Raw genomic sequence first — 206,455 nt, forward strand, 5'->3', positions numbered from 1 at the left:
ACAAAAGCCTGAGGGAGCACTCTTGGGGGCCGAAAAGATCAGAGAGGGCAGTTCCTGGATGCCCGGAGAGCTGGGTGTGGGGTGGGAAGGGGGAGGGGGCATTGAAGGGGGGGTGGTAAGTTCTGGAAGAAGACACCCAAACAGCTCATGTAGGTGATTCGTTATTAGGGGATGGACAGCAAGAATGGTGAGAGCCAGAAGAGTGAGATGTTTGCCATGTAGCTATCTATATGGCTTTAATTTTTGAACCATATGACGGGTTTATGAATTGAAAATAGAGGAAGTTTGGAACCTAGTAATGGAAAAGGCCAAAATAGGTCCAGTGGGGCCATTACTTGGAAGAGCACTGGTGACCTCAGGGGAGAGATTTGGTCAAGAGGAGGCAGTGAAATCCAGCCTAGTAAACGAAGGTGAGAAGGAGAAGCAGAGACAGACAGGCCACCTGCTGGCCTGACCTTGCTCGGGAGGGAGGGAAGTGGGGCAGTAGCCAGGGGCAGGGCCGGGAACAAGGGAGGTTTAATTTGCAGTTCTGCAAGGGACAGATTTGAGATACTTACTGAGGGCGAGGGCTGACGGGAGGGGATGGGGGAGGGTTGAGGGCCCAGGGGCTAGTGGAGCACAGAGGGGGAAGGGAGAGCTTGGTGAGCCTGCCCAGGGGCCCAGCGCGGTGGGCTGTGGGGTGAGCCCTGGGAACGGGGAGGCCACAGGGGCCTCCAGGAATTTTGCAGATTTATGCTCTGGGGGCGGGTTGCGCAGGTGGCTTCTGGGGCCCTTGCCAATCTGCTACTTTCTGCGATGACGGAAATGTTCTCTGTCTTTGCCATCCAGTGTGGTAGCCACGAGCCACATAGGCCACTGAGTGCTTGAAATGTGGTGAAAGTGACTTAGGAACTGATTTTTTAGAGGGGTTTTTTTGTTGTTTATTTGGGAGAGAGAGAGAGAGAGAGCACATGGGTGGGGGTAGGGGCAGAGGGAGAGGGAGGGCTAGGCTCCCCGCTGAGCAGGGAGCCTGATGCGGGGCTCAGGGCTCGAGCCTAGGACTCTGGGATCACCACCTGAGCCAAAGGCAGACTCTTAACCCACTGAGCCACCCAGGTGCCCCTGGATTTTTAATTTTATTGAATTTTTTAACACTCAATTTTAATTGAGATATAGTTAACAAACAATATCCAGCACATATTTAAAAAGTACAGCTTAATAATATTTGGTATGAGGACGCCTGGGTGGCTCAGAGGTTGAGCGTCTGCCTTTGACTCAGGTCCTGATCCCGAAATCTGGGATCGAGTCCCACATCGGGCTCCCCACAGGGAGCCTGCTTCTCCCTCTGCCTGTGTCTCTGTCTCTCTCTCTCTGTGTCTCATGAATAAATTTTAAAAATCTTTTAAAAAAATAATATTTGGTATGTGTATGACCCCCATACCTGTGAAATGATCACCACAGTCCCGACGGTGAGCCCGACGGTGAGCATCTCTCTCAGCCCAGGGTCTCCTCATGCACCTTTGTAAGCCTCCCCCCTCCCCCTCCACTGCTCCTCCCTGTCCCCAAGCAACCGTGGACCTGCTGCTTCCAGTCTGTACAAATAGTTTGAATTTTATATAAGTGGAATTATACAATATTTATTTTTTGTCTACTTGCTCAGCGTAGTCATTCAGTGATTCATGTCTGTTGTGTGTATCAATAGTTCATTCCTTTTTATCACTCAGTAGTAGTCTGTTGTATGGATATACTACAATTTTTTTTTTATCCATTCATCTGTGGATGAACATTTGCTTCTTTTCTCTAGTTTTTAGTCAATGCAAATAAAGTCGCTACGAACATCATTAGGCAAGTCTTTGTGTGGACATATGCTTTCATTTTTCTTAGGTATATATCTAGGAATGGAATGGCTGGAGCATATGGTAGGTGTAACTTTATGGCGTTATTTAGTTTTAATTAATAACAATTAAAATTTAGGGATCCCTGGGTGGCGCAGCGGTTTAGCGCCTGCCTTTGGCCCAGGGTGCGATCCTGGAGACCCGGGATCGAATCCCACGTCGGGCTCCCGGTGCATGGAGCCTGCTTCTCCCTCTGCCTGTGTCTCTGCCTCTCTCTCTCTCTGTGTGACTATCATAAATAAATAAAAAAAAATAACAATTAAAATTTAAATGTCCACATATAGCTAGTGACTACCACATTGGGCAGCACAGTTCTAGAAGGTATTTATTACTCTAGTGATTCTGTATCAGGGAGAGACTTTCACTCCTTCTCTAATGTCAGAATTTATTCACTTATCATTCATTCAGTGAAGATCTGTTGAGACCCACTCTGTGCCACTCGTGTTAGACGCTAAGGCTGGGATGGGGCAAGATGCGTGTGGACTTAAGATGCATGTGGACTTAAGTATCTTAAGTGCTTACAGTATCTTAAGGACAGGGTCCACATGCATCTTGGGTGGTTGGGTTATGGGTGTATTGAGTCCACTGAGGAATGAGAGGAAGAACTCAGTGTGATTATAGAGTAGTTCAAGTCTATATAGGCTGCAGGGATGGCCACAGGAGGGTGCAGGATGAAACCTCTCCCTCTCCTACTGATGTAGCCTGTGAAAATAAGAACCAAGTACAGGGATGATGGTGTGTTTGGAGGATAAGGGGGTAGTCTGTGAATTTGATGTTTCAGGTACTGGGAGACATTGGCTGTGCTAGGATTAATCGAGCCTGTCCTAGGGACACGGTAGGGGGCATTACAGGCAGTGATTCAGCTCCCGGGAACTCCCTATAATCTAAGCCTTCATTCTGTCACTGTGACATGATAGAGACACATCTCGACTTATGTTTCCCTCTAGAGAAAAACTATTTTAGGTCCTGGTTTAGTGAGTGTGGGTGTATTGAACTGAGAATCTTCTTAAGAATTTTTAGGTCCTTCTGCTCATGACTCACGGTTTCTGCCTTGGATGCCTTGCCCAGAAGCAGCCCTAAGCCCAGGATCTTGGTGGGAGGAAGTGCCAGCCCAGTAAGATGTCCTCCTTGAACTGATGGCATGATCTGTGCTGGGGTGGTTATGAGTGACTCAGATCCTGCATCTCAATTGTATATTGAAGTTATGACTTTGAGGTTGTTTGTAGGATGTCAGGAAGGCTTCTAGTGAGGCCAGGGAGGCTCAGGAAAACAAAATGGGAACATTGGCAGCTGCAGCCACCGTTCAGTGAGCACCCAGCACATGTCAGGTGCTCTGTGGGCATCACCTCACATAGTCCTCAAAACAGTCCCAAGACCAGGTGACATTATGACCTCTGACTTTAACAATGAAAAAACAGAGCCCAAAGAGGTCAAGTAATTTACCTAAGTTCATACTGGTGGAACCTGGATATAAACTCGGGGTCACTTCCACCCCGGTGAGAAGAGGCTGATGGTCAGGATGATCTGACCTGAAATCTCAGATAACAGTTTCTTTCCAGCCTTAGAAGAATCCCTGGTGTCAGTGTCTACCTGCATTATACTAAGTAGATGTGTCTAGTCAAGATACTCAGGATTTCTCAGTCACGGAGCAGGAGGAGAGGACAATTTATTGAACAGCAAGCACTGTGCTAGACGTTTTATGGACATCACCATAGTTCACTCCCAAGCAGACCTGGGAAATCCAGGATGTTACCTCCTATAGCTGGGAGGTCTAGATGCTTGCTAAGGTCACCCAGAGATTAAGTTCACGGAGCTGAATCTGAGCCCCACAGGCTGGACCCAAACTCGCCCTTGCCATCACACTATGCCACCTCTCCTCGACGGCTCACCGACAAAGTACACAAGAGAGGAGGCAGGAATTGCACAGCCCCTCAGGGTCTTCATTTATTTAAAAAAAAAAAATGCTAGTAAGCCTCGGGCAGTTCTGGGAGAGATGAGGTCAGAGTTAAGGTAACCTGTCCATCCGGTTGCACAATTGTTGAAGCAGGCACATTCCTTCCGAGCTCCTCTTCACACTCCCCCACCCGCAGCCGCACACGCAGCCAGGTTCTTGCTGTGGCCCAGGGCAGCCGAGAGCATCACGAAATTCAGCATTAGAGGATCCCAAAGGGCTAAGAGCATGGATGCTGGGGCCAACCCATCTGGATTTGAATCCCAGCTCTGCCGCTTGCTAACTGACCTTCGGCTAGTTTCTTAAACTCTCCTCGTCTCAGTTTCCTCATCTGTAAAACCAGGGCAATAATAACTCATAAGGTTGTTTGGTAAGATTCCCAAATACCTAAAAAGCTTTTATCCTTTTTTTTTTTTAATTTTTATTTATTCACAATAGTCACAGAGAGAGAGAGAGAGAGAGGCAGAGGCACAGGCAGAGGGAGAAGCAGGCTCCATGCACCAGGAGCCTGATGTGGGATTCGATCCCGGGTCTCCAGGATCGTGCCCTGGGCCAAAGGCAGGTGCCAAACCGCTGCGCCACCCAGGGATCCCCTAAAAAGCTTTTAGAACAGTGCCTGGCATGTACAGTGTGAAGCATTCCATCAGTGTATTATTATTATTATTATTATTATCACTAATACTATTATTCAGACAGCCAGACTGAGGGCCAGCAAAACAGAATAACTTGTCCAATGAGACACCCCAGCAAAGCTGAGACCAGAATCTGTTATTTTGCCTCTTACTGTACTTGTGTATACTCAGTTAAATGTTTTAACAGTGACAATAAAGATTAACTTAAACCCCATCAATACTTTCAAAGGAGTGTGAGCTGTCCCCCAATTTCAAGCTGAAAATAGTAGCTGTTCATCTTCTAAACGTTAAGTGTCTTTGCAAAACCAATGAGCTGTCGTGGGCAAGCCTGGAATTGACAGGAACTAGCTCCTGGCTACCACAGAATACACAGATTCTGTAAGTGATAATAAGTACTGGCTGTTAACACCAATTTAGTTGCAGTTAATTGTGTAATTGGGGTGTTTCAGAGAAGCAGCTAATTTCCGTTGTAATCTTAGAGATTGAAAATAACCAGAAATTCTTGAATAGCTGTACTATAATTATATATATCGTTTAAGTATAAAAAACCCACTTCTTTGGGGGCACCTGGGTGGCTCAGTCAGTTAAGCATCTGTCTTCAGCTCAGGTCATGATCCTGGGGTCCTGGGATTGAGCTCCGCATCAGGCTCCTAAAGAAAAAAACCAAATTGGCTCCCAAAACCCAATTCTTTATTATTGGGAGTTGGCCAATCTGGAACATTTTTTCAGAGGTACAGTTTTGTGCTAGGGTTTCAGTTATATTATGGGAAAGAGATTACAGCATCGACAATGGGGGTATCTTAGGGCTCCTTAAAAAATTTCCATGCAGGGGCAGCCTGGGTGGCTCAGTGGTTTAGTGCTGCCTTCAGCCCGGGCTGTGATCCTGGAGACCCTAGGATCGAGTCCCATGTTGGGCTCCCTGCATGGAGCCTGCTTCTCCCTCTGCCTGTGTCTCTGCCTCTGTGTGTGTGTGTGTGTGTGTGTTTCTCATGAATAAATAAATAAAATCTTTAAAAAAAATTTCCATGCAAAAATGGATATTATAGTTTCCAACATTCTCACAGGCCTCCTGTGTCTCTAACACTGGAAATTCAAAGGGAAGAGCTAGGTCCCTCCCTAGGGGCTAGCCCAGTGGTGGCTCTCACAGTGACCAAACAGGGAAGACGGGCACAGAGGAGGGGCTCCTAATCCACATTGGGAGGGCAAGGAAGGCTTTCTGAAGGAGATGATGTCTGAGGAGAGTCTTTAAGGATGAGTTGGGTTTTGTAACATAAAGAAGTTGGGGAAATGATCTTCCAGATAAAGAAGGGGCAAAGGAGCAGAGGCTAAGAAAGTTGGCCTTATTCTGAGACCTGCAAGACTGGCACTGCCCAGTGAAGTAAAAAAAATGATAGGCAGTGCATTTGTAAAGAGATGAACATGTAATAATGATGTGTTCTCAGCACTTTTACTCTGTAGCTCATTTAATCCTTATAAAAGTCACATGAGGTAGGGACAGTTAATATTACTGCTTTGCAGATGGAGACACTGAGACACAGAAAAGTTCAATAAATGATCCCAAATCTCACTGTTAGGAAGGGGGCGGCCAGGATGGAAATCTGAACAGCCTGCTCTGAGTCCATACCTCTGTGTGAGCTCACAGGGAAAGCATCTATTTGGGTTGGAGCTACCTACTAACTAACCCGGATATCTACTAGATCTTACCCACTCCCAACCAAGATGAGATCAGCTTCAACCCATAATTCCATGGCTTGTGGGAAGTTCACTAACTTCCTGGAAATTTCTGTGAATTACTGGAGGCTTGTGTCATGGGTTCACATTCTCGATGTAGAACTTCTGAGCTGTTTCTTCATTTCAATCCTGTCTTGGTGATGGTCCAGTGGTGGGTACAACCCCTTCTCCTTGATTTAGCGACTCTTCCCTCTCCCCAAGCAATATAAGCATTGACTGAAGATTTGGGGGATTGCTGTGACCAGTGGGTCCTAATTTATGTTGACTGTAACGTGAAACAGCCCCTCCCCCAGGTGCAGAAGTGCACTGTCTTGGGGGCAAAGCAGTGGCAGGCTATAGAGGAAAGCCCCCTGTGGCTTGGGTCCCAACCCTTCCCAGTCATGGGAATGAGGGCTGAGGAATGAAGAGAGGAAAGGCTAGTGACCTCATTTAGTACCATTCTAGTACCTTAGAAAACTAGAACTCAATTATGAAATAAACTTCTGGCTACTTTTTTTTACCAATCATGCATATAAATGCTAGAAAGTTGAGTGTTCCTGAACTATTATACTTCCATTACTTTTATACATCTAATCTAAAACTTGGTTGTGATTTTGACTACATTATTCTACACTGGATCCCTTTTGTAATACTTGTTTACTAATTATAACTATTTAAGAGTTATGACCTTCCAATCCTGCATTATGACTCTACCTATGTGACATTGGCAAGGCATTTAATTTCTGGTCTCCGTTTCTTCATTTGTAAAATGAAGATTATAATATTCATCAAAATACCATCATGAGAATTAACTATTAGAGTGCACAGTACGGTGTCTGAAATGCAGTAAAATCTCAAAAAAATGTTAGCAAATATTTCCCCCGTTAAACCAAAAGTTGGCTGTGGTTTGGTATGGCTGACACATGAGAGGTAGGGAGTGGTTGTGGACAGGATGGAACTGTCGGTGGAGAAGTGAGCAGTCACCAAATTAGAAGGATTTTGTATGTCATTACCAAGAGGATGGATTTCATCCTACAGGCAGGCCACAGTTTCTCAAGCCATCCCTAATGGGAGTTTGACCTGTTTGTAGGAGTGAGGATATGACCCAAGATGCTCTCCAAAAATATAATATTGTTACATTTCCTATTTAATTTTTAAAATACATAGGAATTTTGTGATATAATCTATAATATGTTCAGTGGGAGGGAGGTGATCTTCAAAGATCAATTATAAGATTATAAAATGAATGGCATCTGGAAGTAGTCTCAATATACCCTGTAAAAAAATTCCAATCAATTAAATCAACTTTTTGAAATATCCCAATTTCAGTTACTGGTATCATGAGAATGTTTCTCAAACCAAATATATTTATATGGCTAAAACACTGTAAATTATGTAATATTTTATCTTAGAGCTTTAAAAAATATGCTGGACTTTACACAAAAAAGCAAAGACAGGATGGAATGGGATTGTATTCAGATAATGCTGAACTCCAGCCAGACTGTAAAGTGATTAAGAGCCTGTTGGGGGACGCCTGTGTGGCTCAGTGGTTGAGCTGTCTTTGGCTCAGGGTGTGGTGTGATCCTGGAGTCCCAGGATCGTGTCCCACATCAGGCTCCATGCACTAACCTGCTTCTCCCTCTGCCTATGTCTCTGTCCCTCTGTGTCTCTCATGAATTAAAAAAAAAAAAAAAAAAGAGCCTGTTGGAACTAGGATTTGCCTGTAGCCTTCACAGGTTTTATGTTTTAATGAATAGAAGTCCAGGAAACTCTCATCTTCACCCCATTTCTTCATGCCAGGCCAGAAATCCACTGTCTGAGGCATATATCCTGCTGCCAGCTGGATTCCTCTGGAAGGAAGGAAAGATAATGGAGGAGGGTGGGGGTGGGGTCAGATCTGCAATCCTAAGAAAATCAAGGGAACAGAGGTGATCTGTCTTGCTCCAGGGTTGGCCTTACATTCATGGGGTCTCTGAAAATTTTCATTAAAAAAAAAAAAAAAAAAATCCTACTTTCTTTTTTTTTTTTTTAAAGATTTTATTTATTTATTCATGATAGTCACAGAGAGAGAGAGAGACAGAGAGGCAGAGACACAGGCAGAGGGAGAAGCAGGCTCCATGCAGGGAGCCCGACGTGGGATTCGATCCCGGGTCTCCAGGATCGTGCCCTGGGCCAAAGGCAGGCGCCAAACCGCTGCGCCACCCAGGGATCCCAAAATCCTACTTTCTTACCAAGAAATAGCTCAATATATTTTGTAGAAAAACTAACCCCCACACACTTTTTCCATGGCATTTTGTTAAAGGGAACAGAAGTGCTAAAACAAAGAAAACCCCAAACCCAACAAAACCCCACAAACTAATATGCAGAAACTGGCAAGTAAAATATAGACAATAGGGATTTGAAAGTTGGGAAGCCTGGATGGCTCAGTGGTTGAGTGTCTGCCTTTGGCCCAGGACATGATCCTGCAGTCCCAGGATCAAGTCCCGCATCGGGCTCCCTGCATGGAGCCTGCTTCTCTCCTTGCCTGTGTCTCTGCCTCTGTATGTGTCTCTCATGAATAAATAAAATTAAAAAAAAAAAAAAAAAAGGAATTTGAAAGTCAAACCAGAATGAATTTTTGAAAAGTTCAGGAAAGGAGACATGGAAGCTATGTGGTAAGTTACACAGTATCCTCTTCATGTTTATTGGGTAATTCCCATAGGCCAAACTTCATAGTTCACTGTTCTGTAAGTCACACGAGAGCCTTAAACCAGAACGTTGCTTGAAAATGATATCTTTGGTGATATTTCACTGAGGCTGGATTTTTAAACCTCCTAACCTTAAACACATGATTTATGTAGAGATGATATTTAGTCAGAAGGCTTCATACTTCCTACTTAAGCTATTTCATAGCTTACAGGAATTATAATAGATCATAGTTGGAATTGAATTATAACCAAGAAATATTTTACTAATATATTAAATAAAACTGAAAATTTGACATAAATAACAGTTTGTAATGCTGTTACCCCAACTTAGAATTCATTTTAGCATCTGACATGGACCAAAAAAAAAATAAAAAATCACACATTTTAGATAGATCTAGCTAAGTAAATAATATGTAACACCTATCTAGTATAACTTATCTAAAACTAGATTCCATTACTATTTTCAAAAATAGATGTATCTCTCCCTGGGTGACTCGAAAACTTTAAAGAACATATTTTAAAAGCCCTTGGGACACCTGGGTGGCTCGATGGTTGAGCATCTGCCTTTGGCTCAGGGTGTGATCCCAGAGTCCTGGGTTAGAGTCCCACATCAGGCTCCTTGCATGGAGCTTGCTTCTTCTCCCTCTGCCTCTCATGAATAAATAAATCTTTCAAATAAATAAACAAACAAGCCAGCCTGCCAGCCAGCCCAATAACCGATTTTCATCTTATTTAGCAGATAAAATGTTATTTTTCACTTGTGAGCTACCAGGTGGCACAAACTACACAAAGTACTTGATATATACATACATTTTAATTTCCCTTTTTTGTCATAACAAGTGAAAATTTAAAAATCAAGTAAATAAGCCTTTATATTGAAAAGTATTTTTTTAGGATCGAATTATTTTTTACAGAGCACTCACACATGCAGGGTGGGGACAGAAGGAAAGGGAGAGAATCTCAAGCAAACTCCCTGCTGAGCATGAAGCCCAATGCGGGGGCTCGATTTCACAACCCTGAAATCACAACCTGAAATCAAGAGTTGGACACTTAACTGAGCCACCCAGGCACCCCTTTTGAAAGTATTCTTAAATGATCCTGGAGTAGAAAACTGCTTTGCTAGTAAACATTAGGACATATGGCACATAATGTTTGAAATCTTGCTATTCTTTTCCTCTTTCTGCCCCAAACTCCAAGGAGGATATAGAAAAGAAAAAAGATAAGGAGAGGTAAAGAACCTTTGATGGCTCAGATGGCCTTCAGATTGGACAGTCTCAGAAGCTTCCAAGCAGGATCTAGAAGTCTGCTGCACTCATAATATGCTATTATAGCCTTAAAATACAACAGTGTATGCCAGGGGTGGGCAAACTTTTCTTATAAATGGTCAGACAGTAAATATTTCATATTCGTCCCAAGTACTCAACTCTTCCACTGCAGCATTGGAGCAGTCACAGACAATATATGATCACGTGAGAATGGCTGTGTGGGAGGAACAGTTTTACTCTGAAATATAAAGTTCAACATAATTTTCACATCATTTTCTTCTGATTTTTTTTTTTTTATCCATAAGAAATATAAAAATCATTTTCAGCTCCTTGGACCATATAAAACAGGCTGCAGGACAGAACTGGCTCGTGAGGCACAGTGTGAGACCCCTTGTCTACACTACTGGAGGGTCACCCTGTCATGACACTCAGACCTCACGAAGGCCCTCACCAATCTTTTTTTTTTTTTAAAGATTTATTTATTTATTTATTTATTTATTAATTATGATAGATACACAGAGAGAGAGAGAGAGAGAGAGGCAGAGACACAGGAGAAGGGAGAAACAGGCTCCATGCCAGGAGCCCGACGTGGGACTTGATCCTGGGACTCTAGGATCGCGCCCTGGGCCAAAGGCAGGCGCCAAACCGCTGAGCCACCCAGGGATCCCCGGCCCTCACCAATCTTTAGCAGAAGCCTTGCTCTTGCCTTTCTGCCACTGTTCCTGGCCTGGGGCTGCAAGGATATTGAAAGTGACAGAGAAAGTTAGATTCTTTTAATATTTTTTTTTCCTTATCTGGATGTTTTTTTTTCACGTTTATTTCTTAAACATCTCAGAGGGTGTTACCATCTGAGTTGATATAACTAGTTAGGTTACAATCTACTTTGAATGCTTTTTGAGATTATTATGATGTTGTAAGGCCTACTGCTATTATTTAAATAAAAAAAAAGTCAGAGATTTAAGGGGGATTGTAGATTTTCATTTTTTAATAAACCACACAGCAAAACAATACTTTATTTAATAAATGTATAGGAAATTACAATTTGAAAATTGCAAATACAGTACATATACATATGCTATACTTTGATCTTAAATTACAAGGGCAAACCCCAGCTTCAAAATCTTCCTAAAATCAATCATATGCAAAATACCTGGTTTCTGAAAGGGCAAATGGAAAATTATATACAATTTCTTAAACTGTGTTATGGCTTACTTAATAACATTATTTTTTTTAGAGAAGCAAAAGCTTTCAAATATACAGTATCTTCCAGGTGCAAAGCTGACATACTACTACTGGCCATTTCTATTTTGTGTTGCAATTACTTCAGAATATACTTAATTACATTATTATAAATTGATACTGGCACAGATTTAATTGGGGAAGTCTCTGTAAATGTTTTCCAGTCTTACCAAAAATCAGAAAATGTTCATTGGTCCTCACAATATGATAAGAACAGTGTAAACCCTTTGTAAGCGAGAAATCAGTGACAGGATGGCTGAATGCACATACACAATTCAATACTGACAAACTCCCATGACAATTTCTTCTAATTTGCAGGTACCTACCAATATCACAAAAAATATCCCTGATTGGTGAGCTGTAAAATAAATTGGATACCCTGTCTGGCAAGACTCACATGACATATCTATAGTTAGAAATAAAACTTAATCATTTGGAAATCAGACTCACCTCCCCTCAACACAGCATAGCAAGGAGTCATTATTCATTTGTGACTAATACCCAACTGGCTCATAAGCTAAGTGTGGTTTAAAGACAAACTGAGCCAAATGAACTAATTTTATATCTATTAACACATACTGTAACTTTAAATTTACTAGATGTAAAGTGGAGTCAACAGCAAAATTACCTAAAACCTTATTCCAAAGGGGTTCAAATTCGGTAAGGGCACACTATTCATTATGGTGAACCAATTTATATAAATTCATAGAGAGAAAATAAATTTAGGGATGCCTGGGTGTCTCAGGTCTTGACCTCAGGGTCTTAAATTTAAGCCCCACACTTGAAAGAAGGAAAGAAAAATAAAGGAAGAAAGACAAATTTAGGTAATTGTGCTTATTTCAGAAGAGTGGTTGCTGGAGAAACACAACCCAGAGTCTTCTTAGAAATGATCTTCAGTCATGGTTGTATAGTGTGGGCCATTCCTATCACACTTACTCTGTAAAGCTCAATGTGCAAAGAAATTTGGATGAGAAACAAGCAGCTGTTAAAAAAACAACAAAACAAAACAAAACAAAACAAAACAAAAAGGTTTTGTTACCCCTAGAAATACATTACCTTACCCCTAGAAATACATTTTACAAGTGGTGCTTTGTTTTTCTGAAAGATCATTTTCTTCACATTAAAATGAAAGGGAAGCTCATGTATCTAATCTCGCCTGTGTCTATTCTGGGAAAGTTCTACTAAAGACAGTGTCAGTGAGGACACCTGGGTTCAAGAGACAGAACCAGAACACTGAGACATTTAAGAGCAGGATAGTTTTAGAAAATGGAAATAAAGTACCAAAATTTGAAAAGAGAAAGGTAAAATAAGAGATCCTGTGATTTGACAAACAATACTGATGAGAGCTGCAAGCTGCAAAAATCTGGGCTTGCATCACACAAGGCACAACTAATGGAAAGTGTGTGGGAATTCTGCTTGTTTGTGGTTTTGCATTTCATAGCCCTCTGATGCCATAAAGATGCCTTATTCCACTGTATTTCTCACATTAGATTTCTAAGGCAGCGTAGTTATTAATGAAAAATAGGGTTTTCCCTAAAATAAATCAAAATGCTGCCTCTAAGCCAGAGCTGTGAAACACATTTTATGTACATAAGTAACTCTGATTATTTGCAAATGTTAATTAAAATACACCACACTGAAGAACTGCCCAGTTTTTATGCTGTGATCTGTCCTCCCAGTGCAAAAGTAACCATGCTAGGTGTTCATCCATAGTTACCACCGCTTGTCGTAGGTCAACTACGACAACTCTCCCTTGTGAGGGCTGGCTGAGGGCTGTAACTCAGGGTTGCAGCTCAGCAGGTGAGGGACACACCCAAGGCTCCTTATCAGAGGCAGACCAGTCCCTGGTCTTATCTGCTAAATTCACATCCTTTTTCCTGGGTCTTGTCAAGTTACAAAAAGTGACATCTATCAATTCTGTCTCACAGACCCAGTAAGTACAAAATCTGTAATCCTTGCTACAAAAGACAAAGGCAGGAGACTTCATATGTACTTCACTTTAAATAGAACGTGGTCATTAGGATTTATAGAAGTTTTCAGTGATTCTGCATTTTACAAAAGGCTCCTTTTCTTTCCTCAAATGGATTTTAGACTGTTTTATCAAGTAACTTTTCAAGGAACAGGTCAATATGAAAATTAAGATATACCTAATCTAAGATATAGGAAAGTTTACAAGAAATAAGCTCAGGGGACATGGGAAACAGCTGCAAATATGGAAAACCATTCGCATATAATGCATACTCTCTTCCTTTTACTTGCTAGGTACCCAAAGTCCTTAAATGCCCAAATGTTCACTGAAATGCTTCTCATTTATTCCTATTTGCCTTTCATATAAATTCAGGTAAATTCAGGTTTTCTCTTCAGTTTACTTATAGTGAGGTACTTGGTAGAAAGAAAATCTGTTTTCCACCCTTTTTTGATATTATAAATCATCTGCATGTTTATGTAGGCTTTCAATTCACAACTTGTCTGTCTGGTACACTGTACTTTGCTGTGATTTTCTGAGGATCCCAAGAACCATATCCATTCTTGGTTAAGAAACTGTCCCTGTGAAAATGGACTCCTAAAGTGCATAAAGATAATCTCAAAACCAACAGTGGCAAAATGGAACATGAGTATTCACAGCTGCCTCTTTAACACAACTGTTACCAATTAGGTTACATTCAGTTTGGAAAGTTTCATGTTTAGCCTCCCTACACCACAGACTGAATGTCTATCCCTATTCCCCTGCTTTAAAAAACACAAACACTAGGTCAAAAACCCTTGACATTCCCCGCCCCCACCTCCACCCCGAGTAATGTCTTCTCCCCATCTCTTTGGGCATTTCTGCTATGGTATTATTGGAAAACCTCAAGATTGTATCTTAGGGTTTCTGAAGTCCATGGAGAATCCCTAACCCTTATCATCAAAGAGAAAATCTCTCTGGAGGAACGTGGTTAATCTACACGTGGAAAGACGGGCATTACAAACTGAACCTCAGTCCTCCAGAGTTTTACCCTGAAAGGGCACAAACAGACTAACTGGGCAGGAGGCCTGAAGCAAGGTACCAAGCAAACTTTTAGTTCTTAAAAGGGCAGAGGATCACTGTTTACATTTTGCAGTCTCCTCCTATTCTTAAGTAAAGATAATTCCATGAACAATAAAAGTGATTTCAGGAAGACTTAAAATCTGACATTCCACACTCCATCCTTACTCCTATATTTTGTTTTATATTATCATATCATAACGTGAGTTTAAGATGAACTTCTGCCTTTCAGGATAGTACTGAAAATATTTCCTAAGTATTCCTAATGACAGGGACCACAATACATAAAGATTTGGTTCTGATTAAGGTTACAAATAACCAAAAAATGTTAACTTTGAGATGCAAAACCCTGTAACATCTGAAAAAAACTGTTTATAAAGTATAACTATAACAAAAACATTATTTGTGAAATAAGACATTTCTGAAACGGGGAATACATGCTTATTCCACTCTCTGGATAATTTCTAGTACTCTCTGAAATCTGTTGAGAAATAATTTCTGTAAAAAGAGAGCTGGGTGTCAAATTCCAGAAGCTGGATGTCAAGATTACATAATAAAAAAATTCAGTTTTCCAGCACTGGCTTGATAAAAAATGGTCTTTAAAAAGAATTTTTAAATGCAAATACTGAATTCTTGATGCTTCCTTTAAGACACGTACTCTGTCATAATGAATGATGTATGGTCTCGGATTGTCTTCTTTGAGGTATCTGTAGAGTCACATCTTATTCTGTAGTGTTTTGGAAACATCTTCATCTGAAAATCATGGTGAAGTCTCATTTTTACCATTAAGCAGAAACTAGTACTGTCAGGCTGAAGTGATTGTTTTGAAAGACTGGTGCTTGATATGGACACAGCTGTCAGGGATTCCATTTTCTCATTCAGGTGTGTGCGGTTATTGCTCTCAGGTCTGTGACTGCAGGATCAATAGGCAGTAGTCCCCAAGATGTATAAAATTAAGGACTGGAACTCTGACAATGTGCACAAGTTCTGTCCACTTCTTGCCTGTAACTTTGAAGCTGAATAGTACATTTATACATGCCAAATGTGTTCAATAATAAATGCTTTGCTTTGGACTGTACTTCCTCCCATTTAGATGAACTTCCAGGAACTGCAATGTCAAGAAAATATCATTACTATTCATTGTACATAGTTACAATGATACAGGGAAATAACAAACTTAGTATACAGTGAACCTATTAGTTTGATTTCTCCTGTCCTGAAGCCACTGTTAGAGAAGTATGCCAGTTTCCAAAGCCAGGATGGCTTTCTCATTATTCAAAATCCTCCAGTCCACTCTCGGGTAGAGAAAGAATACTAGACATCAATTACAAGTCTTTTGGCTTTTGTACTTTTTAATATTTTGATAAATAAGAAACATCAATCTGTGAAACGACTTTAGGAAGTAAAAACAGATCTAGCTTTTCTTATCTAGAAAAAGCACAGTAAATATACTTCATGCCTTAATCTGAAGGCAAAAATCAATTTGTAATGTCTCATCTCAGAGATCGAAAATTATTGCTCTGCTGTTATTATTGATCTGCAACTCTCCTTTTGAAAAGCCTGACCCCCTCCCTTAAGGTAAATCTTTCCAGCAGACAAGTCTTCCTACTTAATTATAAGCACATATGTTTAATTCCACAGATAAAGTCCACCAACCCCAGCATTTATTGTCAGCAACATACTTAGCTGTATGTGTACTATGGCAGTAGGCTTTCCTGAAGTGAGAGACCAGATATTTAAATCTTCCACGGAATATACATCTTCTATTTTCATCAAGGCTTCTTTGATATAGTCTACATTCAAATGGCTTGGTACACCTATTAGTTCAGAATATATATTTATGAGTAAAGTTTATTTTGGGGAAGAAAGTTATACATTTCTGATGGAACTTTTTTTCCCCAAAGAAACCAAATGGCTTTTACCAAATTCAGTTTAAATGGACACTCAAAAATATCTATAAGATAAACCATGCACACATAAAGATATGTATAAGAGGTTAATAACTAATTTTTAAAATGTTCGTTTTCGCTAAAAAGAAATATCAAACTTGAATACTTCACTTAATAAGCTACGACAGACATAACAGAAAGAAAGAAAAAGGAACATCCAATGATGATGAACGTATTGTTGACAACTTACATACTTATACATAATATCAGTAAGTAGGGATGTTGAAAATACAACAAAGTAGCAGGTTAAATGGGAATTAAGGAATTAATAAACCACTAAACATAAATGTATTAAAAATCAAAAGAGTTTTATTTTTGATCTAACACCACAGTTTATTAGCAGCATTACCTTGAGTAAGCAAGTTATGTTACCCCTCTGTAACTCAATTTCAATTTGTTGGTAAATGGGGATAATGTCCACCTTACCTACTTTTCTTGGCTATTATAAGGATCAAATGGGTAACAGAGGGGAGAGTACATCAATTCTTATATGTTATATACACATAAAGTAGTGTTACTATATAGCCTAATAAGCATCAGTAAAGAGAAAGGAAAAGACATGGACTCTTATCCTAGAGTGTCCCCCCACCCCCTATCTGATTTAGGAGGTAATAAACTCACAAAGGGGATATTAGTGAGATCTTACCTTCTAGTATTATAACTATTGTGTCCCATATGATGCGAAATGTTGTAAAAGCCACAAGTAATGAAAATACATATGTACAAATGGGATCAGCAATCTTATATTCTGGCTGAAAGACGAGAGGTCAAAATTGTGTGATTAAATACAGACCAACATAAAACACCATAAAGCAAAGCTAGCCATACTCTGTCTCCTGTTCCTTAGCCTTCTATAGTAGCACTGAAGAATACCTTTAATTTTAGATACTGTAATTGAGAAACATCTTCACTCTTTCCTAGAATTGTTTAAATGCCTTTCTTCCTAAGATCTGTTTCCAGAAGTTTAACCATTTATTCTGTTTTTCTTTGTCACTTCTCTAAATCTTCCACCCAGAACCATAAAATATGAGAGCTGGAAGGAGTTTTAGCAGCCACATATCTTGTCTAAGCCTCTCACATAAAAAAGGAGGGACTTGCTCAAAGTCAAAGCATTAATGGCAGAGCCAAAACTAGAACCCAAATCTCTGGATTTCTAGTCCAGCACACATTCCAGTACCTAGCAATTCAGTGATGTGGCTTAAAATTGAGTTCTCCAGTGAAGGCAGTATGGAAGCCAGCTACAGATAAGTTACTCTGTGAAATGATACTATTGTGTTTAGTGCTAGCAAAAGGGCTATACTGATGGCTCAATTAAGCCTACCTAAATGCAAAATGAGTAAGACTGGCTTTGGTGTCCAGTATACTGACAAAAGACAATTAATTACCTTTAGTTTTAATATTGAAATGAAATATATTTTAAGATAGAAAAATGAGCAATCTTGTTACCTTGAATCTTATGATGTATGCAGCTATTAGTACACCAACACTCTGTACCAAATCTCCCAAGGCATGTACAAATGCAGCTCTCACTGCCAGGCTGTCCTGCCCATGGTTGTGTCTACACCCAGAACCTATGGTAGGAGAATTTGAAGGCAGGGAGTGGGAATGGGCGTGGTGACCAGACTGGTTCAACAGAAACCCCATTCTGTCAAAAATAAAAAAACATTATTATTTTTCCTAGTATTATTGAATAAAAATATTTGTTACAAATCAGATAAATCAGATACTAATGAGGTATCATGGAACTCATTCATTTAATATATATATATATATAGGCGCCTAGTATGTATCAGGTACTATCCTAGGTACTGGAGTCAAAACAGTGAATAAAACAGACATATCCCTATCCCCACAGAGCTTATGTTCTAGAAGAGAAGGCAGAGAAGTAAACAAATAAATACATAATATACTGCCAGACAATGCAAATGTTTTGAAGAAAAGTAAAGTATCGAGAGGGGATGGAGAGTGCTGGGGAGTGCGGTCAGTCAGAGAAAGCCTGAGATTCTATCTGAGCAGAGACTTGAATCAAATCAGGAAGCATGTGGTGGTGAAAGGGTGTTCTAGGCAGAAGGAATACCAGGGCAAAGGCCCTTAGATGAAAATGTGCTCTGTGTGTTTCAAAAAAGCAAGACAGCCATTGCGGCTAGACTAAAGTGAGCAAGAATGCTAGGGTGAGTTAGAGAGGTACACAGAATCTTATTAACAAATTAAGGACTTTGATTTTTATTTATTTTATTTTAAGTAGGAATGGAAGCCAATAGGAAAGGGATTGGCAAACAGGCCCAAGTTTTATTGGGACACAGATGTGCTCATTTATTTACATACTAAATGTGGCTGCTTTTGTTCTATAACAGCAGAACTGACTAGCTGGAAAAGAGACTGCATGAGTCTCAAAGTCTACAGTAGTTACTATCTGGCCCTTTACATTAAAAGTTTGCTGACTGCTGGTCCAAATAATCATATAACCTAAAAATTTCATAGCTTTTAGGGAAAAAGTTTATAGTTAAAAAAAATCTTATTTATATATAAGTAAAAGTTAAAAACTTTGTCCCACTTAAATTCCAAGTTGTTAGTCAAACTTCAGTATAACTGAGCAAACTAATGAGAAATTTATAATTCCATCAGTGTTTTATTAAGAAAAATTAATGTACTATATAATTTTAAAATACATAAAAATACCACTGAACGTTACCAAATGCATGTAAATAGTCTCTAAGTTCACAGTACTTAAAAATATTAATGTGAAAACAATATAGAGTATATGATACCATAATGGTATATACATATCATTACAAAATTGTCCAAACCCATAGACTATACAACAATAAGAGAATGAACCCGAATGTAAACTAAGGATGGTGTGTGGTAATGTGTTAATGCTGGTTTATCAACTGTAACAAAGGTATCACTGTGATGGAGGATGTTTATAATGGGGGAAGCTATCTATGCATGTGTGAAGGCAGGGGTGTACGGGAAATCTGCACTTTCTGCTCAATTTTGCTGTGAACCTAAACTGTTCTAAAAAATAAAGCTATTAATTTTTTTTAAAAAAATAGAGCTTACATTACATTAACAGCAACTCCAACTGCTGCAGTGATGAGCATTATATCTCCATTTATTTCATATTTCATATGGATAGTTCTTTGGACAGCTTCATATAGGAGGAATCCCATAAGTATATACACCAATAGCACACTAATCATAGCTGATAAAACCTCTGGAGGGAAAAATATAAAGAACATATACATCTGTAGTATGGTTATTACACTTCATACAAACTAAATATTGTACACTCTTTTATTTATATCTTTCCTCTAAAGAGATAAAAACCCTGTATCATTTGTCATGTTACTTTCCTTATGTAAAAAGTGTATGGTAGTTTGCTCTGGATTCTCCACTAATTCATTCTTACCAATCCCCACTTTTCCCTCATCTCCTTAGGGTCAAACCGTGTATATTTAACAGACCATACATATGATAAAAAATGAAAAACTGAAAAAATAATTATTTGTAACATACATGGCCACAGACTAATTTCCCAGTAGAAGAGTACACTTATAAATCAATAACAAAGTGAAGAACCGATACCAAAAATGGGTAAAGGACACAAATACTAATATACAGAAAATTAACAGAAATAACCAATTTATCAAAATCAATCCTAAATACAAGAAATTCAAAAAAGAATATGATTGGTTTTTGTCCCTTACTAAACTGGTAAATATTAAAAAGCTTGATGACAGCCAGAGTTAGCAAGGATATACTGGTGGAAGTATCAAGTGGAACTATCTTTTTGGACAGCAGTTAGTAAAACAAATCGAAATTTAAGATGCATGTATTCCTTGATTCTAGGAATCTATTCAATAAAACACGTGATATATATGTAAAGATATACCTACAAGGTTTTTCATTGTAACTTCACTAGTATCAAAAAATATCTGGAGATATCGTAAATGTTCACCAATAAGGAAATTAATGGATAAAGTGTGATTTATCCAGATAGTGGAGTATCATTAAGCCATTTATATTTTTTTTAAAAAAGGGAAAAGGAAAAACAAAAATCAGGCAAATTGATAATCACAAGGAAGTGGCGACTAGGAGCTTAGCAAACTTAGTTTTCATTTTATTCTTTTCTGTAATGTTTGAAATGTTTTAAGTTTTACCACAGACACATACTATCTTTAGACTAAAGACAAACAATAAGGCATGCAAATATTCATGAATGTACTTTGACACAGAAATTCTTCTTCTTAGAGTGATATACACATTCATCACATGTGCAAAATGAGGTATATTATGAAGCTATTCGTCAAGCACAGTATATAACAGCAAACAACTGAAAACAATAAAAGTGATTATAAGGCCCTATAACATGGAATACTATGCAGCTGTTAAAAAAGAATATAGCTTTTTATGTTCTAATAAGGAGTAATCTCCAAGATATAGTGTTACACGAAAAAAGCAAAGTGCGTATGGTATGTTACTACTTGTGAAAAAAGAGAATATATAAATAATATCTGTACATCCAATCTCTGAAAGGACATACAAAATACTGATGAAAAAAACTGGTTATGAGGAAAATAGGTAGCTAGGAGACAAGGACAACTGCACCATATATGCTTTTGTATCATATAAACTTCTACCATGTAAGTACACAGTAGAGATAATTTTTTACCTTTTCAAGATAACACAATAGGGCAATGGGAAGTACATTTTTAAATAATTAACTAGGATTATAATATAAAGCAATTGTTGACAGTCAAAACAATAAAAGCAAAAAAATACTTTTAAAGAAAATTTTTCCTTTAGACAAACCAGACATTAATCTTATTAAAGGTAAAACAACTTGGGAGACTGTTATCTGAATCAAGTCATTGCTCAAAGGTTCCAGGCAGCTCAAATATATTGAACTTTGATACAATTTTATTCTGATGCATAAATTACAACACAGAAAAGTTATCTAGCAGTTATAAGCTGTTTCCTGAACATATCTCATCAATGTTGCGAAAACGCTGCATTTAAGGATACCTGGGTGGCTCAGTGGTTGAGCATCTTCCTTTGGTTCAGGTTGTGATCCCAGGGTCCTGGGATCAAGTCCCAAATCAGGCTCCCTGCAGGGAGCCTGCTTGTCCCTCTGTCTGTGTCTCTGCCTCTCTCTCTCTCATTAATGAATAAACAAAAATCTTAAAAAAAAAAACATCCTGTGCATTAGCAGAACAAATGATGGAGTAAGACAACAAATAGTTCCTATTCAAAACCATGGTATGCCTATTTCTGACATACTCATAATCATACTTCAAAAAACACATGGGGCTGAAGAAGACTGAGAAAGACTCTGAAATATACAAAGCTGTGGAGACACTTCCACATTGAGGGCAGACTCTCAGCAGCCTGAGGATAGGACCAGTTCCATTCCATGTCACATTTACTATAGCACTCAACAGAGTGGTTGTCACATAGCAAATATTTATGGATGCATTTGCTGAATGAGGTTAGGCTGAGCAAGGGGAGATGATAAAAGGCTATACAATTAAGTAAGAAGGACAGGCTTTCCTAAATCCCCCAAAACAAGAAGTAAATTGGTTAGAAGAATTAAGTCAAATACCAGACAGAAGATGATGCACGGAATTTCTCATCTTAAGTTATACTTGCTAATGGTAAAGTACATACACATTAAAAAAAAAAAAAAAAAAAAAAGGAGCTAAAATATTTGTGCCTAGGTGGCTCAGTCAGTTAAGTGTCTGCCTTCAGTTCAGGTCATGATCCCAAGGTCCTAGGATCAAGCCCTAGGTCACTGGGCTCTCCACTCAACAGGGACTCTGCTTCCCCTGCTTGTGCTCTCTTTCTCTCTCTGTAAAATGAATGAATGAATGAATGAATAAATTTTAAAAGGAAGGGGAGGAGGGCGGGGGGGTGGGGGTGACTGAGTCGCGGGCACTTAGGGGGACACTTGACGGGATGAGCACTGGGTGTTATTTTGTATGTTGGCAAACTGAACACCAATAAAAAATAAATTTATTATTAAAAAAAGATTTTTTTAACTGTAAATTTAATATACTAGTGGTAGCTTCATTTTACTCACAAAATAAGAAAACTTTCTCTAAAGTTGGTATTTAATAAATACTGGGGGACCTGGCTGGCTCAGACAGTAGACAATGAGACTCTTGATCTTGGGGTTATGAGTTTGAGCCCTACACTGGGACTACTCCCAGTAAATTTTTTTAGGTAAAAAACAGAACAAAACAAAAACCAATTCTTCTTAAAACTCTTTCCCCACCCCAAAAAGAGAACTTTAATGTGTCAAGGTTGAAGCTATGAATTAGGCCACATAGTTTTTAAGATGACTTAATCAAATTGTTAATATAAAATTATAAGGCAATACGCTTTATTTACAAAAATTCATAGCTATTTAAGTTAATGACATACAGCTGTGATTACTTATGAAAATCTTAAACCAATAATTAAAAATTATCTCAAAATTCCCTATAATTAAGTTGACAATACTTTACAGTTTTCTGGGATAGCCCCAATTTATGTCTGTTGTCCTGGCATAATCATTAAAAGTGCGCCACTGCACTCTTCACTCTCAAAAGTCTCCTGGTTTGGATGGCAAATGATAAGTTACCTTAGTAGGTATGCCAGATTAAATGGATGTCTAGTTAAATTTGTATTTCAGATAAACAATAAATAATTTTTTAGGATAAATATGTCCCATGCAATATTTCACACATATTGAGCATCCTGCAAGTATGTGCACATGGCCAAACCCTAAATCTGGCAACTCCATATCCCAGTGATAATTTTCCTAAACACTTAAAATCATCTTTTTTTGTGAACTTTCATATAAGGCAGAACCAATGAAATAAAAAAAAATTTTTTTTTTTCAAAATAAAGTAAAATGAAAGTCAAACTAAAGCATGAACAGAGATCCTTGGCAGGGAGGATTTCCACACTTAGAAGGCCCATGAGGCTCCTGCAGCCTGCGCCTCAACTCTTGGTTTTCCATTCCAGTTTTCACCCATGTGAGCAGCATAAAAGGGATCCCAATGCCTGCCCACAGCTAAGAGTAATGGAATTCAGCTGATTCCTAGAAATTGCCAAAATGACATTTTAGGATGCTGGTATCAATGATATCTTTTTTCCAGCAATTAATAAGGAATTTGACTTGCATCTCATTCCCTTGGTGAAAAGCAAAGACATTCATCTGTTTTTTTTATTCTAATCACCTGTCAAAATGTCTTCTATTTTTTTTTTTAAGATTTTATTTATTCATTCATGAGAGACAGAGAGAGGCAGAGACATAGGCGGAGGGAGAAGCAGGCTCCATACAGGCAGCCTGATGCGGAACTCGATCCCGGGTCCCCCGGATCACACCCTGAGCTGAAGGCAGCGCTAAACCACTAAGCCACGCGGGCTGCTCCAAAATGTCTTCTAGACAGAATACTGATAAATGCAAAAGGAGAAAAAATTTTAAGTAGATTTTTAGGGCTGAGATTTATAACTGAGAAGTATAAGGCACAGATAATACTATATGGCTAAAAATCCTAATAGCAGTAATATAATCATTTATTTTGATGAAAGCTCTTTCACTATGAATAAATTAAACTGGTGAAATATCACAAAGAGGACAAATTAGCCTTTACAAATTCTTTTCATAGTTTTTGTTTTTGTTTTTTAGAGAGGGAGGAAGAGAGAATGGGGGAGTGGGGAGGGACAGAGCAAGAGACAGAATCTTAAGCAGGCTCCACACTCAGTGCAGAGCCCAATGTGGGACTTGATCTCACAACCCTGAGATCATGACCTGAGCCAAAAATCAAGAGTCGGATGCTTAATCGACTGAGGCACCCATGTGCCCCTTTTATAGTATTTTTTAACATGATGCAATAACAGATAAACACAGGCAAGTTTATTTCCTCCCAACATTTAAGAGAGAGGAAAGCTCTCTATCAACAACCAAATTATGACTTACTCTACTCTTCTCATTCTTGCTCTGGGTTAGTCTCCAGTCACAGAACATACAATAAAGTTTTTTTTTTTTTTTTAACACAAAAGAAGTAACATATAGAAAACATTTGGAAAACATTTTTATGGAAATTCTTTTTTTTTTTTTAAAGATTTATTTATGATAGAGAGAGAGAGAGAGAGAGAGAGAGAGAGAGAGGCAGAGACACAGAGGAGGGAGAAGCAGGCTCCATGCCGGGAGCCCGATGCGGGACTCGATCCCGGGACTCCAGGATTGCGCCCTGGGCCAAAGGCAGGCGCTAAACCGCCGAGCCACCCAGGGATCCCCTTTTATGGAAATTCTAAAAACCTATTACGGTAGTTCTAACATATTTTGCTACTTTATATACAAACAATTAAATCACTCCATCTGACTCAACTGTAGCACTAGAGGAGGGAGTAAGATGAGTGAATATGTGTTTTTTATTATAATATCACTTAGGTCTTTTCATTCAGCTGAAATATAAACACATGGTCAATGATTTTTTTAAGACCAAAATATATCTGAATTTCACATACAGAGAACAAGCAGTTTTGGTTTGAATGGCTAATAAATGGTAAGAAAAAAAATCAAATGGGAGAAAACACAGATGATTATCAAGTTTTGACAGTACTATAAAATGTGAAAAACATTCTTGTGTATTTTAACACATTTTTATCTTTATTTTTTTTAAAGATTTTATTTATTCATGAGAGACACAGAGAGAGAGAGAGAGAGAGAGAGAGAGAGGCAGAGACACAGGCAGAGGGAGAAGCAGGCTCCATGCAGGGCGCCCAATGTGGGTCTCCAGGATCATGCCCTGGGCTGAAGGCAGCACTAAACCACTGAGCCACCTGGGCTGCCCTATTTTAACACATTTATAAACTTTCAAAACTAGAGGTTTTTAATGTTCATGTGAAAAACACGGAGTCCTTCTCCGTACTCCTGTTACTCTCCAATACAGACTTTATTCTTTTGCTTTATAGCATTTAATATAACTTATAATTATGTTGTTTTTGTGTACATATTTACTGTCCGACTCCCTAACCTATACTAACATTCATTCCGTCAACAGGTAACTTATTCAGTGAATGAGTACTTATTGAGCACTTATTCAGTGAATGAGTAACAATTTGCTTCAATTATGTAAACCACACTCAATCCAAGCATATTTTATTTTTCATAAGTGCTGCCTAAATGTACTGGCCTATCAAAACTGTTAACTTTGCTAACGCTATGATGGCAGTAATGAATATATTTCCTTAAAATTCTGTAACACTTGTCTTTCTATTGCTTCAAAAAACTATAGCTAACATCTAAAGACAGGTTTCAGAGGTTTAAAAAAAATGACCAGGGAAGGAGAGTGGAGACATATTCTCACTTGTACTTCCTTTTATGTTATTTCTCTTCTCTACCTTCTTCCAGTAAAAGATAGGAAGGAAACAGAAGGAAAATCAGATTTGCCTAGGATTTGTACTAGATTTGCCTAGGATTTCCAAACTCATATTTCAACTCAGCCACAGACAACCCTACTGCACTCAGGCTAAAGATATCACATAGAATTTTTCAGTGGCTTACTGCTGCCACCAGAATACCAAGCTAAACTATAAAGCTCATCTTTGGATCCTTTCAGTTTCCATTCTAAATAATCTTCGATTTTCTGCTTTTTCACCACTCCCTCTACCCTGTACCCAAGATGCCCAGCACTCTCAAATTGACTTTTGGCTCTCCAACATGGACTACCGCACTCATGTCTTCCTTCTGCCTCAGCAAAAACTATTTCTAGGAGGTACCTATGCTTTTCTAGATGTTGAGGTGATAGGAATTAATTCTCACTAAGATGTGAATAATTAACCGGCATAACCCTTGCCAGAGGTGGGAGGACGTTATTAAGATAAATCACTAACCAGGGAGAAGAAATTTTGTTTTTTTGGCTGCATGTATGGGGGAAGAGATTTTTTTAGCTGAACATTTTCTGCTCCTTTAGCATCAGGGAATGAAATAGCAAAACTACACAGAATTAGCATTATAACCACATATCTATCTACCTTAGTATAACCATAATCTAGCCAGATCTGCCAAGGTCTCTGCTGAGTGGAACTACATACATTGCTACAAAAGACTCCTGCACTGTCATTTTGCCATTAACCTAGGCTGATGATGTGCGTTACCAAAATGTAAATCCTGCTTTATTTCAAACAAAGGCAACTCTTATTACAGTACTTTTACATGATTTCTATCTTTATCTAATCCTTGCAGCTTCTTCAGCCCAAGAACTGGAAGAAAAGCCATATAAATAAGAGTCAATTATGCTCATAATCCACAGAGAAGGATAAAAGTAGACAGCAAGGGGATAGCATTGTTCTCTTTGGAACAGCAATTCCCCTTTGTCTAGGAGATAGTGTTGTTCCTCCTAAGGATTCGTGGGGTTTCTGCTACAGTGTGTTTCATTAAGTTCTAAGTTTTATTAACTTCTAGAATAAGGGTAAACCCACAGTCAAATAAATTCAGGCATTTAAAAATAGCTCATATATGGTTCCTAGCCTACTCTCCCTTTTCCCACGACAGAACTGCCACTGTAGTTCACTGTAAAGTAATAAATAAAGAAAAGAAAAAAAGAAAAACCTGAATGATTTTATACTGTCCATGAGTTCACATGAAGGAAAGGAACATACCACCAGAATGGAATGGATTCCTGGGACAGCCACTTAGTCCTACCCTCAAATCTAAAACCATTTTTCTCTCACCTTCACTAAATGATTTTTGCTACAATAAATTTGGTTATATTGCCAAAAATGTTACCAACGGGGCACCTGGATGGCTCAGTCACTTAAGCAACCCGCTCCGGATTTTGGCTTCTGTTGTGAGATCGAGTCCCATATGGGGCTGTGCACTCAATGGGGAGTCCGCTTGAGATTCTCTCTCCCTCTGCCCCTCCTCCCCCTCTTTCTCTCACTGGAATAAATAAATAAATCTTAAAAAAAAAAATGTTACCAAAGACCTGAGCTAAAAAGTATAGTTCTAAAAACTGCTGCTTAATCATCAGGGTGGTGAATCACATTACTTTTCTCCTACTACTTAGCTGAGACAGTTATGCTCAGAGAAGAATTCCGATTAGCAGGGAGGGAAGACAGGTAATTTGGGGGTGTGGACCATTTTGACAGATATGAAAAGTGTGGGCAGGATGATATACTGGCAGGAAGAAGAGGGAAGGAAAAGAACATTGGAACTTTTTTTTTTTTTTTTAATTTTTGGAACTAACTTTTATTGGGAATTTACTCTGTGCCCCTGGCATGTACCAGGTTAGGTACTTGTACCTTACCATCTTATGTATTTTTTTACAATACTGCAGTGCAAGTACTATCATTCATATTTTACAAAAAAAAATACTTAGATTAAATCACTCTCAAAAAGGTCTCAGATCAAAACCAAAGACAGCTTATTCACAAAATTCTAAAAGTGGTAAGTACCAAAACAAAAAAGACTGCCCCTGACTGACATCAGGGAGAAACTCTCTTCAGACTAATTTCTTACTTAGTCAAAGGTACCTAGAAGTCAGGCTGTACCATCCAGTTATATTATGAATCAAATAACTTTTTATAGCGTAGTTTTTGAATATGATCGTAGTTCCAGAATTACAGATAAATGTTTTCAAGTCCCAAATATTTCAGTCCCCAAATTTCAAAAATATCCCTATTCTTAGTTTGGAAACTGGTTTAATTTACCCCAAACACAAGTGATTTGAGATTCATGAGCTATATTAAATGATCTGTTTCACAGTTTTCATGTTCTTATTTACTCGGCCTGAATACGCAATAATTCAGTCAATCTCTTATACTGCACTTCTTAGAGCCAGACACAGAATTTAATATTATGTTCCCATCCCTACTTCATTCATGCTCTAGGGAAAGATATAATTTCAGAAAAATAGCTATAAAATTTGATAAATGTTACTAGGCATGTATAAAGTGTTAGGAACAAACAAAAAAGGAAACCAATTTAAGGAATGGTACTACTAATCTCTGACTATCATCTGCAGACACATACTTCCAGGTCTAGAACTGGGTATACAGTATGCTGCCTTTTGCCTAAGACAGGGTGGCAGGGAACAGGATATGAACACGTATAGGAAACAGGTAAAGTAAGGTGGTAAGGTATATACTTGTATTCACTTATACTTTCTTCACCATCTTTACAATTTTAAAGTATACCAGTCGGTGACTTTTAGTGTATGCATAAGGTGGTGCCACAATCACCTCTAATTCTAGAACATGCTCATTACCCCAAAAAGAAGCCCCATTCCCATTACGCAGTCACCCCTTTTTATTTTTTAACCTTTTTCTGAGGTTCTTAATAGCACAACTTTGGACCTCTGAAATTGTTTTTGTTTTGTTTTGAAGATTTTATTCATTAATTTGACACAGAGAGAGTGAGCATAAGCAGGGAGAACAGCAGAGGGAGAGGGAGAAGCAGGCTCCCCGCTGAACAGGGAGCCCAAAACAGGGTTCTATCACAGGATTCCCCGGATCATGACCTGAGCCAAAGGCAGATGCTTTATGGACTGAGCCACCCAGGCATCCCTGAAATTGTTCTTTTATGAAAGTTTTTAACTTTTTCCTCCTGTTTTTATCTTTTTATTCTATATCCTGAGACTTTGATTATATTTTCTAATCTGTGTATTGAAAATTTTAAAAATTTCACCAATAACATTACAAAGACCTTTTTCTTCTTTCTTTTTCAAAATATTTTTGTCTTTTTTTTTAAGATTTTATTTATTTATTCATGAGATACACACAGAAAGAGAGAGGCGGACATACAGGCAGAGGGAGAAGCAGGCTCCATGCAGGGAGCCCGATGTGGGACTCGATCCTGGATCCTGGGATCACGCCCTGGACCAAAGGCAGATGCTCAACCGCTGAGCCACCCAGGTGTCCCTATTTTTCTTATTAATCTGAGTACATTAATAAGATAATTAAAACATTTTCTTCTGCTTCCAAAGTCACCTCTTTTTCCTCTAGGGACTTTTTCTGTTTTTCTCATTTGCTGAAAGGTCATCGGTTGTCCATTCACATTTAGAGCAGAAGGACAGGGAAATGGTCCTTTGCAAAAAGGAAGTGCTGGAAGGATAAGCCATAAACTATTAAAATGGTTACTAATAAGAGGTGCAAAGCAGGGTGAACTAGAACAAATGTATAATTTCAGGTGAGCAGAAGGGGAACCACATGTTAAGGCTATAGAACCCTGAATTCTATCATGAAAAAGACTTACTTTGGAGCATCAGCTTCCACATTAAAAGCCTCAGCTGTCCCCAGACATTTTGTTCAATGTCTTTCTAGAACTATCTGGTGTTTTGCACGGAGGAAAATGCAAGCTACCTGAGTGGGGGTAGAAAGGAAGATAGGGACAGAGTGGACAAGTGTGAGCAGTTTCCTATTTATAGTCATTCAATTAATTGTCCTTGTTTTCAGCCCCAGTTCTTACTACTGCTCATCTCTGTCCCTGAATCTTTGGAGAAGTGTTGGGCTGATGCAGCTCCTGGCTCAGTGCACTTTGGGCTGCAGCTTCCTGGCTTGTTTCTTCCTTCGACCCACTCCCATTTATCTTCCAACTTCCGGAAAGGTGTTTATTGGTGACCTAATCACTTGCTTCTTTTTGCTGTTTCTTTTTTTTTTTAAGATTTTATTTATTCATAAGAAATACAGAGAGAGAGAGTCAGAGACACAGGCAGAGGGATAAGCAGGTTCCCTGCAGGGAACCCGACATGGGACTTGATCCCAGGACCCCAGGATCATGCGTTGAGCCAAAGGTAGACGCTCAACCACTGAGCCACACCCAGGCATCCCTTTGCTGTTTCTAACCGAATGAATTCTCAAGAGAGACAGAAGTCAAATGCTGGTATCTAGTCCATAATTCTGAACTTTTTACTTTTAAGGAAAAAGGAAGATTTGACTTTCTACAGAAACTTGCAGAGAAAAAAAAAAAAAGAAACTTGCAGAGATCAATACAATTGGTTCTATTTTTTCTCATCTTTTCACAGTGCTTGTCTATAAAGAAATGAAATAAAAAAAAAGAAATGAAGTAACTAGCTAAACACTAAGTATTCTTTTGATATCTAATAGAATTTTCACGATTATGAGTTCTTATTCTATATTCTGTTATTGCATGTTCCTGGGGGAAAATTCCATTATTTCATTAGCATTCTAAGGGCTCTACAACCCAAAAAGTTAAGAGCTATAGGATAAAATGAAATGTACTCTTTCAAACAGTGGTGGAAGGTAAAAACCCCCATTCCACATTGCTGTGTTGGAGTGTTAGATCTTAGATCGAAGGTGTTTAAATCACAAGAAATTAAAGTTTGAAAATAATCTTGAAGGGGCGCCTGGGTGGCTCAGTGGTTGAGCATCTGCCTTTGGCTCAGGTCGTGATCCTGGTATCGAGTTCCACATCGGGCTCCTGCAGGAAGCCTGGTTCTCCCTCTGTCTGTGTCTCTGCCTGTCTCTCATGAATCAATCAATCAATCTTTAAAAAAGACAAAGGAAAAAAATCTTTAATTTGTTTCAAAAGCCTAAGGCAATCAAGTAACAAATGACTGTATAATATGTTGGTAAGCAGCATGCACAGGGTGCCCTGTCCAGTGGGTAACAAATCACAGACATTAGCTCTCTGGTACAGCAAGCAGCAGAGTGCTGCAGGGCAGGGGTGCCGGATAATTTCCCAATCTTATGATCTGGCTAGCTACTTGGATATAGCCTTTCAGGTACAATGGAGTTTTACACAGAAGGCTCAGAAACTAAATTTTAGAAGACCCAGATGCTGAGTGAAGATGAGGCTAAAAAGTAACCAAGAAGGGGAGGAAGTGACTGATGTATTAGCCAAGAAAGTCAGTACTGCTACAAAATTAAACTGTAAGTTGTTAATTCTGGTTCTTTAAAACAGGTCTTGCTGAAGCTACCTAAATGTCAACCTCTAGATTCTAAGCAAATGACATCTGGACATCTGCCATTTCACATACTAGTTCAAGTAATTGTTTTGTTTTGTTTTTTAAAGATTTATTTATTCATCAGAGACACAGAGAGAGAGAGAGAGAGAGAGAGAGAGAGGCAGAGACACGGGCAAAGGGAGAAGCAGGGTCCCTGAAGGGAGCCCGATGCGGGACTCGATCCCAGATCCCGGGATCATGACCTGAGCCGAAGGTAGGCACCCAACCACTGAGCCACCCAGGTGTCCCCAAGTAATTATTTTATACATATTTTTAAACAAGTAAAAAAAAAATCTAAAAACACAACAGAGAATTGTATGAATAACAATGTTATTGTTATTAGGGCTAAAATCCCCTAATTAAATATTAATATTTGTTCAAAACAGGAAAATAGAAATATGTGTACATTGTTAAAGAAAAAAATTTGATGATACTTGTCAATGCATGGTAAAGATGACTTTACTCAAAGGAGGGGAAGCTATCAAAGAAGGTACAAGACCACTGTAGTAGAACTCTGCAGTGGGCAGGGAGAGATTGGGTTCAGCTCTGAATACTGTTATGGGCAAGTGGGAATTTACAGCCAAGGAGCAGGGTGGGGGTCAGTTGGATGGAAAATTACTAAGAGGAAACATGAAGGGAGAGGGGGATTCTGGCTAAACTGACCCAAGAGAATTTTCACTAGACAGGCCAGTGCGATGAGACATCACCTAGGGGAAAACTAATCAGTTACTGAGAGTGGGGATTCTGTTAAATTGGTTTAGCAGGGTTCTTGCTAAAACAGGATTTAAAAAAAAATTTATTTATTTATTTGAGACAGTGAGTGCACGTGCAGGAGGGCAGGGGGAAATGGAGAGGGAGAAGCAGGCTTCCCACTGAGCAGGGAGTCTGATGTGGGGCTCCATCCCAGAACCCTGGGATCATGACCTGGGCCAGAGGCAGACACTTAACCAACTGAGTGCCCCAGGTACCCACTAAAACAGGGTTTTATAAGGAAGTGCATAGATGGGCTTGGAGAAAGGTTCAGGTGACTGACTAAACTTTGGTCAGAGAATCTTTATCAGCATTTACAGGATTATGATAATACAGTGGCAACAATGAAGGTCAGTCACATAGTATATGTGAAAAATATAGTACTGCTGAAGATCTGGGCTATGGTAGCTTTGGTTGGAATACCTGAAGTGAAAGGAAGAAGCTAATACACATTAAGCAAATAAACTCATGTGGTTTTGCCTGGTTGAATAAACTGAAGGTAAACTTTTTCTGAAAACATCTTTAGGAAATAGGGAACAACATTTAAAGATTAATGATTACCATATAATTTTATATGAGTCAACTGTTTAGCTGTCTAGGCTGAATGTACCCTGGAATATATGTATCTAAGTAAATCTTGTTCATCTATTTTCATTTGCTTCATTCAAATGGGTTATCACCACAAAGATTTCAGTTAATCAGAGGGTAGTTACAGTTCACTGTGGTTTTACTATAAAATTTTGTAAACCAAAAGAAACTCCCAATTACCCACCTAAGCGATGGAATCCAAAGGTGAATCTTTTGGTTGGTGATTTTGAAGATAGCCACAAAGCAAGCAGGGTCAGTATGATGGCACTTAGGTCAGTTAACATATGAAGCGCATCTGTCATGATTGCCAAGCTATTTGCAATGTATCCACCTTGGAGTAAGGATGAGAGGGAAGAAGAAATTAATTAATTAAAATAATAAACATAAGCAAACCAAAAATATGTAACATCCTACCAAACATCAACTTATAACTAAATCTTTATCCTAGTACAATTAAATCAAGATACCCTGAAATTTTATGCAAAACATTAATTATGTGTGTATTTTTGTGGTGAAAATGTCCACATCTATGAACAGATTCTTGGAGGAGTCAATGATCCTAAAAAAAACCTAACCACTAAAGTAGGGGCTAACGCATTGAAATTTTGTGTTTTAGTACTGCAGCTTTTACTCAACCTACTAATCGATTCTATTAGTGAAACTAATAACCACAACATCTAAATATTACAAGAAAGCTGAAGGTAGATACTTGTTTGTGAGGATTTGATCACAAAACTAAACCAAAGAAACTTTTTGAATGTACATTAGTTCAAAATGAAGATTAAATGGATGTGATCACAAGATCACCAGCAATGTCTCCTGCTGCTCTTGGCTCTGCACACTCATCCCAGAAAGAGGGGAATCACATCCATTTACTCCAGCTCTACACAAATACCATTTTTAAAAATGTATTTCCTTGACATTAAAGAGCTGGAAGTCACTGAGAGAAAAATACAAGTTGGTGGCTAATAACATGGGGTTTTGGACTCTCTGAGACTCTCTCCACAAGTTACTTAATACTTTTGAGCTCAGTTTTCTTATCTAAAAAATAAAGATAATACCTTAAAGCTGTACTGTCCAGTAACTTTCTGAGATGATGGAAATGTTCTATTTGTGCTATTCAGTAGAGTAGCCACTAGTCACATGTAGCTTTTGAGCATTTGAAATATGGATAATTCAAGTGAGGAATTTATTTAATTTTAGTTAACCTAAATTTAAAGAGCCATGTGTTGATAATCATCAGCAAAAATAGCGGAATAAGGACTTCTGAAAATCATCTCCTCCATAAAAGCAATGAGAACATGGGCAAAAAGGGTCCAAATCAGCTTTTTCAGAACTCTGTAAATTAACCAAAGACTGATACAGTAGTATTCATTCAAGGAAAACAACTAAATCTTTACAGGAATAGGAAACATTCTGTGGCTTTGGACCCATCTCCCACTCTCCAGCTCCATCTCCCACTCTCCATCTCCATAGAGCTCCAGCTCTATGGTAGCCCTGAAAACCAACAGGCAACAACCAGTGAAAACTTCAGTCTGGGAGTCACTGCAAGGGATAAAGGGGGTTAGAGCTCTTTAGTAGCCCCATTCCCAAGGAACTATCATTATCTGATCTGTCTGGTAGTTTCTGGAAGACCATACTAGCAAGGCTGTTTTGACCTGACTTGATTTGGGGGTCTGCCCTAGGCAAATCCTAACAAATGTTTGTCAAAAACAAAGGGATTTTAAGACTGCAGCTGCTTGAGGCAATAGATAACAGCGTGTTCCCTATATTCTGATATTTCAGGATGATATACCTTGGTGCGGGTTAATTTTTACCCAATTTTCTGGGTTTTTGCTGACTCTTCTTATCTGGAAATGTACACCCTTCAGTTCTGGGGAAATTTCTTAAACGAAATTTCTTAAATATTGTTGATTATTTCTTTTCTTCTATTTTTTCTATTCCTCAAACTCCTACTATTTGGAGTTTGGATTGATACACTAATTTTCTTTTCTTTTTTTAAGATTTTATTTATTTATTCATGAGAGGCAGAGACATAGGCAGAGGGAGAAGCAGGCTCCCCGTTGTAGGACCTATCCTGGACCCCAGGATCATATCCTGAGTCAAAGTCAAATGCTCAACTGCTAAGCCACCCAGGTGTCCCAATACACTAATTTTCTTATGTTTTTTTCTCTTATTATCTATTTCTATCTTTTTGCTCTACTCTGTGAGAGATTACCTTAGTTCATCTTATAACTATTCTATGCAGTTTTAAATTTTTTTGTTTTTATTAATAAAAACAAATAAATGAATATCTTTATTCATTATAAAGAAAGCTCTTCTCTTTACCTTGAATTTCTTTTTTAAAGTAGCCTAGGGCCGCCCGGGTGGCTCAACAGTTTAGCGCCGCCTTCAGCCCAGGGCCTAATCCTGGAGACCCCCCTATCGAGTCCCAGGTCGGGCTCCCTGCATGGAGCTTGCTTCTTCCTCTGCTTGTGTGTCTGCCTCGCCACCGCCCACCCCCCCAGCCCTGCCGGTTCTCTCATGAATAAGTAAATAAAATCTTTTTTTTTTTTTTTTTTTTTTAAAGCAGCCTAAATAAATAAATAAAGCAAGCAAGCAGCCTTTTTGAGTTGCCTGGGTGTCTCAGCAGGTTGAGTGCCTGCCTGCCTTCGGCTCAGGTCATGATCCCAGGGGCCTGGGATGGAGCCCCACATCAGGCTCCTTGCTCAGCTGGGAGTCTGCTTCTCCCTCTGTGCCCCTGTACTCCTCCTCTCTCCCTCTCAAATAAATGAATAAAAATCTTAAAAAAAAAAAAAAACAAAAAAACAAAGCAGTCTATTTTTGTAGATATATAATCTCTTATTTCTGTGGATACTAACTATATATTTATTATAATCTGTTTAACTAGTTTCCTTATTTCAGTTTTTCTCTTTACTCACACTTCTGGGAGTACCTGGTGCAACCAATTCTAGGCCTACTTAGGATTCTATCTTTTTGCTCTACTCTTTGAGAGATTACCTTAGTTCATCTTATAACTTTTCTTTGGAGTTTAAAATTTTTTTGTTTTCATTTTTCTTTACCCTTGAATTTCTTTTTTAAAGCAGCCTATTTTGCCTGACTTCTAAAATTGGAGTTCTTCAAAACGGTCTTTTTTTTTTTTTTTCAAAATGGGTGGTTTTTTCCATTCTGATAGCATTACACACTATCTCTTAACTTGACCATTCTTCTGAACTATAGACTCAGATATATATCTAACAGCTCACTAGACATCTTTACTGGCTATTTTACATACATCTGATAATTAACAGGTGGAAAACAACCCTTGAGCCCATGCCTAAATCCTGCTCTGTATTTTCTCCCTGCCTCATAAATGACACACATTTCCATACACTCAGTTACTCAGGTGAGAAACTACAGAATCAACCCCCATATCTAAACCATTAGCTAATTTTGGTAATGTTACCTTGAGAATGTTTTACAATCAGTACATTTTTCCCCATCCACACCAGTCCAAGCTGTAATCATTTCTTGTCTGGACTTCAGTAATAGTTTACTTGCTTCCATATTTGCACCCTCCAATCCATCTCCATATAAGGTCCAGAGTAATCTTTTAAAAAGGTAAATCCCATCATATCACTCTCCATTTAAAAGCCTTCACTGGCTTTTTCATTGTACTTAGAATTAAAAACTACACTCATAATGTGGTCTATTAGAACTGGCCTGGTCTGGCCCTCCAGACTCTTTCGTCTTGCTTATTATATTCCAGTCAAACTTGCCTTCTTTTTTAGATCCTTTTAAAGAATGGAAGGTTTTTAGGACATTCGGACACGCAGTTCTTTTTACCTGGAAAACTCCACTCCCTTTCCTTGAGTAACTCCTACCCCCCCCTTTTTTTTGGCTTAACTGGACCTGGCTCATACATACATAAAATATGTCCCACTGTTACTATGTCATATAGTACTTTGTTCTTTTTCTGCAAAACACTAAAGACCGTATGAAATTTAAGTTCATTTGTGTATTTATTTAACATCTGTGCCCTCCATTAGACTGCTTCAGATAGTAGGTTTAACAATAGTTTTGTCTTCATTGTATATCCAGAATATTTAATATAGTGCCTGTCATAAAGCAAGTACTCAAAAAATACTTGCTGAATGAAAGGAAGAAAAGAAGACTTGTCTAAAGTCTCAGCGCAAGTTAGTGGCAAAGCCAAGATTCAAAATCAGGTCTTCTCTTTCAGATCTTTAAATTACTTCATTTTTAAAATTACTCCATACTTTCTACATAGGATGCTTTATTTCTAAGTGTTTTTGATACACTTTAATAAATGCTCTATTATGCACAATTTAATTCTAATATTCCGAACATGTTAATTGCCTATCCCAAGGAATTAGCATTTCTGTATTTTTTAACAAAATATTTTTATCTTTGAAGACAAAGTCAGTATTTTAAAGAAAATACTTATTGTGGCTTTCACAAAACAACTTTACCAAAGGAGAGATTTCAAAAATGATATGTCAGGACAATTTTATCTTAATAATTTTTACTTAGACAAAATAAACTCTAAATCAATTTTAAGGGGGAAAATTGTAGTTAATATGATTTTAACTTCAAATATTAAATATTAACTTCAAGAATTACTACATCTGACTGACTCAATATTCTAGCTCTGTGAATTTGGGCAAGTCATTGGATGTTAGTCTGTAGAGGTCATACTTTACCTGGCCACAGCTTCACTCTTTCCTTTTAATTTCTTTACAGCTTAAGCATTTATAACTCTCTATCACAATAAACATTAATTCAACAAAAAAAACTTATTGACTGTCTATTCTGTGCCAGTCATTGTTGAAGGTGCTGGGAATGAAGCTTATATTTCAGTGGAAGAAGACGTGTTAAACAAGTAAATACACATAATAAGCAAGATCAGTCTCAGATGCTGAGGGCTTTTAAAGTTGGGGAAAAGAACAGAGGAGATGAGATATTTACTTTAGTCAGAAAATGTCTCTCAGAGGTATCTTTGGGGATACTATTATGAATGTCAAGAAACCAGCCAAGAGAAGCTTTGGGAAAAGGCACTCCAAAGGCACTGCTTTGGGAAAAGGTTAAGCAGTGTTTTGCAAACCTCAAGTTTTGATCTATTCGTGGAACGCGAAATCAATTTAAGTGGGCTGAGGCCACAACTGAAAAAATATTAGAAGGCACCACAAGAAATGAGACTTTTTGTTTCAGTTATACATATATTTATACATAGATGACTGTGCATGTGTGTACATAAATATGTATGCATGAAAGCCTACCCAGGTCACAATGTTAAGTGTAGTTTTTACTATAGTGAGGTCAAAAAAAGTTTGAAAGCCACTGAGGTAGAGGGACCAGCCAGTTTGAAGGCCTTATGGACAGTAAAGAGCTTTGTGAGTCACGGGGAGAAAAGAGGCTGGCACGGCTGAAATATGCACTGGGGAGGAGAGGTATAGAATGCGGTAGGAAAGGTATATAATTTTCCTACATGTAACCTCTGGCCATCATCTTAATCCGGACTGCCACCTCTGTTCTTGTAATGGTTCATCATTAAGAAACAACATGGCAGGATAACCTCCCTGCTTTAATGTCACTTTGTAAACTGTCACTATGAGAAGTTAGCAGTTACACTAACATGCCTACGTAATTAATCTCGAAGAATGTATTTTATAGTGAGAATGTATTACTTGAATAATTAAGATGTGAAAAAAACAAGTTCATAAACCCTGGGGGAGCCCTCTGGCTCCTTTCAGATCCTCACTCTAACGAAAAAAATAAAGAGACGGGGATGGTACAAGTGGCTCTCCCACTAACCAGCTAAGCGTTCTCACCACTTATCGAAGTCTCTGGGCCCTCAGATTCCTATGTGTGAAAAAGACGGCAGAGGAGGTGTTCAGTAAGGTCATTTCGTGCTGTAAAATTTTATGATTCTATGTTATTCTAGATCATTTGCTATTTTAGATGATGCAAAAATTAACCTGGTGTTTTATAAAAAAATTTTTTTTCTTTTAAAAGAGGAAGTTACATGATATACGATGAAGCTAAATGTCCTTAACTTTACAGTAGTAGGTGTCACAGTGTTTGGAGAACCAGAAGAAAAGTCAAGAGTTATCTCTGCAAGTTTATGTTGTACTTGGGTTGATCTGTACTTTGGAACCGTGTGTACTTTTCATATCATGAGACCGGTATCTTGATAAATAACAAATTTCCTGAAAAGAAAGTTTAAACCTCAAATCATGTGTAACTAAAGCTTGACGACAACCTTCGGGACAAGGTAAAGGGAGAGTGAGTTGGCACCACAACTCACCTACAAGTTCTCCAATCATGAAAAGCAAGTAAAGAACGGCAGCAATGGTCAATCTGGTTTTCACCTTTCTCTGCTTCAGTAACTCTCGCTGTCTGCTGCAGTTGTCACAGGGGTCCACCTTCAAACTCAGCTGGCTGTTGGCCAAAGGTAAGTCCTGGTCCAGCAAGGAATCATCGTCGGCCTGCAGGGCCGGGTGCGCCCCGTTAATAGGCCTTTCTGGGATTTCAGAACCATCATCGGCCACCACAACTCGAAGTTTGTTGAAGCGAGAAAGCCCCTCGTCCCCCACCTCGTCCGAGAAGTCAAAGGCGCTGGTGTCATTTAAAAACAGCGGCGCGTCATCCTTCCTCAGCAGAGATTTGAGGCGCTTCCACGCGCTGGATCCGGCCATGGCAGAGGCTGCGCGGCCGCGGCACGGAACGGCTCGGGGCGGGCGGGCGGGCGGGCGGCGGCTCCGGCGGCTCCTACTTCACCGGAGCGCCAGTTCCCGAGGGCACTGCCGCGCGGCCCTCCCCATCCTGTGGAAAACGAAACACGTTATAAATCCAAGGCGCCCCGACCCTGCCCACAAGTTCCGAAGCCCCGGGCGGCGGGAGCGCAGGCCGGCCCGGAGGCGCCTGGGCTCCGCGAGGGGGCGGCGCGTCTACCTGGGGCTCCGCCGCGGGGCCGCCGCTCATCTCCCCGCCCCCCGCCGGGCACAGCTCGGGCCGGGGCCGCGCGGAGGGCCGGGCCGTCCTGGCGCCTGCCGCGCCCGCAGCTCCAGGCCGGCTCCCCGGGTCTGACAGGTTCGGGGCCGGCCGCCGGGGGCCGCCGCCTCTCCCCGCCCTGCGCGAGGCCGCGCGCGTGCGCCGGAGCGGCCGCAGGCGAGGAGCGCGAAGGAGGGGTCGGCACGAGCACGCGCAGGCCCGCTGCGCAGGGTTGCGGCGCCCGCGAGGGGCGGGGCGGGGGCGCGCGCGCCGCGTCCCCCCCCCGCGCGCCCGCCCGCCCGCGCGGCCCCCCGCCCGCGCGCCCGCCCGCCCGCGCGCCCGCCCGCCCGCGCGCCCCGTCCCGGCTGCGGACCACCGCGCGCCGGCTCTGCCCGAGGGGCCCTCGCACGCAAGCCCCGCGCCCCGGCGCACCCTGCCGCCTCCCGAGGCGGAGAGGCGGGAGCGGAGGGAGGCCTGCGGACCCAGTGGGTAGATTCGAACGGTCCCGCCCGTCCGCGGCTGGGCGTTGCTGCCGGAGCTCGCTCCACCCACGGAGGGCCTCGGGAATCTCGGGTCGGGACCTTGGCTGCGGGTCCGCGGCCCAAAGGGGTTTTAGCGCTTTCTTGCCGGGTGAGAAACCACGCAGCTTGCTTTTCCTCGAGTTGCTGCTTCTCTGGCAGGTTGGCAAAATTTGCTGCACCGTCAGGTCAACTTCGAGAGGGCAAGGCTTCTGGTCGTCGGCGGTTCTAAGTCCTGCTTCGTATTTACTATTGCTTTTCATCAAATAGGTGTTGTCCTGTGTGTGTTCGCTCCCCTGTTCCTTTTGCCTGCACTTATGACATGGACTAAATCCAAGCACAAAATCTAGTAGGGAGTTCCGTTTTGGCCCTCGGTTCTGTTACCAAATTTAAAAGAATTAAGTTGAGTAGTAGTTAGTTTCTGTTTTAATGGTGAAATGGAATGGCAATAACCCTCCCCACTCCCCTTCTCCCTTGAAGTCTTAAGACATTTCTTAATCCAAATTCCTTGGATGGGTTTTAGGGGTTTCTGGAGGCCTTAAACTCATGTGCAAAATATTGTGGCTTATATGTATTTTCTTGAAAGAAGTTCCTTAGCTTTTGTCATATTTTCGAAAGGGCGTAAGACTCAAATTTTAAAGTTTAAAACAGCCACACTGTCAGGGGGAACTCCTAGATCAAGCCCCTAGCTAACAGTTGGAGTTGAGCTGGAGTGAAATTCCCAGTTATCCTGTGTTAACGCATGGTGTATTTTGATAGTAGTCTATGTGGATTACCAAAATTCAAGTTACAAAATAATACAGTAATTCACGTGGAACATCATTTTCCTCTGAAGATTCAGATGGCGCTTTAGAATCTCGCATGCCTCAGGTGCAAGTGCACCAACTGCTTTTGGATTCTCCAGCAATCCTTCACTTTTGAATGCCCACCAGATTCCTACAGAGCTGCAGCCATGAGAGTCAGGTTAGGAACCCTGGTTCCCAAGAACAAGGAGGGCAGATTTGCCTAGAATCTTTCCTAACCCCATCCAACTTGGGGGATGGATTCCTTTTTTTTTTTCATTTTTAAAAGATTTTATTTGTTTATTCATGAGAGACGCACAGAGGCAGACTCCCCACAGGGAACCCGATGTGGGACTTGATCCCAGGATTCCGGGATCATGACCTGAGCCAAAGGCTCAACCACTGAGCCACCCAGATGCCCCTATTCGTTGTTTTTCATTTCAGTTTGTTAAATTGCCTGAAATTCTACTAATAAGAAATACAAGCGAATAAAGCAAATATGTTAGGAATGTGATTGCTCTTTCTTTAGTATAAATTCTTCAATAAAATTCCATTCAAGGGAAAAGGGATAGATGTTTTCGAGAAAAGTTGAGGCAGCACATGAATTGTTTTGGGTACTGCAGTTCTGAATCCCAATTTATTTTTACTATTTTGTGTCACTGGGTATCTGGATAGGGTGATGGGAGGATAACAAAAACTATATAGTGATTTTAGTGTATGTCCACAAGTTCTGATACTCATCCCATCCACAGGTAGAACTTAATCTCTCTCCCTTCGAATGTGAATAGCATATGGCCTAGAATGAGTAGAATATGACATAAGTGACAGTGTATGACTTAAAAGACTAGGTCATAAAAGGTACTGCAGCTGCCTGCTTGTTTGTTCCTGGGTCACTTGCTCTGGGGGAAGCCAGAGTTAACCATGTCATGAGGAACTCAACCAGCCCCAGTGAAAAGCCCATGTGACAAGAAATGGAGGCCTCCTGCCCACAGCCATTTGAATGAGCCATTTTGGAAGTAGATCCTCCAGCTGCACTTAAACCTAGAAGTGATGTAGCCCAGGATACGTTGGCTGAAACCCATGAGAGATCCTGAGCCGAACCACCCAACAAAGCTGCTCCGGGATGGCCCACGGAGAGTATGAGGTAATAATGTTTATTGTTTTAATATGGTAAGTTTGGGGATAATTTGTTACAGAGCAATAGATAACTAATACACTCAATTTCAACTTTCCTTTGTACCAGGAAAGACACTTTTTGAATTATTTTATTGCACAGTGCTCACTTCAGCAGTCCATATATTTTATCATACAGGCCCTTCCTTGTTCCTAGGCTTGTCCTTGGGTAGTGGCATGATTTCTATCATTGAACTTTAAAATGGGCTAAATAGACTTCTGTTAATAGTCTTAGCGTGTAACCACCATTTGCAACCTTATATCTATGTATTCAGAATTTATAACAATAGGCAAATGAACTTTTGAATGCATTTATAATCTGGATACTGCCTGCAATTCAGCTAGCTATTGCTCAGCATGCCATTCTTTTATAAGAGACTTCATACTTCTTTTCAGTATGAAGAGCTTTTTTTGCATGGGCAAATAGAAACAGTTGACCAGGTAACTCTTAACCAGGTAACTCATAATACACAAATAGTTTAAGTAATAGTAAACGTCTGACATTTGCAAGACACATACCTCTGGCAGTCAACTAGAATAGCTCCACGATATCCTATGTCAAAACCTGTTTTCTGGCCCAGATATTTTTTGGAAGAAATGACAATCCCCAAAATAATACCACAGCTAACATTTACTTGAGGCTTTCTTTATGTGCCAAACACCTCTGCAGGGGACTTGATTTATATCAGCTTATTTAATCCTTATAGCATCACTATGAGGAAGTTAATAATTCAAAGTATGGGTCTTGAAGTGTGACTGTGTGTGTGTCCCGGTTTCACTATTTAGTCCTATAATCTCTGGCAAACCATTTAACCTATTTGCACTTCAGTTTTCTTACCTATAAAAGGGGCTTGATGAGTACTCACTTCACAGGGGGATTCAGGTAAGGATTCAATGAGATCATGCATGTAAAGCATGTAAAACATAGCATATATAGCTCCTTGCATGTTGTAAGTGCTCAATCAATGCCAGCTATTAATATTTCTTAAGTAGATGAAGACAGGGAGTCTCAGGGAAGTGAAGTAACTTGGCTAGAGTCATGCTAGCAAACAGCAGGAGTTCAATTTCAGATCAGTTTGGTTTCAGAGCTCAACCTCTCAACCATTAGAATACAGTGTCCTCTCAGTCTCTTTCCACACACAAATAGAATGATCTACAGAAAAGTACCTAGCCTGGGACACCTGGGTGGCTCAGCGGTTTAGCGTCTGCCTTCAGCCCAGGGCATGATCCCGGGGTCCCAGGATTGAGTCCCACATCGGGCTCCCTGCATGGAGCCTGCTTCTCCCTCTGCCTGTGTCTCTGCCTCTCTCTCTGTGTGTGTCTCATGAATAAATAAATAAAATCTTAAAAAAAAAAAAAAAAGTACCTAGACTCCTTGAAGTGTGCTGGGAGAAATTCTTCTTCCATATGTCAAAGATTTGCCAGCACCTCGAGACTTTAGCATCACCCCGTGAAATCCTTCTTGGAGAGCAAGGGGGGAAAGTGGAAAAATTTTTAAAAATGGGAATGTGGGGAAAGGTGCCGCTTAATTGACTTAATTGACAGGCTCAGTGGTCACATTTTTCCCATCCTGAGAATTCCTTTCTCCATTGGAATAGATGATTGTAGGAGATTCCCAAAGGATGTTTTTTGAATGTGACTCCTTATCTTTTTCAGGAGGGGATGAAAGCTGTTAGCTACATATGGAGAAAAGTTTCTGATGTGGTGTACAACTTCGGTGAATGTAATAATTTCTTCTTTTTGTGGATTGCTCTGGTAACAGAGTAGCTGGAGATTCAATTTAACCCCTCCTCCAGGGGAGCCAAGAAAGACGCAAAGTAGTTAAGAGAATTGCCCAAGGCTAGGCAAATTATCTTCTTGGACTGAGAGAAGATAACGGAGAGGGTCTTTGGGGGCCAAGTCCATGTACAGGTATCCTGTCAGGCAAACCAACCTGTGAGCCAAAGCCTAAAACAAGGTTCAATCAAGTTCATTGTTTTTATACTTTTGTTTTTGTCTTCCCTTAATTTTTAAAGTAAATGTACCTATGAATTTCTCTAACCATGTGTGGCTAAAATTAGAAGGAATAGGAGCTGGGATGGGTTTAAGGCATAAGCACACCAGCCCTGGAGTCTGGAGGGGTCAGCTGGGCTGGGGGAGCTTGAAGGTGAGGGTGGAAAGCCGATTTGAAAGTGCTTTGGGAATCCTTCATCACAGACCAGCTCTTTCAGCTTCTAATTTTCACCATCCTTTCACTATGATCCCTAGCAGCATAGTGTTGCTGAACTCATTTTCTGTCTGTAAAGTGGAAACAGTATTTGTCCTACGTATTTCATTGGAACAGTGCAAGAATCCAATGAGATTTTCCTTTGAAAATAGTCCCTTACCTACTTTTCTAGAGAGAGCTATTAAAGACCAGGCCATCTGAACCAAAATGCCAAACATGGGTGCAAGGAAATGCTGATTGTTAAGAATCCTTCACTTGCATCTGTCCCTTCCTAGGAGAGTTAAACTCCAGTCCCTGGTTTGTTAACGATGTATTCTGACTCCCTTAGATCTCTAGATCACAACCACACATGATACTGTGACCATTCTATTATTTCTATCTTAAGGTGTTTTTGTGTCCATGGCACCCAACATTGTACTCAGAGCAGAAGTGCTGTATATTCACATGGATTTATATACAAAAATATTTTAATCAGGGAATTCATTCCTTTTTTTTTTTTTTTTAAATTTTTATGATAGTCACAGAGAGAGAGAGAGGCACAGAGACACAGGCAGAGGGAGAAGCAGGCTCCATGCACCGGGAGCCCGATGTGGGACTCGATCCCGGACTCCAGGATCACGCCCTGGGCCAAAGGCAGGCGCCAAACCGCTGCGCCACCCAGGGATCCCGAGGGAATTCATTCCTAACTTTAAATTCCCCTCAAACATTTATTTGTATTTCGTGAAGCTGGTGTGTAGTTTCCAGGAACTTCCTAGTGGTATGATTAGTTTGTCTGATACTGATTGGAGATGATTAATACCCTAATACTCAGTTTATATCCACACTAGACTTATTTCAAAGAACACTATAACGTTTATGAATTAAACCAAGACAGAGAAGCAACTGCAGGCAAAATGACCCTTCCGTGGCCTCTAACAACTGGTGGCTTTAAACAATGAAGACCATTGTGTAAGAACTCCCTCCTGGGGTTATTGTGAGATTTAATTAGATTAAAATCTGCAAAGTGTTTTGAGTTTTTCCCAGAATTCCTTTATAAATAGAGATGGCTTTAATTTTTTTTTTTTAAGTATCCTTATAGGGGGCCTCCCAGAATCAAATGTAACAAATTCACCTGCTATTTAACTCCCTGTATTCCCTGAAGCAAAAAACCCAAGACTAAGCCAACATAAATGATCCTTTAATGGTTTTAAACAAGGGGAGCACACATGAGTGAGCAGAATTTAGTACCCTAATCACAAAGATCTTGGTGTATGATTTACATGACACAATAATGCCTCATAATCACTTTGCCACATAGTAATTAGATATAAATTACTGTAATTATTACAGCTGTTTTATACTGACCAACAAAGTTTTATCCTCCTTTTTGTTATTTATATTTTACCAACCTTCTGCTCACTTACAGATAGGGTTTAAGGCAGCCTTCACTTTAGTAGGTCTTCCTCACACTCAAACATTGGAAATGATGAGTTTTTCCTGATATGAGGTACTGTCTAAGCATTCTTATATGCCCAGAAACACGTAGACACAGATGAAAGACAGGAGTCTTAACAACTAACTCTGCAGCAGCTGATGATGTTGTTTTGGAATGTAGGTGAGGTCAGGAGCCAATGGCCAAGAAAGAATTCTTGAGACATGTTTGGTGCAAAAAAGGTGATTTTATTAAAGCACAGAGACAGGACTCTGTGGCATAAAGAGTTGCTGTTGTCTGCTGCCTGGTGCCCCGAGATTATGAGGAGTGACTGATGATACACTTTGGGGTTATGAGACGTAAAGGTAAGGGAGGTGTCCAAAAGGACTTTCATGTGCTAAAGACTACCCAGATATGGGAGGCCTTGCTATTGTCAAACTAAGGTTGTTTTTCCCTCTGGCAAGGCATTAACAATAAGACAGTTGGGAGCTTTCTGGAGGAACATTATACTCTACCTGTCTCAAGTATTTGTCTATAGGTTATAAGGTCACTTAATTTTATCTACGTTCCTTCTGCCTTTCTTTCCCACATCACCGAGGTTCCTTGGGAACCCCTTCTGCTCAGTCTCTGGGTCTCTGATCTTAATCCTGCTCCCAGTGATCCACCCAGCCCTTGTTGTCTCCCTCCCCTGACCCAGGAGGAGCCACTCTGAACATTCTGAATGGTGGGTGTATGGTGACCCAATTGGGTGGAGGCCCAAGGTGTGGGCGGTGAAAGAATTCACCTGTGGGAGAACAAAGGCGATAGAAGTTTATTGCATACAAATGGGCAGGACAGCAGAGGAGAGACTGTCTGCCAGGGAGGCTGGAGTTAAATGGGGAAAGGTAGGGAGGTATTGGAAAATATGGATTTTTCCCTTTTTTTGGAACTTGTGCCCTATTTTAAGTAGCCCCTTGGTCAGCTAGGGCTTATGGGCTTATGGCAGTTTTGGGGTAGGTTTCCTGATGGGGCCTGTTTGCATTTGGCCCACTAGTCCCTGTGGGCCCTTTTACCTGACTCAGGTTTCCATTGTTTAAGCCTATTGCCTAAAAGCAACCTTTATAGTGTGCTTCAGGTAGCAGAAACTCTGGAGTAGGCCCAGGTGGAGTCTGGGGAACAGTAGGATAAGAAGCCTGTTGTAAATGAGGAACCTGTCTGGCGGGTGACGAACTGTCCTGGTTTACTCGGGTTGGAGGGGATTCCCAAAACCTGGGACTTTTTCGTTTACTGGGATGAGTTTGCCTTGTAGCAAGAATAGATTCTGTAACCATGATATTATTGCCGGGCAAGAAGAATATCTTACCTTGTTCCTTTAGGGCTTTGCAGCACACTGAGCTGGGTGTTCTGGGGAAATTTTCTGGATGTGACCCCTGTTAGAGTGAAATGACGGATCAAAGGTCTCCAAGAAGGCAGCCAGCCACACCTAGCTAAGGCACCCAATAGACCATGACCCTGTTAGAGCCACTGAGGTCCCAGATCAGTTCTGTAGCTTTGCAGGTATGGAAACTATACCTGAGGATGAGGCTGGGAAAATCAGTGTGTGCCAGACAGTCCTGGGAGACTGACGAAATGACTGTGTGGTTGATTACTTAATTTTCCTGGGGGTGCAACTCTCTTATTGCCCTGGATGTCCTCTTCACAAGACCAATGAATATGAGAAACCAAGTTACCTTACAGCTAGAACAAAGATGACTGGTTTTGGATTTTTTTTTTTTTTTAAGATTTTATTTATTTAATCACGAGAGACACAGAGAGAGAGAGAGAGACATAGGCAGAGTGAGAGGCAGGTTCCCTGTGGAGAGCCTGATTGGGGGGGGGGGGCTCAGGACTCAAGTCTAGATGATAACCTATCCCAGATTAGTCTTGTATGCACATCACAAATTCAACTTCTTTTTTTTTTAATATATATATTATATTTACTTATTCATGAGAGACAGAGAGGCAGAGACAGGAGAAGCAGGCTCCATGCAAGGAGCTCAATACCGTACTCTATCCCAGGACTCCGGAATCACACCCTAAGCCGAAGGCAGATGCCCAACCGCTGAGCCACCCAGGTGTCCCAAATTCTACTTCTTTATCAATAATTTCCCCCAGATTACATGTAGACTGTTGATATCTATATGTAATTTTTAAGTGGAAGTGAAAAATAACATAGCCTTTCTTTTTCAGTTGAATTTTAGTTTAGTATTTCTGGAATAATTCCCCACGCCCCCATCTGGTAGTCTTTAGATAACCAACTCTATCCATTGTGTGTTGATTTTTATCATCCAGGGCAGAAAATACTCTTAGTATTATTGTTGCTGCCTTAAGTCCTCCCAGTTGTGTTTTGTTCTGAGTTGTGACCTCATAGCTCAGAGCCCTGTCTTCATTTTATAAATGGTTTGGATATTTTTATCCCAAAGTGCATTACTTTGCACTTGTTCCCACTAAAGCTCATTTGTCAGTTGTCTGGCCACACGGTCAGATTCATAGGCGCTCCTGACTCGCCCAGAGATTGGCAAACTTTTTCTATAAAGGGCCAGATAATAATTTCAGCTTTGCAGCAGTACCCCAGTGCTGGTCGCCTTTGCTCAACTCTGCTCTTGTGAAAGCAGCCATAGATGATAATAAACGAATGAGTATGGCTGTATTCCCATAAAACGTTATTTATAGACACTGAAATGTGAATTTCATATGCTTTTCACATGTCACAAAATATTAGTTGTCTTTTCATTCTTTTTCCAACCATTTAAAAATGTAGAAACCATTCTTAGCTCAAGGGCTGCACAGAAATAGGTGCAGGCTAGATTTGGCTTGTAGGCTGTAGTTTGCTAACCCTGGTCTAGACCCATCACTAGTGAGAAATGTCGCTAGAGACTTTACTGCTCTCTCCCTCCTCCTGATCACATACATATTTTTGAGAGCCCCTTGCTAGGCAGAGATGCTTGAGGATTCAGTCTCTGTACTTGGGTTCATCAATCTCTGCTTCCCAATATACTATTTAAGGCAACAACCTTTAGATAGACCAGCTGTCCTCATACAGGTGGGATGTAACTGGCATCCCAGAACCCACTAGAGTGCTCTGCTTGTGGCTGCCCATGCATGCCAGTGGCTCTTGTTTAAATACCTTGGGCTTTTCAGGATAGAAGTCTGATTGCATACCTACTTTTCCCCACACCCTGGGTTCAGCCACTCTGATTTGTAGCCACACTGAACCTGCATTGTTTGGGGCTCAGACCACAGCCATTGTAAGAGCTTTTATGAAATGATTTTCTTCACAACTCCTTTAGCTCGCTAACTCTAGATAAAAGTCTAGGGCCACTCTGCCCTCCCCCCCCCCATGGCACTCATCCTACCCCAAGTCTAGACAAGTCTATTTATTACATGTCCTCATGTCTCACTTTGTAATTTTATCTTCATTAGTGGCACTATTTGACTAATGGCTGCCTCTCTCTTACTAGACTCTGTTCTGTACAACTGGGGGGTGGGGGACTGTCTGTCTTTGCTCGCATCTCCCGCACCTCACCTTATGCCTGGCACATAGTGGGTGCTCAACAAGCATTTGTTGAACAGAAGAACCAGAGTCACAGCACACCTCAGCTTATTGGCTAGGTACTGTTGTTTCTAACAGCCCATTCCCCTTATTAGCAGAGAGAACTTGAATTACAAGATCTCTTTAAGCTTAAGTTTCCTTTTCTGTAAATTGGAGATAATAGTTACCATCAGTGGGTTGTGGTGACTTAAATGAGATAATGTGACTGGCATGTGGCTTGCTCCAGTCACTGTTGGATTAATGTTAGGCCCCTTTCCTACTTCCTTTCATTGATCTCAACCCCATGGTTATCTTATGCCTAACTACCACAGATTCCCCAAGTATACAAGACTCCACCTTTCTGATGAGAACTGCACTGTTTCCTTTGAGAAATCCAGAATTAGAAATATGACTATTATGCCCTTCATACATCTGCTGCCTTTCCAGGATCTGTCACTTGGACCCTCTAGTTCCCTCTAGTTCCCTCCCCTGGCTGGAATCAACAGGCTCCACCCATCATTTTTGTTTCTGAGCCAGTTCCTCATTGCCTCACAAAACATTTCAACTTAGGGGACTTTTATTTCAGCCTCTCCTTTGAGAACCTGTCAAAAGGTTTTCTTAAGGTGTTAAGGGAGATAATAAGCAGTTCTTTTTTACCTACATTCTATTGACTTCCTCAGAAATTAAGGAAATTTATGTTTTTTCTCTTTTTTTATTTTAAAAGATTTTATTTATTTATTTTATGAGAGACACACAGAGAGAGGCAGAGATATAGGGAGAGGAGAAGCAGGCTCATCATGGGGGAGCCTGATGCGGGACTCCATCCCAGGACCCCAGGATCACAACCTGAGCCAAAGGCAGATGCTCAACTACTGAGCCACCCAGGTGCCCTAAGTTTTCACTTTAAATAAATCATTTTGTCATCTTTCTCTGAAGTTAATTTTAAGTGGTTAGCTTGCCTGTTTCACAAGTAAATCATAACTTTCTAGGTTCTCTCCAGAGATTTCCTAATGATAATAAATATTATCATATAATAAAAATTATAATATTTTGAGCCCAATATATATCAAGCACTGTGCTAGGAACCTTAATTAAATGTTATTTACTTCAATCCTTAACACAACCTTGCATAATAGATACTATTATCCCTGTTTTATTTATTTTTATTTATTCATGAGAGACACAGAGAGAGAGAGGCAGAGACACAGGCAGAGGGAGAAGCAGGCTCCATGCTGGACCCCGACATGGGACTGACCCCAGGTCTCTAGGATCACGCCCTGGGCCAAAGGCGGCACTAAACCAATGAGCCACCCAGGCTGCCCCTTATCCCTGTTTTATACATGTAATAAATGAAAAATTTTAAATACTTAATTCAAAGTCACACAATTAGAAGATGGTGGAGTCAAGATTTACTTTCAGGTTTTGTCATAGCCTAGTGCCTATCATCTTTCGATTCTGACCTTTTCTTCCCTTTTCGTATTTGGTGATTGGTGGTGGTGCTGGAAGGGTATGTGTATCTCATTTCCACTTTTCTAACTTCCTGAGTGAGCAGCCAGCTATTATGACTGGTACCTGTTTTGGCAAATGGTCCCTCAGTATCATAGTAGAGTTCTATCAGAACTCATGTAGGTTTTAAAGTAGTACCTTTTACTTAAAACCACTCATTGTCCATCTATCCATCCATCCATCCATCCATCCACCCATCTATCTAACCAATATTTCTTAACAGGCTATTGTAGTCTATTTGGGCTGCTCTAGCAAAATACCACAGGCTAAGTGGCATTATAAACAGCAGAGATCTACTTCTCACAGTTCTGGAGGCTTAGATACCCAAGATCAAGGCACTAGCAGGATCATGTTCTGGTGAGGACCCTCATCCTGATTCATAGCCAATGCCTTTTCACTGCATCCTCGCAGGGTAGAAAGGGGTAGGGAGCTCTGTGAGGTCTCGTTTGTAAGAATACAAATTCCTCATGACCAAATCACCTCTCAAAGTCTCCGTCTTCTAACATCATCACATTGGACATTGGGATTCCAATATGTGAATTTTGGAGGGGACACAGACATTCAGATCATAGCAGAAATTGTATACCAGACACTATGCTCTATGGTGAACATGACAGGCCAAAGAAATGTGTCCCTAGTGTTTTTTTTTTTTAAAGATTTTATTTATTTATTTATTTATTTATTTATTTATTTATTTATTCATGAGAGACACACAGAGAGAGGCAGAGACATAGGCAGAGGGAGAAGCAGGCTCCATCCATGCAGGGAGCCCGATGCAGGACTCCATCCCGGGACTCCAGGATCATGCCCTGAGCCAAAGGCAGATGCTCAACCACTGAGCCACCCAGGCATCCCTCTTACAGCATTTCTTGAACTTCATCCTTAATGGAAGAGGCATTTGGGGAGGAGGGTGTAGAGGTAGGAAAGATGGAGAGAAAGGATGGGAAAGAGAAGAACTTTCTGTGAAGTCACAGTCTTGGAAGCCCATGGGTCAGGAGGAGGCCATTGGGTATGATGAGGAAGGCAAGAGAAGATGAACAAGATTCCTATATACCAAGAGAGAAGTGGAACCAGTAGAATTTTGCTCTGGCATGACATACTGCCCTATTAGTGTACCTTATGGTTTTCAGTTCCCTTTCCAACAGCCAGTACTTTCCTAGTTTTCTGATGTTTTTGTTTACCCTTTCCCAAGCCAGCATAGATGATACCCTTGCATTTGTGTTCTCTGTATAGGTAGCATTCTCATTTATCTTGATAGCCTACCCGAATTACTGCAGTGACTATTTTACTGTGTAGACGGGGTTTACTTCATTTTCCCCTTAGTTTGTGTGTGTATGTGTGTGTGTTTGTGTATGCACATTGTGTGCATGTGTACACAAATGAGAGGTGAGGGGACTTGAATTGTTGTAGTTCAGTCCTTAGAGTCCAGTTTAGACAGAAGGATCCTGGTCAGCAGAGGAATCCTCGCAGTGGCATTCACCTCAGTGAATTCACTGTGCATCAGAATCAGAAGCTAGGTTTTGTTGGCATCTTGAGAATATAGTCATCTCCTGTTAACTTGGCACACAGTAACTAATAAATACAAAACAGACTATTGAGGGTGTGCGGGACATATGTTTTAGAGATCCACAATGAAGTGAGTGGGGATGCAATGACATGGGTCTGTCATTTGCTTTAAAACATTTTAGTTTGGGCACCTGGGTGGCTCAGTCAGTTACATGTCTGCCTTCAGCTCAGGTCATGATCCTGGCGTCCTGGGATGGAGTCTTGCGTTGGGCTCCCTGCTCAGTGGGGAGTTTGCTTCTCCCTTTCCCTCTGCCTCTCCCCTTGGTCATGCTCTCCCTCTCTCTTTTAAATAAATAAATAGACAAATAAATAAATATATCTTTTTTTTTTAATAAAATATTTTAGGGATGCTAGAGTGGCTCAGTGATTGAGCATCTGCCTTTAGCTCAGGTCATGATCCCAGGGTCCTGGGATTGAGTCCCACATTGGACTCCCTGCATGGAGCCTGCTTCTCCCTCTGCCTATGTGTCTGCCTCTCTCTGTGTGTCTCTCATGAATAAATAAATAAAATCTTTATGAAAAATAAAATATTTTAATTTTTCAAAGTGCAGGAAAGTGAAGCAAGTGTGGGAAAATGACTGAATCTAGTTAATGGGTATTTTATACCATTTGTACATTATATGTGTTATAAACTCATTATACTCTATCCCTACTTCTGTGTATTTGAAATTTTTTTTTTTTAAGATTTTATTTATTTATTCATGAGAGACACAGAGAGAGACAGAGAGAGGCAGAGACACAGGCAGAGGGAGGCTCCATGGAGGCAGCCCAACGTGGGACTCGATCCCGGGTCTCCACAATCATGCCCTGGGCTGAAGGCGGCGCTAAACTGCTGAGCCACCCAGACTGCCCTTAAATTTTTCTTAATATAAAAATGAAAAATATAAAGAAACTGACAATAATTTATAGAAAGAAATAAAAAAGTCAGGCTACCCTGATGTTCAAGTTACCCTAACCAGGAGTACAACATGGAAAACTAATTCAGTTTAAGACTGCTGGGTCACCCAGGACAATGACATATTCCTGTCTGCAGCCAGGCACTCAGTCTCCCCTTCGGCTCTTCTATCCCAGGATCTAGTTCCAAGGACTGTCATAGAAATTTAGTTATCTGATTCTTACACCATAGGCTTCTCCCATCATACTCCCTGATCTGTGTCAAATATTTAAGTCCTGCTCCTGCCTGAGTGGGTTGGTGTCTCTATTGCTACCACTACAGGCAACAGACATCTATTTTTCCTGCTTCCAGCTTCTAGGTTTGCTTTAGGACTTCTCATTCTTGGGATACATGAGAGACTCTGCTAACTCAAATTCTGGTTCAACTTCCACTCCTGCTGACACCCCAGTTCTATCAGATCTCTTAGAGGCTTGAAACCTGAGAAGCAGCAAGGCATGTCACTGTAGTGAGGATTCCTGACCTTGCAGCTTGACCTATCTGCCCACCCTCTGCCTTTTTGCTTCGCACCAGCTCTAGGAGTGGCACAGATGGTTAAAGGAAAGGGCACTAATGATACCTCTGAGGTTTAAAATCATTTTCAAAGGCATGATTTATTTAATTCAATCCTCATTCAGATCTTGTGAGAGAGTTATCATTCCTGTTTATTTTATTTTATTTTTTAAAGATTTTATTTATTTACTCATCACACACACACACACACACACACACACACACACAGGGAGAGAGAGAGAGAGAGGTAGAGACACAGAGGGAGAAGCAGGCTCCATGCAGGGAGCCTGACGTGGGACTCCATCCCGGGTCTCCAGGATCCCGCCCTGGGCTGAAGGCGGCGCTAAATCGCTGAGCCACCGGGGCTGCCCATCATTCCTGTTTAAAGAGACAAGAAGCTAAGACACTGAGGTTAAATGATGTGTTTGTAGCCATAGAGTTAATCAGCATCAGGACCCTGATGTGAACTTAGGTATTCCTGTCCCCTGGAGGAGTTTATCTGTATCTAAATCCAAGTTATTACTAAGCTACTATATTTCCCTAATTAAACTATTATTTGTAGTAACTAAGTTGTGTTACCACAAAAGATGACTTATTATTAGAGAAGGCTGAAATTGTTCAATAGCCAAATGCCGTATTTCTTTTTCATCCATGTGTTGAATTTACTAATTTAAATAACATATGCCTAATTTATTATTATGAGGAGTCAATAAATAATATCTATAGTTGATAAATCAAGAAAAAGGGGTGTAAAGATATTACATACAGTTTTAGTGATAATGAACAGTAGAACTTAAAACAGAAACTATTGATTGGGCAGCCCAGGTGGCTCAGCGGTTTAGCGCCACCTTCAGCCCAGGGTGTGATCCTGGAGACCTGGGATCGAGTCCCACATCAGGCTCCCTGCATGGAGCCTGCTTCTCCCTCTGCCTGTGTCTCTGCCTCTCTCTGCCTCTCTCTTTCTCTCTCTCTCGGTCTCTCATGAATAAATAAAAATCTTAAAAAAAAAAAAAAAAGAAAAAAAAAGAAACTATTGATTGATAAAACCTCTGAGTAATGGGTGGTTGGTGGGGATGGGAGGTGGAGATTTTTAAATTTTATTTATTTATTTATTTATTTATTTATTTATTTATTTATTTGAGAGAGAGAGAGAAAGTGAGAGAGCAGACAGGCAGAGTCAGAGGGTGAGGGAGAAGCAGACTGGCAGGCAGGGAGCCCAATCGGGGGCTTGATCCCAGGACCTAGGAACATGATTTGAGCTGAAGGCAGACACTTAACCAACTGAGCCAGCCAGGCACCCTTGTTTCTCATTTTAGACACATCTATACAGTGTAAAAAAAATGTTTTTTCTTGAGAGAGAAAGTAAGGGGCAGAAAGAGAGAGAGAGAATCTTAAAACAGACTCCATGCTGAGCTCAGAGCCCATCATGGGGCTTAATTTCACAACCCTGAGATTGTGACCTGAGCCAAAATTATATGCTTAACTGACTGAACCACCCATGTGCATCTATACAGTCTGAATTTTTAAAAATATGGGCAAGTTGGGGATCCCTGGGTGGTGCAGCAGTTTAGCGCCTGCCTTTGGCCCAGGGCACGATCCTGGAGACCCAGGATCGAATCCCACGTCGGGCTCCCGGTGCATGGAGCCTGCTTCTCCGTCTGCCTATGTCTCTGCCTCTCTCTCTCTCTCTGTGTGTGTGTGTGACTATCATAAATAAATAAAAATTTAAAGAAAATAAAAATATGGGCAAGTTTTAGTTCTATAAATTAAAAAATAGTTTAAAAATAGAAAAAAGAAACAAAATCTAATCAAAAGTATCCCCTCAATGAGTGATTCCTTAAGTAGTCATATGTAACACTATGCAGCCAATAGAAAAAATGAGTCCACCCATACAAATTTTAGAGGAAAGGCAAATCGCAGAATGATTTGGTTAAGATTCTACCTAACACTATATATAGTGTGTAGGTATATGCACATACCAAACTGGGAGGATACACATCAAAATGATACCAAAGTGTAGGGATGAGAGGTGGGGAAGAGAGAAAGATTTTGATGATTAACTTTCTTTACTTCTACATACAGTTTGATTTTTTTTCAAGGGGCATGTGTTGAACATGAACGTGGGTGGAATATTTTGCAGGTTCAAAGCTACAGTGGTTTTGAGTATTCCCCTCTTTTTCTTTTTGCCACAGTGTGATTGCACTGTGTTATACATATAAGGGTCAGGATTTTTTTAAAAAAGATTTTATTTATTTATTCATGAGAGACACAGAGAAAGAGAGACAGAGACACAGGTAAAGGGAGAAGCAGTCTTCTTGCGGGGAGCCCAATGTAGGACTTGATCTCGGGACCCCAGGATCACGCCCTGAGCCAAAGGCAGACAGTTAACCACGGAGTCACCCAGGCGTCCTGAGTCAGGATCTTAAAACGGACTTGTCATGAAGAAATTCACTCTTCCTTAATATTGTTCCTTTAAACTGTTACAAAAGGGAAGTTTGTGTGAAGTGAATCATTCCACTCTCAAGAATTAATGTCACCTTAGAGCTGACCAAGTCTGATTCATGTTTCTTTTTTTATTGTTAAATTTCCTTCACTTTTTTTGCTTTTGTTTTTTGACCAAGGGTATATGGGATTTAAATCCCTAAATCCAGTATCTCATGATTGTAACCAGGTATCCACCCTACATTTTGGAGTCCTGGGCTCAGAGTCTTGACTAACCCTGATACTTGATAGAATCCTTTGGGTGAGGAGAAGCCGGGTAAGAGGGAGTGGTGTGTCTGTCGAAGTCTCCAAGGCAGCGTCCACAGAGAAACAGAAGGAAATAGAAGATAAAGTAACTAGTCTAGAGAAAACTGAAGAAGCAAAATTAAAAACAAGGTATTCTCATCTGGGTCAAAAACTTGGAAGTTCAGATTTCTGAAGGAAACAATTGCAGAAAGGGCAAAAATATTTTGATTCTGGGGATTATAACATGGCTAAAGCAAAAATGAATCAAGATTTTGAGTTCAAGCCCCACATTGGGCATGGAGCCTACCTCAAGAATAAGAAGAAGAAGGAGAAGAGGAAGGAGAAACATCACCTTCCTACTACAGTTCTAGATAAGACAGAAGGCACTGGTGACCACATTCCCACTCTACAGGACTGTCCTCAACAGAAACCATCTTTGTCGCTAGCAAGCTGGCTGGCTCATTAAAAGAGCTGAACTGCAGGAATCTTAGAATTCTCATGATTTCTCCTTAAATGTTACTTCTCTGCTTTTTATTTCCTTTCATTCACTAAGTCATTTGAGAATGACAGCTTTGTAGGTAGCAGTACTGTGTGCTATTACAAGGCAATGTACCTGTGTAGAGGTTGTGTTTTTTTTTTAAGATTTTATTTATTTATACATGAGAGAGAAAGAGTGAGGCAGAGACACAGGCAGAAGGAGAAGCAGGTTCCATGCAGGGAGACTGATGCGGGACTCGATCCGGAGATTCCAGGGTCATGCCCTGGGCCGAAGGCGGCCCTAAACTGCTGAGCCACCCAGCCACCCAAGGATCCCGAGGTTTTTTTGTTTTTGTTTTTGTTTTTTTTTTAGTTTTAACAGCACACTGATAAAAGAACACGTTAGAGCAACGCAATCTACTTGAAAATAATTGTATATATTTCCTAACTCCTAGTGTAGGCCTGGTTCAATAAGTAACAAGCAAGTTTTACAATTGTAATGTTTGAGCTTTAATTCCTCTTAATTATAGCTTTGTATGTTACTCTTGTTTATTTTATTTTATTTTATTTTATTTTATTTTATTTTATTTTATTTTTATTTTATTTTATTTTTTTGAGATTTGAACCAAGAATATGGAATCATTTTATGGTCTTTGAACTCATTTTTACCTTCCCAAAGGCAGAAAGCCTTAATATTCCATAAACACAGATGACATCTGATTCAGCAATAATCAAAAAAACAATGACATGCAAGTACAGGGAATAAGTTGGGCAGTCCTAAAGATTTAATTATATCCATATTTAAGTAACTATTGCAGGATTATTGGAGATCGTGATGATAAGCCCAGTCAAACCATAAAGTTTTGTAAGGTTCCACCAAATCAGTAGTTTAACATTAGGGGTACACAGATAATCTAATATTGTCAGGACTAATTTAGGCAGCGGTTTTGTTCTATGAAAGGATGTAGAACCACTGAGAGCAATTTTTCAAGAACCCAAAGAGACTTTCTTCTAACTATTCTCGTTTTTAAATAATGGTTTAAAAAGTAGAGCACCCCTATTCAACCAAAAAGTCTAGAGCTCAAGTGGAGCACCAGTTTACAATCTCTGCTTAACGGCATTTTTCTAACATCAGTGTGATATTCCAAAAGTGACTAAACAAGGATTAAACATTTAAAAACTACCTGTTTTCCTGCCCCAATACAAAGCCCTAGGAACTAAGTCACTACATTTTATGTAGCTAGCAGCATTTCACTATCAACATAAATTTGATTTACTGATATAAATTACTAATGAGAGCCATCTTTTAGTCCATTTCTACTAAAATTCCAGAATGAACTTGGAATATTTCCATATGGTTTTACAAGCTATTACATTTCAAGTATTCTACTTTTACTTAGTCTAAAGAAGACTAGTATTGGTCAATAGCAAATTTATCACGGGAAAATTTTAGTTTTAGGTCACAGGTCTGGAGAACTCTTGGGGCTTCACTCTATACACTAGTGCTTTTCCTCATGACTAAATGTCACTCATGAAGAAAACCAATTTTACTGCTTATTTAGTAAAGGCAAATAAAAGTACACTTCTTTTTCAATTAAAAGATTACTATGCGACAACAAAGTTTGCCTTTTTAATAACATAGATTACCAACAAGGTCCTGACCTAGTAATCAAAAATCAAAATAAAACCTCAAATCTAAAAACAAGAAACAGGCACACTCACACACATATTCTGACCAAACAAACTAATCCTGAATATTTCCCAAATAAAAAAGCACAATCATTACATTCCATGTTTCAGCGAAGAGGCATTAAAGATTCATGCCATAAGTTTATTTACAAACATGTTGAGGATGTTGAATTCAAGAGTTTGATCCATTTTTCAGAGACTGCACCTCTTAAAATGTTCCTTTTCACATCTGTTTAGTGGATCAATGAAAACATCCTTATTTCTTAAGCAGTTGGTGTCTTACCATAAAAAAAGGTGCAGCAAATCCAGATCCAAAATACAAAGTCATCATAAGTAGTAGGCTCCACTTGTTTTCCACTGAAAATGGCAAATTCTTCCCGGGGCCCTCCTCATAGTGGCTCCTACGGACCACAGAGGTCGTGAACCTCCGGATGCTCTGTCCCCACATAGCGCCGCTGAAGGTCCTGCGAGAGCCGCGGGCCCGAGTGTGCAGGAACCGCAGCACCACGCCCGCTCCTCTCTGCGACCTTGCTGCCGGGGCCCAAGGGGAAGATGGTAAGCGGGCAGAGAACTGTTACTCTTGTTTAATATAACATCTATTGTATTGATTTATTATGTATTTTCTTCTTGGATTTTGTAAAAACGATCGTTTAAGACCATAAGTTGGAAGAAAGGTCACATTCTTCAAACAAAAATAGATGAAGCTCAAAGATTTGTATCTCTGTGCTTGAATTTGAATGGCCTTAAACCTGTTTCAGCTTTAACAATAGAATTTTACTTGGGCAATATTTGCCCATTCTGGTGTAACTTATGTGAGTCTAGTGCTTAACAGCTGCCATTGAAGCTAGTATTCTTATTCGGTTCTATAGTATTAGTAAGGTAGTATTTATTTATTTATTTATTTATTTATTTATTTATTTATTTATTTTTAAGATTTTATTTATTTATTCATGAGAGACACAGAGAGAGAGAGAGGCAGAGACACAGGCTGAGGGAGGAGCAGGCTCCACGCAGGGAGCCTGAGGTGGGACTTGATCCCGGGTCTCCAGGATCATGCCCGGGCTGAAGGCGGCACGAAACTGCTGAGCCACCAGGGCTGCCCCGTTCTATAGTATTAAAATATCTTTTGTTAAAGATGTGAATGAAATGTGCATGTACATTGACTTCACTTTTGTGCCATTTTTGTAAATACAATAGTTTTGCACACGTACACATAAAATAATCCTCTTGCCATTCAATTTTTTGCACTTTACTTTACTGTGGAAAGAAAGTTAACATATAATTTGCCCTCCTAACAAAATTTTAAGTGTTGATACATTATTGTTGACTATAGGTACAATGCTGTAGAGTAGTTCTCTAGAACTCAGTCATCTTTTTTTTTTCTTTAATTAAGTTAAATTGATAAATACCCTAAGATAATGGGAAATGTCTAGTAAAAATAATGAATCCCACACATTACAGAGGTTTTGCTAAAATGCAAACTGCCAGCAAACTGCCAGATTTGGCATATCCAATCTATTTAGCTAATATGAATGGTAATTTTTCTAACAAAACTAGGTTGGAGGACATCTGATATTTCTATGCTCTTGACAGAGGTGATAAGTGTGGTGTTGTGGCTAAGAAAGGAGAATATGAGTTGATGCATGTTTTTATCATTCAAATCTTCTGGTTGTTCCTTTTTATCTCCATCAGGAAAATATATAGGGAATGGTAGATTTTTACAGAAATTCTTAGATGGAGACAGTTTAGAATCTCGATAGTTATTGAGCCATTTTTATGTCATGGCACAGAGTCATTTACATAGATTATATTGTGCTTTGTATCCACACTTACAGTCCATATGCTGCATATCTAATGCTTCCCATTTGTCTAGGCGTTTTTGTTCCAGGCCAGACTGGCAGCATGCATGGTTGAAATAGCTCCAGGTCTCCTATGGGTTTTCATTTAATAATGAGTACCAGGCTGGCCTTCAGATACCCATCTTTTCACGATGCCCTGAAACCTTTACCAGTCGTTTTTACTGTGACATTCACATGCGGTCCTGTGTGGAAGTGAGTGGAGTGAAAAGGGATGCCTGGCTTAATTACAGCTTATTGCTGTAGATAGGACTTGGCAGTACCATGTTGAGTGAAAGTGGTGAGAGTGGACATCCTTGTCTTTTTCCTGATCCTGGAGGAAAGCTCTCAGTTCTTTACCATTGCGTATGATGTTAGTTGTGGGTTTTTCATATTTGGCCTTTATTATGTTAATGTATGTTCCCTTTAACCCTACTTTATTGAGAGTTTTTATCATGAATGGATGTTGTACTTTGCTTTTTTTTTTTTAACAACTGATTTTTCTGCATCTATTGAGATAATCATACGGTTTTCATCCTTTCTTTTTTTTTTTTTTAATGTTTATTTATTTATGATAGTCACAGAGAGAGAGAGAGAGAGAGAGGCAGAGACATAGGCAGAGGGAGAAGCAGGCTCCATGCACCGGGAGCCCGACGTGGGATTCGATCCCGGGTCTCCAGGATCGCGCCCTGGGCCAAAGGCAGGCGCCAAACCACTGCGCCACCCAGGGATCCATCCTTTCTTTTGTTAATGTGATATATCACATTGATTGAGTTACCAATATTGAACCACCATTATATCCTGGGGTTAAATCCCACTTGATCATGGTGAATGATTTTTTAAAAAATATTTTATTTATTTATTTGAGAGGGAAAACATGAGTAGAGGGGAGGAACAGAGGGAGAGGGACAAGCAGACACCTTGCTGAATGGGGAGCTTGATGCAGGGCTTGATCTCAGGATCCAGAGACAGATGCTTAACCAACTGAGCCACTCAGGCATCCTGTGAATGATTTTTTAAATGCACTGTTGGATTTGGTTTGCTAATACTTACTTTGTCGAGGATTTTTGCATCTATGTTCATCAGAAATGTTGGCCTATAATTCTGCTTTTTTGTAGTGTCTTTGTCTGGTTTTGGTAATTCAAGGTAATGCTGGTCTCATAGAATGAATTAGGAAGCTTTCCTTTGTCTTCTTATTTTTTGAAAAGAATATATATTAGCTCTTTTTTTAAGATTTTACTGATTTACTGGAGAGGGAGGGGGGAAAAGACAGAGGGAGAGGGAGAAAGTCTTTCCTTTAAGATATATTTATTTATTTATTTATTTGAGAGAGAGAAGGAGTGGAGGAGAGGCAGAGGGAGGGAGGAGAGAGAAACATAAGCAGACTCCATGCTAAGCATAGATCTCGACGTGGGGCTCAACCTCATAACTCTGAGATCACAACCTGAGCTGAAATCAAGAGTCAGATGTTTAATTGACTGCACCACACGGGCACCCTGGTATTAACTCTTCTTTAAAAGTTTGGTAGAATCCACTTGTGAAGCCATCTGATGCTAGACTTTTGTTTGTTTAGCATTTTTTGATTACTGATTCAATTTCATTGCTAGTAATTGAATATGTTCACATTTTCTATTTCTTTCTGATTAAGTTTTAGGAAGTCATATGTTTCTAGGAATTTATCTGTTTCTTCTTGGTTGTCCACTTTGTTGTCATATATTTTTTCATATTAGCCTCTTATAATCTTTTGTATTTCTGTGGTGTCAGATGTTAGTTCTCCCCTTTCATTTCTGATTTTATTTGAGTCTACTCTTTTTATCTTATTTAGTCTGAGAGTTTGTCAATTTTGTTTATCTTTTCAAAAAATCTACTCAATTTTGTTGATTTTTTTCTATTTTTATTTATTTATGCTCTAATTTTTGTTGTTTCTAGCCTTGTGCTAACTTTGGACTTAGTCCGTTTTTCTAGTTCTTTGAGGTGTAAAATTAGGTTGTTTATTTGAGATCTTTCTTCTTTTTGAATGTAGACATTTATTGCTATGAACTTCCCTCTTAGTACTGCTTTTGCTGCATCCCGTAAGCTTTGTTATGTTGGGTTTTTATTTTTATTTGTCTTGATTTCTAATTTCTTTTTTGACCCAGTCGTTATTCAAGAGTGTGTTTAATTTCTACCTATTTATGAATTTTCCAGTTTTTGTTTTGTTGTTGATTTCTAGTATGGAAATATTCCATTGTGAGTAGAAAAGATACTTGGTAAGATTTCAGTCTCTTAATTTGTTAAGACTTGTTTTGTGACCTAACATGATCTCACCTGGAAAAGGATCCACATACCCTTGAGAAGAATATGTATTTTTTGTAAAGATTTTATTTATTTGAGAGAGATTGAGAGAGAGAGCATGAGTGGGAGCAGAGGGAGAGGGAGAAGCACACCCCCACTGAGCAGAGAGCTTAATGTGGAGCTTGATCCCAGGACCCTGAGATCATGACCCAAGTCAAAGGCAGGTGCTCAACTGAGCCACCCAGGTGCCCCAAGAAGAGTGTGTATTTTTCTGCTGTTGGGAGGAATATTTTGTATATTATCTGTTAGGTCCACTTGGTTTGTGGTGTTATTCACTCATAGTGATCCTCTCTCTGGATGTTCTGTTCATTATTGAAAGTGAGGTATTGAAGTCTCCTACTTTTATTGTTTTGCTGTCTATTTCTCTCCAGTTTTGTCAGTTTGCTTGCTATATTTGGATGCTTTGATGCTGGGTGTATGTATACTTATAATTGTTCTATCTTCCTGGTGTATTGACCTTTTCTTCATTATGTAGTGTCCTTCTTTGTCTCTTGTGGCAATTTTTAACTTACTGTCTATTTTTGTGGCTCAGTTAGTTGAGCATCTGACTCTTGGTTTTGGCTCAGGTTGTGATCTCAGGGCCATGAGATGAAACCCCACATTGGGATCCACACTCAGTGCAGTCTGCTTGAGATTCTCTCTCCTTTTCCCTCCGCCCTTCCCCATGCTTGCATTAAACAAACAAACAAATAAATAAATAAATAAAATATTTAAAAATATATAGTCTATTTTGTCTGAGACACCTGGCTGGCTTAGATGGTGGAGAATATGACTCTTGATCTTGGGATTGTAGGTTCAAGCCACACGTTGGGTGTAGAGATTGCTTAGAAATAAAATCTTTGTTTTAAGAAAACATCTTTTTTGTCTGATGTAAGTATAGCTACACCATTTCTTAGGAATCCTGCTGTTATATAAGAAATCCAATTATCCTGAGGCCACTGTGCTAGGGTAGCCAGGTATAAATGCTCTAGTTAGCAGTCCCCACTTAGCCTGGTTTTCTAACCAAAATACTAGACATGTGTGTAAAGCCATTTTGGACCCCAAAGACTACTCCATCTGCCAGATGAATGCTAAATTGTCCTCCACGATACTTCATGGAACAGATTTCTCCAGCTGAGTCATGCTTAAATTCATGACCCACAAATTTATTTTGTGGTCGTTTGTTACATAGTAATCACTAGCCAGAAAAGGAACTGTTGTCGCCATTTTAGCCCAGCTTTTGGGCAGATTAAGCACAATTGTGGAGTAATTTATCTTCCTTACTTTTCTTTTTCTTTTTTTTTTTTAAGATTTTATTTATTTATCCATGAGAGACACAGAGAGATACAGAGAGAGAGACAAAGGGAGAAGCAGGCTCCATGCAGGGAGCCCGACGTGGGACTTGATCCCGGGTCTCCAGGATCACGCCCTGGGCTGAAGGTGGTGCTAAACTGCTGAGCCACCCGGGATGCCCTCTTCCTTTACTTTTCTTAAAAATTCCTTTGGACTGAACTTTAGATGTAAAAAAATTCTGATCCTTTTGATTAACAAGAAATATACATATATTTTAACCTAGTTTTATGATTATTTTCTTGTCCTTTATAATTTAATTTTATCTGATATTTTCATTAAGTCAATAGTTGCTTGTCTGTTTTAAATAACTACAGCATGGTCTAGATATCACAGTAGGCTTAACATCCATTTTTTGTTGGGTTTTGATAGGTTTTTACTCTCCCCCCTCCTGAGTTGGTATTTCCACACAGACTGCTCATTCTTGTTAGTATCCATGTCAGTATCTTTGTCCTCTTCCTTGGGACATAGAGCTTGCAGTTAGGTGAGGCCTTCTCACTGAGTTCTGGCCAATAAAATATAAATAAAGTAATATGTGCCCTTCGAGGCCTACCCCAGAAAAAGTATAATAGAGGAAGGCACAGCCATTCAATGGAAGGAGCCTAGTCTCTGGTCAACCATGTGGAGCAGACCCCCCACAACCTCTTGATCTCCACAGGACTGTATGGTGAAGGAGAAATATACTTTGATTGGTACTGGGAGGCATCTGTTACAGTAGCTAGTATTATTTACCTTAACTAATATGGGTGTTTTAAATGGCTCTGCTATCATGCACATTAACCCAGCTGATAGAGTGGGAGAGTAATTACTGCTGACTCCTTCAAGTAATTACTCACTTTTATTTTCAGTAAGTTAATTTCAAGGGTCCTGCTAGTATTTAGAATTTTGAAAGAAAAATTTCACCAGTTTGTCAAAGCTAAAGCTCCATAGTATTTATATACAAAACAAAAGAAAACCTTGAATTATAAATTTGTGTCTTAAAAATAGGGCTGTTAGAGTTAGTCTAGAATAGAGTGTGTATTCTCTGAGGTCAGTCAAGTGCTTCTACCATTCAGTCAGTTCATTCAATCATTTATATAATCAATTTGTGCTAGATATTGGTAACCCAAAGATAAATGAAACAGATTCACTTCTTTTAACCATGATATGTATAATTAGGAATTTACATGGGTGACCATGGGCAACTCTCTTTGGATACTCCATTGTAAAATGAAGGTGATATCACTATTGTATTCACTACTAGGGTTCTAGTGGAACCTAAATGTAATTAACCATGTAACACAGTGCCTGTCATATACTAAGTGCTCAATAAATGTCAGGGTTTTTTTTTGTTTTTTGTTTTTTGTTTTTTTTTTTAAAGCTTACTAACCAATCTTGGTAGCTGAGTAGTGAAAGACAAAGATTTCCAAGGAGGGACCCTTAGTTTAACTCTGCTCTCAAATAGCACAGAATTTTCCTTGCTATCATCTTCCTGAGGACTTTCCTTGCATTGGGGCTACTCAGTCAACAACATTGTCCACAAAAAGAATTTTATAACCATAAATATCCATCATTTCTTTTAGGTAAATACCAAACAGTAGAATTTCTGGGTTATGGGATAGATATATGTATAACTTGATAAGAAACTGCCAGTTTTCCAAAGAGCTTATACCATTTTATACCTCCATTAGGAAAGTATGAGAAATTAATGCTAATCCTCACCAACATGTATTGTCTGTCAGTTTTTTTCATTTAGTTTTGATGAATTCTAATTTCTTTTTCTTTTTTTGCTTGTGTTTTGGTATGTAGCTAAGAAATCATCACCTAGTCCAAAGTTATAAATATTTACATTTATTTTTCCTCCTAGTTTTGTAGCTTTAGCTTTCACATAATAAATCTATAATCCACTTTGGGTTAATTTTTGTGTATCATGTGAAGGAAGGGTCCAAACTGATTCTTTTGCATGTGGATATCCAGATGTCCCAGCATCATTTGTTGGAAAGGCTATTATTCTCTTTTCATTGAATTGTCTTGGTCATTTTGTGGAAAAACAATTGACCACAAACATATGGGTTTATTTCTAGACTCTCAGTTCTATTCCATTGATTTATATGCCTACCCCTGTGCATCATTTTCATTGGAATAATTCATTGTAGTTCTAACTTGTATTTAATATGTATTTTCCTGATGACTAATAATTGCCCTGGAAAATTTCTGCTTGCTCATTCCAGTCAATCCCTTTCCTTATCCCCTAGAATTAACCATTGTTTTGATTAGTTTATATCATAGATCAGTCCTTCCTGTTCTAGAACTTTATGTAAAAAGAATCACATCATATACATTGTTTTAGTGTAGGCTTCTTTCATTAACATAATGTTTTAGAGATTCCTCAAGTTATTGTATCAATAGTTTGTTCCTCTTAGAAGACATTTTTTTACTCTTTCTTTACAACTGTTTTTTTTCAGATTTATTTTAACTCACTTCTTTCATGTGATTTCTATGTGAAAAGTTCTAGCTTACCAGTTACGTTTTTATATTTGTCATCCAATTGCTGATTCCTTTAATATTTAGTACAATTTTAAGTCTCTACAGTTTTGGATCTCTGACTTTTCTCTTACTCCTGATATTTGTCATGCCCATGTAGTTGTCTTTTTATTTTTTATGTTTTTAAAGACTTTACTTATTTATTCATGAGAGACACACAGATAGAGAGAGGCAGAGACACAGGCAGAGGGAGAAGCAGGCTCCATGCAGGGAGCCCAATGCCGGACTCGATTCCAGGTCTCCAGGATCACGCCCTGGGCTGAAGGCAGCGCTAAACCGCTGAGCCACCTAGGCTGCCCGTCTTTTTATTTTTTTAAAAGATTTTATTTATTCATTTGAGACTGAGAGATACAGAAAGAGAGAGACAGAGACAGAGAGAAAGAGCAGGAGTAAAGGCAGAGGGAGGAGAAGCGGACTCCCCAGTGAGCCGGGAGCCTGACATGGGGCTCAGTCCCAGGACCCAGACACCATTACCTGGGCCCAAAGCAGACGCTTAACTATCTGAGCCACCCAGGAGCCCCATAGTTGCCTTTGTAAAGTCCCTTGAAGGGGCTCCTGCTTCTCTCTCTCCCTCTGCCTGCTTCTCCCTCAGCCAGTGCTCTCTCTCTAATACATTAAAATAAAATCTTTAAAAAAAAAAAAAAAAAGTCCCTTGAAGATTGTACTATAGTCAAGGATTATTTTCTTTTCTTTCAAAGCTCATACTCATTGCTATCTTTTTACTAACTTGCTTATTTAGGTATGTATTTATCCAAATATTCTATCTGAAGTTATATTCTTGCCTTTGAGTTATGTAGATATGTACTTAGTTCAGAATACCTACTAGTTTCTGGAAAAGTTGCCAGAATTATTCATGGCAATTGAGGAAATGCTCAAAAGTATGTGTAAGGTGAGGCTAGGCAGGGATGGGAATGAAAGCCACTGCCTAGTCAAAAGGCCAAGACTACCTACAGGAATGGTTACTGGTTCTCATTGTTCCATAAGTACCCTTCCGATCTTCTGGTATATCAACCATTTCAAATATTTTATTTTATCTCCACATTTTCCTCCACCACCTCACCAACATACCTACCCAAACCTCCCCCCAGCACCTCTGAATTTCCTTCTATGAACATATCTTGATATCTACATCTAACATAGCTATATTTGGGCTTCTTCCACCTCCACAGCTCTGTGCACATATTCATGGCCCACACTTTTCTCCCATGTTTAAACTGTCCCCTATAAAGTTATAGGAGCTTTATAAAGTTATAAGATTCCTATAAATGATGGAGATTGTCTATAATATATTTTGAGGTTGTCTATAGTAGACAACCTCAAATCATTCATTCATTCATCCATCATATTTGTCTAGGGCATTGGCAGGTGGCACATATAAAATAAAGACATTCAACTCCCAGGCTAAAAGACCTTGACTTCTAGTACAGAGGACAGAATGAAATACTCCCAGAATAGAGGAAAGAGCAGTTATTCTGATTGGAACTAAAATAAATAAATCAATAAATCCTTAAAGAGTAAATAATAAATAAATAAATAAAATCTTAAAATTATACTTCAATAAATTGATCTATAGTATCTTTTAAAAGTTTTTAATCAGGGATCCCTGGGTGGCTTAGTGGTTTATCGCCTGCCTTCGGCCTAGGGCGTGGTCCTGGAGTCCTGGGATCAAGTTCGGCATAGAGCTCCCTGCATGGTGCCTGCTTCTCCCTCTGCCTGTGTCTCTGCCTCTCCCTCTCTCTCTGTGTGTGTCTCTCATAAATAAATAAATAAAATCTTTTAAAAAAAGTTTTTGAAGTATAATTTTAAGATTTTATTTATTCTTTAATGATTTATTTATTTATTTAGAGAGAGGAGCAGACTCCCCCCTAAGCAGGGAGCCCAACTTGGGGCTCAGTCTCACAACCCTGAGCTCATGACCTGAGCCAAAATCAAGAGTTGGACATTTAATAGACTAAGCCACCCAGGTGTCCCTATTGAGGTATAATCGACATCCAATATAGTATATTCATTTTAAGTGTACAAATTCTATGAATTTTGAAAAATGATACCTTCATATATCATCACAATCAAGATATAGAACTTTTCATCATCACAATTTTCCTTGTTTAATATGTCAATATGACCCAAAGTAGTGTACAGATTCAGTGTGATCCCTTTTAAAATTTCAATATTCTTTTTTTTTAAGATTATTTATTTATTTATTCATGAGAGACATACACAGATTGAGGCACAGGCAGAGAGAGAAGCAGGCTCCATGCAGGGAGCCCATTGTGGGACTTGATCCTGGGACTCCAGGATCATGCCCTGGGCTGAAGGCAGATGTTCAACTGCTGAGCCACCCAGGTGACCCTCAATATTCTTTTAAAAAAGATTTATTTGAAAGAGAGACAGTGTGGGTGTATATGCCAGCAGCGGGGGTGGGGGGGGTGGGGGTGGGGTACAGAGGGAGAGGGAGAATCCCCAGCAGGACCCCACACTGCCAGTGAGCACAGAGACTGCCTTGATCTCACCACCCTGAGGTCATGACCTTAGCCAAAATCAAGAGTCAGATGCTCAACTGACTGAGCCACCTGGGTACCCCAAAATTTCAACATTTTTTTGCAGATACAGAAATATCCATCCTAAAAGTCATATGGAACCTCAAGGACATTGATTAGAAAATGATCTTAAAAAGAACAAGATTCAAGGTTTCACAATTCCCAATTTCAAAACTTACTACAAAGCTATAGCTATCTAAACTAGGATTCTGACATAAAGACAGACATATGTACTAATGGAATAGAATGGAGAGCACATAAATAAGCACCCACATATATGGTAAATTATTTTCAAGGGTGTCAAGACCATACAGTGGGGAAAAGGCAGTCTTTTTAACAAGCACTTTTGGGAAACTGGATATCCAAAAGCAAAAAAATAAAATTGAACCTTTATTTTATACCATATACAGAAGTCAAGTCAATATGGATCAAAGACCTAAATGTAAGAGCTAAAACTATAAAACTCATAAATAGAAACATAGGGGGAAAACATTGTGATATTAGATTTGTCAATAATTGCTTGGATATGACACCAAAAGCAGAGGCAACAAAAAAAAAATGTAAGTTCTACTGTCTCAAAATTTAAAACTTTTGTTCATCAAAGCACACTATCAACAGAGGAGTGAAAAAGCAACCCATGGAAGGGGAGAAAATATTTACAAATTATATCTGATGAGGGATTGATATCCAGAATATACAAAAAAAACTCCTACAGCTCAACAACAACAAAAACTGATTTAAAATTGGACAAAGGACTTGAATAAACATTTCACTGAAGAAGATCTACAAATAGCTAATAAATGAAAAGATGCTCACCATCATTAATCATTAGGGAAATTAAAATAAAAAACACAATGAAATACCACTTCACATCCCTGAGGATGGCTATTACAAAAATACAGAAAACAAGTGTTGGCAAGGATGTGGAGAAATTGGAACCCTTGTGCATTAGTGGTGGGAATGTAATATGGTGCAGCTGCTATGGCAATTCCTCAAAATATTAAACTTCAAATTACAATATGATCCAGCTATTCCCCTTCTGAGTATATATCCAAAAGAAGTGAAAGCAGGGACTTCAACAAATATTTGTACACCCATGGTTATTAGTGGCATTATTCACATAGCCAAAAGGTGGAAGCAACCCAAGTGCGCATTAACGGATGACCAGGTAAACAAAATGTGGAATACACATGCAATGGAATATGATTTAGCCTTAAAAGTAAAGGAAATTCTGGCATGTGCTACAACACAGATGGACGTTAAAGACATTGTGTTAAGTGAAATAAGCCAATCACAAGTGGACAAATATTGTATGATTCTTCTCATATGAGGTACCTGGGATAGTTAAATTCATAGAGACGCAAAGTAGAATGGTAGTTATCAGGGACTGAGAGGGGGATGGGTGGGGAGTTAGTATTTAATGGGTATGGCGTTTCAGTTGGGGAAGATGAAGACAGTGATGGTTGCACAACAATGTAAATGTACTTAATGCCACAGAACTGTACACTTAAAAATGGTTTAAATGGGTGGCTTGATGGTTAAGTATCCAGCTCTTGATTCCGCTCAGGTGGTAATCTCAGGGTCTTGAGATCAAGCCCCATGTCAGGCTCCACGTTCAATGTGAAATCTGCATGAAGTTTCTTCGTGCGTCTGATTAGTCAACCCCTGTCCCCTCAAGCCCATGCAGCCCCTTTTCTTCTTCATTCTAGCCTTCTATCATTGTGGATTAGTTCCACCAGTTCTACAGCTCATTGCAAAATGTACTGTTTTGTGTCTATTTGCTTTTGTTCAGCACAATGAATTTAATATTTTTCCTTGTTGTGTGTACCAGTAATTTGTTCCTTTCTCTGTCGCCTAGGATTCCATGTGTGAATAAACTAGTTTGTTTATTCGTTCTTTTCTAGTGGATATTTGGATTTGTTCCAGTTTTGGGGTATGCTTCATTTTAAGAAATATGCGTGACTTTTATAACGATTAGGGCTACCAGCTTTTTTTTTTTTTATTAATTAGCACAAGAGAAGAGGAGGAGAGACAGGAAAGGGGAAATGAATGAATTATGGAGGGAACATTGGATATCCTCTAGGCCCCCTAATAAACCTAATATTTATTTATTTATTTTAAAAGATTTTATTTATTTATTCATGAGAGACACAGAGACATAGGCAGAGGGAGAAGCAAGCTCCATGCAAAGAGCCAGATGTGGGACTCAATCCCAGGACCCTGGGATCATGCCCTGAGCCAAAGGCAGATACTCAACCGCTGAGCCACCCAGGCATCCCTAAATGTAGTCTTTAAATTTGGTTAACACAGAGAATATAGTATAAGCAGGGAGGACAAGAGTTTTTCCCTAAGTCTTTTCTGTGAGTCCATCTTGCCATTCTCTGTCTTCTTCCCTTAAGTAGAAGGGAAACACAGTGAGTCTAGAAGTTTTGGGCAAATAATAATTTGAAAGAGAGAAAACTCTTAATATATGAGATATCTTAGTTACTTAGAATTATTATTAGCTGTGACAGTTCTGAGTTGTTTCTTATTTCTGACACAAATCAGACATGTGAATCCCACTGTATGGCCAAAGTGACTTTGAAGAAGTCCTTGCTGAGGGAGGAACGGCCATCTTATTGATAGAGAACTGGACCCCAGTCAGCTGGTGGCATCTAGTGATAATGCCAACTGAAGAGGAGTCTCTGGTTCTCTACTTTCTTTCTCATCCTCTCTCTTCTCTTTCCTACTCAGCAGCTATCTTGTTGCAATCATGCCTATTTTTTTCTTTTTTACCTTTCCTCTTTCCCAGGCTACTAGCACAATTCTGTAAGTGAATGCTTTTTAATGTTTTTTTTTTTTTTTTAAAGCAGGCATCCATTGATCCTATAGCAAGACTGCTAGTTTCTTTCCAACATCCATTTTCCCCTTCCTCCTAGTGTTCTACCTGTGTACATGGCTGCTCAGTAAAAAACTAACTCTCCCAGCTTCTCCCACAGTTAAGTGCGGCTGCGTTCTGTCCAGTGGGATTTGAGTGGAAGTGTATGTTCAGTTCTAGGCCACACCATGGGAGGCTGTAGACACAACCTGCCTTCTCCATCCTGCTGTCTGACAGGTAGATATGGTGGGGCTCTCTATGACATGCAGATGAGGCCAACACTCAAGTAGTGACAGAGTTATTAGCTACAAGGAATTCTGTGTCCCTGCCTGTGTGTGTGAGAGAGATAGACTTTTTTTCTATCTTGTTTGAACCAGTATCACCTTGGTCTTTGTTATAGCAACTGGATATGTATCCTAGCTCATATAAATCCTATCACAGGCAAGAGACTAAGCTAGGCAGTGAATGCCTAAAGATGAGTGAAACTACTTGACAGTGCAAGTTCTGAGAGAGTTCACAACTTAGGGAGAAAGGAAAAATACAAATTTAATAACCCTAACACAGGGCAGACTATGGTAACTGCTTTACTGGAGGTATAAACAAAGCCTGGTAGAAGAGATTAGTTCTGATGGTAGTGTTAGGAAAGATTTCTTAAATAAAGATATATGCAATTTGTGATTTGGATGATGAATTGAATTCTGATAAATGGAGAAGGCTAAACAGAGCATCCCAGTCTGAAAGAAGAGTATGTGTATCTAGGAAATAACCAGTGGAAAAGGCAGACAGACTCTCAGTGAATGTAGAGGGGCAATAGCCCAATTAGATAAGGACCAGATTGTGATGGCACTTAAATGTTATATTAAGGAATTTTGTTTTGGGGCGCCTGGCTGGCTCAGTCAGAAGAGTATATACCTCTTGGTCTCGGGGTATAGAGACTACTTAAATAAATGAGGGAATTTATTTAAAAAAGGAATTTTGTTTTGGACGTGTTGAATTTGAGGTAAGATGGCATGAATGGCCAGCAGGTCATAAGAAGATAGAGTCTGGAGCTCAGAAGTGAGCTGAGAGCTAGAGACATAGATCTGGGTGTCCTTCACACCTAAGGGACAAAATGAAATAGACAAGGTAGTACGGAGTAGAGGGGGTACACGTAGGCCACATCTTTAGAAGAGAGAATAAGATGGCAGAAAAGAGTTCGTAAAGGAAACTGGGAAGTGATCAGATGGGTAGGAAGAGATTCAGGGAAAGGCATTGTCATGAATGTCAAGGAATTCATAAATGACCTCAGGTTACTTCCTTGTAATGGAAAAATTTTTCTTTCATTATTAACGCATTTCCCCAGCATTCCTATCTCAGAAGCAAATCTTTTAAGAATCTGGTAGTTGTCTAATCTCTTTTGGACTACTTCAATACATTTGTCTTTTCTCTTAGCTTGGGAGTTTGTAGGTTGTGAGCGAAAACTAACTACAGCAGATGTGGTGTGCTTCTCAGATCCCTCCTTCAGGACAGAGGTGCTAATTCTCCCAGCTGCTGGCTATGTGGACTACTGATGGTACACACAGCTGAGCTCCTTGCTGAAGGACACTTAACTTGCCTCAAGTTTATACCTCTTCCCAGGGGGTATCTGCATCCAATGATTAATTGATGCCAGTATAAAAGGTCCAGCTCTTGCCTCTATCTGAGACAACTCACAGGATCAGTTGAAGCTTCTGATGCAGCTCCTTAGTAGTTCAAAACATCTTCTAGCCAATCCCAATTCTTTCACTTACTGACAGATACTTTTCCTGAAAGTATGCTCTGATAAGCCTCCTGCATACAAATTTCTGCCTCAGAATCTAATTTCCTAGGCAGTCCCATCTAGGAAAGTTGGTGCCCAACCTGTCCTAGCAACTAAACTCACTGGCCGGCCAGCAACGAGGATCCCATCATTGACAGTCAGTGGAGTTTGGATAGTGTCTGGCGTGCTGCAGCTGTGCAGTTATTAAAAGTTTTACTGGTAGCGAGCTGGGCTAGGACTCTAGGGGGAGGGATGCAAGGCATAGTAACTCAGTTCTTTGAGACATTTGAGAGAAGTAGTACTTATAAGGACTATGGAATTAAATGGCACTTGCTCTGTGTTGCTGAAGCATTGGAAGAAAAAGAAACCCAATGAAAGACTGAGGGCAATTAACCTCCAATTCAAGATGAAATATGAAAGCCAGAGGACCTTCTTGGCAGCATATAAGCAGACTCAAATCCTGTAGCCGAATGGAAGTAGAAGTTGAAGATTGGGTCCAGGACTTTATAAATAGTAGCAAAACTCCATAGAAGAGTGAATTCTCAGCCACGCCAAGTCTGTCACACCATTAGGGTCACGAATGGGAAGGAGTGGGACCCTGAAACTTGAGATGAGGATATCTTATCTGGGTTGATGAACTTGAAAATCTGGAGTCCTCAGATTCCCCTGGGCCCTCTGGGCCTGAGGAAGTAACACTTTCCTTCCTGTGAAAGGCCACTTATCCTCTTCTACTTGAAGGTAATGTATAGGCCTTTACCTGATTAAACAACATGTACTTGCTCCCCATAATCAGCCCCCATCCCCGCTGCTGGCCGTCGCACTAATTACTAGGGTCAAGAAACAATATAACATAGCACTTTCCATAGCTGCTCAGGGAGGAAATGGACCATATGCCAAGGAGCTGCAGGATCTAGCCAACATGTATTGGCAGGAGCTGAGACAATATATGTGGGACTGGATCCTAAGGATGTTAAATTAATGGGGATGAGATAAAATGTTGGAGAAAGAAGAATTTATGGTTATGAGAGCATTCTCTACAACAGGATTTAACACTCTGGGGAATAGTGTTAATTTGCTGCAGGAATGGTTTTTGAGGAAGCTTTGAAAAAGTGAAATAGAAAATTCAGACTGCTTTGGGAGACAGTAAAGGATTAAAAGGCTTAGAGATATGTGTATTCTAGTATGGATATACTATATAAGTCTGAAAAACCCACTTGCTCATTACATTCTGCAGTAGAATTCGGATGAAATTCTATTTTCTAAAGTGGTAAGGAATGTGCTGGTAAAAGTGGCACCAGAATCATTGAGAAACTCCATGGTGACTATCTTCTGCAGGCCAGGGCTTCAGTAGTAAGCTCTGCCATTATAAGACTTAGCTACCTGATATCCATGGTGTTGACAGGATCCTAAAGTAACAGCGGCCAGGTGGTAGGACTAAAATCATTGGAAGCAAAGTAGGTACAATTATCATTAGAAGAAAGGGTGGAGTGGCCCTCAGAGGATTCTAACATGTAGACAGTTATGAAGATGGCTAAGAGATGTGTGTCTAGAGGCAAGGTAAATGGACAACCTTTAGGAGTTTTGAGTATTGCTCAATCTGTAAAATAAAAAATCAAGAATGGATGACCAGGAGGCTTAGAGCAGCCACCCCCAAAAAAGTCATGATTCCTTGCCCAGTTTCTATATCAGAGTCTGTTTTCAGACCCAGAGCTCAGTGGGTAAAGTCTGTGGAAGTCCTTGCCAGAGATTAATATGGTCTCAGATACAGACTGCCGGTAATATGAATGCATTCTTTTCCACCCTGGTAAGAAAAGAAAATAAGCAGCAATTTGCAATTCTGTGAGATGGGCACAGCAAGACACATTTATGTTGTCCTAGGGCCATGTTAACTTCTCATCCTCTGACGTAGTACAAAGGGACCTGGACCACCTGGAGATGCAGAATATCACATGGTCTATTGTATTTATGGATGACTTCATTAGACTGGATGAGCCAGAAGGCACAAGTATGTTGGTGAACTTGGAAAGACACCTGTGCTCCAGTCAGTGAAAGATAAACCTTATGAAGATTGAGTAGCCTACAGCATCAATGAAGTTTTTAGAGATCTGGTAGTCTAGGCATGTCAGGACATTCCCTTCTAAAGTAAAGGACAAATTATTGTGATTATGTTAGGTAGAAGCTAGACAGACAGGAGCAGTGAAAGGAACGCCCTGAAGGAGAGTCCCAAGTCCTTGAAGGGGAATGATAGAGACAGGAGTTAGAGGCAAGGATGGTGATTAAAAAAGAAAAGAAAAGAAAGAAAAGAAAAGAAAAAGCTACACATACTGAGCTTGGGTGGCTTAGTCAGTTGAGCCCAGACTCTTCTTTCGACTGAGGTCGCAATCTCATGAGTCCTGGGGTGAAGCCCTCTCCCCTAACCGCCCCCCCCAATCCTGAGCTCAGCAGGGATTCTGCTTGAGATTCTCTCCCTCTGCCTCTTCCCCCTGCATGTGTGTTCTCTCTCTCCCTCTCTCAAATAAATAAGTCTTTAAACAAACAAAAATTACACATTATAAGCCCTGGAGCTCAACATCCTGACCTTGTGGCTTTCAAGACAATGGGCCTGACAGATCAAGAGCCACAGGTACAGAACATGCACTCTTCTACTTTTGCCCCAGGGTAACCCCTAGACTCATTATCGTATATTTGCATTGTGGGCACAGCCCTTTGAGAAAGGCTGCCTTGACAGTTCTGGTACAAATCTTGGAGGGCCAAAAACTCCTCCTACTCCCAACATGTGCAAGGAATTTCCCAAATGATTGGAAACAGCCTCTGTTAGAGACCACCCCATTGTATGTCACAGTTCCTTCCTGCCCAGAGATATCCAATATTATCCAATTCCAAAACAACCTAGGGGATGGTTCTACTTCAAGGAACCTGCCAGCTTTCCCACTTTGAGAGTGCACTTTAGCTTTAATAAACTGCTTTGTGTTTGCAACTTCCCTTCTGTCTTTATTTTGAGCATGGATCCCCACTTAAATCTTCTCATGGGGCATCCAGGGACCAAGATCATTCACACAATGCAGACACTCTCACCGCTGATGATTTTACCTCCCACCACTAAGAAGGAAGCACAATCTTTGTGTTCTGGAAACAGCGTATTCCACATTTCAATCCATTTACTCAGCAACATGGAAGGCTCCCTGGAGCCCATGGAATAAGCTGCACTGTAGCTTGGAATTTGAGATCTAGAAGACCTTGTGATGTTGGAGGTATTTTTTTTTTTTTTTTTTTTTTTTTTTTTTTTTTTGTTGGAGGTATTAATGATGGGAAAAGCTGCCTTGTGCAATTTATGGCAAACCCCAATAGAACAATCCCATGTAGACTCTAGGTTCTGGAATAAGGTCCATGATCTGCACAAAACCTAAAACCCTTTAGAAAATCAGATCTTATTGTGCTATGGGGCCTTGATAGAAATGGAGCATCTGATGATGCAACATCATGTATCCATGTGGCCAGAACTGCTATGAGTCAGGCTCTGTAAGACTCACCAAGTCATTAAGCCAAATGGGCCTACCAGCAAGCCACTGTAATTTTAAGATTATTTATTTATTCATGAGAGATACACAGAGAGAGGTAGAGACATAGGCAGAGGGAGAAGCAGGACTCGATCCCAGGACCCCAGGATCACACCTGGGCCAAAGGCAAATGCTCAACCACTGAGCCACCCAGGCATCCCACCATTGTAATTTGGAAGTGGTGCATCTGAATTAGGTATAAGCAGGGTCAGAGGTACAGTTACAAGGTAACTGCATAAACAGGTAATCCAGACCCTATTTCCATCTATAAACTCTGCCACTTTTATGGTTTTACCCAAAGTTGCCTGAGTGAAAAGACACCAGCAAAACTTTGTCTTAATAAGAGCCTAACTAGAGAAAAAGAACTATTCGGAGTATTTTACACAAAGAATTTTGTAGGAAGTTGTAATATATAAGTGCTGGAACAACCAAAAAATCAACGGAATGGTGATTACCATCCCAGAGATTAGCGACCCAGAGATTAATGATGGTGGACGGTTGCTTTTTTCTTGGCTGGAGAGGAGGTGATATTTCTGGAACCCAGGAATGAGGGGTATTCCACCCCAAATCTACCCTTCATTGTCTATAGGCATAATTTTAAGATGGCCCCTCAGATCTCTATCCATCTGGTATACATGCTGGATAATCCTTTCCTTATAAGTGTGGGTGGAACTGTGATTATGAAGGATTTGCACATGCATGATTGGATTATACCAGATGACAAAGGTGAAGGACCTTTGCAAATGTAGTTGTCTCAAATCAGGTGACTGAGTTCGTCAAAAAGGTGATTTTCCTGGGTGGGCATGGCACTCAAGTGATCCCTAAAAAGGGACTGTACTCTTCCTAGGAGAAGAGATTCAAAGTTTAAGAGGGCCTCTGGAGGGAGCCAACATAGCAAGAAAGGAGAGTGGTCCCCTGGCAACAGCTAACAAGAAAACAGAGATTTTAATGCTAGACCTGTCAGGAACTGGATTCTACTGGCTATTGGATTGTGGATCATTTATTCCCTGAGCCTCTAGATGAGAGGATGCAGTAGCTGACACCTTGATTTCAGGCTTATGAGATCCTAGGCAGAGGACACAGACAAAATGTGCCAGACTCCTAATCCACAGAAGGAGTGAGATGATAAATCCGTATTGTTTAAGTTACTGAGTTTGTGGTAATATATTAGACAGCGTTGGTGAACTAATACAGGCCCTATATTACTCCATCTAAGTACTTCTCCTTTAGCAGTTGGCATATTATTAACCCTTGTCAGTAGGAGGCGCTGGAGAGACATTTCAGGAGGAGTTTTGGGTTGTTTTTTTTTTTTCCCTCCCCTTCCTGACTCCCCGTGTCACCTCCTGCCAGTGCTCCCACAGTCTGTTCTGACTCTGCAGTGCCCAGCTTCGGCAGTATCCCCTAGCCAGTAGCACGTGGTGCCTCCCTACAGGCAGCTTCTCCCAGCATCCCCTAGGTGGCTTGGCAGTGAGTTACAAGGTGAAGCATCTGCCTGGAACTGGCTCTCCTCAGTACTTCAGTAAGTTCTGCTGGCATGGCACCTTAGCAAACTTCACCACCATCCAGTGGATGAGGGCACAGAAGGCTAGCTGAGGACAAAGCTCACATCTTGCAAACCAACCACCCCACTCCTGGGTGGGATATGTGTGACATTCCTCCAGGAAGTTCCCAACTCTCTTAATGGTAATGCCTTGCTAGAGGGAAAAACAGCCCTAACTTGACAACGGCAAGGCCTCCAGTACCTTCTGAGTCCTCTTTACCATAGGAAAATCCTTTTGAAAATCTCCTTTTTCCTTACCTACCCCAACTCCCAAGTATATAATCAGCCACTCCTCACACCTCCTGGGCGGCAGCATTTCATGGCCATGGGTCCTGTCTGGTGCTTTAATAGAATCACCATTTTGCACCAAAGATGTCTCTAAAATTCTTTCTTGGTGGTCAGCTCCAGATCTCACCCCACCAAACTTCACCCATATTCCAAAACTACACATGAGCCATGGCAATTCTGTCTCCAGTAAGATCTAGATCTTAGTTTGGTAAGGTTGGGAAGAATTGTACTTGGGTTCTCCATCTTAGCGGAAGGTTGTGACTGTTCTTTATTTTAAAATTCTTAAAAAAAATTCTTTAGAGTTCTCTTTATTTCTTACTAGCCAGTTCTATATTACCCCAGTGTCTGTTATAGTGAATAATTCTTTATTACTAAAAGAAAGAAAAAGCTGGGATCACGGTAGGACTCTCCAGTTGGAAACCAGGGCCAGGCAAGGAAGCCAGTCACTGCTCCAGTTGATTCCTGAGGCAGAGGGGAAGGAGGGACAAAGACCCTGATTTCTGTTTTACTCTCCTAATCTCCCAGCCTCCAGGCTCTACCAGTGCCGCCCCTGCCACACACACACACTGGCCAAACCCAGCTGGAAGCCACATGACACAGGGACCAGGGGACACAGGCCACTGTGACACAGAGCACAGAGGGAAAAGGTAAGGAATAGGTCTGTTAAAAAAAAAAAAATTGCAGGCCCCAAATGGTGTCACTTAGATAGAATTCCCATACCACAACTTAATACCCAATATAATTGCAGTTTCAACCTCTTTAAGAAATGTGGCCATAATGAGTCAATCAGGAAGTATTTCTTTCCACCAGTGCCAATGAGTCTATCACCTGGGTCCTCTACATCCCCCAGAGAGGAGGTAATCTGCATAAGACCCCATACTTTGCCCCTAAAAAACAGCTTCCTCTGGAACAATCCTTTTCTTTTGCTAGAAGCTTTCTTGTCCCCACCCTCTGTCTATAAAAACTTTCCATTTTGTACAACCCTTCAGAGTGCCTCTCTACTTGTAGATGGGGTGCTGTCTGATTCATGAATTGTTTAATACAGCCAATTAGATCTTCAAACTCACTTGGTTGAATTTTGTTATTTAATAGATTTGGTGGCAGTGGTGGGATCCAGAGCACACTTCTGGTAGCATTTGGAGACCGTGAGAATCACAGGTGTGGTATCTGCAACCACTTTGAGTTCACTGTCTTTCTTGTGGTTTCCAAGAGTGAGCTACTGTTGGTCTAAGTTCTGCTCTGCTTTGTGTTTGAGCTTTTTATCTAATTGGCTTTTCTTCACAGGGTGCGTCAGCTTGAGCTGGCAGACAGTTATGCCCAGAGCCAATTGAGCTGGCATATTTGCCTAGTGTCCAACTGAGAGAGAGTCGGCTCAGAGCCAAGCCTCTAGACTTTCAGACCACAATCCCTCAGGTGGAAAACCGCAGCAAGATTCCATGGAATTTGGTGGTGGTGTGCACAGGGCCTTCTTATGGCCAGGACACAGTACTACTAATATATTAAGGTGAAGGTTTGTCCGTCTTATTTTGTGTAAATAAAGGCTATTACTAGTAGGATCTCAGAGGCCAAAAAGCTGCAAAAATTGGTGAGCACGTGTTGAGCATTTAAAGGCTATTAGAGAGCTCACTGCCTGAAGAGGATTAATGTGATAGGATAAGTTGGTCACAGGTCACAGGATTAGACACTAGGTCACCCACTAACCTCAAGAAAATTTCCATGCAATGAGGTACACTGTAAAACATGCACAATCCACAGCCCTGCTGCACACCCCTTTTAGGTATTAGTTTGGCTCTGAGAAACCCAAAGACTTAACTAATGAAATCCTTACATTCTAAAGAGTCACATACACTCCCTTCTTGGCGCACCTGCTTACTTTATACCTAACAACTATAGTCCCAGAAATCTAGCAAAATGAAACAATTTTATTATAAATAACCTAGAATTACAGTGGCCACTATATGGAACGTTCAATTAGACAAGTTTGTTCATTTAAGAAGTGCACTTTGAAAGCAAGCGTTCCCAAATGAAACAGAGTGGGATACCTATTTTAATTGGTTTGCAGAAGTTTCCAAAGATTCTGAAATAGTATCATTGAAGGGTTCACTATAAAAAGCTAATAAACACAAGAGTTACTTAAGACAAAACACCATAAGGCTGACATAACTCCTCTATTTTTTTTAAAGGTTTATTTTTTTAAAGATTTATTTATTTATGATAGACATAGAGAGAGAGAGAGAGGCAGAGAGAGAGAGAGAGAGAGAGAGAGGCAGAGACACAGGAGGAGGAAGAAGCAGGCTCCATGCCGGGAGCCTGACGCAGGACTCAATCCCAGGACTCCAGGATCGCGCCCTGGGCCAAAGGCAGGCGCTAAACCACTGCGCCACCCAAGGATCCCCTTTAAAGGTTTATTTATTTATTCATGAGAGATACAGAGAGAGAGGCAGAGACATAGAGGGAGAAGCAGGCTCCCTGGGGGAACCTGATGTGGGACTTGATCCTGGAATCAGGCCCTGAGCCAAAGGCAGATGCTCAACTGCTGAGCCACCCTGGCACCCCTATTTTTTTTAAAGTTTGTTTGTTCGTTTGTTTATTTATTTATTTATTTATTCATTCATTCATTCATTCATTCATGAGAGACACAGGAGAGAGAGGCAGAGACACAGGCAGAGGGAGAAGCAGACTCCATGCAGGGAGCCCGATGTGGGACTCCATCCCGGGTCTCCAGGATCAGCCCCGGGCTGAAGGTCATGCTAAACCGCTGAGCCACCGGGGCTGCCCCCCTATCTTTTTTTTAACCTGAGTGATCACTCTACTAATTTTCTGAACTGCCTTTCCATTCTGAAGAAAGAGTTACCTCTTAAAATAAAGCCGCCTGAGGTTACACGTGATCCTCCTTAGATATTCTTCACTCCTTGGTCAAAGACTAAGGGCTATAGTAAAAAAAAAAAAAAAAAAAAAAAAAAAATTAAACTTTGAGAGAAGCCCCAAAAGTTTTTTTTTTTTTTTTAATAGATTATTTCCTGAGTCCAGTTGAGAGAGGGAAATAAAAATTCACGTTATCCCTTTCTTTCCAAATCCAGACCCTGTTGGCTATTAATCTTTTTTCTCCTGGGAATAGCTGTTTCCTTGCTCATCTCCTTTTGCATCTTAACGTGGTTTGGCTTTTTGCCTGTCTGGCCTGTACTATCTTTGGGAGTGGCTCTAAATCCCGTAAAAAAATACCTTTTACACCCTCTTTGAGGACCCCTCTCGAGTTCATGAGGCTGCTTAATACTGCCAGCAATCTTTACTGTTTGTGCCAGCTAAAATTGAACAAGATATTTTGAAAATTTAATAACATTATTATCAGAAGTTTGGTCAAATTAAAAGCTAATATTTGGAGCCTGATAAAAAATTTTAAGGCCTTCTCTGCTAAGCTAAATGTAACCACAGGAAAAGAAAACTTTCTCATTGCTAGATGGGTGATGTCAGTCCTTTGATATTATTTAGACGACAATCCAGTTCTTTGAGAAATGAAAAATGGCTGTCTTACAGATCTAGTCGTTACAGGCCCAGAGGTGTGACTCCAAAAATAATAGAAAGACCAATCCTTTTTACCAGTCCCAAAACCTCCCTTATTTATCTTAAAAGGCTTATAAGTGTTGTAAAAATTCTGGTCTTAAGAGAAGGAAAGTCCTTCTAGAAAGTGCTTGTCTTTTTCTTCTGTACCTTTGCGCTGTAAATACACAGTATCTGCCTCGTCTTTTCCAGAAATTCTTAATCTAGTCCATGTCCTTAAAATGCAAATTCCAGGAAGGTAATGCTGATAAAAAAAAACGAGGAGGAAAGTCCACTTAAAACTTTATTTGCCAAGGACAAATATAAATCTTAAGTGTCTTCTCCACAAACCCATGTATCTACGTCTGTATGTATCTATCTATAAATATATTATTATTTTTTTGTTTTGTTTTTTTTCCAAGGAGTTTATTTGGGCAGACCTGGGGACAGGGAAGCTCTGCATCTAAGAGAAGGTGTTGGGTCTCCTGGTGGTGAAGCATGGCTTGTGCTGGCAAGGTAGGACCCAGTGGGGTATTGGGAATTAGATTTTGGCGTCTCGTGAGCAGCACTTGCTGGCTGCAGTCTCCTCTACCTTCATGATCTGGACCAAGTGTACTTGAAAAGGGTGCCAGACACCCCTGTCTTGGTAGCACTGGGTGACATTGCCAGCAGTGGTAGGTCCTGGTACTGTCTGTATGTGTTGTCGCTGCCACCGTGGGAGTCATAGCACAGCCAGATGCCAAAGTCCTTCGCCCACATTGGGGATTTTTTGAACACCTGTCCAGTACACAATTTCCCCTGAAGACTTCCTCAGCTTGTTCAGCTGAGACACAAAGTGATTAAGGATAAAAGAAGAAAATTATTCACCTTTAGCTCAGACGGCTGACCTATAGCCTGCATAGTTTTGACAAGGATCAAATAGGTGCTGGCTGCTACATTCTTAAAGGGTCTCAGGACTGCCTGTATGTCTCACCAATAGTGAATATCAAGCTAAATGATAAGTGCCAAAGAAATCTTGAGAAAGTAGTTTTATAAGTAGAAATTCGAAGAAGATATTTATGATCTAATTCTTCCTGCACGTTCCCTCCCCCTTGAGCACTAAGCATATAACCACCAGCTTCATATAGAAAGAATGCAGCTTTTTCTGCCCACGGGTCCTTTCCCCTTGCTACTTAAATAAACTTACTAAGCTATACCAGAACACTTCTTCAGAATTCTTTCTTGATTGTCACACTCAAACGATCTCACAAAAGTACCAGAAGTGGGACTCTGCAACAACATGATTAGGTGCAAAGATATGCATGCAATAGAGGGGTGGACTGGGACATTTGGGGGTCTGTAGGCAGTGCCCCCACCACCTTGTACTCTGGCAATGTGCCTGAGGCCTTCATGGTGCACGCTCTGTTCTTGTCCCCACCCACGAAAGACCATAAATATATTTTTAAAAAGCTCTAGCGAGGCTGCCTGGGAGGCTTAGTCCATTAAGCACCTGCTTTTGGCTCAGGTCCTGATCCCAGGGTCCTGATCCTCCAGGGTTGTGAAACTGAGCCTGTTTCGGGCTCCTTGCTCAGCAGGAGTCTGCTTGTCCTACTCCCTCTCCCTCTGCGCTTTACCTGGCTCATGCTTGCTTCTTTCTCTCTTTCTTTCAAATAAATTAAAAAAAAAATCTTAAAAAAAAAAGCTATAAAAAAAAGCTTAAAAAGCTTTAAAAAAAAAGCTTTAGCGATCTGGATCAATAAACTTATTTCATCTACTAAAATTTTTTTTTCAAATTCAACCATTATAACTAGTAAATTTTGTATTTATTTCATAGCAGAATTTTCAAACAGAAGCTATAAGGTATGTCTAACATGTTCACATGTGGTCCTTGTATGGGTTGGAAGTGTGTTTCTACCTCCTGATTGTATTGCTAAAATTAGCTTACAAAAGGGCTCTATTTAGTTCATTTAAAGAACAAACAAGTGTTTGTAAGGATTGGGCTTGTAAATTAAAAACTCAAAAATATAGAAACTAACCCAAATGCTTTTCAAGTCCATGTGATCTAAAAAATTCCTTTTTTATATAAAAGCTAGTCTGGGATTGATGGCTTAATGAAACATGTCCTTAGAGTTATGAACATTAAATATAAAACTTTTGGGATCCCTGGGTGGCGCAGTGGTTTAGCGCCTGCCTTTGGCCCAGGGCGCAATCCTGGAGACCCGGGATTGAATCCCATGTCGGGCTCCCGGTGCATGGAGCCTGCTTCTCCCTCTGCCTATGTCTCTGCCTCTCTCTCTCTCTGTGTGACTATCATAAATTAAAAAAAAAAAAATTAAAAAAAAAAAAATAAAACCTAAAAAAAAAAAATAAATAAAACTTTTATCTACGTAAGTTTACTAGCCAAATAACTTTGTTATCTCATCTATTAACACAAAAATTATGGCTTAAAATAATGACTGACTTTGTCTAATGTTCATAAAGTCTTTGTAAGTAATCTAAATACAATCGTTAAAAACAAATGGATTTAAAAACTATTTTATTTATTTATTCATGAAAAACACAGAGAGAGAGGCAGAGACACAGGCAGAGGGAGAAGCAGGCTCCATGCAGGAAGCCTGATGTGGGGCTCAATCCTGGGTCTCCAGAATTAGGCCCTGAGCCGAAGGCAGATGCTCAACCACTGAGCCACCCAGGCATCCCAAACAAATGGATAAATTAAAAAATTTAGGTAAGGGATCAATGTCCTCCCCAACAATAGTTTCCTCAAAGTTTTGGGGCAAATAATTGGTTAAGTTAAATTCATTAAATATCTAGAGTATTTCCAAATAAGACAAAATACTCTAACACTAATTACTAAACATAGGTTTATCTATTTTTGGCTTCCTAGTAAAGAGAAGCTAAAATTATTTAAATATATTACTGTTACATTAAGTTAAAAAGACACATGCTTCTAAAAATTTAAAATATTTATTAATTTGAAGATGTGAAAATTATATGCCAGACTGATCACAATTGCTTACTTAGTTTTCAATGTGTTAAGGAGGATGAATTTCCTTTATCCTTCAAGGTCCTTCTAGCTGGACTAAGAATCAAATTGACATGTGACACATATAGAAGAGAAAATCTAATTTAATGGCGTATGCACAGGAAATCCACATAGACATAGAAATTCCAAAGACAATGAGGCAACATGAGGCTTATAAGAGCTAAGGGGATGGATGAGGTCTGAGGATACAAGGAGGAGAAGGACCGTTAGCAGGAAGGTGAGAGGAGATATTTGGAAGGCAAAGGTTGCTCTATGATGTAGGTAAATTACTTAAGGAAAGAGACTCTTAATAGCTCTCTTAGTACAAGCAGGCAGTTGAGAGAGACGTGAAGAGCTTTTCCCAAATCTTTTGGGTTTTAATTGCTTTTAACTCAAAATAACATTCGCCAGAGTGGCCTTAGGATGACCTGCCCTTGGCACCTGTAACTAGAAACCAAGGTTTCTAAGGTTAAAATTTTTGATTAATGTGTAATTAAAACTACTAAAAACAATAAGAAACATCTCCCTATGTCAGGAAAATGAGATATGTTTTCAGTAATAATAATAATTTAGAGGCCACTTTTAAGCGACAAGCTTGAGCAGTGAAAACCTGAGTAAGGCAAAAGGGCTCACAGTGACTGCCGGGCTGAATGCAAACATGTAATGCAAATAGGCTCAAGCAACCCACCTCGAAATAGCCATAGGCCCTAACTGACCAATTAGGACCAGGCTCAGTTCCTAAGATTACCAAAAAAGGGACGATTTCATGCATTCTCATACCTACTCACTGTGCCCGATAACTGTGGCCCCTCACCACTGTCTTGTTACAGTCGGTGTCTCCTTTGTTGCCCTGCCCACCACTCCCTTGCAGTGTATTCAATAAACTTCTATCTCTTTTTGCTGCCTTGAATTCTGGGTGAATTCTTTCACCACCTGTGCCACCAGCCCCCACCTAATTGGGATGCCCCACAAATAATAGTAAAATAATAATAATAATAATAATAATAATAATAATTTTGTCCTAAAATAAGGTTGGTTTGAAATGGAAACACTGTGTAATTGTATTCCAAGCAGTTTGAAGGCTACATATCTCTAACTCACTGACCTGTGCCATCTAGCTTATAGGTTGACTAATTATAGCTTCTTTGAGATTTCAACAGAACACTGGCCTGGGGGGAAACAAAGAACAATCTATTCATAGAAGATCCAGCTTGACTACATTACTGAACAGTCTTCCCTTATGCCGGCAAGTCCACTTGAGATCACATTAAGAATGCTTCCCCTGCATGTGGACTCTACCACTTTCTAGTGCCTTCCCCTTAAAAACACCCTGCTTGGTCGAGGACTTTGTGGAGATGGTCTTTGGACATTAGTCCACCATCTTCCCAGGTTGCCTAGCCTCATGAATAAAGCAACCTTTCCTTTTTAAATTTTTAGAAAAGATTTATTTATTTTTGAGAGAGAGAAAGAGAAAGAATGAGTGCACAAAGGGAGAGTGAGCAGAGGGAGGGGTGGAGGGGGGCAGAGAGAGAGAGAGAGAGAGAATCCTAAACAGACTCCATGCTCAGAAAATCTGAGTATGGGCTCAGGGCTCCATATCACCACTCTGAGATGGTGACCTGAGCCAAAACCAAGAGCCAGTCACTTAGCTGACTGAGCCACCCAGGCACCCTTAGCAACCCTTCCTTTCAGACCAACACTTGTCTCTCAAGTATTAGCTTTTGGGGGTTGAGCAGATGAACTTGGATTTCAGTAACAATAGGATGAAATCAGAATATAGAAAAAAAACTCTCAAAAAATTTTAATGTGTGGTCAAGGTGGCTAAGATTAAAATAAATTTATTAAAAAATAAGTTTTAATATCAAAATTAAGCTGGTACAAAGTTAAAATTTGGTCTTCTTCTTTTTTTTAAGATTTTATTTATTTATTCATGAGAGACACAGAAAGAGAGAGGCAGAGACATAGGCAGAGTGAGAAGCAGGCAGCATGCTGAGAGCCCGATGTGGGACTCCATCCAAGGACTCTAGGATCATGCCCTGAGCCAAAGGCAAACACTCAACCGCTGAGCCACCCAGGTGACCCAGTCTTCTCTCTGTTAAAAGAACAAAGTTTTCTTGAACTTTTAATCTGCTTTTGATAAGGTTTTTATAAGTTTCTTTATCTTTTAAATATCAAGTTTTATAATGATCCAAGACCCCATTTAGATAAGTGCTTAAAAACTTTAAAACAAATATTTTTGACAGACTTCCCAAAATCAAATTCTTAAGTCTCTTTGACTTGAAATATTACAAAAGAGTTGTAAAACTAATTAGGCTTATTTACTATGTAGATTACATAGAAAATATTGTCAAATAAATAATACTAAGCCTTTTTTATATTTGTAAGATTGTGGCACATACAGATAAAGTCCATTCTGTTGTGCAAATGGCCCCTTTTTGCCACACTTTTGCCATCGTAATGTCCTTGTGACATGGCAACAGTCTGCATCTGAAAAAATTAGTATTAATATAGACACATAGTGGTTATAAATTTAAGAAACAGGACTATGAGAAGCCCAAGACAGTTGCTTTCTTCTTTTTTGGCTCCTTGACAAAGCCCAATTTTCAGTTTTTGTCCTCCTTTGCCCACCATCGTACATTTAAGAGGACTCAGGTTATAAATAGGCATTAGTGTAGAGACTTCTATAAAATTTTAATACCTGCAACTGGACTTTATTAAGCTGCCACTTAGTAAGAATTATCAGTATATATTTGTACGTGTGTTTTCCAGGTGGGGTTGAATCTTTCCTTGCTACAAGGCTGATGTCTTCACAGTAAAACCAAACAAAAACAAAAAACTGGTTAAAAAAAAAGTTTCCTAGGGTACTTGGGTGGCTCAGTGGTTGAGCATCGGCCTTTGGCTCAGAGCATGATCTCAGAGTCCTGGGATTGAGTCCTGAATCGGGCAGGGAGCCTGCTTCTCCCTCTGCCTATATCTCTGCCTCTCTCTGTCTCTCATGAATAAGTAAATGGAGTCTAAAAAAAATGTTTCTTACTGAGGTGTACTTTCCATCATCTCTAGGAGTCAAGACACCCACTTCACCAGACAAATCACTAGAGCCTTAACAAAACCTTGCAAAATTCTAGAAATTCTATCAGTCTACAACCTTCTACTGATCCCTGCTGTTTCATGCTAATATGGCCAGCTACTATAAGTCTCTAATGTTTTATGCTCAAGCCTGTCATCAACAGGTTAAGAAGCTTTCCTGAATCCTGTTAAAAGAAACCTGTCTGGGGGCACCTGGGTGGCTCAGTTGGTTAAGTGTCTGCTTTCAGCTCAGGTCATGATCCCAGGGTCCTGGGTTGGGCTCTGAGTTGGGCTCCCAGCTCAGTGGGGAGCCTGCTTCTCTCTCTACTCCCTACCCCTGCTTGTGTTCTGTCTCAAATAAATAAATAAAATCTTAAAAAAAAAAGAAACCTGTTTTTTTTTATAGTCGAGAGCCTAATAACTTGGTATTGTAAAACATCATCAGAGAAAAACAGTCCTCATGCCCTTAAAGGGGTTGTCCCAAGTGCTCCTGACCACTGGCCCAGCTGTAAAATGAAAAGATGCTAGAGACCTCTAAATCAAATTGACAGAAGAAAAGTAGCTGACATCAAGGTGTAGACTGCCTCCACCCCAGATGCTGGATCAAGACATCATACTGTAAACACAAAACCCTTCTCTTTCTTCTCCTGTCCTTTTCTGGCACTGGCCCAAAAGGATGGCTTCCCCAGCAGTATCTCCCAGGTCATTGCTAAGGGGGGGATGGGTGACCTATTTTATTTTATTTTATTTTATTTTATTTTATTTTATTTTATTTTATTATTTTTAAGCTTTATTTATTTATTTATGAGAGACACACAGAAAGAGACAGAGACATAGCAGAGGGAGAAGCAGGCTCCCTGCAGGAAGCCGGATGTGGGACTTGATCCCAGGACCCCAAGATCACTACCTGAGCCAAAGGCAAATGCTCAACCACTGAGCCACCAAGGTGCCCCATGGTTACCTCTTTTATTCAGGGTGGGGAAAAATCTAACTGTGCCTCCAATTTTTCACAAATAAAATAAGACATCTTACAACTGAACAAACATGAGTTTGCTCCTTTGGTGAGTCACAGAAACTATATCAAGTGGAGTTGTCACATATAATAAACTTGATTTGCAGCATAGGATATCATGGGAATTCTTGTAGGTAGAGGTGTGCATGTGCCTTAAGGAAACATGCCTATACATACATTGTATGTTATGTCAATGAGGCTTATGCTTGTCCTTGGGCAGAGATTTTGGCATTATAATGAGGTAAAGGTAGCTGTCATCAGTCTCCATGGGTGACTCCCTGGTCCATCTGCACAGGTGTGAGTTGGAGGTTGAGCTTCAACTGGTCTGGGTGGTCTGGGCCAGATGGAGGTCTTGTCAGGGCAGTCATTACTGCTTAAAGGGCAGTTTCAGTTTCCATCATGGAGCTATGCCACTCAGGTCTCTTGCCTGAGTTAAGAGATAAGCTGGAAAGATGAGCTAAAGGAAAAACATGGGACAAAGGGTTGGTGGGTATAAGCAGGTGGGCAGTAAAAGGTCTTGGGGTCTAGCTGGTGACAATCTCATTGGTAACTCTTCTACATTTACATTGTTTTTAAGAGATTTTATTTATTTATTCCTGAGAGATACACAGCTGAGCCACCCAGGCGTCCCTAAATTTACATAGTTAAATTAAAAAGGATACTTCTTGGCATGCCTGGGTGGCTCAGCAGTTGAGCATCTGTCTTTGACTCAGGGTATGATCCCGGAGTCCCAGGGTTGAGTCCCACATTGGGCCCCCTGCATGGAGCCTACCTCTCCCTCTGCCTATGTATCTGCCTCTCTCTCTCTGTCTCTCATGAATAGCTAAATTAAAAAAAAAAAAAAAAAAAAAACCTTTAAAACAAAAAAAGGATACTTCTTTTGGCAGGTTCCTATTTCCCCGGTTAGGGATAAATGCAAATGAAGCTTTGAACAAAAACTTAATTCTTAAAATCATTACAAAATCTGCTAAAGCAACAGCAGCCCCCCAAAAATCCTTAGACTCTCTGGTTAAAATTATCCTTAATAATTGAATAGCTCTTGATTATCTTTCAGCTGATCATGGAGGTGTTAGTGCAGTGTCCAACACCACCTGCTATGTCTGGATTTACCCTCCTGGGGAGGTTAAAACTGTTTGGTTTAAAAAAGTGAACTCCTTCCATGGGGTCTTTCTTTGGCTTATTTGATTTTGATTGGTTTAGGTCCTGGGGACCATGGCTCTAAGGTACACTCCAAATACTAGGAATTACCCTGCTTATAGTAATCCTCCCTGGTTATAATAATCTCCCTGGTGCATTATATTCTCTCAAAAGCCTTAAATATGTTTATAGCTGCTAACCACCAAGCAAATGAACTCTCTAAGACTGGAACATCTAAGGTATGAGGAAAATAACCAACTTAAAGAAGTTGAACAAACCATCACCTACATCACAAGGCTAAGTAAAAAAGTTATAGATCCCACACAAAGGAGCAACAAACCTGTGAACTGCAGAGCAGTAGCTGAGAGTAGTGCTAATGCCTTAAAATTTGATCACATCTCAGTGAAATTGAGAGTCCAATGAGAAGGGAAAATTGTTAAAAAAAAAAGAAAGAAAGAAAGAAAGAAAGAACAAAAGAAAGAAAGAAAGAAAAAATCGCAGGCCTCAAGTGATGTTACTTAGAGTTCCCAAACCGGAGCTTAATACCCAATATAATTGGCCTCCCCAAGAAAAGTGGCCTTAAGGCGTCAATCAGGAAATGTTTCTTTCCACCAGTGCCAAAGAGTCTGTCACCTGGGACCTCTCCATCCCCCAAAAGTGAGGTAATCTGCATAGTAAGAGGCCTTGCTCTGCCCCAGACAAACAGCTTCCTTTGGAACAATCCTTTTCTTTTGCTAGAGACTTTCTTGTCCCCACGCTCTATGAAAACCTTGCATTTTGTACAACTCCTCAGAGTGCCTCTCCACTTGCTAGATGGGGTGCTGATTCATGAATCGTTTAATACAGCCAATTAGATCTTCAATCTCATTTGGTTGAAATCTGTTAACAGGTTTCAGGGCAACCAGAACTGGCAAAATCCTGCAGTAGTCATGACATTAAGGAATAGTTCTATCAGGTTTATGATGAAATACAGACAGACTGTATTCGTGTCTTTATGTAAATTAAGAGTCCATCCCCCCCCCCCCGCCCACACCGAGAACTTATAATAGAGACTTTTCCAAAACCCTAAAATGTAAAATGACACTTGGAAATCTTTAGTTATGTTAAAAGTTAAAGTGAGGCATATTAAACATTTTCAGAGTTTATTTGAGCAAAAATCGACTTGGATTAGACAGCATCCAGTCTAGCAGATAGAAAGTAGCACCAAGGAGCTGTACAAAATGAAAGATTTTCACAGGCAGAAAGGAGCAGGGACTCGGAATTTATACTGGCAAGAAAGCGGATTGCTTATTGCAAAGTTACTTCCCTTTAGGAGATGGCAGAGGTCTCCCAGGCAGATGACCTAACTAGTGTCCATCAGGTGATTTCTGATGGAACAGGTTTAAAATTGCATTTCTGGGAGAGCCAAAAGTGTATTTAAATCTGGTTTGGTGACATGGAGCTTAAATGACTTTGGGGACTGTTGTTTTTAACAGCTGTTACTAAAAATTAATGCTTTTATTTTTTATTTTATTTATTTATTTCAGAGAGAGAGAAAGCACAAGCATGAGCAGGGGGAGGGGCAGAGGGAGAATTACCCGCTGAGCAGGGAGCAGGGTGTGGGGCTGGATCTCACCACCCTGGTGAGCCAGGGCAGCCAAAGGCAGATGCTTAACTGACTGAGCCATCCAGGCGCCCCAAAATTAATGCTTTTAAATGTGCTTTTTCATCTAGTACATTAAATGAGCAGTTTAGAAAAAATTACTTAAAAGATGAAGGTAAGTGAATAATTAATGATGTCACTTTCATAAGATAATTCAAAACATATTGATGGTAAATTTATAGGAAGGCCAAAAACTAGGGCAATGATTTTAAGATACTTTGTTTTGGGATGTCTGGGTGGCTCAGTGGTTGAGCATCTGCCTTTGGCTCAGGTTGTGATCCCAGGAGGGGATCCCTGCGAGGAGCCTGCATCTCCCTCTGCCTATGTCTCTGCCTTTCTCTGTGTCTCTCATGAATAAATAAATAAACCTTTAAAAAAATAACTTGATTCACTGGAATTAAAAATTTTTTTTCTTTCTTTATTTGAGAGAGAGAGCACACAAGTGCAGGGAAGAACAGAAGGAGAGGGACAAGCAAACTCTGCATAAACACAGGTCTCGATCTCACCACCCTAAGACCATGACCTGAGCTAAAACCAAGTGTTAGACACCTAACCCACTGAGCCACCCAGATGCCCTGGTTCATAGGAATTTTTTTTAAGGTTTTATTTATTTATTCATGAGAGACAGATTGAGAGAGGGGGGGGGGGCAGAGACATAGGCAGAGGGAGAAGCAGGCTCCATGCAGGGAGCCTGAGGTGGGACTCAATTCCAGAACCCCAGGATCACACCCTGAGTCAAAGACAGATGCTCAACTGCTGAGCCACCCAGGCATCCCTATAGGAATTTTTAAATTGAAAAAAGCAGTGGAGATTCTGAACTCTATTATTGACCTCATTACATTACAAAGAAAGTGAATTTTTATATATCATCTCACCATCTGGTCTGGAGGATCTTTGGAAATTATTCATAAACATTGTGAAGAGAATATTTTTAAGTAAGTAATAAGGACTATTATGGAAAGCTAATGCATGTACTACATTTAGCAATTTTAATGAAGCATGATAAATAGACCCTAGCTAATTAAAATAAATCCTTTTTAAAAATTTATTTATTTATTCATGAGAGACGCAAAGAGACGCAGAGACATAGGCAGAGGGAAAAGCAGGCTCCATGCAAGGAGCCCAATGCGGGACTCGATCCCAGGATACTGGGATCATGCCCTTAGCCAAAGGCAGATGATCAACCACTGAACCACCCAGGTGCTCCTAAATAAATCGATCCTAAAAGGAAAGCTCAGTACTGGAATAATATATCCTGCCTATAGTCATTAAAACCCCACTTTCTGCATCACCTAGAAAGAGAAACAGCAATAATGGTTGGTTTCCCCTTTGATATCTACACACTAAGATTAACAAATGAATTTTGTGAAAACTCTAACGTGAAAGAATTATTGTCTTTTGAACCATTATTAACAATTTTAACAATAAAGTTGTCACTAGTTTTACTAATAGTACCAAAGCACTAATATTTCAAATGATTACCGCTCAATATTATGAATATTCATTTACTCATGAATATCATAAGTCAGACATCAGAATGCTAAACAAAAATGGAAGAAAATAGACCCCTCACCCGTTTCCCCCCCGCCCTCAATAAAATGAGAACATTCAAAGAGGTCCTGATGCTGAAGAAAGCCTTGGTGTTGGTGGTATTTTCTATACTTCAAGACTTGATCTTCTAACTCTGTAGGTCTGGAATATTAGTTTTCAGCTTAGCCAGTGGATATTCCCCTTCCTCAAAACTACCTTTTGTATGGCATTGATTTGTACAAAAGAACTAAGTTTGTAATAAAATACAGAATTGTGAAGTCCTCTGATATTTATTTAAATCATTTAGTCTCTTTTGTCTTACCATAGAAGTCTATTTAAGAAACCAAGTTAAGAAAATAAAAAAATAAAAAAAAAAATAAATAAATAAATAGAAATAAACCAAGTTAAGGTTGGTGAATATATGTAACCAAGGCACTAATAACAAAAATAATATTTTTCTGGCACATGAGTACCTAGTTAGGGAGTGCTGTTATTTCCTATAGTGTTTTACCATTTGCAGATCCTTCCTATGTTTTATGGAATGTTTGATTCTTACTCACAAGAATTATATCAAGTAGTGGGTCTGGTATTATCATCTTCCTACCTTTTTTCCTGATGAAAAAAACAAAAGCAGAGAGATTAAGATTACCACAGAGATTAAGTGCCTTAATTCAAATCTCATAACTGATATATTTGACATCTGTTGCTTTGGTTGGGCCAATTTCCTTCCTCCTTTTGGTAACAGGATTCTGATTTTCCTTTAAAGAACTACTCCTGTGCCTTTCTAGAACTCCTAAGAGGACTGTCAATCAAGGGGCTCAACCTCTCTCCATTACATGGGACCCACATTTGCCCATCAGGATCTTCTATATCCCCTGGATACAGAGAGTGGTATACAGGTAGGCATTGTGATCCAAGTAATTTAAGGTGTTTTTTGTTTTAAAGATTTTATTTATTCATGAGAGACACAGAGAAAGAGGCAGAGACATAGGCAGAGGGAAAAGCAGGCTCCCTGAGGGAATCAATCCTAGGACCCTGGGATCATAACCTGAGCCAAAGGCAGACACTCAACCACTGAGCCACCCAGGTGTCTGTTTTGTATTGCTTTTAAGAGAATGAAATAAATGAATTCTAGGAGTGAATTGGCTTCACTTGAGAGCTGTAAGAACTATGAGAACCTGGAGCTGTTTTCCAGGGAAAGCTGCTGGAGTGAAGCTAATTGGAGGAAAGCCCAGTGGAGAATGAAAGAGAGAAAGAAAGGGAGGGAGGGAGAGAGAGTGAGTGAATGAGAGCAATATATTCCTGATTTCATTTGAGGAAATGGATATAGCTATCCCTGAAGCCAGATCAATTCCTGGATTTTCAAGTTCAGTGACTTAATAAATTCCCTGTTTGGCTTAGACAAGTTTGGACTAATTCATCTGCAATAATAAAAAAAAATCCTAATACAGCTAATAAAAGTCTTAGTTATGACTGAAACACATCTTTGACATCAGATCTCTTGCTATTTCCACTGCATATTTCAGAAAGATACCCTTACCCATAAATGTCAAAAAAGATCAGGTGCTACTGTGGGAGACTTGAGAATCTTCCCTCTTTTCAAGGAGACAACCAGCTCTCTATTCTAGGTTCTGTTCAAGTTTTCATTAAAAAATAAATAAATAAAATTTATTTATTTATTTATTTATTTATTTATTTATTTATTTATTTATTTATTTATTTATTTGAGAGATAGAGGGAGCTAGAGGGAGAACACAAGTGAGGGAGAGGCAGAAGGAGGAGAGGGAGAGGGACAAGCAGACTTCCGGTTGAGTAGCTAGCCAGATGAACCAGACACAATACAGGGCTGGATCCCAGGACCTCAGAATCACGACCTGAGCCAGTCAGACACTTAACCAACTAAGCCACCCAGGTGCCCCTCAAGTTTTCATTTTTAAAATAATATCAAGAGGATAAGAAGACAAGCCACAGACTGGAGGGGAGAAGATATTTATAAAAGACATATCTGATAAAGGACTATTATCTAAAATATACAAAGAACTCTTAACAAGAAAACAAACAACCTGATTTAAAAATGGGCAAAAGATCTGAACAGACCTTTCACCAAAGAGGATAAACATCAAATACGCATATGAAAAGATCCACACCATATGTTATTAGGAAATACAAATTAAAACAACAATGAGATACCATTACACACCTATTAGGAGGCCAAAATCCAGAATACTGACATTGCCAAATGCTTGTGAGGATGTGGAGAATAGAAATTCTCATTCATTGCCAGTGGGAATATAAAATGGTACAGTTACTTTGGAAGACAGTTTGGCAATTTCTTAAAAAAAACTAAACATACTCTTACCAAATTCACTGATCTTGCTCCTTGATACTTACCCAAAGTAGTTGAAGGCTTATGTCTACACAAATTGATTCATAATTGGCAAAACTTGGAAGCAACCAAGATGTCCTTCAGTCTATTTAAAACATTTCAAAGCCATTGCTTTTGACCTCTGCATATATTTTTATAAACCTTTTGGTGGCAAGGTTAGGAGAGTGTGTTGGTGAAATAATCCATGTAAAAATATGTTTTCTCACATAGTGCAATGAAAGAATTGTTAACCTTAAAAAGAAAACTGTTTGGCAAATCGAACTCCAATAAATAAATACATAAATACATAAATAAATAAATTTAAAAAGCAGACAAAAAAAAAAAAAGAAAACTGTCAGTTGTTCTACCAGCAAAAATGGGTTTATCCAGGAATAACAAAGAATTGTAATAGGAGGAATACACGCTACAGCAAACCCACAGGCAAATCCAATAAAGAAAATGGGGATTCCCTGGGTGGCTCTGCGGTTTAGCGCCTGCCTTCGGCCCAAGGTGTGATCCTGGAGTCCTGGGATCGAGTTCCGTGTCAGGCTCCCCTGCATGGAGCCAGCTTCTCCCTCTGCCTCTCTCTCTCTCTCTCTCTCATGAATAAATAAATAAAATCTTAAAAAAAAGAATGTGACTTTATGGAGAAGGAGGAGGAGGAAGTTGGAAGGGTTGTTTTGAATAAAAGTCCATTGGACGAAAGCAAAAGTTCAGTGTGATGAGTTTCTTACTGGCTGAATTGCAGTGGTAGTTGATTACTTATAGGAGATGCAATGTATTTTTTCTCTGGTGGGGCTGTTATTGATGAGCAATACAGGCCCTTCCTGTAACTGAGCAATACTGTTCCCCCTGCTAGCTTCCTGACTCTACTTTAGTGAGGGTTTTCTTTATTTTTACAGAATGATGGAAAGAGTAGCAGAGTTACAGTGAGTGGAAGTATGTTAGCACTTTGTGAATGTAAAAGAATATTTCTCGTGTAAATATATAAAAGTGGTTAAAATTGCTTAAGCGAACTTTTAGATTGGTTAGCCATAGATAAAATGGTAAACGATTTTCCCTTAGTACACCTACTTCTCTGATTTCCTATGTTCAGTTCCTTCTTTTTTTTTTTAAGATTTCAAAGTAATCTCCACACCCACTGTGGGTCTCGAACTCTCAACCCTGAGATCAAGAGTTGCATGACCTACTAACTGAGCCACCCAGGCGCCCGCCCCTTTCCTTTTTTATTATTTTGTGAGCACATACCCTGTGTGAGCGTGTTCAAATTGGGCAACTCCTTTAAACCACTAGAAGTATAATGTCATGGGCTGAGATGTTTTTCTATTTTCCGCTTTACCATGCTTTTTCTCTGAAGGCCCTAGTTCTACATCTTTTTCACTCAAATCTTTTTCTTTTTTTTCAAAGATTTTATTTATTTGAGAGACAGAGCATAGGGGTTGGGGAGAGTGGGCAGAGGGAGAGGGCAGGGAGCAGCAGACTCCTCACTGAGCAGGGAGCCGGTCTTGAGGTTTGAACTTGATCCCAGAACCACCTCCCCCATCATGACTGAGTCCAAGGCAGATGGTTTAACCACTTAACCAGCTAAGCCACCCAGACAATGCCTCACTCAAGTCTTTTTATCCTCTCTCCCACATTCTTCTGTTTCTGGTAAAGAATGGAGAAAAATAAAGGGGAAAGTGAAGCAAATCCTGTGAGAGAAGTAGGTTAAACTGGGAGTAGATTTATCAATCTTAGCACATTCTAAATATAGGATGTCCTGATCAATAAAAAGAGTAGAAAATCTTCATGTATTAACATTTTTTTTTCTTTACTTGAATCCCCTACCTACCTACTCCTTTTCAGTTAGCAAAAGTCAAGGATATAGGAAAACTTAAGGAAAACCACAAAAATGAGGTGAACAAAAATAGTTTTGATGTATTTATTACATTATATTAGTTCTTTCTCTTTTGGATTTCAAGGACAAATGGGCTTGTTTTTCTTTTGCTATGAATATATACAGTATTTAACTCTTTCTGGACATTGTTTCTTTGGACTGACTTCTTCAGAGCTATATGACTACACTATGATTATACTTTGTGTTATCTTTTGTCATCTTCACTTATTTCGGCCTAAAAGGCTATACAACACCTTTTTTTGTTAGGTTTTCTATTCACTGTTGAATCTGGGTTAGTTTTGTTTTCCCAAAGACAGCATCTTGAAGTCCTTGAGTCTGAAGTATTGTTTTGCTACTTGTGGTGTTTTTTCCTGTTGGGAGGCTTTACTATTTTTTCTCTGTGTATTACATTTGACTTGACCTTCAAGGCTTGGCTTAAGTTCATTTCCTCTTTTAAGGTTTAAAAATTTCTCTAGTTACTTCCCAATTGTGTACTATATGACTGTGCATTTGTGGTTGGTTGAATAATGGCCCCCACCCCCAAAGGTGTCCACTTTCAATTCCTCAGAATCTGTAAATAAATGTTCTCTTCCATGGCAAAAAGTACCTTGCAGATGTGGTTAAATTAAGGGCCTTGAGATGCTGAAGTAATCCTGGGTTATGTAGGTGGGCTCAATGTCCTCATAAGGGTCCTTATAAGAGGGAGGCCAGAGGATTAGAGTAGAAGAGGTGATGCTACAATGGTAGTAGAAGGAGAAAAGGCAGTGGGACATGGGGCCAGCAGTCAAGTGACGCAGGCACTCTCTAGAAGCTGGAAAAGACAAGCAGACAGTCTTCTTCAGAGCCTCCAGAGTAACCAGCCCTGCCAACACCTTGGTTTTAGCCCACTGAGGGTGATTTTGGATTTTTGACCTCCAGAACTGTCACATAATAAATCTGTGTTGTTTTAAGCTACTAAGTTTGTGGTAATTTGTTATAGCAGCATAGGAAACTAATATGACATCATTACACCCTTTACAATCCTCTAGATCTATTCCACATAATTTCCACTTTACCGTCATGTTCTCCAATCCTACTACATATAAATGGTAGAACATAAATTCTTGGTGGATAGAAACCAGAATTTCTACCTCTTTTTTATACCTTATGGTGGCTAGTCCATTCTTAGGAACTAAGGTATATAGAATGGATTGATGTGTAAAACAGAACGACCCCCTTTCTGCCTCTGCTGCTGCCATGGCTCCCATGAAAAAGCTTATGGTGAAGGGGAGCAAGAAAACAAACAAAAAAAAGCAAGCTCTGAAGTTTACCCTTGACTGCACTGCCCTGTAGAAGATGGAATCATGGGGATGCCTGGGTGGCTCAGTAGGTTAAATGGTTAGGCACCTTCCTTTGGCTCACTCAGGTCATGATCTCAGGGTCTTGGGATCAAGCTATCAGACTTCCAGCTCAGCAGGAGTCTGCTTCTCCCTTTCCCTCTGCCCTCTCCCCTGCTTCCCCCTGCTTGTGCTTTTCTCTCTCTCAAATAAATAAATAAAATCTTAAAAAAACAACAACAACCATGGATGCTGCCAATTTTGAGCAGTTTCCTCAAGAGAGAATCAAGGTGACCAAATAAGTAGGCTTGGACTAAAAAAAAAAAAATCAAAGTGAATAAAAAAGTTGGGAATCTTGGTGGAGGGGTTGTAACCACTGAAAGGAGCAAGAGCAAGATTCCCGTAACTTCTGAGGTGACTTTTGACTTTTTTCCAGTAGTCAAAACATCTCACCAAAAAATATTTGAAGAATAATCTATGTGATTGGTTGTGTGTAGTTGCTCCCAGCAAAGAGTAGTGATTTACATTATTTCCAATTTTTTAAAAAGATTTTATTTATTCATGAGAGAGAATGAGAGGGAGAGAGGGGGGCAGAGACACACGCAAAGGAGAAGCAGACTCCATGCAGGGACCCCGATGTGGGACTTGATCCTGGGTTTCCAGGATCATACCCTTGGCTGAAGGTGGCACTAAACCGCTGATCCACCTGGGCTGCCCACATTATGTCCAGATTAACCAGGAGAAGGAAGATGGGGATTAAAACTCACTTATTTGCAATATTTTGTATGATTTCTTGAATAAAACTTGGGAACCAAAAAAGAGGGATTGGAGGAGAGAGAGGGACAGAGGGACAGAGGGACAGAGGGACAGAGGGAGAGAGGGAGAGAGGGAGAGAGAGAGAGAGAGAGAATGGCTCCTACCATGGGTAAATGAAGGGTATTTTGAAAGACATAGATGACTCAATGAACTGTGTTTACTTCTTTGGCATCAAATTCCAACCTTATGTTTTGAGCTATCATATGCAATATTAGGTGCACAGTACCTGCATAATGGATCTGGATCTTCAACAAGCACTTGATACAATGAGTTAAAATCTGTAGGGGAAAGAAGGAAAAGGAGAAAAAAAAAGCAAGATGGGTCTGGCAGAGTCCTCCTTGTCTATTTAGCTGATGCATTTTTTTGTCACATCAAAGTAAAATGTTGAAAAAGAACATTCATTAAAATTTTTAACATGAATCTTTCTTGAAAGTGAAATAGAAGATGATAAAAACAGGCAGGGTGTGACATCTTAACTTCATCCTATTAAATTCAATTAACCAGTCTTAAAATCCAAGTAGTATGCTTAATACTATGCTAAGAGATAAAGAGGAGGGACACAGGTCTTTTCTAAAGGACCTTAATATGTAGTTGGGATAATACTAATAATCAATCAGGGTTACCAGGCAAGCTTATTGCAATCTTATATGATTCAGACTTTGAAGATTATAGGTATTTGGAATTTGGCTCTGGAGAACCAATAGTTCATTCATTCAATAAGTATTTATTGAAAACTCAGTATGGTTCTCTGTGAATAAGAGTTTCTGTTTGGAGTTTAAAATCTAATAAAGGAAGTCAAAGGAAATAACTAATAGAAGAATGGTTTAAGTGCTAAATAGCCAGATGCTTTGTAGTTGAGCAAAGGTTATTACTGTAATTTCTGAAAGTTGAATGGGGAGGTGGGATTGTGAATCATTTTAAAGGTATTACTTAGGCCAAGCCTTGAAAGATGAGTAGGACTTTGACAAAAATAGAATATTCCAGGCTGAAGCATGAGCAGGAACACTGCAGACATCAAAGGGCATGATTTTAGTAGTTTGTTGGGAAGGAACAAAGGATGTTTGAAGGGTAGTGCACTACTTTATTGCCACAGTAAGAAATTACCACAAATTTAAAATACAAATATATTTTCTCATAGTTCTGTAGGTCAGAAGTCTAACATAGGTCTCACTAGGAATAAAATTAAGGTGTCAGCAGGGTCGAGTTCCATTCTAGAGGCAAATCCACTTCCTTGTCTTTTCCAGCTTCTAGAAGTTACCACAAATCTGGCCCATGGGGGATCCCTGGGTGGCGCAGCGGTTTGGCGCCTGCCTTTGGCCCAGGGCGCGATCCTGGAGACCCGGGATCGAGTCCCACATAGGGCTCCCGGTGCATGGAGCCTGCTTCTCCCTCTGCCTATGTCTCTGCCTCTCTCTCTCCCTGTGTGACTATCATAAATAAATAAAAATTAAAAAAAAATCTGGCCCATGGTTCTCCTCCTCTATGTTCAAAGCCCCCCCCCCCCCCCATTTTAAAGATTTTATTTATTCATGAGAGACACAGAGAGAAGCAGAGACATAGGCAGAGGGAGAAGCAGGCTTCATGCCGGTAGCGGTACGTGGGACTCGATCTTGGGATCCCGGGATTATGCCCTGAGCCAAGGCAGATGCTCAACCATTGAGCCACCCAGGCGTCCCTCAAAGCCTTCCAATCATTCTTCCAAGTCACATCTCCCTGTGCACCCCCTTTCGTTTGGAAGACCCATGTGATTGCATTTGGCCCATTTAACAATCCAGAATAATCTGTTTTTAGAGTCAAATAATTAGCAACCTTAACTTAGCCTTTGTGGGTGAAATTTAACATATTCATAGGCTCTGGGGACTAAGCCCGTGACAGTAAGCAAGGAAAGGTGGCCAAGAGGGTGTGCATGCACTAGTAAGAGCAATGGGCAGCAGGTGCAGGTTTCTGAGGCTCGACATAAATCTACATTTCTTTGAAAACGGTTTTGGCAAAAAGAAAAAAAAAGAAAAAACGGTTTCGTTGCCCCCCTAAAACGGGGAGCGGGCGCTTCTGGGGTGCAACATCAGAAAGCCATTATTACACTCAAGGTGAGAGGATCCAGGGCAGGAGCGCATAGCTCATCTTCCTATTTGGTCTGGGGCTGCCTCTGCTCATTTCTAAGTTTTTCATTAAAACCGTGACGTCATCCCACAGGAACTCTGCACGCGCAGTTTCCGGTAATTTGGCTGAATCTGCCCAGTAGATACTGCAATCCAGGCCTTAAAATCATTCACCTAAAACAAGTAGGGGAGACCGGAATTTCGGCAAATTCCCAATTAGCCAGTCCGAAGCTCAAAGCGCTAGAGACCCATTTTTTAAAAAAACGGCTCGAGCCGCGGGGAAAGCACGCACTCCCGGTTGTCCAGGTGTTTCCAGAACACGGACAAGAACCTGAAAAGCGGTGCGGGGCTTCGGCGAACAAAGCCCGACGGCACGATCACCCTCGACACTGAAGCTCTCCCCTCCCTGGCGGCCCACCAGGGAGCGCCCCCTTCTCCACCCCGCTCCCCGACCACCGGGACCACCGGGACCACTGACTCTTCCGACGCCGCGCCCCGCCCCCGACTGCGACGACGTCAGCGCGGAGTCCCAGCAGCGCCGCGGGCGGCCGTGCGGAGGCGGAGGCAAGAAGAGGGGACGGCCGGGGGCGGGGCGCCACACCGTCTTCCGCTTCCGTCATTTCCGGGTGCGACTGCCGCTCGGGTCCGGCCGGGCGCTGGACGCGTTGAGTGCCCTCTTACTGCAGCTGACCGTCTGCACAGACTGTCCCTTCCCTGTGCCCAGCGGGAAGGACATGAGTGTTCCTGGGCCGACGTCCCCGGACGGGGCCCTGGCAGGGCCACCCCACGGCCTGGGGCCCGGGGAGCCGACGCCGGGTACGTGCTGTGGGGCGGGGCGGGGCCCGAGTGGGTGGGTCTCCCGGGCGGCTCCGCTGAGGAGAGCGGCGGGTCCCCGAGGCTCCGGCCCCCGCGCGGAAGTGGGGAGTCGCGCCGCGCCGGTGCCGCGCGGAAGGAGTGGGAAGCGAAGTCTGGACGGGGAGCGGTGGGCGGAGAGGTCGTCCTGCGCTTGGGTGTGACTCCGGCGCTTTTGGCTACTTGTTAGGCGCGAGTGGTTGAGGATGAATTTGTCAGGCGGATTCGGTGAACTGCTGTATCCAAGCGTTACTGGCGCCTCACCCGCGGAGTGCTGTCTTGCTCGGCAACGGTCCTCCGGCAGCTCTCTTAGCCTGAGTTCCAGGAGCGGCTTAAGCCCTGATAACCCACGCCGTCCATTGAATGTGAAAAACAGACTTGCCGGGCGTCCTGGATGGCACTGTTCATGTGCCGTCCTTGGGGAAATTGAGAAAATAGTCCAAACGATTTCTTTCCAGACGAGGAACCTCGGATGAGAAAGACAAGGCTTTTATCTCCGGTTCTAGGAATATAGGAGCGACTTGAAAATAGTGTTTTCAGCTCTTTCTTGGTCATGCTTCTCCTCCGTGATCGCCTCCTCTTTACACTTTCATAAGCTGCTTCCATAAATACGACTTCCTTGTATTTATGTGCGGTTTGCCGCCGCCTCTGCCTGCCCGATACTTGGACGCGGTGGTTTTGCGCAAGCCTTGCACTGGGCTTGTAGGAGTCGGATTCTGCTAATGGTGCCAAGTCCCTGTCCGTTGGAACTCTGGCGTTGCTCTTGACTGTCCTCTCACCTGCCTCCTACCTCTGGTCTAGGTGGTTCTACTCCTCAGTTTCCATCTCCTTTCTGTAGTTTCACTCTGACAGGGACAGTTGTAAGTCTATCCACCTCCAGTCTCTCACTCTTTCACTGCACCTGTCCCACTGTTGTCCTATCACTGCCCCAAGATAAAGCTTCAGTCATTTTCTTGCTTGGAAACCTTAAAATGGCTCCTTACTACTTATTAACTAAAGGGTCAAACCCCTTAGCTTGATACTCAGGGATCCCCATGGGCTGGTCCTATAAGCTCACATTGCATATGTCCTATTCTCTAGACACCACAAACTATCTTCTTTTTCCAGAGCAATCCCATATTCCCACCTTTCCTTATGTAGCCTTTCTTTTTTTTAAACCGTATAGTAGGGATCCCTGGGTGGCGCAGCGGTTTGGCGCCTGCCTTTGGCCCAGGGCGCGATCCTGGAGACCCGGGATCTAATCCCACATCGGGCTCTCGGTGCATGGAGCCTGCTTCTCCCTCTGCCTATGTCTCTGTGCCCCTCTCTCTCTCTCTCTGTGACTATCATAAATAAATAAAAATTAAAAAAAAAAAACCGTATAGTATTCCTTCCACTTCTTTAGAATTCTTACTCATTTGGAAATAGGAGGCTTCAAAGATTGATGGTGAAAGTATAAATTGGTGCTGTATTTTAGGAAGGCGATTTTGCAATGTCTGTTTAAGAAACGCCTAAACCCTTTGTCCCATTATTCTAAGAGTTTATCCTACCAGAACATTGATGTGATATATGAAGACGAGGCAGCTCAGGACAACATTGTTTGAAATAGTAAAAAGTGAAAATGACCTAATACCCATCCTTAGATATCTTAGTCTACATGGGCTGCTACAACAAAACACTATAGATTGGGTGGCTTAAACAACAGACATTTATTTCCAGAAGTTCTAGAGCTCTACAAAGTCCAGGATCTATGTGCTGGTCTATTAGGTTCTGGTAAGAGCCCTCTTCTGATGTTGCAGACAGCTGTCTTCCTACTGTGTCCTCACATGGTGGAGGGAGAAAGTTCCAGTTTCTCTTTATCTTAATCCCATCATGGAGCCCCACCTTCTTGACCTCATCTAAACCCAATTACCTCCAAATACCATTACCTTGGAGGTTGGGACTTTCTTTAACAAGAGAATTTTGTTAGGGGAAGTGGGGAGAGGGGACACACAACACACAAATATTCAGTCCGTAACAGAGAACTGGTAAGCAAAGTATGGTAGAATTTTATTTATTTATTTTTTGATGAGAGAGAGAGAAAGAGCATGCGTGCACTAGTCGGGATAGGCACGGAGGGAGAAGCAGACTCCCCGCTGAGCAGGACCCTGGGATCATGACCTGAGCTGAAGGCAGATAGATGCCCAACCAACTGAGCCACCGAGGTGCCCCAATATGGTAGAATTCTTTTCTATTCAAAATAATGTAGTAGATGTGTATATGTGCATATGGAAGATATTTAATATTTATATTTAAGAAAGGAACAATATGTGTAAGTTTCCTTTATGATTAAAACAGGATTTATGCATGGGTATGCAAAGACAATTTTTTTGAAGGCCACGTAAGAAACTGCAGAGTGACTGGAATAAGGGAATGAGAAAGAGTTTTTAAGATTTTATTTTTAAGTAATCTACACCCACACCCAGTGTGGGGCTTGAACTCATAACTCTGAGATCAAGAGTTGTGTATGCTCTTCTGACTGAGCCAGCCTAGCTCTCCAAGAAAGAGTATTTTTACTTTTCAGCTTATATCTCTGTCTTGTTGAGTTTTAAGATTTTACAATGAGTAATACTTAAAAAGAAAATTCTAGGGGATCCCTGGGTGGCGCAGCGGTTTGGCGCCTGCCTTTGGCCCAGGGAGCGATCCTGGAGACCCGGGATCGAATCCCACATCAGGCTCCTGGTGCATGGAGCCTGCTTCTCCCTCTGCCTATGTCTCTGCCTCTCTCTCTCTCTGTGACTAAAATAAATAAATAAATAAATAAATAAATAAATAAATAAATAAATAAATAAAAAATAAATATTAAAAAAAAATTCTATCCATTCTGCAAGCTTAAGCTCCAGTTCCCACACTTCCTTTAGAAGTTGTTCTCAGACTTCCCTGGTGAACATGATCTTTCTCTTCTCTGAAATCCTGTAACAGTTTCTGGTTTGCTAATGGCACTTCTCATATGTTATAATTCTTCTGTATCGAGCCCTGGAAACTAGTGCACTAGTACTAGTGCTAATACAGGTGTGTATCTAATGTTTCTGTTATAAGTAGGGTAAGGATCCTTTTCTTTTTCTTTAATCTCCCACAGTGAAGTGCCTTGAACTTAGTAACTTAATGTATTTAGAAGTGTGAGCAAGTTAGACTCTTCCATAATTAACCAAAAGATTGGGGAAGAATAGGGCGAGGTCTGTGAGTTAAAATGTCTATCTAATGTGAGGGAAGTGTATTAGTTGTTATTCCTTAAAGTTGACATATCCTTATTTGGGTGTTTCTATTGTTTATCTGTAATACTTGTTTTCTTTATTTCCTTAAAGAGAGTTGCTGTTTTGCACTGTTACTGTAACCAAGCCTCAAGCAATGGCATTAATTTTCAGATATACTTTATTCACTTCTCATCTGATGGTATACATCAGTTGCAATATCCATAATACTCCACTTTTTCCTATTATATATGTGTGTGCATGTGTATTTAATTATTTATTTATTTATTTATTTATTTATTTATTTATTTATTTATTTATTTATTTATTTATTTGAGAGGGAGAGCATGTGCACATGTTGGGGAGGAGCAGCCCCTCTCTGACTGGAGCCCAGTGCAAGGCTTGATCTCAAGACACTGAGATCACTGCCTGAGCCAAATGTCCAACTAGCTGCGCCACCCAGGCATCCCTGTCCATTCATCGAACCCTGTTTAGAAATTCTTTTGTACTTTTCTTGGTAGTAGTAGTGATTGATGAGTATTCATTTTAGATGTTTTTGAATGTCTGACACAGTGCTTATACTGTTATTTGAAGGAGAAGTATGAGGCATAGTTCCTGGCATTGTGTTGAGATGTGTATACTGACCATGCAATTATGATACACTGTTTTCTAGGGTAAATTCAGGTGCTGAGTCTGAAGAGAAATCCTTTGAAAATCTTTCTCCTAACAAATGATAAAATGACATTCCTTTCACATGTAAATAAGATATTAAGCTATATGCAAAGTAAATGTTAACCCACATTTTTACTTACATTCATTTAAAAAAATTTTTTTAGTTATTGCATTTATATGTATATAAAATTTCTACATGCTTCTGGAAAGAAGAATTTATTGCTTTTATTCAGTGACTCCACTTTTAGGCCTCAGACACTTAATAATCCATTGAAAACTGTAAATCCTCTGCCCTGAAAAATATGTAACCATATAGAATATGTTTTACATATATTAATGTTCGTTTAATCCAGACACTGCCTTATACTAATGGCTTAAAAACATTTTTTGAGTGCTTATATCCTGTTTTTTAGAATACACTCAGAAGGTAAGCTAAAAAAAGCAGAGGAAGGATGCCTGTAGTATCCTGTGTTTGTGCTCTGAACCCCACTGCCAGCCCCTTTCCTCCCCAGTACTCTTTTACCCCCATGTCCATTTAAACAACTCCTACATTTGATTTTTTCTTGGGGACAGGTTTAAGTGACACTTCACCAGATGAAGGATTACTAGAGGACTTGACTGTAGAAGACAAAGCTGTGGAGCAGCTGGCAGAAGGATTGCTTTCTCACTACTTGCCAGATCTGCAGAGATCAAAACAAGCTCTTCAGGAACTCACGTGAGCTAGCTAAAACCATAAATGCACTCATTTCCCCTTTGGCATAGTCATAAATTACACGTGTATGTACTATATTCAGGTATAACATTTTGTGACATTTAATACAGTTGAATATTTCTGTCTTTAGTGTTAGCACATGGGAGTGAAGGAGTACTTAATGTAATTTGAATGTAAAAAGTGAGAGGCACTGAGCTGGCTCAATCTGCCTGTGACCCTTGATCTTGGGGTCGTGAGTTCAAGCCCCCCTCCCCCATTGGGTGTAGAGATCACTTAAAAGAATAAAACTAAAAAAAAAAAAAAAAAACTAAAAATAAAATAAAATAAAAGAATAAAACTTTAAATGTAAAAAGTGAAATGAATACTACTCCTAGAGTGTTTTTGAAAATACTGCTTACTGGGAGTGTTGCAGGATGGGTATACACCGGTTTCTGAGTAGTGTTGCAAAATTGCCCCCATAAGAGTCACATTTGTTTTCAGTCACTGGTTCACATGAGTTGCCAAAAATCTTTAAGTATATTTTTGAGAGGACCCATTTTATTTCTATTAGATAAGTCTACTTAAAGGATTGAAGGATACACCAAGAGAAAAACAGGATTTCATGAAGTGGATCAGTATGCAAAAATATATACTAACTTTACCAGCTCCCACCCAGAAAAGCAGACTGACCTTTTACTTTCTCTTGGGTAGGATCTCATGTGGTTGCCCTAGCTGGCCTATCATTTCTTTTCCTAGTGGTTAGCTATGAACTGGCTATGAGCTGCCCTTTGAAAATTTACCTTACAAGCCTGTATTAGGGCAAAAGGAGAGGAGAATAAAACACTATATCCATTTTGTACATATTAGTAAGTAATGTTATAATCCTTGAATTTGAAAGGTGATAAGTATGAAAGTGGTACTACCTTCTATTCTGTGTGGTACACTCCTTGAGTTAGGGAATTGGCAACACTTGGTTTTCTGCTAATTCCCATGAGATTTTCTTTATCCCTAGTGTGTGGTATGCCTTGTATTTTAAAGCTAGTAAATTCTTATGGCAAAAAGTCATAAAGATTTTGTAGGGAGGTTGGATGAGTAGAGTTGAGTATTTATTGGGGCTTCACTCTGTAAGCATAATTGATTGAATCGTTGGCCATGTAATTGAACTCACTCTCCTACACCCTCCCCAACTTCTCTGGCGAGAGGGCTGATACCAGTCATGATGTCACATGGACTGATAACACTTGGCTCGAAGCCCCAACCCTGTTGTAACCATGTGATTGATTTTCTGGCATGAACAGCCCCCATCACCTTATTAGCATAAACCCTGGCATGCTCTAAGAGGAGTTCGTGAATAATGAAGATACTCCTATCATTTGGGAAATTACAAGGGTCTTAAAATAGACATTCCAGGAACCTGGAACAAAGATCAGACAAATTCATGATTATACAGTAAGTCTATTCAGACCTTTTGCCTATTTTTAAATCAGGTTATTTTCTTACTGTTGAGTTTTAAGTGTTCCTCGTATACTTTTGATACAAGTCCTTCATATGTCTTGCAAGTATTTTCTTCAAGTGTGTGGTTTGTCTTTTTGTTCTCTTAGTAGTATCTTTTACAGAGCAGAAGTTTTTAATTTAATTTTTAAAAAAGATTTATTTATGGGCAGCCCAGGTGGCTCAGGAGTTTAGCGCCGCCTTCAGTCCAGGGTGTGATCCTGGAGACCTGGGATCGAGTCCCACATCGGGCTCCCTGCATGGAGCCTGCTTCTCCCTCTCCCTCTGCCTGTGACACCCCCCCCCCCGTGTCTCATGAATAAATAAATAAAATCTTAAAAAAAAAAAAAGATTTATTTATTCATGAGAGACACAGAGGCAGAGACACAGGCAGAGGGAGAAGCAGGCTCCACGCAGAGAGCCCGATGCAGAACTCGATCCTGGGACTCCGGGATCGCGCCCTGAGCCAAAGGCAGATGCTCAACTGCTGAGCCACCCAGGTGTCCCAAGTTTTTAATTTTACAAGTCTGACTTACCAGATTTTTCTTTTCATGGATCGTACTTTGATATTCATGCAAAAATTCATCTCCAAATCAAGGTCACCTAGATTTGCTCCTGTGTTTCCTTCTAGATTTTTTAGTTTGTGTTTTTTATTTAGATCTATGGTCTGTTGTTGAGTTTTTATGAGATTGTAAGATATGTGTTTAGATTAATTTCTTTTGCATATCACTATTCAGTTCCTTCACCTTTGTTGAAAAGACTATCCTGTCTTCACTGGGTTGCCTTTGCTCTCTCTCTCTCTCTTTTTTTAAGATTTTATTTATTTATTTGACAGAGAGAGCCAGAGAGCACAGGCAGGGGGAGTGACAGGCCAAGGGAGAGGGTCTGCGCTGAGCAGGGAGTCTGAGGAGGGATTTGATTCCGGGATCTTGGGATCATGACCTGAGCCCAAGACAGATGATGCTTAACAGACTGAGCCATCCAGGTGCCCCAGCCTTTGCTCTTTTGTCAAAAAACAGTTGTCTGTATTTGTGTGGGTCTATTTAAGAGCTTTCTATACTGTTCCATTGATCAAGTGTCTGTTCTTTCACTAATATCATGCTGTTTCGACTTATGTAGTTTTATAGTAAATTGTGAAATTGGGTGGTGTAGGTCTTCCAATTTTGTTCTTCATCGTGTGTTGGCTATTCTGTGACTTTCTGTGTGAATTTTTAAATTAAATTAAATTAAATTAATTGTTTTTTTTTAAGGGTTTTATTTACTTATTCATGAGAGACACAGAGAGAAGCAGAGACATAGGCTGAGGGATAAGCAGGCATCCCACCGGGAGCCTGATGCAGGACTTGGGACTTGATCCCCAGAGCTGAAGGCAGACATGCTCAACCACTGAGCCACCCAGGCATCCCCTGCATGAATTTTAGAATCAGTTTGTTGATACTTACAAAACAGCTTGGTGGAATTTAAATTGAGATTGCATAGAACTTAGATCAAGTTGGGAAAATTGATATCTTAACAAATTGAGTTTTTTATTCCATGTACCTGGAATATCTATTGCTTAGATCTTTTTTTTATTTCTTTCATGAGAGTGTTATAGTTTTTGCATATAACTTCTATATATATTTTGTTAGATTTATAATGAAGAATTTATATGAGGGGAGTTTATTATAAAAGGTGTAACTTTTCTAGTTATTCACAGCTCACTTTTATACATTAATCTGGTATGTTGAAACCTTTCTTAAACATTTCTTTTTTTTTTTAATTTTTATTTATTTATGATAGTCAGAGAGAGAGAGAGAGAGAGGCAGAGACACAGGCAGAGGGAGAAGCAGGCTCCATGCACTGGGAGCCCGACGTGGGATTCGATCCTGGGTCTCCAGGATTGCGCCCTGGGCCAAAGGCAGGCGCTAAACCACTGCGCCACCCAGGGATCCCTGTTGAAACCTTTCTATACTCATATACTTTGTTGATTCTTTGGGATTTTCCACAGAGGCAGACATGTCATCTGTGAACAAAGAGAATTTTATTTCTTCCTTTCCAATCTATATACATTTTCTTTTCTTTTCTTGTCTCATTACATTAGCTGGAACTTCCAGTACATTGTTGAGTAGGAATAGTGAGAATAGACGATATTTCCCTATGTTGTAAAGGGAAAGCATCTAGTTCCCCATAAGTATGATGTTAGCTAGAGGCTTTTATTTTTTTTAATCAAGTTCTTTATCAAGTTGAGGAAGTTCTTTTCTCGGGTTTGTTGAGGTTTTTTTTGTTTTTGTTTTTGTTTTTTAAAGATTTTATTTATTTATTCACAAGAGACACAGAGAGAGCCAGGCAGAGACACAGGCAGAGGGAGAAGCAGGCTCCATGCAGGGAACCCGATGCGGGACTTGATCCCAGGACTCCAGGATCACGTCCTGGGCCAAAGGCAGCCTCCAAACCACTGAACCACCTAGGCGTCCTGGTTTGAGTTTTTAATCATAATTGTTAGACTTTATCAAATGCCTTTTCTGCATCGTACAATAGGATTTTTCTTCTTTAGTCAGTTGATGTCCCGGATTACACTAATTGATTTTCAAATATTGAACCAGCTTTGCATACTTGGAATAAATCTCACTTGACTGTGGTGTATAATTATTTTTATATATTGTTGGATTCATTTTGTTAATATTTTGTGGAGGATTTTTTATGTTTGTATTCATGAAAGAGGCTGGTCTATAGTTTTCCTTTCTTGTAATATCTCTACCTGGTTTTGGTTTTAGGGTAACGTTAGCCTCGTAGAATGAGTTAGGAGGTGCTCCCTCTGCTTCTGTTTTCTGGAAGGTATTGTGGAGAATTGGTATAATTCCTTTCTTATATGTTCAGTAGAAATTGCGAGTAAAGCTATCTGTTCCTGGTATTTTCATTTCTGGAAGGTTATTACTTATTGATTGAATACCTATAACAAATATAGGCCTACATAGATTATCTGTGTGTCCTTGTGTGAGTTTTGGAAGTTTGTGTCTTTCAAGGAATTGGTCATTTCCATCTAAATTATCAATTTTGTGGACAGAATTGATGAAAGTATTCTGTTTTGATCCTTTTAATGTCCATGGAATCAGAGATGATTTCTCTTCTATAGGTTATATTAGTAATTTATGTCTTTTCTTTTTTTTTCTTTGTAAGTCTGTCCAGAGGTTTATCAATTTTATTGATCTTTTGAAGAACCATCTTTTTGGTTTCATTGATTTTTCTTTACTGTTTTCTAGTTGTAATATAGTCTGTCATTGCTGTCTTGCTTATGTTGGATCATTGACTTACTGGGTTCTCTTCTTATTCATTGTGTATTTCACATTTTGTGGTCTCAGAGCTGAAAGGACAAACTTGTGAGCTGGGGGTATTTCAGACTCACTGTTGGATGGTGGAGATGTTGCTACTGCTCTTCATTCTCTTTGTTGCTATTTCTTTTTTCATCATTCTTCTCTGTTTAACAGAGTTTTTTATTCTTTTTTTTTTTTTTTTAAGACTTTACTTATTTACTCATGAGAGACACAGAGAGAGAAGCAGAGACACAGGCAGAAGGAGAAGCAGGCTCCCTGCAGGGAGCCCGGGATCAGGACTTGAGTGGAAGGCAGCCACTCAACCACTGAGCCACCTGGGTAGGCATCCCTGGTTAGCATAGTTTTGCAAGCAAACCATGTCATATTTTGCTTTGCCTATAGTATTCTTTAAAATGTATAATTCAGTGGACCCTCAATGTTACTTATTCTTGTGATCCTAGTACTGGTTGATCTGGAGAGGAATATCAGGGCAGTTGGCTTCTTTTTCTCAATAGAAGGTTTTGAATCAGAATTTTATTTTATTTTAAAAAAAGATTTTATTTATTTATTCATGAGAGACACACACACACACACACAGAGAGAGAGAGAGAGAGAGAGAGAGAGAGAGAGGCAGAGACACGGGCAGGGAGAAGCAGGCTCCATGCAGGGACCCCGACGTGGGACTCAATCCCGGGTCTCCAGGATCATGCCTTGGGCCAAAGGCAGTGCTAAACCACTGAGCCACCCGGGCTGCCCTTGAATCAGAATTTTAATGAAGACCCTTAGAAGTTACCTGGTCTGACCTTCTCACTTTATCAATAAAGAAATTTAGGCCCAGAGAAATAAACTAAATTTCCAAGATTACACAATTGGTTATTGGTGGGGAATCTTGTGATTCCTAGTTCTGTTTTTCTTTTCTTTTCTTTTTTTTAAGATCTTATTTATTTGACAGAGAGCATTAGCAGGGATAGCAGCAGGCAGAGGGAGAGAGAGAAGCAGACTCCCCACTGAGCAGGGAGCCCAATTCAGGGCTGGGTCCCAGGACTCTGGGATCATGACCCAAGCCAAAAGTAGATGCCCAGCCTACTGAGCCACGCAGGTGCATCCCTAGTCCTGTTTTTTTATCTTCATTTTTACCTTTTCTGATTTAGTATCCCTTAATACTGCATTTTCCCCAACTCTAATCTAAAAAAGTCATTGCTCCCCATTCCCTTTATGGTAGTGCTGCAGTTTTAATATACATAAAATCATGTTTTGGGGCAAGATAGTAAAAAAACTTTTTGGATAATAAAGAGAGTTGCTAGAAATAACGAATAATAAAATGATTTTAAATGATTTGGTGATTTCAATTATTACGTTAGATTCAGTTATAGAATAATTGCTCATTTAGGTGATAATAAAAACAGTTATCAGAATGTGACTTTGGAATGTTATTATCATTATTATTATTTTTTAAAATATTTATTTATTTACTCATGTGAGGCAGAGACATAGGCACAGGCAGAAGCAGGCTCCCTGTAGGGAGCCTGATGCAGGACTCGATCCCAGAGCCTGGGGATCATGCGCCAAACCAAAGGCAGATGCTCAACTGCTGAGCCACCCAGGTGTCCTTATCATTATCATTATTATTATTTTAAAAATAGTTTCCATGCCCAGCATGGAGCCCAGCACAGGGCTTGAACTCGACCCTGAGGTCAAGACCCGAGCTGAGATCAAGAGTTGGACACTTAACCAACTGAGCTGTTCACACACCCCTGGAATGTTATGTTGAAAAATATTAAGCCTTGGAGAGTCAATACATTTTCAATTTAATTTTTATCTTTGATATTAACCAACATGAAATGTGATTCCAGCACTTACAGTATGTACAGTTTATTTTGGCTATGCGCTTTTGTTTCAGACAGAACCAAGTTGTATTACTAGACACACTGGAACAAGAGATTTCAAAATTTAAAGAATGTCATTCTATGTTGGATATTAATGCTTTGGTAAGTATGATTTAGTTGACATAGTGTAATGAGATCTTGGCTTAGAAATAGCTAGGTATATCCCGTGCAACTTTGTACTTAGGTATGTTTAGGATCTTTCCTCTAATTTTTAAAATTTATTTATTTTTCTAATTTTTAAAGTTAAGAATTTGTCTTTTAATAGGAAACTTTGAATTTACTTTACTAGAACTTCCATAGTCTTGAATTGTTACCTTTCAAATGTTGAACTTGTAATAGAAAATGGAACTTATTTGTGAAAGTCTGGAATAGATTTGCTCATAATTAAAGACTTCTAAAAGAGAACTGAAAGTAAGGAACTTTTAGAGTACTGTGTTTCCACTTAAGGAAGGTGCATCTCTCCTAATCAATTACATGGCTTTTTTAAAAATGAGCATTTTCTTTAATTGTATGGCTGATTAGTAATGCCATGACAAATTAACCCTGAAATGGACCCTTTGGGGGTCCTTTACAGACCCTTTCTATCTTTCAGTCTATGTGACAGTAGTGAATTTCATCAGAAGCTTTATAGCTTTTTGATGAGAGGAACTGATACTCAATTTTAAGAAGCAGGGAATTAACAAAAATAAGGAACTTGTGGCTACCTTTTTTTCACCTCAACATTAAGGAGTAGCTTGGTTTGCATGATTTTGTGGGCTTTCATATATATGTCAAAAAATGGACTTTTTTTTGGACAAATATGACTCAGTAAAGTTTTCCCTTTATAATGGTCAAAAAGAGTTCATCTTCTCTAGCATTACGGAGAAGCCTCAAGTAGTAAATATAAAGTCTTTCACTTAATGGTTTTCTGACTTGTGAAGGGGATGGACAAAGCTACGCTGACCTACTTTTGTCTTCCCCACTGACAAACATTTGCTGAGTGAATGATGATAGATGAAGGAACCAAGCAGATGTATTAGTGTTGCTTCAGTCTGCAGGGGCAGAAACCAAGTCTTCCTATATTTTCCTCTCTCAGCCCAAGAGTGGTTTATCATTCAGGAACTGGAACTGTTAAGGCTTAGAGATTGGGGGGTGGGGGGAGAGAGAATAGGAGAGAGAGAGAGAAAGGGAGAGAAAAGAGAGTCTGTAAGCTCTAGAGCTCATCAGATTACGACTTTACTTGTAGATACATGTAGGTTTTTAATTTCTTTACTGATGCTTCTCTCATTCTTGTTACTTGGTCTTCTCTTTCTGTTAACCTTGACTCCTGAGAATGAGGTGCTTTTTTCCCTTCGTTCCCATCTCTGTCTGAGATGGAATGTCTATACATACTATGACTAGGGAAGAAAAGTGTCCTTACAGAGATAGTTCTGCTTGGTCTCACTTGAGAAGGAACATGACTAGATTTGTCCACAGCCCTCTCAGGATTCTCTGACCACAGCTTGGTTTTTCCTGCTAGGTAGACACTTCACTTAAATTGTCCTATGTACTCTGACTCAGGCTCTCCCTTGTAAAAATAGTGTTCTACTTTTTCTTAAATGAAACTGATAGCATTACTGGATAGTCTTAATAACATTTTAGGATTATAGTGCATTGTTTTTTTTTTTATAGTGCATGTTTTTAAAGCAAAGTGTTACCTTGTACACAATATAAATGTCTACTTTTATGTTTAGTAACTTTTTTTTTCTCATTTGAATTGAATCAAGTGTTTTCAAATGCCTAATGGTTTAAGTGAAATTTGAATTTTGCAATTGAAATGTGAAGATAATTAAGGCTTTAAAAGATGTGACCAATTGAGGCAGAATGAACTAATTTACTACTCATCCTTTACTACTTCAGTCGTTTTTTTGCTTTTATTTTATTTTTTTAAATTTCAGACTATTTTAACCTGACTTTTCCTTTTCCGTGTTTAGTTCACTGAAGCCAAACACTATCATGCCAAGTTGGTGAATATAAGAAAAGAGATGCTGATGCTTCATGAAAAGACATCAAAGTTAAAAGTGAGTGGAAAGTTCTTTCACATTCTTTATAGAAGTAGAGGTTTAACTGTTTTTTGTTTTTTTTTTTAGTTCATTTTCTGGCTTAGATAGTTATATTCAATAACATAATTCATGACTCACTGTTTTCTTATTTTTACTTTTTTTTATTTTTAAATTTTATTTATTTATGCATGAGAGACCACGGAGAGAGGCAGAGACATAGGTAGAGGGAGAAGTAGGCTCCCGTGGGGAGCCTGATGTGGGACTTGATCCTAGGATCCCAGGATTATGACCTGAGCCAAAGGCAGACACTCAACCACTAAGCCACCCAGGTGCCCCTTAAATGCGAAATTTATTAATGCTTGTGGATTACCTCAAATCCGATCACTGCTACTTTGAAATGAGGCCATAACTGATAAGCCTTGATTGTTCTCTTCGTTTAAAATTTTTTTGGCACAGAAAAGAGCACTTAAACTACAGCAGAAGAGGCAGAAAGAAGAGTTGGAAAGGGAGCAGCAACGCGAGAAGGAATTTGAAAGAGAAAAGCAGTTGACTGCCAAACTAGCTAAGAGGACGTGAGAAACTGAGCGTGTCTGTGTGCTCTCCCTTCCCTGTCCCATGTGCCAGTGTCCAGGGTGGCGTCAGTGGAGACGGAGGGAAGGTAGTGCCTTATGTCACTGTCTCACATTTTGCAGTGCTTTCCCCAGGACTGCATCTCTGTATCTTTGTTTCTGCATTCAAGAAGTTTGTTCCCCAGGTAGGAGACATAATGCCACTCGGTTGAATATTTTTATGTAATTTTCCAACTTCTGCATAGTTTTCAAATTCATTATTTTGGCCTTGAATGATTTATAAACTGGAAAATGGTCTAGACTCTAAGTGATTAAAGACTAGGATGAATTTTTTGACGTCTTGATAAGTATGGATTTGAAAGATTCAATTTCTTATTTATGAAAGGACTTGCCTTTCTGGCAACACAGTGCCAGTCTTTGGTAATTGCCTTTTTATTGCTTTGTTAAGAAGAAATGCTAACTGTTTATTCACATATGCCATTGGAAAAGAGGTGGTATAAGCCTTTGTGAAGAACATGATGGAGACGTGTACATAGCAAATAATAGCATCTTAGATATTGGGCATATGGGCAGGATTCCAGATAGATCTTGCTGATTGCTCTGTTTCCTGATGTGGTTGCTCTTTTGTTCTCCTGTGTTCTCTGGGCTCAAAGTAGATGATCCTTACCCTTAGTGTTTGGCAGGGGTGATAGAACTGTCACACACTCAGATGTGCTTCAGTATTTATAATACTTAAGTCATCACACACTGAGATACAGTTGAAAAATTGATATGAGTTCAACTTTACAAATGGGAGGTCTAATCACTAGTTCTATCTATCCTCTGATTTGCTGTGTGGCCTTCCATGTGGTTACTTTTTCTGTGCTTTTAAAAAAATTTGTAAAGTAGAATGATATCTATACCAACTACCCATTTTATAGACCGTGATAAGAATGGTGGAAAATTAGCAAATAGCTTCTTCAGAAAAGAGGCAGCATGATACTTTTAGTATTTTCTACATTTTTCCCTCAATATTTTCACTAGAAACTTATGTGAGGCAAATATTACATGAAATTTTATTTTTTAAGATCGAGAGTATATTATTCATTGTTTTAGTATTATTTAATATCCAAGTGGTCTCCAGTGTCTATTACATAGAGACTGTACAGAGCCTATAAAAAAGGGTGTAGGCTTAGAATGTGTATCTTTTATACTCTACATTACATTTTTTGGTAAGCTGGAATTACTACCTCTGATCTTGTATCAGGCTAATTAACCATAGGGCATTAGATTTAAGCTGACTGCTTAAGACTGATCTGTTTAAAGATTTAAAAGCCGGTCCCTTTAATGAGTGAATTACGATCTCTCAATTTACTTGACTTTACCTGATATTTAAGAATATAAATATATTTAAAAGACTACATTTGTCCTCAAACAATAGCTAAAACTTGTCTAGGGCAGGGTTCATTAGCACTTGCAGGACAATGTCACCTCAATCACCGAATGTACTCATTTATAAAGGCTGTGCATTATTTCTTTGAGTGGTTTATGGGCCAGCTGCAAGGACTATTTAAAATACGGTTTCTGGACACCACTCTCAATCTAAATGAAGCAAATCTGTTTGTTTGTTTTGTCTCTCTTTTTAAGTTTCCTTAAGTGATTCTAATGTACCTTAAAAGTTGAGACCCACTGGTCTAGTGGTGTAGGTCAGAGCTTCCCACGCCAGGCTGTGTACCATTATTACCTGGGAACTTAAAAACAAAAACAAAAACAAAAAAACAGAACAAAACAGTCATTCTGGAAGATTATTTCTCTTTAGTTCTGAGGTGAGGCCTATGCAGATTTTAAAGAGCTACCCACATAATTCTAAGGCCAGGAACTACCCATCTATACTGTCTGTATTTGTAAGAAATGAAATAATTTAAAAACTACCCAGTAATCCTTGGGATTAATCTTATGAAATGAATTCTGAACCACTACTTTTGATATAAAGTCAGATTTAAGATTGAAATAGATAGCAGGCAGGAAATAGATATAGAATTCTGGTTAATTAATTGACCTTTTGTGATCTGTATTAAAATAAATCATGTTTATTGAAGGAGTGGCAAGGCACATACGCTTTTAGAATTGTATTTAAGTTTTGAAGATTTTTTAAAATGTCAAGAATATGTATTAGCAACCACTATTTTTAGGTCAGTTGTAAATCAGAAGTACTGTTGGTAATTACAGTGTAAAATTTTAGCTGTATTTCAGTAGTGTAGAAACATATCTTACTGACTGAACTTAAATGGAACTCTTATATTAGTCTTGCAGTATTTTTGCACAATATAATGAATTGATACTTTGAAAAGTTACCTTTAGTTTTTTGTTTGAAAAAAATTGCCTTTGTTTTGACCTATATCACATGTACATCTAAAATGATGACAGTTAATTTTGTATTTATTTTGCAGTAGGTATTATGTAAATATGCAGACATTGAATGTAATATGGATTGTATCTGCAGTGTTTTTGGGTTGATACAGTTCCTAAATATGCCAATTATATACTCTTGTACATTTGTCTGATTTTGAGCTTGTACAGTGTGGACTACTTTTTACACATTTAATAAAAAAAAAAAAAGGTCTCTGAATTATCCCAGGTTGTTTATCAAGCTCTATTTTGTACATAACACTGTATACTTCCCTTTTTCATATTATTTCAAACATTTCACTCCTTTGTTTTCCTCTCCTGTGATCTTCCTCTTAAAGTTCTCTGCAGATTGTATCACAAAATGACTGGTCTACTCATGAAATCCTTTTCAGAAAGATGATAGTGTTGTGAATAGATTCTGGTTGAAATCACCCAACTTCATAAAGTTACTATTTGAGAATAGAAATAATAACTACAGCTTTTACTTATTTGTTATTTTTTGAATAATTACACCTTTTAGTGATTTGGTAAAAGGTGCTTCATAAGGATCCCTGCATGAATCACTGGTAAATAATGGAAATTTCCAACTAGTAGAATACCTTAGGTCAGGTTTTTCAGTTTTTTAACCTGAGTGTCCATGGACTTCTGTGGATAGCCTTTGGAGGGGACATGAACATTCATAAACCTCTCAGAATTTTGTATATATGTGTTTCCCAAGATTGGGTCTATTGATTTCATTAGATTCTTTCATATACATATAAAATTTCCTTCAAGGCAATGATATTTAACCATTAAACCTTGATACTTCACTGTGCATATATTTTAAAAAATTACGTAGTTTCTAGATTTTCTTTTGGATGAAGATTTTTTTTTTTTTTTTTTTTTTAAATAAGTAAACTCAGAGACCCAGAGATGAAGAGTTGCATGCTCAGGGCATCTGGGTAGCTCAGCTGGTTAAGCATATGGCTTTGGCTTAGGTCATGATGTCAGAGACCGGGGATCAAGGCTGACTTCAGGCTCCTTGTTTAGCCAGGGAATCTGCTTGTCCCTCTGCCCCTTTCCCCTGCTCATGCTCAAATAAATAAATAAAATCTTAAAAAACAAAAGAGTTGCATGCTCTACCAACTGAGCCAGTAAGGCACCCAGATAGTTCCTATATTGTGTATTTGTTCAAAGACTATGTTTATAGAGATTTATCAGATACTTAAGATTTGTTCTCTTGCATATTCATACTGTGTTAGCTCCACTTGCATGTGTGAGGCCAGAGGCCATCCAGTCTTCAGCTTAGCATTTGGGTGAGACTAGGTTTATTTCAAAGCCATTGAGAGAGTGAAGACTGCTGTGGTTTATACTCTGAATTGTTTTAGGGCTCTGGACTTGCTTGATCCTTGTGTACCTCAGTTTCCTAAACTATAAGGTTGAGATAAATGTTTCTGGCTTTATAAATTTAAGGTTTTATGATATCCATATAAAAACAAAATAGAGCTCAGGAAATGTTGGATGTTATACTATCTTGAAGTCACAAATTCACACAAGGCTGGTGCTGCTTATTTTGCCCCCTTTTACATGTAGATTTTGGCTCACTGGGTTTCCACTGCTTAGCACCCTGCATCTTATAATATCTGCCTGTTGAGACACCTGTTCATTCTTTGCAGCTCAAATGTCATTTATGGTTTTCCATCCCACTCCCTAAAGAATTTCTTTTTTCTTGTTTTCTATAGTTCTTAATAATACATTTGCCTTGGCATTTACAGCATTAGTTATGTCTTCACATGTCTCTCAAGATCAAGGATACTTCGTGGTCTTCTTTTTATTCCATGGTGCAATAGGGCCTGGTTTATAGTTGGTGTTTTAGTCAGGGTTCTCCAGAGAAACAGAACCAGTAGGGTATGTGTATATGTGTGTGTGTGCGCGTCTGTGGTCTGTGTTGAAAGAGAGAGAGGAGAAAGATTTCAGATTATTTTAAGGAATTGGCTCACTTGATTGTGGGGGCTGGTAATTCCAAAATCTGTAGGGCAGGCTGGCAGGCCAGAGACTCACGGAAGAGCTGATGTTGCAGCTTGAGTTCAAAGGCAATCTAGAGGGAATTACCTTTTCCTCAGGGGACCTTATTGTTTTTCTCTCGAGGCCTTCAGCTGATTAAGGTCACTCATATTGTGGAGAGTACTTTTAAAGTCTAAAAAAATACCTTCACATCAACATCTTGACTTTTTTTTTTTTTAAGATTTTATTTATTCATGAGAGATGCAGAGAGAGAGAGACAGAGACATAGGCAGAGGGAGAAGCAAGACTCCTCGTAGGGAGCCCAATGCGAGACTCCATCCCTGAACCCAGGATCACACCCTGAACTGAAGGCAGATGCTCAACCACTGAGCCACCTAGGTGTCCCCTTGACTGACATTTGACCAAATATCTAGATGCTATGGGTCCAGCCAAGTTGCCACAGAAAATTAACGTCAGTGAAGAGCTTGAATTGAATCTAGTATGAGAGAGATATACAGTTATTAAAAATAGCTATAATAAAAAACTGGATCACATAAATGTCAAATAAGGAATATTACAATGGAAGGAAAATATTCTGCGATTGAAATATGCCTCAGGAGCCTATAATCCTTGGATAACCAAAGTCCCGCTTTCATTAACTCAATTAGACTAAAAACATGATAGCCAGATCTTGGGAATCAAGTGAGCTCAGAGATAAGAATGTACTGTTTAGATATGTACTTTCTCTGTCAACTACGGGCTGTTTCAGTCTCTTAAAAATAGCTTCAAGGAAGGAGGTGGGCAGTTTTAGAGCAGGTTCAACAGATGAACATATTCTTAGATTTATATCCTGATAAAGCACAGATGGGATAATGCTGCCATCTTGTGGTACTCTTTCCTCTCCTAGCTCCACAAATTCTAGTGTTCTCAGTTTGATGTGTTTTCAACTATAGTTTTAAGTAAGCCATGATTTTCTCTATGGTCTGTTTAAACAGTGAGGTGTTTGAAAATAATCTGTGTGAAATATCTGATGAAGTTTACAACTACACTTTTCTAACTTTTTGAGTCTTTGAGTTTTTAAAAAGATTTTTAAAAAGTTACTATTTTAAGTGCAGTCCATCCCCCTGACATGGGGCTTAAATTCATGACCCCAAGATCAAGAGTCATGTGCTGTACCAACTGAGCCAGCCAGGGACCCTGAGTTTTTTAGTTTGATGTTGGGCTTGAGGGCTTTTTTTTTTTTTTTCCCTTCATTTCCAATCATGTAATCTATCATCCACCACACTCAGCATCCTGTTCTAAGAAAAACATTTCAGGCCAGAGATCTTGCTGTGGGAAAGTTCTGTGTTTTTACTCCCCTGAACCTCCACATTGGGCCTTAGCTGATAGAATCTGGGGTAGGTACCGAACGGCAGCCAACCTTTAGGCCAGTTGGTGAAAAATTAGCCTGGCAGGAAAAAGCCTGCCTAAATGGGAACTACAGATTCTCATTGGTTTAGTTGATTACCCTCTTAGGAATATGTATTAAAACACTCACTCAGAGAGAATCAGCCCTTTAGCAATTGAAGGAAAAATAAGAAGACCCAGAAGAAGACAGAATACCTGAGTGTTAAGTGAGGAGTTAAGTGAACTTTCACTTTTAAAAGGGCACAAAGTCGGGACGCCTGGGTGGCTCAGCGATTGGGTGCTTGCCTTCAGCTTAGGTCGTGATCCTGGGATCTGGGATCGAGTCCCGCATCGGGCTCTTTGCATGGAGCCTGCTACTCTCTCTGCCTGTATCTCTGCCTCTCTCTCTCTCAGTCTGTGTCTCATGAATAAATAAATAAATCTTTAAAAAAAAAGTGGGGGGACAAAGTCATCAGGACCCTCAAAATGCTGTGGGAACCTGAGCAATTTTTCTTGTAGAAGACTCTTCTCTTAGATTCCTGTGGGATTTGATTGCTGAACTAGGTTTACTGTTTTCCACAGGTATTTTACAGTACCTCTCTCCCAACTCCTTCCTACCTTTCCCGTTTATGAAGTGACCTTAACAAATCTCTATTTATTGCAACTAGAAGCACCTAAATTGTCATCATCTTTCAGGTTCCTCCAGCATGTTGTGTTTTTCAAAGTGTTTTAATAATGCATTGCCTAATTTAATAATAAGGATGCTACTTAGGAGTATATGTATCTCCGTGCCTGCTCACCCAGGAATTCAAGGAAGAGGGCGGTAATCGGCACCTAGGTGCAGTCCTGCTGTCAGCCACACATCTGTTCTCATTGCTTATTGTTTTTTTTTCCTATTGTTTCATTCAGTTTCTTAGAGTATTCTCATCTCTGGCTGGATTTTTTTTTAAGATTTACTTATTTTTAAAGATTTTATTTATTTGAGAGAGCATAAGCAGGATTTGGGGAGTGGGGAGGAGGGGGAGAGGCAGAGGGAGAAGCAGACTTCCTGCTGAGCAGAGAGGCTGATGTGGGGCTTGATCCCAGGACCCGTGACATCATGACCTGAGCCAAAGGCATCGCTTACCTGACTGAACCACCTAGGTGCTCCAAGTTTTATTTATTGATTTGAGAGAGAGAGAGAGAGAGAGAGTGAGCATGTGTGAGTGTGAGTAGGGGGAGAAGCAGAGGAAGAGAGAGACAATGTCCAGCAAACTCCATGCTGAGTGCAGAGCTCGATTTGAGGCTCAATCCCAGAACCCCAGGATCATGACCTGAGCCCAAGCAGATGCCTGACTGAGCTGTTCAGGCACTCTGCTCCTTTAACTCTTTTGATAAAACTATGGTAGTGATAGGGAGTTACATGGATATACATTTCATCTACTAATTCTCTTAATCCATTCTGATAATATTGGAGGAATAGAAGTGGAGGAGGCCTGAGATGCCTGGGTGGCTCAGCGGTTGAGCGTCTGCCTTTGGTTCAGAGCGTGATCTCGGTTCCAGGATCGAGTCCCACATCGGGCTCCCTGCGAAGAGCCTGCTTCTCCCTCTGTCTATGTCTCTGCCTCTCTCTGTGTCTCTCATGAATAAATAAATAAAATCTTAAAAAAAAAAAAGAAGTGGAGGAGGCCTGAGTTTCTGCATTAGGAGAGACGTGGATGGAATGGCTGCACAGTACTCTTGATTTTCCTACAAGACTGTTTTAATTCTAGACCGACTGTGAATCTCCACACCTCTTTGATAGAAACGAGCAACAGAGAAACTGAAAGTGGGTGAGATGTGGCTCAGGAGCCTTGCCTTGAGATGCTAATGATGCTGGGGTTGACAGAAGCAAAGCCAAGCTGCTAGGAGAAATGAACAACTCCAGAGTGGCCAGGACATTCCCGTTACGGCTGTCCTGAGATATTTCACTACCACCACCACCACGACCACCACCACCATCTCAAGAAAGCTATCTTTGATGATGCCTGCTAAAGCCTGCCTTTCTGGATCTTCAGCCTACGAGTGGTAGGCTGAGTAGCTCCATCTCTTCTATACCTTAGTAGCTCTGGGGAAAGAGCACAGCTAGAGTTGGAAGCCAGGTTTTCTCACTGGAGGGCCCTACGGGATTCAGTTTCCTTTGGGGGTAAGCATGCAGACCTGAGATGAACCCTAACACTTACTTTCGCAGCATTAATTAACATAAGGCACCTTGTATTCTGTGGCTGTTAAGGAGCATTGGCTTCGGGACTGTTGTTTTCACTTAATGGCACGTCTCTGTTCAGTGCAGTGGCAGCATCCAGGCAAATGAATTCACCTCCGATGAAATGTTCCTGGCTGTTGACTGCCTTACAGTTTGGGCCTCAGACAAATCCTGAGGTCCACAAATTTACCCTCTCAGAATTGGGGAGCAGAGAAGAGATTGATTCTGAATGGGGCACATGCCTCTTTCCCATCTGGGTTGAAAGTCCAGTGGTAAGGAGAGGACATGAGGCCCACAGGAGTCAACTTCCCTTTCTGCAGTCCCTCCTGGAGTCCTCTTATTCTACTGACCCATCCTTCTTTCCCCAAGAGAGGTAACGAATGGAGCACCAGTTTGTGCCACCTTACAAGTCAGACCTGATGTTGAGGATGCAGACTGGCATATAAAGCAGGCTGTGTCACATCCACCCTAGTCTTTTCTCTGTGTTCCCATCATGGCGATGAAACTGTGCCTCACACACCTCTATCTATGGGGACCGTAACTGACTTAGAGTCCCAGTTGCCGTGCCCTGAGGCCTATCTGCATTTGCACTGAAGCAGGCTTCCTACAGACTGCTCCTAGCTAGTGGTCTGCTCCTAGGAGAGATGGACCTTCCCCTGATGGTCAGATTTGGCTAAAGGACTCCCCATTGGCATCACTGAAGCTCTGCTCAACAGTTTAGGATGCTTCTCTACCGTACTTTCTTTTCTTCATCCTGGCAGGCAGTATAAGAAGGAATAAAGAAGTCACCCAAAGTGGGAAGTCACCCAAAGTGGGCATGCTGGAAGGGCTATATTGTGTAAGGCCAAAACACCCACCAGAGAATTTGTCCCATGAGAGAGCACAGGACACACCACCAAGTCATCAGAATGTACTGGTGAAAGGGGCACCAGCATCACTAAGAAGTTTGCAGGCCAGGACCGGTGGAAGTTCTGAGAAGCACATGTTAGCATACGTGAAGATTGATAAGAGGCCAGGAGTGGCCCTTAACTGTCGAAAGCCCCAAGGCCAGAATTACCCTACCCACCAAAAGGGAAGGCTAATGGAGCATGGTGTTAGTTTTGCCTTTGGGGGCAAAATAGGCAGATAGTCCTACAAGGGTGCTGCTTAGCATTTATAACAGGAGTCAGCAAACTTTTTTGGTAAAGGGCTGGGTAGCAAACATTTTAGGTTTCGTAGGTCACATCAGTTGTACAAAAGGAACAATAGACGATATATAAACGAATGTAGCTGTATTTCTTTCTTCCTTTTTTAAAATTTTATTTATTTATTTGACAGAGAGCACAAGTAGGGGGAACAGCAAGCAGAGGGAGAAGCAGATCCCCCTCAGAGCAGGGAGCCTGGTGTGGGGCTCAGTTCGAGGACCCTGAGATGATGACCTGAGCCGAACGTAGATACTTAACCAACTGAGCCACCCAGTGACCCAAGTGTAGCTGTATTTCAATAAAACTTCCTTTACAAAAACAGGTGGTTGGTTTGATTTGGTCTATGGATCGTTGTTTATTGATCCCTTATCTATTAAAAAAAAAAAAAGGAATTGGAAAAGCAAGAAGCTGAGGGCAAGTCATGATCTCTTACTCAGTTCCCAGACTTGAGTCAGTTTTGAGATCTGGAACCCATTGACTAAAGAGGTAGCTGGAGGACGGACCCTATAACACTCTGGCATGTACAGACCATGACAATTCCCCCAGTCCTTCCTCAGAGGAACCAATGGTCATTTACTTCGGTAACTGTATGCTAGGATTGTTGCACAAAAGGTTCTGAGTTGACACTGATACACAGAGACCCAAAGGAGCATCATGGCCCTCCAGTTGGAGTAGAAGCCTATAAGGACCAGGTAAAAACAAACTGCATAAAGTCCAGTTTACAGTAGGTCTACTAGAGCCAACAGCCCCATCCAGTGGCCTTACAGTGCCTTCCCACCACTGACACATCTAACACCAGGGGGCACAGCCAGAAGGGCTGACTGCACTGGCTGAAACTTTGGTGACACTCCTGTTTCAGCTGTACTCGAGGCTGGCAGCATTCTGTGTTACGTAATATATGGGCCAGAGAAGTATCCCTGGGGTAGAATGTGTTGCCTCTAGAATCACCAGTTCTGTAACACAAGGCACTGTACTCCCTTCTTTGTGACAGGACGGTACAATGCATCAGTTTGTCTTTTATTTTGGAAGGGGATATCCCAGAATATTCCTGACCACGGAACTCTAAAAATGTCACTGAAATCGCCTATTCCTTGCTCTTCATAGAGTTTTCTCTGTGAAAGTGCATACATCTTATTGAAGCCTATAGCATTCTAGCTCCTCTTGCTCATTTTGTCCAGTCAGCTGGAGGTCATCAGTGAAATGGATCTGTGTAATATTGTCTTAGATATCTAAGAGGCCCAGATTTCTCAGACTGTATTATGACAGGAGGTGGGAGAGTTAACATAACCCCTGAAGGAAACTGTAAACTGAATATTGTCTGTTTTCCTTGCCCACAGAGCCTCAGCTAACATTTCTCTTTGGAGGCTTAAGGAGTATCTTATCCGCAGGTATGGAATCCCATTTAGCAGAGTATCCAACCAGGGGATCTACTTCAAGTAGAGGAAGTATGGGGGTGGTCATAACCGTGAGATCCTCTGGTTGTGTCATGTACTGCACCACCTAGAGGTAACTGGTCTTACAGACGGCTGGAATGGCCTTCTAAAGACAAACTGAAGCTCCAGCTCTGAGAAAGCACTCTGAAAGGGTGGAGGGCTGTCCTGAGGGACCAATAAACATGGTATGTTTATTAAATCAGAGACCTCTATATGGTGCCGTGTTCTCGGTCAGTAAGAAGGATACAAGGGTCTGAAAACCAAGGAGTGGAAGCAGGAATGGCTTAACTTATCATCATCCTTTTTTTTTTTTTTTTTTTTTTAAGATTTTATTTATTTATTCATGAGAGATACAGAGAGAGGGAGAAGTAGGCGCCATGCAGGGAGCCCGATGCGGGACTCCATCCCAGGACTCCAGAATCATGCCCTGGGCTGAAGGCAGGCGCTGAACCGCTGAGCCACCCAGGAATCCCCCAGACTTACCATCATTCTTAATAGCCGCCAGGGAATGTGTGCTTCCTTTCCTTGCAACTCTGGGCTCTGCAAGGTTGAGGGGCCTGGGCCCCAAAGGGAATGCCTTTGCCAGAGGCACAATGAAGGTGCCGTGGAATAAGAAATTCTGGCTGCTGATAGGGCACTTTGGAGCTTTGTGTCAGGGACAAACAGGCAAGAGAGGAGTTGCCACAGTAGTAGAAGTAACTGAACCTGAACATCAAGAGGAGGAGGTCTACTTTTACACAGAGGATGCCAGGAGTATGTGTAGGACTCAGTTGATTCATGTGGGCACCTCTATGCTACTCCCTTGTCCCACTATAACTGTGACTAGAACACATGCAGCAACCCAGCCTGAGAAGAGAGGGTATGATTGTCAAGTGTTCAGACGCCCCAGGATAAAAGGTTTGGGTCACACCACCAGGTAAGTCCCAAGACCTAACAAGGTGATAGCAGAAGCTGAAAGGGGTTTAGAACAGATGTTGGAGAAGGGAGAAGGCGATTATGCACTGTGGCCTTGGGATCAACTATGATGATCCTGGGGGACTGTTAGTTCATCTAATACACTCCCTTTTCTCAGGTGCTCCTCATGAGGGAGGCCCACGGAGGAGCTGCTTTCTGCACCTTTGTGGAGAAGTAGATCTATGTGGCACAGGAGGTGGATTGTGGTGGCCAGGAGACCATGCCCTACAGCTCTCCAACTATAATGGCCTCAGCTACTTCACTCTGAATTCCACCACCACATTTTCGCTAAAGCATGCTTCCCATGGGCTGCTCCTAGCCGGTGACTGAGCTCAGCAGGGATAGTAAGGCAAGCCCAAGGCCTCTTGTTCAAATTTTATTAAGAATTTCAAGATGGCAGCAGCAGAGCGTTAAACCAGGTGTGGGCCCTGTGTGACTATAGGTTGCATTCTCATTAAGCCGACTCTGCCTGGGAGATACGGGTCTTCTCTAATAGCTGACTTTGGCCAGATAGCTTTGCTGAACCTTCTTTAGACTACACAGCTGTCTAGAAAGCTTCCATTCAACCTTTCTTCCCTCTCTTCTTCTTTTAGGGTCACTTGCATCGTACTCTGATGATTAACACAGCCTTCTCCAGTTTCCTTCTTATTTTCTCTTCTAAGTATTTCCCAATAAAATCCTTGCATGTTTAAGTCTGTATTGGTAACTGCTTCTCACAATGCCTATACTAACACAGCTCCTTCATCCTGCTATCCTATCACATATGTATGTAACAAACCCTGCAACATGACTTTGAGGGTTTTCTTTCCAACAATAAACCCAATTTAGGCTCCCCCTGTCTCCTGGGTCCCAGCTGGATGGTACTGCTTATCCACCAAATGACCTGATTTTAAATGGGCAACACAGGTTAAACAGAGGCTAAACCTTTTTATTCCATTTTCATCATGATTTCTTTCCTGTTTGACAAGACTGTTGGGCATGAGGTTGTAGTAGAGGTTAAAACTCCTGGGGGAGAAGGAGACACCAGATGGAAAAATGAGAAGTCAGTAACAGGAGAGAGAATGCACATGAGAAGGAAAAAGTAGAGCACACCTGAGAGAAAACAAGGAAGCCTAAAAGTGGCATTTCCTGGGGAAAGACCCTGGGCAGGGGCCCCTTTGGATCTTGGATGTTGGTGGCCCCAAGGCCAGTGCCACTGGCTGTTGGAAAAAGGCTGCTCGCTTTTACTCACTGCTCTCTTTAGGCACCCAGCAATTTTTTTCAGGCAATTGTGTCAATTGCCCAACTTTAATAGAATTACCACAAACCAGGAACAAGCTCTCTCCATTCTTCATGCTCCATCTGGAACCATGGGAGTCCCTAGGCCCACCAGGGAAATACTTGTTGCAGTTTCATAGTCCCCTAGAGCTCCCTTCTGGATGGACTTTTCCTGTGTTGTTCAAAACATGTAGAAAAGCGGTAAATGTATGAGAATTGCTACCTGCTTCAGAGGTCAGGAAGGCCTTAGATCACCATATTCTCCCCAAATTTTGAGTTTTTTTTAATTGAATTACTAGCCCTCCCGGTGCTTACCAAATGTGAATTAAGTTTACTGGCCTTTGAGGCAGACTGAGCCCCCCTCTGGAGCTTATACTCTTACCTAGAAACTATTCTCCTGAACCCAACACACTTGTTTTTTATTTATTTATTTATTTATTTATTTATTTATTTATTTATTTATTTATTTATTTATTTATGATAGTCACAGAGAGAGAGAGAGAGGCAGAGACACAGGCAGAGGGAGAAGCAGGCTCCATGCACCGGGAGCCCGACGTGGGATCTGATCCCGGGTCTCCAGGATCGCGCCCTGGGCCAAAGGCAGGCGCCAAACTGCTGCGCCACCCAGGGATCCCAACCCAACACACTTGTATTGGATAAAAGACAGAGTGCTAATCCCTGGGGACAAGAAGATGAAGACACAGTCCCTGTTTTCAATGGGTTTGTATTTTTCTTGGAGAGACACAATTTGTCATTGGAGGGAGTGGTAAGTAACTGTGATATAAAGTATCAGAAGAACAGAGACCAGGAATGATGGGACTCACTGCTGGCACTGGGGCAGGTTTGAGAAGAAAGGTATCTTTGGCAAGGAGCCATCAACTCCAAAGAAACTCTTTCCATTCACCAGCTCTTGCTCTTGAGGCAGAAGGAACACCCACAGCAGGTATCTGCCCTGGAGGATGGACTGGGACCATCCCTCCCATTTGTTTTGCTTCATCTCTTGGGATTATCACTCCCATTCTCAGGTTCAATTTTGGGTCTAAGGGGCATTTTGTGTGCAGTACATCTGCCTATGGAGCAAATAGTTGATCTCAAATCACCCCCATCTTTGAGAAACCGGGTTTAATATTCATGTACCATGCCAGTAGTCATACCATTCCATTTGTCTTCAGGCAGACATGTTGAACTTCTTTGTCTTTAGTACCTGATATAACACCTGCCTAAACACTGGATAACAAGGACAAGAACAGCTATAATCCTATAGTTACCTTAGTAATTACGATTTACTAAGTACTTATTCTATGCCAATTATGGTACCAGTCACTTTATATGTACTAACTCATTTAAATTTTCATAGAGATATGAGGTAGGCACTTTAAAAACTACCCATTTTACTGATACAATTAACTGAGGCATATTAATACCATTTTCTTTTGAGACCGATGGTTTACAAACCCAAAGTATATGGGTCCTCATAGTTCCATATACCCTGAAGTTTTCATGGCCCAAGAGACACAGTGTTTCTTTTTCTAATATATCCTTGAGATAGGAGGACAGATTTTATCTCTATTTTTTACATGGGGAAGTTTAGGTAAAAAAAGAAATGCCCCAAACTGAGTTTGAACTATGTTTCTGAGAAAGATTTGATTCCAGATCCAGTATTTTTCTGACATCCTAGCAGATTCCTGTGGCTGTAGAGTCTGAGCCGGCCTGAGCCACACCCTCACTCTACAGTATTCTAACAATGAAAAATTTGGCAGAACCTGTTCTTGCTCTAGGATTGAGGGTTTTCACTATCATACCACCTTGCTTATGTATGTAGAAGACAGTCTATACTAAGATCTTATATTTATGGAACCTACAGTAGACAGCTTTATTTTTGTTTCCCCCCTGCCCAGTACTCAACCCCTTTCCGCATTTGGGGGAAACACCATCATAAGAATACTGGTGGAAGTCAGTAGGACCCAGTGTGCTCTCTCTCTGCTTTGATATCTATGGAGCTGACCTTTGACATAGATTTGGTCAGTGGACACTCCCACTGAGGACTTGAATTCTCATTTCCTTTATATTTGTGTTTTTTGCAAAGGTAGTGAGAGCATTCTTGGTGCTGCCAGATGGCATTGTGCTTTCATTTTTTGATTCTACAGAGCCATCTTAATTCCTGTCCACCTCTCCTGCCATCATTACTTCATCATTTTGGTGGTTCTGTGATACCCCTTTTCTATGCAAGGTATTTGGAGCTCTTTCCTGCTTTCAGTCAAGAATGTGAATTGAGTTAGAACCTTCTGTAGTTTGTGAAGTCCCTCCATATACCTTCATGCTTCGGGTCAGAAAAACAACTTCATCTTCTATGTAACAGATGAGGAAACTCTAGCTACTCTGGGGCCTGATAGCAATTTTAGTTATTATTAGATATGCAGGCTGGCTCCGAGGAAAATAGTACATTTGGGAGAGGTTTGGGCTGCCTTTTAAAAACTCTGCATAACACATAATCATTATGTCCTTTATGCTCACCCTGCTGTGATGCTGAGACTGCCTGGTGGTCTGGCCGGATGAGCACTGTGTTCTGCTCAGTCCCTGCAGTGTAGTTGGGGGAGGAACCCATCCCCAGCTCCCCTATAGGTCTCAACTGCAGCTCCTCAGGAGCTGACGTCACTTGGGCCCAGGACAGCTCTCTCAGCTTGGGTGGGTGTGCTGGGGCCAGGGACTGAGCCTTTTCTCTAGCTACCCATTCACCTAGGGAAGAAGGGGAAGGGACCAGGGTGGGGCTTGCTGGGGAGCCAAGCAGAGAGTACTATTTAAAGCTGCATGTTTGCCAACATATAGTATAACACCCAGTGCTCATCCCATCAAGTGCCCTCCTCAGTGGAAAAAAAAAAAAAAATTGAAAAAAGGAAAAGAAAAGAAAAAAGACTGGGAGACCATCCTGGATTATCACAAGGGCCTTTAAATGTGGAGTAAGGAGGCAGAAGTTCTAGACTCAGAACTGTATGATGTGTGAACATCTCAACCAGACATTACTGGGTTTGAAAACGAAAGGAGGCCATGAGCCAAGGAATACAGGCAGCCTTGAAAAGCTGGAAAAAGGAAATAAATTTTCCCCTAGAGGCTCCAGAAAAGAATTCTAGTCCTGCCAACACATTGATTTTAGTATGAAACCCATGTCAGGTTTTTGACCTACAGAATTTTAGGATAATAAATTTGTATTTAAAAAAAATAAAAAATAAATCTGCGTGTTTGCAGGAAGAGCCTCTCTACGTGTCCTTCCCTTCCACCTTCCCTTTCTTGTCTTCCCCAGCGTCTCTTCCTCTGTTCCATTCCCTATTCCCGCCCATTCCTGTGCTGGTTCTTCCTGCTCAGGAGCCTGCACCATCTTCCCAGAGCCCTGCCAGTCTGCTTTTCCTTCTCTCAAATATTCTTGAATTGGGCTGTGTTCTTCTCAGTGCGAGTCCTTTCTCTTCCCACCCTTTAATGATGCTTTTCCTAGAGCCCCATCTCTGCAAGCACACTTTTACTACTTTGTAAGCTGCGCTTGGGTAGAAGCCAAGTCTGGTTTTGTCAACAGAATGTGACCAGGGAGCAGGCACAGGGCTCGCTTGACAGAAGCGGGCAGGGACTGAGGAGTGTCCATTCTATGAAAGAATGATTGCAGGAGTGAGTCAACTCTTAGCCTCCTTCCCGGCTGTCTGATGTTACCGTCCCTGCTCTTCTTGGAAGGAGAAGGAGGAGCCTTAGGTGAGGCATGATGCCTCCAGCTTTGTTCTCTTTTCTCTAGATTGCTTTGGATATTCTGGATCTTGTGGTTCCATACTAGTTTTAGGATTGTTTTATTTCCGTGAAAAAAAAAAGTCATTGAGATTTTTATAGAGATTGCCTTGAACTTACACATTGCTTTGGGTGGTATGGGCTTAACAACATTAGTTATTTCAACCCGTGGGCATGGATCTTCCCACTTGTGTCTTCTTCAGTTTCTTTCATCAGTGACTTATAGTTTTCAGTGTCTTAAACGGCTTAAAATTGTAGTAAGACTTTTGGAACACCGCGTATTTATTGTGAAAAGGTGCTGCGGGATCCGTGTTGGTGGAGAACCGCTCATCCACACTTTGCAAGCCCTTCGGAAGAGCAGCCAACTGAAAAAATGCCCAGTAATGACAGTAGGATGGGAGACCGGGTGGAGGCCAGGGGCTGAAGCCAGCGGGCCGCGGCCTGCTCCCGAGGGTAAGACAGCGGCTCCTGCGTCGTCGGGGCTCCCCTGGGACGCGCTGGGAACCGGGAAGGAGCGCGCCCGGGAGGACCCGCCCCAAACGGCCCGGCCTCCACCTTGACCCTCCCAGTTCCGCGGTGCGGGCGGCGCCGGTCGGGACCGGGGTGCGGAAGGGGCGGCGGCGGCGACAGGTGGCCTCCCGGCCTCTGCACCCCCGGCCCCGCCCCCGGCTCTGCCCCCGCGGCCCCGCCTCTGCACCCCCGGCCCCGGCTCTGCACCCCCGGCCCCGGCTCTGCCCCCGTCTCTGCCCCGCGGCCCCGGCTCTGCCCCCCCGACCCCGGCCCCGCCCCCCCCGGCCCCAGCTCTGCCCCCGCCTCTGCCCCCCCGGCCCCGGGTCTGCCCCCGCCTCTGCTCCCCCGGCCCCGCCTCTGCACCCCCGGCTCCGGCTCTGCACCCCCGGCCTCGGCTCTGCACCCCCGGCCCCGGCTCTGCCCCCGCCTCTGCCCCCGCGGCCCCGGCTCTGCCTCCGGCTCTGCCCCCGCGGCCCCGACCCCGGCTCTGCCCCGGCTCTGCCCCCGGCTCTGCCCCCCGGCCCCGGCTCTGCCCCTGCCTCTGCCCCGCGGCCCCGGCTCTGCCCCACCGGCCCCGGCTCTGCCCCGCGGCCCCGGCTCTGCCCCCGGCTCTGCCCCCGCCTCTGCCCCGGCTCTGCCCCGCGGCCCCGGCTCTGCCCCCGCCTCTGCCCCCGCCTCTGCCCCGCGGCCCCGGCTCTGCCCCCGCGGCCCCGGCTCTGCCCCCGGCTCTGCCCCCCGGCCCCGGCTCTGCCCCTGCCTCTGCCCCGCGGCCCCGGCTCTGCCCCACCGGCCCCGGCTCTGCCCCGCGGCCCCGGCTCTGCCCCCGGCTCTGCCCCCGCCTCTGCCCCGGCTCTGCCCCGCGGCCCCGGCTCTGCCCCCGCCTCTGCCCCCGCCTCTGCCCCGCGGCCCCGGCTCTGCCCCCGCGGCCCCGGCTCTGCCCCCGGCTCTGCCCCCCGGCCCCGGCTCTGCCCCCGCCTCTGCCCCGCGGCCCCGGCTCTCGGCTCTGCCCCGGCTCTGCCCCCGCCTCTGCCCCCGCCTCTGCCCCGGCTCTGCCCCCGCGGCCCCGGCTCTGCCCCCGGCTCTGCCCCCCGGCCCCGGCTCTGCCCCTGCCTCTGCCCCGCGGCCCCGGCTCTGCCCCACCGGCCCCGGCTCTGCCCCGCGGCCCCGGCTCTGCCCCCGGCTCTGCCCCCGCCTCTGCCCCGGCTCTGCCCCCCCGGCCCCAGCTCTGCCCCCGCCTCTGCCCCCCCGGCCCCGGCTCTCCCCGGTGCGCGCTCGGAGCCCGGGGCAGCCCGCAGGCGGCGCCGGTGTCGGGCTCGGGCTCGGGCTCGGGCTCGGGCGCCCGCCGGGCGGGGCCGCGGCAGGACCTCTCCCGACCTTTCTCGGGAGGAGCCCGCCGTCCCCGCCTCTAGCGTCCGCCCGGGGGCCGGGCAGGCGGGCGGGCGGGGCCCGGGCCGAGGCCGGGAGCCCGGAGCCGGGGCCGGGAGCGGCAGCCTTTGCTGCGCCGACTCTGTGGCCGGAAGCTTCGCTCGCCCCTGGGTAAGAGGCCCCCGGCGGCCGACGTCGGGCCCGCGGCCAGGGGAGGGGGCCGGGCGGGGGCCGAGCGGCCGGAGGCGACCTGTGCCCGACGTGCCCGCGCAGGTGGGACGGGGCGCGGCCCTGGCGCTTCACGCCCGCCTCGCTCCTCCGCCGCGGCGACACCCGCAGCCCTGCCGCGCGCGCCTGGAACTCGGGTCGGGGACTTCCTTCCCGGGGCGTCGGGTTTCGCGGGCGCGGAGGGGCCGAGCTCCGGGGGCAAGTTGACCAGCCAAGTACCCGCGGCCTCGGTGCGTGGGGATTTGGGGCGCCTTCCACTTGCTGAGCAAGCCCCTCCGAGCAGCCCCGCTGCGCCCCGGGCCCCGCCCGAGGATCCGCTGCGCGGGGGCGGACAGGGGGGCGCTTAGGGCGCGCGCTCGGCCGGGATTGGTGCGAACGACGGAGAATTCTCTGGTGGGGCCGGGGCTCCTGACATTGCTCTTCGTCTCTCCCTCTCTCTCTCCTTTTTTATGAAAATCCCCACCCAGCTTCTAGCTTCTTGCTCAGAGACAGTGAGAAGAGCCTCCGCGTTCGCCTGGGCTTCTCATGGCTCTAATACACGATTCTGGCCCATGTTTGCAGCACGCACCCCTTCGGCAGGCTGGTCGGGGGAGACTAAGGAAGCCTTCTCAGAACAGTACTTTGATTTTTTAAATTTTTGTTTATTTATGATAGTCCCACAGAGAGAGAGAGAGGCAGAGACACAGGCAGAGGGAGAAGCAGGCTCCATGCACCGGGAGCCGGACGTGGGATTCGATCCCGGGTCTTCAGGATCGCGCCCTGGGCCAAAGGCAGGCGCCAAACCGCTGCGCCACCCAGGGATCCCGAGAACAGTACTTTTAAAGCATAAAATAAAAGGCGGAGTATTATAAAGGAGGCTATTTCTAAAGCAGTTATCAAAATATATTTTTTTACTTATTCATGACAGACACACACACACACACACACACAGAGAGAGAGAGAGAGGGGCAGAGACACAGGCAGAGGGAGAAGCAGGCTCCATGCAGGGAGCCCGACGTGGGACTCGATCCCGGGACTCCAGGATCACACCCTGGGCTGAAGGCGGCGCTAAACCGCTGAGCCACCGGGGCTGCCTCAGTTATAAAAACATTAAAAGAATTTATAATGTAGTAATGTAAGTGCTTTAAAGAAAACCTAACACATTGAAGGTCTAGCAGCAGATCTAATAGCTACTATGATTTTGAAGTAGTAATGAGCATAAACAATATTTCAAGATATAGTCAACACCTGTCATATAAAACACCTGTGTATTTATTTATTTATTTATTTATTTATTTATTTGAGAGAGAGAACATGAGAGAAAGAGCACAAACGCTCACAAGTAGGATGGAGGGGCAGAGGGAGAAGCAGACTCCCGCTGAGCAAGGAGCCCAATTCCAGGGCTTGTTGCCCAGGGGATCATGACCTGAGCCAAAGGTAGGTACTTAACCCACTTAGTCACCCAGACACCCCAACACATGTAATTTCTATTGGTGACAATCATAGGTATTGCTAATACAGCGGTGGTTTTTGCCTACGTGTAAATTGAAGAAAATGTTAAATTTCAGTTAGAGGTTAGTGAAAAAATAAAGATTCCTGCATAGTAGAAAGGGCACTCCCAGAGGTCTGGTGACATGGCTGTGGTCTTGACACTTCCATTGACTAGCAGCATGACCTTGGCTTTTGAACTTCTCTGTGCCTTAGCTTTTTCATTGCATGGTGGAGATGATTGTGTCTTCCCATCTATTTGAGTACCGAGCATCACACCCAGCACAGAGATGTGAAATAAATACCATTTATTATCTGTCTCCCTCACTGGACTACAAGCTTATGGCCAACACCATTGGGATCCCCAGTCCTAGTATATGGAAGGTACTCAATAATGAATGAATTGCGGGTTCAACCCGTATTGAATGAATAAGCCGGTTGGAGAGGGTTGCTTTTGATTACATCTAAAAAAAAAAAAAAACCCAAAATTCATTAAGGAGACAGCTGGTGGTTTGAGATATGACTATTTAAATTTTGGGCTGCTTTTTTTTTTTTTTTCTTTTTTTTTTTTTTACTGACTGAACGTATAAACACATCTGGCCCTGGTGCGCTGGAGATGTCAGTCAGGGCTGATAGGTTGCGTGACTGGGTCTGTGCAGCTGGTGTTCTGCCAGAGAAAATGAAACTGAATGTTGATAGGAAACCAGGATTCCTCTACAGACCAGTTTCTTTTCCATCTTGCCTATGTCTAGGCTTGTTAATCCGATATGTGGTAACACAGGAAATGTCTAATAGGAAATGGAGACAGACCCATAATGATACATTTCTGGGCATAGATGCATATTTTTTCCCCTCACCTTTCCTTGCCCCAACCACCCACTACATAAGTCCTCTGTGACCCTGAAGACTTGGTAAATAGCAGCAGTGGGAAGAAGTTGCTAGAAGCCGCCCAGACTAGGCTTGAAGCCAACTAGTTGCGCCTTTCTTTCTTTTCTTTCTTTTTTTTTTTTTTTGTTTAAGATTTCATTTATTTACTTAAGAGAGAGTGTGAGTAAGTGTGCATGAACAGGGGAGGGGCAGAGGGAGAGGGACAAGCAGATTTCCTACTCAGTGGGGAGCCCGAGGTGGGGGGGGTCTCCATTCCAGGACCCCAAGATCATGACCTGAACCAAAGTCAGATGCTTAATGGGCTGAGCCACCCACACGACCCCTAACCAGTTGCTTCTTAATTCCCAGCCTTAAAAATCTATATAGTTTAACAAATGTGGATGGTAACAGGAAGAAGAAAAGTAGGTCCAGCTAGACATCCCTGAGGTTTACTTTGTAAGAGTGCTAACGTGTGGGCAGTAAGACAGGAAGAGAACTTTGAAAGAAATATGAAATTTAGAACACACTGAGGCTAATTATGTTTCTAACTTTGGGAAAGGCAAATACTGGTGTTATGGACAGACTCGTGTCCCCTCAAAATTCGTATGTTGAAGCCCTAACCCCCCGTGTCTTGGAATGTGACTGTATTTGGAGATAGGGCCCTTAAAAAGGTAATTAAGATTAAATGAGATCATAGGGTGGGGTCTAATCCAATATGACTGATGTTCTTAGAGGGGGAAGAGACACCAGGGGCAAGCCTGGTTATTCTTTTACATTCTGTGCAATAATTCACAGCTCTGATGAATCTAACTAGTAGAGTAAGTATTCCCATTTGAGTACCTGCTTATGAACATCTATTTCCCTTTCCCCCTCATTTAGAAGCTCACAGTGTTTTAGAAAAGAAGGGACCTTCGACAACTCCCAGTCCAATCCTTTATCCATGGCTGGAGAAAGCATGGCACAGAATGGTTAAGGACGAGCCCTGCATGGCACTGCCTGGAATGTAGACCCAGTGTCCTGACTCCTGACGCACCCCTCAGACAAAGCTTCACCAAGATGGGGAACTGTGTCATTTGGTTAGGCATAGGACAGACCCGGGCTTAGGGAACCTGGTACACCTGTTACCTAGCCTACCCCTTATTCTGTTCTAACAATTAAAGGATTGAGTTTGGCATCTCTTCAATCATGTTCAAACAACAGATGTATAACTTGTAATTAAAGAGTCTTTTCTCATTGTGTTAAGATCTCACACACTGGTTTCCAGGGAATGATATGCTTGATTAATTGGCCAGTCCTTGTTTATAATGAAATTCCCCCCTCTAACCCCAGCACTCCTGAGCCTGATGAGTAATTTTATTGTGATCATTTAACAGATTCAGCCTAAGCTGATCCCTTCTGTGTGACTGGGAACTCCAGTGTGTCCTGTTCTACAGTCAGGGGATGGGCACACATAAGCATATGCAGAGGAAGCCTGGAATATACTTGAGTAGAGGCCAACTGTGAACGATGAACTTGAAGGAGAGCCAAATTGTTATTATTCGTACACCAGAGCATGAGTGGCCATACTCCCATTGGCTAAAGCAAGCAGAAAAGCAAGACATTTCCTCCCTACCACGTAACTCAGTCAAAACCTCTAACTTTCAGCTGAGCTGAAATAATCCAATTGACTGACTTATTTCTTCCTTTTCCGGAGCCAGTGTGCGAGAATTTTCCTTTTGTAAATAGATTTTTTTTTTTTAATAGCAAATATATGGCTTGGTGAGATTGTCCCTCCCCCACTATCAGATTTTCTTGATTGTAAAATGAGTGTAGGCTAGGGAAACCTATAGGAAGTGTCTTGGCAGCAAAGGGGCCACTGTTCCATTCCATTGCCAGGTCCTCATTGGTAACTCTATCAGTAACTCTTCAAAGACATTTCTTATGCTTTGTTCCTAAAGAGTTAGGGAACTAAAGAAATCCAATGTGGCTCTATCCCCTGAATCATCAGAGAGCAGTACATGATATTTGTTTCCTGGATGATTTGCTCCAGGTCCACTATCAGAACACTTGCTGCACAGCTTAATATTTAAAATATTAAAATATTTAATTTATCTTTTTTTTAAATTCTTTTTTTAAAGGTTTATTTATTCATTTATGATAGAGAGAGAGGCAGAGACACAGGAGGAGTGAGAAGCAGGCTCTATGCTGGGAGCCCGACGCGGGACTCGATCCCAGGACCCCAGGATCGCACCCCGGGCCAAAGGCAGGCACTAAACCGCTGAGCCACCCAGGGATCCTCACTTTATCTATTTTTTAAAAGATGTTATTTATTTATTCACAAGAAACACACACAGAGAGGCAGAGACATAGAGGGAGAAGCAGGCTCCCTGTGAGGAGACTGATGTGGGACTCGATCCCAGGACCCCGGGATCACGACCTGAGCCGAAGTCAAATGCTCAACCACTGAGCCACCCAGGCACCCTAAAATATTTAATTTTATAACAGCTCTGTAGAGTTCCACCATGGCCCTGCAGGCCTAAATGAAAATTGCCCAATTTTGTTTATTTGCTAACAATATAGTAATCCAGTTCCTGAACACCCAAGTGGTGACAGCGCTGGCATTACTCAAGAGGAGGTGTGCCAAGAGGAAGGGCGCAGCCTGCATTATGTCTTTGCAGAACACCACCCATTGGACTTTTAGGGGGTGTGGTTTCCTTCTCTCCTGCCCTGCTTTGGACCTTGACTGTACTTTGAATAACTGAACACTGTTACTTACACCCTCTCTTCAGTATATACACCCGAGTAAGGTCATAGTTCACATTCTTTCATCTTTATCCCCTATAGCTAATTAGTCACAAAAAATCGTTCAGAATGTGTTTCGTATTTATGCCTTCATCTGTGTTCTCATTGTTTATTCCAAGCCCTCACTGGTGCCTGAGTTTCTGAAACAGCCACTTAGTGGGACCTTATATTCCTGGTCTCTCTTGGTAAAACAGACAGATCATTCTTTTTCATTGCAGTCCCCACAGCATCTAGCACCATGCTTGGCACTTAGCAAACACTTGGAAATGCTGATCTCAACTGAACTGCTCCAGCTCATCCTCTATACTTCCCCCAGGGGATCTTCTAAGGCATTGAGAACTTCCAAGGACTCTCCCTGCCAAGGACTCTCTCTGCCATTAGCAGGGACCATGAGTTCAAATGCACGCCAGGACGGGACAGGTGATACAAATAAGCAACATAGCCTGGGTGGGCCTGGGGTGAACTGGAACCCATGACTGCTCAGCTCCAGCTAAGGGTTGGCATGAGAGAATGTGGGCTTGGTGTTATGAGGCCAAGAACCTGGAATTTTTTTGAAAAGGTGTCTAAAATTTTTAATATCGGTGCTAATTAAAAATTTAAGAAAACACTGTGAGCCAAAACACAGCTCTGGTCTGCATTTGGCCAGCAGATTGCTGCTCTGTGACCTGTGATCCCTAGATGGGATTGCAGTTGTCTGGGGTTAGGCTCCCAGCCTAAGCTTCAGTTACATGTACTTCTCCAATTATATTTCTCTCTTCCCAGTGGACACCTGTATGCTGTGGGCTGCCCTCCTCCTTGTCCACAGTTACACGATGCTCATTCTAGGTGATTCTCTTTCCAAACTGCAAACCTAACACCCCAGAACTAACCCACCCAGGCCCTTACCTTGCCTGCCCTGTTACTCTGTTTTCTGTTTCATATACTTTCTCTCTCTTCTGCTACTTGGATGTCAGGTTTGACTTTTCTCCCAGGGTGCCTTTCGCACCTCTCATTCAATTATCCTCTTTCCTCTACTCCTTCTTATCTGAATCTTTATTTGCGTTTCTAGTGCCAGCTCCTATTCAGGCCCTTATCACTCACACCTAGACCACTGTGCTAATCTCCAAATTGACCTCCAGAACTGGTTTGGTTTCCCTTCAGTTTAAATTGCTCCCTGAGGGGATCCCTGGGTGGCTCAGCAGTTTAGCGCCTGTCTTTGGCCCAGGGCACGATCCTGGAGTCCTGGCATCGAGTCCCGCATCGGGCTCCCGGCATGGAGCCTGCTTCTCCCTCTGCCTGTGTCTCTGGCTCTCTCTCTCTCTCTCTCTCTCTCATAACTAACTAACTAACTAAATAAATAAATAACTCCCCGAGCAGTGGCTGGGGAGTTCCTCAGTTGAGCATCAGACTCTTAATTTTTTCTTGGGTCATGATCTTAAGGACACGGGATTGAGCCCAGCGTCAGGCTCTGTGCTCAGCATGGAGTCTGCTTGTCCTTCTCCCTCTGCTCTTCTCCCTGCTTGCACTCTCTTGAATGAATGAATGAATGAAATCTTAAAAAAAAAATTGCTCCTTGATACCAGATTCATTTTTCTTAAAACTATTCCCTCTGTTCTGTCACTTCTCAAAACTGATTTTCAGTAGAAAGTCTCAACTCCCTAGTGTGGCCCTTCAGAATTGGGCTATAATATTTCTTTCTTGTCTACTCTTCTATTCCTCTGAACAACAGCCAAATCTGGTTGACCTTCCATTGCCCAAACACATTCTGGGCCTTTCCATCTTATCAGCCAGGGTCTCTGGGAAACAGTCAACACATTGAAACATGTTATTAAGAAGGGTTTAATGCAATAACCATTTACAAAGGTGTGGGTAAGGTTAAGAGAAACTGACAGGAATGGTGAAGCAACTGTATTGATTCAAAGCCTGAAAAAGCAAATAGAGGGTGTGATTACCAGAACCCTGAGACTGTGTGGCTCAGGGTTAAGTGTTTGCCTTTGGCTCAGGCCATGATCTCAGGGTCCTGGGATCTGTGAGTCGTCACCCCATCCCCAGTTGGGCTCCTTGCTCAGCCTGGAGTCTCCTTCTTCCTCTACCTCTGTCTCTCTCAAAAAAAACAAAAAACAAAAAACAAACAAACAAAAAAAACCCTGAAGAAAACTGTAGCTGAGGGCCACCCCACAGGAGTTCAGGCTTTTGGTTGAGCAGGTGAGTTGATGCCAATCTCCGAGGTCTGCTCTCAGGCCTCAGAGCAGAGCAGAGCAGAGAAGGCTGGGGTGAGTTGCACAGGCAGGCACCATCTCTTTCATTTGTTTACTGATGCTCTTCCCTCCTCTTGGTTCACCCATAGCATCTCCACTTGTCAAATGCTGCCAGTCTTTTACTTCCTGCTGAGATTCTGTTTCATGGAGCTTTCGTTGATTACTCTTTCTCTCTTCAAAACACCTAAGGTGTTTGACTTGTATTGATTACATTGCACTTTACTCTGTCACGAAAGGGTAAAGTTAGAAGTGTGCACACCATTCCTTTACTAACTTGAGAAGGGATATATCCTGGAACTTTGTGTTTTCCTCCACACTCTGTAAATTTTTTCAAAATGAATTAAGTCCCATAAATCTGTTCATCCTTTAATTCTTTTTTATTTTTAATATATTTTTAATATTTTATTTAAATTCAGTTTGCCAACATGTAGTATAATACTCAGTGTGCATCTCATTGTTAATTCATTTTTTTAAAGCAAATATTACTGGTGTGGTCTGAATGTTTGTGCTCCTTCCAAAATTCACGTGTTGCAATCCTACCCCCCATTGATGGGGTCTTTGGGAGGTGATTAAGTCACGAGCCTTCATGGATGGGATTATTGCCTTATAAAAGAGGATCTGGAAAGATTCAGAGCCAATTCTAATACATGAGGACATAGGAAAAAGGCCCTCACCTGACCATGTTGGTGCCTTGATCTTGGACTTTCCAGCCTCCAGAATTGTAAGAAATATATTTCTATTTAGAGGCTACTGTGTCTGTGGTATTTTATAGTAGGCCGGGCAGACTAAGGCAAGTACTGAGATCCTTCATGGTGGTAGGTGTTGTGCTTGGTGCTGAGACTAAAATGGTGAGCATGTCACATGCGGTCTTTGTACTGACAAAATTTACTTTCCAGTGGAATGGAGTACATGGTACTCCCTTGCACCCCCCCCCCCCATTATTATACCCTCCTGAAATACCCTGATCTCAGCCTTGGCCCAACATCCAGTCCAGGTCACAGCTGCTCTAACCCCTCTAGCTCAATTCGATTCTATAAGTTATGTTACCTTCCTTGCCCTTCTGGGAACTTTCTTCTGGTCACTCAGTTATTTGTTGGCATTTTGATGTAGCTCTTTTCCCAGAGAGATTGAAAACTCTTGGTGGTTGTGGACTCTGGTTCTATCTAGACTCTGATTGTGTCTCTCCACATGGGCTGTTCCTGTCATCCCCCAGGATAGTCAAGATAGTGGGTGGTAGTAGGCAAAAAACCTCTGTAGTCTACCAAGTGTGGAGCACCAAACTCTGGCCACCTCTGTAGGAACAGTTGCCAAAAAATGGGGTAACTTGATTTTTTAACCCTCTACGATCTCAGGATTAGTGGAAGGAGTATTAAGGTTGACTTTCAAAAATCTGGGTTTATATCCAAGCTCTTAGATTCAACTAGAATGTGACTTAACTTCTCTGAACCTCAGTTTCAGCATCTATAAATGGGAATAACAATACGTACCTCATGGGATTGTTGTGAAGATTGAGTAAGTGGTGCATCAGTTTCCTACTGCTGCTCTAACAGATTGCCATGGACTTGGTGGCTTAAACAATTCAATTGTTGTTCCTACAGTACTGTGGTTCAGAAGTATAGCATGGATCTCACTAGAAAATCAAAGTGTCAGCAGAGCTGCATTCTCTTTGGAAGCTCCAAGGGAAAATCTGTATTTTTTAAAAAGATTTTATTTATTTATTCATGAGAGACAGAGAGAGAGGTAGAGACATAGGCAGAGGGAGAAGCAGGCTCTCTGCAAAGAGCCTGATGTTGGACTCGATCCCGGGACCCAGGGATCATGACCTGAGCCAAAGGCAGATGCTCAACCACTGAGCCACCCAGGCATCCGAAGAGAATCTGTTTTGTTTTGTTTTCCTTTTTATTTTCCAGCTTCTAGATGCTGCCCACATCTTCGATACATGAACCGCTTCCTCTGTCTTCATAGCCAGCAGCTTTGTATCTCTCTGATCTTTCTTCCAGAGTCACACTGTCCCTCTGGCCACAGTTGGGAAAGGTTCTTCACTTTTGAGGATCCATACATGGGCTCACGTGCATAATGCAGTCACTTTCCCCATCTCAAGGTCCTTAACCTTATCACATCAGCAAAGTCCCCTTAGCTTGCAATGTAACATGTTCATAGATTCCTAGGAATAGGACATCTTTGGTAGGGGGGATGATTCTGCCTGCCACAGTTCATACTCTGGGTTCCAAAGATTCATGCTTATCCCATACACAAAATATAATCTCTCCAGGTTCCCCCAGTAGGTCCCCTATAAGAGTATTAACTAAGGTACAAATCTAATTTGAGTGTCATTAGCTCCAAAGTCTCAATTTCATCTTGGGAGTAATACAAATTATGTGTGACTGAGGCTGTAGGTATGATCCATCCTAGGACACAATTCTTGTTTATCTGTGGGCCTGTGAAACTCAAGAAACAAATTATCTGCTCCTAAAATACAATGGTAGCATAGGCATAGGATGAAAATTACATAGGTTCCGGTCAAAAATAGAGAATATAGAAGGAAAGAAAGGAGCCACTGGTCCCAAGAAATTTTAAAATCCAGTTGGACAAATGCCATTAGGTTTTAAGACCTGGGAATGATTCTCTATGGTTCCCAGCTGCCTGCCTTGGGCCATCCTTGCTTATCATGAAATGTAGCATGTGTTTGCCACTTGGTAGTCCTAGTTTATTTTTGTTGAACACTTCTTTTCTGAGTTTATCTCTTTTCTTTCACATTTTTCTAGAAGCATCAAGAAGAAATCTGGCTGCACCTTCAACACTTTGGTTGGAAAAAATCTTGCCTGAATGTTCAATTTCTACTTTTCTGCATAATTCTACTTTCCACATAACTGTAGGACACAATGACCTTAAGCCTTTTGGCCCTCTATGACAAGGATCCTTATTCTCCAGTGCTTAATAACACATTCCTCACTTAAACCCTCACCAGCAGAGCCTTGAATGTTTGTACATCTATTGTTTTGTCTGTCCATGATGATTTAGGTGTTCTCTAAGGTGATTTGTTTACCCCCACTGTGTTCCTCATTTCCTCCTGAGTCTTTCCCAACACAGTTATTGACAGTCATACTTTTACAGTGTGTTCAAGACAATCTAGACTTTTTCTGTCATGCTTTTCAACATTTTTTCAGCCTCCATCCATTGTCCAGCTGTGGCAAGGTCCAAAGTGGAGAGAAAATGGGGAGGAAATACCCCAACTACTCCTGTTGTCTTGCAGCTCTGGCTAACACTTACTACCCACTAAGCCAACCAGAAGGTGGAGGGAAAGGGAGTCCAGGTGATGTTGTTGGCAGCTCAGGGCCTGAACTTGGCAAAAAATGGGTGTTGAGCAGATGGGGGGGAGGGGGAATGAAGACTTGCACAGAAGTTTCAAAAAAGGGGCACCTGGGTGGCTCAATCCATTAAACGTCTGCCATCAGTTCAGATCATGGGGGTCCTGGGATGGAGCCCTCTATCAGGCTACCTGCTTAACGGGGAGTCTGCTTCTCTCTTTCCCTCTGCCCCTCCCCTCTGTTCATGCTCTTTCTTTGAAATAAATAAAAAAATCTTAAAAAAGAAAGTTTCAAAAAATGTTTAAGTATTCAAACCATTCATTTGATTTATGTTATGCTAAGGTGTTATGCTAAGAAAGGTTTTTTTGTTTTGTTTTGTTTTTAAATCTTCGCGATGATGTAAATGTCCACTTAAAATTTCTTCTTCTGATGGGTTATTTTAAACATTCCAATATTCCAATTAGACCTTATAATATTAAAAAAAAAAAACTTTCCCCTGGAATTTGACTCACTTTACTCTTGGCCTACATTAGCATTTGTTGGCAAATCTGCTGTTCTTCCCTTAGTATCTAAAGCTAATAGACTGGGAATGGGAGCAAGAATGGGATGGGGAAATTGTCCATCAGCATAGGTCCTTGTGTGCAGAAGGTACTCAATGAATACTTGTAGAAACAGTCTTAGCAGCATGAAGATTTCATGAAACTCTATTCTTTCCATAAAGATACACTTACACATTTAGCATAGCTAAATATAATTTAATTTGCAAATCTTTTGTGCAGGAAATAAATTTATAAATAAAAAAGTAGCTTAGATTATGATTCCTGATTTTGGGTTCTGCAGATTTAGCCACTCTATGATCGAGACAAGTTTAGCATAGGTATGAGTATGCATGTGTATTTATATCCTGTAGAAAACTCATTCCTTAAACACCTTTCTGAGCACGTCTGGCTGATGACACTTCCCGTTTACTAAGGTTAAATGGATAAAAAGAGGTGAAAAAATTTTCCTTGGTTGAAAAGATAGCTCATTTAAGTAGAGCAGGTGGTGAGAGTATGACAAAGGAAAGAAGAGTCCAGTTGCCTAGTCTTCCAGAGTAATTATTGCATTAAAAAATCACACTGTATCTATGTTATTTAGTTGTAAAACTTTGGCCCCATCACCCACATAATGATAACATTCCACAGTAATATGTAATTAAATTGCTTTGTAAATGCTCTGCCACCTGACAGTTTAGTGGATATGTAAAGAGAAAGAGCAGAGAAACTTTGTTAAACATATTAAATCTTACAACATGTCCGGATATGACTGTTAGGAAGGAAGAAGTTTTTACTCAGGGCTCCCCAGGCATAGGAGCATGATACACCACATCTGGCCACATGGGGAAGCACCTAGCAGGAAAATTGAGGGGAACACATGGGCAAAGTCTATATTGTAGTTTTGGTGAGGCAGGGGGAATGGGCTGACCAGGTTCGGGGTTGGCTAATTTGAATACATTTAATAGGCTTTGGGGGTGTAGGGGCTACCCTCGTTGTCTGGATGTCTGGCCCTGAATAATTAGGGCATAGGAATATTGCCTTTTGGAGTGTAAAAGCCAGGTGGAGGAGGTGGTTTGAGGTATGGGTTCTGGACGGTTTGGTTTATGTAACAGAGGTGTGCTCCCAGACAAGTGATTTACTGTCTCTAGGAGTTAGCTCGCACTGGAGGGGCAGTCTCAGTAGGATTAGCAAGACCCCCAAATGTCAAACAATTAAAAACATTATTAATACAGTAGAACTCAAAACATCTCCAGGAAGGTTTCATGAAATGTCCAATCCAGTGCCATTGATAAGCACCACAAATATGACTGCATACTTCACTTGCATGTACTTCAGATTAAGATGAGATCATATTAAGGAACCATGATATTTATGAGACAATGTTGGACATTTTCTTGAGACCCCAGAGTGATACTAATCCAGTCCTAGTAACAGTTCCCTTCCTGTGAGTTTTCCAGATTTGGACTTGCCTTTTATAGGTTAAATGGGAGGGTATGATAGTTAATTTTATGTGGCAACTTGATTGTTTGACGTTTGGTCAAATAGTATTCTGGGTGTGTCTGTGAAGGTGTTGCTGGAGGAATCGGTAGAGCAAATTGCCCTTCCAATTCAGGTAGCCTCTTCCAATCAGTTGAAGGTCTGAAGAGAACAAAAAGGCTGACCTTCCTGCTAAGAAGGAATCTTTCCTGCCTGACTGCGGTGAGATGGGGCTTTAGTTTTCTCCTGCCTACACACTCGAACTGCAACATGAGCTCTTCCTGGGTCTTGAGCCTGCTGACCTTTGGAAGAAAACCGCACTATTGGCTTTCCTAGGTCTTCAGCTTGCAGACTGCAGATCTCGGGACTTGTCAGCTTCCGTGATTATGTGAGCCAAGTCCCAGGATCATATTCTCCATGGATCAGGGAAAGTGATGATGTTTGCTTTCCTTCTCTCCCTCCCTCACTCTTTTGCATCTCTTCTGGTTGAATCCTGTTTTTATTTTTTATTATTACTTATTTATTTAATTTAAAAATAGTTGGCTGCATGCCATTGAGAAAATAACCAGTCTCCTGCAGCCTTACTTTTTTCAGTTGTAAAATGAAAATAATGTGTCCACCTCAAGTGTCCAACACAGTGCCTGGCACATAGGAATTTGCTGTAGGACAGTGATGAATCAGTTTTATAGGATCTAGCTTCTGACTGTCTGGAGAAGCCATATTATATCAGGAAGGAGTGGGAGGGAGATTGGCAAAACTGGTAGAAGGAGAGACGTGAGTCCCAGAGAGGTGGGCGGACAGAGTGCCCTAAAGGAATGCTATAGGTACCAGAGGCGGATTTATCTAGAAGTAAATGAAGTTTAAGCTCAGGGCCAGGATCTTGTAGAGGTCCTCATGGGTGCAGGGAGTTCCAGGAGGGCAGGAGCAGCCAGATTGCAACCAGGAAGTATTTCTTGTATTTCTGATAAATTGCCTAAAAGAGAAATCAGATGAAACAGTCCTGAGTCACCAAGAATCTCAGACATTTATTGTAATTTCTTTCTTTATGCATGCTAATATTAACTATTGTATTTATTTTTGTCTTTGTGACTTCAGTCTCTAAGTTGTATAGACTTTGATGACCATAAAACCAGAATCTCTCCTTGCCTAGAGTCTTGGCTCTCTGGGAGACGGTATATGGGGCTACGTGGAGTTGCAGGACCCTTTTGCCCTGCCTAGCCCAGCCCAGCAGAGTCTGTCCCAAGATCTGGAGCTGGGTAAAAGCCCTTCTCCGAATTGCTAGCTCTTGCTAATGCCTGCATTGCTACTCCAGGGGGCATTCAGAAAAAGTTGCTGTTCACATTAAGGACTCATTGTGGCTCTAGCCCTGCCTCTGACTCATTGTGTGACCTTTGGAAGATCCCCTTGCCTCTCTGAGCCTCAGCTTGCCCATTTGTAAAGTGGTACCAATACCTCCAGGGAGGGCTCGGGGTGAGCCCTGTGAGTTGCACAGCTCTCCGTGCACATGGGAGGGAAGTATGATTATAATTGTGTTGCTTTTCCTTGTACCTCTATTATCTTGCTATTACTTGAAATATGCCCACAGCTTACCATTTCAGTGACAAAAGAGCAAAGTTACTGCCCACTTTGACACACTGGTTTTTTATTTTTATTTTTTGCTGTTTCATTCTTTTTTCTTTCTTTCTTTCTTTTTTTTTTTTTTGTGGAAACTTTTCAGTTTATGCAAAAATGTACTACCATGGGGAATGCCCTCATATATTCATAGTTGGCTTCAAATTATTATCAACTCATGGTCACTCTTGTGTCTTCTAAGCTCCAACCTACTCCACCTCCTGTAATATTTTCAAGCAAATTCCAAATCATTTTAATTGTAAGAATCTCAGTATGTATGTCTAAAAGATAGAGGCTCTTCAAAAATGACATCACCCCTCCCCAAGAAACGTCATTTTTTTTTTCACCTTGTAGATTTCCTCTATGCCCACTCCACAGGGGGCAGGAGTTATTTTAAATTTGAATGTCAATAAAATTCAACCAGTAGCATTTCCCTTCAATTATCTCTTAGGTCTAATAGCACTGTTAGAACTCGGTTGAGGAATCAGTTTGAATTAAACCCTGCTGCTTAAATTAGTGATGTAACCTTAGGAAAGTTCTTTAACCTTATACTAAACCTCAATTTTCTCATCTGTAAAATGGGGATACCAACATCCCTTTTACAAAGCAATTGTAAGAAGTCTCTGAGAGAGAGTAAGTAAAGTATAACTAGTAAACACTCAGTAAATGTAGCTGTTCTCAATGATCACAGTTTCTCCCTACTTTTTCCTATCAAATCCTGTCTTCTGGAAGTAATTTGGTTGAGAAGTAACTGAGGATCACTAGAGGGCTGATTTAAGTAAATAAGCCTAGAAAGCCCAAGGGGGAGGAGCCTGTGGAGGAAGAGGAGTCTTTCAGGAGTCTCACCACCTGGGCACTAGGTGAAAGCCCCACCTGTGCTGTGTGCACAAGGCTCCCTTGTGTCTCAAAACTGGAACCCCAGGGATTCAGACCATCAGGACAAAGCAGCTCAGAGTAAGCTTGGCCCAGGGAAGCCAGAGTGGGAGGAACAGAGTGGGTGGCCAGATCTGGAGGCTGTTCATTATCTATTTTTCACCTTGATTTTGGAAGTGTTCTACAAAGCTGATAAGTTAAAAGTTGGCTTTGTGGTTATTGAAACCCGAAGCAAGGAGGGCCCTGCCTGGTGTAGGCTTGAGGTAAAACAATTGTGAACCATACAGAGACCCACTGTTTCCCAAGAGCGAAAGTAGCTGAAATGTTAACTATAAGTCTTGCTGGCCTGATGGGTCTTTCATTAAGAATGCTCTGAATAATCCTTACACAGAGGCCAGCTCTGTTTGAACTCAGCCAAGTGTCCTAGCTGACACCCAGTGAGTGGCATGTCACATGGCATATGATTAGGGAGACTTTGACACAGGTGATCTGCACTGCCTCTGCAGGAAGGGCCAGCTGTGGAAAGGGTGGAATCCCAAAGACTTGTCTGGACCAGGGCCTGGAGCCAGTGACCAGTGATGGAAGTAAGAGATGCCCAGGTTACGGTCTCGTCTTTGTCAGCTTGGATTTTACTTTGCCAGTTAGACTACAGATATAGCAAAGCATTTATTTTGATCCCCTGCAGGAGGCATTCAACTGATTTAGGATTAACTGAAGAATTTTTAATCTGGTTTAGAATCATGAATTGATTTAATTATAAAATGTATTGCATGCACTTGTTAAATGAAAGTTAAATTTTATTGATTTTTTAAAAATGTGTCTGTTTCACCTTGTAAGAATGTAGAGATAAAGGGCTGTGGTCTTCTGTATCATTGGTAGTTAATTCTTTTTTTCCTTAGGGGTGGGGGGGGCGGAGAGAGAGAGAAGGAATTTTAAGCAGGCTTCATGCCTAGCACAGAGCCTGACATGGGGCTCAATTTCATGACCCTGAGATCATGACCTGAGCCAAAATCAAGAGTCAGACGCTTAACCTATTGAGCCACTCAGGCGCTCCTCATTGGTAGTTAATTCCTATTTCTTAACCTAATAAGTAAATATGTTTTAGGTTATCTTCTTGAGAGACTAAGAAATCATCTTAGATTTATGCTTAGTCATTTGATTGACAGAAATACTCTTGTTTCTTTTAGGTTGACTTCAGGGTCAAATTTAGCCTTTCTTTTCTGTTTGCCTTCTGGTTAAGGTTGTGTGATTGTTGCTTCCTTTGAATTTTTTTTTTTTTTTTTTTTTGGTTGTTTCTGTAGACTTGGTTTAGGTCAATATCAGAAATGTTTTAAAAGATTTTATTTATGTATTCATGAGAGACACACAGAGAGAGGCAGAGACATGGGCAGAGGGAGAATAGGCTCCCTGTGGAGAGCCCGGTGGGACTCCCATCTTGGGATGCCAGGATCACGCCCTGAGCCGAAGACAGGTGCTCAACCACTGAGCCACCCAGGTGCCTCCAATATCAGAAATTCTTATTGGTGCCTGAGTAATGTTTTCAGACACCAAATGTACAGTTTTTCCAATGTCAATTCTCTGACACCCAGTGGGTGTCCAACAATTAAATTCTGGCATTAACCCAGAGTTAAAGCAGACCCCACAGCTTAAGGGCTCAGCCCCACAAGACTGCCCCCACTTCAGATGTCATCTGTAAATAGGGTTCCAGGGGACCCACACTTTTACCTGGCTGACTACATATTTGTGGGTCTTCATGATCCCCCCTTAGGTTTGATAATTTACTAGAATGACACACAGAACTCAGGAAAACACATTACTTATGCTTACTGGTTTATTATAAAGTTTATTATAGCTCAGAAACAGCCAAATTGAAGAGAGCATAGGTGGGTGGTAAAGAGCTTCCATATAGCCACACCCCTCATAGCACTTCCATGTGTCACCAACTCAGAAGCTCTCAGAATCTCTGTCAAAAGTTTTTATTGAATTCAATCCTCAGGACGTTCTGTTTGATGACTGTTCCTAATGAAGCTGATTAAACTATTTGAGAGGACTTTGTGTTTATAAATACCGAATCCAGAAACAGGCTATGAGTAGCTGCTGAAATAGAACAGAACTAGCCTTCTTGGTGAATGAGGGAAATATTTGCATAAATTCTTCTTCTTCTCCTTCTCCTTCTTCATTTATTTGATAGAGCATAAGCAGGGGAGTAGTGGGGTGGGGAGGGGGAGAAGCAGACTTCCTGCTGAGCTTGATCTTGACATGGGTTTGATCTCAGGACCCTGGGATCATGACCCAAGCCAAAGGCAGATGCCCAACCAACTAAGCCACCCAAGTGCCCCTACTTTAAAAAAAAAAAAAAAAAAAAGAAACCATGGTGTGTTAGGCTGGAAGGGAACTAGGAGTTAAATATCCTTAGATGTAGTGGCTAGAAACCAGAAACCTAGCCAAGCCTCCTTCTAGATTATTACTGTTTAACTCTTTCCAGCAGGTTTAAGATGTAGTGTCAAGACCATGAAAAAATGGTTTTCCTTTTCTGGGAAGTAAAGACTTTTGCTGTGATTCTGTCATTTTTATGGATAATCTGAAAAGGCAGGATGTAATAACTGTTCATCATAAAACATCTTCTTTCCTGGGGCACCTGGGTGGCTCAGTTGGTTAAGCTTCCAATTCTTGATTTCAGCTTAGGTTGTGATTTCAGGGTCTTGGGATCAAGCCCCATGTCAGTCTCCATGCTCACTGGGGAGTCTGCTTGAGATTCTCTCACTCCTTTCCTTCCCCCTTGCCCTACTCGTGTATGTACATGTATGTGCATGCATGCTTCCTCTCTCTCTCAAAAAATTAAAGGAATCTTAAAAAAAAAAAAAAAAACTTCTTTCCCTACCAAACAGCAATATCCTACTTGATGATTTTCTCCACTCCTCAATCATTGTATTTTTTTTACTTTTAAAGATTTTGTTTATTTATTCATGAGAGACAGAGAGGTAGAGATACAGGCGGAGGGAAAAGCAGGCTCCCTGCTGGGCCCCTGATGTGGGGACCTGATCCCAGGACCCTGGGATCATGATCTGAGCCAAGGCAGACACTCAACCACTGAGCCATCCAGGTGCCCCTTCTCAATCGTTTTTTAAAAAGTGATCAAATTGAGTGATTTTTAAAATGTAAAATCTAGAGTTCATTAAAGAAAACTTGAGAAAAGCACACACAAAGATGAGGAAAAATCAATTATGGTTATATCAAAACATTAACAGTTAGGTGTCAGTACCATAAAAAAATAATTGCCCTTTCCTGGATAATGTGGAAAATATATCTGGATTTTTTAACTTAACATTATCAATAGGCAATGTTTTGTTGTTGATAAAGATCACAGAGATGGGAGAGTACAGTGGTGTAAAGGAGAGGCTCTGGCACCAGTGTCTGGATTCAATTCTTAACTCACTACCTACAGGCTATTTGATCTTGAAGTCGCTTAGCTGTTCCCTGGCTCAATTTTATCATCTGTAAAATGGGGATGATGATGGTGTCCAACTTCCAAATTGAATGTTTATGTAAAGGACTTAAGACATGTTACTTATCAAAATAAAGATTTTATTATTATAACATTAATGTATGTCTGTAGTAGACATTTTATGAAACATAGAAAGGCAGAAGAAATCAAAATCACCCATTATCGGGTATAATTATACTTTACTTAACCTCTCCCCCTGATATTTTGACACTCAAACCTCTATTTCTGCCCCTCCCCACCATGTTAAATTGAATCAGTCCTAAATTAGCATTGGTTAGGGGCACCTGGGTGGCTCAGTGGTTGAGCATCTGTCTTTGGCCGAGAATGTGATCCTGGGGTCCTGGGATAGAGTCCCACATCGGGCTTCTCCTAGGGAGCCTGCTTCTTCCTCTATGTCTCTGCCTCTCTGTGTGTGTGTCTCTCATAAATAAATAAATAAAATCTTTAAAAAATATAAAAAAATAAATTAGTGTTGGTTAAACCAGTCAGAGATCCGAGCCTTCGCTGGCCAGTGTAAGCTTGTGTTTTTTTCTGTAACCAGGATGTAATCAGATCCTATCCACAAACCAGTTAGCTGAGGGGGTCACCATATTAGGAATGAAAATGTGAGAAATATCTTTGTAAAGGGTTTTTTTTTTTTTTTTTTTCTTTAGCAGGAGAGGTTATTCCCTTAGCCTGGAATCCCAGAAATGGAAACACATGGTCAACGAATGAGAAATGTTATTTTCTAGAAGGGTTGACTGATTTTAAACTTGTAGCTACAGTTTATGAGCCGGGCCCATTTACTGTGGGTGCCAAATCCTACCCTCCCACCTCCCCTGGCTCCTCAGATCTGAGTTTTTTTCTTTTTCTTTTTTTTTTTTTTTCAGATCTGAAATACTGAGGAAGTTGTTGGGAGTGCAAAAACTCTGGAAGACTTTTTTTTTTTTTAAGATTTTATTTATTTATTCATGAGAGACAGGCAGAGGGAGAAGCAGGCTCCACAGGGGAAGCCTGATGTGGCACTTGATCCCAGGACCCCAGGATCATGACCTGAGCCGAAGGCAGATGCTCAACCACTGAGCCACCCAGATGCCCCTTCCTCTTTTTCAGTTGGGGGGAAAAAGTCATATAATTAAATTTTTCCTATTAAGAAGTTAGTGACCTAGAAGCATCACCCAGCTGGGTGCCTGCATTTTAATAAAGGGTTCCTGGAACATTATTGAACCCACAGGACTGAACTTAATGGTGGAATCTGAGGCAGTGAAATACCCAGAGAGGGTGATATATTGAGTCTGGACCCTCAAGTTATGCAAGTAGATGGTATCCAAGGTGTAAGGTCAGTTTTGTGAATGGGGTGAAGCCAGGGCCAGCTTCTGAGAAGCCTTCACGTTGTCACTGCCAAAGCACTAATTGCTCAGCACAGACACACATTTCCCTAAAGGTAAAGTGTGTCTCTGGGAGACACTGAGAAGGGGAGATTGTTTACTGAGTTAGGTATAATAAAAGACCGGTCAGCAGCATGTGCAGATTCTTTACATAAAATATGACTTTATGATACCAGGCAGGGCTCCTTTTATGGCTTTTTTATCATCTAGTTGAAATTACCAAGGGTGTGGAGGGCTTTGGCTTACGTGTAGCTAGTGATTTAATTAAATCGCGTGTCCACAGGCAAGCAGAGCCAGGATTCCTCTGAGTGGGTCCAAGGCCCTAAATACCTTGGTCTAAACTCTGACTTGCAGGTGGTGGGTTTCTTAGGGATGTTTCCATCTCATCTAGGTCTGGGGTGCCAGGAATTGTATAGTTGTTTCTCTGTGGATTCCTATCTTTGATGGACTAAAAAGACGAACGGTTACAGAGTGTACCTGAGAGGAGAATGGGTGGCAGCTGGATAAACCACAGGATGCCCTAGATTCATGGATGGACAAGGATAAGTATGGGCAAATTTTTAGAGAGCTTAACAGGTGAGGCCTACCTAGTTCAAACAAAGTCCCAGGTGTCCTGAAAGAAGGAGGAAGAGAGGAATGAATGGAAAGCTTAGCCGATTGTTAATGATCACTAGAGTGTTCCCAGGAGACTTTTGACCACAGCCAGGTGGAAAGATGGTCTTAAGAGCAGATGATGGGAGCCAGCTAGAGCTGGTCAGACGCCAGCCTCCCCTTCCTCTCTGAAAGAAATTGCTTTGGTCCCATGGTGGTCCCTACTTGCTCATAGCCTTGTCTGTTCCTTTCTAGCCTGATCCAGCCTGAAGATGACCCCCCTGGCCACTGCTGTGTCTGGCCCTCGAGCCCGGCTCTTTGCCTGCTTCCTCAGGCTGGGCACTCAGCAGGCTAGCCCACTTCAGCTGCACACGGGTGCCAGCCTTGCAGCCAAGAACCACTATGAGGTGCTGGTGCTTGGTGGGGGCAGTGGTGGGATCACCATGGCTGCCCGCATGAAGAGGAGAGTGGGTGCCGACAACGTGGCTGTTGTGGAGCCTAGTGAGGTAAGTGCCCCCCTTTGGAGCATGCGTGTCAGGGGTAGGGTGTGGATGGCTGTCAGGCGCTGTGCTGTCAAGTTTCCAGGTGAGTGCTTCTCCTGGGCACGAAAAGGATGGAAGATGAGGAAAGGGAGCAGGAGCAAAAGAGAGAGAGGGGACATATCTAGGCTTTTTTTTTAATTAAAGATTTTATTTATTTATTCATGAGAGACACAGAGAGGCAGAGACACAGGCAGAGGGTGACGCATGCTCCCCAGAGGAGCCTGATGGGGGACTTGATCCCAGGACCCTGGGATCATGCCCTGAGCTGAAGGCAGATGCTCAACCACTGAGCCACCCAGGTGCCCCCAGATCTAGGCTTTTATGTTCTTCTCTGTATTCATTTCTTAGGGCTGCCATAACAAATGATCACAGACTGCGTGGCCGAAAACAATAGATTTATTGTTTCACAGCTCTGGAGGCTAGAAGCCCAGAACCAAGATGGTAGCAGGGTCATCTCCCTCTGAAGGCCGTGGAGGGGAGACGGAATCTGTCCCATGCCTCTCTTCTAGCTTCTGGGGGTTGTGGACAATCTTTGGTGTTCCTTGGCTTGTAGCTGGCGGCACTCCAACCTCTGCCTCTGTCTTCACATGGCCCTCTCTCTGGTGTCTCTAATGTCTTCTTATTTATTTGTTTGATAGAGAGAAAGTGAGAGAGCACGAGTGGGGTAGCGCAGAGGGAGAAGCAGACTCCCTGCTGAGCAGGAAGCCCAACACGAGGCTCTTTCCTGGGACTCCAGGATCATGACTTGAGCAGAAGGCAGATGCTTAACTGACTGAGTCACCTAGATGCCTCTTCATATTACCTTTCTTTAAGGACATCAGTCATTGGATTTAGGGTCTACGCTAATCCAGCTTAACCTCATCTTAACTTGATTACATCTGTGAAGACCCTATTGCAAATAAGATCACATTCACAGGTACTGGGGTGAGGACTTCAACATATCTTTTGGGGAGAGAAAGTTCAACCCACAAAGGCCTCCCAAATCCAACCTCCAGTCCAGAGGAAAATCAATGGCCATTGTATTTTCCATCCTCTGTTCTAGTCTGGAGAATGGGTGATGAGGTGAGAGGCAGGGAGGCCTTTGGGAAAGGTGCTAGTGGGTTTGAGAAATTCAAGTGTAAGGGATTTCAAACAGATTATAAAGCAGAAAAAGGTAGAGGTACCAGGAAGGAATCTGGGAAGTGTTCGTAAGGCACTATTTTATGCAAAACATTTTAAGATGATCCAGTAGCTTCAGAAAAAATATTCCAGGGACACGTGGGTGGTTCAGTGGTTAAGCACTTGCCTTCGGCTCTGGACGTGATCCCTGGGTCCTGGGATCGAGTCCTGCATCAGGCTCCCCACAGGGATCCCACTTCTCCCTCTACCTGTGTCTCTGCCTCTCTCTCTGCATCTCTCATGAATGAGTAAAATCTTTAAAAAAAGAAAAAATGTTCCAGACTTTTGGTGGTTTGACTAATTTTCCTAAGGAACTAGGTGTGTACCAGTTGGGAGCTGTGTCTGTGGAGGGAAGCAAAACAGATCCAGTGCCTGTTTGGTGGGGAGGGTGGGTCAAGAAAAGCATATTCCTTTTCGAGAAGTCTCCCTGGTCCCCTATGAGGCTGCCTGGGGCTTAGTCTCAGACTGGTGTGCTGTGATCTGAGAGTAGAGTAGAGGATGCATTCTCCATCATTTTCCTACTTAGAGTGACTAAGGTCAACATTTTATTACTTTTTAAAGATTTTATTTATTTAATTTAGGGAGAGAGCACAAACAAGGGGAGGGGCAGAAGCAGAGGGAGAAGCAGACTCCTCACTGAGCAGAGAGCCCTACCCGTGGTTCCACCCCAGGACCCTGGGATCAGACCGCTTAACCAACTGAGCTACCCAGGTGCCTCAGAGTCAGCATTTTAAATGGCACTGGTCTGAGAGCTCTGTGGGGGCTATGGTGTATTGTAGGTACCCCATGGGCAGTTCTCCCACTCGGGCTACTCTTTTTCACGAGAAGGGCTCTTCTGAGGCACTGGGCACAATTAGGGAGGCCGAAGTCCTGGCTGTCCCTCCCCGTGAGGAAGTGCAGGACAGAAGTCATTCAAAGGTGGTGTCAGGTTACTTGGTACTTTGCTTCCTGTGTCTAGGTTAGTGATTGGTGGAGCTGATGCTTGTTTGTAGTCTAAAAAAGAATCTGAGCTTGAATTTTTTTTCCTTTTTCTGTTCAAGATGGACTTGAAATCAATGAGTTCTCACCACCAGAGACCTCTGCCTCCCTCATTTTTGATCACATCCATTATTGACTGTAGGGAGATTGCAAAGCCATTTTTTTGGTATCCTCTTTAACTTCTCTGCGGCTGGCAATTCTGTCCAGCCAGTTTGAGGCATTTTGGCAGTGTTGAGGGTTCTTGATCCCCTAGGCCACTCCATGAGGGTTTTGGGATTCCCAGAGGCCATTAGACCAGTTCGCCCTTTGCCCAAGAGTCTAGAATGTTCAAAATTAACTTAGATCAAGAGAGGGCCGTCTGAAGCAAGAGAATTTTAGGAAATAGTGGAAATTTGGCATTATGGGGTAGGATCTGGCACCTATTGGCTTCGGGTGGAAAACCTCTGAGAAAGGAGGTGAGAGGGTACTAGGGCTGATAGGGAATGTCTGCAGTGGGCTTGGGAAACACAGTTGGAAGTTCAAGAAGTTTTGAGGCTCTTCAAAATAGGTTGTAAACTTTCCAGACTTACAGCAGTCTCCAGGTGCTTCTAAGGAACCATATTTAAGCTGCTCAGCTTAATTTTTCTTTGTGCACATAAATGTATCCATTGTGTGTGTGTGTGTTTAACATGTTAAGCATCCAATCAACTTTGAGCAATAAATAATATAGTCACGGAAGATAGTTAATTGCTTTTTTCCCCCTTGTGTTAGGTGTCTACCCTTCAGAGCTTAACACAATGGGAGACACCAATAGGTGGGGATGGGGGAGACTAATCTCAGGCTTTTTTATGTGATGCTCCTTGGGTTGGGAGCGTGTAATTGAGAGTCTAGCTTGTGTACCTTTAACCATGACCCTTTTGATCAGTCTCACGTTGAAACGAATCTTCAAATACTTTGTTTCTCAGAGACATTTCTACCAGCCAATCTGGACGCTGGTGGGTGCTGGTGCCAAGCAGTTATCCTCATCTGGCCGTCCCACTGCGAGTGTGATACCGTCTGGTGTAGAATGGATCAAAGCTAGAGTGGTTGAGCTGAATCCAGACAAGAACTGCATCCACACAGACACTGGCAAGGAGGTAAGCGTTGGAGTCCTTTGGTGTTAGCAGGCAACGAGTGTTAATGAAAATAAATAGAGCAGAGTAATTGGAATTGGGGCATATGGGGAGAGGGACTGAATTTAAAATGGGTTGGTATTTACACGTCTCAGGGTCAAAGAGTTCTCTGACAACAAGCAGTTGGTCGCTCTCCATTTTTTTAGACGGGTTCTATGAAAGTTCTGGCTCTCCTGAGTCAGAATCCACCATTTCATAGCCTCTTTTGTATTCTTCCTTGGGCCCTCAGGGTGTTTTTGGCCTCAATGCCTGTCTTGTTCCTTGTTTTGTCCTGTAGTGTGGCCAAGAATATCTTTTCTGTGGAGGAACCCTGCAGCTATTTGAAGATGGCTCTTATCAGCCGTGTAAATCTATTCTTGATGTAGATTTGGGCTGTAGCTCCACTTTCCTCAGAACTTTCTCCTGTTTCAAGGTCGCTAGTCCCCTTGCTGATCTGCTGATCTCTCCACCCTGCTTGGGACCTCATTTGGCTTGATAGCGCCTTCATGAAAGAGGCTGCCTGAAAGAGTAAGCAGCTTAACAGAACAGCCCAGAATAGACTGAGACTGTTCTCTCCCACAACTGGATATGGCCTGAGTTAGCATTTGCCTTTTTAGCAACTGTTATCAGCACAACTGCTGATTCATGCTGGGCTTGAGGTCAGTTCAAACTTTTGGGTCTTCTTTTCATATGGCTGATTCAATGTCAAGTCAGGCTTTCTCCATCCATATGTAATACATGGATATATGTAGATTAGGATATATATATATTTTTAATATATGTACATAAAATACCTAAAAATTATTTCTCCCCAGTTAATGGATTTACTTTTTTCCAGCATCTCCATGAGAGCAGACAAAATTAAATGGAAGATTGTTCTCAGTTGACAAGATTGAGCTTTGGGGCTTATTTCCTTTGCCAGTCTACTGTTCCTGGGGCCGGGACACCTGTCTCTGACAATATACATCACCTGTTTGGTACAACAGTGCCTGCCTCCTTGATTAGATCCCTTATTACATGTATAGTCTAGAGCCCTCTGTGGTTGTGTTCATGCACATCTCAAGAATCATAAACTTGTCTCATCTCTTGAAATGAGAGGCAGCAGTAGGTGTTCTCAGTTCTGAGTCCTGAGGCTCAGACTCTTAGGAAAGTTGCAAGTGTCCTGTTTTAGGGCTGGGGAAGAAGTTGGTGTAAACTGGCAGGACTTTCTTCTAAGATTTCATTAAGCAAAAGTGTGCTATAGCCAGATATCAGAAATCTACATATAACATGGAGAGGTCATCTTGTTGGTTTTGATTCATTTTCCCAGCTGGCCTGGATCTTGTGGATTTATTTATTTATTTTAAAAAAGATTTTATTTATTTATTTATTTGAGAGAGTGAGAGAGATAGTGAAAGAGCATGAGCAGGGGTGGGGGAGAGGGAGAATAGGGAGTCTTCCCTGCTGAGCAGGGAGCCTGACACAGGGCTCAATCCCGGACCCTGAGATTATGACCTGAGCTGAATGCAGATGCTTAGCTGACTGGGCCACCCACATGCCCTGATCTTGTGGATTTATGATTCTGTCATCCAATTGGCATTTTTTTCCCCTGGTCATTATCCATGATGGCTTCATTTAAGTTCAAGGGTTTAATTTGAACACCTGTCCCTAGAGAACATTTTCTTTTTTTTTTTTTTTTTTTTTTTAGAGAACATTTTCTATCTTGCATAAATTAATCAACATTCTTTAGCAAATATTTTTTGCCAAAAATTTACCAAAATTATTCCATTCTTTTTTTTTTTTTTTAATTTTTATTTATTTATGATAGTCACACAGAGAGAAAGAGAGAGAGGCAGAGACACAGGCAGAGGGAGAAGCAGGCTCCACGCACCAGGAGCCCGATGTGGGATTCGATCCCGGGTCTCCAGGATCGCGCCCTGGGCCAAAGGCAGGCGCCAAACCGCTGCGCCACCCAGGGATCCCAAATTATTCCATTCTTAATTAGTACTTTACTCTTTCTTCAAGACTGAATTGAAGGCATTGCTGAAATCCAGATTCAGTGTGTCTCTGACTCTTCCCCGACACAGGGGTATGTTTGTCTGGAGTATGTCCCATAGGCTCTGGGTGGACTGGCCCTTTTTCTTCTCCAGACCTAACCTGGTTCTGGTTCCATTCTGTCTCTTGTTCTGTCCCAGCACACTTTTCTTTCATTTCCTCAAATGCCTCAGCCTCTTTCTTTCCCCAGGACATTTGCACATGCTGAGCTTACCTCTTTTCCTAGCTAACTCTTACTCATCTTTACCTTATTTTTTAAAATTTTTATTTATTTATTTGAGAGAGAAAGAAGCAGACTCCCTGCTCAGCAGGGAGCCCAACATGGGGCTTGATCCCAGGACTCGGGATTATGACCTGAGCCGAAAGCAAATGCTTAACCAACTGAGCCACCCAGGTGCCCCTCTCATCTTTATCTTAGAAATTGCCCTTCAGGAAAGCCTTCCCTGACCTACTAGATTAGGTTGGGTTCCCCCTTGACACTATCACAGCATTCTGTGATTTAGTAATTATTTGTGTGGTTATCTGATAATACCTGTCTCACCCACTAGACTGAGTTCTCGGAGGGGTAGGAACTGTGTCTTTCTGGTTAAATGTTGTATGTCCAGGACCTAGCACAATATGTTGCATAGAAGGTGCCCAGTAAATATTTGTGAGCAAATTGTCTCTCAGTTTATCTGTATAAAATGGGACTAATAAGGAGCACCTGGGTGGCTTAGTCGATTAGACATCTGACTCTTGATTTTTGGTTCAGGATGTGATCTCAGGGTCCTGGGATCAAGCCCTGCGTTGGGCTCTGTTCTCAGTGCAGAGTTTGCTTGTCCCTCTCCCTTTGCTTCTCCTCCTGCTCACTCTCTCTCTCAAATGAATAAATAAAATCTTTTAAAAAATGGGAGTAATAGTATCACTTACCTCATTGGGTTGTTCTGAGGATTAAATGAATCAAAATGTGTGAAGGACTTATTACAATGCCCTGCAAAGTGAGTGCTCAGGAAATTTTACTGTTACTATTTTTAAAAGAACATATGAAAAAAGGAAAAGAAAATAACTTAAGTATCCACTATGTGCCCCCATAGTTCTTGACTACTGACTGAAAGCAGTTTGCAATCTGTGAATCTATGTTGGTGCTCTTTGCCTAAGCTACCAAGAGACACTTGTTTAATAGATGAGCCCGGAAATTTACAATGGAGGAACATCCTATTTACTAGGTGGTTAGTATCTGGGTTTACTGCCCCCACTTCTCTGTATAAAATTAGAACACTTGCCCCTATTTGGCCTTCTGGAAATGTCTGCACTGTTCTCTGTAATTGCTCCAAAGTCTTGTCTGCAAGTTTTTGCAATTCCTTAGAATTTAAATCATCTGGCCTGGAGACGAATTCATTTAGAAGGCTTGAGGCTTTCTTTTTGTTCTTTATTCTTTTAGGGTTTATTCTCCCTTAATGATTTTTTTTTCCATGATGTTAAGCTTGTCTGTTACTAGTTCTTAAAAATAATCAATATTATACTCTAATTAAACAATCAGGGCACACACAAACCAGAGATTTTTCTTATTGACTGTGTTCGTGTTTTGCCTGTAGATCATCACCCCCAGACCCTATGTCCCATCTGACCTCATATACCTTGAAGACTCAACATAGTTCAGTCACGTAGTTAATGGGCCTGGTACACTTTACCATGGAATAAGGAATTTCAGGGCACAGCTTTCTATGGATAGGCAAATCATACACGGGAAGACGTGTGTATGATCCGTCCACTTTGATAAATTACATATTTCACAAACAACTGAAGTCCTCCATCCATCCAACAAATATTACCGAGTTCCTCACTTTAGTTTTGTGACTATGCTAGATTCCAGGAATATAAAGGAGACCTAACCTTTATCCTCTGCTGTATTCAATGTTGTGAGGGAAGACATTATTCCTACATAATGCAACCAGGGCTATAAAGCATCGTGTACACTGTGCTAAGGAAGCTCCCAGAAGGGGCCTGTGGGGAGGGGAATTGAATTATTGGAAGGCCTCATTGTGGAGGTGGCCTTGAAGCCAAGCCTCCTGGATCTCAGGGCTGGACCTCTGCAGAAACTTGATGCCCTTGGCTTTCCAGCCTGAGCCGAGCACTTTCTGGTCTTGGAGTCCTCTCTCTTCAACTGTGACCTGCTCATCTTGCTGCTCTGCTTCTCCTTTTAGTACAAGATTGTGATAATTAATTACAACCCACTACCCCTTTGCTGGACTCCTGACTTTCATTATGATCATTCTCCACCTCCAGTTTTCTAGGCAAGGGCTGTTTCTTTACATCCCTCTTGCTTACACTTTCTGGACTCCCCTTTCTTCTTTCTGATCTTAAACCCACATTCCCTTTGTGATGAATATGGATACTTTGCCCTTGGCAGGACTAATCACAATACCCTTGTTTAAGGAGGGGGACTTTAAGTTCTAAGTAGATCATTAAGTAAGATCAGGTTCATTATATCACATCCTTTTTTTCTATGACCCTCAAAAGAACAGTTTCTCACTTACAATACTACTGGTCCAATCCATATGGCAGGTCACATTTGCTTGGGATTCACACATGACATCATACATGTTAAAGCTGATTGTCTTTTAAGATTAGGAAGGGCTTCTCTCACCCCTCAGCATGAGTAAGTGTTAACAAAAGGACCACACAAATAGTTGTGGCTTCTTTGTATCCCTCTGCACTGTGTAAAAATACAGGAGGGCCTGGCAGGTTATACAATACTGGCGAAGTTCTGAGGCGTGAGAAACAGAAGATGGTGGACTAGTGATGGCAAACGGGAGCATACCTCCCTCCCTGTCCCCTGCCCGTCACCCATGACCTCAAGACATCCACAGTAGAAAATGGAGGCCTGGTGGTGGGACATGGGCCTGGGGCTGAGTTAGCCCTTGGGCTGCCACTTCTGGGATCCTGGTCTAAACTACCATTGTTTTGCTTTGCAGATCTCCTACAAATATCTTATTATTGCTCTTGGGATCCAGCTCGACTATGAGAAGGTACTCTTTTAAACTACTTTTGTGTGACACTGGCCTACTTATGACAAGAGTAAATGCTGCATTTAGTTGCTTTGTATTCCTTTTGACTGACAAGAAGGGGTTCTAAGGGATCCTCTTTTAGTTTTTCTTTACTCAGAAGTCTTTTTATGGTTCTTTAAAAAATTTTTTTAAGATTCTGGTATCGATGATGATATGTTTTAGCTTTAAGGTTTAATCCGAGGTTAGCATGTCCATGTCCTAATGGCGATTCTTGCAAAACAGTAGGCTTTTCTAGATTCCCAAGGAAACTACCTCACTGTGTAGGACTAAGTTGTCTCTTTCTCCCCTCAGCTCCATTGGGTCTCTGCAGCGAGTTGTCAGCCAAAGGGGGCATCCGATCTTTCTTCCTCTGACTCTCCCTGCCTCCCTCTGCTTCAGAGGAAGGGAAGCAACTTGAATTGGATGAGGAGTCATAAACTGCCCTTTGTGACCACTTTCCCTAAAAGGAACTTGGTCACCACTTTATGGCACTTGTTTCCTTAACAACAACCTCTTGTTCAAACTAGAGAAAAGTAATGAAGGAGATAAGAGACCAGCTGTTTGTTTATCTCTCAGAGAGTGCATTTTGCTTGGGAAGTAGGAGGCATGTGAGGAGAACCTGAGGCAGGGACCAGGAGCCTCCCCATCCGGTTTTGTAAGGTTTTAAGTGGGTCTCTCAACCTCATTCTCCTTCAGCTCCCCCATCTGTGTCTAGGAGCCAGCCCTATTTCCCTACCTGCCTCAGAGGCATGAGCAAATAGCCACTGTTAGCATGGGGGGAGATTTCAGAAACCTTAAAATACAAGATGGTTTAGTAATAATGATAATAATAATAATAATAGTAATTATTGCTGTTGAGACTGCTGATATCACAACTATTTAAAGTTCTCTAGCAGGAGACATGGTCAGTAATCGGAGGAATAGTTTTTTGTTTTTTGTTTTTTTTTTTTACAGTGAGCATTGTAGAGATCATAGCACTGTTTCCTTGACAGCTGAGCAATGGGTGTTGCATGGTCGCCCTATAGTCTAGGAGAACAGCCTAGGAGGGTTCTGAAGGGCCAGTCCATCTTTTTTTTTTAAGTTTTTATTTATTTATTTGAGAGGGAGGGGGAGAGAGCATGAGCAGGGGGAGTGGCAGGCAGAGGCAGAGGGAGAAGCAGGCTCCTCGTTGAGCAGGGAGCCAGATGTGGGGCTCCATCCCAGGACCCTGGGATCATGACTTGAGCCAAAGGCAGAGGCAGTCACCTGGGCGCCCGAGGACCAGCCCATCTTACTGACTGGTTTTTGATGGTTCTCTGCTTTTGCTGGAAGAACTGGTAGTTGAGTCTCAACTCAATCTATGCCATCTTCACTGCACTCTACGAACCTTCTAACACCAAAGACTAGTGTCCGGTATTCGTACTAGCAGGAATACACTGCCACTTGTGGGGCACTTCCCCTGTAGGTGCCATTTTTCTAAGCACTTTCATATCCTTCTGCCAACAACCCTCCGAAGCAGTTACCTTTCCTCCCATTTTACAGATAATGAACATAAACTCTCAGTGTACGTTAGAACCACCCAGAGAGCCAGGCAGATTTCTGGCCTTGCCCCTGAGCTTCTGAATCAGTAGGTCTGGGTGGCGCCTGAAAAATTGCATTTCTAACAAGTTCCCAGGAAACTGCACTTTGAGACCCACTGGCCGAGAGATATTAGGTAATCTACCCAGGGTCACAACATTTCTAAGTGGAAAAGCTGGGACTTGAGCCAGATCTGTGGGGTTCCCAAGTCCATGTTTTTAATTACCTGCCTTCATGGCCTTTACCAAGAGTTTTATTTGGTACAACCTGATAAAGGGTAGTTTATGTTTGTAATTATTGACAATATGGGTCCTGGTTCTGCTTGTCCTCCTTCTTCCCAGTAAGGCAACTGGGTCTCCAAAAAGAAAGTATGGCTGGCTTTTTGTCCTCACTTTGATGGTGAGAAGAGAGATGTTCAAATCATGGTCTGAAGGCCAGGGAGGTACAGGGGTTCCCGTGGGCTGAGTCCATTCTGCAGTTTGGCAGTTTACTCCAGGCACCACAGCCCTGATTGCAGCAGATCCCTCACCCAAGTGCCTGCTCCGATGGGTGTGAGTACTGTGGCCTAATAACTGGACTGAAATACTTGAGAGGTTACAGAAATGGCAGAGAATGAAGGCTCTCAACAAGAGTTTTTGCACTTTTCTTAGAAAATTTGCCCTTGCAAATTTGCGCTTTTGTTAAAAGATAATTTCTTTGTGTAATTTCTTGCAGATTAAAGGCTTACCTGAAGGTTTTGACCATCCCAAAATAGGGTCCAATTACTCAGTGAAGACAGTAGAGAAAACCTGGAAAGCTCTGCAGGACTTCAAGGAGGGCAATGCCATCTTTACCTTCCCAAATACCCCTGTAAAGTGTGCTGGAGCCCCACAGAAGATCATGTACTTGTCAGAAGCCTATTTCAGGAAGGTATGCTCGCTTCCCAGGGATAGAGACAAGGAGGGCAGATGCTGCTAATCCAGGGATGCCAGAATCCCATTTTATCCATATCAAAATACCTTTTTTATTTTGAAATTTTTATTACGTGTGTACAAAATTATATAATTGGAAGTTTATAAAATAGAAGTCACTATAGCCCAATTACTTTAATATAGCTACTGTTATCAATTTGACGTGTCCTGTTTCCTGCCCCATCCATGTGTTGTGTTGTTTTGATTGAGAGAGAGCATGTGGGGGGAGGGAAGGGCAGGTGGAGAGAGAGGATATTTTGCAGGCTGCACACGGAGTGGAGCCTGATGCCGAGCTCGATCTCACAACCCTGAGATCATGATCTGAGCTGAAATCAAGAGTTGGATGCTTAACCAACTGAGCCCCACCCAGGTGCCCCTGTTTTGTTTTGTTTTTTTAATGGTTACAATCATACTATACAAAAATAGATGTACTACTTGGTATTAAATAGTCTTTGTAACATACTTTTAATGTATACATAGAAATCTATTGGGGAGATATGTTAGAGATTATTGAAATATTTCCATATCGTTGGACAACTGGTTGTACATTGTTTATTTTTTTATAGAACAATATCCTCGATTGTTGCCATGCAAGTTCAAGGTTATGAATATTTTCTGGCTCTTGATAAACATCTTTAAAAATACAGTAGGCAAAATGCCAATTTAAAAAATATATATATTTATTTACCTGACAGGAGATGAGCAAGTGAGAGCACAAGCAGGCAAAGCGGCAGGCAGAGGCAGAGGGAGACGGAGAAGCAGGTTCCCCGAGGAGCAGGGAACCTGACACAGGGCTCTACCCTAGGACCCTGAGGTCACAGCCTGAGCTGAAGCAGACACTTAACCAGCCAAGCCACCCAGGCACCCTGCAAAATGCCAATTCTAAAGGCAAACCAAAAAAAAAAAAAAAAAAAGTTGACCTAGAACTTCAGAACTTGGTGGAAAGAATATTTGGGTGGGAACACTAGGCACTCATCCCGTGTGTCAGAGTCAATGTCCAGCTCAAGTACACCTGGCGCAAAGCTGCAGGGAAGCTGCTCTCGCCCTCCTGCCCTTGTGTGGGATGTCACATACCGTTTCTCACAGTGTGGTTGGACCTGCAGCAGTGGCAAGATTCAGAGCAGCCTGTGGTTCTGTGAAGGGACAGGGGAGAGGAGGGGCGGAGCAGGTGGGATGGAAGAGCCACCTGAATGCTTGCTTGGAACTCTCCTCAGGAAACCTTTGCTTGAGTTAAGCAAACCTATGCCACCCCCTGTCCCAACCCTGTGGGGAATTAAGGAACAGTTCAAGTCCTTGTTTCTGTTTCTAAGAAATGTCATTCTGGGTCATGAGAATTATTGGATGGCACAGGCTTTTGAGGTTTTTATCCACCTAACTTCATCCAAATAGTGGGATCTGGGGCACCTGCATGTCTCAGTAGGTTAAGTGTCCAACTCATGATTTCAGCTCAGGTCATGGTCTCAGGGTCATGAGATTGAGCCCCTCTTTGAGCTCCTTCAGACTCCACGCTGGGGGTGGAGTCTGCTTGAGGCTCTCTCTCTCTCCTTCTCCTCCTGCCCCCCTACCTTCTAAAGACAAACAAATAGTGTGAACCAGGTGCACAAATCCTAAAAGGAGCTGAACAAAAGAAAAGCCATTTCTTCCCACCTGGAATGTTCTTTGCAAACTCTTTTCTACCAAGTCTTAGATGGCCAAGAGGAAGTTTCTCTTTCTGGCCCTATAAGCAATTAGGCATCTAGGAGAATCCTAGCCTCTGAAATCTATGAGCAATATGAGTTGTATGAGCCAATGGGACAGGAACTTTGTTCATTGCTGTTCCCACAGCACCTAGAGCACCACCGGCCAACTCTAGGACCTCCTGAAATATTGATCCAGTGGATGAACAAATAAGAATATGAGGAAACAATTCAGCTTGTCTTTCCCTGAACTTGACCTCCCTCTCTGGCCTTCAGCTGAATGGTACCCTCTTTAACCTCTGACTCAAATGCACACTTAGTTGCTGTGTCATTGACAGAAGATAAGTAGGAGGCAGTGAGTTGATTCACACCTCGCCCCACCAGTGCATAGTGATGGAAAAAGCTGGTGAGCTCTCTTCTGAGGGTTTTAATTCTTGTCTAAGGTTTAAAAAAAAAAAAAAAAAGGTGGCTGAAGCAATGCTTTGATGTGGGCTCTTGCTGTTCTTTCCTTTTTTTCCCAGACGGGGAAGCGATCCAAGGCCAATATCATTTTCAACACTTCCCTTGGCACAATTTTTGGGGTGAAGAAGTATGCAGCTGCCCTGCAGGAGATCATCCGGGAAAGGAACCTCACTGTTAACTACAAACAAAACCTCATTGAAGTCCGAGCTGATAGACAAGAGGCTGTTTTTGAGAATCTGGACAAACCTGGAGAGACCCAAGTGATTTCAGTGAGTGGCGAGGTGAAGCTGTCAGCTGAACACTGCAGTAGATGCTGTCATCACCATGGCTCCCACCTCCCTGCTTGCATCATTATGCTGGGAGAGGCTGGTTATGATGAGCATATAGGGCCATGGTAGGGGACAAGGTGGATCAAAAGGTGGATGGGGAAGAGAAAGAGGTAAGAGGCAGTGTCCATGCGAGCTGAAGAGTTTATCTACTAGTATCAAGTGAATTTTGATCCTATTTTGTATCTCCATTTTTCTTCCCCCGGGGTCACTCTGAGAAGCCAAAGGTATTTGATGACTTCAGGTCTTGCTTCACGTTCCTGAAGGGCTTCCTTAAATGGAGGATTTGGTGATTGTCTTGATTTACAGAGAAACAGCCCTGCTTGTGGGTTGTTCACAAGTGACAGGGGTGTCTTTCCCCTGGTGGAAGAGGTTGTCTTTAAACTTATCTTTTACCTGTGCACAAAAGGAGACACTTCAGCATTCTTGAAAGGTCTTGCAGAGCCATACCCCAACCTGGAGAAATTGAGCCTCTGTACATGGGCTTGGATTCTGTGTGTCTGGTCCTTCTTCTGTGAAGTGGGAATAATACTTTTGTAGAGGTGTATGAAGATTAAGAACAAGATGTTAAGGCATCTGGAGAAGCACACATGGAAGAATCATTTGTTTATGTCACTCTGGTAAGAGCTGTTAGCAATGAGAAAACAGCTCACAGTGACATTTTATTCATTGAGCAGTTTTAGAGGAATGAAGGGTCCCATAAAAAAATGAATTTTGAAATGAACAAATGACTTACCTTCTCAACATCAAAACTTCACATTTTAAGCTTTTTAGTGCAGGCCTTTTCTAAAATGTATTGCACACGTCTTTCCTTTCTTAAGTGGTGTATCTCAACTATCATTTAAGATGTTACTGATGACTCAAGGTCATAATTTTAAACATTTATTTCTGAATAATCTCAAACTTATAGACATTGCAAAAATAAATACGTTGGATAGCCTTTACCTAGATTCACTTATTATAGAGTTTTACCTTATTGGCTTTATCATTTGATCTCTGTCTCTCTCTCTCCCCACATAGAATAGTATAGAATATAGTAGAATATATTCTCAAAGCATCTAAAGATGAATTATACATCATACATCATAGCCCTTTACCTAAACACTGTACTGTAAATCTTAAAGAGATCCTTATTCTCTTACATAAACACAGTACAGTTATCAATTCAGGAAATTTAGCATGGGTACAGTATTTTATTTTATTTTTATTTTTAAAGATTTATTTATTTATTTATCTATCTATTTATTTATTTATTTATGAGAGAGAGAGAGAGAGAGAGAGAGGCAGAGACACAGGCAGAGGGAGAAGCAGGCTCCATGCAGGGAGCCCCACGCGGGAATCGATCCCGGGACGCCAGGATCGCACCCTGAGCCAAAGGCAGGGGCCAAACCGCTGAGCCACCCAGGGATCCCCAGTATTTTAAACTACCATTTATATTCTAATTTTGTTGATTGACCCAATAGCATTTATGGTGCTCTTTTCCCTTCAGGGCAGAACCCAGTCAACAGGTAGGAATTGCCTGTAATTGTGATGTCTCTTGAGCATCCTTTGATCTGGAACATCTCCACAGCCTTTCTTTGTTGATATTTTGGAATAATATAGCCCCCCACCTCCAGCACTTTATTTTTTAATAGAATGTTCCTCATTTTAGGTTTATGTTTTCTTGTGATCAGTTTCAGGCTATGCATTTTAGGGTGAAATACTATGTAAGCGATGTCATGTCTTTCTAGTGTATCACATTTGAGAGCACATAGTGGTCACCTGCCCCTCACTGATGATGTTCATTTGGATCACCATTCAAGAGATGGCCCAATTTTCTCCACTGTAATGTTACTACTCTTTTTCTCCCTTGCTACTTATAAGAAGTCTATAGGGAGCCACTTGACTAAACAAACACCCTACTCCCTCATTAAGTTTCCCACTGGATTTACCATCCACTGATGATTTTCCTAATCCAGCCTTTACTATGGCAGTTGCAAAATGGTGATTTTCATAATCAAGCATTCTTTCTACTTTAACAGTAGTCTGTTAGTATTCTGTCTACAAAAGCCTTCCCTTCTCTCTTAATTAACTGGTTATTGGTATGAATTCATGAATCCTGTTTTTACCCCCAATGGTTTATAATTCGTTATTGTCTAATTATTTTGGTGCTCACATTGTCCCAGATTTGGTCAGTAGGAATCCTTTCAAGATGGCTCTGCCCTTGGGACGTGTCACCATCATATTTTTGAGCACTTTTTTGGTTTCTGGTGTCACAGAATGTCCCAAGTTCATCTCATATTTGCTTGCCTCAGCTCAGGGTCATAATTTTGAATAGCTTTTGTATAGTTACGCTCCTAGGGCCTAGTGGGGCTAGTTCTCACCTTATAAAATGGTCTCAAACTCCTCTGTGATTTGATTTTTGTGTGTGTCCTTTTTGTACTTTTCCAGTTTTCTTTCCTGGCTGTCAGGTAGTTGTAAGTGGCAGGTCCCTCCAGCTTTAGTTCTTTAAGCTGCTGCTGCCAATTCTTTATTGACTGGAAAATGAGATCGCCACATTTGTTCAATTCTGTGTAAAGTAAAAGTGAATGGGCTACAAGTGAGGGTGCACAGCATACTTTCATGAGGAAAGTGTATGAGCTTGAGTGCATGAACTTAATTTTGTTATTTGGTTTTTTTTTACTTTGGTTCTCAGCTGTACTGTGGATAGTTGAAGTTGTGGATAGGGAATTGGATAAATAAATGGTTCTTCCAAAGGGTTTGTAAAGAAAAAAAAATTTGTGTTCTCTTGAATGATAGGATTTCAGATTTTCTTTCCAGACCCAATTCTACCCTTAAAATATCAATTTCAGGGGTGCCTGGGTGGCTCAGTTGGTTAAGTGTCTGCCTTCTGCTCAGGTCCTGTTCCCTGGGGTCTTGGGATCAAACCCCACATTGAGCTCCCGGCCCAGTGGGGAGTCTGCTTCTCCCTCTCCCTTTGCCTTCCACTTTACCTACTTGTTCTCTTTCTCTCCCTCAGAAAATAAATACAGGGCAGCCCTGGTGCCCCAGCAGTTTGGCGCCCGCCTTTGGCCCAGGGCATGATCCCGGAGACCTGGGATCAAGTCCCACGTCGGGCTCCATGCATGGAGCCTCCTTCTCCCTCTGCCTGTGTCTCTGCCTCTCTCTCTCTCTCTCTCTGTGCCTCTCATGAATAAATAAATAAAATCTTAAAAAAATAAATACAATCTTTAAAAAATATATGAATTTCAAAAAAATCTACCAAGAGGTGTTAAAGCAGTGGCTCTCAGCCCTGACTGCACACTGGAATCACCTGGGGAGCTTTTAAATGTTCTGATGTCTGAGTCTAACGCTCACAGATTTTAATTAGTTTGGGGGGGAGGGTGAACCGATCATTGGGAGTTTCAACTTCCTTTGATAATTCTCATATACAAGCAGGATTGAGAACCACCACTGTAAAGAATCTTTTAAAAAGGAAAAGATAAGAAAAAGAAGGCCTATAGCCTAACCCCTGCATTGTTCAACAGTCAACTGTAACTTTTTTTTTTAACTGTAACATTTATTTATAGATAAGCAAATGGAAGGTGAAGGTCCATATAATAACATCTGTTTTTCATTGTAAAAGAACCTGTTTCTTCAAGTGAGAGCTTCTAAGGCGGTCACCTTCAGGTCTCATGTGTCAGAATTGCTAGGAGATTTTGTTAAAGTACAGATTCCTGTGCTTACGCAGACCAGCTGTATTGGAATCTCAGGGTGGTGGGACCCAGGAACCTGCATTTCCCACAAGTCTCCCAAATGCTCCTTACAAACATTAAAGTTTGAAAACCACTATTCTCAATAGATGATGTTAATGAAGGAGAACTAAAGTTATTTATCGTACGTGATTTGTGGGAATAATGAATAAAGGACAAGCTACAGCTAAATGCCTGTCAATTTTCAATAAATCTATAAAGCAGACCTTAGTATATCTTTTGTAGGATGTTAGCTCAAGTAAACCTTCATGTCCTTCTGATGATTATATGGAAATATTTAACTTTCCTTTTTAGCAAAGATCTACGGAATTCACGTGTACTTGTGAAATTTAAGCACATTAATGCCAATAGATAGAGATGACTCTGGTGAGATTTTTACCCTCAGCTAAAAAAATAAGTGGTTCTAGTTAACTATAGAAAAACAGACATAGCCTTAATAATTTGGTGGATGATGGTTGTTGGCCATTTCATACATTATCCTACAGAATTGCTCAGTCTCCACGTTCATGAACAGAGCCAGGCTCAGGGACTTGTGCCTGTAAAGAATCACCCAAGATCACCTTCAGAAGAACACTGGCCATTGACAGCACTGTTTTACCTCAAGGCTACCCATGCTTATAATTGTTTGAGAGTGGAATTAAATACAAGCCACCTCCTTAACTCCTTCCACTGTCAAGGATTGCCAAGCCCTGATTAAGGCATGGTCCTCCTTGCGGAAACCAGGAGCTTTGACTATTACAAGATTGGGATTGTCGTGAGATGCTGAAGTTTTCACCTTAATGAAATGTTTTGGGACCCTTAAATAAGTTTGAAATTTTGACATGGAGTTTATAAATAAAAAGAATAAAAAGGATAAACTGCAAAAAATTTTGTAAACAAACAAAAAAGAATTACATAAAAAAATTAAATGAACTATCCAAATTGATCAGGGTGGGTTAGTGCAGTGCTGCCAAGGGTAATGTTGCTGTAGGTTTTTCTGGGAAAAAAGAAAAAAATCCACCTTGTCCCCTATACTGTTCGGTAAACCCTTTACTGAAACAGATTCCTCTCTCCTCCAAAATGCTAGCTAATATTCTCACCACCCTTTCTTTCACATTAAATTGGCATGTCGGTGATTTCCTTTATGTATCGAGAGTCTGCCTATGTTTGGAAATGATGCTCACTCACCGGCTCCGAACACAACCTTCCCAGGTTTCAGGGACTCTGCGCAGAACTTTTTTGCAGAATAAAACCGAGATACCGGACTTTACAAGTAGACAGCTGAGAACCAGGGAGAGAGCAACTGAGAAACACCATTGCCTTGGCTTTAGTAATACTAGCAACATCAGTGGGTTCTTTCAGAATGTTAGTGAGGATCATTGCAGTGTTTCTGATTCTCCCCCACCTCCTGCCCAGAAGGTTTGTGTCCACTCCTTACGGAGAGGCCACCTCAAGCAGAATGGTTAGTTGTTTTATCACCATGCTGCATGGGAGCACTGAAGGGCCGGGAGAGGGCGTGGATCAGTACAAACACAGTGTCCAGGGCGCCACGCAGCTGTAGTACAGTGTATGGGTAAGGGAGATCGGGGCACAGCTAGTGGGGCTGTAGAAATACTGGAAAAAACACAAATTTGGATGCTTTCCTTCTTTGTAGTATGAAATGCTTCATGTGACCCCACCAATGAGCTCACCAGATGTCCTCAAGGCGAGTCCTGTGGCTGACGCTGTGGGTTGGGTGGACGTGGATAAAGAAACTCTTCAACACAAGAAATACCCAAATGTGTTTGGGATTGGGGACTGCACTAACCTTCCCACGTCGAAGACCGCTGCTGCTGTAGGTAAGAGAATGAACTATGACTCGTATTCTCCCAGAATGATGTCACCCTGAGGCACCATCATAACAAAAATAAGGCTTGGCACAAGCGGCATTCCATTAATAAGGAAGCTTTTGTGGCCTAAAAATGACGTTAGCCTCCCTGATACAGAAGCCAAGTTGTCTGTGAACTTACTATCATGTAAAGAAGAAAGAGGAGCATGACCTCATCTGCCTTTTTTTTAGGTTCGAGTAGTTGTTTTCAGGGGACAAGGCGTTAGGGAGAAGGTAGCACTTCTCCAGCTCTCTGGAATTCTCTTACTTCTCATACTGGCACTCTCGTATCCGTGGCCTTTTTTGCCTGTGACACTAGGCAGGTTGGCTGTTTTTCTTCTGCTTGAAACACCATAAAGCTGGGGAAGTATTTGTTTCCACAAGAAACACATGCAAGTCAATGAAAGCTTGCAGACCAGAAAATTGTTCTGTTAGGACAAATACAGTGGAGCGTGCCCTGATTGGTACATGATTAAGGCCTTAGCCTGGAAAACTAAATTCTTTACCACCACGTTCTGCACTAGCAGTGATGAGGAGAATTGCCTTTTAGATGCTGTCCTCTACAGACAGGAACTGTCTTCTCCAGATGCTGTAAAACGCAGACAATTCCTGCTGCTGGGGATGAGAGTGTTTTGTGTGAATTGCACACCTGCAGAACGTGTTGTGTTATTTTCTTTTTGTGTGTGTGTGTGTGTGTTATTTTCACTATTGCAGCCTAAGAAGGGCTTTCCAGGAGACCCACTGAATGTCTTTTTCATTATTAATAATAATTTCCCCCCAACTTTTTACTTCAAAAATCTCAAACCTGTGAAAAATTTGAAGGAAAGTACAATGAATATTCATATTACCCTTCAGATATTTACCAGTTGTTATCTTTTGTAACATTTGCTTTATTACTCTTTGGACATTTTTTTACTGAGTCATTTAAAAGTGAGTTTTGGGGATCCCTGGGTGGCGCAGCGGTTTGACGCCTGCCTTTGGCCCAGGGCGGGATCCTGGAGTCCCGGGATCGAGTCCCACGTCGGGCTCCCGGCATGGAGCCTGCTTCTCCCTCCTCCTGTGTCTCTGCCTCTCTCTTTCTCTCTATGTCTATCATAAATAAGTAAATAAATAAATCTTTAAAAAAAAAAGTGAGTTTTTTTTTAAGACTATTTATTCACGAGAGAGAGAGAGAGAGAGAGAGAGAGAGAGAGAGAGGCAGAGACACAGGCAGAGGGAGAAGCAGGCTCCATGCAGGGAGCCCGACGTGGGATTCGATCCCGGGTCTCCAGGATCAGGCCCTGGGCTGAAGGCGGCGCTAAACCACTGAGCCACCCGGGCTGCCCTGAAAGTGAGTTTTGACATAGTAATACTTCACCCTCAGACACTTCGACCTGCATCTCTTAAGAAAAAGGACTTTCTCCTCTATATCCATGAGACGATTATCATGTCCAAGGAATTGAACACTGTATTATCTCATATTAATAGTCTTTTATACAAGCCAGTTTAGATTTCTCTAGTTTTTGTAAAAATGGCCTTTATTATCTTCTCCCCTTAAATCCATGAGCCAGTTAACACTACACTGGATGTCATGTCTCTTTGGCTTCCTTTAATCTAAAACAGGCCTTCTGACATTCGTTTTATGACTTTCACAGCATTGGCATTTTTGAAGAGTTGGTTGTCTTGTAGAACATCCCATAACTTAGAATTGTCTGGTTGCTTTCTTAAAATTAGATTCAGGTGATCCTGAAGGGTAAGACCCTCCACACGTGAGGCTGTGTTCCTCCCACTGCCTCACTTTAGTAGCCTGCCATGTTAGCTTGTCTTGTCCTTGGTGAAGCTGGATTTCTCTGGGTGAAAGGATGCCTGTGGGTTCTCTCCGTTGTAATGATGTCTTTTCTCTTTGTGATTTATAGGTAGACTGTGGGATGGTACTCTACATTTAGGTTTCTCTTAATGTAACCTGCTGAATTTCTGTGTGAAAAATGCCTGTGGATGCATGTGAGGTCCAGATTACCCAGTTTGTGGCTGACTTCAAACATTTCATTCACTGTTCTGAATAGATAATATTAAATATGATTATACAAAAAGTTATAAGTGAGAAATCTAGCTCCTGGCCTTGCTTTGCATTTGCTCTGCTTCTATGTTCCTCCTGACTATGTAGAGAGCATCCTTATTGTTTTTACATCTGTTTTTTTCCAGTCTGTATTCTATTGTATGGTTGCTCAAGAATTTACTTAATGAGTCTACTCTGAATTTATATTTGTGTGGTTTCCAATACATTTGTATTTCTTTTTTTTTTTTTAAAGATTTTATTTATTTATTCATGACACACACACACACACACACACACACACACACACACACACAGAAGCAGAGACACAGGCAGAGGGAGAATCAGGATCCATGCAGGGAGCCCGACGTGGGACTCGATCCCAGGTCTCCAGGATCAGGCCCTGGGCCGAAGGCAGCGCTAAACTGCTGAGCCACCCGGGCTGCCCACATTTGTATTTCTTTTTGTTTTAAAGATTTTATTTATTTATTTGAGAGAGAGAGAGAGAGAGTGAGCTTGTGCAGGAACACACAAGCAGGGGGATGGGCAGAGGCAGAGGGAGAAGCAGGCGCCCCGAGGAGCAGGGAACCCCATGCAGGGCTAGATTCTAGTGATCCCAGTCCTGGGATCATGACCTGAGCCAAAGGTAAATGCTTAACCGAGTGAGCCACCCAGGTGCCCCTCAATCCATTTTTATTTCAAACAGTACTGCAGTGAATGCTTTGATTGTATTCATGTTAAATGCATATATATGTCATTTCAATAGTGACAAAATAATAGACGTCCCAGTGTTCCCCAAGTGGATCTACATTTCTCATTAGATTCCCTTCCCCAGGTGTTCTGAGTATCCCTAGCAAGGCTTGCACTTGTTTCATAACCCATCCTTGTTTTTAGTTGCCACCCAACCAGATGTCTTGCCTCATTCCAGACCACTATGCTGCTGTGAGTGAGACCCCCATCTCGCCACACTGAGTCTAGCTTTCTCATGGCTCATGCCTCTTTCTCTTCCACAAGATTCTCCCTTAATTACCCACACCACAATCAAGACCAGGATGTGAGCTTTAACAAAAGTTAACAGAAGGTTTGGCCATGACAGAAGGGGATTATAATACAGGAAAACCCCACAACTTACATACACTTTCATACACAGCACACCCTTAAACCTGGACAATGTGACTACTTCCTGGGTCCCAACATCTCTGCAGGTGACACCTACTGGCCATTGTTTCTCCTCTTCTGTTGGCCTTGATGCTCTGCTGCAGAGTCCTCCTTGGGTCTTCTCAATAAAGATTCCAAACTCTACATGGCTCTCAAAGGGTAACAAAGTTTTCCAAAATGGAAATAGGATCTTTAGAGATGTCAAAACAATGAGGGCATCCAGTTTTTATATATATATATATATATATATAAATATATATATATAAATATATTATTATATATTTTTATATAAAATATAATTTATATAATATATATTATATATTGTATATATAATTTATATTTATAAATATTATATATAAATATATTTTCTATATAAATGCATATATAATTTATATATTGTATATAATTATATATCATATTAATAATTATATCATATATAATATAATAATTATATTACATATAATTATGTTATATATTATATAATAATATAATTAATATTGTATTATTACAATATTAATATAATTATTATAATATTATAATTATTACAATCATATTAATATTATAATTATTATAGTATTATTATATAATATAATATAAATAATATATATAAAAGAATTTCAAGCAGATTCCCAGCTGAGCATAGAGCCAGACATGGGCTCAATCTCATGACCCTGAGATCATGACCCCAAGATCATGACCTGAGCTGGAGTCAAGAGTTGGATTCTTAACCAATTAAGCCACCCAGGTGCCCCAGCCCGTTTATATTTTTAAGCAGAGTTATTTACTCATTTTTTGGAACCTCCTCATTTTGGGAAAAAAGTTTATTGCTCTTTCGATTTGGGCATCAGCAAGCTATACTCTGCTGGCCAAATGCAACCTGCTGCTTTTGTACAGCTGGCTAGGAATCATTTCTATTGGTTAACATTTGTAATCAATTTGATGATAGGGACTACTGAGGTTTGGGAAAAGAATTCCATTCTTCTCACTAGTAGGCCTACATTACAAAAAATTATTTTTATATTTTGGATTTCATTAATAAAACTTTGTTTTCTTTCTTGTTACATAATATTTTTTATATTTACCTCTGGGCCCACAAGTGTAAAGTTTTCCTTTATTTTATTATTATTATTATTATTTTTAGAGAAGGAGTGAGGGACAGAGGAAGAGGGAGAGAGAGAATCCTAAACAGACTCCATGCCCAACACAGAGCCAAACGGGAGAAAAGGGAGGCTTCATCTCACGACCCTGAGATCATGACCTGAGCCAAAATCAAGGTTTGGACACTTAACCGACTGAGCCACCCAGGCACCGCGGTAGAATTTTCCTTTGCATAAGAAGTTTGTTGACTCCTGATTTTGGAGATCACAAAACAACGGCTTTAATGAGCATTTTACAGTATAAACATAACCCATCTTTCTTCAAAAGTAAATCTAGTTTTCCACCTGGAGAGACACAAACTGCTTGAATTTTTATTTTTATTTTTTTAAAGATTTCACCTATTTATTCATGAGATACACACACACACACAGAGAGAGAGAGAGAGAGAGAGAGAGAGAGGCAGAGACACAGGCAGACAGAGAAGCAGGCTCCATGCAGGGAGCCCAATGCAGGACTCGATCCCAAGACTCCCAGGATCACGCCCTGGCCGAAGGCAGGTGCTCAAACGCTGAGCCACCCAGGGGGCAATCCTGATTATTCAAAATTGAACACACAGGGATTAGCTGATATTATTGCTAGTATTTCAGGTGTTAAAAATGCTATTATGTTCATATTTTAAAAGTTCCTCATATATCAGAGATACACACGAAATATTTATGGGTGAATGGTTGTGATGTTTGCTCTGAAAACACTCCAGAAAAAAAAAAGTGCCATTTATGATGGGATAGAGTTTGAATGTTTTCATAATAAAAAGAGCAGTCTCTCTAAAAAAAAAAAAAAAAAAAAAAAAAAAAAAAACAGTCTCCCACTCTTGCCATCTAAAACCAAAAACATCTGTCTACCTGTCTGACTGTATCTGGTCCAGGCTTAGCCAGAGCATTCCAGTACAGAGGAAAGCTAACTGTTTGGCCTAATTGAATATACCTGGGGCGGTTGAGGCTGTCTGAACAAGGACAAAAGGATATCTGAGTAGTCTGGGGGATTCTGGATGCACAGTCCAAGTTGTCAACCACTGACTCCTAGGAGTAGGAGGACTGGGTTTGGGGGAGGGCCATCCTTACCCTCTCGCTCTCTCTCTCTCTCATGTTTGGAGAGAACTGGCTCTTGAGTTTCAAACTTAGAGGCATCTGTGTGGCCCTTTGATGAATTAAGGAACCCCTCCTGGTAGCCAGAACTTCAAGAGGTAAGGTGAGCCATGTTCTAGTTAAAATTTAGAGGGACAGGGAATGGAGGCTTCTTGTTTGCATTTATTTGCAAATTAGTTTTCTTTGAAAACAGGAGTGCTTATCTTTCTGACTTTTCCATTTCTCTTATAGCTGCCCAGTCAGGAATACTTGACAGAACAATTTCTCTGATTATGAAGAATAAAAAACCAACAAAAAAGGTTTGTATGCCTCATAAAAAAGCCCTGTCTCTATCATCTCCTATTCTTCATGAAAGCAGTGTTTTCCCACAATTCTGCCACTTTTTAAAAAAAAGATTTTATTTATTTATTCATGAGAGACAGAGAGAAAGAGAGGCAGATGGCAGATACCTAGACAAAATGAGACGCAGGCTCCATGCAGGGAGCCCGATGTGGGACTTGATCTCGGGACCCCGGCATCACACCCTGGGCTGAAGGCAGGCGCTGAACCTGCTGAGCCACTCAGGTGTCCTCTGCCACTTTCTTAATATGGGCACTTTAATTTTTGTCTTTAGTATATATTTTTGTATAGAATTTGCATTTTTTCCTGTGCAAAAAATTAAAATAGAAAAAATTGCAACTATTTAGAGTAAATAATACATTCTAAGGTATTTATATAATACCATGAAAAAAAGCCACTTTCCAACTTGATCTTGCATGCAAATATAGTATGATGGCTACACCTCGTGTCCACTGGTGACTGGCTACAACCGTGTGATTCTTGCGGAATTCGACTACAATGCTCAGCCGCTGGAAACCTTCCCCTTTGACCAGAGCAGGGAGCGACTTACCATGTACCTCATGAAGGCTGACCTGATGCCTTTCCTGTACTGGAATATGATGCTAAGGTAAGGTCATCACTGAGGGTAGAGACACGTCTCACTGGCGTGTGCCCGGTGGTTATATCAAGGAGGCCTGGGTAGAGGAGAAATCATGACCCAAACCAGAACTGGTGGATGGGATCTGCTTTGTTGTGTAGTTTCTTGTGGATTAGTGATGGCAGCTTATAAAGGATCTGAAGCCTCAACCGTACTTGGTGAGAAAGAGGCTGCTCTGGGTGAGGAAAGGGGGTGATCCTGTATCTGCCAGTCACAGAGAGAGGCAGCCTCTTCATTTTTGGCAGTGACCAAGTCTTCTGTTTCTTGTGCCCTGGCTCGCTCTTGCTGCCCGATTAATAATAAAAATAAAAATAAAAATAAAATAATGATAATAATAATAGTAAATCACTTTCATGTGTCAAGTCCTTTTTCATCTGCCGCCTTTTATTTTTATTGTGTTCCAGGAAAAATAAAACCTAGTGATTAAGAGCATAAGCTTTGGAGTCAGACTTGTGTCTGAGTCCTGCTTCTGCCATTCTCTAGCTGTGTGTCCTAGGGCAAGTTGCTTAAACACTCTATGATCAAGTTTCTTATCTGCAAAATGAAATTAACGTTGCCTCACAGGATGAGGATTAATGAGATGACACATAGAAAGATAGCTACATAGAAGGCATTCAAGAAGTAAATAGAGCAATAAAAAATTAATTGTTCCTCTTTGTCTTTGGCAATTTAACTATCTCCGAACCCTTAGGAGATAGTTAAGTCAGGGTATGTACACTAGTGGCTTTCAACCAGGGGCGATTTTGCCCCCTAGGGGACATTTGGCAATACTGAGAGAGATGTATTTGTCACCACTGGGAACATCTAATGAGCAGAGCCCAGAGATGTTGCGAAACATCCTCAAAGGCACAAGACAGTCCCACAGCAAGGAAATATATCTGGTCCAAAATGTAGTAGCACTGACCTACCTATACTTAATTTGGGAGCAAATGAGAATACAGAGGATTGCAGTTTGTATGTAGTAGAGGCTTCAGGCCAGTTTGCTGAATTGAGTCCACATGTTCAGAATCCTATAGCAAGTCTTTGTCAAAGCCGGGATCCAACGTAGGTTGTCCCCTGCTGGTCATGGGATCTTTCTACTATTACTACTACTACTACTACTACTTTCTTCTACTAGACAAGTCTTGCTTTATGTGCTGAGAAGCATGTGCTTTGAGCAACCTGGCTTCCCTTTCAACTTCCTGCTGCTGAAGTCACCCTCATCTTTTCCAGTGCAAATAATCTTCTTCGGTCATTTCTTCCAGGGGTTACTGGGGAGGACCAGCATTTCTGCGCAAGTTGTTCCATCTGGGGATGAGTTAAGGATGGTTTCTGAACCCCAGTCGCAGTTGCTGATTGATCAAGAGCAGCATGAAGAACTTAAAACCTAACCCCGCTCGAAGAATTTACTGCTGGATCATGGTGACCAAATGGCTCCCTTTTCAGTGCTCTGGATAGCCACCATGTGGTCTGCCCAGGATGAGTTTGATTCTTTGGAAATATTCAAATGAAACAGTAGATTTCTATTTTTTAAATAAAAGCTTGCCATTGATTGAGATTCTATGAGACCATTTTTTTAAAAAAGATTTTATTTATTTAAGAGAGAGGGAGAAAGGGAAAGAATGAATAGGGAGAGGGGCAGAGAGAGAGAAGCAGACTCCTTGCCTAGCAGTGAGCCTGAAAAGGCTCCATCTCAGGACCCTGGGATCATCACTTGAGCTGAAGGCAGATGCTTAACCAACTGAGCCACCCAGGGGCCTCTATGAGACAATTTTATCTTGACTAGCGGAATGAAAAGTTATAGCAGTTGGGAGCAGAAGTTGGTGGTGGGAGCTTACCTGTTATCTACTGTAAGTGTTCCAGTGAGCTGGCCTAATTTCACCAGAGCCTGTTTGGATTCACAGAAAAGTCACTCCAGGGAAAATATTGTTTCAAACGATGTGTGTGACAGGCCTGAACACGTGATGCTTAGGACTTCTCTGCAGGGGTATAGTGGCTGCTGCCCCTTGGCTCTGCCACCATGTTTGTGCTGAGGCCACACCTCCTCCAGGCTAATAACTGAGTGCAGGCCCATCACTGGTGGATGCGGCTGGCTCCATGATTTCCCATCAACCTAGCTGAAACGGCCTTAGAACTGGGTCGCCAGAGGTTCTCTTTCCCCGATCCTCCTACCCTCCTCCCCTCTTCCTCTCTCAGGCACCCCTCCTGCATCATGGTCTGAGAGTCCACCCTGCTTCTCCCCTTCCTTCTCCTTTAGACTTTCCAGACATTTCCTCTGCTGAATCTCTTGCAAATCTTACTCTTTTATAGCCCCTGATTTTCAGGGAACTCCTGCACATTGAGGGTAGGGTAAGAGGAATTCTGATGTGTGTGGTGAGCATTTGTTCCATTCAGTCCCAATTTTGGCCAGTAGAATTTTGAATGTGTTTCCATTGGAAATATTGCAGGAAATAGTTCACTTATTTGAAGTTCAGCAGTGGCTTCAAAGTCATTTGTTTCCAATCCATTTATTTGTAGAAACTTCCAGTCTCAGTTCAATCTGGTATTTTAAGGCTTTGTACATTTCATATTTATTTATGAACTCCACAAAGGGAAATGCATAGCGTCTAGGCCATGCCTTAGATTACAGTCGTTCAGGGTTCAAACCTAAACAGTTACCTAGTTTAGGTAACAGTGTAAGCTAGGATTACCAAGTCTCTTTGGTTTCCTGGAGTGACAGTCATCAGCAGATGACTTGAGAAACTGCTCAGGCATTCATTCATTCATTAATTCAACAAATATTCACTGAGCATGTACTACCTGCCAAGCACTATTTTGGCCCAGGAGATACTTTTGTGGTTCATGTGATGGTTTCCTCATCTTTTCCTGGGTTGCCAGGGGGCTGGCTGGCTGAGGCCTTGGTTGGTTGGGAAGTAGACTTTCTTCAGTGGCCCATATTTGGGGAGAGAACAGAGCCCCACTCCAGCCACAGACCCCAGCAATAGGAGTTGGAAGATGTTTTCTGTGGTAACAACACATCTGGCTTGTCTGTAGTATTCCTGTTTAACATCTGTTATCCTGGCATGGCTGTTAATAGTGCCTGTTCGTGGGGGGCACCCACCCCCTCCCAACCCACCCCAGTCCTAGGATGGGAGAGCAGAACCACAAAAGACGCTCCTCACCTCATTTGCAGTCACGGTACTCGGGAAGCAGGCAGTGGTGGGATTATTCTTCCTTCCATTCTGAATCTCTCCCTGAGGTGGCAGCAGCCTGGCTCCTGGCAGCCTGCCCATGCTGGCAGGCATGCAGTCAGGGAGAGCTGGGCGCTATTTGCCTCAAAAACCTTCCTCTGCAAGTTCCTGGGGGTCCTGCGAGTAGCCAGCCCTTACTTTCTCCCTGGGTGTGAACAAAAGTGTGGGTAAAGCCGGTTTCTACATTTTTAGGGATGGGCTGGGATTCTGGGGATAGCTGAGGAGGATCCAGGTCAAGTCACGTTGAAATCCCTTACAGGGTGAACCCTTCTGGGTCTGTTTAGGATCACACATTCTGGATAGACCTCCACGCATCGGGAAATTGCTTATAGATTCGCATTATGCTGGGCAGATTTATTGCCAAGGCTGGAGAGAGTGGTAACCACTATGGGCCAGAATTCCAGAAAAGCTTGGCCTTTGAAACCTTATCTCCTTTACCACAAAGGTGGGGTTGGCCAAGGGTGGGACCTTCCCTTGGGGCTGCCTCCGGTTATTGGGAATCAGGCAGCAGAAGAAGGGGTAAGACCAGGATAGAGACGCAGGTGGGTGGTTTCTCCAATGGTAGGGCTGCAGGTTCCACCCTGTGGAGAGCTCTGTCTTACCCAGAGGCCGATGCCTTCAGAATACAGAAGAGACACCAGGCCAGAACTATTGACTTGACAAATCTCTCCTTGGCCCCCTCGTTTTGTCTCTGGACCTTCTTTCTAGGAACCAAAATTCCTTGCCTTGGCATTAGGCCTGGGTGAGCTATGGGTGTAGTAACAGCTAGGGTGGCAACTTAGGGACCACTGGTGTGTAGGGAGGGAAGGGAGACTTAAGTCACAAAGGACAGTATTGATTCTTATTTAGATTTTTTTGGTATTAAAAATATTTTTAGTGTTTTTTCTTATGTCTAACTTTTGTAGAAAATTTAGAGAACGGATAAACAAAAAGAATAAAAACTACTCCAAATCCATCCCCCAGTTATCACAACTCATAACATATTGGTATCTTTTTCTTTTTGAAGATTTTACTTATTTATTCATGACAGACACAGAGAGAGAGGCCGAGGGAGAAGCAGGCTCCACGCAGGGAACCCTATGTGGGACTCGATCCCGGCTCTCCAGGATCACACCTTGGGCCGAAGGCAGACGCTAAACTGCTGAGCCATCCAGGGATCCCTCATATTGGTATCTTTTTCTGTCAACCTAGTACTGTCACATATAAAATTTTTGAAAACAAAAAGAATCACACTGCAAGTACTATTTGTGTTTTATACTTTATATGTTTTGAGGGCCCAGAGGTTGGTTGTAGAGAGGAGTAGATTGGTGAGTAATTAACTACACAAGTAGCACAGATCCTTTGTGATGGCTGAGAAAATTGCTAATTAATTAATGTAATGAATGTATGTTCCATAACTACTTAGGGTATTGGGATATAGTCAGCACTAGATACTTTTTTCACATATCCTACGAACAAAATTATCAAAGACATGGAGTAGTCTTCTTTTTGAGGAAGGTAGCTTTTGTAACCCAACAGTTAAGAGTAGCTTCTCTGATTGTTTTAATGTGCAGGATAACTCCAGTCTGATTTTATTTATTTTATTTTATTTTATTTTATTTTATTTTATTTTATTTTATTTTATTTTTCCCAGTCTGATTTTATTTTATTTTTTTAAAGAAGACACAGTGAGCTCCCAAACTTTATTTTTTATTTTGTTTTATTTTTTATTTATTTATGATAGTCACACACAGAGAGAGAGAGAGAGGCAGAGACATAGGCAGAGGGAGAAGCAGGCTCCATGCACCGGGAGCCCGATGTGGGATTCGATCCCGGGTCTCCAGGATCGCGCCCTGGGCCGAAGGCAGGCAGGCACCAAACCGCTGCGCCACCCAGGGATCCCCCCAGTCTGATTTTAAAGCAAAGTTCCCAGTTCATGCCCTAAGACCACACCTGGAACTTTCAGGATCATCTCAGGGAAGGAAGGAACAAGAGAAATGCTTTGGATAAGCTGAAGCTTTTTGTTTGTTTTGTTATTTATATATTTTAAGGTTTTATTTATTTAAGAGAGAATGAGAAAGAGAGAGAGAGAGAGAGATAGCATTAGTGAGTGAGGGGGGCAGAGGGAGAGGGAGAAGCTGGCTCCCTCCTGAGCAGGGAACCCAATGCAGGGCTCAATTCCAGGACCCCAAGATCATGACCTGAGCTGAAGGCAGACGGTTAACCAACTGACCCACAGGGTGCCCCAAGCTGAAGCTTGTTTAATGGATTAATGAAGACCAGGTCTCTCTAGTTAGGTTAACTGCCAAGTTGCAAGGAGAATCCTTGTCTATACGCAAGAGAAAAATCAAGGTTAATACTTTGCAACAGACAGGTAGAAAGATCACAAAAGACAGTTGAGAAAGATGGATGGTGAAATACTGGACAGTTTTCTTCCTCAATATTGATTTTTAAAATTAACTTTCTTGGAGTAGAGCACACTTTAAAAATCCTAAATTAAGTTATAGCTTTCCATATTTGCATGTAGTACAACTGCTGCGATTGCATCCCTCAGGTACAATTTGGGGCCACCTCTAGGCTAACAGTAGCACAGAAGCTGCAGAAAGGCAGGAACTCTGGTTGCTGCGAGGACACCAGCTGGCTTCAGATCTTCTTGGAGGACAGACAGCCCAACGGAACACAGGACTTGGAACCACAGACCTAGATTTGGGTGCTGGCTCTCCCATTCACTAATGTCTCAGCATTCAACTCAAGCTTCTCAACCACTGCTTTGTCACCTGTAGGGTGGGCAGTAATGCCTACCTCATAGAATTGATGTAAGCACTAAATGAACCAAGGTATAGCTTTTAGCAGTTGGGCCCAGAGACTGAAGCTATTATGTTGTCGTTAACTCTAGTAGTTGAATGAAGCCCTCAGAAATACAACTTCCCCTTAGACTAAGAATTCCCACCTGCCTGGGAGAAATGGGATCATGACACATGATCTAGCATCCTTGTCTTAACTGGAAGCCATGTGGATTCTGTTAGGGTTTTTGTTTTTTTTTTTTCTGTTTCTTTTAAAAGTTAACATTTATTTTTAAAGATTTTATTTATTTATTCATAAATAAACACACAGAGAGAGGCAGAGACATGGGCAGAGGGAGAAGCAGGCTCCCTGCAGGGAGCCCAATGCAGGACTCAATCCCAGGACCCCAGGTTCACACCTTGAGCCCAAGGCAGATGCTCAACCGCTGAGCCACCCAGGCATCTCAACTTATTTTATTCAAATTCAGTTAGTTAATATACAGTGTATCAGTTTCAGATGTAGCTTTCAGTTATTTATCTGTTGCATATAACACCCAGTGCTCATCACATCGTGCTCTCCTTAATGCACATCACCCAGTTACCCCATCCCCACCCCCCTCCAGCAACCCTCAGTTTGTTTCCGGTTATTAAGAGTCTCTTATGGTTTTTGCCCCTCTCTGATTTCGTCTTATTTTTCCCTCCCTTCCTCTATGATCATCTCTTTTGTTTCTTAAATTCCACTGGATTCTGTTACTTGATACTACATCTCTCTGCCTCATTTCAACTCACCTTCAGAGCTGGAAAGTTCCCAGTGTTTGTTACAGGTTAGCAATGTGCAGTAGCAGCTAAGAGCACAAATCTGCATCCAGCCAGTGTGTGATCTAGGGGAGACTCTCTGGGCCCTGTTTTCTTGCCTATAAAATGGGGACTGTAGTAGAATTTACCTTATTGGGTTATTGTGAAGACTCTTACCTAGTGCTCACCAAATAGCAACACTGTGCTAGGTAGAAGTTATTTGTTTTTTTTTTTTTTTTTTTTGGTAGAAGTTATTAATTGCCTCAAAAAAAAAAAAAAAGTTGACTGGTTCCTTCCTAGTGATTTGTAATGAGATAACCCATAGAAACAGATGGGTTCTTTTACTGGAGGGGTCCTGTGGGCAGCTACTCTGACCTAAGTTGTGTTGTATTGATGCCAGTTAGTTTAGATCATAGAAAGCCCTTTGTAGTCAATCTCTCTTGATCTCAATCAATCTTTCTCTCCAGACATTCAGTAACTGCAAGAATTCATTATTAATTATTGCCACAAGCATTTTGGAAGTATCTAATATATATAAGGCCCTGGGGATTCAGAGTTGAAAGTCTTTGTCCTAAGTAAGCTCTGTTTAATTATTTAAGTGCCAAGGTAGATGTCTTATTTGTATAGGCTCACAGAATTCAGTATATGCCACCGACTTATACTAGTCATTCAGGGAAAATGTCCAGAAGAAGGTAAAGTTTGAGCTGAGTCTATTAGTTAAGACTTATGTGATTGCAAGTGACAGAAATCCAACCCAAATAGGCCTAAGCAAAAATGGGGAACTTATTGGCTCATGTAACTAGGAAACCCAAGGGTAGATTTCAGACTTGGCTAGATCTAGGAGTCAAATAATATAGTCAAGATACTTTCTCTCACTGAGGGGGGCACTTGACAGGATGAGCACTGGGTGTTATTCTGTATGTTGGTAAATTGAACACCAATAAAAAATTAATTTATTAAAAAAAAAGATACTTTCTCTTTCCGTCTCCCAATTCTTTTCCCTCTGAGTCAATCTTCTATGGCAGACAGGCTTTCTCAGTGTGGCTAGGAAAGAGAACAATATGCGTGTCTTCCCAGGTTGGCTTCTCTAGAGGAAAAGAGGAACTTTGCTTTTCAAATATCCATTAACCAATTCTGGGGAAGGATTATGATTATTATTTCTAATAAACAAATGTGTTTCCCCTATCTGAATGAGTACAAGGATTTATGTTCTTTTGTTCAGTGCTGTATTAGTAGTACCTAGAAGAGGATGATTTAGAACAGCACGTATGTTCTAGAACAGCACAAAATAAGTTCTTAGTAAATATTTGCTAAATAACTGAACTAACCAGCTAAATTTTGGCCATATGCTCACCCCACATCTAAGGAGTAGGGCTTGCTACCAAAAGCAAATTGATAGAAAAATATTCTGAGCACCTCAAAACCCTAATACCTCTATGGTCCTGAAACACGGGCAAGACTTTCCCAGGAGAAGAAGAATGGAAGCTTCCCAGAAATGGGGAACAATATGTATAAAGGGATGGAGGTGGGAGAATGAGGCAACTATAGATAATTTGGTATGGATAGAATACTGGACCACAGGAAGACAGGGTAGAAAATGGGTTAATGGAGGATCTTGGGCTGGGATCTTTTTTTTTTTTCTTTTTCCTTTTCCCTTTTTGGGCTATCTTTTGAAATTGAGGTATAGTTTACATATAACATATAAGTTCAGTTGTATAATGCTTTAATATTCATATATATTACAAAATGATCAACAAAAATCTAGTTAACATCTTGTCACCAGATGTAGTTACACAATTTTTTTGTTGTGATGAGAACTTTTAAGATTCACTTTCTTAGTAACTTTCATATATACAATATAGTATTGTTAACTATAGTTATCATGCTGTATATTAGATCCCCATGACTTATTTTTTATTTTTTTAAAATATTTTATTTATTTATTCATGAGAGTCACACACAGAGAGAGAGGCAGAGACACAGGCAGGAAGAGAAGCAGGCTCCACGCAGGGAGCCCAATGTGGGACTCAATCCCGGGACTCCAGGATCACGTCCTGGGCCGAAGGCAGGTGCTCAACCACTGAGCCACCCAGGTGTCCTTCCCCCATGACTTATTTATTTCATAACTGGGAGTTTGTACCTTTTGACCCCTTCTCCTATTTGACTCACTTCCTAACCTCTGTTTCTGGTGACCATCAATCTGTTCTCTGTATCTATGAGCTTGTTTTTTGTTTTGTTTTCATTTTAGATTCCACATTTAAGTGAGATCATATGGTATCTGTCTTTATCTGTTTTCACCTAGCATTATGCCCTCAAGGTCTATCTGTGCTGTCACAAATGGCAAGATTTTATTCTTTTTTATGGTTGAATAATATTCCTGTGTGTGTGTGTGTGTGTGTGCGTGTGTGATCTTTATCAATTCATCTATCAGTAACACTTAGGAGACTTCTGTATCTTGACGATTGTAAATAATGCTGCAATAAACATAAGGGTGCATATATATTTTTTGAATTAGTGTTTTTGTTTTTTGGGGTGTAGATACCCAGTAGTGGAATTACTGGATCATGTGGTATTTCTATTTTCAATTTTTTGAGGAACCTCCATAAGTGTTTTCCACAGTGACTCCACCAATTTACATTCCTATCAACAGTGCACAAGGATTCCCTTTGCTCTAGTATCTTTTGATACTAGACATTCTGGCTAATGTGATGTAATACCACATTGTGATTTTAATTTGCATTTCCCTGATGATTGGTCAGGTTGAGCATCTTTTCATGTGTCTGTTGGACATTTGTATGTCTTCTTTAGAAGAATGTTTATTGAGATCCTCTGCCTTTATTTATTTATTTATTTACTTATGTCTTTTATTTATTTGAGTAATCTCTGCACCCCATGTGGGACTTGAACTCACAACCCCAAGATCAAGAGCTGTATGCTCTCCTGACTGAGCCAGCTAAGTGCCTCCTCTGCCCACTTTTAAATTGGATTTTTTTTCTTCTTGTCTTGCTATTGCATTGTATGAGTTCTTTATGTATCTTGGATATTAACTCCTTATCACATATATGATTTACAAATCTCTTCTCCGTTCAGTAGGATACCTTCCCATTTTGCCCATGATTTCCTTTGCTTTGTGGAAGCTCTTTAGCTTGATGTTGTCCCAATTGTTATTTTTGCTTTTGTTGCCTTTGCTTTTAGTGTTAGATCCAAAAAAATCATCACCAAAACTGACATCAAGGAGCTTACCACCTATGTTTTCTTTTAGTTTTATGGCTTTGAGTCTTACATTGATGTCTTTAGTCCACTTTGAGTTCATTTTTGTATGTGGTACATGATAGTGGTCTAATTTCATTCTTTTGCATATGGCTGTACAGTTTTCCCAACACCATTTACTTGAAGAGACTGTCCTTTCCCCATTGTATATTCTGAGCTCCTTTGTTGTAATTTAACTGACCATATATGTGTGGGTTTATTTCTGGGCTATTTTGTTCCACGGTGTCTTTTTTTTTTTTTTTTTAAGATTTTATTTATTTATTCATGAGAGACCCAGAGAGAGAGGCAGAGACACAGGCAGAAGGAGAAGCAGACTCCCCGCAGGGAGCCCAATGCAGAACTCCATCCCAGGACACCAGGATCACACCCTGAGCCAAAGGCAGATGCTCAACCACTGAGCCACCCATGTGCCCCCCACTGTGTCTGTTTTTATGCTAGTGCTATACTGTTTGGATCACTATAGCTTTCTTGTAATACAGTTTGAAAGTAGTGAGCATGATGCCTCCAGCTTTGTTCTTTTTTCTCAAGATTACTTTTGTTGTTCGGCGGTTTGTGTGTGTGTGTGTGTGTGTGTGTGTGTGCGTTTCCATACAAATTTTAGGATTGTTTGTCCTAGTTCTGCGAAACAGCTGGGATTTCTGTTGCTTTCTGCTCCTTCAGTTCCACCCTTCACTTTCTGCACCCTGTCCTCTGCCCTGGGAGCCAGACTGGTGAGGGCAGGGTGAATAGTGTCCCCTGCTGTCTAGTTTCTGCCCGGGTTTGGCCATTGGAAGTTGTGGGTAGGGGATGAGAGGGAGGAGAGCTCCAGGTTGGGCTGCTCTCTCCCTGCAGGAATGTCTTGGCCCCATGATGAGATAATAACAGAAATTGAGAGTAAGAGTTTATAAACTTTTATAGCAATTTGACAGATATATTTTATAACTGTTGAATCTAATAATAAAAAAACTGAGCTTGTATTTTATGTGTTTTCAAATATCATTTTTTCTTCTAATAAATTTTGATTGTATTTTACAAAAGTACTAGTCTGAGAAGAGTCAGATTTTAAACCAATCAAACAATATGAGAACAAAAACTCCAAACCTGGTCTTTCTGCACGACTCTTTTTGGGTTCTGATAACCACTCCTGCACCATCCCTATGGGTCTAAAGGTGGAAACGGCCCCACAATACAAACCCCAAATGACTGTAGTGTGCCTGCGGTCCCCCTAATCCAGGCCACCTGTGTAAATAAGCCTATCTTGAATGATCCTAACTTAACCTTACCTTGTCATCTGTTCCCTTTTGGGACCCTGACACAAGGTAACTTTTTTTTTTCTTAAGATTTTATTTATTTGAGAGAGAGAGGGAGAGAGGGAGAGAGGGAGCATGAATGAGGAAAGAGGCCGAGGAAGAGGAGCTGAACAGGGAGCCCGACACAGGGCTTGATCCCAGGACCCCGGGATCATGATCTGAGCTGAAGGCAGGTGCTTAACCTACTGGGCCACCCAGGCGCCCCTAACACAAGATAACTAAAAAGGATGTGGAGATACCGAAATGTATATACGAATGACGGAATTGTAGCAGCCTGAGTGATGTGTGGATTGAGAAGACTCCAGATGCAGTGACCAAAGCCAGGGCCAACTAGCTTCAGTAAGAGATGATGATGGCTTGAATTGAGACACTAAGGAAGGAGGATGGGGGAAAAGTCACAGATACTTAAGACATTGTATTAGACAAACAGAAACCCTGTATAAATAGTTCAGGCAGAAAGAAACTGAAGATTGCAGAGGTCGGCAAATAGGATCTGTGAGCTGAATTCAGTCCACTGCTTGTTTTTATAAATAAAGTTTTATTGGAACACAGTCGTGCTCCTCTGTGTATGTATTGCTTAGGGGTGCTTTTGCCTTACAATGGCAGAGTTGAACAGTTGTGGCAGGGACTGCATGGCCCTCAAAGCCTAAAATATTTACTACCTAGCTCTTCAACATTTTTTTTAAAATTTTCATTTATTTATGATAGTCACAGAGAGAGAGAGAGGCAGAGACATAGGCAGAGGGAGAAGCAGGCTCCATGCACCGAGAGCCCGATGTGGGATTTGATCCTGGGTCTCCAGGATCACGCCCTGGGCCAAATGCAGGCGCTAAACCACTGCGCCACCCAGGGATCCCATACCTAGCTCTTCAGAGGAAGTTTCCTGACTCCTAGAACATTGGGAATGTACAGAACTGTGGCAATAGATGGGGAGACAAGTATCATGGAAAACCATTGCTGGTTGCAGGAGATCAGGAGTCTGAAGAAATGGCAGGAAATACTGACCTCCTGGATCTCAGCTGTCTGACACGTTGAAGTAGGCGGCTGCCTGCACATCTATGAAGGCCTCACGTCTACAGACATATAGGCCCACTACTGCCTGAGGAGGAAGGGCTTCTTCTCTTCTGCTTTTCAGTCTGGTGCAAGAACCCTTCTCTCACTGGCAGACTCTAAATGAAACTGGTTATCTTTCCCAGGTTTCCTCCTTGATACAGGGGTGAGTATAAAAGGGACAGGGCACATAAGCCCAGGGCTTTGGGATGACTAGTAAGGGGTAAGGGATACAGAGGCTGAGATGACTTGAGTGACTGTGATGGATGGTAATGCCACCATGGAGAGGGAGAGTTGCTGAAGAGAAGATTCTGGACAGGGAGGGAGGCACTGCCAGGAGGTTAGCTTCCCAACCCCCTGCCAACTATGGAGTTGCAGCCATCTGCCCTAGTGGGATTTTACTCAGACTGCTTCACTCAATGATATTCATGGAATAAAACCATAAAGTATTTTGACATATAAAAATTGGTATTCCAAACCTGGGATTAACAGATCTTTCCACAGCTGATGAATATCCAGCTTTCAGGAGAAAGCAGTTATTTTTTTTTTTTTTTTGAGAAAGCAGTTATAAATCTTCCTTTTGGTAGATTTATGGGAGACCTTCTAGGACTTGGAAAATGTTGGCAATCTCTTTGGCCTGAGGGTCCTGTTGGCATGCGTAGTACTGTGAACAGCAGAGGGAGGCCTGAAGCAAAGCCAAGAAGTGAAAAGAACAGACTTTGATGAAGAGGTTGGGAGGCAAATGATGGAGAGTGCACCTGGGCATGGGTCTCATTAAAAAGATGAGAGGGCATCAATCCCCATATGGGACAATGGGAGGATGTGAGGAGAGGGTGTTGGGACAACTGCTGACCAGCCTTACATTTCTGTACCCACCTCGTTGGCTCTCTTAGTGATCAGCCAGAGACCTTCCTCCAAAGTTGATGCCCTACTGATGACTGGAGGCCATAGTCTGAAATTTAACAAGCTTGGGGTAGAAAACTCTCCTTACCCTACTCCTTCCTTATCTGGGCAAATGCAGGCAGTGAGACTCAAGGACCTCATTGTGTGCCATTTTGCTCCACCAGAGCTGATTTTATTAACTTTCTTTCTCCAAATTGGTACTATGCCAGCTTGTAAATACATCCTACATCCTACTAATTCACCTTAGATCTGACTAATGGTGGCTGTCTTCTAAATGACAAATGCCTTCATATTGTTTTTTTTTTTTTAAGATCTTATTTATTTATTCATGAGAGACACACACACACACACACACAGAGAGAGAGAGAGAGAGAGAGGCAGAGACAAGGGCAGAGGGAGAAGCAGGCTCCATGTAGGGAGCCTGATGTGGGACTCGATCTTGGGTCTCCAGGATCATGCCCTGGACTGAAGGTGGCAGTAAACTGCTGAGCCACCCAGGTTGCCCATCATATTGTTTTTTTTTTTTTTTTCATCAATAGTGTAGGTTTACTGCTTAAACATCAATAATTATAAAAACACCGTAATTTGAGTGGTTATGGTTAAGATGAAAGTTTTGAATCCAATTTTTAAATCTAGAAATGGGCTGTCATCTGTGACTAGGGACTAGGTGTTCATTGTCAAAAGGCCTGAAAGAAAAAAAAAAAAAAGGCCTGAAAGATTTTCAAGATCACATAACAAATGAGAAGCAGAAGAGGGATCTGAACCTCAGCCTGTTTTCAGCGTCTTGGAAAACCTGTTGATATCAGGATTACTTCGGAAGGTTTCTCATGGTTCAACCTTGTAATATTTCTGCTCAGGAGTAAAAGGAGAAATGTATTAGTACAAATTGTCTTATTTTCCAAGTAGAAAAAAAAAAAAGCAATTTACTGGCTTAAGTAGTCTGAGACAGAAATCAGGCATGGCCAGATCCAGAGGCTCAAAAGTCTTCCTCTCTTGTTCTTGCTTGCTTTCCTTTGTGTTGGGTCTTCCTCAGGTACATCACCTCACCTGCTGACAAAATCATCAGCAGGTGAGGCCCCGGGCAGGGGCAGGTGTGTGTACCTGGTCCTTAAAGCAACAGTCCTTCTTCTCTGACTGAAAACAGTAAAAATGCGGGAAGAGATTTGATGGTCCAAGCTGGGTTTGTGACTTCTCTTGAACCAACCACGTTGCGTCCAGTCTCGGGGGGGTGGGGGGGGTGGGGGGGGTGGGGGGGGTGGGTCAGCTCTGTGGGAGCCACACGGACTGAGAATGAGTGTGGAAGAGGGTGATTCCCCATGAGACGCTAGGGTTGAAGCCCTACCTTTATTACAAGGACAACAAGGACACATCCTGTCTTCTACTCTAGCAGCAATATTAATCTATTCTTCATCTATTGTTTCCTTCTGCGAATACATGGGCACGACGCCTGGCCTGCCGCGGGGTCCCCAGGTAAGTCAGCCGGCTCGGGCCTCAGGGGGGAGCTTGGCCCAAGGGAGTCTCAGGAGGGGTCCTCTGGTCGCTTGCAAAGCATCCTCCTGGCGAGGAAGGGGGAACTGACCCCCCCCCCCCAAGTCGGCCCACCCCGGGGGCTCCCGCCAGCACGTGCGGGCACAGGACCTTTCAGCTGCCGGGGCTCCCGGGGGGCTCGGTGACAGCGCCACGGAGTCGCCGCGGGTGGAGGCGGCGGGCGGGGGAGAGCGCCCTCGCGCTGGGCCGGGCCGTGGCGCCCCCGCAGGACCGCGGAGCACCTGCGCGCCGCCTGCCGGTCTCGGGCCGCTTCGCTCCTTCCTCGTCCCGCGACCCCGCGACCCCGCGACCCCGCGACCCCGCGGCCCAGCAGCCCGCTTTGAAGCCACGCCACGCTGCGCGTGGTTAACTCCGGCGCGGAGCCTCCCGGCCCCCCCGCGCCCCGCCGCGCGCGCCCCTCCCCGCCCGGCTCCGGCTCCGCGGTTTGCTCAGCCACCGTCGCCGCCGCGGTCGCCGTCGGAATGATCTCGACCGCCACGGTTCTGAGCGCTTTGGGGCCGACACCCGGCCGGGCGCTTCGCATCCAAGTGCTCGTTTAATCAGCGTCACCGCCGCGCGGGGGCGGTTCACCCGCGTCCTCCGGTGACTGAGGCTTAGAGGCCCGCGGCCCGGCTCCGGGGCAGGAGGCGACAAGGTCAGGCCAGAGCCACAGGAGGGCGCGCCTCATTGCTCCAGCTCGTTCTAGGGGGGTCGCTTGTTCTGGGCGGGAACCCACGTTGCATTTTGACTCTGGTAAAAACCCACGTGTCGGGGATGCCTGGGAGGCTCAGTGGATGGGCGGCTGCCTGCCTTCCGCCCAGGGCCTGATCCTGGGGTCCCGGGATCGAGTCCCACATTGCGCTCCCCGCAGGGAGCCTGCTTCTCCCTCTGCCTGTGTCTCTGCCTCTCTCTGTGTCTCATGAATAAATAAATAAGATCTTAAAAAAAAGGAAAAAAAACCCACAAACACACCGTGTAGGTATGTATGGTGTATGTATGAATGTGTCTATTGGAGGGCCTGGGTGGGCAGCATTGGGAAACGGGCTGCAGGTATTATGAGCACATTTCTGGAACTGGAAATTATGCTACATCTGTTGTGACAGGAGGCCGAATTTTCGAACTAGGCTCATGTACAATTTGGGAAGTTGGTCATCAGTACCATATGGGGCGAAACTGTAAAGCTACCGGAGACCTCTGTGAGTTACGGCTGGCCAGCTCCATCATGTGTGTATGCATGCAGGATCGCACGCTTTTCTAGTTCTTTCTGTAAGTTTGTCTTACACTGGTAGCATTTAGGATGAAAGTCTGGAGCAGCTGCCTAAGGTAATCTACAGAGGCACCAGTCTTCCTCCACTACCCCCACTCCTTGCAATTTCCCCTTGCTCCCAAGTCTTTGACTCACTGAGGATTCTGCGTGCCTAAGTTGTCCTCACTCTTTTTTTTTTTACATTTGAGTATGTAAATATTTATTTTGCATACCCCCTGTCTTTATCAATAATAACACAAAGGAATATATAGACATATATAATCTGCTCTTAAAAATATTTAATTAGTTTTTAAAAAATTTTTATTTATGATAGTCACACACACATAGAGAGAGAGAGAGAGAGAGAGAGGCAGAGACATAGGCAGAGGGAGAAGCAGGCTCCATGCACCGGGAGCCCGATGTGGGACTCGACCCTGGAGACCCAGGATCGCCCCTGGGCCAAAGGCGCAGGCGCCAAACCGCTGCACCACCCAGAGATCCCTCTTAATTAGTTTTTTGATTGAAGTATAGTCGACAATGGTTTTTTTTTTTTTTTTTTTTTAATTTATTATTTATTCAGAGAGGGAGAGAGAGAGAAAGAGAGGCAGAGGGAGAAGCAGGCTCCATGCCGGGAGCCGACATGGGACTCGATCCCGGGTCTCCAGGATCACACCCTGGGCTGCAGGCGGCGCTAAACCGCTGCACCACCGGGCTGCCCTACACACAACGTTACATTATTTTTAAGTATACGACATAGTGATTTGACAACTTTATACACTTATGCAAGTGTAGCTACCATCTGTTTCATTAAATTGCTGTTATTAAAGTACCGTTATTAAAATTATTATGAAATGTTATCAGAATACCATTGACTACATTCTTTATGCTGTACCTTTTATCCCTATGACTCAGTCATTACATAACTGGAAACCTGTACCTCCACCCCTCTTCACCCACTTTGCCCATTTTCCCACCACTCTCTTCTCTGACAACTACCAGTTTGTTCTCTGAATTTATGGGGCTGTTCCTGCTTTGTACATTTGTTTTGTTTTTTAGATTCCACATGTAAGTGGAATCATATGATATTTTTCTTTTTTTTAAAGATTTTATTTATCTATTCATGAAAGACACAGAGAAAGAGGCAGAGAGAGAAGCAGGCTCCATGCAGGGAGCCCGACGTGGGACTCGATTCAAGGTTTCCAGGATCAGGCCCTGGGCTGAAGGCCCCGCTAAACCGCAGAGCCACCTGGGCTGTCTGGTATTTTTCTTTTCCGTTGGACTTATTTCACTTAGCATAATACCCTCTGTGTTCATCTGTATTGTTGCAAATGGCAAGATCTCTTGCTTTTTTCTGGCTGAGTAATATTCCATCGCATATATATGTATATGTATACACATGTATATGTATTCCATTGGATACATATGAATGTGTATATATACGTATACCACATCTTCTTTATCTCTTCATCTGTTGATGGACACCTGGGTTGCTTCCATATCTTGGCTACTATAATGTTGCAAAAAGCATAAAGGAACATATTTTTTGAATTAGTGTTTTTGTTTTTGTTTTTCACTAAATACCCAGTAGTAGAATTACTGGACTGTGTGGTATTCCCATTTTTAATTTTTTGAGGAAACTCCATACTGTTTTCCATAATGCTCATACCAATTTACATCCCACCAACAGTGCACAGAAGTTCCTTTTTCTCCAATTCCTTGCCAACACTTGTTATTTCTTGTCTTTTTGATACTAGCCATTCTGACAGGTACGAGGTGATATCTTATTGTGGTTTTGATTTGCATTTTCCTGATGACTAGGGATGTTGAGCATCCTTTCAGGTGTCTGTTGACCATCTCCATATCTTTGGGAAAATGGCTATTCAGGTCTTCTACTTATTTATAAATTGGATTATTTGTTTTTTTGATGTTGAGTTTTATAAGTTCTGTATATATTTTGGATATTAACTCCTTCATCAGATATATGACTTGCAAATATCTTCTCCCATTGAGTAGGTTGCCTTTTCATTTTGTCAATGATGTCCTTTGCTGTGCTTTTTTTTTTTTTTTTTTTTTTTGCTGTGCCTTTTATTTTGATATAGCCCCAATAGTTTGTTTTTGCTTTTGTTTTTCTTGACTGAGGAGACATATCTAGAAAAATGTTATGAAGGCTGATGTCAAAGAAATTACTACCTATGTTTTCTTCTAGGAGTTTTATGGTTTCATATCTTACATATAGGTTTTTAGTCCATTTTGAGTTTATTTTTTTGTGAAATTCTACTTATTCTTTACAGAGGGGAATATTAATATTAGGAGAGGCCATTTCTGATTGCCTCACTTCAATAGTCCGTTTCTGATTGTAAGCACCGTAATCTAGTTTCTAATTATTGATTGATTTAAAGTGATAGTTTTAAAATCTTCATTAAAGAAGTTTGTATCCACTGATCCTCCCCTGTCCCCAGCCACCAGACTTTAGGCTTCTGGAGGGCAAAGACCCTATCTACTTTATACTTTGAAGCCTTACCACCTAGCTGTGTTGGGTCTTCTAGGTATCTGCATATCTGTGGTTCCCAAACATGGTGGCATATCACAATCTATTTTTTCTTTCTTTTTCTCTTTTAAAGAGCCTTTGCTTGGGGATTATGCTTAGATCAGTTTGGGCCTAAGCGTGGCAATCTGTGTTACTTTAAAAGGTGCCCCCATTCCTATGGTGTCCACCCCTGCTACACTGATGCCTCCCCCAGGTTATATCATGGCTTCATGAAGTGGGGCAGGGTGGAGAGTTCTCTATGACACTTAGAGAAGAGGTTGAGTCTTCTTGTAGGGCTTAAAAAGGGACACCTGTCACAATACTGCTCCACTCAGGATTGGCCTTAAGAACTGTGGTGAGGGAAATCCTAAGAATGAGCAGAGCTGTAAGCAGTACCCTTGTTTGTCCATTTTGTATGGAAGGAGAGGTAGCCTGAGGTAGTTTACATGAACTCCTAAAAAGCAATGAATAATTTGGTTAGAAGTCTGGAAGGAACAGTGTGGAAGATCTGAGACCAGGATTCTGGAGAAGCACATGATTGAACCACAGGAGTGGGCACAAAACATGTAGATCTTAATGTTGACCATTAATACCCAGCAAAAGTCACTCCATAACCAGGTAGATGAGAGGACTCATCTGGTAGTTGCCTGTCAGCTTCTGCCCTTGATCACCCTAGTGCTCACCCAATGGGTCCGTGGTTGGCAGAGTCATAATAGCAGGGATAGAGGCTCTGCAGGGATTCCCTCTGTCCAAAGCTGGTCGAGTTACTGTCACTGCTGAAAACCCAATGTGTTGGTGACAGAACTCTCAATATGAAGTCTGGCTGGATTTGCTGGCAAGTTGATTCCATCAGGCCTTTATCATCCTACAGGGGACAGTGATCCATCCTTTATGGAACTGATCCCCCTAGATATCTCTTTTCCTTTCTGTGCCTCTACTAGTATCATTAAGGGTTTACAGAGTGTCTGCTTTTGACAAGGGATCCCATGTAATAGCTTTTCATACCAGAGGCCTCTTTTTACAGTGAAGGAAGTGTGATAGTGAGCATTTGAGCACAGAATCATCTGGGCCTACCATATGCCATATGGCATAGAAGCCAAACAGAAGGTTGGAATGGCCTATGGTGTCTTCTACCCATCAGCTGGAATCAGTTGGCCACAGATGTCAGCTATGACATTGAGATAGGGCCTCTAAAGCATCTGGGGACTCTGGATGCTTATGTTTTCATTAGAGGAGTCCAAAGGCCAGAGGCCAGATGAGTAAGAGCATCCTGGGAGGGTGTGTTCAGTGGGACACTAGATATCTAGGAGCAGGGACAATGGAAGAGCTTAATGGGTACAGAAGAGGGTAGCAGATAACCAAACAAAACCCAGAAATAGGTCTCTATGTCCCCTGTCTGGTGCTTCTGACTGATGAATTTGAGGCAGGATGTGGAAGTCCATACTTTAAAAAACTCTTGAGGTGAGTTGGCTGCTCGCCCAGGCTTGAGAACCACGTAAGGGGGGAAAGAAGATCGAACATGGAGCAGAAAGAGGCAGATGTGAGTCCTGGCTTCACTGCTTGTCCAAGGTGACCTCCCTTCATGAAGAGGTACTGGCTTACTCATTTATACTCTTCTCATTTATAAAAATGGGATAACAGTGTGTGAACCATTATTAAGTGAGTTAATAAACATAAGGCACTAAAGCAGTCTCTGAGAAGTGCCAGAGTGCTGTTAAAGCATCAGCTACATTAATGTGCTAAGAAGAGGGACTGAGAGGGCCAGAGCTGAATTGTCCCGGTCGCTTAGGTCTTCCAGAATCCAGCAGTGGGGGCCAGGGTTACAGTGCCTTTCTTTCTCTTTCCCCTAATTTTTATTTGGAAATAATTTCAAACTTATAAAATGTTGCCAATGTAAAGTAGTGCAAGTAGCACCTAAATACCCTTTAGTCGGGTTTACCTATTAGGACATTTTGCTCCTCTTTAGTCATTTGTGTTGTCTTTCTCCCTCTCTCTGTAAATATATGGAATATTTGTATGGACACATTTATATACACGTACATACACTTATATACGTATGTACATATATTTATACATATTATATGCATACGAATACATATTTTATATCTGTATATACATTTTTTCTGAATAATTTACAGTAAGTTACATGCATCATGGCCTTTAACCCTAAATAATGCATTATACTAAATACTAAACTACAATACTAGGTCTACTAAATACTGCAATAGGGGTCGTCTCTTCCATCACCACAGTCCAGTTATCAACCTCACAAAGTTTCACTGATACAATGTTTTACCTAATCTACTGTTAATAATCCAGTTTTATTAGTTGATGGAATGATGTCCTCCAGAGCACATTCCCCTCAAGTATAGAATCCAGTGTCGTGTCAGGGATTACATGTAGTTGTCATGTCCCGTTAGCTTTCTTTAACCTGGAACATTTCCCTAGCCTTTGTTTGTCTTTTATAACATTGACATTTCCCCCCAGCTTCATGGAGATAAAATTGACATGTAACATGGTGTAAGTCTAAGATGTACAAAATGTTGATTTGATACACTTATAGATTGCAGAATGATGACCATCCTAGCATTAGCTAATACTTGCATCATGTCCCATAATCACGATTTCTTTTTTGTGGTTTAAGATCTACTCTCTTAGCCACTTTCAAGTATATGATACAGTATTATTAAATATCATCATTATGCTGCACACTAGATCCCCAGAACTTATTCATCTTCTAACTGGTGCAGAGGTAGAAACCATATATTGAGGATCATAGAGCCCATTTACAGGCATGTTAAGGTCAGGCTGGACTAGTTCCAGAGTGAGTACACAATCATACCATTTTCCTTTGGGTCCTGAGAGATGCCTCTGTGGTCTACAGAATATTAGGTTGTGGTTGTATATGTGAGTGCATGCAAGTTATGAGTATAATCATGCTTCTCTCTCAGCAAAGGTAAACCATCATTTTAATTATTATTTATTTAGCCTGACTCTGAGGTCTCTGAACTGCCATTTCTTCATAATAATAACTGTAATAATAGTATAAAAAACCAGCAACAATAATGATAATTGCTTGTCTCCCTGGGGTACCGCGAGGATAAAATGAGATAATGGACTCAAAAGTGCTTCGTAATCCAAAAAGAACTATCATTATACTTCATGTTGCTCAATACCTGTTATTAGCACTGCTGTCTTTGGGTGGGCTTCCTCGTAAGTTGAAGAGAGAGTTTATGTGATACCTTTATTTTGGACAGAGTGTGTAGACACAGCCTTAATATTTTCTCCCTTTTTCTTGGGGGAGACAACAAACTTTGTAGGGAGAATCTACCACGTGCCAGGGGCTTTCTATATACCATCTTATTATAATTAAACATAAAACCTTGTTATTATATAGAATTATTGCTATTACTCTTTCTTTTTCTGAACTATTTAAGAGTAAGCTGCAGATATGAAACCTCAACACCTCTAAATACCACAGTGGATCTTCCATCACTTTCCTTTCCTTGATAACTTTCCTTAATACTTTCCTTAATAACCATCTTACAGTCCTCAAATGAAAAACAAAAAAACATTAATACATTTGCATCCAACTTTTCCCAACTGTCCCAGCCATGGGACAGTTTACCTTTCTGGTCTAGGATCCAGCCCTGGGTCACACTGTATTTAGTTGTCATGTCTCTTGAATCTCCTTTGGTCTAGAATGGTTCCTCAGTATTTCTCTCTTGCATGACTTAGAAAGATTTCCAAAGTAGTGACTTTCCATTCTGAAGCCTGACCTCAGTCCAGGTCTGGTTGATGTGCTTTTACGACCAGACTCGTGTCATACATTCTTGGCAAGAGTTGTACAGAGAGGTTGCTAGGCTCTTGGTACATCATACCAGCAGGAGGCTGATGGTAACTCTTTCCGTTAACAACTGGTGGTATTAATCCTGACCACCTTGTCAAGTTGGTTTCTGTCTCTCCACCAATAAAGCCACCCTTCCCCCCTCATTGCAATTAATAAATATCTTGTGGGGAGATATTCTGAAATTATACCAATATCCTGTTCCTTGTTAAACTTCTACTCACCTGCCTTAGCAATTATTAGTAACTCCCCCCGTGATGGTTGCCAAATGATGACTTTCTATTTCCATCATTCCATCTACATTTATGAGTTGGCATTCAACTGTAGGGAAGAGCTTTCCCTTCTTCCCTACTTATTTATGTATCCATTTTTATCTTCAAGCTCTAATGGACTCTAATTTTATTCAACAGGCTGTACAACATTCACTATCACTTATTTTATAGTTTAAGATGTCCAAGTTTGGCTAGTAGGATGCCCTTCAAGCTGTCTCCTTAGTACTTTTGACATATTTTCATTAACCTCTGAGCACTTCCTTACTTTCTGACCCAGCAAAATATTCCAAATTCATCTTGGACTTGGACTCATTTATTTATTTATATATTTAAGGTCTTATGGATTTCTATTTTATTCAACAACCATTGAATAAATCCATTATTATTATTATTTATTTCACAGTAGCTGCTCCTTTCACCTCTAATCTGTCTCCCCTCAGATTCATCCTATACTTTCACCAGATCAATCTTTTAAAATCTTAGCTTAGCCTACTGTTATTATCTTTTGTACAAACTGGCAGCTTTGAAGAAGCAGAAAAAAATCCAAGCTTCTCACCTGTCATTCAAGATACCCTGTACTCTGTCTTCATCATCCCAGGTATCTAATTTCCCATAATCTTCCTCATTTGCTTCTCAGTGGGTGTCCTAAGCGCCTCCCCTCCTCCTATTCTTCCCTCCCTCCCTGTGTCCCTCCCTTCCTTCCATATTTATCTAGAAGCTACAATGTGCCAGATTTGGCACTCAGAATACAGAAGCGAATGAAACAAAGTTCTTACTGTTGTGTAGCTTGTCATGGAGACAGAATGTAATCCCAGGAATACATATAAATCAGGTGATAATAAATGTTGTGAGAGAGAACAAAGCAGAATAATGAGATTGAGTGGATTTTGTGTAAGTGAAGATGTGTCTGTCTCTGCCTGTATGTGTGCAGTTGTGAGTGCTATTTTATGTAGGGCACATCTAGCACCTCCATGGCTTTGCTTGTGTGTCATTCCTTATGTTTCACATGCTGTCTCCTCTTGACATTTGAGCTTGAATTTTGAAGAAGTGAGATTTTTTTCCCCTCTGCATGAAATTTTCTTGATTGCCCAAACAGTGACTTTTCCTCCTCTGAGCAAATAAAACTTGGTAGAAAACGTGGATCTGTATATAAGAGCACATTATGTTAAAGTGATAAAATTAGGGTAGGCAGTATAAATGGCACAAGTTTTTGAGGTTAAGAGCTAATCTCATCTTTATATTTCTTTTTCCCTCTTCTATCTTATCTCCCTATATCATGTAGTAGATGCTTAATCAGTTTGAATTAAAACATA

The 206,455-nt window shown here is 41.5% G+C and overlaps 3 protein-coding genes and 2 pseudogenes across 19 annotated transcripts; 2 read left to right on the top strand and 3 right to left on the bottom strand.

The window, feature by feature from the left end:
* Nucleotides 1-7,888: 7,888 nt before the first annotated feature.
* Nucleotides 7,889-39,735, bottom strand: SLC30A4 (solute carrier family 30 member 4). 6 transcript variants are annotated; one of them, XR_012022304.1, is made up of 9 exons: nucleotides 39,582-39,722; nucleotides 38,935-39,452; nucleotides 32,815-32,961; nucleotides 19,396-19,549; nucleotides 17,779-17,977; nucleotides 16,979-17,084; nucleotides 16,066-16,200; nucleotides 15,042-15,491; nucleotides 7,889-8,017 (listed from the first exon to the last, which is right to left on the bottom strand). XR_012022304.1 is itself a non-coding variant. In XM_072808264.1 (8 exons), exons 2-8 carry the CDS (start codon nucleotides 39,323-39,325, stop codon nucleotides 15,337-15,339), a joined length of 1,287 nt encoding a protein of 428 aa, XP_072664365.1. In that variant the 5' UTR covers nucleotides 39,326-39,452; nucleotides 39,582-39,722; the 3' UTR covers nucleotides 11,076-15,336. The 6 variants fall into 6 exon arrangements, 4 of the variants coding, with proteins under 4 accessions (XP_072664365.1, XP_072664366.1, XP_072664367.1 ...); XR_012022303.1 differs by lacking the exon at nucleotides 7,889-8,017 and adding an exon at nucleotides 8,823-10,852; XM_072808264.1 differs by lacking the exon at nucleotides 7,889-8,017 and having other exon boundaries at nucleotides 11,076-15,491.
* Nucleotides 37,987-157,015, top strand: BLOC1S6 (biogenesis of lysosomal organelles complex 1 subunit 6). 12 transcript variants are annotated; one of them, XR_012022305.1, is made up of 10 exons: nucleotides 40,097-42,064; nucleotides 94,941-95,073; nucleotides 107,953-108,094; nucleotides 114,752-114,839; nucleotides 116,690-116,776; nucleotides 117,215-117,330; nucleotides 117,451-117,512; nucleotides 127,827-127,877; nucleotides 130,618-130,853; nucleotides 156,876-157,015. XR_012022305.1 is itself a non-coding variant. In XM_072808269.1 (9 exons), exons 1-9 carry the CDS (start codon nucleotides 42,044-42,046, stop codon nucleotides 129,496-129,498), a joined length of 729 nt encoding a protein of 242 aa, XP_072664370.1. In that variant the 5' UTR covers nucleotides 40,106-42,043; the 3' UTR covers nucleotides 129,499-129,566. The 12 variants fall into 12 exon arrangements, 7 of the variants coding, with proteins under 7 accessions (XP_072664373.1, XP_072664370.1, XP_072664369.1 ...); XR_012022306.1 differs by lacking the exons at nucleotides 40,097-42,064; nucleotides 94,941-95,073 and adding an exon at nucleotides 37,987-38,098; XM_072808269.1 differs by lacking the exons at nucleotides 130,618-130,853; nucleotides 156,876-157,015 and adding an exon at nucleotides 129,470-129,566 and having other exon boundaries at nucleotides 40,106-42,064.
* LOC140622620 (cytochrome c oxidase subunit 7C, mitochondrial pseudogene) lies at nucleotides 58,775-59,175 on the bottom strand (annotated as a pseudogene).
* On the bottom strand, nucleotides 83,247-84,420 carry LOC140622550 (large ribosomal subunit protein eL20 pseudogene; annotated as a pseudogene).
* On the top strand, nucleotides 156,893-183,982 carry SQOR (sulfide quinone oxidoreductase). Its single transcript, XM_072808263.1, has 9 exons — nucleotides 156,893-157,126; nucleotides 160,243-160,413; nucleotides 165,417-165,470; nucleotides 167,760-167,954; nucleotides 170,193-170,402; nucleotides 175,824-176,007; nucleotides 181,701-181,768; nucleotides 182,237-182,415; nucleotides 183,690-183,982. The coding sequence occupies exons 1-9, from the start codon at nucleotides 156,893-156,895 to the stop codon at nucleotides 183,745-183,747; spliced, it is 1,353 nt and encodes a 450-aa protein (XP_072664364.1). The 3' UTR covers nucleotides 183,748-183,982.
* Nucleotides 183,983-206,455: the final 22,473 nt, after the last annotated feature.

This window comes from Canis lupus, chromosome 32 (genome assembly GCF_048164855.1).
Source record: "Canis lupus baileyi chromosome 32, mCanLup2.hap1, whole genome shotgun sequence".
NCBI lineage: Eukaryota > Metazoa > Chordata > Mammalia > Carnivora > Canidae > Canis > Canis lupus.

What these genes read in the sequence shown, in the direction of transcription:
- SLC30A4 (XM_072808264.1), bottom strand. Translation starts at nt 39,325, where the DNA reads ATGGCCGGATCCAGCGCGTGGAAGCGCCTCAAATCTCTGCTGAGGAAG. An exon ending in CATGATTGGAGAACTTGTAG is followed by an intron (nt 32,962 to 38,934) that starts GTGAGTTGTGGT and finishes CCTTACTCCAAG; the next exon opens with GTGGATACATTGCAAATAGC. An exon ending in CTTTGGATTCCATCGCTTAG is followed by an intron (nt 19,550 to 32,814) that starts GTGGGTAATTGG and finishes TTTTCCCTCCAG; the next exon opens with AGGTTTTATCAGCTATGATT.
- BLOC1S6 (XM_072808268.1), top strand. Translation starts at nt 42,044, where the DNA reads ATGGCCCACGGAGAGTATGAG. An exon ending in TGGCCCACGGAGAGTATGAG is followed by an intron (nt 42,065 to 94,940) that starts GTAATAATGTTT and finishes TTTCCTTTAAAG; the next exon opens with AACTACTCCTGTGCCTTTCT. An exon ending in ATACAGAGAGTGGTATACAG is followed by an intron (nt 95,074 to 107,952) that starts GTAGGCATTGTG and finishes TCTTGGGGACAG; the next exon opens with GTTTAAGTGACACTTCACCA.
- SQOR (XM_072808263.1), top strand. Translation starts at nt 156,893, where the DNA reads ATGACCCCCCTGGCCACTGCTGTGTCTGGCCCTCGAGCCCGGCTCTTT. An exon ending in ACACAGACACTGGCAAGGAG is followed by an intron (nt 160,414 to 165,416) that starts GTAAGCGTTGGA and finishes TTTGCTTTGCAG; the next exon opens with ATCTCCTACAAATATCTTAT. An exon ending in GAAGACCGCTGCTGCTGTAG is followed by an intron (nt 176,008 to 181,700) that starts GTAAGAGAATGA and finishes TTTCTCTTATAG; the next exon opens with CTGCCCAGTCAGGAATACTT.